At 42.1% G+C, this 288358-nt stretch overlaps 18 protein-coding genes across 32 annotated transcripts; 5 read left to right on the forward strand and 13 right to left on the reverse strand.

Annotated features, from left to right (window-relative positions):
- Window positions 1-8589: 8589 nt before the first annotated feature.
- Window positions 8590-13282, reverse strand: LOC135501620 (uncharacterized). Its single transcript, XM_064793835.1, has 3 exons — window positions 13239-13282; window positions 11192-11833; window positions 8590-8969 (listed from the first exon to the last, which is right to left on the reverse strand). Exons 2-3 carry the CDS (start codon window positions 11826-11828, stop codon window positions 8590-8592), a joined length of 1017 nt encoding a protein of 338 aa, XP_064649905.1. The 5' UTR covers window positions 11829-11833; window positions 13239-13282.
- A 4477-nt stretch (window positions 13283-17759) lies between these two features.
- LOC135501383 (ras-related C3 botulinum toxin substrate 1-like) lies at window positions 17760-20284 on the reverse strand. 3 transcript variants are annotated; one of them, XM_064793472.1, is made up of 3 exons: window positions 20198-20284; window positions 19372-19880; window positions 17760-18186 (listed from the first exon to the last, which is right to left on the reverse strand). In XM_064793472.1, the coding sequence occupies exons 2-3, from the start codon at window positions 19594-19596 to the stop codon at window positions 17827-17829; spliced, it is 585 nt and encodes a 194-aa protein (XP_064649542.1). In that variant the 5' UTR covers window positions 19597-19880; window positions 20198-20284; the 3' UTR covers window positions 17760-17826. The 3 variants fall into 3 exon arrangements, with proteins under 3 accessions (XP_064649542.1, XP_064649543.1, XP_064649541.1); XM_064793473.1 differs by lacking the exon at window positions 20198-20284 and having other exon boundaries at window positions 19372-19645; window positions 19777-19968; XM_064793471.1 differs by lacking the exon at window positions 20198-20284 and having other exon boundaries at window positions 19372-19968.
- Window positions 20285-21192: 908 nt separating this feature from the next.
- LOC135501916 (ras-related protein Rac1-like) lies at window positions 21193-26994 on the forward strand. Its single transcript, XM_064794352.1, has 3 exons — window positions 21193-21288; window positions 21576-22135; window positions 26368-26994. The coding sequence occupies exons 2-3, from the start codon at window positions 21851-21853 to the stop codon at window positions 26719-26721; spliced, it is 639 nt and encodes a 212-aa protein (XP_064650422.1). The 5' UTR covers window positions 21193-21288; window positions 21576-21850; the 3' UTR covers window positions 26722-26994.
- A 1932-nt stretch (window positions 26995-28926) lies between these two features.
- Window positions 28927-45494, reverse strand: LOC135501905 (ankyrin repeat domain-containing protein 50-like). Of its 3 annotated transcripts, XR_010449667.1 has the most exons (4): window positions 44821-45494; window positions 37356-40990; window positions 33361-33612; window positions 28927-31975 (listed from the first exon to the last, which is right to left on the reverse strand). XR_010449667.1 is itself a non-coding variant. In XM_064794332.1 (3 exons), the coding sequence occupies exon 2, from the start codon at window positions 40850-40852 to the stop codon at window positions 37364-37366; it is 3489 nt and encodes a 1162-aa protein (XP_064650402.1). In that variant the 5' UTR covers window positions 40853-40990; window positions 44821-45494; the 3' UTR covers window positions 32831-33601; window positions 37356-37363. The 3 variants fall into 3 exon arrangements, 2 of the variants coding, with proteins under 2 accessions (XP_064650402.1, XP_064650401.1); XM_064794332.1 differs by lacking the exon at window positions 28927-31975 and having other exon boundaries at window positions 32831-33601; XM_064794331.1 differs by lacking the exon at window positions 28927-31975 and having other exon boundaries at window positions 32831-33612.
- Window positions 33620-37349, reverse strand: LOC135501911 (uncharacterized). The gene is made up of 4 exons (XM_064794343.1): window positions 36547-37349; window positions 35979-36201; window positions 35443-35809; window positions 33620-35155 (listed from the first exon to the last, which is right to left on the reverse strand). The coding sequence occupies exons 1-4, from the start codon at window positions 36944-36946 to the stop codon at window positions 35132-35134; spliced, it is 1014 nt and encodes a 337-aa protein (XP_064650413.1). The 5' UTR covers window positions 36947-37349; the 3' UTR covers window positions 33620-35131.
- A 1562-nt stretch (window positions 45495-47056) lies between the features above and the next one.
- LOC135501904 (ankyrin repeat domain-containing protein 50-like) lies at window positions 47057-66476 on the reverse strand. Its single transcript, XM_064794330.1, has 4 exons — window positions 66335-66476; window positions 57660-57767; window positions 51403-55235; window positions 47057-50855 (listed from the first exon to the last, which is right to left on the reverse strand). The coding sequence occupies exon 3, from the start codon at window positions 55095-55097 to the stop codon at window positions 51411-51413; it is 3687 nt and encodes a 1228-aa protein (XP_064650400.1). The 5' UTR covers window positions 55098-55235; window positions 57660-57767; window positions 66335-66476; the 3' UTR covers window positions 47057-50855; window positions 51403-51410.
- Window positions 66477-71951: 5475 nt separating this feature from the next.
- Window positions 71952-84103, forward strand: LOC135501636 (beta-mannosidase-like). Its single transcript, XM_064793859.1, has 17 exons — window positions 71952-72066; window positions 72662-72814; window positions 72973-73241; window positions 73398-73597; window positions 74172-74239; window positions 74650-74825; window positions 75285-75444; window positions 75942-76108; window positions 77034-77171; window positions 77601-77680; window positions 78944-79134; window positions 79464-79643; window positions 80243-80340; window positions 80535-80679; window positions 81076-81560; window positions 82047-82232; window positions 82734-84103. Exons 1-17 carry the CDS (start codon window positions 71952-71954, stop codon window positions 82974-82976), a joined length of 3054 nt encoding a protein of 1017 aa, XP_064649929.1. The 3' UTR covers window positions 82977-84103.
- A 5514-nt stretch (window positions 84104-89617) lies between these two features.
- Window positions 89618-149037, forward strand: LOC135501912 (CDK5 regulatory subunit-associated protein 3-like). Of its 2 annotated transcripts, XM_064794344.1 has the most exons (10): window positions 89618-89847; window positions 90424-90511; window positions 91304-91584; window positions 92207-92301; window positions 93245-93293; window positions 93973-94067; window positions 94333-94470; window positions 141514-141594; window positions 144227-144281; window positions 148399-149037. In XM_064794344.1, the coding sequence occupies exons 3-10, from the start codon at window positions 91569-91571 to the stop codon at window positions 148722-148724; spliced, it is 855 nt and encodes a 284-aa protein (XP_064650414.1). In that variant the 5' UTR covers window positions 89618-89847; window positions 90424-90511; window positions 91304-91568; the 3' UTR covers window positions 148725-149037. The 2 variants fall into 2 exon arrangements, with proteins under 2 accessions (XP_064650414.1, XP_064650415.1); XM_064794345.1 differs by lacking the exons at window positions 89618-89847; window positions 90424-90511; window positions 91304-91584; window positions 148399-149037 and adding an exon at window positions 91663-91910 and having other exon boundaries at window positions 144230-144624.
- LOC135501908 (serine beta-lactamase-like protein LACTB, mitochondrial) lies at window positions 125883-135733 on the reverse strand. 2 transcript variants are annotated; one of them, XM_064794335.1, is made up of 5 exons: window positions 135355-135733; window positions 131673-131930; window positions 130638-130872; window positions 127818-127983; window positions 125883-127287 (listed from the first exon to the last, which is right to left on the reverse strand). In XM_064794335.1, exons 1-5 carry the CDS (start codon window positions 135661-135663, stop codon window positions 126684-126686), a joined length of 1572 nt encoding a protein of 523 aa, XP_064650405.1. In that variant the 5' UTR covers window positions 135664-135733; the 3' UTR covers window positions 125883-126683. The 2 variants fall into 2 exon arrangements, with proteins under 2 accessions (XP_064650405.1, XP_064650406.1); XM_064794336.1 differs by lacking the exon at window positions 135355-135733 and adding an exon at window positions 132032-132153 and having other exon boundaries at window positions 125884-127287.
- Window positions 149038-150757: 1720 nt separating the features above from the next.
- On the reverse strand, window positions 150758-164031 carry LOC135501902 (serine/threonine-protein phosphatase 6 regulatory ankyrin repeat subunit B-like). Of its 2 annotated transcripts, XM_064794327.1 has the most exons (4): window positions 163336-164031; window positions 158483-159556; window positions 155130-157789; window positions 150758-154582 (listed from the first exon to the last, which is right to left on the reverse strand). In XM_064794327.1, exons 2-3 carry the CDS (start codon window positions 159416-159418, stop codon window positions 155138-155140), a joined length of 3588 nt encoding a protein of 1195 aa, XP_064650397.1. In that variant the 5' UTR covers window positions 159419-159556; window positions 163336-164031; the 3' UTR covers window positions 150758-154582; window positions 155130-155137. The 2 variants fall into 2 exon arrangements, with proteins under 2 accessions (XP_064650397.1, XP_064650396.1); XM_064794326.1 differs by having other exon boundaries at window positions 155130-159556.
- Window positions 164032-165294: 1263 nt separating this feature from the next.
- Window positions 165295-172793, reverse strand: LOC135501907 (uncharacterized). The gene is made up of 2 exons (XM_064794334.1): window positions 170345-172793; window positions 165295-169797 (listed from the first exon to the last, which is right to left on the reverse strand). Exon 1 carries the CDS (start codon window positions 172288-172290, stop codon window positions 170353-170355), a length of 1938 nt encoding a protein of 645 aa, XP_064650404.1. The 5' UTR covers window positions 172291-172793; the 3' UTR covers window positions 165295-169797; window positions 170345-170352.
- Window positions 172791-184258, reverse strand: LOC135501910 (ankyrin repeat domain-containing protein 50-like). Its single transcript, XM_064794342.1, has 3 exons — window positions 184085-184258; window positions 176759-176866; window positions 172791-174371 (listed from the first exon to the last, which is right to left on the reverse strand). Exon 3 carries the CDS (start codon window positions 174231-174233, stop codon window positions 172791-172793), a length of 1443 nt encoding a protein of 480 aa, XP_064650412.1. The 5' UTR covers window positions 174234-174371; window positions 176759-176866; window positions 184085-184258.
- A 1006-nt stretch (window positions 184259-185264) lies between these two features.
- On the forward strand, window positions 185265-199390 carry LOC135501906 (beta-mannosidase-like). 2 transcript variants are annotated; one of them, XR_010449668.1, is made up of 17 exons: window positions 185265-185379; window positions 185979-186131; window positions 186290-186438; window positions 186715-186914; window positions 187492-187559; window positions 187979-188154; window positions 188614-188773; window positions 189271-189437; window positions 191623-191760; window positions 192193-192272; window positions 194232-194422; window positions 194751-194930; window positions 195531-195628; window positions 195822-195966; window positions 196362-196846; window positions 197264-197415; window positions 198221-198353. XR_010449668.1 is itself a non-coding variant. In XM_064794333.1 (17 exons), the coding sequence occupies exons 1-17, from the start codon at window positions 185265-185267 to the stop codon at window positions 198461-198463; spliced, it is 2934 nt and encodes a 977-aa protein (XP_064650403.1). In that variant the 3' UTR covers window positions 198464-199390. The 2 variants fall into 2 exon arrangements, 1 of the variants encoding a protein (XP_064650403.1); XM_064794333.1 differs by having other exon boundaries at window positions 197230-197415; window positions 198221-199390.
- Window positions 199391-203050: 3660 nt separating this feature from the next.
- Window positions 203051-240209, forward strand: LOC135501923 (uncharacterized). 6 transcript variants are annotated; one of them, XR_010449670.1, is made up of 6 exons: window positions 203054-203310; window positions 203607-203701; window positions 204648-204696; window positions 205376-205562; window positions 205736-205873; window positions 239436-240209. XR_010449670.1 is itself a non-coding variant. In XM_064794361.1 (4 exons), exons 1-4 carry the CDS (start codon window positions 203247-203249, stop codon window positions 239439-239441), a joined length of 303 nt encoding a protein of 100 aa, XP_064650431.1. In that variant the 5' UTR covers window positions 203051-203246; the 3' UTR covers window positions 239442-240209. The 6 variants fall into 6 exon arrangements, 3 of the variants coding, with proteins under 3 accessions (XP_064650431.1, XP_064650432.1, XP_064650430.1); XR_010449671.1 differs by lacking the exon at window positions 239436-240209 and adding an exon at window positions 239317-239340; XR_010449669.1 differs by lacking the exon at window positions 239436-240209 and adding an exon at window positions 239198-239274.
- A 2948-nt stretch (window positions 240210-243157) lies between these two features.
- Window positions 243158-252807, reverse strand: LOC135501311 (serine beta-lactamase-like protein LACTB, mitochondrial). 2 transcript variants are annotated; one of them, XM_064793361.1, is made up of 5 exons: window positions 252339-252807; window positions 248657-248914; window positions 247616-247850; window positions 245124-245289; window positions 243158-244593 (listed from the first exon to the last, which is right to left on the reverse strand). In XM_064793361.1, the coding sequence occupies exons 1-5, from the start codon at window positions 252645-252647 to the stop codon at window positions 243990-243992; spliced, it is 1572 nt and encodes a 523-aa protein (XP_064649431.1). In that variant the 5' UTR covers window positions 252648-252807; the 3' UTR covers window positions 243158-243989. The 2 variants fall into 2 exon arrangements, with proteins under 2 accessions (XP_064649431.1, XP_064649432.1); XM_064793362.1 differs by lacking the exon at window positions 252339-252807 and adding an exon at window positions 249016-249602.
- Window positions 252808-261168: 8361 nt separating this feature from the next.
- On the reverse strand, window positions 261169-264488 carry LOC135501766 (uncharacterized). The gene is made up of 3 exons (XM_064794054.1): window positions 264130-264488; window positions 261727-261837; window positions 261169-261300 (listed from the first exon to the last, which is right to left on the reverse strand). Exons 1-3 carry the CDS (start codon window positions 264479-264481, stop codon window positions 261185-261187), a joined length of 579 nt encoding a protein of 192 aa, XP_064650124.1. The 5' UTR covers window positions 264482-264488; the 3' UTR covers window positions 261169-261184.
- Window positions 264489-264693: 205 nt separating this feature from the next.
- On the reverse strand, window positions 264694-272893 carry LOC135501637 (IgGFc-binding protein-like). The gene is made up of 10 exons (XM_064793860.1): window positions 272807-272893; window positions 272064-272091; window positions 271738-271788; window positions 270947-270997; window positions 270373-270620; window positions 269093-269382; window positions 268363-268661; window positions 267606-267805; window positions 267177-267311; window positions 264694-264771 (listed from the first exon to the last, which is right to left on the reverse strand). The coding sequence occupies exons 1-10, from the start codon at window positions 272891-272893 to the stop codon at window positions 264694-264696; spliced, it is 1467 nt and encodes a 488-aa protein (XP_064649930.1).
- Window positions 272894-275453: 2560 nt separating this feature from the next.
- LOC135501638 (BMP-binding endothelial regulator protein-like) lies at window positions 275454-278781 on the reverse strand. Its single transcript, XM_064793861.1, has 7 exons — window positions 278682-278781; window positions 277862-277960; window positions 277429-277479; window positions 277096-277140; window positions 276638-276688; window positions 276062-276309; window positions 275454-275459 (listed from the first exon to the last, which is right to left on the reverse strand). The coding sequence occupies exons 1-7, from the start codon at window positions 278779-278781 to the stop codon at window positions 275454-275456; spliced, it is 600 nt and encodes a 199-aa protein (XP_064649931.1).
- Between the last annotated feature and the right edge of the window lie 9577 nt (window positions 278782-288358).

Raw genomic sequence — 288358 nt, forward strand, 5'->3', positions numbered from 1 at the left:
CCAGGGTACATGTGAATGGACACAGTCGTCGTCAACTGGGGCCTACCAGTGGTTGTCTGCAAGATGAATGAAGATTTCAGTTACGCACAATCTCACCAGATGGAGGAAGTGTGACGTTAACATCATGTCTCCATGGAATCAATAACAGCATTGTGCAAGAATAATACCAGGAGGCTTACATCTGTGGTTACGGTTGTACAATTGCGGAGCATACATGAATCTACAAATAAAAGATTGGAAAAAGCACTAACCTGTGTTAAAAGTCTTCCTTCATGATTTCTGATTTCCTCAAATCGATCTCTTTCTCAATCGATTGAAGTTCCTGATGGTCTTTGAGAATTTTAAAGGAGAGTTTTTCCATACGTTCTTTTTTCTTTTTAATCTTGTCTAGCAATCGATTTCTGTCCTTCCTGAGATCCCTCAAAATGTCGTTTGAGTTGCCTGGAAGCTTTCGAATCGAAAGTAAACTTTCATAAAAGTGTGCCAATGTTTGTGATCTATCGGTCACGGGCAGAACTTGCGAATTGGACGTTTCCATTGGTGATTGTTGCTGCATTTGCGGCTGAACATGTTGTTGAAACTGTTGTTGCTGCATTTGCGGCTGAACATGTTGTTGAAACTGTTGTTGCTGCATTTGCGGCTGAAACTGTTGTTGCTGGGATGTGCCAGGATTTGAAAAATTGGATCCTTCCATTATTAGAGACTTATGATGTGTCACACAGCGCTTAAATCTGGTGAGAGATATTTCATCAGAATAACATTTGCCTTTAAACCATAGTGATATTCAGTTGTACAATGGCCATATCAGATGTTGCAATCATTAATTATTTTTGCTTGTCAAAGACATGAAAAGGCCTATTGTGTCTTAATGCGTTTATCCGACAGAATTTTCGAAAAATATTTTCAGCGCTGAAAATTATTTTTGCGTCGTTAAAATAATGTCTCGAAATTCTGTCGGATAAACGCATTAACGAACAATAGACCATTGTAATACTTTGGGACGTGAGTATTGTTTGGTAACATATGTTACCATGTACATGCAGACACTGTCAACATTATTTTCAATAGATTCAAGCAACAATGATTAATCACTGTAACAGCTGTCTTGTAGGCCTACAGCATTTATTGGAATACGCTGGGACTGTCAAGATGTGCGAACTTCAAGGGTTCATTTCTCTGCCATTTCTCAATGGATATTTGCAATGATGTATCCTTGGAAAGCTATTGACGTGTACTTTCTGTTGGAATACAGTAAGTCATGATTACATTAACCCATTGAACTCTAGTATTCCCTTACCATTTCATTGCAACGCTTCACTGGGAATCTCATGAATGATAGAATATATGTATTGTGGTGTCTGGTTCTTAGGGGTTTCTAAGCTAATTTGAGACAAAAAGGCCTGTAAGGGCTTTTGTTAAAATAGCTTAGAATTACCTAGATTCCTACCACCACAATACATATATTCTTCCTCTCCCTAGTTAATGTTTAATCCTTCAACAGAAAAACACTTGAAACTTATAAACTTTAGTGCACCCTTTCGGTCATGTGGATGGAGATCCGTTAGCAATATCGTTTATGAAGGAAAATGATAACCGGTTTAAGAAGACACGCAAAGGGATGACAAATTTGGCAAAAATATTGGCCTTTGTAGGGATAAACCGAAGGACGTTCCGATGCTTGTATAGATAACTGCAGCATATGAAAGATTCTATGGTATGCACTTGGTGGACACAGAGTTTGTGAAGAGAACCGATGGTTCCATTCGGTCGGGATGTATACAGTAGGTGCAAGGAAATCATATTACGGATACTCTAAATATGTTGACATAACCGTTGAAAGCACATGACGGGGGCTTTCTGATGGTCCCCTCAATATTACCCTTCCACGGGTAACGGACGTTGATCAGCTCGGAAACCAATGTTCTCGGGTAAAATCAGTTCGTAATTCGTAATTTGCAATTCGTGAGATTTGTGGAAACTCGCTATGTCAATTGAAGCGCAAAAACGAATCAGACATGTCTCGAGGGGTCTGTTTTCATGTTCGTCGTCGACAGTTTTTTTCAAAGCTCTTTAGGTGAAATCAATTCAAATGTTTGAAGAGTAAACTGATTTTGGATTTTAATCGAATATGCCATATGGACGTTAATTTAGACCCAGTTTTAAAGGAGTATGTCAAAAAAACATGTTCACCTACAGCTGTCACTTTTATCAAATTGTGTCAATCAAAGGCTGCTTTCATCTCTATTATAAGAGTGTCGATTAATACAAGTTGTAAATACTTTGTAAATACTGGTCAGTGACCAATTTCGCCATAAGACGTGTATATGAATATGACGAATGTGTCCCTGGTACACCAACAAACCTTTTGAAATTCACTCATGAACAGTACATCTGTCGACCACGTCAGAAGAAACAAGATCCTTACCACATGAAGCCACCCATGAAACCAAAGAACAAAAGACCTATATAACCTCCTGTAACTCAACGCCTTTAGGGCAAGTTTCTCTTTACATAAAACGTGTTGTCAGCAAAACCCTTTGGCGTTTTCAGCACTTCTAAATTTGCCAGATGTTGCTTATTGTGTTTCAGGCAGACTTACGTAGGGTTGGCACTGAAAAGACAATTATCATATTATAATTAATTTTTGTGAGCACATCGAAAGATTTGATAAACTTATGTATCATCGGCACGATTGGAAACAGAAAAAAAACCTTCTATTGAAGTTATCGTTTTTCTCAAAATATACAGTTTTTTTCATCTTTAAAACGAATCAGGAAAGATATGAAAGACTAAAGACGAAACGCTTGCATCAGTCCTTCTCTTTACATAGATGCATACTATTATACGGCTCTAGGAAAATTCGTCCCCGGAAAGTTCGTCCCCGGAAAACTCGTCCCCGGAAAATTCGTCCCCTAGGAAAATTCGTCCCTGGAAAATTCGTCCCCGAGGAAAATTCGTCCCCGAATAATTCGTCCCCGAGGATAATTCGTCCCTGGAAAATTCGTCCCTGAGGAAAATTTCGTCCCCAGAATATTTTTCCCCGGAAAATATGTCCCCAAGGATAATTCGTCCCTGGGAAATTCGTGCCCGAGGATAATTCGTCCCCGGAAAATTAGAGAAAAGTTGAAAGTTTCTGACATTACTTTCTAGTAATAACTACTACTTACTACTTTCGACTTTTCTCATTCAGTGTTATATCTCTATTTACTACCCTACTATCTAGTTACCTACTCCACTCTTTTCATAGTAGGTAGAGGTAGGCAGGCGAAATAGTTTATTTCTTTACAAATAAGTATTTTTACTGGTCAGAATGAAAGAAAAACTCTAAATTCTTCAATAAAATATTTCGCCTGCCTACCTCTACCTATTAAAAAATAGTGGGGTAGGTAACTAGCTAGTAGGGTAGTAAAGAGAGATGTTACACTGAATGAGAAAAATCGAAAGTAGTAGTTATTACTACAGTCCATTCGACAAGACTTAAGAGTCTTGGAAAGTAAAGTCAGAAACTTTCAACTTTGTAAAATTTTCTGGGGACGAATTATCCTCGGGGACGAACTTTCCAGGGACGAATTATCCTCGGGGACAAATTTTCCGGGGACGAACTATCTTCGGGGACGAATTATCCTCGGGGACGAATTTTCCGGGGACGAATTTTCTTGGGGACGAATTATCCGGGGACGAATTTGCGGGGACGAGTTTTCTGGGGACGAATTATCCGGGGACGAATTTTCCTGTAACCCTATTATACCCACATCATGGAATTACGTAGGCAGAGATATGCCTGCATATATATTTCAAGTAAGGCCGTAACAAAATGTTCTCTCTCAAAATCTAGCTCCTCGAGTTCTACAATTAGCTTCTACCCTTATATCTCAATTTTCTGAACGCAGATCCTGCCACACGATCGTGCTGCTCGTGGAATAAGATGCCTGATTTTCTCTTTATTGAAATTACGAAAGTGTACCCTTAACTGTAATCTCATGCTTGAATGGCCAACATTTTCTGTTCCAAATTCTATTGAGAGCGGAGACATATATATAATATGTTGACAGGTGTGAGGTGCCGAAAGCTACCACAAGGCTAAAACTTTGGTATTGGAGTTTTATTTCACCTATTGGGAATGACAAGGCCTTGCTAGGTTATTCTTACCCGAACCGTCAGAACAATAACTTAGTTATTGCTTGGTTAAACGGACATATCGGGCGAAATATGCCTGGTAGATGACGAGACTGTGTCTGTGGTTACTGGGCATACGCCGCCAGATCAAGAACAAAAACAGTGGACGTATTCACGATGTAATTCGAATACCGTCATTCAAGATAAGAATATATAATTCATCACATGAGAAGACTGCTGTGAGGGAAAACTCATCGTCAGGTAAACCTTCGTATTCTAATGATTTACCCATGTGGTAGAAAGAGCATCGTGTTTAAACTTACCAGGTTTGGCTCTACTTATGATCAGCTTCCTAAGTTCATCGATCTGGGCCTTACCACTGACTGCACATCTCATCAGCGTTGTTCCGGCCAGCTTTCCCGTGAATTTGGACCCACCATTTGCCGGCCTGAGTCCAACGTACAAATCACCCAACATGTCTCGGAGTCCTATGGCACCAACATTCTTGATGACAACATTACCATCGACCCACATCACCAAATTGCCAGTTTGTTGACTGTAGCTGATCCCTACGAACGACCATTTCTTAGTTGGTGGAGCAATATGAAATTCACCAAGGCTGCGTCCAGTATGGGCATCCATGTTGATCAAAAGCTTGCCTTGATAAATGCACATGTGAGTTCCGAAATCTCCTCTTCCTCTCCACTCCACGATTATTTCGTCTCTAAGCACGTCTTGGTAAAGATAAGTCGCGATTGTGAAACTATCACGCTCAATATCCAGCTTTCCGTCACTGGTTATCTTGACGTAGTTATGCCCGGTGAAAACCCATGCGTTGATACCTTCAGGGCCGGTGGTGAGAGTTGTGGCTCCTACGGTAGATAGGGTTAGGCCACCAAGGCCGCTTGGTTTGGACTCGATCCTAGGTCCGAGAAGAAGCCACGAACCACAGCTCGACATACCACCTGAAACAGAAATCGAACATTTAATCGACAAACACCAAGGCACTAAGGGTGTTTTACAAAAGTAGTCATTGTTTTACGAAGGTAGTCATCACCAAAATTTGGAGAACACCAAGCTTTTAAATGCAAATTTTGTAGACATGTGACACATTTGAAACAAATAATGAATAGGAACATAAAGTAGGGCCAAATTCATAAAGGGCGTTTGAGGGTTAGTCGTCTGTAACTTCTCCCTAATCAGTTTCGGGGCCTATTCATATTCTGGGAAGATTTACATGAAGGACCTGAATCTCTCTATTTCGTAGTTAAACGCTGTTTTAAGCTAAAAGCCCTTTATGAATTTCGCATTACATCTTTAACATCAAATCCAGTTATATGACAGAGATGGCGCATCTGGTTATATGAGAGAGATGGTACGGATGCATCTAGTTATATGAGAGAGTTGGCCGTGGGGTAATTTCGAGCCGAAATACGCCGCTCGGATGCTGCACAAGATGAAAAGTTCTACTCGGAGCTCGATATCGCAGCCGAGTGCGACCAATTGCACTTTTATCCCCTAGATACACTCAGAATGACTAACACAACACTGTATATAGATTGATTATGGACCGATTTGGCCAAAATTTGAGAAATATATATTTATTTGCCAAACCGGCTACATAGAGAGAGCACTCACTGCAAAAGTCCAAGTTGTAGAGTAGATCGTTGCGTTAGCTTAGCTACTTTTTGCGAGTGAGGAGACAGCCTCGTGCTGTCTCCTTAAAACAAAGAACCAATTTGCATACTTTGAAGAGTGATGAGAATAAAGCAGTTCAGATCAGATCGAACTACTGTCTCCCAGCATAAAGTCTATTGTGATGGATGACTTCCTCATAATATGCATTTGGAAGCTGTTAAGAAGCTGATGCCGAATTGCAGAGAGGCCCACATACCCCATGCGCTTCGATGGCAAACGTTCCTACGATACGCATGACATTAGGGTCAGATGGTCAGAGTTTTTCGCCGAAATAGGCCTTGCTAGGTTATTCTTACCCAAACCGTCAGAACAATAACTTAGTTATTGCTTGGTTAAACGGACATATCGGGCGAAATATGCCTGGTAGATGACGAGACTATGTCTGTGGTTACTGGGCATACGCCGCCAGATCAAGAACAAAAACAGTGGACGTATTCACGATGTAATTCGAATACCGACATTCAAGATAAGAATATATAATTCATCACATGAGAAGACTGCTGTGAGGGAAAACTCATCGTCAGGTAAACCTTCGTATTCTAATGATTTACCCATGCGGTAGAAAGAGCATCGTGTTTAAACTTACCAGGTTTGGCTCTACTTATGATCAGCTTCCTAAGTTCCTCGATCTGGGCCTTACCAGTGACTGCACATCTCATCAGCGTTGTTCCGGCCAGCTTTCCCGTGAATTTGGACCCACCATTTGCCGGTCTGAGTCCAACGTACAAATCACCCAACATGTCTCGGAGTCCTATGGCTCCGACATTCTTGATGACAACATTACCATCGACCCACATCACCAAATTGCCAGTTTGTTGACTGTAGCTGATCCCTACGAACGACCATTTCTTAGTTGGTGGAGCAATATGAAATTCACCAAGGCTGCGTCCAGTATGGGCATCCATGTTGATCAAAAGATTTTCTTGATAAATCCACATGTGAGTTCCGAAATCTCCTCTTCCTCTCCACTCCACGATTGCTTCGTCTCTAAGTACGTCTTGGTAAAGATAAGTCGCGATTGTGAAACTATCACGCTCAATATCCAGCTTTCCGTCACTGGTTATCTTGACGTAGTTATGCCCGGTGAAAACCCATGCGTTGATACCTTCAGGGCCGGTGGTGAGAGTTGTGGCTCCTACGGTAGATAGGGTTAGGCCACCAAGGCCGCTTGGTTTGGACTCGATCCTAGGTCCGAGAAGAAGCCACGAGCCACAGCTCGACATACCACCTGAAACAGAAATCGAACATTTAATCGACAAACACTAAGGCACGAAAGGTGCTATCATCAAAATTTGGCGAGCACCAAGCTTTTAGATGCAAATTTTGAAGACATGTGACACATTTGAAACAAATAATGAATAGGAACATAAAGTAGGGCCAAATTCATAAAGGGCGTTTAAGGGTTAGTCGTCTGTAACTTCTCCCTAATCAGTTTCGGGGCCTATTCATATTCTGGGAAGATTTACATGAAGGACCTGAATCTCTCTATTTAGTAGTTAAACGCTGTTTTAAGCTAAAAGCCCTTTATGAATTTGGCATTACATCTTTAACATCAAATCCACTTATATGACAGGGATGGCGCATCTGGTTATATGAGAGAGATGGTACGGATGCATCTAGTTATATGAGAGAGTTGGCCGTGGGGTAATTTCGAGCCGAAATACGCCGCTCGGATGCTGCACAAGATGAAAAGTTCTACTCGGAGCTCGATATCGCAGCCGAGTGCGACCAATTGCACTTTTATCCCCTCGATACACTCAGAATGACTAACACAACACTGTATATAGATTGATTATGGACCGATTTGGCCAAAATTTGAGAAATATATATTTATTTGCCAAACCGGTTACATAGAGAGAGCACTCACTGCAAAAGTCCAAGTTGTAGAGCAGATCGTTGGGTTAGCTTAGCTACTTTTTGCGAGTGAGGAGACAGCCTCGTGCTGTCTCCTTAAAACAAAGAACCAATTTGCATACTTTGAAGAGTGATGAGAATAAAGCAGTTTAGATCAGATCGAACTACTGTCTCCCAGTATAAAGTCTATTGTGATGGATGACTTCCTCATAATATGCATTTGGAAGCTGTTAAGAAGCCGATGCCGAATTGCAGAGAGGCCCACATACCCCATGCGCTTCGATGGCAAACGTTCCTACGATACGCATGACATTAGGGTCAGATGGTCAGAGTTTTTCGCCGAAATAGGCCTTGCTAGGTTATTCTTACCCAAACCGTCAGAACAATAACTTAGTTATTTTTTGGTTAAACGGACATATCGGGCGAAGTATGCCTGGTAGATGACGAGACTATGTCTGGGGTTACTGGGCATACGCCGCCAGATCAAGAACAAAAACAGTGGACGTATTAACGATGTAATTCGAATACCGACATTCAAGATAAGAATATATAATTCATCACATCAGAAGACTGCTGTGAGGGAAAACTCATTGTCAGGTAAACCTTCGTATTCTAATGATTTACTCATGCGGTAGAAAGAGCATCGTGTTTAAACTTACCAGGTTTGGCTCTACTTATGATCAGCTTCCTAAGTTCCTCGATCTGGGCCTTACCACTGACTGCACATCTCATCAGCGTTGTTCCGGCCAGCTTTCCCGTGAATTTGGACCCACCATTTGCCGGCCTGAGTCCAACGTACAAATCACCCAACATGTCTCGGAGTCCTATGGCTCCGACATTCTTGATGACAACATTACCATCGACCCACATCACCAAATTGCCAGTTTGTTGACTGTAGCTGATCCCTACGAACGACCATTTCTATGTTGGTGGAGCAATATGAAATTCACCAAGGCTGCGTCCAGTATGGGCATCCATGTTGATCAAAAGCTTTTCTTGATAAATCCACATGTGAGTTCCGAAATCTCCTCTTCCTCTCCACTCCACGATTGCTTCGTCTCTAAGCACGTCTTGGTAAAGATAAGTCGCGATTGTGAAACTATCACGCTCAATATCCAGCTTTCCGTCACTGGTTATCTTGACGTAGTTATGCCCGGTGAAAACCCATGCGTTGATACCTTCAGGGCCGGTGGTGAGAGTTGTGGCTCCTACGGTAGATAGGGTTAGGCCACCAAGGCCGCTTGGTTTGGACTCGATCCTAGGTCCGAGAAGAAGCCACGAGCCACAGCTCGACATACCACCTGAAACAGAAATCGAACATTTAATCGACAAACACTAAGGCACGAAAGGTGTCATCATCAAAATTTGGCGAGCACCAAGTTTTTAGATGCAAATTTTGAAGACATGTGACACATTTGAAACAAATAATGAATAGGAACATAAAGTAGGGCCAAATTCATAAAGGGCGTTTATGGGTTAGTCGTCTGTAACTTCTCCCTAATCAGTTTCGGGGCCTATTCATATTCTGGGAAGATTTACATGAAGGACCTGAATCTCTCTATTTAGTAGTTAAACGCTGTTTTAAAGGCCATAACTCCAGGTATTTGGCCATTTCCTGCTGTAAGACGATTTCAAAAGTTCACATAACAATTTATATAATACAGAAAACCCCATGCAATTTGATCCATCCATTTTGAAGATACAGCCTTTCAGGTGTTTGACAACTAGATCACCTAATCAGGCTAGCAACTGGCTTGTTAGAGCCAGGCGGCGGGTTCACCAAAGTTGTGATGTAGATCAGGCTATTGCCCTACTTGGGAGGACACATATCAATAAATGCTCTTAAAATTGATATATGATGTCTGTTTTTCATTGACATTTTCAATGTTCAAGTAAGAAAGCATACTTTTGCCCATGATAAATGAGTTTATTGTATTCCAAAAAATATTTTAATTAAATATTTTAATTTTTTGGGAAAACCGGTTACATTTATTTTAAAAGTCAAATCTCACATCTAGAAAGTGTTATTTGAGCTAATTCATGAAGTGGGGAAACAAAATCAATGCCAAAAATACATAGACCCCACAAATATGGTCCAATTAGGTGTTCTAGACAATTTAGGCAAATCTATAGAACTTAATTAATTTTTCAAATTCGATTCTTTTTACAGAAAATTGCATCAAATACATCAATTTATACAATGCTTAAACTATCATAATGTATTTCTAATTCAAAGCTTCGATATACCTTGTAATAAAGTAAGGTAATACAGACAAATTTATACTATTTATAGTAAGAAATCCAACGTCAGCCTGATCTATGTCAGTAAACCTGCCGCCTGACTTTACTTAGAAACCTAACCAAGGCTGTTACATAACATGTAAACAAAGCCGTTAATTTGCTATATCTCTGGACTGGGTTCTTCAATTTTGATCAAACTTGATTTAATGCGGAGCTTTAAGTCCAGTGTTTGAGGATTTGTACATGTCATGCAATCATAAAAGCAGGAGTCATGGCCTTTAAGCTAAAAGCCCTTTATGAATTTGGCATTACATCTTTAACATCAAATCTAGTTATATGACAGAGATGGCGCATCTGGTTATATGAGAGAGATGGTACGGATGCATCTAGTTATATGAGAGAGTTGGCCGTGGGGTAATTTCGAGCCGAAATACGCCGCTCGGATGCTGCACAAGATGAAAAGTTCTACTCGGAGCTCGATATTGCAGCCGAGTGCGACCAATTGCACTTTTATCCCCTAGATACACTCAGAATGACTAACACAACACTGTATATAGATTGATTATAGATCGATTTGGCCAAAATTTGAGAAATATATATTTATTTGCCAAACCGGCTACATAGAGAGAGCACTCACTGCAAAAGTCCAAGTTGTAGAGCAGATCGTTGCGTTAGCTTAGCTACTTTATGCGAGTGAGGAGACAGCCTCGTGCTGTCTCCTTAAAACAAAGAACCAATTTGCATACTTTGAAGAGTGATGAGAATAAAGCAGTTCAGATCAGATCGAACTACTCTCTCCCAGCTTAAAGTCTATTGTGATTGATAACTTTCTCATAATATGCATTTGGAAGCTGTTAAGAAGCCGATGCCGAATTGCAGAGAGGCCCACATACCCCATGCGCTTCGATGGCAAACGTTCCTACGATACGCATGACATTAGGGTCAGATGGTCAGAGTTTTTCGCCGAAATAGGCCTTGCTAGGTTATTCTTACCCAAACCGTCAGAACAATAACTTAGTTATTGCTTGGTTAAACGGACATATCGGGCGAAGTATGCCTGGTAGATGACGAGACTATGTCTGTGGTTACTGGGCATACGCCGCCAGATCGAGAACAAAAAAAGTGTTATGTATTCACGATGTAATTCGAATACCGACATTTCAGATAAGAAGATAATTCATCACATCAGAAGACTGCTGTGAGGGAAAACTCATTGTCAGGTAAACCTTCGTATTCTAATGATTTACCCATGTGGTAGAAAGAGCATCGTGTTTAAACTTACCAGGTTTGGCTCTACTTATGATCAGCTTCCTAAGTTCCTCGATCTGGGCCTTACCACTGACTGCACATCTCATCAGCGTTGTTCCGGCCAGCTTTCCCGTGAATTTGGACCCACCATTTGCCGGCCTGAGTCCAACGTACAAATCACCCAACATGTCTCGGAGTCCTATGGCTCCGACATTCTTGATGACAACATTACCATCGACCCACATCACCAAATTGCCAGTTTGTTGACTGTAGCTGATCCCTACGAACGACCATTTCTTAGTTGGTGGAGCAATATGAAATTCACCAAGGCTGCGTCCAGTATGGGCATCCATGTTGATCAAAAGCTTGCCTTGATAAATGCACATGTGAGTTCCGAAATCTCCTCTTCCTCTCCACTCCACGATTATTTCGTCTCTAAGTACGTCTTGGTAAAGATAAGTCGCGATTGTGAAACTATCACGCTCAATATCCAGCTTTCCGTCACTGGTTATCTTGACGTAGTTATGCCCGGTGAAAACCCATGCGTTGATACCTTCAGGGCCGGTGGTGAGAGTTGTGGCTCCTACGGTAGATAGGGTTAGGCCACCAAGGCCGCTTGGTTTGGACTCGATCCTAGGTCCGAGAAGAAGCCACGAACCACAGCTCGACATACCACCTGAAACATTTAATCGACAAACACTAAGGCACGCAGGGTGTTTTACAAAAGTAGCCATTGTTTTACGAAGCTTTTAGATGCAAATTTGGAAGACATGCGACACATTTTACAAAAATGATGAATAGGACGTAAAGTTTACATTTTTATCATCAAATCTAGTTATTTAAGAGGGCTTACTGGACTTTGCGCAAAGAAAGCAACGATCGCAATGGGAGAGCGACCATTATTTTTGACACCGCCATTTTGTCTTCCTAAAATTAACCTTTGGCTAAAACGGCCACAGAATATCCGTACCTCCATATTGTGGATGGTGTATTGCTTGGTCATGGGTTCCATTCTTGGGATTAACTCCTCAAGAACGTAAGCCATGGGTTTGAATATGTATATATTTACCCCTCATTAACGTGATGTTGTAGCGCGTTAGTCATAGATACAATTCTTGATTGTTACTCCTCGATGGGGTGGTGAAGTGCTTCAGTCATGGGTTCGATTCTGAGATTCACTCTCTGGTGTGGTGCGGGTCTCATACCTTCCATTCCTCGCGCTGGCACCACCTTTCCATCCCCACTTGTAGCCCCTCTATTCATGACCATAGCAACAAATATCTGCACAGTTAGATGCTGGCGCCACCTATCAATCCCCATGAACCAACCAAAATCGATACTCCAAACTACCCTAATGTCATTAGCTCCCTTTAAATGCAATGGTTTGCACTGGTAGCGCCCCCTATGACCATAAAGACAAATATATGCTCGGTTAGATTCTGGCGCCAACTATCCATCACCATGAACTTATATTCCCAACTAACCTTATGTGACAAGATAAGTCCCTTTATTTCATTGTCATAATGGATAATATATATAGCCTCGTTTTCACCACAGAGGTTCGGATGAGAAAACCATAACCGCTTGGGTTGGTGCAAAATGTGGAAGCTTTTCAAAAGCATTTAAAACCACATTATTCGATATTCAATTTGAGATGTTTTAGAATAGAAATTGATGCCTCACTGTCGGTATTGATGATCTCACCCAAACCGCTCGGGTAGAGCTAAAATATTGGCCAAAATCTCGGCTACGTCTGGGTTTTGGTCTACAATTTAGCTTTACCCTCGCGGTTTGGGTGAGACAATCAATACCTCCAGTTCGGTACCAATGCCTTAAATATTATACTCCTCTGTTGCCACTGACACAATTTTCAAAAACTTCACATGATTAGATTTTCCACAGTTATTCATTGAAGTGTTAAATAAAACAGTGTGACGTTATATTCACTTTACAAACTCGCCCATTAACGCATTTGAAACTACCGAAATGTAGCAGGTATTGACATGGCTTGACACTAAAGGCAACTGAAATTATCAGAAACTGCTGCCGGGAAATGTGAGGAATAATTATGGTTAACTTACCCGAGGGTGCGACAGCCGGAGCTAATGAAAGAGCAACAGCTAAAACAGGCAACCACAGGAGAAACATGATGATGACTGTGAGGCGGTCGCAGCCAGAATGACGAGTTTATGACAGAGTTAAGATTTTAACCAGGCAAGATTTTGATGTCAAGCAGACGGTTTGACAGCAGATGTTGAAAGCTGATTCGGTCTTAAGTCTGGCTCTGTTCATTGGCGCCACTACTGCTCTCTGCAGCTGACATGACATGTTACTCTCCCCTTCCAAGTCGATGAAGTACATGTAGACTCGATGCTGGATAATCACGTTAATAGTACATACAGACTTTATCTAATTTCTTAGTGGTGGTTGTGAGAGGTGAACTATTCAACATGAAAGCTACATGACTGCACCAGTTGGCTACTCGAACCAGAGAGATCCTGAGAACTCATAACGAGCCAGAGGAAACTTCGGAAATCGTAGCCCGGCAGTTTTGTGAAAATCAAGAAGAACAATTCTACAAGGGCTTGCAATGCTTCGATGAGGTGGACACTGGGAACATGATCTTTCGATTCGCTTCACTCCGACAAAATGTTTTAAGTACCAGCACTGTTACTGGTCCTGGACTTTATAACTCTTTGATAGATGACGGAAATGATGAATCACTGGACAAGCGGGGTATTGGCACAATTAGATGGGAGCGGGAACTTCATGGTGTTGTAGTACAAATAGCCTGGGTCAAACTTGATATGGATATGGTCTCAATTGAATTTCACCCCAAAACACAGAACAAGTGGGGTTCAATTCGGTGCTTAAATTGACACCACCACTTAAGTTTTAAAAATACACCCGATGTTGGAGTTGGCATCAAGAAACATGATCACTCCACGGTACGAACAAATCTGCTTTAGTCTGTGTAACCTTAGATGCTGCACATCTGTTTCATTGTATTTAAAGGAATCGCCGTTTTACCCGAATTGATTGCAATGGTTTCTATCATAAGAGTACATATTTCAATGGATTAGGCATAGAAAGAGTACATGTTACATTTCAAATCGAGTTGCACCACACTTTTTCACACTAGTGAGAGCAAATCAATCTCATTTGCTTCAGTAACAGCATACAGGCTCTAGTTGTTCCAACCGATAGTCAGAAATAAGTAGAATATCGTGATAAAGGAAAGTGAAATAACTAAATAACACATTTCAACTTGTACGGTCAGATGCTCTTTCGGGAAGGTCGACGTTCCAATTTCTTCATATAGATGGCGACATCGTGGTACTGGCAGGTCACCTTGTCTTTGGGAAGTGTCTATCCTGACAACTGCTGACCATGTAGATAACACTTCCGTCTGATCTGATTCTTGGGCAGGCCGCTAGTTAGCAAATATGTATATATATCTCGTTAATGAATGGCCGGAATCGTATAAAATCAGGATCTTTTCGGGATTTTCAATCCGAGTTGTAAGCCAGATATAAAATGTTGCTTCACTTTGCTGCCACTAATGCAGAAGGTGTTTTACCTCAGTGACCCGTTACATGTACCGATCCAGCACGACAAAGTCGACCTGATTGTGACGGGACATGTCTTCAGTTACGTAACCGTCATTTTAGCAGACGACCCGAACCATTCTTGCAGAGGTGAACTCATATCTTCGCCTCCTGTCGGGCCACTCATGCTTTAATTATAACCACGGTTGATAAATGAAGAAACAAGTCATTACAATAACCACAAACATTTAATTAACAAATGACTGAGCGGCAAATGTACAGCGTGACTTTATATACAGTAGCAAGAGAAAACAAGCATTGCTTAAACTCAAAACAAGTTCATCGTGAACTCTAATCTTCCTACATGCGGGAGAATTCAACTTACCTCGACGCGAGTCCATGTCATAAAATTTTCTAAGTTCTGATAATACCGTAATATAGTAGGGGTAGCAAAATAATGGATGGAACAGCTTGTATTACCTGTACGAATGGTGGTATTTTGTAGGCCTTCAATCAGCCCCTCAATCAATCGAATGATGTAAGGCCTAGAAATGTCTATAGGGCATGACACGCGCCTGATCAAGGCCCACACTGCAAAATTTGTTTTCCAAACGAAGACGAATGATCTGCTTTTGGATTATTTTGGTTCTTTCCTCATGCTGTTTAAATACGGCGATGGACGAGGCTGGGGGACCGCGAAGGCGACGGCTTCAGGCATACTCCTTACAGCAAAAAATCGATTATTTGGATGAATATTGGTTAGCTCATTTAGAAGGGCTGGAACATGGGCAGACACCAACTCATTTTGGAAGATTCCGAAATATTCGGGCGCCGACATTTCGGGACTGGATAAGAAACGAAGATGACATTAGAACTGAGTTTGTAGAGGGTAAACGACGACGATGACGAATGAGAAGATACTGGTAAGCAATCGATTTCCACAGGCTAAAGGAAACCTATCGCGAAACGCTTGTAAAAATGGGGAGTTTTGAACGGCCCGGTTAAAACCTAAGGTGGAAATAAGCTTCCATTCTTAAAATTTAGCAGTTTCGAGTTCCCCCGGGTCGTGAGCTGGCATCAAGGTAACATTGCATATCGTGCATAACATTACTGACTCCAGTCAATTAACTGCATAAGATGTAATCACCTATTTAGTTATTTTTACAACGTTCAGCCAGTCTAAATAAAGATTTTGATCTCTTTAAGCATAAACTATTTGCTTGTTCACAGAAAAGTCATATGATTGTATAGAGCTGATAATTAGGCCATTGTTTGTGCTTAAAGGTTTCTGGCCCGAGGTGGAAGATTCTCTGGCAGACTGGTATCGAAATAGAAGGATGCTGGGTTTTCCCGTAGCTGGGAAAGATCTCACAGGACAAGCAACGAGGGAATTTCGTCAGTGGATCGGGGAATTGCCAGATGGAGATATGGAACTCTTAGAGAGGGACCGCCCCCATAGACTGGACTTTCGGGCATCACAGTCATGGCTGAAGGGATTCATGCAAAGGTGAATCATATTAATGTATTACGTTTCTATTGTTCGTTGACCCTAACGGCGTCGTCCCATTTCTATCGAAGAACGCAGGCACAGTACCATTCACTTTCGGTCCGTGTAATAGACATGCTTACATATAAAGACTTAACGTTGTGATGGAACTATACGCTTCATGTTGTGATGGAATTAATTCACAGACATGGGAATACATTTAGTGTTTTAGTATACCCTATCCCTGCTGTGATCCTGTAGGCCTAGGCCATCATCGCCGACTCAAATTCGGAAGCACACACGAAAAACGCCATAATACACATCTGCAATACACACTTCAGTGGAACAACGCTCAGCGGACATACCTTCCTCCGCATGACATGGCTCTACTGCCATTGGCGAACAGAATATATTGACATTGAGTGACAGTGTGACGAACCAGTGGAAAAAGCCCGATCTGGGAAGAAGTTCTTTTTGATCGAACTTTATAGAGAGGTGTTCCAATGAGGAACCTGCGGAACTAAAAATCTAGATGGCAGCACCAGTACTAAACGGTACACTTCCAGTGCATTTTCTAATAAAATTAAATTTTGTTGATTTTCTCTCTAAAACTCATCAAAGTAAAATTAGGGACCAATAAAAGAACATTTTTGATGCTATTTCCCCATGTAGAGTAATTAAGGGATGAAATATTCAATAATCATTGACCAGGGAAATAGCTTTCTCATTACAACCACGGTCCACTTGCCTGCAGGGTCCCCTATTGGCACGTTTTCTTGTGCAGGTTCCTCATAACAGAGGTCTAATTGGAAGCTGAACATAACAAATTTGGGGAAATCAATCCGTGTTTTGAGGAAAACCAAGATTTTCACTCGGGCAATACTGACAATAATGAACCATGCACACAACGCACGCTGATAGGACATCAGTTTTCCCTCACTCATTGGTCAAACATTCATATCTGCAGTGAGACCGGCGGCCATTTGTGGTCAGTAACTTTCGAACAAGAGCCTCTCAAGGTGCAGGAAATAACCACTAAGACCTAATCATATCTACAGTAAGCTAAATTCGAGACAAATCCGAATTATTACCTCTTCAGTATTAAAGAATGCACTTAATATGGGATATGTCCCAATCTCTTAACCATTTAGTTGAGGACATTCATTTTGGTCAGCCAATATATGTTACTGTGTGGAGCCACCGGAGAGAACAGCGCATTATCTACCAGCTTCAATAGCATTCCGCGAAGTTACTATTTATAGCTCACAAGGTCATTTGCATAAGATATTGATGACGGTTTAGTCACGTGACAGTCGGACATAGACACTTATTTCTACGCATTTGAGCTTATTTCAAAGTCAATTATCTTTGACCCTGCATTGTTTTTAACATGAATGATACCATAAAGTCAGAGAGAGAAATATTCAGAACAATTATGTAGTATTTCCAACACTCGGACATGTGCCAGATTGAATCTAACTGCCCTGAGAGATGTTGGCAAGACAGCATATACATATGTATACTCGACATCAGATTATTCAGAATCAGGTATTCTCATTGTTCAGTATCACCCCTTACCCGAGGTTAAAGAATACGGAATTTAACAGCCGGAACATTGACTTGTTTAGCCACGGATCATAACAGTCTACACTTCTTATTTCCATTATTGGTCTGCAATTTCACTGGTTTCATTGCAGCCTGCACAGCCGTGTTGAAAACAGTGGTCAAGTTCTTCTGCGTCAATGCGGAGCATTCAATGTATCTGTAAGCACCTATCGTCTTGGCCATAGCAAGCCCTTGCACGTTGCTGATTGGTTTCTTATTCTGATGACATAATATATCGATGAGGTCATCGTCCTCGCGCAGGTCCTCTTTAGTCCCGATTAGAACTATTGGGACGTTCGGAGAATAGTGACGGATTTCTGGATACCACTTTACGCGCACGTTTTCTAGTGAGGTGGGGCTGATCAGGGAAAAACACACTAGAAACACATCCTGAAAACAACAAAGAATAAGAATAACTACATTATCTATCAAGGGGAATCATCCTATGTGTTAAAGTGATCTCCTACCGATCTTCTGCAAAGTTGAAAAGGAGCGCTATAAGGAGATTGACAAGGTCACTCCAGTAAGAATTGTATTCACCCGAATGACCCGTTAACCATGGCCTGTGCATGGACGTGTGTTGCCTCCAAGGAAACCATACCTCCTGTTCACCAGTCGCAGTGTAGGCCTACTGAATGAACGTTAGCTTTCATGATCTTGTACCTAAACCTCTCTATTAGCATCCTGGATAGTGGTGCATAATGTAGGATGAGACAAGACCACAATTGATTTTGTAAGCCTTTTAGCAGTTAAATTGTCAATGTTTGACCGCGACGCATCAAAGAACGCGTCAAGTAGTGAAACTGAAATTCGGATATGATATACGGGTTAGTCTTGCGAGTAACTGGTGCGATTTAAATTGGTGATTGACCACGGAATTTTTTTTTTAAATTGACAAGTTTGACACAAGTGGACATTTTTACCCATAGCGGCCATTTTCACTCCAAATTTGAACCACCCCCCTATGGCCAGGTTGTCGAAATTCAATATTATTTTTTTACCAAACAATTTATTTATATCTGTGGACTTGCCACAGCAAATATTTTTTCAATACCTCTCCAAATATGTACTTTAGAGTAAAAAACATGCACTCGTCTAATAGATAGGCCTGGACCCTCCAACCTATGAATATTCATTAGTGGTCTTGTCTCGGATATGATATCATCAAGTGGGACCCAGGATATTCCCCGGAAGCCTGATATTCAGCTGGGAGACAATGTCCTGAACCCACATTACAGGGTTCACGAGGAATTCCATCATTATCGTTAGGTAATGGTGTTCTAATTATCAAGATAAGCACTTCTGACATTAAGCCAAAACTACAGTGTTCGACCACCACAGGCTCCGCGACGTTTAAGGACTTCCGGGCCATTTAATCCATTTTACAAATAATGTCCATCATATTTTTGTACAGGTACCAACATGTTCCATAACTCTTTTGAATGAAAAGGTTGAAAAAAGAGGAAATCACCGAAAGGGATTATTTCATCATTGGACATTGTCATTGGTGAAACGCTTACATGCTTTGAGTACGGTATAGGGCGGAGGTTGGGGGGTTATATCTTTTTTACTCACCGTCATTGGATAAGATAATGGTCTCAGCCTGTCGTAGTCTTCTTGGCCGGCTGTGTCCCACAGGTTCAGTGAACACGGCGAGTTGTCCACCATGATATTGGCCGAGTAGTTATCAAACACGGTCATGATGTAGTCATGGCTGAATGTGTTGTTGGCGTAGGTCATCAGCATGCAGGTCTTCCCCACAGCGCCGTCTCCCACCACCACACACTTGATGTGATCCATGGAAGTGTTGCTTTGACGTCAGGACGACTCTCCAAGGTGATGGTGACCTCTCAAATGACAAGGCGCGAATTCCTTTAGTTGTCGATAATGTCACTCTCAGTCGGTCACGGCCTGTGTTGCCTCCGTCAGATCGGCAGCGCCTCTCACTTAAATATTGCAACCGCGCGTGTTAAGACCTACCAAAACGATCCTTGTTTTCAACGTCTGCTTATGGAGAGTATTTAAATTGGATCCTTGTTTTCAACGTCTGCTTATGAAGAGTATTTGAATTGGAATGATAGCGTCTCAAAAAAGAAAAATTATTAGAAAATTCAATTGGGCTTACACAGCATGATCCGCCTACTATATCCTATTCCGGTTGTTAGCCTCGTGTGATTTGGCCGTCATCGTCAATCGGACAAAGACGAGATCATTATATACTCAGGATCAAATTGGAAACAATGACGTCATTTGTTTATTGACAGGGGGACCTCACACTAATACTTAGACCATGTACAGCTTGCAGGTGTAATTGTATATGAATTAGGTCATGCCTCGAGGTTACCAGTTCACGTCACAAGTTCATGGATATTTGCCCTACTTCTCGTGTTACAATACATACCATTTAGTCCAATCACGGATTATCGAGCGATCATTATGGATTATTATGATGACTGAGTATTATCCAGGAAATAGTCACAGTGAAGCCTTAAACACACCAGGAAGAATGCAAATACCTTAAAAGGTATTTCCTATATCATTGTCACAACTTCATTCTTAGAACTAATCTCGTTTTGATCATGGTTGAAAGGGAGAATCTTTCTTCACGTCAAAAGGAGTAAATCAACTCTGTCCAGGGCCTGGTTATTTGAAAAAAAAGTGTCACTGCCCGTGGGGTTTCCTTAACTTGGAATTATCTCCTTCAGCCGTTAGACTTGAAATACCAGGCAAAAAGTTAACGCCAGAGTTGGTGACAAAATTTGCTTTGAACAACTGGACCCAGCACGGTAAAACCCGCCCTCTATAGATAGAGACCAACATCTAGACACCTCCAACGAAGGCAACTACTGTAAACTCCGTTCTGACGCGTCTAGCGAATGGCCAAGGAGAAAAATGCTGAAGGGTCCAGGGAATGGCCAAGGAGAAAAATGCTAAATGGTCTAGCGATTGGCTAAGAAGAAAAATGCTAAAAGGTCTAGCTATTGGCCAAGGAAAACAACGCTAAATGGTCTGGCGGTAGGCCAAGGAGAAAATGCTAAAGGGTCTAGCGATTGGCCAAGAAGAAAAATGCTAAAGGGTCTAGCGATTGGCCAAGGAGAAAATGCTAAAGGGTCTAGCGATTGGCCAAGGAGAAAATGCTAAAGGGTCTAGCGATTGGCCAAGAAGCGAGCAATGCTAAAAGGATGTCCATTTTCCATGTGGAGTTCTGTCAACTGACGAGCGTCTCAAACCACACTATAATTGATTCTCTCCTGACTGAAGCGTAAAGACCAGACTTCGGTGAAAGTTTACGATCGATATCATTTCATACTTGACCCACTATTGTCAGTGATGACGCTTCTCCTGGTATGCTATAAATATGTTTGTATATTTGATCGGAGAGGTCAGATAAGTTGATTTACCATACACGGAAGATTGCGCAGACATTTCTTTAACCACGGTAGTCATCGTCTGCCACTCTTTGGAATCTGACCACATTACTGGCAAATCGAGGTAGGATAAACATGTAGTTCACCTTCGTTTGAACTCCTATCCCTCTCTATACCCAGTGTTGACCGTGTGGATATCAGCCGAATTGTGGCAACGTCATCATTCCCAAATTGTCCAACAGGGCCCGTTAAGTACTAAAGTGTGAAGGATGGGATAATTGTTGTCGTACAGGGGTGGACCTTTTCATGCACAGCAGTAGATATTTCGCCGAGTCTCGTGGCTGAGTAAAGGACAAAGAACGGCCGAGTTTATAGTGTTGTTCAAATGGCTTCTCTCTTTTATCTTTAAAGGTTTGGTTTTCTATTGCACTCCAAATAGACTGATCTATGTAAACAATACTTAAGCGGAATCCCAGAAACCACCCTACAAGAGTTCAGAATATACATCAGATGAAGCATTGTCAAGTGCCCTATTAGCTACCGAAGCCGATGACGCACAGTCACTCTCTCAACCTCCAAATAAAGGACACTCGCACTACTAAGAAAGGACACTCTCGAAATATCGAACGAAAGGGAACAAGCCATTCCAACAACATTATAGAGAAAGAACACTTCTTGTGTTAGAGATGTCGTCTGAGAACATCGCCGATGATGACACCTCGTCTGTCGCCCAATCTGGTGATGGCAAGGTCCAGATAAAGTGCGTGGTGGTCGGCGACGGTACGGTGGGAAAGACGTGCCTGCTGATAAGCTATTCCACAGATACCTTTAAGGAAAACCATATCCCCACCGTGTTTGATAACTATAGCACAAACGTCATGTTCAGTGGCGTACCAGTTAACCTTGGACTCTGGGACACGGCGGGGCAAGGCGATTATGACAGACTGCGGCCGCTGTCTTACCCTAATACCGTAAGTATCATGCTCCATCATTTAAAAATCCATGGCACAAGTGAGCGCCTTAAGTTTGAGCTGATGTGAGCGCCTTGCTACCCAAGACAGTCTCGGTTGAGACCAAAGTTTGAGCTGAAGTGATCGCCTTGCTACCTAAAACAGTCTCGGTTGAGACCAAAGTTTAATGGCAGGTATGCGCCTTGCATGGCAAGACAGTGCCGGTTGAGACCAAAGTTTGATGGTAGGTATGCGCCTTGCATTGCAAGACAGTACCGGTTGACACCAAAGTTTGATGGCTGGTAAGCGCCTTGCATTGCAAGACAGTACCGGTTGACACCAAAGTTTGATGGCTGGTAAGCGCCTTGCATTGCAAGACAGTACCGGTTGACACCAAAGTTCGATGGCTGGTAAGCGCCTTGCATTGCAAGACAGTACCGGTTGACACCAAAGTTTGATGGCTGGTAAGCGCCTTGCATTGCAAGACAGTACCGGCTGAGACCAAAGTTTAATGGCAGGTAAGCGCCCTGCATTGCATGACAGTACCGGTTGAGACCAAAGTTTAATGGCAGGTGTACCATAGCTACATGAAAAAACACTACTAAATTACCAGAAGAAACACAAACCCTGAAGCTGTTTTACACAAATACACAAACACACTTTATTTACATAAGCAACTTAGGTAATGGTCTATATGGTGGCAATGTAGAGCTCTCTGCTATGAATGACACTTGCACAAACACATCAGTCAGTCAATCTGGTTGAGAAACACATATCCAAAGAAGCTCCAACTCGTAGAAACACAGTTATGTACTCGTAGAACGTAGAAACACAGTCATGTACATGTCGATGACGTCACAGAAAAAGTGCAAGCCCGGTACCGGAAGTGAGTGACAAAAGACAAGTCACGATTGCGCAAACAGGAAGTACAGATATCCGACGTATATCCACGTAAAACGTTGCGTATAAAGGTTACATGTAAAGGTGCTCCTTGCGGCCGCCACAGACACTTGTTACGAACGATGTAAGCAGTGCTACGAAATGTAGCCAAAATGTATGGTCTATGCACACACGTGCTTGGCTCTATGCATAGTTACGAATTAAAGAATTGTCAAAGCTCGAGACACACAGTAAATCTTTCTTTCCATCAGTCGTGGAAAGAACGTAATAGAAATACTCAAAGTTCGGATCCTTGAATACGAATAAAAAACACAGGAGCAAACGTCCTCCCGGTCTTCTCACACCACAGCTGTGTATACGAATGGGGCGAGTATAAGAAAACTGATAGAAAATGAACCTATGCACTTACGTAAGAAGGTAAGTGCATAGGCCTAAAATAAACTGTGTTTGTAAACAAGTCTCTTGATGGCGTCCACCACAAGCCAGCACCATACATGTTGTAACAAAATAATTAACTCAGGTCCTATTTGACCAACAACCGAACAGCAGGTAAGCACCTTGCATGGCAAGACAGTACCGGCTGAGACCAAAGTTTGATGGCAGGTAAGTGCCTTGCATTGCATGACAGTACCGGTTGAGACCAAAGTTTGATGGCTGGTAAGCGCCTTGCATGGCAAAACAGTGTCGGTTGAGACCAAAGTTTGATGGTAGGTAAGCGCCTTGCATTGCAAGACAGTACCGGTTGAGACCAAAGTTTAATGGCAGGTATGCGCCTTGCATGGCAAGACAGTGCTGGTTGAGACCAAAGTTTAATGGCAGGTATGCGCCTTGCATGGCAAAACAGTGCCGGTTGAGACCAAAGTTTGATGGCAGGTAAGCGCCTTGCATTGCAAGACAGTACCGGTTGAGACCAAAGTTTGATGGCAGGTAAGTGCCTTGCATTGCAAGACAGTACCGGTTGAGACCAAAGTTTGATGGCTGGTAAGCGCCTTGCATTGCAAGACAGTACCGGTTGAGACCAAAGTTTGATGGCAGGTAAGTGCCTTGCATTGCAAGACAGTACCGGTTGAGACCAAAGTTTGATGGCAGGTAAGTGCCTTGCATTGTAAGACAGTACCGATTGAGACCAAAGTTTGATGGCAGGTAAGCGCCTTGCATTGTAAGACAGTACCGATTGAGACCAAAGTTTAATGGCAGGTAAGCGCCTTGCATTGTAAGACAGTACCGGTTGACACCAAAGTTTGATGGCAGGTAAGTGCTTTGCATTGCAAGACAGTACCGGTTGAGACCAAAGTTTGATGGCAGGTAAGTGCCCTGCATTGTAAGACAGTACCGGTTGACACCAAAGTTTGATGGCAGGTAAGTGCCCTGCATTGTAAGACAGTACCGATTGAGACCAAAGTTTGATGGCAGGTAAGCGCCTTGCATTGTAAGACAGTACCGGTTGACACCAAAGTTTGATGGCAGGTAAGTGCCCTGCATTGTAAGACAGTACCGGTTGAGACCAAAGTTTGATGGCAGGTAAGCGCCTTGCATTGTAAGACAGTACCGGTTGAGACCAAAGTTTGATGGCAGGTAAGCGCCTTGCATTGTAAGACAGCACCGGTTGAGACCAAAGTTTGATGGCAGGTAAGCGCCTTGCATTGTAAGACAGTACCGGTTGAGACCAAAGTTTGATGGCAGGTAAGCGCCTTGCATTGTAAGACAGTACCGGTTGAGACCAAAGTTTGATGGCAGGTAAGTGACTTACATTGCAAGACAGTACCGGTTGAGACCAAAGTTTGATGGCAGGTAAGCGCCTTGCATTGTAAGACAGTACCGGTTGAGACCAAAGTTTGATGGTAGGTAAGTGACTTACATTGCAAGACAGTACCGGCTGAGACCAAAGTTTGATGGCAGGTAAGCGCCTTGCATTGTAAGACAGTACCGGTTGAGACCAAAGTTTGATGGCAGGTAAGTGCCTTGCATTGTAAGACAGTACCGGTTGACACCAAAGTTTGATGGCAGGTAAGTGCCCTGCATTGTAAGACAGTACCGGTTGAGACCAAAGTTTGATGGCAGGTAAGCGCCTTGCATTGTAAGACAGTACCGGTTGAGACCAAAGTTTGATGGCAGGTAAGCGCCTTGCATTGTAAGACAGCACCGGTTGAGACCAAAGTTTGATGGCAGGTAAGCGCCTTGCATTGTAAGACAGTACCGGTTGAGACCAAAGTTTGATGGCAGGTAAGCGCCTTGCATTGTAAGACAGTACCGGTTGAGACCAAAGTTTGATGGCAGGTAAGTGACTTACATTGCAAGACAGTACCGGTTGAGACCAAAGTTTGATGGCAGGTAAGTGCCTTGCGTGGCAAGACAGTACCGGTTGAGACCAAAGTTTGATGGCAGGTAAGTGACTTGCATTGCAAGACAGTACCGGTTGTTTCCAGTTTGATGGCAGGTAAGTGCCTTGCATTGCATGACAGTACCGGTTGAGACCAAAGTTTAATGGCAGGTAAGCGCCTTGCATGGCAAGACAGTACCGGTTGAGACCAAAGTTTGATGGCTGGTAAGCGCCTTGCATGGCAAAACAGTGCCGGTTGAGACCAAAGTTTGATGGCAGGTAAGTGCCTTGCATTGCAAGACAGTACCGGTTGAGACCAAAGTTTGATGGCAGGTAAGTGCCTTGCATTGCAAGACAGTACCGGTTGAGACCAAAGTTTGATGGCAGGTAAGCGCCTTGCATTGCAAGACAGTACCGGTTGAGACCAAAGTTTGATGGCAGGTAAGTGCCTTGCATTGCAAGACAGTACCGGTTGAGACCAAAGTTTGATGGCAGGTAAGTGCCTTGCATTGCAAGACAGTGCCGGTTGAGACCAAAGTTTGATTGCAGGTAAGCGCCTTGCATTGTAAGACAGTACCGGTTGAGACCAAAGTTTGATTGCAGGTAAGCGCCTTGCATTGTAAGACAGTGCCGGTTGAGACCAAAGTTTGATTGCAGGTAAGCGCCTTGCATTGCAAGACAGTGCCGGTTGAGACCAAAGTTTGATTGCAGGTAAGCGCCTTGCATTGTAAGAAAGTGCTGGTTGAGACCGGTTTGATGGCAGGTGAGCGCTTTGCATTGTAAGAAAGTGCTGGTTGAGACCGGTTTGATGGCAGGCGAGCGCTTTGCATTGTAAGAAAGTGCTGGTTGAGACCGGTTTGATGGCAGGTGAGCGCTTTGCATCCCAATACGGCCTCGGTTGAGACTATGCAAAGACAGTTGTAGGCCTTGCTAATTACCAAGGACAATAAGCCACCATACATGTTGCCCAACATAATATATATATATATATTTCATACATATATACATAATACATATCATATTTTTGCTCCAGGATGTTTTTCTTATCTGTTTTTCGCTAGTCTCCCCGGATTCATTCGTCAACGTGAGGGAGAACTGGCACCCGGAAGTGCGTCATTTTTCTCCAAAAGGGACCATTCCTGTGATTCTGGTCGGGACGAAGGCGGACTTGAGGAGTGATAGAGAGGCTTTGGATTATCTTAGGAAAAAGAAACAAGCCCCAATCACATACGAACAAGGCATTTCTTTAGCGAAGAGGATCGGGGCGGTGAAGTACGTCGAGTGTTCTGCTAAGACAATGAAAGGGGTACATAATGTGTTTGAAGAAGCCATTAGGTCCGTTCTCACTCCGAAGAAGCAATCCAACGGGCGCTGTGTTTTACTTTGACAAATATACGGATGTGCTAACTTTCGGTGGGAGAATCAAGGGCTACATCGGTGTGCATCAGCTAACCATACGTTGTAAAGTTTACCGTACTGTTATTGTGAAATATCATTATGACCAAAAGGACTGAGAATAGTGAACCAGGCCCGCAGCTAGCTTTTTGGTCCTCGTTTTTGGAGGTCGACTGAGATTAATTATACTCTGCGACCTGAAATAGGTCACATAAAAAACGTTCTATAATATGATGTATCCTTGCAACCTACAATAAAATATTTTTCGAAAATGAATCCGTAGTAGGTTAGTTTTTAGTTTTGGTCCTCTGGTTGTCCAATTGTCCTTTACCGCCAGGCGGGTGTGGTAAGGAGATTAACCAATTGTCCTTTACCGCCAGACGGGTGTGGTAAGCAGATTGTCCAATTGTCCTTTACCACCAGACGGGTGTGGTAAGCAGATTGACCAATTGTCCTTTACCACCAGACGGGTGTGGTAAGCAGATTGTCCAATTGTCCTTTACCACCAGACGGGTGTGGTAAGCAGATTGACCAATTGTCCTTTACCGCCAGACGGGTGTGGTAAGCAGATTGACCAATTGTCCTTTACCACCAGACGGGTGTGGTAAGCAGATTAACCAATTGTCCTTTACCGCCAGACGGGTGTGGTAAGCAGATTGACCAATTGTCCTTTACCACCAGACGGGTGTGGTAAGTAGATTGACCAATTGTCCTTTACCGCCAGACGGGTGTGGTAAGCAGATTGACCAATTGTCCTTTACCACCAGACGGGTGTGGTAAGTAGATTGACCAATTGTCCTTTACCGCCAGACGGGTGTGGTAAGCAGATTGTCCAATTGTCCTTTACCACCAGACGGGTGTGGTAAGCAGATTGACCAAATGTCCTTTACCACCAGACGTGTGGGGTAAGCAGATTGACCAATTGTCCTTTACCACCAGACGGGTGTGGTAAGCAGATTGTCCAATTGTCCTTTACCACCAGACGGGTGTGGTAAGCAGATTGACCAATATTGTCCTTTACCGCCAGACGGGTGTGGTAAGCAGATTGACCAATTGTCCTTTACCACCAGACGGGTGTGGTAAGTAGATTGACCAATATTGTCCTTTACCGCCAGACGGGTGTGGTAAGCAGATTGTCCAATTGTCTTTCACCGTGAGAAGGGTTTGGTAGGTAGGTTGCCCAATTCACATGGTCTTTCACAAATTGTCCCACACCACCGTTCCGGACGAGAGTAGTTAGCACTGATAGTCAGATGTCTTTCACCATAAGACGACTGAAAAAAGTAGGTTATCTAACTGCCTTTCACCACCAGAAACCTGGGCCAAGTTGATATATACGGAGGCCGAGTTGGTAGGCATCCTGACTTAACCAGTGATTATCAATATACTCATCTCTATTTCAATTTTTTCCAAGCGGATTTTACTGGATTTTCTCAGGGTTTGTATACGAGGTAAATGCCGAAGGGAAGTTCTAGTTTGCCGTCGCGTGGTTAGCCTAATACCATTAGGCCCCACGGGTGGCGCTGAAGTGGCGGCCGACCGGGGCCTAATTCTTAACAATTTGATTTTTGTAAATCCTTGCCGAGAATTTTGGAAAATACGAATCTTCGGCTAGGAATAAGTTTTAGTGTTTTAACGACGCAAATAATTTTCTTACAGGTAATTTTCATACAAGCTGTATGTTTGAGTCATAAATTACACAAATTTGATTGTTAGTACGGACAAGCGGATTCAATTCAATTCAATAAAATATTCCATGTTTGAAAATCGACGACCAACTTCAGCTTTCTATGTACAAGTATGTCAAGGGCTGTGCATTTAGGATATTCAGCCACATACTGGCGAAGCTCGCTCGAGCGATCTCCGTCAAACCCGCCGATCTAAGCTAGAATCTCCTGACATAGTCGAATCGAGGGGTTTCTCGGGGGGGGGGGGAGATGATTTAGCTACGCCGGTCTAGCTACGCCGTGATATCTACTGCATATTCAAATCGAGGCGTTTCAGGGGGGGGGGGTCTGGTGCAATTTCCAAAACGGGCATCCTTGCCTCAGTTGTCCAGTCCTTACTTCGAGAGAAGAGCGTCTCTCATCCATGTTCATTTAAAGGCTTCGTCCACAGTTACGGTGCCCTCCAGTCTCTGTTAATTACTATAATAGCTATACATATATATCGAACTCGGACAACAATGTTTGCCATTTTCTTGCCTCAGGCTATAATCTAATTATTGAAATAATAGGGAGGTTTCGCAATCTTTATAAGCAACATAGTACGAGGTACGAAGGTCTGTACGTAGTATCATCAAGTCCTGGGCGAATCCATTTACGGGACACTCGTAAATAGGCTTTCACACTTAGTAGTACATGGACTCAGCGAACTCATCAAAGACAGCCGTCGATAAAATACATTTATCATAATGGTTACATACTTAGTACACTTCGTAAGTGTTGCAAATCCTGTCCCTCATGTTAAGAATACAAACTGCATGATAACTAAACTAAACAGCGCAAAAGTAACAATAAACATACATAGTGATATCCAAGTACGTGCTGTCTCTAAGACTCACATTGACTACAGAGAGTATCAAAGAGATAAGAACATCTGAGACCCCCCCCCCCCCCGCATGAACCGCCCTCATATCGATATCGAGACATGAGTGTTTTCAATGAGTCCGGTGTAGAAGTTTGAAATGTCCCAGGATAGAATTTCCGGGGGAGCAAAGGATTCTATTATGCTCTTTAATCTCTGACATATTGACGGTAATGTCACCGAAAGAACCATAATACCATAATCTGACAAAATACAATAGGGTGGATGGTTTTTCCCTCAGACAATTTCTACTTCTACACCGGTTAGGATGAATCTGTACCGAATGACATAAAGCGTCTAACCATATTTCGAGTCTTATTGCTTGAAGACGGACACGAATTTTATGAACATTCCATTTACAAGCAATATCTCCCTCTATCTGTGCATTACTGAACTGTAATCAAAATGATTTGCGAAATTGCACATGATTACATGTACACATATAATGGCTTGAATTAGCCGAACTATAAAATATAATCGCAACGGACTTCGGTTCAGAAACACACAGTAAAGCCAGGACTTTCTTTTTTGAAGTGTCGCCTGTCGCAAGTGTTGAGCCGGGTAGACAGCGCCTACTAGAATAGGGGGTGAGAACTGAAGGACTCGTTCGTCCAACGAGGCAAAACCACCATTGATTTGTTAAAGACTTTCATCAGTTCATTTGCCAAAGTTTGCCCACGTCGCACCAATTACTGCGGGCAGTTTTGAATCTCAGATGTGGATATGATATTCCGGACAGTCTGGCGACAAACTTGTGGAAATTAAAGTGGTCGTTGTCCGCAGATTTTTATAGATAATCGGACAAGCTTCTCGTTGATAGATCCAGATACTGCAACCTATGAATATTCAATGGTGGTCTTATCTCGAACTGAAATTTTACTAAGGTAAATCTAATAACACCAAACCACTTTAATAAAACCTATCTTGCCACTTTCAAGTTTTTAAAACACCAGATTGGTAACCTAACAAATCTTTCCACCCAAAACCCACCTGTTTGGCACACAAGCCATTGTTTACAACCCAAAATCAACCATTCACAGCGACTACCTCTTTTTTCCCATGCCATGATGAAATTCTCTTTAGGAAACTCTGAATGAAAGGAGATTTGCTTTGAACAACTTCGACCAAGGACACCTGGGCCTTCAAAAATCAAAATCTCACTGAAAATGTTTACAATAACTTGCATATGGTTCGCAAGGACACTTCGCTGGAATGGTTGCAATGAGTGATCAAGTCGCAATTGTTTTGTCACTTAACGGTACATATATTGGGAAAAGATACATACATGTAGCTTAAATAAACCTGAATTTTATGATCAGTCATTAAGACCAGCCAGTTGGCTTAAACAACGTTAGAGAGAAACTCAAAATAGTTTGAAGTCTAAAAAGACACCCAAACAATTGTTAGAAAGCTGAAGGTGCACTAAGGGTTGACTATAGATACCGCCATTTTGGCTAGAACTTGAAATCAAAAAGCAATTAGAACACCTTCAAAATGTAGTGAATGCTCATTTAAACATCTGGACTGGAAGCTGATCTCTGGAAAACAATAAACAGACTCCAGCCCTTGAAATGAGCTTTCACTATGTTTTGAAAGAGCTCTAAAGGCTTTAGGATTTGGAGGACTCGACAAAATGGCGATACCTATTGTCAACCCTTAAGGTGAAACTATATACTCACTCTTTATTATGTTAATGTATTAGGAACACCGGAACTCTTTCAAACATCAACAAATAGGACAAGATAATGGCTCATATGAAAGAGACTGGCGGGTGATTTTATCTAAAGCGCTATATGTACTGTACATGTACACAAAGCTTTCTGCACAAAATTGAAGTAAAAGCATTTGCTTGTCTTTGTCATATAACATGTTGTTCGGACGCAACGCAAACTATTATGTTCTCCGAGTAACACTTTTACCAGTTTGTGGATATTTTGGATGAATTCTTGTTGACTGGCAACATGGAGGCACTATAGTTTCACCTTAACGAGTATTCAATCTATTTCCATCCACAAGTTTGCAGTCATTCTGTAATGAGAGTCATTACAAGCGTACATAAAACCGTAATCACTTGATCATTTAGAACTTGTGACAGGGCCTACCAGGCTTCACACTCTTAAATGTTACTCACAAAATATAGCAAATAATGAATGTGACTCTCTTGCAATACAACGTTATGATAGTAATAGACTGGCTTCAAACAGCTTGCAATCTCTAGGCCTTCTGACTTCTACCATATAATATTGTGACACATATAATTATAAAAAGTTACACCGAACATAATACAATATAAGTCGATACAAGTTTATACATGTAAATACATGACAATACAATTTATACAATTCAATACATAAGGATATTAAGGTTATAAGGTAGCTACCCTACCTCATGCAATTACAATATCAATACAAGTTAACATGTCAATACAAGATATACCAGTCCATACCTTTGTTCACCCATGCAGTCAGCATATCAAAGGGTGTAAGTAACTCATAAGTACTATGAAAGGAATTGAGTGCAACATCCAACTTCCTATGTCATAATACCGATCTGAGAGTGTCTGGATATGTAAGCCAAGCCCCCTGTAGATATCATACGCATTGTCGTTGGATGCCATCCATCATTCAACTCAATCGGGATGAACAATGCCAATGTGTCGCCTTTGTATCAATTTCATAGTTAAAAGTAGAAAATAGATTGTAAAACTTCAGAAATCATCTAAAATAAGACAGGGTTGCATTTTTTACCAAAATCTGAAAGTTCTGATACTTTTTTTCAGAAGTGGTGAACATTTGGTATATCATCTCCGTGATGTGTCCCCAACCTCGGAAAGTCTACAGTTTTGCAATTTCATCTCTGAATAACGGGAGGTGTAAGAAGTGGAGAGGGTCTGAATAATTTCAGAAGTTTTCTAAAATTTTACGGTCGTGCTTGTTTTCCTTTGTACACCACACGATCTCATCACCATTCTCTCTCTCAAAGTCAACATAGCAGCTATTTTGAGGGTGTATTCCTGTTTCGCCTATTCCTGTTCCGCCTATTCCTGTTTCGCCTATTCCTGTTTCGCCTAATTCCTGTTTCGCCTAATTCCTGTTTCGCCTATTCCTGTTTCGCCTAATTCCTGTTTCGCCTATTCCTGTTTCGCCTAATTCCTGTTTAGCCTATTCCTGTTTCGCCTATTCAAATGTATTGCTAACCTCCCCACAGACGTAGGAATATGAACCGTCCCTTACTGACCGACCAAACCCGAGGAGAGCCACATATGTACGCATTGACGAACGCATGTTACGCCTCAAAGAACAATACGTCAATGGAGAGAGGGACATAATGAGTTACGTTGATGCCATCAGTTACCTTGTCTGACATAATATCATGATATGTATTTTCCACCTTGTTTGACTTTATATGTGCTGTACCTACATGTATATTATGACATGGGTTTTACAGCTGATTTTGATCAAATAATTATGAGAATGTACAATATTATGTATTTTTATCAAAAACTCATGAATTCAGTTTTCATAAAATAAACGACTGCTTTACTCCATTTAATCTATTAGTTTTTACTGTGTGTCAGTATGGTCCTATGGTCCTATGGTCAAATAAGTCCCGGACTGTCCCCGCTTTCAAGGTGACTCTTTAAAAACGGTCATGGCATGGTTTGTTAACAAAGTTGATGGCATTTGATTAGTCAAATTGTCACCACATCGTTAACATCATCCAATTGTCCCCTCACATTTTCCCCATAAAATGGACATGCATCCCTAAGGTTCCCCATGGGAGAGTCGATTTATTGTACGGGTACTGGAAAGTAGGCGAAACAGGAATAGGCGAAACAGGAAATAGGCCAAACAGGAAATAGGCCAAACAGGAAATAGGCGAAAAAGGAATAGGCGGAACAGGAATAGGCGGAACAGGAATAGGCGAATCAGGAATAGGCGAAACAGGAATTTTGTAGGCGAAACAGGAATAGGCGAAACAGGAATAGGCGAAACAGGCATAAACCATTTTGAGCCCGGTGTCATTTCAAGAACGAATTCCCTACCACTTAGCTTTGAAGGTCCTGACGAACTTGAGGCTTTCGATGTCGAACCAAAGTCCGAGACACCCCGCCAGAGACTCCCTTCCGACCGCTGCGCCTGTCGCGTCGGCCCAATTCGTACACATGCACTCTCGTGGTTTGAACTGGCCGGGCTGGGTGAGGCCAGGGAATAACCATAGATGTGGTTACACCGGAGCATCCGTCTCGCATACAAAATACCAAGTGTTCATCGGGGTGAAGATTACTGGAAATAAACTGATATCAGGCACATTTTACTTCTGAAAGCGATTACTCAACACAGGTAGGTTGTATATCTATTGTGTATGAAGTGGTTTCACGTGACGCCATCACTTTGCATGCTGGAGGGATAGACAAACGAAAGAAAGCCCAAAAGACCATGACAGTATTTGATTTAATTAAGTCAGGCACGACAAATCATTGCCCAGCCCTCCAAGAATCTATTCGGTGGATTGTAGGCCAATACGAGAGATATTGTAGTTAGATAGTTCATTCAAACAAAGTGCATTTTTGAACCAAGAGGGGAATTGGTCACTGTAATCAAAGACAATGAAAGAATTATTTCTACCGGCTGTGCTGTAATTTAGTATGGTCTTTATATCCTAAAAAGGACTTGCTGTAATTAGCGTTATTTACGCAATGGAACTCACAAACGAAACTATGATATCAAGCATGGACATTTACTCTAATCTCCCACTTACCTGTCCCATTTCCAAACCCTATCGCAAGGGACTAAGTCCGAATATTGCTAATTTTGGTTGGGGCAGAGCTCAATTTATGGAACAGCCTGGAGTAGTGACATGACAATGGACACTGTAAGTCTTTACGACAATCTTGCCTAGTCACGTAGTCGTTTACGTGTACTGCGGCTGGGCGACCGGGGCAATTAGGGTCACAGTTTCGTAACAGCTCAAGATCACTGTGGCGATTCGTTCACCATTTAACACACTGTATTTACACAATGGGAGCTACTACAACCGATCAATTGCCCAATGGAATAAGGGTGATTATAGAAGAGTCCTGGCTATTCTGCAGTTAAGCAGTGAAGTGGTCTAGGAACACCCACAAGGAGTCTTTAAACTTTGATCGGGCCTGATTGTTGATTTCATCACCTGTAGTTAAAAAGAGTGGCCTCGTCTTTGACATGGAAGGGTAAACTCACTAGATTGGAACTGGGACGAAAGAACAGGGTGATCTACTGCCTGATAATGGGCATTAAAGAAAAAATTGAACAGAAGATTAACATTCTGATAAGGTTTTATTCATCATGAAAGTCAACATCAGCGTCATCAGGGTCAAACTCAAGCTCATCATTAACCTCTTCAAGTTCCCCATCTGCTGGATGCGGGATCACTGGGTCGTCATTCCCGTCCGGAAGAAGTCCACTTAGTCTCCACCCACTGACTATCACTTGGAATGCCACTCTTTCCCAGGCGAGACTGATCATACGTACTACTTCCTGGCGGGAAATCTGATCACAGTGTCCATCATCTTCGGTATGTCCAATCTTCCAGGCTTTCCACACCAATCTGAGATGACATTTAAAACTGCGATTTACAGTTAAGTCCAAAGGTTGCAAAATTGAAGTGCATCGTCCAGGAATGAACGAATCCTGTCCATTTTGCCGCGGAATTTCCTCCGTAAACAGATGATGTCTATGGGCAGGGTAGCGATCCAAGATGAGGAGAAAGGTTGCTCCGGCAATAAATGGCACAACAATGGCTTGCAACCATTCGATCAATGACTGATGTCTTGCCTAGCCATTCGGAGTACCTGTAACCTAAGATTAAAACGTTTCGTTTAGAAATAAAGAATAAATCGGTGCAATTCATGAAAATGTATGACTCATTCTCCGATTGTATTGTTGCTCAGCCAGCTGATAGCTTTGGGAAATGGTTTCAAAGATCAACGTACTGCAATGATTCTAAAAATAGAACAGGATTCGTAAAAAGACCATTAAACACGAGGAGCAGGCAGATCATAGAGCTAGCTCCATTGGCAGTTGAAGATGATATGGTCATCTAACAGCTAATAAACCAGGATTAGTTAATGAAAAGGTTTACTTACTCGCACGTTCTGGGGAGCATGGGCTCGCAGTTCTGCAATAACTTCGCCTTCGGCATCCAAGCCCCTAAAGTTGACCTCAGCTGGTAGTTTTCGTCCATCGCTGGAGACGGCCAAGGTTACCGTGCATCCAATCTTCCCGTTCCCTCTTGAGGATCTGATGTCGATCGAATGTGATCCTGTTGTAGCCATTGTGGTTTTCGGCACCATGTCAAAGTTGACAAATGTTTCATCCATGTTGATGATCACATGGAAATTTCCATTTTGGATGATTTGAGACGTTTCCCTACGATAGACGGCCGCTATTTCCATAGCGTTGTCGGGGAGGGTTCGCGTGTCCTTATTCTTTCTTCGATGGCTTATTCTTTTTCTGAAAGGAAAAGGAGACCACTTTTAGCTTTGAAAAACGTAGCTTACTCCCCCATTACTGTCCATTTCTTGGTCATTGGGCCCATTATTCCATTATGGCAGAACAAAAGTTGTGAGAGAACCCAACCCAAGTGAGATACCAATTTACGAAATGGCTTCGTTGTTTTTACCTTTCTTTGAATCGGGTCAGCCAGTGATCTGACGCTCGGAAATCCTGATTGCGAGGCCTTTGCGCTCTCGTCTGCTGCCTTTGTTCCTCCGTCAGATTAGTCCACCATTGTCTGGATTCTCTGGCTGCTTGTGACTGGAGATCGATCCCGGATACTGGAATTCCATGCTGGCGGCGTTGAATAAACCAGTCGTTGAGCTGATTTTCCATGTCTGCCCAAAACGCTGAAAAGGACAAACGGTAGGCCTATCAAGCAGACGGTGAAGGGATGAATCGGAGGGGGAGAAGAGTAGAGTATGCCTGAAATCTAAGAAGAGTCCCTGAATAATGTCGAACTATGGATAAAACCTCATTTCACAGTGAAAGCCTGAACTCACTGTCGCGCTTTTGCGCCGCGTTTTCACCGAGGCGCGGAAATCAATTGTTATTCATTAGGTGAACAAAGGATTCCCCGCCCGGCGGTGAAAATGCGGCGGAAAAACGCGTCAGTGAGTACAGGCCTTAATCTTATGGGCCTACTTCACTTAAAATTGTACATCTTTCGTAAATTCCTGACAAAAATGAGTTACCTTGTTCATCATTGCCATGCTGCCGAATCCTCCGCCGTCTCCTCTCAATTTGGGTGCACCTGTCGCGGCGTTCCGACATCTCTTCATACTGGTCTAGCCATCTTGAGAATGTCCTTGGATGGATGCGGTGATGTACGGCAAAAGAACGACAAGACCGGGCATGCGCAATGCCCATCGCATGGTGCAGCCTAAAAGTATCCACGTAGTCCAAACGCTGATTCAAGCTGTAGCCATGAAGATGTCTCCTTTCTTGGCCTTCGTTAGCCGCACCATTATTACCTCCGTCGTCACCACCATCACCATGCCCACCATTACCGCCACCATCACCGTCGTCACCGTTATCCATCGAATTCACGACCCAAAATCCAATGGCAAAGCAAAAAATCCAAAACAAACGCATCTCGTCGATTAACAAATCGAACCTCTGACAAAAACATCAATGAGTACACAAGAACTGTCCAACTTCTCTTATACTGTTTTGGAGAATACGTAATTGTTATGTCACTGAGGTCATCCGTAACCTCACCCGATTAGGCCTAGTGTAATTCTTTGCCAGGCTCTGGGGTGTGACAAGGAAGTCGACAGAACAATTATAATATTGATCCAGGGCATTCTGTTTCCGACCATACCCCACCCCATTTTATTGGACTTAGGATTTTCTGATGATTTTCCGGGTTCAGGAATGGGACAGGTTAGTGGGAGATTAGAGTAGGTTATCCGACATCTCAGAATATACAATGTTCGCGAAGATGAGTGAATTATTAATTTTAAAGCTAATTGTCTTCATTGGGATTGACCAAGAGAGTTACCTTGCTGGCTATTCTAATCTGACGATGTAACAACCTATGTCAGGCTCGTCATCAGCGGCTTCAATGCCTGGCCCATCTTCCCTCGCATCGTCACCATGGTTCTCATCACCACGCTCCAGGCGGGACATCCTACCAACGATTGCCTTCATCAACTTGGCGACTTGATGAGACTTGGCTATGTTGAGTTTCAAGCCTTCCAGCAGATTGACGCTGGGCTGCCAGTAGAACGGTAGGTTGCCCTTGCCGAGGTAATCCTCAAGTTGGCTGTAGATGATGTAGACCATCTCTGGCAGGCTCCTGTTTGTCTCAAGGAAGTCGTCTATGTTATGAAGGAAGACTGTCTTCAGGAGGTAGCTTGTAAGGAAGTGACTGACGAAATGTATGACGCCGTTCGTGTCTTTAATCACAACGCCACATGCCATAGGTGACCTCAGACACTTTGCTGTGATGTATGCGTCTTTGATTCTTGGATCCAAAGGTGCGATTGTGGCAGGTTCTAGATGAGAGAAGGAGATCCGCAACATTCTTTCTCTGTCTTCCTCGGGTAGCAACCGTCCGTACTCACTGTCCTTGTGTGGCGGTTTGAGGACCAGCCTATACCCACTCTTCTTCAAGGTGTCCTCGTCCATCTTCCAGGTCTTCTTGATAGCATCGTCTGGCCAATCATCAACATGATATATCGGTACTAGATCCACAGAGATAAGGAGACTGGATGATATATTTTCAAGCCTTCTCATAGTCACAGGAACACTGGCCAATCCTCTTCTAGCATCAGCTTGAGATAAGATGTATCCAGTCCGTTGATAAACACAAACGTCCGCCGTTACCTCACTTTCAGATTCTCCTTTCTGTAGTGCAGAATCGGACCAATCATCTTGCCAATCATCGGGCCAATCATTTACAGGTAAGGTTGTTACTATATGCTCTGAGACAATGCGTTTTGAAGGTTTATCATCGGGCCATCTGATAGTCACAGGAACACTGGCACTGCCTCCTCCAGCAACTGCCTGCAAAAGCATTTCTCCGCTTTTTTTAGACTCTTGGGCTTTTGCGCTAGATTCTAGGTTTTGGCTTACACCCTCATGGAGTGCTTTACTTGATAAAAACCTGTTCTTCATTGTTCTAGTTTTTACATACTTATATCCATGTAATTTATCAACCATTTCGTTTCGAGAGAGATGATATGGAGATACCAATACAAGGAAGTCCATTTCATCAGGCAGCTGAACCTTCGTGCCCTCAGCCGAACTTCCGCATAACTCTAAACCCTTAACAACCTCCTTCTCCCTTACAAACCCCATGATAGTTTCCGAAACACCACCCTCGATAATATTCACGCTGCCTAGTCCCAGTACACCCGATAATTCTGAAAGTTTGTATCTATACGCGGGTGTAGCATATTGCTCATTTAATCGCGACATGACGTAAGAGAGACTTTGTTCGCAGGAATGTCCTAATCGGTTGCTTGCTTGATAATTAAGTTTTGATTGAAAGGGGAAGCATTCATAAGCCTTCAATCCATGGATGTTGGGTCGTTTGCAGTCAAGCCCAGCGATGATAAGATATTGATAGATATCTAGGCAACCGGACTCAGCTGCTAGATGAAGCAGTCCTTTTCCATTTACACTGCAGTTCATGTCAGCTCCAAGCTGATGAAGTTGTCTAACTGTCCGAAAATGACCACCTGAAACTGCCTTGGCAATAGGCGACCACCCACTGGCATTGGGCAAATCCAATAACTTCCGTACATCACTGCTTCCCAAGTATTTCACGATATCGGCATGGCCACACGAAGCAGCAGAATATATAATACTCTCCGACGAAGGGTGTGATGTGGATGTATCTGCTCCACTCCTTATTAGGAGTTGGACCACTGAGAGATGACCCTTTATGATAGCATTTTGAAGTGGGGTGTTTCCTTTCAAGTCACGGATTTCTAATGACATCCCGCGTCTAAAAAGATATTCAACGACCCGTCGTCGACCAAACGTTGCACCAATATTTAATAGCGATCCATAACTAGAACTTCTGGAACAAGCACCTTCTTTCAACAAAACGTCAACAATTTCAACATTACCCCATTTAGCTGCGCAAACTATCGGAGTGTCGTTTTCAAAGTTACTGACTTCAATAATTGCATCCGCTTTAACTAATAGATCCACCACATCCTTATGTCCTTCACTCGAGGCGATGATGATTGGAGTAGCCCCGTCCTTGTCTTTACATTCTATATTCGCCCCCGCTTTAATCAATAGATCCACCACCTCTTGGTGTCCTTTAATCGAGGCGATGATGATTGGAGTATTCCCGCCATTGTCTTTACATTCTATATTCGCCCCCGCTTTAATCAATAGATCCACCACCTCTTGGTGTTCTTTAATCGAGGCGATGATGATTGGTGTATTCCCGTCCTTGTCTTTACATTCTATATTCGCCCCCGCTTTAATCAATAGATCCACCACCTCTTGGTGTCCATCAATCGAGGCGATGATGATTGGAGTATTCTCGCCATTGTCTTTACATTCTATATCCGCCCCCGCTTTAATCAAAAGATCCACCACCTCTTGGTGTCCATCAATCGAGGCGATGATGATTGGAGTATTCCCGCTAATGTTTCTACATTCTATATCCGCCCCCGCTTTAATCAATAGATCCACCACCTCTTGGTGTCCATTAGCCGAGGCAAAGATGATTGGAGTATCTCCGTCCTTGTCTTTACATTCTATATTCGCCCCCGCTTTAATCAATAGATCCACTACCTCTTGGTGTCCTTTAATCGAGGCAAAGATGATTGGAGTATTCTCGCCATTGTCTTTACATTCTATATTCGCCCCCGCTTTAATCAATAGATCCACCACCTCTTGGTGTCCTTTAATCGAGGCGATGATGATTGGAGTATTCTCGCCATTGTCTTTACATTCTATATTCGCCCCCGCTTTAATCAATAGATCCACCACCTCTTGGTGTCCATTAGCCGAGGCAAAGATGATTGGAGTATGCCCGTCCTTGTCTTTACATTCTATATTCGCCCCCGATTTAATCAATAGATCCACCACCTCTTGGTGTCCTTTAATCGAGGCGATGATGATTGGAGTATTCCCGCCATTGTCTTTACATTCTATATTCGCCCCCGCTTTAATCAATAGATCCACCACCTCTTGGTGTCCTTCAATCGATACACACCCTATAGGAGTTCTTCCCTCATCGTTGGCATGATCTATATTCGCCCCCGCTTTAATCAATAGATCCACCACCTCTTGGTGTCCTTTAATCGAGGCGATGATGATTGGAGTATGCCCGTACTTGTCTTTACATTCTATATTCGCCCCCGCTTTAATCAATAGATCCACCACCTCTTGGTGTCCATTAGTCGAGGCGATGATGATTGGAGTATTCCCGCCATTGTCTTTACATTCTATATTCGCCCCGGCTGTAATCAATTGAGCCACAAGATTTTTGTTTCCTATAATCGAGGCGATGATGATTATGGGACCCATGTAATTTTTGTACTTTATATGTACTCCAGTTCACAGAATGACAGGAGGAATCTGATTAGCCAAAAATAACCGAATGCTGCTGCATCGAACAGAGCAAGTAGGCGCCGTGTGGCTGGCATCGTGGACTGTTCTTGGGAGCTGGAAATCAAACATTTCCATAATACAGTGCGTATCAAAAAAAGGTAATCCAAATTCATGGAGTTAATATGCCAATACTATTTTGTTCAACAAGCTGATTAACATGTGGTTAATGAAGAGGAGATCCTCAGCTTTCCAATGATACCATTCTTGCATTAATTGCGGTTTCACATGACCGAGTAAATTGTAATTGAAAATGACGAGCTCAAATCAAAAAATGTCCAAGTTTGGTGAATTGAAATAAACGATTACAAACTGATATCACACTATGTCACTTTTTCCTGGGGGATACATGAAAAACAAGGTGTTTGCGACTCCTCCCCGTGATCTTAATGACTTGGATGGCCAAATTCAACACGAAGTGGATGATTTACGTGGGAATCGCGCAGTGATCAGACAAGCAGTTCAGGGCATAGTCTATCGCTGTGAACTTTGTGTTGCAAGAGGCGGAGGGCATGTTGAAAGTGTGGGTGCATAAAATACAAGATTAGAAGATCTCTGAATAAAGCCAAATAATTCCTGAGAAAATCGTGTTCGTTTTAATCTTTTTAAGTTGGTAAACGTACAATTTGAACGCATGCACTGATTAGACAAACTTGGAAATTTTCGATTTGAACTCGTCATTTTCAATTACAATTTACTCGGTCATGCGAGACCGTAATAATGCAAAAATGGTATCAATGGAAATCTGAGGATATCCTCTTCAATAGTAGACCACATGTAGCTTCTGAAACTATAGTCTTGGAATATCAACCCCTTGACTTTAGATTACCTTTTGTTGATACGCACTTTATAATGCAGTCCATTCTCTGAGTTGAAGCATCTTTATATGCAGAGAATTGCAATGATATAAAATGTTGCCACCTGCTAAAGACAGTACAATCAACAAGTCTAATTAATTTAATATAATCCTGCAAAAAACGGAGAGTTAAAAGAATCTCTCGTCTGCGAGAAAAAATAGTAACAGCTCCACAAACGAGCGATTTAGATTGGTGAAAGCCGCGATTTATAGCACATGCAACGGTTATCACTTGTTTGGGTCAGTGCTTTACCAGGCGATTACAAGTTTGCCTGCAATGAAACACGAGACTTTAATGTCGCACAGATCAAGATAAGAAATTAAGACCGCTGCCTCGAAAATGAGGCCCAGTGTAAAATCATTTGTCTTAATGAGCTATTTCACGCAGAAGCAGTGAGATAAGTCCAACCTTGGAAGAGTCAAGGCTAATCAAATTACAAAAGCCCCCTATATTCAAAACTGGGTGTTACCTCACCAATAGCTTGTTTTAAAAGTTTTCGTCTTTAATCAATGCTTGGTATTACATAATACATATAAATCAACACTGCGTTACAGTCGAATGTGTTAGAATCAGTTATATCATACTGTTTTAGTGTCAACCAATCGAATGAAGTCCCTTAGGAATGATGGCTTTTACAATGAAAACATTAATAAACTCATACCGAAGCCACTTCATATCATGCAGTCACGTGACGGGCGTACCTGACGCCTCAATGCCAATGCTATCGCTTCCGTATACCAGGTACGTAGGAGCTGGGCCTGGGAGGGCAGGTCGGAAAGAAAAACGGTCCGGAACTCCGAAGTAAAATTCGCGCAACAAGAGTGCGTTTTTAGACTGAGAAGGCACACAGTAATGCTCAGGTTGTTGCAGTCGCTCACTACTTTGGCAATTATTACTTTTCTTTTCATGGTCTACTTCAGCAACCTCGGCCTCATTGTTCGTATCTCACATGCTTATATGCATGCCTTGATGGACGGTAATCAGAAGTGCCGATGCCATTTTATGACTGAGAGAGCGCGATATGAAACGAAACATTGCTAAATTGTTCAAGTTATCTTTATGCTTCTTGTACGATACAGTGCCAACCATGACAAGCCATTAGGCGAATATGGGTCGTCGTCTTGGCTAGGACTCTAAGATACCACAACATGGGAAGGAATATGTCGGATCGCTGCGAGTAGTGGACGCAAACATTTTTACAACAGTAGTGTTGTGATCTGTGAATTATGTTGGACTGTGTCAATGCATGGAATGTCACTTAAAAACGCATAAACCATCTCGAAATAATTCATTACATACTTCGACACTTTGACACGCATCTTTTTCTAGTGAACATACAGACCTATATCATCGCTTATTGTGACGAACTCGGATATCAGTCCGCTAGAGAAACCCGGCCAGAGAACAACCCATTTACCGCCATTTCCTGGACACAGCACACCCTCGCCGTGCCAGGCTAATCATTCCACATTTTACTATGCTCCAATGATGACCCTGGCCCCAAATGTTTAATCACTATTACAAGAAAATTGTAATACTTTATCCAGCAAAAATATCGCATTTTCTCTCGATAGCAAATTTCGAAATGTTTAGAAATTGAGATTCCATTAAAAAGATCCGTCATATTCGGTCAATTAATACCCTTTTTTGATAATGTTTGTCTGCACTATTTTGTGAAGGGCTACACACTTCGCGGCAAGCGATTTGGATATTGCCAGTTCACTCAGTCTGCACCCAATCAACAAGCAGCCTGAGATTTGAATTTGTTGTGATTTCTTTGGCGTGCAAATTGGACACAGCAGACGGGCTAACCACGTGACATTGAGTCTGGAACATGTATAGGTCACACCTGCTGATTTACAATCATTAACATTCAATTGTAGAAAGAATAAGGCGGCGCCGTCAGCTTGAATATACATACTCCGGATGCTAATTTTTGAGTTACGCTCCGCCTCTGACAAGTTGTAAACACGTCAGGAAATGGCGATCGCACGCTGACATTTAGCGAAAATTCCCAATTTCCATCGGTGATTATAAATAATAATACAACGACACGGAGAGATACACAAGTATGTATCTAATAAGAGTCTTAGTTACGTGATACGCGCGAGATATTTGATTGTCTGTGGTTTTGTTGGGTGCAATAAGCGATTTTATTGGGGAATGTTTTCGTGTGCGTGGTCACGACGTATACATAATGGTGTTTTGCATAGCATTCCCGATCGGCTGAAGCCGTTGAGCTGAAACAAATCGATTCACCGCCTACACTTTAACTCCGATTTTGCTGAAAATTGGTGACAAAGAGGCTTGATGTATTCCGCACTAATTTGTAGGAAGCGAATTTCGAAAAATATGATTAAAAATGTTTTTTCTAAGTAAAATTGGCCGTTGCTAGGCATGGTTGCTAGGCATATGCTGCCACAGACATATCCACGGAAAAACTGACAATAAGGGTCTGCACTGCGTTAGCGACGACCCAATAATCACCCATGAAAGAGGTGTACGTACCACGGTCTAATTGAATCCGGGACGCACCCGCTGAAAATCACGGGAATTAGTTGTTAATGAGGTCGATCACTTGCTCACGACCACAATGGCCTTCAAAAGCGTTGAAATAAACATTAGCTTGTTTACAGGTATGTCCTTGCTAACCAACCCAACCCCTTCTATCCCAAAACCGACTCGTGACCAGAATCCCGGCGAATACATGGTCTAGGCCTGCTATGTATCGCTATGCACTATAGAACGGAACAAGCTCGCGGAGATTTGAAATTGGTTTGTTGGAAGGGGCGATATGCGTTTTAGAAAGCTAACTGCAACTTGCCAAGCTACGATATAGTTTGTCAATGCCTATATTGTCCCTTTTTTGTATAAATTCAGTACATGTTTATTGACTTTAGGACAACCAATTGGATATGACTTAGTAGAAATGTATCCCTGCAAAGTTTCGGCCTCGAATGTAATTGTTTGATTTGGAATATCATGTGAGGTTCTCTTAAGGGTCAGGAAAAGTAAAGAGAAGAATATTACCTTCAGATCCTATTTGAGTCCTCGTGCTCGGGGTAATCAGCATCGTTCCTGTGACAGCAGCTGTATGAGGAGGAAGTCTTAGGTTCTTGGATTCGATCTGGACGGTGGAATTGTAGACACAATAACCGCACAAATATCAGATTCAAAGGTTTGTCTTTCCGTCGGCTGAATCGTCCGCAGAGATCTTATTCGCATACACAGTATCAACATCAAAATGCATTATCAAAATGCTGATGAGGTCGAAACTCGTACATTCAGAAAGTTCTGTTGAATATGAAATACGGTCACGAACTGTCTCTGCGCTCTTGAAGGAAACAATATACAAGTTACCTTATCCTCTAATAGCTGAAGTTACCTACATACACACGAATTTTCGTTTCGCGACCCGAAACTTTATTGACCTAACTAGTTCCATAAAGATTTAGTCCAGTGAAACAACGTAGTTACGGCTTGGTGTTATTTCCAATTATTGCGATAGCAAAATATAAAATTGTCATGAGAAATTCGTCAAATACGATGCAACTTGTTTCAACTTTGAAACGAATGTGTCATCCCTGTCCTAGTGCGAGACTGAAAATCCCTGTCGATTTGATGAATTTTCAAAACAACACCTCAAAATACTATCATTTGGATTAGAACTTAGATATTATCATGCAATACTTCGGGGCTTCTCATTGCAAGCAATGGGCTAGTGTTTTTTTATGTATTTGGGGCAGGCTTTCATATCATAGCTTTATCATTCGTGACCTAAATAACATGTAAAGCAGTACGCAAGGTATCTGAAGCGAATACTACGGTTGGCTGAACATGGTGACCTGCATTCACAGTAGATGAACGTCAATACCAACTCCTCGGTTGATTTGTCGCGGAGCTGCATTGTTAAAACACAAATTATGACCCACAACGTACAGTCAATATATCTCATACATGTCATACCTTGCCCCAAACTTGAATTTCTATACTAAGCTTACATTATGGCCTCGCATACATTTGACAGGCATCAATATCAACTCCCATTCTATATCGAAGAATGTCACAAAGTTGACCTGCCGCTGGGATAAACATGTATACATCTTTCATTTAGGCCATCAGCTGATTTCCTTTGTTATGTATGCAAGCCCTTCCATCAAAATGGAATAGCTAGGAACTCACGTTTAAAAAACACCACCAAACACTTTTTTTATTCGCAAATGTGACTTGCTAACTTTTTTATTTGACGCTTTAAAGTCAGGGCAGGCAAGATTGAAGATTGCCTGTAGATGCTCTAACCTTCAATCGCAGCTCATCCTGACTCTCGCGAAATGTCTCGACTCCATCCTCGCACAGCGGGCATTTGTATCCTCCCTATGATATATTATTCAATCAATTTCAGAAACCTTTCAAAGGCCTACTATATGAGGATGGCCGACTCTGATTAACCCCTCCTGTCTCATCAGGCTTTTTGGGTTTTGAAAAACCGCCTGGCCTGGAAAGGTGCACTTGATGACAATCACAACAGGAAGAGACGGACATTTCGCTCTGGCAGGGAATCTGGCCCTGTCTTGGCTAATACGATAAAACAAAACAACAAAGGTACTCATGTTGTTGTATTTTGTACGGCCTCTACGCATGACAAGATTTTTTTCCCGAACAGTGAGTGTTTTCTGATATTAAGCAATGTAGGGATGGGCCAAGGAACGGTAAGACGCTTTCTCAGGCGCACACTCGTACCGGGACAGCTGGTTGCATCCGAACTGACTCAAATTTCGTTATGTTATTTTTATCGCCCATCCAAGTGTCACGGGAAAGGTGATTCTGATGTGGTCGGAATATTCGCTAGCTCTGCGCTAGCAGGTTCTATAGAACTGTAGAGAAGTGCTAAACAAACTCTTAGATATACGACACGGGCATTGCCCGGGACATGACGACATTGTCACAACCTTGGAATCGTCCTCGGTTACAGCCAACGACAACCGATAGGTCTCATAAAAAGGACGAGGTCCACAATAAAATTGAATTAGCTACGCCGTGGTATCTGCTGCATATTCGAATCGAGGCGTTTCGGGGGGGGGGGGATTCGGTGCAATTTCCAAAACGGGCATCCTTGCCTCACTTGTCCAGTCCTTACTTCGAGAGAAGAGCGTCTCGTCCATGTTCATTTAAAGGCTTCGTCCACAGTAACGGTGCCCTCCAGTCTCTGTTAATTACTATAATAGCTATACATATATATCGAACTCGGATAACAATGTTTGTCATTTTCTTGCCTCAGGCTATAATCTAATTATTGAAATAATAGGGAGGTTTCGCAATCTTTATAAGCAACATAGTACGAGGTACGAATGTCTGTACGTAATATCATCAAGTCCTGGGCGAATCCATTTACGGGACACTCGTAAACAGGCTTTCACACTTAGTAGTACATGGACTCAGCGAACTCATCAAAGACAGCCGTCGATAAAATACATCTGTCATAATGGTTACATACTTAGTACTGTCCCTCATGTTATTGAATACAAACAGCATGATAACTAAACTAAACAGCGCAAAAGCAACAATAAACATACATAGTGATATCCAAGTACGTGCTGCCTCTAAGGCTCACATTGACTACAGAGAGTATCAAAGAGATAGGAACATCTGAGACAACCCCCCCCCCCCCCGCCCTCATATGGAAACGTGAGTGTTTTCAATGAGTCCGGTGTAGAAGTTTGAAATGTCCCAGGATAGAATTTCCGGGGGAGCAAAGGATTCTATTATGCTCTTTAATCTCTGACATATTGACGGTAATGTCACCGAAAGAACCATAATACCATAATCTGACAAAATACAATAGGGTGGATGGTTTTTCCCTCGGACATTTTCTACTTCTACACCGGTTAGGATGAATCTGTACCGAATGACATAAAGCGTCTAACCATATTTCGAGTCTTATTGCTTGAAGACGGACACGAATTTTATGAACATTCCATTTACAAGCAATATCTCCCTCTATCTGTGCATTACTGAACTGTAATCAAAATGATTTGCGAAATTGCACATGATTACATGTACACATATAATGGCTTGAATTAGCAAAACTATAAAATATAATCGCAACGCACTTCGGTTTCAGAGACACACAATAAAGCCAAGTCTTGCTTTTTTGAAGTGTCGCCTGTCGCAAGTGTTGATACGGGTAGACAGCGCCTACTAGAATAGGGGGTGAGAACTGAAGGACTCGTTCGTCCATCGAGGAAAACCACCATTGATTAGTTAAAGACTTTCATCAGTTCATTTGCCAAAGTTTGCCCACGTCGCAACAATTACTGCGGGCAATTTTTAATCTTAGATGTGGATATGATATTCCGGACAGTCTGGCGACAAACCGGTGGAAATTAAAGTGGTCGTGGCCGCGGATTTTTATAGATACTCGGACAAGCTTCTCGTTGATAGATCCAGATACTGCAACCTATGAATATTCTTATCTCGAACTGGAATTTTACTAAGGTAAATCTAATAACACCAAACCACATTTATAAAACCTATCTTGCCACTTTCAAGTTTTTAAAACACCGGATTTGTATCCTAACAAATCTTTCCACCCAAAACCCACCTGTTTGGCACACAAACCATTGTTTACAACCCAAAATCAACCATTCACAGCGACTACCTCTTTTTTACACATGCCATGATGAAATTCTCATTAGGAAACTCTGAATCAAAGGAGATTTGCATTGAGCAACTTCGACCAAGGACACCTGGGCCTTCAAAAATCAAAATCTCACAGAGAATGTTTACAATAACTTGCATATGGTTCGCAAGGACACTTCGCTGGAATGGTTGCAATGAGTGATCAAGTCGCAGTTGTTTTGTCACGTTAACCCACTCACTACATTACCAGTCATTACCCAGCCTTTACCGCCATAAAATCTTTTCAACCTTCATAAAATAATTATCTTTCATAACAAATTCGCGTATCGGCCAAAATAATTCACGTTAGAATAGCCTTCTAAGGTCTCATTATGGTCATGTAAAAATCGCCACTAAAGCGAATATCTAAACGGTACATATATTGGAAAAAGATACACATGTAGCATAAATAAAACTGAATTTTATGATCAGTCATTAAGACCAGCCAGTTGCCTTAAACAATGTTAGAGAGAAACTCAAAATAGTTTGAAGTCTAAAAAGACACCCAAACAATTGTTGGAAAGCTGAAGGTGCACTAAGATTAAGGGTTGACTATAGGTACCGCCATTTTGGCTAGAACTTGCAATCAAAAGGCAATTAGAACTCCTTCAAAACGTAGTGAATGCTCATTTAAAACCCTGGACAGGAAGCTGTTCTCTGGAAAGCAATAAACAGACTCCAGCCCTTGAAATGAGCTTTCACTATGTTTTGAAAGAGCTCTAAAGGCTTTAGGATTTAGAGGACTCGACAAAATGGCGATACCTATTGTCAACCCTTAAGGTGAAACTATATACTCACTCTTTATTAGGTTAATGTATTAGGAACACCGGAACTCTTTCAAACATCAACAAATAGGACAAGATAATGGCTCATATGAAAGAGACTGGCGGGTGATTTTATCTAAAGCGCTATATGTACTGTACATGTACACAAAACCTTTCTGCACAAAATTGAAGTAAAAGCACTTGCTTGTCTTTGTCATATAACATGTTGTTCGGTGGCAACGCAAACTATTATGTTCTCCGAGTAACACTTTTATCAGTTTGTGGATATTTTGGATGAATTCTTGTTGACTGGCAACATGGAGGCACTATAGCATCACCTTAACGAGTATTCAATCTATATCCATCCACAAGTTTGCAGTCATTCTGTAATGAGAGTCATTACAAGCGTATATAAAACCGTAATCACTTGATCATTTAGAACTTGTGACAGGGCCTACCAGGCTTCACACTCTTAAATGTTACTCACAAAATATAGGAAATAATGAATGTGACTCTCTTGCAATACAACGTTATGAGAGTAATAGACTGGCTTCAAACAGCTTGCAATCTCTAGGCCTTCTGACTTCTACCATATAATATTGTGACACATATAATTATAAAAAGTTACACCGAACATAATACAATATAAGTCGATACAAGTTTATACATGTAAATACATGACAATACAATTTATACAATTCAATACATAAGGATATTAAGGTTATAAGGTAGCTACCCTACCTCATGCAATTACAATATCAATACAAGTTAACATGTCAATACAAGATATACCAGTCCATACCTTTGTTCACCCATGCAGTCAGCATATCAAAGGGTGTAAGTAACTCATAAGTACTATGTAAGGAATTGAGTGCAACATCCAACTTCCTATGTCATAATACCGATCTGAGAGTGTCTGGATATGTAAGCCAAGCCCCATGTAGATAATATACGCATTGTCGTTGGATGCCATCCAACATTCAACTCAATCGAGATGAACAATGCCAATGTGTCGCCTTTGTATCAATTTCATAGTTAAAAGTAGAAAATAGATTGTAAAACTTCAGAAATCATCTAAAATAAGACAGGGTTGCATTTTTTACCAAAATCTGAAAGTTCTGATACTTTTTTTCAGAACTGGTGAACATTTGGTATATCATCTCCGTGATGTGTCCCCAACCTCGGAAAGTCTACAGTTTTGCAATTTCATCTCTGAATAACGGGAGGTGTAAGAGGTGGAGGGGGTCTGAATAATTTCAGAAGTTTTCTAAAATGTTACGGTCGGGCTTGTTTTCCTTTGTACACCACACGATCCCTCACCATTCTCTCTCTCAAAGTCAACATAGCAGCTATTTTGAGCCCGGTGTCATTTCAAGAACGAATTCCCTACCACTTGGCTTTGAAGGTCCTGACGCACTTGAGGCTTTCGATTTCGAACCAAAGTCCGAGATACCCTGCCAGAGACTCTCTCCGACCGCTGCGCCTGTCGCGTCGGCCCAACTCGCACACATGCACTCTCGTGGTTTGAACTGGCGGGGCCGGGTGAGGCCAGGGAATAACCATAGATGTGGTTACACCGGAGCATCCGTCTCGCATACAAAGTGTTCATCGGGGTGAAGATTACTGGAAATAAACTTATTAATATCAGGCACATTGTACTTCTGAAAGCGATTACCCAACACTATTTATTGTGTATGAAGTGGTTTCACGTGACGCCATCACTTTGCATGCTGGAGGGATAGACAAAAGAAAGCAAGCCCAAAAGACCATGACAGTATTTGATTTAATTAAGTCAGGCACGACAAATCATTGCCCAGCCCTCCAAGAATCTATTCGGTGGATTGTAGGCCAATACGAGAGATATTGTAGTTAGATAGTTCATTCAAACAAAGTGCATTTTTGAACCAAGAGGGGAATTGGTCACTGTAATCAAAGACAATGAAAGAATTATTTCTACCGGCTGTGCTGTAATTTAGTATGGTCTTTACATCCTAAGAAGGACTTGCTGTAATTAGCATAATTTACGCAATGGAACTCTCTACAGAAACTATGATATCAAACATGGATATTTTGGTTATCCGACATCTCGGAATATACAATATACGCGAAGATGAGTGAATTATTAATTTTAAAGCTAATTGTGTTCATTGGGATTGACCAAGAGAGTTACCTTGCTCGCTATTCTAATTCGACGATGTAACAACCTATGTCAGGCTCGTCATCAGCGGCTTCAATGCCTGGCCCATCTTCCCTCGCATCGTCACCATGGTTCTCATCACCACGCTCCAGGCGGGACATCCTACCAACGATTGCCTTCATCAGCTTGGCGACTTGATGAGACTTGGCTATGTTGAGTTTCAAGCCTTCCAGCAGATTGACGCTGGGCTGCCAGTAGAACGGTAGGTTGCCCTTGCCGAGGTACTCCTCAAGTTGGCTGTAGATGATGTAGACCATCTCTGGCAGGCTCCTGTTTGTCTCAAGGAAGTCGTCTATGTTATGGAGGAAGACTGTCTTCAGGAGGTAGCTTGTAAGGAAGTGACTGACGAAATGTATGACGCCGTTCGTGTCTCTAATCACAACGCCACATGCCATAGGTGACCTCAGACACTTTGCTGTGATGTATGCGTCTTTGATTCTTGGATCCAAAGGTGCGATTGTGACAGGTTCTAGATGAGAGAAGGAGATCCGCAACATTCTTTCTCTGTCTTCCTCGGGTAGCAACCGCCCGTACTCACTGTCCTTGTGTGGCGGTTTCAGGACCAGCCTATACCCACTCTTCCTCAAGGTGTCCTCGTCCATTCGCCAGGTCTTCTTGATAGCATCGTCTGGCCAATCATCAACATGAAATATCGGTACTATATCCACAGAGATAAGGAGACTGGATGATATATTTTCAAGCCTTTTGATAGTCACAGGAACACTGGCCAATCCTCTTCTAACATCAGCTTGAGATAAGATGTATCCGGTCCGTTGATAAACACAAACGTCCGCCGTTACCTCACTTTCAGACTCTCTGTTCTGTAGTGCATTATCGGACCAATCCTCTTGCCAATCATCGGGCCAATCATCTACAGGTAAGGCTGTTACTATATGCTCTGAGACAATGCGTTTTGAAGGTTTATCATCGGGCCATCTAATAGTCACAGGAACACTGGCACCGCCTCCTCCAGCAACTGCCTGCAAAAGGATTTCTCCGCTTTTTTTAGACTCTTGGGCTTTTGCCCTAGATTCTAGGTTTTGGCTTACAACCTCATGGAGTGCTTTACTTGATAAAAACCTGTTCTTAATTGTTTTATTTTGTATAAACTTATATCCATGTAAGTTGTCAACCATTTCGTTTCGAGAGAGATGATTTGAATGTACCAATCTAAGGAAGTCCATTTCATCAGGCAGCTGAACCTTCGTGCCCTCAGCCGAACTTCCGCATAACTCTAAACCCTTAACAACCTCCTTCTCCCTTACAAACCCCATGATAGTTTCCGAAACACCACCCTCGATAATATTCACGCTGCCTAGTCCCAGTACACCCGATAGTTCTGAAAGTTTGTATCTATACGCGGGTGTAGCATATTGCTCATTTAATCGCGACATGACGTAAGAGAGACTTTGTTCGGAGGAATGTCCTAATCGGTTGCTTGCTTGATAATTAAGTTTTGATTGAAAAGGGAAGCATTCATAAGCCTTCAATCCATGGATGTTGGGTCGTTTGCAGTCAAGCCCAGCGATGATAAGATATTGATAGATATCTAGGCAACCGGACTCAGCTGCTAAATGAAGCAGTCCTTTTCCATTTACACTGCAGTTAATGTCAGCTCCAAGCTGATGAAGTTGTCTAACTGTCCGAAAATGACCACCTGAAACTGCCTTGGCAATAGGCGACCATCCACTGGCATTGGGCAAATCCAATAACTTCCGTGCATCACTGCTTCCCAAGTATTTCACCATATCGGCATGGCCACACGAAGCAGCAGAATATATAATACTCTCCGACGAAGAGTTTGATGTGGATGTATCTGCTCCACTCCTTATTAGGAGTTGGACCACTGAGAGATGACCCTTTATGATTGAATTTTGAAGTGGGGTGTTTCCTTTCAAGTCACGGATTTCTAATGACATCCCGCGTCTCAAAATAAATTCAACGACCCGTCGTCGACCAAACGTTGCACCGATATTTAATATCAATCCATAACTAGAACTTCTGGAACAAGCACATTCTTTCAACAAAACGTCTAGAATTTCAACATAACCCCGTCTAGCTGCGCAAACTATCGGAGTGTCGTTTTCATAGTTACTGACTTCAATAATTGCATCCGCTTTAACTAATAGATCCACCACATCCTTATGTCCTTCAGTCGAGGCGATGATGATTGGAGTATTCCCGCCATTGTCTTTACATTCTATATTCGCCCCCGCTATAATCAATAGATCCAACACCTCTTGGTGTCCTAGAGTCGAGGCGATGATGATTGGAGTATTCCCGTCATTGTCTTTACATTCTATATCCGCCCCCACTTTAATCAATAGATCCACCACCTCTTGGTGTCCTTTAATCGAGGCGATGATGATTGGAGTATTCCCCCCATTGTCTTTACATTCTATATTCGCCCCCGCTTTAATCAATAGATCCACCACCTCTTGGTGTCCATTAGTCGAGGCGATGATGATTGGAGTATTCCCGTCATTGTCTTTACATTCTATATTCGCCCCCGCTTTAATCAATAGATCCACCACCTCTTGGTGTCCTTCAATCGATACACACCCTATAGGAGTTCTTCCCTCCTCGTTGGTATGTTCTATATTCGCCCCCGCTTTAATCAATAGATCCACCACCTCTTGGTGTCCATTAGTCAAGGCGATGATGATTGGAGTATTCCCGTCATTGTCTTTACATTCTATATCCGCCCCCGCTTTAATCAATAGATCCACCACCTCTTGGTGTCCTTCAATCGATACACACCCTATAGGAGTTCTTCCCTCATCGTTGGTATGTTCTATATTCGCCCCCGCTTTAATCAATAGATCCACCACCTCTTGGTGTCCATTAGTCGAGGCGATGATGATTGGAGTATTCCCGCCATTGTCTTTACATTCTATATCCGCCCCCGCTTTAATCAATAGATCCACCACCTCTTGGTGTCCTTTTATCGAGGCGATGATGATTGGAGTATTCCCGCCATTGTCTTTACATTCAATATTCGCCCCCGCTTTAATCAATAGATCCACCACCTCTTGGTGTCCATTAGTCGAGGCGATGATGATTGGAGTATCCCCGCCATTGTCTTTACATTCTATATTCGCCCCCGCTTTAATCAATAGATCCACCACCTCTTGGTGTCCATTAATCGAGGCGATGATGATTGGAGTATTCCCGCCATTGTCTTTACATTCTATATTCGCCCCCGCTTTAATCAATAGATCCACCACCTCTTGGTGTCCATTAGTCGAGGCGATGATGATTGGAGTATTCCCGCCATTGTCTTTACATTCTATATCCGCCCCCGCTTTAATCAATAGATCCACCACCTCTTGGTGTCCATTAATCGAGGCGATGATGATTGGAGTATTCCCGCCATTGTCTTTACAATCTACATTCGCCCCCGCTTTAATCAATAGATCCACCACCTCTTGGTGTCCATTAATCGAGGCGATGATGATTGGAGTATTCCCGCCATTGTCTTTACAATCTACATTCGCCCCCGCTTTAATCAATAGATCCACCACCTCTTGGTGTCCAAAAGTCGAGGCGAAGATGATTGGAGTATTCCCGCCATTGTCTTTACATTCTATATTCGCCCCGGCTGTAATCAATTGAGCCGCAAGATTTTTGTCTCCTTTAATCGAGGCGATGATGATTATGGGATCCATGTAATTTTTGTACTTTATATGTACTCCAGTTCACAGAATGACAGGAGGAATCTGATTAGCCAAAAATAACCGAATGCTGCTGCATCGAACAGAGCAAGTAGGCGCCGTGTGGCTGGCATCGTGGACTGTTCTTGGGAGCTGGAAATCAAACATTTCCATAATACAGTGCGTATCAAAAAAAGGTAATCCAAATTCATGGCGTTAATATGCCAATACTATTTTGTTCAACAAGCTGATTAACATGTGGTTAATGAAGAGGAGATCCTCAGCTTTCTTGCATTAATTGCGGTTTCACATGACCGAGTAAATTGTAACTGAAAATGACGAGCTCAAATCTAAAAATGTCCAAGCTTGGTGAATTGAAATAAACGATTACAAGCTGATCTCACACTAGGTCACTTTTTCCTTTGGGGATACATGAAAAACAAGGTGTTTGCGTCTCCTCCCCATGATCTTAATGACTTGGAGGCCGAATTCAACACGAAGTGGATGATTTACGCGGAATCGCGCAGTGATCAGACAAGCAGTTCAAGGCATGCTCTATCGCTGTGAACTTTGTGTTGCAAGAGGCGGAGGGCATGTTGAAAGTGTGGGTGCATAAAATACAAGATTAGAAGATCTCTGAATAAAGCCAAATAATTCCTGAGAAAATCGTGTTCGTTTTAATCTTTTTAAGTTGGTAAACGTACAATTTGAACGTATTCATTCAACTTGCACTGATTACACAAACTTGGAAATTTTCGATTTGAACTCTTCATTTTCAATTACAATTTACTCGGTCATGCGAGACCGTAATTATGCAAGAATGGTATCAATGGAAATCTGAGGATATCCTCTTCAATAGTAGACCACATGTAGCTTCTGAAACTAAATAGCCTTGGAATATTAACCCCTTGACTTTGGATTACCTTTTGTTGATACGCACTGTATAATGCAGTGCATTCTCGGAGTTGAAGCATAGAATTGCGATGATATAATATGTTGCCATCTGCTTAAGACAGTACAATCAACAAGTCCAATTAATTTAATATAATCCTGCAAAAAACGTAGAGTTAAAAGAATCTCTCGTCCGCGAGAAAAAATAGTAACAGCTCCACAAACGAGAGATTTAGATTGGTGAAAGCCGCGATTTAAAGCACATGCGACGGTTATCACTTGTTTGGGCCAGTGCTTTACCAGGCGATTACAAGTTTGCCTGCAATGAAACACGAGATCTTAATGTCACACAGATCAAGATAAAAAATTGAGACCGCTGCCTCGAAAATGAGGCCCAGTGTAAAATCATTTGTCTTAATGAACTATTTCACGCAGAAGCAGTGAGATAAGTCCAACCTTGGAAGAGTCAAGGCTAATCAAATTACAAAAGCCCCCTATATTCAAAACTGAGTATTACCTCACCAATAGCTTGTTTTAAAAGTTTTCGTCTCTAATCAATGCTTGGTATTACATAATACATATAAATCAACACTGCGTTACAGTCGAATGTGTTAGAATCAGTTATATCATACTGTTTTAGTGTCAACCAATCGAATGAAGTCTCTTAGGAATGATGGCTTTTACAATGAAAAAATTAATAAACTCTATCGAAGCCACTTCATATCATGCAGTCACGTGACGGGCGTACCTGACGCCTCAATGCCAATGCTTTCGCTTTCATATACCAGGTACGTAGGAGCTGGGCCTGGGAGCGCAGGTCGGAAAGAAAAACGGTCCGGAACTCCGAAGTAAAATTCGCGCAACAAGAGTGCGTTTTTAGACTGAGGAGGCACACAGAAATGCTCAGGTTGTTGCAGTCGCTCACTACTTTGGCAATTATTACTTTTTTTTCCAGTCTACTTCAGCAACCGCGGCCTCATCGTTCGTATCTCAAATGCTTATATGCATGTCTTGGTGGACGGTAATCAGAAGTGCCGATGCCATTTTATGACTGAGAGCGCGCGATATGAAACGAAACATTGCTAAATTGTTCAAGCTATCTTTATGCTTCTTGTGCTATACAGTGCCAACCATGATAATCACCAATGAATGAGATGTACGTACCACGGTCTAATTAAAGCTGGTACGCACCCGCTGAAAATCACGGGAATTAGTTGTTAATTAGGTCGATCACTTGCTCACGACCACAATGGCCTTCAAAGGCGTTGAAATAAACATTAGCTTGTTTACAGGTATGTCCTTGCAAACCAACCCAACCTCTTCTATCCCAATACCGACTCGTGACCAGAATCCCGGCGAATACATGGTCTAGGCCTGCTATGTATCGCTATGCACTATAGAACGGAACAAGCTCGCGGAGATTTGAAATTGGTTTGTTGGAAGGGGCGATATGCGTTTTAGAAAGCGAACTTCAACTTGCCAAGCTACGATGTAGTTTGTCAATGCCTATATTGTCCCTTTTTTGTTTAAATTCAGTACATGTTTATTGACTTTAGGACAACCAATTGGATATGACTCAGTAGAAATGTATTCCTGCAAAGTTTCGGCCACGAATGTAATTGTTTGATTGGGAATAACATGTAAGGTTCTCTAAGGGGTCAGGAAAAGTAAAGAGAAGAATATTACCTTCAGATCCTATTTGAATCCTCGTGCTCGGGGTAATCAGTATCGTTCCAGTGACAGCAGCTATATGAGGAGGAAGTACAGTCTTGAGTTCTTGGATTCCACCTGGAACTTTAAATAAGAAACACATTAACCACACAAATATCATATTCCAAGGTTGGTCTTTAATTCGGCTGGATCGTCTGCAGAGATCTTATTGGCATACTCAGTATCAATATCAAAATGCATCATCAAAATGCTAATGAGGCTGAAACTCCGCCTCACACGAACTGTCTCCGAAATCTGGTAACTACTCTTAACAACTAAAGCTACGTACGTCCACCGGAACTTTTGTTCCGTAGCCAGTAACTTTATTGGCCAAACTAGTTCCATAAAGATATTGTAGCGTAAAACCGGGTCGAGCGTTAAGGCTTCACCAAACTATGAGACAGGGACAATGTCACACCCAAGTCTGGCAAACCAGAGCTGTCTCAGAGGGGCTTGGCTAATAGTTCAGGGTCTTGGGCAGGGGGCAAAATGACAATGGTACATCCCGTTAACATAAGGATACTGAGTACAGAGCTGACAATATGAATCAGGATGAAACAACTACTCTAAGCTATCACAAAAGGCAAAAATACTTCTCATATAAATCATAAGCTTTATTCCCACCTCACAACAGTGGCAATAAATGTGGTAAAATGGTTTACAGACATGGGATGATAGTCATATTTACAGAGATTGAATTTATACCAAATGATTGATGGCAGGATACAAGCTCATATCTATGTCCTCACAACCCATCAAACGAGTCAAAAAATCGAGAAGTTCCTGGAGGAAAGCAACCAACTCTTCTAGTAAGTTCTATAAAGGTGCCAATCACCGCCATGTCATCAGGATAAATGTGCCCACTTGGTGCTTCATACAGAGGCATTTTGGTTTTGAGTAACTTTGTCTTTGTACTGATTATAACCTTGTTGGGTACACCTCAACCAACCTTTCAAAATAATTATAAAATTGCTCTTACCTAAATTTGCTGTGCGTAGTAGATGTTCAGTTTCAAAGCTGTAGTGATAACCCTGACCCTTATCAAAAAGGATGGGAATGTCTCTCAGTCTAACTTTATACACTTGGAGTCAACAGGCAATTGCTCAGCTCAGCATACATAAAAGTTTGCTGTATCAAAACAGCGAAATGACAAAATGGCGAAATGACGAAACGAAATGATCAATGAGTTGTGCCTGTATCCACAAAGTAGAATACATCGAGTCAACCTCGACACATAGTGTGTATGACTCCTGGGGACGAGGTTAGAATACTGTGACTCATGAACTGGTAAAGATTCGCTGAATCTGCGCAGGGAACCGGGACCACTCATGCACTGCCATCACAATGGTGCGGTTAATATTTTATAGGAAGTGACTACTTGGCAAGCCCGACTTACCAAACAGCGACTTTTTCTTGTCCTGAATGGAGAGCCGAACTCATTAATATTAATGTAAAGTCTCCAGGTCGCCAAACAGGGTAGATTTTTTACCTGTTTGGCAAGCCCGGCTGGCCGAACAGGGTGGCTTTCCTGCAGTCAGAGTCACTGAAGACTATCAGCGATTTTGGTGAGATTGATTTTACATTCGAGAGTAAGATAAACAACAGCAGGTCAGTGTTAGACCATTTCTATATCACAGAGAATCTTCTGGGGGACATATCTGACCATAGAGTGACTCACGATGTCGATAACTTTTCAGATCACTCGCCACTTTCTGTCGAGTTTAACATGCAGATTGAACATGTTTATAATGAAGGGCAGTCAGCCGGTGCCCGAGGAAATGTGCCTAAATGGGACTCACTCGCCCCAGAAGACATTGTGCAATATAAGTTTAATCTAGACAGGGAGGTGAACGCCATTGAAAGAACGGCACGCGACTATTGTAATATATTCAAATGTAATGACCACAAGGAAGGGATCGAGGCTTTACACAATGATATCATTAGTGCATGTTTAACTGCAGGGGAAGAATGTTTTCCTTGTCAGGTCAATGCTCAGGCAAAAGGTCGGAAACCTTTTCCTGGGTGGAACGAAAACATTAGAGAGCTTAGAGAAAGGGCGCTGCTTTGGCACAACATCTGGAAGGCCGGGGGGTCGCAAAGGCAAGGGGTCGTATTCGAGATCCGTAAAACGACTAGGGCGAGATACCACCATGCCGTCAAACTCTCCAAAAAGGAGAATAAGGTAGCTGAGAGTAATAGAATAGCAATGGCATACCTGGAAAAGAATGACAGCGACTTCTGGAAGTTGATCAATAGGGGAAAAAAGAAGAAACAGACCTACGCGGTGAGAATTGATGATGCTATGGATGACAGATCCATCGCGGATAGGTTTGCTGTTAAATATGAGGCTTTATATTCATCGGTTGGTTACGACGAGGATCAGATGAGTGATATAATTAAAGACTTGGACAACGACATAGACTTTAGATGTGAAACTAACAGATGTGGGTGCATTAGCCACACTATCTCAGCAGTTGAAGTTCGATCTGCTATTTTCAAACTGAACAAAGGAAAACATGATATGATGGTGGGAAGACTCTATTTAGTGACCATTTGATACATGGTACAGAGGTACTCGACAAGAAGCTAGCGGAGCTTTTCACGCTCATGTTGTCCCATTCTTACATACCAGAGGCGTTCAAAAGGTCGATTATAATTCCTATCCCCAAGAACAAGAGAAAGTCTATTAACGATTCTGATAACTATAGAGGAATCGCATTAAGTAGTGTCTTATGTAAGGTGTTAGACCACATCATTATGGAAAAATGCCCTCAGGTTTTTTGCACATCTGATCTGCAATTTGGGTTTAAGAAAAAGAGTTCTACCACCCAGTGTACATTTGTGCTCAAAGAAGTTATTGATTATTATCTCTCGCATGGAAGTAATGTTTACGTGACGTTATTAGATGCCAGTCGTGCATTCGACAGGATTGAATACACCAGGCTGTTCAACTTGTTAGTAAAAAAGAAATGTTGTCCACTGATTGTGAAATTTCTGGCAACGCTGTACACGTGTCAATATGTCCAAGTAAAATGGAAGGACACTCTAAGTAGGGTAATTAATGTAAAAAATGGTATAAAGCAGGGTGGAGTAATGTCCCCTATTTTATTCTGCATTTACTCGGATGAAATGCTATTGGACTTGAAACAGTCGAGTTACGGATGTTATATTGGCCAACAATTTGTAGGGGCATTGGCGTACGCCGATGATGTAGTTCTATTGTGCCCCACTAGACATGGCATGCAGGAAATGCTTAAGATTTGTGATAGATATTCCGAGGAGTATAGATTATTGTTCAATGTCATTAAAACACACTTCCTATTGTTTGGAAAAGAAGCAGCCGATACTTTTTTAAGGTGGCAAAACAACAGACTTGAGGTAGAAGATATAGCAAATCACCTGGGCCATATCATAGGCCCCCACGCCGAGCAGACACTTATTGATCAAGCTATTGGAAACATGATTGCCCGAACTAATGCACTTGTCTCTGCATTTGGTCATTGCGACATTGATGTAAAATATCGCCTGTTCAAAACATATGTCATGTGTTTATACGGCAGCGTACTGTGGGATTTTTCTTCTAGGCACATGGATAGACTGCTTACGACCTGGAGGAAATGTGTAAGGAAACTATTCAAATTACCGTATCGGACACACTCAAATTTGTTGCCTACTATATGCCGGGATATCAATCCGGAATTTCAGATGCACAGCAGGTTTTTAAAATTTTTTAAGACTGCTCTGAGAAGTAATAATGAACTGGTTGAACTGTCTGCGAAATTAGTCATTTACGGAAGTAGTTCCTCCGTCGGGGGAAACATCAATGTACTATGTGAGAAGATAGGGACCGATAGGGACAACCTTATTAGAAGGGGTAACAAAGTTGGTGATATCGAAACGAATGACATAGGCAGTGTGATCAGGGATCTTATACTGATGAGAGACAGGGGTGACTATCACCTCTTTGATAGAGATGAGCTGTCAGATACTATTACGCATCTAGCATGCGAATGATAAGTTGACCTTTGCCCCCCCCCCGCGGCAGAGGATCCATGAGAATTTTTCTTTCATAAATAGACTTTGATACATGTATTTTGTTTTTACGTTCTTGTCTTGTTCAATGCACCTTTTCTTGTAAGCGCACAATGCACAATACTGTAAAATGTACAAGAGTACGATAAATAAACTATATATATATATATTTAGTGCTGTTTGGCAAGCGGCTCTCCAAACAGGACAAAAAAAGATGCCTGTTCGGCGAGCGGCTTGCCAAATAGACCCGGCCTATTTTATAATTTTGTTTTCCTTCGATTTCCGAGGCCAGGAGCAATCGCCTGAGCCTGTTAGTGTTAAACTCAGATGGCCTATGCCTATCAGCCTACTATAGGCCCTCATGAATGAATTTTTAGGATTCCGCTTTCCCATTGTGATTTTTTTTCCTTCAGGTAAAATTATGTTGCATTGTTAAATAGAGTTGTATTATTGTAATTTTTGCCTCACTTGCTATTAAGCCTATGTGGCCATAGTCATTTCAAAGATTTTATCTTAATAAAGTTCAAGTTTAGTTTTGTATCTTTGGCTTATTTCTATCTATCCACCCAATTTATTACACCCATTAGAAAGGGGATGGAACCACAGCCAAGGCTATTGGTTGCTTAGTTTTATATTCTCGGTCAGCTATCGGTACTGGGCCAACACCAAGCTCCATTCATGCCCCAGGAGTCCTGTCAGGGCCGTGAGAGAGAGAAGTTCAGGCGAAGCATAGGGACTTACATGCAGGAATATGGGAAATATCCCCAGAGGATTGTAATACTTGGCTATATTTTAAAATGACCCATATTCATTTCGGTTCTCGAAGCCGAACCCTAGTGGCGGTTTGGGAACCAAAATGATGTCTGCCTATTAGGCAGCCAGTCGGAGCATGTGGAGCCGGTGGAGTAAACCGAAAATGTTGTACAGTTTGGTACCAGCAGTACCAACCAACCCCCTTCCCAACGCAGAGTGCCGTTTTCAAAATGTTCTACCGGTATATCTCTTGAGAATAAAAAAGGAAAATAAAAGATAAAAGCAAAGAATGAAAATTAAAAGAAGAAACCCCTTGGCTGGGCAGGAGTTGAACCTGGAACACTGCGCGTGACTGCGCATCGCTCTACCGTTTGCGCTATTGTGACACTTGAAATTGACACTTTCAGTGGGTGGCCACTTCCTTGACGTCATATTCCCTGTAAGGATTCAGCAAATCTCTACAGCACATTCCAGGTACAACTAATCGCTCATTTCGTTTCGTCATACTGTTTTGATACAGCCATAAAAGTCAGTGCATGGGAATAGCACATGTATGTGAAAGAGCTCATGTGGCTCATTTTGCCGAGGTTTGCATTTTACTGAGAGACTGTGGGGTGTCTGCTCATGCAAGAGGGATGAACTACCTCAAATGCTATGTCGTGCTAGCATTCTGCTCGATCTCAGACTGAAAAGCCCTTCTATAAAGAATCTACGGGGACCACGCGCATGGGCTGCAGTTCCCCCTCGTTGTTGGAAACAAAACAAAGTTTCCCAACATGAACCACAGTGATATGATATCTATGACGTCTTAGAGAGAACGATAATAAAGTGTTGAAACTTGACGCAATGTTCCAGGAACCGCCGATAGGCGGCAGCACACGACGAAAGCTTTTGACGGAACACTTTTGTAATACTTTGATACAGATTTGCCTGGTCATTATTTGGGACCTCCAGTTATCTATGATACGGTCACCCTGTTTAGGTTCTACCGCATTGAATGCCTTGGAAATATTATAAAATGGTAGGAAATGATGAAAAGCATTAATCCGAGAAAAAAGGATTTAATCGAAATGTCTGAAGACCCATGACGTCACGAAAAAAGTGAAGTTATATATTATAGGATATCTTCCACATTCGCCTAATTCACTTTCGCCTAATCCACATTCGCCTAAACCGTTTCGCCTAAACCTTTTTCACCTAATCCACATTCGCCTAATTCCACTTTCGTCTAATTCCTTTTTCGCCTAATCAACATTCGCCTAATTCCATTTTCGCCTAATTCCTTATCATGAGTAAGAGTATTCCATAACCCAAGCTAAGATCATTGACCATAAGAGATGGCATTTTGGAATGACCCATTTTATGTGCCACAGGGGGGTTAGGTATATGCCAAAATTAGGCGAAAAAGGATTAGGCGAGAAAGTAATTACGCGAAAGGGAAATTAGGCGAATGTGGATTAGGCTAAAGTGGAATAGGCGAATGTGGAAGTTTTTAGGCGAATGTGGCATAAACCTATCATAGCACGAGCACGATTTGATGACGTTGTTTTGTTTGACGTCACGATAAAAGTGAAGTTATATATAGCACGAGCACGATTTGATGATGTTGTTTTGTTAGACCGATATACCTGTCTCTGAAGTTCGGAGGACCTTAGCCTGTATAACAGGCTATTGTTTTGTGCCCTGGCACAGTTTGATGATGACGTATGTGCTGCCTGCACATGTATGACATGCTGGTTCTGCCAGGCCTAACTTTCGCTTTATTTGTAAGTCAAGACTACTCATGAAGTGTATATAGGCCTATATGAAATGGCAATAATAAGGAATACCCCCCCCCGTGTTTATGGCGTCGTCTTCATGATTTCAGGCCTATAATTAGCTTTTATAGCCACCTCCTCTCCCGCCTGCGGATGCGTTGTGTACCCTACTGCCACTGTGCAGGGCATTGTGTGCATGCAGCTTTTTGCAGCGAGTGTGTAACTAGGCCATACCTTAGCTACATCACATGCATGATCAGGCTATGCAAGTGTGCAGGTACAGTCTGTCATCTGGACACGACCATTGCCTCGTGGTACACATATCACATCTTTCTTGTGGCCAGCAGCGTGACTGTCAGCATGGTCAGTGTCCTACTATTTCATCTAGGCCTAGGGTAGTACCGTAGGCCAATGCAGGCTTGAAATTCCACTTCCACTCCCATCTGCAGCCGGTGGGCTGTGTCTGGTGTCCTCCAACTGTGGCAGCCATTTCCGTGATGGATGTGCTTTGTACTAGTCTACCGATTCACAGGAAATGGTGACAATCAAGCAAACATCAACACAAGGAAACACTTTGAACACCAGTGGCATACCATGAACGCACGAGACCACCTTACCAACACTCGAACCATCTACACTAACTGCAGGATTGTTTTCAACCGCATGCGTCAGAGGTACCGAAGCCTCATATGGGAGAACCTAGGACACATTCAGCCGTAATCATACCCAGTTTATGTCAGTACAAACAATATCCCATCATTTATTTCTGGCTTCTTCATCACTAGGTAAGAGGATGCATTCCCTTTTTGGGTAATGCTTCCTCTCACCACCAAACATCTCCATCTCCAACAATCATTTCTCTTACAGCAACATCATAAAGTATTTCATTGTTACAATGACCCATATCTTCCATCTGCAGCGGTACATTGTAATCTCATGTATCTAAATGCATGACATACAATTCTTGCAACAATACACACAGTACATGAGGTCAGTGGCATGGAGGTGGGGTTCTGGCATTCAAATTCAATCAATCAATCAATCAATCAATACGGAGTCTTGTATAGCGCCAGATCCACCATGGAAATGGTGCTCAAGGCGCTGTTAAAAAGTTCACAAATGTCTACAAAAACAGGTGTCCCTTTAGTCTCTTTTTGAAAATGTCCACAGACTCTGATTCCCTGATGTTCCTTGGAAGTTCATTCCAGAGTCTGGGTGCACTGACACTAAAGGCCTTGTCACAACCACAACGTTTGGATACAGGCACGGCCAACAGCAATTGTTCAGCTGAACGAAGTGACCGCCCTGGCTTGTACACAGTCAGAAGATCTCTGATGTAGCTGGGAGCCTGGCCATTATTAAAGGCCCTGAAATTCAGCAGCAGAACCTTGAAAACCACACGGGACGGCACATGCAGCAAATGTAAGTCACGGAGAACCGGAGTAATGTGTTTACGTCTCCGTGTCCATGTCACAATCCGTGCAGCAGTGTTCTGAATTAACTAGAGCTTTCTCATCTGTGCCTGTGGTAATCCCTGAAGCAATGAATTTGCGTAGTCCAAGCGGGCGGTAACAAATGAGTGCACACGCTTTTCGGCAGATTTCTTATCAAGAAATTGCCGAATCCGTCCAATGTTTCTGATGTGATAGTTGGCCGATTTACAGACATTCTTAACATGTGAATCAATTTACATAGTGGAATCTAGCACAGCACTAATATTCGGTACATGAGATTCCTTATCACACTTACTATCATTTCTCAACTGACTACATGCTCATCTGAAAGGCAAGTCATGAAATGGATGCCAGCAAACAATTATTTTCAACATCTACAGTTCAATTATGAACCAATAACTTTTCCTTTGGCTTCAGAATAACAGGTCTCATTACTGAAGGCACTCGGCTAAGCACATCATACATACATTACATTATCTATACAGATATCTTATCAGCCCTGTAACTCCCCTTCTAGTGGCAACACATCGCATCAAACCCTGGTTCCGAAAACTCTGGGTCGGCTCGACTCTGGAATGGTGAAATCTGAGCGACTTCAACAGGCAGACAGTCCATTGAAAAATTCAAAAAAACTATTCAAAACCGCGCTACTTACTCTCAAGTTAGGCCTACTCCTCATGTATCCATTGTTCTCCAAATCTGATCACAAATAGTCCATGAGTCAATAAAAGCGCACAGAAATTCCAACCACCCTACGAGCACCACTGGTGAGTGGTGGTGTGACAAAATGGCGAAAAGCTTTTTCATCCTGTAAGATGCGACGAAAACACAGCCCACCGATTCCTGGTAACCCATATACCTGGTATTATATGCAAAATACATGTGGCTATTCCCTGTATTGATTCAGCGAATCTCTACAGCACATTCCAGGTACAACTAATCGCTCATTTCGTTTCGTCATACTGTTTTGATACAGCCATAAAAGTTAGTGCATGGGAATAGCACATGTATGTGAAAGAGCTCCTGTGGCTCATTTTACCGAGGTTTGCATTTTACTGAGAGACTGTGGGGTGTCTGCTCAGGCAAGAGGGATGAACTACCTCAAATGCTAAGTCGTGCTAGCATTCTGCTCGATCTCAGACTGAAAAGCCCTTTTATAAAGAATCTACGGAGACCACGCGCCTGCCGGGCTGCAGTTCCCCCGCGTCGTTGGAAACAAAACAAAGTTTCCCAACATGAACCACAGTGATATGATATCTATGACGTCTTAGAGAGAACGATAATAAAGTGTTGAAACTTGACGCAATGTTCCAGGAACCGCCGATAGGCGGCAGCACACGACGAAAGCTTTTGACGGAACACTTTTGTAATACTTTGATACAGATTTGCCTGGTCATTATTTGGGACCTCCAGTTATCTATGATACGGTCACCCTCTTTAGGTTCTACCGCATGGAATGCCTTGGAAATATTATAAAATGGTAGGAAATGATGAAAAGCATTAATCCGAGAAAAAAGGATTTAATCGAAATGTCTGAAGACCCATAACGTCACGAAAAAAGTGAAGTTATATATTGTAGGGTATCTTCCACATTCGCCTAATCCACTTTCGCCTAATCCACATTCGCCTAAACCTTTTTCACCTAATCCGCATTCGCCTAATTCCCCTTTCGCCTAATTCCTTTCTCGACTTATCCTTTTTCGCCTATTCCATATTCGCCTAATTTTGGCATATACCTAACCCCCTGTGGCACATAAAATGGGTCATTCCAAAATGCCATCTCTTATGGTCAGTGATCTTAGCTTGGGTTATGGAATATTCTTACTCATAATATGGACCATTCCTTTTCAAAAAGCCATTTCCTTGGTTCAGTGATCTTAGCTTGGGTTATCCATAAAATGGACCATTCCTTTTCCAAAGGCCATCACTCAAGTTATGTGACAGCTTTTCCACCCCTTTGAATAAATGATGAATCATAAATTATTTTTTGTCTTACATGATTTGTGCTGATGCTTTTACTGATGCTTTCACCTGTCTAAACAAACTGAGATGGAATCGATCATATATCTTGATTTGATTGATGTCAAAAAGATTATGAATTGTACATTAATGCGCACACTTCTTTTCTGGGTTGAAAAGCATCAGTTACTAGCAATTAACCCTCCGAGCCCCATCCACTATCCCCCCCCCCCCCTCAAGTTAGGGCAACCCCTTAGTAACAGGACCTGATATTCAGAGATCCCCCGCATCACTTAAAAATTCTACTCTCCACAGTCTATACCTTGGGACTCGATTATGAAAATAATGAGCCGGTGATTCAAAAAAAAAGTCTACCGTATAGCTCAAAATCCCTCCCCCAACCCTAACACCTGGCACATGAATCTTAACCCCTCTGACTGGAAGGGTCCAAGTGATAGGGGTGGTACCTGTTAGGCGAATATGGAATTAGGCGAAAAAGGAATAGGCGAGAAAGGAATTAGGCGAAAATGGAATTAGGCAAATGTGGATTAGGCGAAAAGGGAATAGGCGAATGTGGATTAGGCTAAAGTGGAATAGGCGAATGTGGAAGTTTTTAGGCGAATGTGGCATAAACCTATCATAGCACGAGCACGATTTGATGACGTTGTTTTGTTTGACGTCACGACAAAAGTGAAGTTATATATAGCACGAGCACGATTTGATGATGTTGTTTTGTTAGACCGATATACCTGTCTCTGAAGTTCGGAGGACCTTAGCCTGTATAACAGGCTATTGTTTTGTGCCCTGGCACAGTTTGATGATGACGTATGTGCTGCCTGCACATGTATGACATGCTGGTTCTGCCAGGCCTAACTTTCGCTTTATTTGTAAGTCAAGACTACTCATGAAGTGTATATAGGCCTATATGAAACGGCAATAATAAGGAATACCCCCCCCCCCGTGTTTATGGCGTCGTCTTCATGATTTCAGGCCTATAATTGTATTTTATAGCCACCTCCTCTCCCGCCTGCGGATGCGTTGTGTACCCTACTGTCACTGTGCAGTGCATTGTGTGCATGCAGCTTTTTGCAGCGAGTGTGTAACTAGGCCATACCTTAGCTACATATCACATGCATGATCAGGCTATGCAAGTGTGCAGGTACAGTCTGTCATCTGGACACGACCATTGCCTCGTGGTACACATATCACATCTTTCTTGTGGCCAGCAGTGTGACTGTCAGCATGGTCAGTGTCCTACTATTTCATCTAGGCCTAGGGCAGTACCGTAGGCCAACGCAGGCTTGAAATTCCACTTCCACTCCCATCTGCAGCCGGAGGGCTGTGTCTGGTGTCCTCACTGTGGCAGCCATTTCCGTGATGGATGTGCTTTGTACTAGTCTACAGATTCACAGGAAATGGTGAAAATCAAGCAAACATCAACACAAGGAAACACTTTGAACACCAGTGGCATACCATGAACGCACGAGACCACCTTACCAACACTCGAACCATCTACACTAACTGCAGGATTGTTTTCAACCGGATGCGTCGGAGGTACCGAAGCCTCATATGGGAGAACCTAGGACACAGTCAGCCGTAATCATACCCAGTTTATGTCAGTACAAACAATATCCCATCATTTATTTCTGGCTTCTTCATCACTAGGTAAGAGGATGCATTCCCTTTTTGGGTAATGCTTCCTCTCACCACCAAACATCTCCATCTCCAACAATCATTTCTCTTACAGCAACATCATAAAGTATTTCATTGTTACAATGACCCATATCTTCCATCTGCAGCGGTACACTGTAATCTCATGTATTTAAATGCATGACATACAATTCTTGCAACAATACACACAGTACTTGAGGTCATTATCTTTCCATTATTGTCAGTGGCATGGAGGTGGGGTTCTGGCATTCAAATTCAATCAATCAATCAATCAATCAATACGGAGTCTTGTATAGCGCCAGATCCACCATGGAAATGGTGCTCAAGGCGCTGTTAAAAAGTTCACAAATGTCTACAAAAACAGGTGTCCCTTTAGTCTCTTTTTGAAAATGTCCACAGACTCTGATTCCCTGATGTTCCTTGGAAGTTCATTCCAGAGTCTGGGTGCACTGACACTAAAGGCCTTGTCACAACCACAACGTTTGGATACAGGCACGGCCAACAGCAATTGTTCAGCTGAACGAAGTGACCGCCCTGGCTTGTACACAGTCAGAAGATCTCTGATGTAGCTGGGAGCCTGGCCATTATTAAAGGCCCTGAAATTCAGCAGCAGAACCTTGAAAACCACACGGGACGGCACATGCAGCCAATGTAAGTCACGGAGAACCGGAGTAATGTGTTTACGTCTCCGTGTCCATGTCACAATCCGTGCAGCAGTGTTCTGAATTAACTAGAGCTTTCTCATCTGTGCCTGTGGTAATCCCTGAAGCAATGAATTTGCGTAGTCCAAGCGGGCGGTAACAAATGAGTGCACACGCTTTTCGGCAGATTTCTTATCAAGAAATTGCCGAATCCGTCCAATGTTTCTGATGTGATAGTTGGCCGATTTACAGACATTCTTAACATGTGAATCAATTTACATAGTGGAATCTAGCACAGCACTAATATTCCGTACATGAGATTCCTTATCACACTTACTATCATTTCTCAACTGACTACATGCTCATCTGAAAGGCAAGTCATGAAATGGATGCCAGCAAACAATTATTTTCAACATCTACAGTTCAATTATGAACCAATAACTTTTCCTTTGGCTTCAGAATAACAGGTCTCATTACTGAAGGCACTCGGCTAAGCACATCATACATACATTACATTATCTATACAGATATCTTATCAGCCCTGTAACTCCCCTTCTAGTGGCAACACATCGCATCAAACCCTGGTTCCGAAAACTCTGGGTCGGCTCGACTCTGGAAAGGTGAAATCTGAGCGACTTCAACAGGCAGACAGTCCATTGAAAAATTCAAAAAAACTATTCAAAACCGCGCTACTTACTCTCAAGTTAGGCCTACTCCTCATGTATCCATTGTTCTCCAAATCTGATCACAAATAGTCCATGAGTCAATAAAAGCGCACAGAAATTCCAACCACCCTACGAGCACCACTGGTGAGTGGTGGTGTGACAAAATGGCGAAAAGCTTTTTCATCCTGTAAAATCCGACGAGAACACAGCCCACCGATTCCTGGTAACCCATATACCTGGTATTATATGCCAAATACATGTGGCTATTCCCTGTATTGATTCAGCGAATCTCTACAGCACATTCCAGGTACAACTAATCGCTCATTTCGTTTCGTCATACTGTTTTGATACAGCCATAAAAGTTAGTGCATGGGAATAGCACATGTATGTGAAAGAGTTCCTGTGGCTCATTTTACCGAGGTTTGCATTTTACTGAGAGACTGTGGGGTGTCTGCTCAGGCAAGAGGGATGAACTACCTCAAATGCTAAGTCGTGCTAGCATTCTGCTCGATCTCAGACTGAAAAGCCCTTTTATAAAGAATCTACGGGGACCACGCGCCTGGGCTGCAGTTCCCCCGCGTCGTTGGAAACAAAACAAAGTTTCCCAACATGAACCACAGTGATATGATATCTATGACGTCTTAGAGAGAACGATAATAAAGTGTTGAAACTTGACGCAATGTTCCAGGAACCGCCGATAGGCGGCAGCACACGACGAAAGCTTTTGACGGAACACTTTTGTAATACTTTGATACAGATTTGCCTGGTCATTATTTGGGACCTCCAGTTATCTATGATACGGTCACCCTCTTTAGGTTCTACCGCATGGAATGCCTTGGAAATATTATAAAATGGTAGGAAATGATGAAAAGCATTAATCCGAGAAAAAAGGATTTAATCGAAATGTCTGAAGACCCATAACGTCACGAAAAAAGTGAAGTTATAGGATATCTTCCACATTCGCCTAATTCACTTTCGCCTAATCCACATTCGCCTAAACCTTTTCGCCTAAACCTTTTTCACCTAATCCGCATTCGCCTAATTCCATTTTCGCCTATAATTCCTTTTTCGCCTAATCAACATTCGCCTAATTCCATTTTCGCCTAATTCCTTATCATGAGTAAGAGTATTCCATAACCCAAGCTAAGATCACTGACCATAAGAGATGGCATTTTGGAATGACCCATTTTATATGCCACAGGGGGGTTAGGTATATGCCAAAATTAGGCGAAAAAGGATTAGGCGAGAAAGTAATTACGCGAAAGGGGAATTAGGCGAATGTGGATTAGGCTAAAGTGGAATAGGCGAATGTGACATCATGTGACATTTGAAGAAAATGGCCGCCACCAGATTAAAATCAGATTTTGTTGTTTTCCTTGTTATTTTGGCAATAACTCTTATTTCTGGCGTAAAAATCAACCTTAATGGTAGCTGGGCTGTCGAAGATGAAGGTGGGTAGGTTGTTCATAGAACTGCCAGTCACTCATTGTGAGTAACCGGTGGGTAATTGCCAAGTTTGTGCTTACTATGTAAACAGTCGTCCAAGAAGAAAGTAGTAAAAAAAGTAAAACTATCTGCATGCCTGAGCTGGCTGTACTATGGCACGCCCTTGGCTTTACCCATGTCATGATCATAATGTTGCGGGCTTTCATGGCTTTGGCTTTATGAATATATGTCACTTTCACCCTCAAGGAGAATAAGACGTTATAGCTAGGAGAAGGAGAACTTGTGTAATCTTGGGGTTCATCATGTTGATTCGAAACTTAACTGTGCAGTGTGCTGGCCTACCTACGTATGGAATCGCCCCGACTCAATGTATGATTTCTCTGACCAATCCAGTCTCCAGCTAAAGGAGAACAGTAAGCTGGAAGCATGCTGTTTAGTTTGCCTTGGTGCATAGCATAATACGCTCATGTCAGTGTCATGTTTTCAAAAGTATTGAGTTGATGAAGAACATGCTTATGACAAGTGATATATGACATGTGAATCCTATGTTAATGCAGCTCAAGGTTCTAATATCTGTCATCTAATCTGTTCATTTTTCAGGACGTGAGATTGTCACACTTGCCACAGTGCCTGGAGAAATCTTTATGGATCTGGTCAATGGCGGCTTCCTAGACGACCCCTATTATCGATCCAATTACATTAAGTATCGTTGGGTGTCGTACAGGAACTGGACGTATTCAAGATCTTTTCTAGGTATGTAGTCGGAATCAAGGTGACTTTATCTGCTAAATCCAGTTGATCTTAATAGTGGTCCTATCCAGTCTCACTTTGAGGGCCATACTCTTCTTGAAATGCTCTTGAAACTCAAATCAGTTTTCCTTAATTTGAAGCATATCCTTGTATTATTTCAGTATCTGAGGATGTGTACGACCGCCCCCACCTTGACCTGGTCTGTGAGGGCTTGGACACGGTCGCAGCTGTCTACATCAACGATAAACTTCTCGCCAGAACAAAAAACATGTTCATCAAGCATCGCTTTGATGTCAAAGGTCTCCTTGTGGTAAGTTCATTGACTAAAATCCTTTGCATTTCATCCAGATTCTTGATAAGGAATCAAATTCTTTTTGTTGGAAATGATGGCCATCATGTTTTCTTTACTTCAGAAGGCGGAATTGAAACTTAGCACAGAGTGTGATTTAGAAAAATTAAAAAATAGTGCGGAGTGAAAATAAGGAAAATCTTTTTCAGGATTTTGGTATGGAATCCTTCCTTTCTGTTGTTGGATCCCTTGCCAAGTTGTTACCAGCAAAGATACTTGTGTCCCCTTTTTTTGTAGCCTGGCAAAAATATAGTGAAAGTTGTGTTTACATCGGCCGTCCTGTATGCGGCTGAGCAGGCTAAAGCTCATGCGTATCCAATCCCTCCTGCTGACAGGAATCCATGTGAACATAGCGAGAAGTATCATCAATTCATACGCACTCGGCAGTCTGCGTTTTCTTGGGATTGGGGCCCTGCTTTCCCGACAGTCGGGATTTGGTGAGTTTTAAACTTTGCGTTCATTCCTAGAGTGAGGTGGTGTACTGGTGAAGGTTTTATACTGTCAAACCAGCAGTGGCAGATCCAGAAATTCGAGAAGGGGATCTTGGAAATGTGCAGGGTCTGATAGTTCTCCCTCCACGAGGCATCTTGAAAAAGAATTGCTCTCCGACCAGAGGGGGAGGCGCGTCTCTTCAACTATCCCTCAAATCCCCATAGTGGTCACAGGATCTGGTTGCCACTTTGTGCCTTTGACTGAGTATTCATTTACTTAATTGAATAACCCCCCCTTCCCGCGACTGAAGTGATGAAAATGGAAATAGGAAAATGTGCGTTAATAGATTGACAATAGACAAATGACCTGCTTATTTGTTCATTAAATTTGTCTGTTAGACTTTTAATTATGCCTGAAAATTATGACTTGGCTGTATATAAAAACTATTCATGTGATCTCTCTAATTCCCTTCCATTCAGCAATTCAAGTGAATGGCTAGCAGTTAGGCCTTTAATAGGTTATGAAGATGAGTTTACTCTCTAGTAACACATAAGGGGCAGTACAATCATTCCATTCCAGGAAGCCTATCTACATCGATGGCTACACAGAGGCAAGAATTGGTGAAGTCACTGTCGCTACCTCAAAAAGTAAGTAGCCTATAAACGGTAGCGATATTATTGTAGACAAAAACTATAACACACGTACACAAAAATTCGAAAGAAAAATGAAAATAAGGATAATTTCAGTTCTTAATTTACATATTTTATACACTACAACAGTGTCAAAGCACTTTGAATTCATTCACCAGTTACATCCAGGAGCCTGTCTAAAGAAACCAAGGGGTGTCCATACAGTGTTACATGTGGCGGTGCATGGTGGCAGGTCGTTACATTATCCTCCTGGTCATCTTAATCCCATGTCTGGCTGGCCCTTTAATAAAAGGAGAAACTTATCTGTTACAAATGTAGTACGTACATTATAAAAGAACCAGACTCAATAGTCATAATTCTAAAGTGCATGCCTTGCCAAAAGTGATTATAATATGACGTCATTTCAGCGACCAACTCCAGTTGGGTCGTGAGTGGTAAAGTGCACTTCCATGTCTTGTCTGACGTCACCATCGATCTTGTGATCAGTATCCCGGGGCTGAAGAAAGTTGAGATGTTCAAGGTCAAACTCTCGCCAAAGGTCACGGGAGGTCAGGAGTTTAAGTATCGTCTGTCTATTACAACTGTGAGTATACATTAGTACCTCTCTATTAAGGACATCCCCTGCACTGATGTTCCTGCTGTTGAAATTCACATTGATGCGATGTGTCCATTTGAAACAGGATTCTACAAATATTAATCACTTCAGTACTGATCTTTCTGTTGTGTGCCACTACAGTTGGACCCCCCATTTACAGGGTAACTGGGTAAAGGAGTCAATCTCAGGCTACTGTCCACTTAGACAGAGTCGTTTACTTTCCCTAGCATATTGGTACATGAGCAGTGAATCTCAGTTTCATGTAACGTCTCATTAAAAAGCCAACACAATCAAAATAAAGTGACTTGCCCATGATCACAAGCAGCATTACAGTGTGTGGTGTCAAACCCACCGTGTTTGCCCACTTCCTTCCTCTTAATGATAATCTATCAGACTAATAGACGCTTTATTACACAAAATTAGAAAAGAGCTCTCATTCTCTTTCAGCCAGTTGAACTCTGGTGGCCAAACGGACATGGAAATCAGAAACTCTATGATATAAACGTACAAATTACAGACGATAGTTTGGACCCGGTTGATAAGAAGTCGTTACGGTTTGGATTCCGTACAATCAAGTTGATCGAGAATGATATACAAGGTGGCAAAGGTTAGTGGTCGAGGAGAGATCTTCTATTGGCCGATCATAGGCCAATGAAGATATCTTATAGTACTCTCCCAAACCACCGGTCCATCAAGCTATATTGTTTGTGTCTACTGAGGCTTGATCCATGCGTAGCTCCTTGATCAGCCAGTGGGTGATAGCCTGATTGGGCACGGTCCACCAAGGATCTTTTCTCGTCCGGTCAAAGTTAGGTGACCACTAATGGAGGTTTCACTCTAGTTGCTCGATGAAGGTTGATTGCTATGAAGAACTTGCATCCAGAATATGAACAAAATGAGGTTCGTTTACGCGCTTACCTAAACCTCTGTCTGCGATCAGTGATGTTCTGGAGCCCATTTCAAGTCTGCAACTTCTCAATGAAAATCTATACAAACCTTACTGATCATACTTATTCCTTGTCTCTGCGAGGAAAAACTGTTGATGAGTTGTTGGAGACCTATGCATGCTTGAATATCTATCATAACTTTCTGGCTTTATTTCAGCGACCACATTTTACTTCATGATCAACGACAAGCCGATCTTCATGAAGGGCTCCAACTGGATCCCTGGTGATGCGTTCCAAGAGAGAATGACCCCTGAGAGGACGAGGAACCTGCTGCAGTCAGCTGCTGATGCTGGCATGTGTATGATGAGGGTCTGGGGAGGAGGGGTAGGTTGAATGTGATAGATAGTCAGCTGCTGATGCTGGCATGTGTATGATGAGGGTCTGGGGCGGAGGGGTAGGTTGAATGTGATAGATAGTCAGCTGCTGATGCTGGCATGTGTATGATGAGGGTCTGGGGCGGCGGGGTAGGTTGAATGTGATAGATAGTCAGCTGCTGATGCTGGCATGTGTATGATGAGGGTCTGGGGAGGAGGGGTAGGTTGAATGTGATAGATAGTCAGCTGCTGATGCTGGCATGTGTATGATGAGGGTCTGGGGAGGAGGGGTAGGTTGAATGTGATAGATAGTCAGCTGTTGATGCTGGCATGTGTATGATGAGGGTCTGGGACGGAGGGGTAGGTTGAATGTGATAGATAGTCAGCTGCTGATGCTGGCATGTGTATGATGAGGGTCTGGGGAGGAGGGGTAGGTTGAATGTGATAGATAGTCAGCTGCTGATGCTGGCATGTGTATGATGAGGGTCTGGGGTGGAAGAGTAGGTTGAATGTGATAGATAGTCAGCTGCTGATGCTGGCATGTGTATGATGAGGGTCTGGGGTGGAGGGGTAGGTTGAATGTGATAGATAGTCAGCTGCTGATGCTGGCATGTGTATGATGAGGGTCTGGGACGGAGGGGTAGGTTGAATGTGATAGATGGCTGGTCATCAGGAGAGCTGGAGATTCGTGAACTACTGGGGACAGTTTTATCGGGGCAATTGACTTGAGGGGAATTTGTCTGGATACCATTGGCAGCATTTGATCAATAAGCAGAGTTATGATGCTGCCAACTTGTAGTTTCCTCACATTTTGCAGTTGTAAAAAGGCCCAAAACATCAATGTTCTAAAAATGTTGAAATGCGCTGTATGCCGTTTGCTATGCGAGGGCGCACAACTTTCACTTTTCAGCCTAAAAATCTCCATCTGATTCCAGATCTATGAAACGGATGTATTCTACGACCTGATGGATGAGCTGGGCATCATGGTCTGGCAGGACTTTATGTTTGCTGTAGCGATGTACCCGGCTGACCAGGAATATCTTGATACGGTCCGTGAAGAAACCACATACCAAGTAAGCTGTATTCATGAGTTTACAAACAGTATCGTAGTACATGAGAAGTAGTATTCATCTGCTAATACCTTACCACAAGGTCCATGGAAGTGCTTAGCCAATGTACTGCTGCAGTAATATCTACTCCATGAGAGGTGTGGTAAGCCACCATTTTGAAACATTTTAACACTGACGCCTGGAAGATTATACCTCTCATATCACCTGTGATGCCCTGAAATTCAATTCGCACGCTGCTGAAAGGGAGATTGAAGCTGCTCATTGCCGGTGCCTGCCTGCTGTAAGGGGCTTTAATAATCTCCATGGACATAGATGTGCATACCCCTCCTTGGCGAGTGACCCCCCCCCCCCCCACTGTTTATACTTGGACGCCACTGAGAGGTCTATTTATGATTCCAACTTGATTGTCATCTCTCTCTGTCTTCATCGCAGGTGCGTCGTCTGCAGCATCATGCCAGTATCGCCATCTGGAGTGGTAACAATGAATGTGCTGGTTGTCTCGCTAGTAACCGGTAAGTCACTCTCATTGGCCAGGTAACCGGTAAGTCACTCTCATTGGTCAGGTAACCGGTAAGTCACTCTCATTGGCCAGGTAACCGGTAAGTCACTCTCATTGGCCAGGTTACCGGTAAGTCACTCTCATTGTTCAGGTAACCGGTAAGTCTCTCTCATTGGCCAGGTAACCGGTAATTCCCTCTCATTGTTCAGGTAACCGGTAAGTCACTCTCATTGGCCAGGTAACCGGTAAGTCACTCTCATTGGCCAGGTAACCGGTAAGTCACTCTCATTGGCCAGGTAACTGGTAAGTCACTCTCATTGGCCAGGTAACCGGTAAGTCACTCTCATTGGCCAGGTAACTGATAAGTCACTCTCATTGGCCAGGTAACTGATAAGTCTCTCTCATTGGCCAGGTAACTGATAAGTCACTCTCATTGGCCAGGTAACTGATAAGTCGCTCTCATTGGCCAGGTAACCGGTAAGTCACTCTCATTGGCCAGGTAACTGATAAGTCACTCTCATTGGCCAGGTAACTGATAAGTCACTCTCATTGGTCAGGTAACTGATAAGTCGCTCTCATTGGCTAGGTAACTGATAAGTCACTCTCATTGGTCAGGTAGCTGGTAAGTCGCTGCCATTGGCCAGGTAGCTGGTAAGTCGCTGTCATTGGTCAGGTAGCTGGTAAGTCGCTGTCATTGGCCAGGTAGCTGGTAAGTCGCTGTCATTGGCCAGGTAGCTGGTAAGTCGCTGTCATTGGCCAGGTAGCTGGTAAGTCGCTGTCATTGGTCAGGTAGCTGGTAAGTCGCTGTCATTGGCCAGGTAGCTGGTAAGTCACTCTCATTGGCCTTTAGCTTGTACGCTTTATATTGTACAACTTTCTCAAACTCATCATATTTTTTCCCCAGTCTTCCCTGAAACCTTTCAGCAACCCGACCGCACTTTAAGATCTTCAGATGGTTTGCTTTTTGACCAGCCAAGGGCAAGGTTGGTGACCTTTGGCGACAGAGCCTTTCTTGCGTCGTTCCCAAGCTGTGGAACCGACTGCCAATCAGCTTGCAGACACTGACCAGCACCCCTCTCTTCGCGGGTCACTGAAAAACCTATCTCTTTTCTCGGTATAATGTAAAGTGTCACTGATCACTTCAGTGGATGCTGGCACTATAAACACCCTCATTTGGTTGATATGATTGATTGATCTCCGCTGCTCAATCAACGCTACAAGCTCGCATTTCCCTCCTTCGAACTAAGAAATAATCATTGAATGTCTTACTTTCCAGTTTTGGGACGGCGGCCCATTACAAACGTTACTATAACGACTATGTCGCCCTCTATATTGGCGTGGTGTTGAATGTGACAGCCCAGGAGGACCAGAGTCGGCCTATCGTCAGTACGTCACCCAGTAATGGCAAGCTGACGCCTGGAGCTGGTTGGATCGATAAGAATGTTTATGACACTCACCATGGTGACGGTAAGCCAGTGTTTACAGTTTCAAAACAGAAGACCCGGTCAGTGTGCAAGGGTTAAAATCAATGTTCAGAATTAACCATGGTAACCGAGCGGTAAAGTTATCAATGTGCATGCGTAACATGATGCCAAAACCTGGAAATTTTGTATTTTATTCTGGCAAAGTGATCTTTTGTGATACTTAAGATTTTGATTTTTTTGTGTGTAATAATACATTTTGTTCAACTGTGGTTTTCTGTGGGACATTACCCAAAATTAGAGTGCCAGTTTCGTGTGAAATCAACAATCCACTCATCATAACTCATGACAGATCTTCTCTTCATTTTGGTTCAGTCCACTTCTACACGTACTCTGGGAATCTCTGGGACTGGCGTCGCTTTCCCAAACCCAAGTTCTGCTCGGAATACGGCATCCAATCGTACCCGTCATTTGAGGTGTTGAAACAAGTCTCTCAGCCCGAGGATTGGTACTTCAACAGTACGTTTATTGCAGACAGGCAGCATCATTGTGGCGGTAGGTCAAATCTGAATATCATGATCCGGTCCATTTTGCATTGCATCATGGTTAGGTACCAGGCGCGCTGGGTTCAGACATCCTATGTTGACCCTATTCAACCAGTTGAAGGGTAAGTCCTATATAACGTGTGATAGGCCTATGTAAAAAAGATGCCTTAAAACCGGCTAAATAGCTTCTACAGAGTCAGTATCTGATAAACTGTCCTGGTAGGTACACATGTTCGATAGTGAAAAGACACGAGCAATATCAGGGGAGGCATGTTGATGTCTTGGTCTCACTTTTGTAAATATACGAGGGGGGGGGTTGGATGATATCAAAAAACTACCACGGCAATATTCCTGAAACTTACATGGATGACACCATGGCCAAAGACGTTAATTATGATAAACAATGGATTGACTTTGATCTAATTAATTTCAGGCCCTTTGTGGTCAAAATTTATGAGACATTTCATGAGTTATGAAGAATTCTGAAAATCATCAAATATTTGAGAATGGTGATTTAGTTTCTTATTCCCTTGCTACAAGAATATCGCACACTTTCTTGCGTTGAACTTCATCTATTTTCTCGAAATTTACATTTTCTGGTAATTTCAGGTGACAAACAACTTTTTGATATGGTGAAAGCTGTGATGCATCTCCCCAACTCGACTGACCACATCAAACTATTCAGTGATCTTCTCTATGTCTTCCAGGTAGGTATTATAGGCACTTGTGTCACATTGAACCTCAAGTGACATTTTGTTGACAGAGCATTACATTATGTCTTTGGGTTTTCTAGAACGGAACACATTATCACTTGCTGAAAACAACATCAGCTGCTGGCTGGTGTATGCGAATAGGACATTCTGTGATGATGTTAAAGTTCATCTTGCCTTGTCACTTTCAGATTAATCAAGCAATGTCCATCAAAACAGAGAGCGAAGTCTATAGAAGGATGCAGGGTGTCATGAATGGTCTTGGTGGTTACACGATGGGATCACTCATCTGGCAGCTCAATGATAACTGGCAGGGGCCTTCTTGGGCGACGTTAGGTAAGTTTCAGTGTTGACAGTCTCGTTTCTCATTCTTTAGGACTTTCTTTAACCAAATCCTCCACAGACACCCAGGTAAATGCCTTCACTGTTCGTTTGATATTTAAAATTTGTAATTGAATTAGAAAATTTTAAACTGTGTAGATGTACACAGGATTATGTGGACAGATAAACAAATTCAAATAAACATTTGAGCAAAACTCATCTGCATCTGAACTGGACTACTGAATTGTGTGGAACTGCATTTCTATTCTGTTTATTTTTTTCATGTATTTTAAGTTCGACCAGAGCACAGTTGTGATTGTTTTGCGAGCTATTCTCACTCAAAAAACTAGCAAGATTTTGTGCCTCTATTCGCTTTTGAAATTTCTCAAATGTCTAATTATCAATTTTCAGAGTACACTGGCAAATGGAAGATGCTGCATTACTATATCAAAGACTTCTACAATAAGACTGTGGTCGTCCCGTGGGAGGATGGGGATACATTCAAGGTCAGCTTCGTCCAGGAGGACGTTCAGCTGCCGGCACCAGGGGAATCGGTGGAAATCCTCAAAAGTAAGACGGGTATCCCTCTTGGATCGTCTTACAGAAGTTCTGGGCAGGACCAGTACTCACAAGAGACGTTTGAATGGCAGCAGTCATCGGCTGAAGAGGGCAAAGATCTGAAGTGGTCTAGGAGTGCGGTCACAGAGGAGGCGGAGGGTCAGAGTCCAGGGGTGGTCCACATGGGGCAGCAGAAACTACTTGTCGTGGAGAAGGCTGCCGGTGATAAGGATTCGTCGTGGTATTGCTCAACTGCCAAGCCGTGTGTTCTAGTCCTCACATTCAGGCCGTGGGATCTCACAAAATCTCCACTTAGAATTCAAACAATTATCAAACAGGTTTGTAAACAGTTTAAAATTGAGCAGTTTCATGAGAACTAGGCCTGGTGATTATCGTCTCATCTTGATTATCGTGTTGCATGTATCATACACAGGGCCACAGTGCCTATTGTTTTGTTTGTGGTGCACACATTTTCCCAGGTCTCCCCCAGGGCAGGCTGCTCAGGAAGTTGGAATGCCTGTCTGGAATACACAGAATTCTCAGTCAGTTGGGGGACTGAAGCTTTAGGGAGAATCAATAATTTCTGGGGTGTCTTATTTTTCAAATGCATTTTTTCAGTCCACCATCTTACCATCCATGGTTATACTCAATAATAAGTTGGGAAACAATCATTTCTGAAGAGAAGGGATGTTATATTTTCCAACTGCACCTATTTTTTCAGTCCACCATCTTACCGTCCATGGTTATATTCAATAATAAGTTGGGAAACAATCATTTCTGAAGAGAAGGGATGTTATATTTTCCAACTGCACCTATTTTTTCAGTCCACCATCTTACCGTCCATGGTTATATTTGAAGCGGAGACATCCACGATGTTGGGTCAGTTGAAGAGAGAAGATTACATGATCGAGATTACCGTCCAAGACGAGGCCAGCGTGACACTGGCCTCAAACTTTTACTTCCTGACCGTTCCTAAAGCTGCCTGGGGGATGAGAAAGGCTAACATCAAGGTAGGTCCATTGTGACATCACAATGAAACGTGTGGCCGCTGCAGCCAATCTGGTATCTTGGCAATTTGAGACAAATGCCTCTTTTGACACAAAGACAGTTTTGATCCTTCCACAACATTTGAACCCACAACCTCCTGATTTAGAGCCTAGTGCTCTAGCCACTATGTCGCTATATCCCTCAATAAGTTATCAGTTCATGGATTAGCATTAAGCAACTAGGAATATCATTCCCCTGGATAGAATGCTGGCCATGAGATCCCCTGGACAGGATGCTGGCCATGAGATCCCCTGGACAGGATGCTGGCCATGAGATCCCCTGGACAGGATGCTGGCCATGAGATCCCCTGGACAGGATGCTGGCCATGAGATCCCCTGGACAGGATGCTGGCCATGAGATCCCCTGGACAGGATGCTGGCCATGAGATCCCCTGGACAGGATGCTGGCCATGAGATACTCTTCATTGCCAGACTGTACATCATTGTGATTTTTTTCTTCTTCAGGTTAAAAGCGTCACAGCTCGGGACAAGAACTTCGTGATCACACTCTCCAGTGACCAGCCGGCGTTGTTCGTCTTTGTGGAGGCGTGGGGGATCAAGGGACGATTCTCTCAAAATGGCTTCCATATGATGTCTGGACCAAGCAAGGCTCTAACGCTGGTCTTCTATCCATGGGAGGTGACGACCGTCAGGGCATTACAGGATTCACTCAGGATCACATCTCTTATGGACGTTTATCAGTTTTGATTATGGAACATAAACTTGTTTTAATAGCTCTAATATAATCTAAAATAACCCGTATTACAATCATGTCTTAACATTTAACTGAAATCTGAATATGTGTTAGATTTATAACTTAATAAGAAAAATTTCAAATCTACGGCTAGCATGATATCTGAATGTCAATCAGACATTTTGTTTGCCCAACACAACTTACAGGTAATCAGATTGTATCACTTGGCACATATCTTACATTACCAGGTATGTGTTTAACCATTCCAGTTAATCAGATTGTATCACTTGGCGCATATCTTACATTACCAGGTATGTGTTTAACCATTCCAGTTAATCAGATTGTATCACTTGGCGCATATCTTACATTACCAGGTATGTGTTTAACCATTCCAGTTGATCAGATTGTATCACTTGGCACATATCTTACATTACCAGGTATGTGTTTAACCATTCCAGTTGATCAGATTGTATCACTTGACACATATCTTACATTACCAGGTATGTGTTTAACCATTCCAGTTGATCAGATTGTATCACTTGGCACATATCTTACATTACCAGGTATGTGTTTAACCATTCCAGTTGATCAGAAGACTGACATGCACAAGAGTTATTCTGTTTTTGGGAGTCAATATGGTCTAGTGTATCACACTTGGCTAGCTGTCAAGAGGTCTCCGGTTCAAAGCTTACAGTTGGCATAAGATGCTAAGCAGTTGTCATAGTCTAACTTCCCATCCTCCACCCAGGACCCGGTTGTTCAAAGTTCTGTTATCTGGTTTGGCAGCCGCTAAACCACTGTTATCTTAGCAGGCCGCCAAATTCGCGTTAAGGTTAGCGGCCGCTATACAACTGCTAAGTAAGCGGTACCTCAAGGGTTTTGTCTTTGGCTGCTGCCAAGTGAAGCAGCGGTCGCTAAACTAACCAGGCTTTGAACAACCGGACCCAGGTGTATAAATGGGGACCAGTCAGAAATGCTCAGGTTGTAGTGCTGATTATCGACAATCTTTTTTCAATGTTGTTTTCTTTAAAAGACCGAGTGTCACTTGCTGGTCTTGTGCACTCACCCTTAATATTACAGAAGAATATCATATATTTGTAGTTTGTGATAATTTTTCACATGTTTTGGTAATAAAATCAATGTGGTTTTTCAGCAAGATTCATTAGATTTAGGGGTTTTTTTGGCGGGTATCTCCTTATCTTCATTAACTGGCTTAAGGATTCACTGTGGCAAGACCATGTGCTGAGAGTGAAGGCTACTGGAAACACTGATACTTCTCTTGGTGAAATCATCGACAAGAAGGGCTGTCCAGAGTCAACCAGTTGGGGCCTGGCCATGTAAAAGGCACCAATCATTGAAGCTGGGTCAACAATGACAGAATCTGGTCATCTAAGGGACACCACTCCTCACAACCTGTCCACTGTCAATAGTGACAGGACCTGGTCATCTAAGGGGACACCAATTATCACAACCTGTCCAGGGTCAACAGTGACAGGACTTGGTCATCTAAGGGGACACCAATTATCACAACCTGTCCAGGGTCAACAGTGACAGGACTTGGTCATCTAAGGGGACACCAATTATCACAACCTGTCCAGGGTCAACAGTGACAGGACCTGGTCATCTAAGGGGACACCACTCATCACAACCTGTCCACTGTCAACAGTGACAGGACCTGGCCATCTAAGGGGACACCAATTATCACAACCTGTCCACTGTCAACAGTGACAGGACCTGGCCATCTAAGGGGACACCACTCATCACAACCTGTCCAGGGTCAACAGTGACAGGACCTGGACATCTAAGGGGACACTAATTATCACAACCTGTCCAGGGTCAACAATGACAGAATCTGGTCATCTGAGGGACACCACTCATCACAACCTGTCCACTGTCAATAGTGACAGGACCTGGTCATCTAAGGGGACACCAATTATCAAAACCTGTCCAGGATCAACAGTGACAGGACCTGGTCATCTGAGGGACACCACTCATCACAACCTGTCCACTGTCAATAGTGACAGGACCTGGTCATCTAAGGGGACACCAATTATCACAACCTGTCCAGGGTCAACAGTGACAGGACCTGGCCATCTAAGGGGACACCAATTATCACAACCTGTCCAGGGTCAACAGTGACAGGACCTGGACATCTAAGGGGACACCAATTATCACAACCTCTCCAGGGTCAACAGTGACAGAATCTGGTCATCTGAGGGGACACCAATCATCACAACCTGTCCAGGGTGAACAGTGACAGAATCTGGTCATCTGAGGGGACACCAATCATCACAACCTCTCCAGGGTGAACAGTGACAGAATCTGGTCATCTGAGGGGACACCAATCATCACAACCTCTCCAGGGTGAACAGTGACAGAATCTGGTCATCTGAGGGGACACCAATCATCACAACCTGTCCACTGTCAACAGTGACAGGACCTGGCCATCTAAGGGGACACCAATCATCACAACCTGTCCACTGTCAACAGTGACAGGACCTGGACATCTAAGGGGACACCAATCATCACAACCTGTCCACTGTCAACAGTGACAGGACCTGGTCATCTAAGGGGACACCAATCATCACAACCTGTCCAGGGTCAACAGTGACAGGACCTGGACATCTAAGGGGACACCAATCATCACAACCTGTCCACTGTCAACAGTGACAGGACCTGGCCATCTAAGGGGACACCAATTATCACAACCTGTCCAGGGTCAACAGTGACAGGACCTGGCCATCTAAGGGGACACCAATTATCACAACCTGTCCAGGGTCAACAGTGACAGGACCTGGCCATCTAAGGGGACACCAATCATCACAACCTGTCCACTGTCAACAGTGACAGGACCTGGCCATCTAAGGGGACACCAATTATCACAACCTGTCCACTGTCAACAGTGACAGAATCTGGTCATCTGAGGGGACACCAATTATCACAACCTGTCCACTGTCAACAGTGACAGGACCTGGCCATCTAAGGGGACACCAATTATCACAACCTGCATGACCGTGGTCAACAGTGACAGGACTTGGTTATCTAAGGGGACACCAATTGTCACAACCTGTCCAGGGACAGGGTCAATAATGACAGCACCCCACGTGACTTCATCGACGAGTGTGCGAAATCCTTTTGTTCGGCCTCATTCAGCCTTTTGTCGCCTCCTTGGTCGGTCGACTGGCTTCCCCTCCTGTCGCTTTTTGCTTTTCTCCGATTTTCGACCACAGTATTTTGTGTCTTTCCTCTCAGGCTTGCCTGAATCTCACACGGCTCTTTATCTATCTTTCTTCGGGTCACCCTAGGGAGCTTCTTCGCTCGGCTAGGGGGGACGGCATCGTAGCAGACCATTGGGGGGCGTGCTCGAGCCAGAGATATGAGATATATATATGTAACTGTCGCCTTGGGAGTCTTGCGTAGGCTCGCCAGTGAGCACAGTGGAGATAAATCGGGCGTTGCAGTTCCTCTCTGAACGCGCCGATAGGCGACTATATAGGGGAAGTCACGCTCGACTATTTTTTAGTCTGATTCGAACTCTAAAATTTTCTACAAATTTACATCGCCAAAGCCAGACAGTGCACACATATATATTGGGCAAGCTTACGTCAGAGTCACCCTACGAGCTGTCAGTTCGCCCTTGCGTAATTTTAGAATTTTCGGGCGATTCTTAGCCATGCGGGCAAGAGCAAAATTTCTAAGCCGGCATTTGTGTCACTTGTTTCGTAAGTACAAAGCCTAGAGTTCCTAAACCCATGTCAGATAACAAGGAATAGCGCCCTTGTTTAGCTCTTTACTTCCACCCGGGGTAACTTCCCTAGTGATCTTTTTCACGTGGGTGGGGGGTTGAGAGCTTTCTGTCCTTCCTAAATGTAATCTCTATTTGTTTTGCAGAATCAACGCTTTAGAGCGTATAACGTGCCAACATGGGAACCAAAACGCCATTTGATCCGGTGTCAGCTTCGCGCTCTGCAAGGTTCTCGCCAAGCTGGGTAAACCTCAAGGGACAGAAAGCCCAACTCCCCCGGCGCCCAATTTTACCCAAAATTTGAGGACGTTTTTTCCCGGCGGCTAAGCTTTGATGTAAATAGTATTGCGTTAAGAGACCCAGATAATTTCGTTGCCGGCCAGTTGCACGAGCATGCCAGTTCTTTGGATGAAATGCTTCCCCCTGACGACCCTATGTCGCAACAGTACAGCCAACTGGCTGCAAAATGGAGTGGACATATAGAGCCATTTTTTAATCATTTCAAGGGAAATTTTAAAGGGCAAGCATTTGACTCTCAGCGCCCGCCTTCTGAGTCGATCCAAAATTCGCCCTCCTGTGCTAAATTTGCAAGCTTTATTGCATCAGAGTTGGAACAAAGAATAAAGCCATCTTTAGAGGATGCGGTAGAGGTACTTCCTATTGTGACATGCTAGGCGCGGGAAACCCGGCGGCATCTCCGCTCGTTAAATCGTACATAAAACATATAGCAGGGGAGCAAATAAGAGCTCAGGTTGTTCCCACTCAGGCCAAGCCCATGTTTCTCTCAAAAAATTATCAAAATTGCCCCCTATATTGATGATCAAATAACTCGTAGTAACCTGTCGCCAAGGCAACGTTTCGCTCTACATAGAGATCAAGCTTATTTCAAACTTCAATTCTTTGCGGGAGATCGTGCCAGTGATTTAGGCAGAGTCGCAAGCCAACTTGGACAACTCGGGTGTGGCGATATCGCACTCCTTCACAAAAGCGATTAGGGGGGCTACCGGCGTTTGCAACACTTTCACGGTTACACGCTGTTCCAATGTTGCTACCTGCCCGATTGCGGGTCTTGACCGTTATGTAAGCTGGGCTCGTTCATGGGCGGTGGATCTCTCGTTAGGTTATCTCTTTAGAGTGGTATCGGAAAATGGTACCGTCTTAAATAAACCCGTATCATACACTACTATGTATCATCGCCTGGTCCATTGCCTACGTACCCTCGGCATATACCAGGGTGAGACCCCTCACAGCATAAGAGTGGGTTGCTCTATCACCCTAGCACTTTAATGATGCGCAGCAACCTCTACACCCTCGTGAAAGTAACGCCACCGACACGATCGCCACCGACACGATGAGGCACGTGGGTGGGTCGACAAGAAAATCTTATGCTTATTACACTAGGGAAGGCTAGTTGAAGCGAGCTAACGCCGTTGCCCGTAGTTTGGCTAGCTCCTCAAGTGCACTACTCAGGCTGGAAAGAGAGTTCGAGCAGTATGCATCCTTTAATGCCTTGCCGCCAGCGCTATATAATTTTCACGCAAATCTGATTCAGCACAAAATACGATTAGATTGTAAGCGCTCATTCAATTACATTAGTTCATTAATTCAATGATATGCATGCATACATGTTCACAACGAGGACTTCTATATCACGGTAATCGCAGGCCCCTAAACCAAAACTCTTCATCAAGTTCTAGCTTCTATCATCATTCTCACTAAAGTGATTTCGGTAATAATACGTTTTGCGTTTGCATCATGTTAACTCCCGTTTCTGTAGCCGTATGTCACGTATATACATGTACTCTTGGTTCAAAGGAATAAAAGTATCTCTGTATAAGATATATCCGCCTTGTATAATTTTCTTTCACGCGTTGGAGAAGTTGTAGGAGTTTTGGGACCGGTGGGAGTGTTGGAATATGAATAAGCGAGATTTTGCCTGGCGCATTCGAAATTGAAGGAATGTCGTGCTCAGTTCCTCCCAATACTCTTCCTCATGAGCACACGATTGGATGGAGTCACGTGGGGTGCTATCACACCCCACGTGACTTCATCGACGAGTGTGCGAAATCCTTTTGTTCGGCCTCATTCAGCCTTTTGCCCCGAGAGGGGAGGAGAATGGCTGCTCCCCAGCTGTCCCGTTCGAGGAGGCAAGACCACAATTGATCTTAAGCCTTTAAGCAGGTAAATTGTCAATGTTTGACCGCGACGCATCAAATACTGCGTGGGGTTGTGAATCTGAAATTTAGATTATGTTATTCCGGAGAGTCGGGCAAGTAAATGGTGAAAAATAAACTGGTAGTTGACCACGGAAATTTTTTGATAATCGACAAATTAGACAGATTTTGATATTTCCACTCTTTTCAGCCAACTGGCAGAAAAACCCTATTACCCAATTAGCAAAATTCGAAATTAATTTTTTCATCAAATAATTTCTTTATATCGGTAGACTTGCCACAGCAAATATTTTTCAAAACCTCTCCAAATATGTACTTGAGAGTTAAAAACATGCACTCGTCTAATTGATAGGCCCAGTTCATACATTAGAAATAGCGTCGTTAGCTTTCTTGAGACGTTTGCTTTGCCCACTCACCCACCCTAGTTCTCCGTCCTTTCGCTTTTCTGCTTTTGCAGATGTCGTGCTCATTTCCTCCCAATACTCTTCCTCATGAGCACACGATTGGATGGAGTCACGTGGGGTGCTATCAGACCTGCTATTCGGGAGGGACACCAGTTCATGAGTTACCAGTCCTGTAACAGGACCATAGTTTCACAGACTTACACGAGATGGCATGGCAGTACTTGGCTACCTGCTTCTCGTCTTCGTAAATAATGCCATCTGCTAATCTATAAATAGACACCAAGTGTATTTACTTTTTGAGGTCAAGGTCATAAGTGGTACGGTAATTTTAGCATTCAGGAAATTGTCAGCAACACCACCTCCAAAAAATCCTATTTTTGCACAATATTTTGGCTTCAACAACAACGAGGTTTGTAATTAGCCACAGTATTTTACGATGGAAATGTAGAAAGTGACGTTGACCATCAATGAAATGTCAAGTCACAGTGTTGGATAGTTTGAAAAGCAGATGTAAAGACGAAGTCAAAATGACGTGTAAACTGCATGCACTATGACTATGACTGTGAGTATGACTATGAGTATGATACTCACTATGCAGCAATGAATGAGCAAGCCTTGTAAGCTCCTCTGACTCCGAGGCCTCTCTCTGACTGTCTCTGACTATGCTGACTACTCTCTCTCTATCTGAGTAGCTCTGTGCTCAGCAGCTAACGCTTACTTCTGTCTATTAGACGCCAGTGACATTACTTTCGACAACAGCAACAACAACATCATGACATCAATAAAGTGTCCCCGTCATAATTCTGCAGATTTCTGGTCCTGGGATTCTGGTATGCATAGGCGTAGACTTTGTATATTATATGATGACAGAAATATATTCAAAATGTCACTGATCAGTCAATTGATAAATTATCATTAATTGCCACAGTCATTCTACTTCTACTTCTAGTTAAATAATTATCATTAACAGTTACCAGTTATTTGAAAGAAATGTCCATGACCCAGATCAGTGATGAAGATTAGCCGATAACCGAATGAATGTTTACTTGACAAGAAGAGTAAAACACGTCATTTCTTTTTCGTAATTCTTCCAAAAATGACGAGCACATAATTCAAACCTAGAATTATTCCATTCCAGCTACAGCATGGGAAGAAGCATGGACAATGTTCCAATAGATATTCATTACAATAAGTCACTTGATAAGTCTAGTAATTATAGTTAGTGGGTAAGTCCAGTCATTATAGTTAGTGGGTAAGTCCAGTCATTATAGTTACTTGTTAAGTCCCTTCATATAGTTACTTGGTGAGTCCAGTCACTATAGTTACTTCGTAAGTCTAGTAATTAAAAGTACTGGGTAAGTGAAGTCCAGTCATTATAGTTACTTGTTGAGTCTAGTAATTATAGTTACCTGGTAAGTCCAGTCATTATAGTTACTTGGTAAGTCTTGTCATTATAGTTACTTGGTGAGTCTAGTAATTATAGTTACTGGGTGAGTCCAGTCATTATAGTTAGTGGGTGGTAAGTCCAGTCATTACAGTTACTTGGTGAGTCTAGTAATCATAGTTACTTGGTAAGTCCAGTCATGATAGTTACTTGGTGAGTCTAGTAATTAAAGTTCCTGGGTAAGTCCAGTCATATTCATACCACCGACAAAAATCAGGGGTATTCTGTCGTGGCTCATGCGTCAGTGTCATCTGCATCAGTGTCAGTGTTGGGGTCCGTTAACTTTCCACTTTCCATCAGTCATTTATTGTTACTTGATATGTCACATCATTCTCACATGCATAACATTCCCTCATAGGATCATTGATTGGCACATGGATGGATCTATGATGATTAATAACAAACTGTGTTTTACACTCGGATCTCATCATAGATTCTATGATGGTCCATGGTAGATCCCATCATCGATCCAATGACGGTGGGTCGCATGTCGACATCATACATGTCATATGTCAGCGGCAGTAGTCTTGTGAGGAGGGATTAAGATTAAGCAACCTTGACCATTCTCTTTCAGATTGGTTAATCAATCGTCATCACTGCCACCAGCTATGGCAGGTGAGAACACTCGTCATCACTGCCACCAGCTATGGCAGGTGAGAACACTCGTCATCACTGCCACCAGCTATGGCAGGTGAGAACACTCGTCATCACTGCCACCAGCTATGGCAGGTGAGAACACTCGTCATCACTGCCACCAGCTATGGCAGGTGAGAACACTCGTCATCACTGCCACCAGCTATGGCAGGTGAGAACACTCTCCGGTGGAGGAGATAACAACCATGCTGCAGGGAACGTGTAAGTCTTCGACTGCATCAGATTCCTTCGTTATGTTGACATCTCCTTCCAAATGCTCTTAAAGAAGCTGTACTGCTCTTCATTACTGTAACCATGATGGGATTTAAAAACCCGAGAAATTTCCGAGTGGATATCAGGCCTCATATGGCTACAATGGGTCCACTTTTGTCTTGGCTGGGCATTCCCTTCCAAAAAACGCACGCTGCTGGTCCACCGGGTGATGTCACAAGATTATATATGTCATCATAATCACCTCTGTTGCGATGAGGTGTGTCATTTTTGCAGGTGCCCAGCCATTGGCAGATGTTTTTCTCAAACTTTATATGGTAAGACGTTATTTTCGTCAACATGGCCGACGTTTGGATTCGGTGCTGAGACATTTGTCCCTTGAACAGCCGATTTAAACACCTGATGTGTTGCAGGTCTCTCACAGGTGAAATGTATTTCAAACGGTTTTAAATGCTATTTAATACTTACACTGATTCCCGCAAACAGGCAATTTTTGTTGCTGCAATTGGCAACATATTCATGACAACAGGACAATCATGCCTGGACCAAAACATCCATAGGATTAGAAAATTTCAGCGAATTTAACATAAAATTCATTTTATCTTTCATTCAGACATCAACTACTTTCATTGTCTGAGAATCGTTGATCTGCTCAAGGAGACAGAAGCGGGAAGTAAAAACATGTTTGGGAGATCGCAGCGCATGAAGGTGGGTATAGTTGGTGATGTTCAACAAGTGGTATGATAAAGTGCCCTGCAGAAAAGTGATTTCGTCATTGCGACCGGTGATCATGAATGCATGCGACAAAAAACATATTTGCCGTGGTCATCGCAACCTGCGACAAGAATTGGTGATCGCTGGGACCTGCGACAACATCAAACACAGGAATTACTGGTTGTACCTATATTGTTCATTGTAGCGATAACTGTTGCAGGTCACAGTGATAAACATCACCTGTTTGCACCATGGTTTGGCCAACATTTAGCATCTTCTGTTCCTTGGAGAAAAAGTGATTGACCCTGGAACAGTCCTGGCAAACGCTCACCTCTAGCTACAGAAGAGTTTTGGTGGCAGCAGTTGCTCCGGCCTTCCATCCTCCATCAATCGTCTCAGCATCTTTTGGCTGGGCTCTCCCAGTTCCATCTTGGTTGCGAAGTGTCTTGCCTCTCTTACAGATGGGTGTCCTGATAACAGATGTCAAGTTCTATATCCAATAGGACCTCTCTATTGAGACACCTTTGGCCCTGAGAGTTGCTAACCTTTCAAAGTGAGGAGTACTGTCACCGAAGTCCAAATGATAATGAACAATTTGGATTGAAATCAGTATCTTAAGATAGAGGTGTCTATTGAATGGTGATCTGTTATGTGTCTAGTACAATAAATCCAGAAATATTTGCTGCTATTTTGTTTGCGCTTTTGTGAAATGAGAACTTTTTCATACTTTTTATTCACCATTTTGAGAACCTAGTAACAGTACTACCTTCACAATCAGATTTACTTGTTCATGGCCGTGTAGTTTCTAGATTATCTTTAAACATGAAAAAATGGCTCAAAAAAGGCTCACAACTATTTATGGGTTTGCAGTGTGCATGTCTGGGAAATAATGTTCAAAGTAATTTCCACGGTAGAGTTTGTGTCTTTGTTGTTTAAGGATTGGTGTGAGATTCTCAAACTACATGAAAAGGATGGCGTTTATTTAGGTTAGTCGATTGTGAAATAAGGTTGACGATTGGGTAGGGAATTTATACCACTCAAATTCACCCTTCCAGTCTAACTTTGCATAAGGATTGACCATAGGGCACCACCATTTTGGCCAGAACTTGAAGTCCTAAAGCAATTAGAACACTTTCAACACACAGTGAATGCCAGTTTCAAGGGATGGAAGTCTGTTCATTGTTTTCCACAGAACAGACTCACACCCTTCAAATTGGTATTCACTTCATTTTAAAGGCGTTCTAATTATTTTAGGATTTCAAGTTCTAGCCAAAATAGTGGCGCCTGTGGTCGTTCCTTAACATGTGCCACCGCGGTTAGGTGCCAATTGGATTTATTATCCAAGCGACTCCGTCTTCATCCAGAGGTTGAGTCCACGCAGGCTACTCATGTTTTTCACTTGGTGTCATCTTTTGCCTGCCCTGGCAGAGATATCAGATACAAGGAACATCAGTTTTACATCTCATTCAAAAGACTGTGATGAGCCAGGAATTTAGTTTCTTGAAAGCCTTGTGGTTCATCGAGAAATACAGTCCCGGGTTGTTCTCATCAGGATCAAATGAAGACTTGATGCAGGGTAGCCAGCACTGATGACCTTCAGGCTATGACACTCCTTGACTATACGAGGAAGAGGGCTTTCAGTAAACTCTGAAAATGTTTTTTCAGCTGAAGTCGCGCAAATCTTGATGAGGAATGTTAATTATGAGGTAACTGCACTGAAGAAACAGATCGTGAAATGTAAACAGATTCAGAAGGATATGGTGAGGAAGGAGTCTGAGTACAGGAGCGGGGAGGCTGAGTATCTTGATAAATATAATGCAGCGTGTCGATAGATGGAGATCAGGGTATCAGGGTAAGATACATTGAGCATTGCCATCCGAGTGGTTAATCTCAGTGACAAATTTTCTGCAAATTTTCATTGGGTAAGAGTTTTGCTTTCAGGGACAATCGCAAGCAATAGTGTTAAACCAAGAAATATAGCCTCAGAAGTGAAAGTAGGGCTGATTTGTGTTTCTCATTTTTCAGGGCAATAAGATAAAATCAGAGCTGTTATCGTTAGTGAAACATCTTCCTGCCGAGTTTGATAAAATAACAACAGCTACCAGTGACCTCAAAGAACCAGTCAACTTGTATGAAATGTTCATCGAGTTCACATTAAAAAAGGTGAGTACTGGTTTGACTGACATAAAGCCTGTTATTGTCGGAGACTGATATTGCATATGACGTATTATTGGCTGCCAAATCCCCCTATTAGAAGAGCTAAGTCTCCTTATCTAATATCATGACCATTTCCTGATCATTGTAAGCTAAATCTTGGAGATACTTACCTTGGAACATTCCAGCCTCTTCTGATCCTTGCTGCTCAAAGTTGCTGTTCTGAAAGTTTCCTGATCGGATATAATAACATAATACAATACTAGTTACCTGCATCACTTGTGACCCATGAAACCATGAGAGGCTGACAAGATGAATCTGTGGTGTCGACATTAAGTCTCTCAGCTGCAAATACCTTGGTAAGGTGCAGAGACTTCAACTCGCTGAAGATGGGAAGGTTGTTAACCGTGTATGCTAACCGCAGCTTCGCTAGATGTCACAATGAAAAACCAACACATACTAAGCTCTCCCTCCAAGGGACAGGGGACTGTGGCTATATTTGGGTCCACTCAGACAGTTGTGGGTCTGTTAGTACAAGTTTCCAACGTAAGATGGCATTACCATGTTATGGTCAGGTCCTTGCCTGTGACAAGAATCTGTCAGCTCTGTGACATGTGTTATGCCATAGAAGTTTGGTGAGCTTCCCCAGTGTTGTCATGGTAACAGAGCATCATTCATGACATCATCACTGACAGCGTCCAATCCAGGGGCGTATCCAGGTGACAGAAAAAAGTAGGCATGCGCTGCATTTCTCCTCCAAATTTCCGGTTTGTTCCTAAATTTCATAATCTATTTCAAAGATTATGATTAATTGGGGAGGGGATGCATGTGTCCAGTGTGCCCCCTTTTGGTCTGTGCCTGCAATCAGCCAGTCAGCAATCGACTTTCTGATGATGCCTCATTGGTAAGAGGAATTCACTCTGTTGACCTCATGTGGCCCATCAAACCAAAATGGGTAGCATATTGGTTTAGGGGCCATTGGAGTTATCCACGTGTTCGTATAGCTTAGCGAATCAGCTATGTACATTTTGATAAGAAATCCATCTGTGGATCTTTCCTGATGCTTGAGAGATTCATAAATATGTTCAGAGGAAACAACAAGCTTTTATGGACTTTGTTTGGAGAAATCAAAGTTTTCTGACAAAACATGAGACATTTTCCTTTGGGTGAACTTCATGAAACTTTCTTTGAAATGTATTTTGGATTCTATGTTTGCCAAATTGACTAGTGGAAGACAGGTTTGCTGTTCATGAGACATATGAGGTCATAATCTAAAAGTGGATCAACATCTACATAATTTCATATCATCAGTGCTTCTGGCGGCCTACGACCCAATCGGATGTGATGGGGTCACAAATAAAGAACAAAGACACTCACATTCAAATAATATATGTTACATTTTGGATATAAAGGCATTCTACCCAAGACAAGGTTAATCTGAGCTCATAATCTAAAAGTGGATCAACATCTATATAATTTCATATCATCAGTGCTTCTGGCAGCCTACGACCCGATTGGATGTGATGGGGTCACAAATAAAGAACAAAAACTCTCACATTTAACTTACATTTTGGATATAAAGGCATTCTACCCAAGACAAGGTTAATCTGAGCTTGTATCAACTCATTATTTCAAGATTACCTTTTTACAGACACCCTGTACACTGGGGATGTCAATCAATGCTATAAACCAGGAATTGCATAATTGATCAGCTAACTCACAATCAGGTGTACAGCACCTGACATATTTAACCCTTTTGCTACTAACTGCCTGATTTCACCTGCTGTATTTATGTCAGAATATTCCTGTAGAAATCAAGCTTTATATTTCATACAGCGCTGTATTGAAAATCCGTCGTTGTATGATTGACAGTTGAAGGCAAAAGTAAGTAGTAAAGAGCCTGAATGGCAACTTGGACCCCCTGCAGAAATCTGCTTCCATATTTTGTCCCATTCAAAGCAGTTATACTAATAGTAGCGACACAAAACACTGCTTCAACCAAAAGGAGGCTGTTTATATTTTACATTGAAAACATTACTAAGTTGTAACCAAGGTGTTTAGAATATGTTTGTACAATACAGCTAACATACAGACTGTTATCAGTCCAGGATGAGGTGAATTCTGAAACATTTCTTTTAAATTCCAATACAGCTAACATACACACTGTTACCAGTCCAGGATGAGGTGAATTCTGAAACATTTCTTTTAAATTCCAATACAACTAACATACAGATTGTTACCAGTCCAGGATGAGGTGAATTCTGAAACATTTCTTTTAAATTCCAATACAGCTAACATACAGACTGTTACCAGTCCAGGATGAGGTTGAATTCTGAAACATTTCTTTTAAATTCCAATACAGCTAACATACAGACTGTTATCAGTCCAGGATGAGGTGAATTCTGAAACATTTCTTTTAAATTCCAATACAACTAACATACAGATTGTTACCAGTCAAGGATGAGGTTGATTTCTGAAACATTTCTTTTAAACTCCAATACAGCTAACATACAGATTGTTACCAGTCCAGGATGAGGTGAATTCTGAAACATTTCTTTTAAATTCCAATATGCTAACATACAGACTGTTACCAGTCCAGGATGAGGTGAATTCTGAAACATTTCTTTTAAATTCCAATATGCCAACATACAGACTGTTACCAGTCCAGGATGAGGTGAATTCTGAAACATTTCTTTTAAATTCCAATACAGCTAACATACAGACTGTTACCAGTCCAGGATGAGGTTGAATTCTGAAACATTTCTTTTAAATTCCAATACAGCTAACATACAGACTGTTACCAGTCCAGGATGAGGTTGAATTCTGAAACATTTCTTTTAAATTCCAATACAGCTAACATACAGACTGTTACCAGTCCAGGATGAGGTGAATTCTGAAACATTTCTTTTAAATTCCAATACAGCTAACATACAGACTGTTACCAGTCCAGGATGAGGTGAATTCTGAAACATTTCTTTTAAACTCCAATACAGCTAACATACACACTGTTACCAGTCCAGGATGAGGTGAATTTGAGATGACGCGGCAAGTAATAAATGCATATTGGAATACATTTAGAGTGCACTGTTGGGCGCCTCGCCTGGGAAATTAATGGTGCGTCGTGACCTTGTTTGGGAGTGTTCCCGACTAAGGACGAAGGCTTAGACATGGATAACAAACTCCGACGCTGTCCAAGGACATGATGTATGAAACTGGAAATGTTTCCAAATTAAACCTCATCCCAAACCTTTTACAGAACTATGAGATATAAGCATGTCTTATGACAGATATCTTTGAAGTGAGTTGAGTGAAAAGCAAAAGTACCAAAATGCACATTCTTATAAACCAGTTATTAGAAAGCTTAAGAGGTTCAAACAAAATTCTACCAGCTTCCCTGCCTTTCTTCATTATAAGATTACTTCTTATAGTCAACAATTTATTGTTACAAACGACCTGCAGCAGTGTGAATAGTTCACACAGTTTATAGTTCATGTGGTTTATATTGTTTTCAATAGTTCTATTTATCGATGTGGTTTATATAATCTATTACTAGGATAATTCTACAATACTCAACATCATTCCCTGTTGTCTAGATAATACAGGGTTCCCGATTTTAAACTCTTCACATATTTCTCCTCTGAAATCATTGAAATGAACTCTGCAAAGTCTACTTTCACTAAACGGAATCTGTGAAATAAGAGGTTATGGTTTACCTTGTAATTGCAGAGAAAATACTCATAGTTTCATCGATATAAGACTCTTTCTAAATACTGTAAACCCTGAAATTTTCGACACTGCACCATAAAATGCAAATTTAAAAAGCCAGAAAATGTCAACCTCAATGCATTAACCCTTTCAGCGGCAAACATTTTATTGTTACAGTACCTAAAGTGTAAATAGTTAATACAGTTTATATAGTTCATGTAGTTTATATAGTTTTATGTATTCATATAATCTCTTACTAGTAAAAGTCTACCCCACTCAACAACATTCACTAACACTGTCATCGAGATAAACCAGGCTTATAGACTTTAAGCTCTTCACCTCTTCATCACAGTTCATGTAGTTTATGTAATTCTATGAAAACATGGTTCGTTTAATCTATTACTAGTATAAGTCTACTCGAATAAGTCGATCAGTAAAGGGGGCCTATAGGCAGTATACTTTCACTGAACATTTAATTGGTTTTACACATTAATTGCACAGAGCACTCAAGTTTGAACAATCTAAGACCTTTTCTATCCACATTACAGACAAGTCCCCGTGAATTATTTACTAGGTCATTTCTAATAGCAAAAACCTCTGTAGGGCAGATTATTCTGAATTGTTGAGATAGTGACTTTTTGGTCCAATCATCATATCCCCCGCAAATACGGACTGTCAACTAAAACAATGGCTTCTCTGGTCTGCTTTTAGACCAGTAAGCCGGCACCTCGTGAGAAATTCAGTTCAGTTTGTAGCTAAATTAAAAAGACCTTCATTTAGACTTCCACTAAGTTACACAAGAATGCTTTGGGATCAAAGGAAAGGTGCCGAGACTTATCTGTGTATTCTAGTGTCAGATATTTAAATAGGCAAGTTCTCAGTGGTCATTATTTTCTAAATTGTAGGATTTTTCCAAAACTAGATGGTGATGTACATGCACAGTGAGATGATATTACACTTTGATCAACAAAGGAGGCTCTCTGCTAATGATTTCCCCTAAGATTTCCTGATCATAGATTCAGTCAGTTCCTGTTCTTACGTTACAAGAACATTGAGTTGCACATGAAAACCTCTGCAGTCTCTTGTGAACTCGTCGGCAAAAGCGTTGCCATGGAGATGCAGCCATTGTTTGAGAAGTTGGAATGTTTTTCATCTTCCATCTAGTCATTTGGCCACTGATGATGTCAACAGCAAGGTATGTCCCTTTCTCATCTATAGATTCCAATTCTCGGATAATGGCCCCAGTATCTATGGTGTCCTTGGTCTGTCCAAGGCAACTCCTGGCATGGTCTCTCCCCTCCACTTCTGTGGACTTAGTTTCCAGTGGAACTGTCCCAGGGACTCTGGTGTCCTTGGTCTGTCCAAGGCAACTCCTGGCAAGGTCCCTCCCCTCCACTTCTGTGGATTCAGTTTCTAGTGGAACTGTCCCAGTGACTCTGGTGTCCTTGGTCTGTCCAAGGCAACTCCTGGCATGGTCTCTCCCCTCCACTTCTGTGGATTCAGTTTCCAGTGGAACTGTCCCAGGGTCTCTGGTGTCCTTGGTCTGTCCAAGGCAACTCCGGGCATGGTCTCTCCCCTCCACTTCTGTGGATTCAGTTTCCATTGGAACTGTCCCAGGGTCTCTGGTGTCCTTGGTCTGTCCAAGGCAACTCCTGGCATGGTCTGTCCCCTCCACTTCTGTGGTGGATTCATCTTCTATTGAAACAGCCACAGGGTTTGCAGCGTCCTCAATCTTTTCATGTGAGGTCCTTACATTGTCTTTCACCGTTGCTGTTTGACATTCAATATCAACACCAACATCTTTGGTTTCTTCTCCCTTTCTGCACAGCCTTCTCACAAAGGCTTTCATTATGCTGGCCACTTTTGCGCTCTTGGCAACATCAAGTTTGAGTCCCGCCAAGACATTGTGACCTGGTGCAAAGAATGTAGGGATGAAACCCTTGTGGAGGGCATCAGCAAGGTCCTCATATACCTTACACACCATCTCACCAAGACTCTGCTCTGACTTACGGAAATCCTCAGCATTCATCAGAAACATGGACTTCAGCTGGTAACTGCTGATGTAGTCATCAACATTCTTAGGTAGACCTTCACCTTCAGCAATCATGATGCGGCACACATCTGGGTTCTTTAGACATTTGGCTGTGATATACACATTCTTGATCCTGTTTTCTAGGCTATTGATATGTTCCACCTCAAGATGTGAAAACGATATCCGCCAGAGTTCCTTTAATTGTTGTTCCGTCAACTGCTTGGCTAGTTTGCTCTTTTCATGAGGTGGTTTAGGTACCAGGAGGTATCCCCTCTTCTTGAGTTCATTGTGGTCCATCAACCAGGTGCTTTGTTTGAATTCCTCCCGCCAGTCATCAAAGTGAACACAAGGCACAGCATCAATTGATACACGCAGTTTGTTTGATTCCCAATCAAGTAAAATGGGAGAACAGGCTTTTCGATTTTTGTCATTTCCAGGCCCAGCTAAATCTCCAGGTTGGTAATATTTCAATCCATATCCAGATGGTTTTGATTCAATAGTAGTCTTCAATTCATCGAAAAAGTATCGATGGAAGTCTCTGCTGCCACTTGGCAAATTAATTTTGCCTCCAGAATATTGCGCATATCCTGAATGCACTGGAATGGGATGAGTTGACCTCTCCTCATATAGGAACAGTATGTCCATTTCATTAGGGAGACCAACCCTACATCTCTCTGCAACACTACCACAAACCTTCTGATTCTGGCTGGCATCAAATAGCCTTAACATTTCACCTGTATGCAGGGAATCAGGCATAAATTTCAAAACTGCATCATGCACCTTCTGTGCCGTCGCATTAGGTATTTCCAAGACACTTCCTATCCCTGGAACTTGTCTGAAGTTTTCTAGTGGCATTTTGAGTATCTCTACTGGACTAATTGAGAACCATTTCAAATAATCAATGCAATCAGAAAATGGCAAGCAAGATAATGCAGGAGATGCTTCCTCGAATCCTTTCAGTAATGGTAACCGGACAATATCAATAAATCCATGAGTGCAACAATTTTGAAGTAGTGGAGTTGCAAGGTCATTACTATCTTCCACTACATCCAAAATCATTCTTGCACACCAGGTGTATCCAAGATCAACACATGTACGAATTGAAGATTTAGGGTGAGCCTGGTTGGTTTTGATCCAATGTGAAACCATGTCCTCATCTCTTCTCATGATAGAAATATCAATAGGAGTAAAACTAAATTGTTCACCTTTAGGATTCACACCAAGACTAGCCAGGTAATCTACAAGATCAGTATTGGATGATAGAGCTGCCTTGTGCATCACATTCCAACCATTCTTATCAGTGGCGTTCACATCAGCCCCGAGACTGATGAGATGTTTGAACATGTCCAGGTTATCCTGCATTGATGAGAACAGTAGCGGGGTGCTATCATCACCAGTCCTACAGTTCACATCCAAGCGGAGGCTATTAACCAGGTAATCTACAAGATCAGTATTAGATGATTGAGACGCCATGTGCATCACATTCCACCCATTCTTATCAGTGGCGTTCACATCAGCCCCGAGACTGATGAGATGTTTGAACATGTCCAGGTTATCCTGCATTGATGAGAACAGTAGCGGGGTGCTATCATCACCAGTCCTACAGTTCACATCCAAGCCGAGGCTATTAACCAGGTAATCTACAAGATCAGTATTGGATGATAGAGCTGCCATGCGCATCACATTGAGCCCATTCTCATCAGTGGCGTTCACATCAGCCCCGAGACTGATGAGATGTTTGAACATGTCCAGGTTACCCTTCAATAATAGGCGCAGTAGCGGGGTTCTATCATCACAAGCCCTACAGTTCACATCCAAGCCGAGGCTATTAACCAGGTAATCTACAAGATCAGTATTGGATGATAGAGCTGCCATGCGCATCACATTGAGCCCATTCTCATCAGTGGCGTTCACATCAGCCCCGAGACTGATGAGATGTTTGAACATGTCCAGGTTATCCTGCATTGATGAGAACAGTAGCGGGGTGCTATCATCACCAGTCCTACAGTTCACATCCAAGCCGAGGCTATTAACCAGGTAATCTACAAGATCAGTACTGGATGATAGAGCTGCCCTGTGCATCACATTCCACCCATTCTTATCAGTGGCGTTCACATCAGCCCCAAGACTGATGAGATGTTTGAACATGTCCAGGTTACCCTCCCATGATGAGAACAGTAGCGGGGTGCTATCATCACCAGTCCTACAGTTCACATCCAAGCCGAGGCTATTAACCAGGTAATCTACAAGATCAGTATTAGATGATCGGGCTGCCCAGTGCATCACATTGAGCCCATTCTTATCAGTAGCTTTCACATCAGCCCCGAGACTGATGAGATGTTTGAACATGTCCAGGTTACCCTCCCATGATGAGAACAGTAGCGGGGTGCTATCATCACCAGTCCTACAGTTCACATCCAAGCCGAGGCTATTAACCAGGTAATCTACAAGATCAGTATTTGATGATCGAGCTGCCCAGTGCAATGCATTGCATCCTAATTTGTTTTCAGCGAAGACATCAGTCCCAAGGCTTATGAAGTATTTCACCATGTCCATGTTACCCGTTAATGAGCAGTTTGCCAAGGGATTACTGCCACCCTCTGTTTTACAGTTGACATCAGCTCCTTGACTGACTAGGTACTCAACAACTTTCTGTTCACTTGACATTGCCGCACAATGCAGCACCATCTGCCCCTCGTCATTCTTGGCGGTGATATCTGCCCCCTGGTGGACAAGAGACTGAACTTGATCCAAGTTGCCATCTTTGGCCGCTTTGTGTAAAGGATACTTTTCAGGTTTCTCACCAGGTGGCATTTCACCACTACTCTTTTGTGAAGTTATCGCCGCGGCCATTTTGATAAAATGGAAATTAAATATATTTATCGTTGATATGATACAGAATTGTTTAATCCTGAAAGTGAGACTATTTGACTTGTCTGAAGAAGAAGTAGTTGTTTCGTGATTGTTTACCTTTGTCTGTGCACTGAATCTTACTTTGTATAATTGTCTGCGTTCCAAGCAAATGGTTAATGTCTTACAGATTTTGATCTTCTTTTATGCAATCCTTTCTGTTATAGTGGGTTAGGGTATTGTATTGGCTTGCATTAGGATGATAACTAAGAGGTCAATTTGTTAGTTCAACTCTAAACTAGAACTTTTTGAGAAATGAAAATAATCACTGATTGATATGTTCCTTGGTGCAATGGAGAGAGGCTTTGGAGATCTTTCAAATTGTGTAGTTTTTTTTTCAGTTGGCTTTGAAAAAAATGACTATTTATGACGTTGTCTGATATAAGACTACTTTAAGATTCCTTTTGCAAGTGTCTATTCCAACTGGTTGTAAGAATGCACACATTGATCATGTCAATCTTATAGCAATGTATTATGATCAATACTGGAAAGACAAATTTGCAAATGATTTTTTCTTCTGACTAAAGAAATTTGTAGGAAAAATACTGGTCAGTTAAAATGAAATGAACCTGTGAATGTCAATGCCTTTTAAGGCCAAAATAAGTAGAAATATAATTGCTTTACCTGTTTTTGGCGTAGACTTGAAGACTGTTAAACCTCAGGTTGATAGTGATTAAAAAAATCACAACCAAAAGTCCATCACTCGTGTCTTTAAAATGTTCTTGTGAGTTTTGTTACCCACATTTAAGTTGTCTAGCGGCTCCACAATCCTCCTCACTACTTGCGCTGGTCCAAAATATCACCGTCAGTTTGGATAAAATCAAGTCTGCAGCTATTTGAATTGAAACTGAGTGAATTAATCCAAAATCAGGTTTTGAATAATCACATGTGAATGTACAGTACCTTAATCCAAAACAAATTTCCGTCCTGTTCTATTCAAAACACTGTGTCAATTGTATAATCCAAACTTAGAAATATTGTGCCTCGAACTGGTTTCGTGAGCCAATGTTCTCTGCTGGATGCTGGTTCTGGCTTGGAGCTGGTTTGATGAGCCAAACTGTGTTGCTGGATGCTGATCCTGGCCTGGAGCTGGTTTGGTGAGCCAAACTGTGTTGCTGGATGCTGATCCTGGCCTGGATCTGGTTTGGTGAGCCAAACTGTGTTGCTGGATGCTGATCCTGGCCTGGAGCTGGTTTGGTGAGCCAAACTGTGTTGCTGGATGCTGATCCTGGCCTGGATCTGGTTTGGTGAGCCAAACCGTGCTGCTGGATGCTGATCCTGGCCTGGAGCTGGTTTGGTGAGCCAAACTGTGTTGCTGGATGCCGATCCTGGCCTGGAGCTGGTTTGATGAGCCAAACTGTGTTGCTGGATGCTGATCCTGGCCTGGATCTGGTTTGGAGAGCCAAACTGTGTTGCTGGATGCCGATCCTGGCCTGGAGCTGGTTTAGTGAGCCAAACTGTGTTGCTGGATGCTGATCCTGGCCTGGAGCTGGTTTGGTGAGCCAAACTGTGTTGCTGGATGCTGATCCTGGCCTGGAGCTGGTTTGGTGAGCCAAACTGTGTTGCTGGATGCTGATCCTGGCCTGGAGAAACAAATACATGTAACTTCACATATTTTTCGAAAAACAAACCATGAAATAACAGATTTGTCATGGACAAAAACACTTAAAATGTTCAAAACTTATAGATAACATTAAAAAAAAAAAATCAGTCAACAAGATTTTGAAAAGGTCACATTGGCAAAGAATTCTGTACCAACCGATTGGTTCACTTTATAAGTACCAGTATCATCTCATTGACATTTCAAATTTTAATAAGGCTGAGTTTTGAGTTTCACTTTATATCAACTTTCTACATGATCTAGATTTAAAGGGACAATATAGGCAGCAGCTAGGCAGGCAAGATAAAGTTACACGAAGTCGCCAATAGGGGTCTTTAACATCTCACAGTATGTCAAAATGATTCATGCTTGTATGAGGAATAGTGCTGAATCAGACATGACCCAGGGCCCTTACTCTGTATATTAGTCAGCTGAGGATGGCCAAATAAGCCCCTCTGCTCCTGCCTATAGTCCCCCTTTAAGGCCATGGTTCATTCATATTATTGTTCTAGTATGTCCCAATTGAAAAATCTCAAATTCAATATCTCGTTTCTAATTTCTACAAACAAATCTTGCCTTAAATCTCTGTCAAATGAGTTTGGTGTGGTTTCATTGTCATTTCTTTGCAATGCTATATTTTTGTGTCAGACTTTCTCTCTGACAAACTTCCAGCAATCTTAGACTGCTTTGTTAATTACTACAAAATCGACCCAAAAACCAGGACGTCATGACTATCAGATAAGGGATGTTCCCAACCAATTGTTTTTGGAAAAAAATCATGTTGTTGAAGGCATTCAAGGACCATGTGCTCATTTGGGGCTGGACATGAATAAAGAAACTGTCTTTGATCGGTGAAACTTGGGTGTATAATGAGAAAGATTTCAAGTGAGAAAGAGTAAAAAGTGTGGGAATGGGGGAAACCCCCCCCCCAAAAAAAACACCTGTGGCCATGTCTTCAAAACGACTTTATTGCCACCAAAGCTTTTTATTGGGCTGTTCAAAATTCCCACTTTTGTGAATGAATCCTGGTGCAGGAATTGCTTTTCAAACTGGCGGATAATTCTGTGATGTCATTTCGATTTCACCCTGCCAACAGGGCAGTGAAGGTCGCATTGTTTTGCCGAGATTTCGGGGGCTAAAGCCTTGCAAATAACACATTTTCATTCACATTTTTCGAAGCCATTTTAGGAAAAGATGACGATTGTAGAAAGTGTACTTTTTAGTTTGCTAAATCAATAACAAGTAACATGTTGATTGGGGATATCTCTGATTTGCTAAGTGCAAAGGAAGTATCGATATCTACAGCATCACGTCGTAATGCCAAGGTGTCAAACCTTGGTTCCAGGCTGTGCCTCACTAGTGCATCGGCCCACATGGAGAGCATCAACGCATGGAGGGCTAACTCGCCTCAAATCGCTGTCAACATCGGAATATCATTATAATTCAGTCAGATTTTGAATTTTTTCTTTTTAGTGCAATTTTTTGACAGGGGTTTGGTTTAGTTGTTGATGGAAATTACTTATGTAGAATAGGTGGTGAATGGGCTGCCAAAAGCTTGGTAATATTGCCCATAATTTTACCAATGGTCCTTTAATAATCCCATTGGTCCTTTAGTCATAGATCATGGGCCGAAATGGCAGCGGACCAAACTTGTCTTGGTGGTGGGAAGGAACACAAGCCAGTTCACCTGATTGAGCTTGGCATTATTTTGAGTAATCTTCTATAAGGTATTGGTATATTCCCTCCACTGTTTCTACTTGCCGAGATAAACAGTGTGCCTGATATTAGGTCTGACCTTCTCAAAAACTTATTGCTGGAATTATTTTTAAAGTTCTCAAGTGTTATGTCTCGTGATAGATCAGACCATTTATTGAGTGGATTCTTTCTATTTCGAACTCAGTTGAAGTGACGATATCCTGCTAGTCAACATTCTATTTAACCCGTTTTCTACTCTGACTGCCCTGTGACATTGGTTTTTTTTTAATCAAAACATCAGTCTGAAAATTAGCCTACTTCCTCCAAAAATACCCTTCATCATGTTCATAATGATATTTGATGAATAAAGTGTGCCATCAGTTAGAAGAATACAGTAGAACCTCCCCTTGCGGACACCTCTACCATGCGGATGCCTCTGTATTACAGACAAGTCTGTTCAGTCCCGATCTACTTGGAATTGCGGAGACGGCGATGGTGACTTTTTGGTCCAATTACCTTGCAATTACAGACAGTGAACAAAAGCAATGGCTTCCCGTGTGCACTTAGGGAGTTGATTAGGCCCGGATCTTTCAAACAACTCTGATTAGGCCTAACAAGTGAGAAGTTTCCATAATTGATGAATTAGACATTGTGTTCAGTTAATAAGGGTGGAGTGAATTCAATGTTTGTTGCTTCTCTAGTTACATCCTGAGGAAATCAGGGGTTAATGTTTGCTTCTCTGACAGTGCCCACAAACCCCAGAGACATTCGCCCGCATTTGGTGAAGTAGCCAGCGCAGAAGTAAGTGCACCCAATCAGAGCGTTGCTTACATTTGAGTCTGGGAATGTCACACACTTAGAAGCTACGATATCCAAACTCACATGTTCCCTGTTTGTTTGATCTGATGAATAGAGAGCACTGTCTCCTTCATGGTGCACACTGTAACCTCGATTCTGAGATTTCTTATTGTGATTTCCATTCATACAAATCATTAGAAGTACGGTACTAGGATCGAGGTTGACAGATATATTTGTCAGGATGCCCTAATTAGAATGACCTAAGTACTAACACTACAATGTAATAGCAATGTTGGTAATTATAAATTGCCTCCAGTAGAATAGTCATAAGGTATAAGGTATCATAATGAAATACTCTCGAATGTGCCTCTCAATGATGTTGAAATAATCAATAATTAAGACTGATTTCTTTTCATCAAAGTGCATATAAAGGATTCTAAAATACCTTGGTACCGTTAAGTCAACTTTTAAATGGAAAATGCATAAGCCTCGTTCTGAGAGTGGAGTGTTTTGGACACGCAACCAAGATGCTCTACCAAAGTTCCCTCGGGTTGCACTAAAATGTGGAAACCATGCACACAGCTCACTTCAGAAGTTTGAGGGTCTCAAAACACTGCTTCAAACACAAATCAGCCAAGGAAGCATCAACCACCCTAGTTTTTTAATGAGCACTACACATATTTGCCGAGAAAAACGCTCCAAATAGCTTATTTGCGCGGATTTTAGCATCACTTGAGTGAGCCGATGCGGACTTCCTATGCGCGCTGCCGTAACATAATGTAAACAACGGCGCTACCGGCGCTCCGGGCAGGCGATGGATGGAATTTGCCAAATTCGCACATATTCAAGTTATTTTCGTGGCCTATCTTTTTAAGTTTGAGGTATTTTAGAATAGAAATTGAACCCTCGGCTTCGGACCTTGGTTGAGTTACCAAGACACTCTCGGGTGGAGCTAAAATTTCGTCCAAACCCTCGCCTATCGGCTCGGGTTTGGACTGTATTTTAGCTCCACCCTCGAGTGTCTTGGTAACTCAACCAAGGTCCTCCGCCTCGGGTTCAATTCCTTAACCTCAAGACCCCCCATGAAACATACATATGAATCAACTATTGGACAATAATGGCATAACCTCCCTACTTAGGACACCTCTCTATCAGTGTAAATAGTTAATCAACTATTGGATAATAAAGCGGATCCGAAGGCGAAAGGCATAAGCATTGAACAAATTATTATTACCCACTCACTGTTCATCCCGATTGAGTTGAATGTTGGATGGCATCCAACGACAATGCGCATGATATCTACAGGGGGCTTGGCTTACATATCAAACAGTCTTAGATCGGAGAGTTTAGAGTATTGACCAAAAGCACAAAAAGTGCTGTATCACGGTAACTTGGGACTCGATTATCACCAAGTTTTTATTACAGGTAGATGTAATAACATTATATCATCTTCAAAAATCATTATTCCCCATCAACCTGATCAATGAAATGAATGTAAAGTGAAACTCAAACTTCAGCCTGATCAAATATGAAAATGTTATTGTGTCAGTGATAATATGTACAGTCCTTCAAAAAAGTAAATGGACACACAAAAATCAAATTTTCTTGAAAACGGCTGGTGATAAATCGATTCGGTTTGCTGCATTTGATAGGACATTTAGTTGTGCATCATGGTATCTACCACATAAAAATTAGCCATTTTATCTAATACCGACTTTTATTGATTTACAAAAGGCCCCAAAATCAACTTTTTCGTTTCCGATTTTTTTCGTACTTTTTCTTGATAGGATGAATCACCATGATGAAAAACCCACGTCCCCATCAAGGTGATGAAAATATCTTGTGTTAATTGGTGGGAAAACAGCATTTTATGTCAAAATTTTGCACCTTGTTTATTGACTTTGGAATTACTTTGGAGAAGTCGACCATAGCCAATTATGTCAGTTTCAACATGCAGCCCGAGTGTTAATTCCTTATTGGCTGAGGTTTTGAATGGGGGTGGAAATGTTGTTAACATTGATGTATTGTAAACGCGAGGGTAAAGTAATATTGGTGAACCCATTGTCCAGCTGCCAAATCCAGGCCTGGGAGAGCTATTCATAGGCATATTAAACAAGGCCATTGAAATGGTGACATGATTCCGGTTGTCTGGGCCAGGTGAATAATATCAAGGGGGCATCTCCGCAGTAGAAGACCGGGTAACAAAACCCTTTTGCACAAATGGGTTAATAAGTTGCAGATTCAAGTGAAAACTGTGGAATATCTTAGATATTCACTCATAACTCAACAGAAGCTTCCAGTCAATATAAAATTTGCCCCCAAAAAATGCGTGATAAAAAAGTTGATTTTGGGACCTTTCATAAATCGAAAAAATTGACTTATAGGTAAAATAGTAAATTTCCAAGTGGTAGATATCATGATGAACAACTAAATGCCCTATCAAATGCAGCAAACCGCATCGATTTATCACCAGCCGTTTTCAAGAAAATTTGATTTTTGTGTGTCCATTTACTTTTTTGAACGACTGTACATGTGTACTGAGACATGCCTGAGTTTGTGTGATCTGATGTTTTCAAACTCATCTTGGCTGGCTTGTTCTAAAATAGGCATCTATCTGGCCAGGGACTATTAACACGACAAAGCCTAGATCCACCCAAGCGGCCTTTGATCGCCAATTGAGACGTGTCTCACTTTCTCTTCACTCATGTTGGACCCATTTTATGTGGGACATTTCCTGATCATTATTAATTTTTCTTCTTGTTAGCGTTTGCTCTGCACTTACGTCAATCGTAAAATTCTTCATCAAAATGTCACGAAAAAATCTATCTTTTCAAATCATGAAGTTATTAATCTTAAAATAGAGTGGAATCATGCTCTGGTCACTTCTCTGACTTAAAGAAAGTTCAACAAAAGTTGTGTCTGCTTTCTTGATAATCGCAAAATATCAAACATCTGAGATTTTCAATTTTCGATGATTTTTGTGAGATTTTCTTATCCCCTCAAAATCATAAATGACATTAGGATAATTTAAAGTGATACTATGATGTGATTTACAACTTTGCGGAAATATGTCCGTTTTTAATGTTGATCACAAATGTAAAGCTCAAATTTTCCATTTTTAGCTCAACTCTTAGCAGAGGTAAGCTTATCCCATACCGTGGCGTCCGTCGTCCGTCGTCGTCGTCGTCGTCGTCGTCCGTCGTCCGTTAGCAGGGCACGTTTCGTAAATGTTAGAGCTATTGAGTTGAAACTTGGTACACATGTACCCTTATGTAATGACACCTTGGAGACCAAGTTTCGGTCCGATTCGTTTCATGGTTTGGCCACCAGGGGGCCAAACGTTAAAAGTGAAAATATGCAATATCTCCCTTAATAGTAGTCGGGAAATTTTGAAAAAAATATGGTAGGTACTTCTAGCAAAGGTGCATCATATATCCTCCGGGTTTTTGATTTGCCCTCCTTTTCAAGGTCACAGAGGTCAAATGGTGTAAATTGGCTGTTAGGATGTAACGATGGCATGTTTCTAAACTGCAATGACTATTGATCCCAAATTTGGTACACATTTACCCTTAGTCAGGTGATCTCAGGGACCGAAGTTTGGTCCAATATGATTCACCACTTGACCACCAGGGGGCAAAATCCAAAAACCTTAAAAATGTGATTATTCCTTAACTTCTTGCCCGATTGCCACCAATTTGATATCATGGGTACATCCTACCACCATACAGTATATGTCACACAGGTTTTTAATTTGACCTTCTTGTCAAGGTCACAGAGGTCAAATGGCGTAAATTGGCCGTCAGGCCGTAACTATGGCACGTTTCTTAACTGCAATGACTATTGATCACAAATTAAGTACACATGTACCCCTTGGTCAGGTGGTCTCAGGTACCGAAGTTTGGTGCGATCTGATTTGCCGTTTGGCCTCCAGGGAGGGGGCCAAATCCTAAATTCTTCAAAATGCCATTATTCCTAGTATTACTTGCCCGATTGGCACCAATTTTATATCATAGGTACATCTAATTCTAACAACCATTCAATGTGTCACCCGGGTCTTCTTTGATTTGACCTACTTTTCAAGGTCACAGAGTACTGTAATGTACTGTAAATTGGCCATTTTGGGGAAATTGTAATTGCTTGGACCTACATCAAACCTAACACTACATGACACAATACCATGCTCTTTATCCATCTTTCCTCCACATGAGGTGAGCACAATGGTCCTGGCCATTTCATTGATTATATTTATTATAAAATCGCTGAATGTAAACCACCGCGACCGCTAAAATTTTCATGTTGTGACGTCATCAACGAAAACGGCATTGAAGCGAGCCGTCCGGGCGGGATTAAACCATCAATTTCTAGAAAATGTGCATTTCGATTCGAAAACCTTACTGATTTATGAGAAAGTGACGTAGTCATTTGTCAAAAACAGCTTAAACATTATATGGTGAAATTTGACACGAGTTACCCTTTAAGGTTCAGAAGACGTCGGGTTGGCTGTGGAAGTGGGAAATGTTCAATGTTAAGATTTGCGAAATTCACAAAATGCTTTCGAAACATTCAAAGTGAAGACTTGAAAGGGAGGGTATGTTTGATCTCCCCACAGAATTAGTGTTTCAGAAGCCTGCAGTGAGTTTTCTGATGATTGTTTGGAAGAAGAATGTTGTGGAATCAGAAACAGCTTTGAGAGCTGCCAGAATATCAGCGGCCGCCCGGATGCCACCAAAATAATTCTGGATGCCGTCATTGGACGTCCTGCATGCTTGTTGATAATCTATAGACCTGCCCATACAAAGAACTATACACCTAATTAAATAAAACATGAAAACTTTATGTCCTCTGACCTTTTTAAAGTAATTTCAAACTGTGAACTTTATCTTGCCTGACATTTATCACTCTCAAGTATTATGTTTGGTGATACTTTGTACTTAACCATTGGAAATCCCAGTGCAATGCATTGCATCCTATTTTGTTTTCAGCGAAGACATCAGTCGCAAGGCTTATGAAGTATTTCACCATGTCCATGTTACCCGTTAATGAACAGTTTGCCAAGGGATTACTGCCAGCCTTTGCTTTACAGTTGACATCAGCTCCTTGACTGACTAGGTACTCAACAACTTTCTGTTCACTTGACATTGCCGCACAATGCAGCACCATCCGCCCCTCGTCATTCTTGGCGGTGATATCTGCCCCCTGGTGGACAAGAGACTGAACTTGATCCAAGTTGCCGTCTTTGGCCGCTTTGTGTAAAGGATACTTTTCAGGTTTCTCACCAGGTGGCATTTCACCACTACTCTTTTGTGAAGTTATCGCCGCGGCCATTTTGATAAAATGGAAGTTAAATATATTTATCGTTGATATGATACAGAATTGTTTAATCCTGAAAGTGAAACTATTTGACTTGTCTGAAGAAGAAGTAGTTGTTTCGTGATTGTTTACCTTTGTCTGTGCACTGAATCTTACTTTGTATAATTTTCTGCGTTCCAAGCAAATGGTTAATGTCTTACAGATTTTGATGTTCTTTTATGCAATCCTTTCTGTTATAGTGGGTTAGGGTATTGTATTGGCTTGCATTAGGATGATAACTAAGAGGTCAATTTGTTAGTTCAACTCTAAACTAGAACTTTTTGAGAAAATGAAAATAATCACTGATTGATATGTTCCTTGGTGCAATGGAGAGAGGCTTTGGAGATCTTTCAAATCGTGTAGTTTTTTTTTCAGTTGGCTTTGAAAAAAATGGCTATTTATGACGTTGTCTGATATAAGACTACTTTAAGATTCCTTTTGCAAGTTTCTATTCCAACTGGTTGTAAGAATGCACACATTGATCATGTCAATCTTATAGCAATGTATTATGATCAATACTGGAAAGACAAATTTGCAAATGTTTTTTTCTTCTGACTAAAGAAATTTGTAGGAAAAATACTGGTCAGTTAAAATGAAATGAACCTGTGAATGTCAATGCCTTTTAAGGCCAAAATAAGTAGAAATATAATTGCTTTACCTGTTTTTGGCGTAGACTTGAAGACTGTTAAACCTCAGGTTGATAGTGATTAAAAAAATCACAACCAAAAGTCCATCACTCGTGTGTTTAAAATGTTCTTGTGAGTTTTGTTACCCACATTCAAGTTGTCTAGCGGCTCCACAATCCTCCTCACTACTTGCGCTGGTCCAAAATATCACCGTCAGTTTGGATAAAATCAAGTCTGCAGCTATTTGAATTGAAACTGAGTGAATTAATCCAAAATCAGGTTTTGAATAATCACATGTGAATGTACAGTACCTTAATCCAAAACAAATTTCCGTCCTGTTCTATTCAAAACACTGTGTCAATTGTATAATCCAAACTTAGAAATATTGTGCCTCGAACTGGTTTCGTGAGCCAATATTCTCTGCTGGATGCTGGTTCTGGCTTGGAGCTGGTTTGGTGAGCCAAACTGTGCTGCTGGATGCTGATCCTGGCCTGGAGCTGGTTTGGTGAGCCAAACTGTGTTGCTGGATGCTGGTCCTGGCCTGGAGCTGGTTTGGTGAGCCAAACTGTGTTGCTGGATGCTGATCCTGGCCTGGAGCTGGTTTGGTGAGCCAAACTGTGTTGCTGGATGCCGATCCTGGCCTGGAGCTGGTTTGATGAGCCAAACTGTGTTGCTGGATGCTGATCCTGGCCTGGATCTGGTTTGGAGAGCCAAACTGTGTTGCTGGATGCCGATCCTGGCCTGGAGCTGGTTTGGTGAGCCAAACTGTGTTGCTGGATGCTGATCCTGGCCTGGAGCTGGTTTGGTGAGCCAAACTGTGTTGCTGGATGCCGATCCTGGCCTGGAGCTGGTTTGGTGAGCCAAACTGTGTTGCTGGATGCTGATCCTGGCCTGGAGCTGGTTTGATGAGCCAAACTGTGTTGCTGGATGCTGATCCTGGCCTGGATCTGGTTTGGAGAGCCAAACTGTGTTGCTGGATGCTGATCCTGGCCTGGAGCTGGTTTGGAGAGCCAAACTGTGTTGCTGGATGCTGATCCTGGCCTGGATCTGGTTTGGTGAGCCAAACTGTGTTGCTGGATGCTGATCCTGGCCTGGAGCTGGTTTGGTGAGCCAAACTGTGTTGCTGGATGCTGATCCTGGCCTGGAGCTGGTTTGGAGAGCCAAACTGTGTTGCTGGATGCCGATCCTGGCCTGGAGCTGGTTTGGTGAGCCAAACTGTGTTGCTGGATGCTGATCCTGGCCTGGAGCTGGTTTGGTGAGCCAAACTGTGTTGCTGGATGCTGGTCCTGGCCTGGAGCTGGTTTGGTGAGCAAACTGTGTTGCTGGATGCTGATCCTGGCCTGGAGAAACAAATACATGTAACTTCACATATTTTTCGAAAAACAAACCATGAAATAACAGATTTGTCATGGACAAAAACACTTAAAATGTTCAAAACTTATAGATAACATTAAAAAAAAATCAGTCAACAAGATTTTGAAAAGGTCACATTGGCAAAGAATTCTGTACCAACCGATTGGTTCACTTTATAAGTACCAGTATCATCTCATTGACATTTCAAATTTTAATAAGGCTGAGTTTTGAGTTTCACTTTATATCAACTTTCTACATGATCTAGATTTAAAGGGACAATATAGGCAGCAGCTAGGCAGGCAAGATAAAGTTACACGAAGTCGCCAATAGGGGTCTTTAACATCTCACAGTATGTCAAAATGATTCATGCTTGTATGAGGAATAGTGCTGAATCAGACATGACCCGGGGCCCTTACTCTGTATATTAGTCAGCTGAGGATGGCCAAATAAGCCCCTCTGCTCCTGCCTATAGTCCCCCTTTAAGGCCATGGTTCGTTCATATTATTGTTCTAGTATGTCCCAATTGAAAAATCTCAAATTCAATATCTAGTTTCTAATTTCTATGGAACAAACAAATCTTGCCTTTCATCTCTGTTAGATGAGTTTGGTGTGGTTTTTTGTCATTTCTTTGCAATGCTATATTTTTGTGTCAGACTTTCTCTCTGACAAACTTCCAGCAATCTTAGACTGCTTTGTTAATTACTACAAAATCGACCCAAAAACCAGGACGTCATGACTATCAGATAAGGGATGTTCCCAACCAATTGTTTTTGGAAAATAATCATGTTGTTGAAGGCATCCAAGGACCATGTGCTCATTTGGGGCTGGACATGAATAAAGAAACTGTCTTTGATCAGTGAAACTTGGGTGTATCATGAGAAAGATTTCAAGTGAGAAAGAGTAAAAAGTGTGGGAATGGGGGATACCCCCCCCCCCCCAAAAAAAAACACCTGTGGCCATGTCTTCAAAACGACTTTATTGCCACCAAAGCTTTTTATTGGGCCGTTCAAAATTCCCACTTTTGTGAATGAATCCTGGTGCAGGAATTGCTTTTCAAACTGGCAGATAATTCTGTGATGTCATTTTGATTTCACCCTGTCAACAGGGCAGTGAAGGTCGCATTGTTTTGCTGAGATTTCGGGGGCTGAAGCCTTGCAAATAACACATTTTCATTCACGTTTTTCGAAGCCATTTTAGGAAAAGATGTCGATTGTAGAAAGTGTACTTTTTAGTTTGTTAATTCAATAACAAGTAACATGTTGATTGGGGAAATCCCTGATTTGCTAAGCACAAAGGAAGTATCGATATCTACAGCATCACGTCGTAATGCCAAGGTGTCAAACCTTGGTTCCAGGCTGTGCCTCACTAGTGCATCGGCCCACATGGAGAGGATCAACGCATGGAGGGCTAACTCGGCTCAAATCGCTGTCAACATCGGAATATCATGATGATTCAGTCAGATTTTGAATTTTTTCTTTTTAGTGCAATTTTTTGACAGGGGTTTGGGTTAGTTGTTGATGGAAATTACTTATGTAGAATAGGTGGTGAATGGGCTGCCAAAAGCTTGGTAATATTGCCCATAATTTTACCAATGGTCCTTTAATAATCCCATTGGTCCTTTTAGTCATAGATCATGGGCTGAAATGGCAGCGGACCGAACTTGTCTTGGTGGCGGGAAGGAACACACACCAGTTCACCTGATTGAGCTTGGCATTATTTTGAGTAATCTTCTATAAGGTATTGGTATATTCCCTCCACTGTTTCTACTTGCTGAGATAAACAGTATGCCTGATATTAGGTCTGACCTTCTCAAAAACTTATTGCTGGAATTATTTTTAAAGTTCTCAAGTGTTATGTCTCGTGAAAGATCAGACGATTTATTGAGTGGATTCTTTCTATTTCGAACTCAGTTGAAGTGGCGATATCCTGCTAGTCAACATTCTATTTAACCCGTTTTCTACTCTGACTGCCCTGTGACATTGGGTTTTTTTTAATCAAAACATCAGTCTGAAAATTAGCCTACTTCCTCCAAAAATACCCTTCATCATGTTCATAATGATATTTGATGAATAAAGTAGTTAGAAGAATACAGTAGAACCTCCCCTTGCGGACACCTCTACCATGCGGATGCCTCTGTATTACAGACAAGTCTGTTCAGTACCGATCTACTTGGATTGCAGAGACGGCGATGGTGACTTTTTGGTCCAATTACCTTGCAATTACAGACAGTGAACAAAAGCAATGGCTTCCCGTGTGCACTTAGGGAGTTGATTAGGCCCGGGTCTTTCAAACAACTCTGATTAGGCCTAACAAGTGAGAAGTTTCCATAATTGATGAATTAGACATTGTGTTCAGTTAATAAAGGTGGAGTGAATTCAATGTTTGTTGCTTCTCTAGTTACATCCTGAGGAAATCAGGGGTTAATGTTTGCTTCTCTGACCGTGCCCACAAACCCAAGAGACATTCGCCCGCATTTGGTGAAGTAGCCAGCGCAGAAGTAAGTGCACCCAATCAGAGCGTCGCTTACATTTGAGTCTGGGAATGTCACACACTTAGAAGCTACGATATCCAAACTCACATGTTCCCTGTTTGTTTGATCTGATGAATAGAGAGTACTGTCTCCTTCATGGTGCACACTGTAACCTCGATCTGAGATTTCTTATTGTGATTTCCATTCATACAAATCATTAGAAGTACAGTACTAGGATCGAGGTTGACAGATATATTCGTCAGGATGCCCTAATTAGAATGACCTAAGTACTAACACTACAATGTAATAGCAATGTTGGTAATTATAAATTGCCTCCAGTAGAATAGTCATAAGGTATAAGGTATCATAATGAAATACTCTCGAATGTGCCTCTCAATGATGTTGAAATAATCAATAATTAAGACTGATTTCTTTTCATCAAAGTGCATATAAAGGACCCAAGACCCCCCAAGAAACATACATATGAATCAACTATTGGACAATAATGGCATAACCTCCCTACTTATGACACCTCTCTATCAGTGTTAATAGTTAATCAACTATTGGATAATAAAGCGGATCCGAAGGCGAAAGGCATAAGCATTGAACAAATTATTATTACCCACTCACTGTTCATCCCGATTGAGTTGAATGTTGGATGGCATCCAACGACAATGCGCATGATATCTACAGGGGGCTTGGCTTACATATCTAGAAACAGTCTTAGATCGGAGAGTTTAGAGTATTGACCAAAAGCACAAAAAGTGCTGTATCACGGTAACTTGGGACTCGATTATCACCAAGTTTTTATTACAGGTAGATGTAATAACATTAAATCATCTTCAAAAATCATTATTCCCCATCAACCTGATCAATGAAATGAATGTAAAGTGAAACTCAAACTTCAGCCTGATCAAATATGAAAATGTTATTGTGTCAGTGATAATATGTACAGTCCTTCAAAAAAGTAAATGGACACACAAAAATCAAATTTTCTTGAAAACGGCTGGTGATAAATCGATTCGGTTTGCTGCATTTGATAGGACATTTAGTTGTGCATCATGGTATCTACCACATAAAAATTAGCCATTTTATCGAATACCGACTTTTATTGATTTACAAAAGGCCCCAAAATCAACTTTTTCGTTTCCGATTTTTTTCGTACTTTTTCTTGATAGGATGAATCACCATGATGAAAAACCCACGTCCCCATCAAGGTGATGAAAATATCTTGTGTTAATTGGTGGGAAAACAGCATTTTATGTCAAAATTTTGCACCTTGTTTATTGACATTGTCCAGCTGCCAAATCCAGGCCTGGGAGAGCTATTCATAGGCATATTAAACAAGGCCATTGAAATGGTGACATGATTCCGGTTGTCTGGGCCAGGTGAATAATATCAAGGGGGCATCTCCGCAGTAGAAGACCGGGTAACAAAACCCTTTTGCACAAATGGGTTAATAAGTTGCAGATTCAAGTGAAAACTGTGGAATTTCTTAGATATTCACTCATAACTCAACAGAAGCTTCCAGTCAATATAAAATTTGCCCCCAAAAAATGCGTGATAAAAAAGTTGATTTTGGGACCTTTCATAAATCGAAAAAATTGACTTATAGGTAAAATAGCAAATTTCCAAGTGGTAGATATCATGATGCACAACTAAATGCCCTATCAAATGCAGCAGACCGCATCGATTTATCACCAGCCGTTTTCAAGAAAATTTGATTTTTGTGTGTCCATTTACTTTTTTGAAGGACTGTACATGTGTACTGAGACATGCCTGAGTTTGTGTGATCTGATGTTTTCAAACTCATCTTGGCTGGCTTGTTCTAAAATAGGCATCTATCTGGCCAGAGACTATTAACACGACAAAGCCTAGATCCACCCAAGCGGCCTTTGATCGCCAATTGAGACGTGTCTCACTTTCTCTTCACTCATGTTGGACCCATTTTATGTGGGACATTTCCTGATCATTATTAATTTTTCTTCTTGTTAGCGTTTGCTCTGCACTTACGTCAATCGTAAAATCCTTCATCAAAATGTCACGAAAAAATCTATCTTTTCAAATCATGAAGTTATTAATCTTAAAATAGAGTGAAATCATGCTCTGGTCACTTCTCTGACTTAAAGAAAGTTCAACAAAAGTTGTGTCTGCTTTCTTGATAATCGCAAAATATCAAACATCTGAGATTTTCAATTTTCGAAGATTTTTGTGAGATTTTCTTATTCCCTCAAAATCATAAATGACATTAGGATAATTTAAAGTGATACTATGATGTGATTTACAACTTTGCGGATATACGTCCGTTTTTAATTGTTGATCACAAATGTAAAGCTCAAATTTTCCATTTTTGATTAGATTTATTATAAAATCGCTGAATGTAAACTACCGCGACCGCAAAAATTTTCATGTTGTGACGTCATCAACGAAAACAGCATCGAAGCGAGCGGTCCGGGCGGGATTAAACCATCAATTTCTAGAAAATGTGCATTTCGATTCGAAAACCTTACTGATTTATGAGAAAGTGCCGTAGTCATTTGTCAAAAACAGCTTAAACATTATATGGTGAAATTTGACACGAGTTACCCTTTAAGGTTCAGAAGACGTCGGGTTGGCTGTGGAAGTGGGAAATGTTCAATGTTAAGATTTGCGAAATTCACAAAATGCTTTCGAAACATTCAAAGTGAAGACTTGAAGGGAGGGTATGTTTGTTCTCCCCACAGAATTAGTGTTTCAGAAGCCTGCAGCGGGTTTTCTGATGATTTTTTGGAAGAAGAATGTTGTGGCATCAGAAACAGCTTTGAGAGCTGCCAGAATATCAGCGGCCGCCTGGATGCCACCCAACTAATTCTGGATGCCGTCATTGGACGTCCTGCATGCTTGTAGATAATCTATAGACCTGCCCATACAAAGAACTATACACCTAAGTAAATAAAACATGAAAACTTTATGTCCTCTTACCTTTTTAAAGTAATTTCAAACTGTGAGCTTCATCTTGCCTGACATTTATCACTCTCAAATATTATGTTTGGTGATACTTTGTACTTAACGATTGGAAATCCCAGCATTTCTCTTTGATAATATTTCAAGTGGTGATATCCTAAGTGAAATATGTGTCGTGACAGGATGTCTGTCAGGGCATGTCAAGAACTCTAAGAGCCAGAATCATGACATTTCACTGTGGATACTTCTGATAAGACTTCATGGCATTATTAAAGGTTAAACACGAAATTAACTGCATTTAGGGACTTATTGCTGCTATCTACATGCAACCCCCAATAGATTGATTGGAGTACGCTATTTTGCACAATGCATTGAGACCAGTGACAGCAGGTCCTGTTCCAAATAAGGCCCTCACATATTAGGCATATCACCTACCCACTCCCGTACCTAATGCCACTGTCGGACCAAAGCCAGGCGCATGGAGAGATGCAGAACGCAATTCAAACTGACAACATCAGTCAGTAAAGAATAAAACAAAGAGCAAGCGCTGGCCACTGTACATATTTTGTCCATCCTGGCATAACTGTTTATTGATACCCTGACTACATGTTCCGGTAGGCCACTCTGCAGAATTTGGCTTATCACTCAGGTCAGTGTTTCTCGAATAGAACTAAAATAGAACAGGCTAATCATTAATCTCCCTTGGTTTTGTAGGTCTTGGGTCTTGGGTCTTGGGTCTCCATCAACAAGACCTACAAAACCAAGACCCCCACCTACAAAACCAAGATCTACAAAACCAAGACCCATCAACAAACCTACTCCAAACTAGTACCTTGTACCATAGTACCTGCCCAAGAAGTAATTACATTGTTCTTTTTTTTCATTCACCCTAACCCTTTAGAAAGCTAGGCTATATTATCACGAATACCCTCGAGAGGACTATTTAAGGTATTTTAGCTTTTGTATTATATCCTTACCCCGAGATCCTTATTTTCTTGGAAAAGCTTAACCAGTGTTAAATGTTCTGAACAGAATCTGAGTACAAAGCATCAAAGAGCTTGTTTATATAGGAGCTTCTGTTTTATTGATAAATTGCAACTTCCTGCTGAAAAAAGGAGAGATGTAGATGGGGTCTTGGTTTTGTAGATGGGGGTCTTGGTTTTGTAGGTCTTGGTTTTGTAGATGGGAGTCTTGGTTTTGTAGGTCTTGGGTCTTGGGTCTTGGGTCTTGGTTTTGTAGACACCCGTGCTGGAAGCTAATACTGATGTGGCAGGGAGAATATGCGTGAAGTTTGTGTATGCTTTTGAGAATGAGCGGAGCTCTCCAGTCGACGTGCTCTCTGAAAAGTTGTTATTTATTCTAAAACCACCAAGATATTCGACGTATGACACCCTCAGTGACACTCTTACGTATGATCCAGACCTACGAAGTCAAAGGTTGCAAGAATTCGACGCATTTCCAAGGCCCAATTTTGAAACAAAAATTACCTCCTAAATAGCGGCCACAACGCGCATTATAGTATAGATGTACTTGGTCACAGAGGTCATTTTCATTCAAAGGTGCCATGAGTTGAAAAGAAATTGGCACAGGGATCAGGCTGTTTGTGTTCATACATATGTGGCCCATCACGTCAATACCAGGCGCATATCGCTCTGAGTTTGGCAGGTTGAGACGGAGTTCATTTCACTGTTGTCTACCTGTCGTAAAATCTGAGCACATCAATTTCTTCCTGGTGTCATTTAGGCTCATCTTCTGTGAGACCTGCACCAGGTTTTGCTGTGATGGGTCACATACAGTAGAACTTCCCATAGCGGACACCTCTCCATTAAGGACACCCTCTATATCAAAGTCACTAGTTTTGGTCCCAAATTGGGTGTTTCCATTCAATTTGAGCTCTCTAATCAGGACACCTCTTTATTAGGGACAGCACTTGTCAGTCCCTAGGTTGTCCTTAATAGAGAGGTTATACTGCATATCCTATTGACTACCAACCAACACAAGTTCTGAATTGTTTTTCCAGTTCTGATATAACATCACGTCGCTCCCCGATCATCAGATACCTCCAGCAGAGAGGTAACACCACCATCTATGAATACCTTCTATATCAACTAACACAAGCCTTTAACATTGTTTTTCCAGTTCTGATATAACATCAAGTCGCTCCCTGATCATCAGATACCTCCAGCAGAGAGGTAACACCACCATCTTTGAATACCGCATGAGTGAGAAGCCGACCGTGATCCACCTGGCTGAGTATGCGGTCAGTTTGGAGGAGAAGAGAGATGACACGGAGGAGGCTGGAGAGTTAAGGGTTAAAGTGGTGTTGAGCAACACATCATCAATATCGTTATTCTGGATGGCAATTTAGGATAGAAGTGTGAAATATAGGGAAATGAAATAATACAGGACTCAGGATAGGTTGTTTTCTTTAAGACCAAAAGAGTGCACCTCTAGCTAACTTACTCAACTTTAAAGAGGACTTTAGGCTAGGTTGGAGCTTGGGGGTGAAACTGGTGGTCTTCCTGTTGGGTAATGACCAATTAGCGGACTGGGTCATGATTGATTCCTCGTACAAGCACAACAGTTTTGATGTAGTGAGAGATAGGAGAGACCCCTATAGGCAACTTTGTGTAACTGTCAAAGAAAAGAAAGATTCTTAATTTTTAATTCTGTACACATTGTATAATAATAAATATTTTAACGTATAAGGATGGTCGTTGTCTCAATTATGTATTTGCTCTTCATATTAAAATGAAACAGAATGTATAATTTACATGACCTGTAGGCCTATCTAAACAGTGAGGTCCCAGTGTAATGTGAGTCTTCTCCTATGGAGCCCCGCCCATAGGAAGCCTCATCGGTTTGGCCGCCGCACATGCGCACCTGCGAGTTAGATAAGAGTACGAGGTGACGACGACCACACCAATATGAGGACGATTCTGTATTACAATCTACATGGAACCTACATATCCTAGGAGTTCATGAATAAAGCTAACAGCAGGATTTCATTCTTAACGACCTAATTTTTCAAAGACGAAGTCCCCCGCCCTTTAAAAATAACAAGAACTAATAAAGATAAAGAATACGTCATTTATCTTGCACTAGCTACCAATTTCTGACCATAGGGGGCTTTTACAAGATAAATCGGCTCCTATTCAGAAGCTATCGCTCCTATTGGCTGTGAGTCGCTTGATTTCTGTCATATAATGCCTCGAAAGGTTTAACTTGTGCCTAATAAATTCATGTTTTAAGAAAATGGTATCTCAATGAGGTCGTTAACCCCCTATAAGACATGCAGGCACCCATTATCGCGCTGTAGCACATCTTGACAGACAAGACCTCGAGACCCCCCTCCCCCCCCCCCCCCGATCCGCGCCTGATGAAACAAGCTCGATCAAATGCAATAGCATACCGTACTTATGAGTTTGAAAGGCAGTCAGTTGGTGTGTTAACTGCGAAGAATATCACAGGAACACTTAAGATTTCGGAAATCAGGTCAAAACTGCTGCAGCAGAAAGTCATTCCCTAGTGTCTGTGCTTGATTATTCAACATATATTTATTGCAATGATAGTCATTCAATGGAGCCGGTGGAGAAGTTTGAGGATAGAATGTCTGGAAACTAATCATTCAATTATCAGACGGTCGTCGCCTCTTTGAACAATATACCATATCCCGTAAGAATACAATAGGGCCGGACGCGTTTTACAGAGGACATTTTCTATTTCTACGCCGGGGATGAACTGCGCAGTTAGAAATTTCAGTCGCAAGCCAGACTGCGTTGTGATTGGTTGGTGTGCGGTGTGATTAACGGCTATCATTTGACAAGCATTTCAAAATATGGGCCTATCGATGGTCTATAGCACGACCACGCTCGATGATTGGCGAGTGGTCCTTTACCGCGAAGATCATAGCCCTGATAGATGTCAATTACTTCAGCAAAGCCATGATTATTCATACAAAGTTTGAGAGCTGACACTGTCAGTGTCAAGTGTGTTGATGGGTGTAACAAGCCCCATACTGAACTTCCAGGACCGCCTCCCCCACACATTGAGGGTAAAGATGATCAAGCCCGGCTTGGCATGCCAAGGACCAAGCAAGTCCATTATTTGTTTTCGAAGAACCAAAGTTTATGGGTTAGTGCAGGGAGTTGTAATAAGAATGTCATATCATCATGCGGATGAGTTACATGTTTACCAGGCGCAACAGTCGGCTTGGCACCAGCAGTGTCACGTCGGAGTGACAGTATTATTTATCATTATCATGATATCAAATTACAAAAGGTTGAAAATGGCAGGTTGTCTTTAATTCATTAAGCCGCAAGCCTGAGAAATCTTGGTTATAACCAATGAAGTTGTCATTGCTGCCATATCGCCTGGTTGCTGCCACATTGCTGCCATATCGCCTGGTTGCTGCCACATTGCTGCCATATCGCCTGGTTGCTGCCATATCGCCTGGTTGCTGCCACATTGCTGCCATATCGCCTGGTTGCTGCCACATTGCTGCCATATCGCCTGGTTGCTGCCACATTGCTGCCATATCGTCTGGTTGCTGCCATATCGCCTGGTTGCTGCCACATTGCTGCCATATCGCCTGGTTGCTGCCACATTGCTGCCATATCGCCTGGTTGCTGCCACATTGCTGCCATATCGCCTGGTTGCTGCCACATTGCTGCCATATCGCCTGGTTGCTGCCACATTGCTGCCATATCGTCTGGTTGCTGCCATATCGCCTGGTTGCTGCCACATTGCTGCCATATCGCCTGGTTGCTGCCACATTGCTGCCATATCGCCTGGTTGCTGCCACATTGCTGCCATATCGCCTGGTTGCTGCCACATTGCTGCCATATCGCCTGGTTGCTGCCACATTGCTGCCATATCGCCTGGTTGCTGCCACATTGCTGCCATATCGCTGCCATATCGCCTGGTTGCTGCCACATTGCTGCCATATCGCCTGGTAGAAGCAGGGTGGTTAAAAAGGGACAACTTGGGGAGTGGATTTACCTTGTCAGGAGGATGATACCCCTGTGTTGCCATGTGGCACAACTTGTTGCATCACACTGATGCTGTCTTTTATAATGCGTTTTGCCAGTGTTGCCGAGGCAGTTTTGGAGCTGGCTTGTCATATTCAGGCACGGCTATGGTTATACCTCGTTCCCGTCATTGTTAATTGTAGTTCACTGATTTTTATCTCACATGGGTGAGCTTCTGTCATCACGTCTTGTCCGTCGTCTGTCGGTCCGTCGTCTGTCAGCAATAGGGACATTTTTGCTCACTATTGAGTCCAGAAAGTTAAAACTTGGTGTGAGGATGTCTTATGACAACATGACTTGACACAAAAAAAATCATCACCATTTGACCTTCTTTCTGGGCCTACTTTTCAGGTGTAAGTAGGTCAGGTCGTAAAACTCAATGTCAGTTATATCAAGAAACCTTCACAGTGTGATCCTCAAAGATGGACATAGAGCGTATAACATTTTGACTTTCACCTAATTGCCAAGGTGAGAAAGGTCAAACTCTGAAATTCCACTGAAATCGACACATTTAACTACTATTTGTCTGAGATTCTTCAACTTTTATATGGAGACACATATTGGGCATCTGTACAAGTTGACTCAATTTAGGTCAATTGTGACCTAGTTTATCAAGTTCAAAGAGGTCAAACTCTAAAAGTGTCATTGACAGTGCCACATTTGTCATATCAAACAGTCAATTTAACCTCCATATGTCATTTCATCTGCAACTGAATTATTCCCAGGTGAGCACAATATCCCCAGGACGTTTCATTTCCTTTTTTGCTTTTTGGAGAAGTCACAGACGGCGCTGCTGGAAGCAATTTTTTGTATAAAAATCAAACATATGTCGTATTCATGTTCATGATGTCTTCATGTCAGATGAGACTGCATGGATTTTCAGATTTAAAACAAGCACAATTTTTTCAAAACAATTTATTTTCATGAGGCAATACATCTCAAGTAGATCAGTTGCCCTCAAAATCATTCACATTGGACATTACAACTTTTGACAAGGAAAACAAAACTTGGCAGAAAACAATGCTTGTCGACTGATTGCTGATTGATTAACACAGTGGCACAGTTGACATAAGTCGTAGTTCCACCTATCATAAAACCTAGTGTTTTTTCAAAACCCGTGTCTTCGCCGTGTGTCAAAAAACCCGGGGCGCACTTACACCTATCAGTTGTGTTAGATAATGGTTAATAGCCCCGGTGACAGGTGCGCTGTAGGTAGGGAGCTCTCCTGTGTTTCTTTCCCGTTGGAGGGGGCGCAATACCGAGGCAACTAAACCGCGCCATCTGTCGCCGGATCTTAGAACTTGCAATTGCCGTGTCTATTCAGATTCCACCTATAAAAAAACCCGTGTTAAACACGGGTCTAAATTAGCCCCCGATTAGCCCCATCGAGCTCGATGGGGCTAATAGACACGGGGATTTGACACACGGGTCTATTTAGACACGGCAATTCATAGGTGTAAGCGCAAAAGACACGGGGATTTGATAGGTGGAAGTACGACTACAGAAGTGTTAAGTTACAGGAGTGAGTGATGAGTGGTCAAATTAAACCTCCCTGCAATGTGACTCACTTTTTTATTGGTGTCATGGTATGCGTGATTTTGCCAGGCAGTGACATCAACCTGCATGCCTGCGTGCTTAACAAACAAGGTGACTAGAAATAAGTTGTTCACGCTAATTTTGGTGTGCGACATGAAAATTGGCATGGAAGAAGTTACTTGCCTTGAATCGGCATGGGAACATCTTCAAATAAAGCAGCTATCTCCATGGCAACCTTAGCAAGTCCAACACTACTCAGATTTGTTATTATACCAACAACCACACCACTAGGGGGCACTGTTTGACTGCCTTCACCCTCACGTGGAAGGATAACCAAGGCACTGGACGCGCCAACAGCTTCACCTGTATGTGAGATATAGAAACGCTGCTCCTGACAACAACCATTCGTCTTCTTCTCAGGAACAACAGCCCAGCCTAAAGCAAAGTGACCATTCTTATCCCATGAGCACTTGGCCTTCTCATTCACGTCCCAAGTCTTTACTATAGTCTGCCGACTTAAATATCCTGGAAGGCCTTTTGCTTTGATTATGTCTTTTTCATGATTTACAACCAACTCCTCTGATTTATTAGACATATGAATTCCGGTAGACAGCTCAGAAGAAAAGTTGTTTGGATGCCATTGGTAACTGTATAAAATAACATTGCCAAACTTTAACAAGTCTCCAACAGTTGAAAGTAATCCACCTCCAGCCCACTTGTAAGAGTTGTCCACGTATGGTGTATTCATTATTTTACCTTTATTGTTCCTTTCATAAAACCTGAAAAAAGACAATCAGTTCATTATTGAAAAAGTTTAATGTAGGCTTTATTCGGGAGCTTTTGGAGATAAAAGTGAAAGGAGACAATCTTGGTAATGATTGCGTGCAGCACTTGCATACATATCATGTATACCATGATGACAGTCTAGAGCTTCTACACGGTAAGTGCTTGAATACTGGGTCATGTGGGCAAAGGAATTGAATTCTGAGCCTCAATCAGGGGCCAGTAAGGGTTTAAAACAATGTAGAGGGTATAACTAGAAGAGGGAGCATAAAGAAATTTATAGAGGAACTTCTGTGAATTCATTCTCCTTCAACTTTAACCCTTCATGGACATTATTTACCACCATCCTGAGCCTTGATTCAGAGGGCTGTGATGTGACCTTATACCAGAAGAATCTACAGTGAAGCCTGGTAAAGATTTTCTTCCGAAAATAGATGTAGACTGGCACCCCCAAAGGGGGAGGGGCAAGGTACGAACGACCCCCTTTTGGAAAGAAGTCATTGAAATTTGGAGAAGAACAACTTGCCTTGATCTTCCATAAATCAGCGGCTCGTTTTCATCTAGATACGTCCTCGTCATGCCAAGCTCTTTGAATAAACTACGCAGCATGTCCGGGAATTCCTTCTTAGTGGCGCCCTCTAACACAGCACTAACAAGCGTCCAAGCATGAGTTGAGTAGAGGAACTCCGTGCCTGGAAATAAAAAGATAGTCCAGCTCATATTCATATGAACACGTCAAGCAAAACGTGTCTCCAATGAAATGGTCCAGGGACCATGTGCTCACCTGTTGTCCAAGGACACAAAGGAGAGAGATGTACCCATGGACAACATCATCTTTGATGTGTGGGTTCAGGGGTACATTTGTAACAAGATCTGTAGCGAATATAAAACGTGCCATTATTGCCGAACGTTGATCCTGACGGTACACTTTGACCTCTGTGACCTTGAAAATACATCAAGTCAAGCATCCATATTATATAACACTTTAAATATTTCAGCCAGCTTTGACCATTATCAGAGGAGTTATCACACTTTTTGTGTTTTCGCATAACGCCCCTGGTAGCCAAATGAGGACTGGTATTAGGCGGCAATTCGGCACATAATTTCCCCTTACCTTAGGATTCATTTGTACTAAGTTTGGGGTCTGTAGCTAAAGCGGTAACACAACGTGCCTCTATTGTCGAATGGTGGTGCAATTTGATCTTTGTGACCTTGAAAAATAGGTCGAATCAAAAATCTGTATGCCTTAAAAATGTCAGCGAGCTGTGACCATTATTATGGGAGACATAACACTTCTTGTGTTTTTGTCAAAAGACCCCTGTTGGCCAAACTGGAAATCATTAGGGGCTACGATTTGGTGTCCAAGTAGCGGTCACCCAGGGGTATGTGTGTACCAAGTTTAACTTCCGTAGCTTAAGGGGTTTAGAAACATGCCCCCATGTCTAAAGCCGGATGACGCGCTTTGACAAAGGGTCACAGGTGAGCCAAAACACACTGCACAGTCTCACTCATATTGATATCAACACCTCCATCATACAATATCTCCCTGCCAAAACACACTGTACAGTCTCACTCATATTGACATCAACACCTCCATCATACAATATCTCCCTGCCAAAACACACTGCACAGTCTCACTCATATTGACATCAACACCTCCATCATACAATATCTCCCTGCCAAAACACACTGTACAGTCTCGCTCATATTGACATCAACACCTCCATCATACAATATCTCCCTGCCAAAACACACTGTACAGTCTCGCTCATATTGATATCAACACCTCCATCATACAATATCTCCCTGCCAAAACACACTGTACAGTCTCACTCATATTGATATCAACACCTCCATCATACAATATCTCCCTGCCAAAACACACTGTACAGTCTCGCTCATATCAACAACACTGAAATTCTGAAACTCTAGGTTCTGCAAAAAGAGGGGACTAAGGTATTTCCATTGAAATACAGGGTGGATTGAGAGGTGACATTCGTTTGGAAGTTCCTATCTCAAACCTGCTTAAACCTAGGCCGTTTTCAAGACAAAAATGGTGTGGAGTCATCTGTTGGTGCAAGGGTGATATGAAGACATCAATGGAAAGGGCCTTGCTCCGTCTTTATCATACATCCAATGAAATATTCATGGCATCATTAATTATCACATAAAAGCTGATTGTTTCAGGATTACCTTTTTATTGACCCACCCTCTATAACTCAAATTGATTATCTTTTCACAAAAACCAAGGTAAACACATTTTGATATACATGTCGATGTTACTTCCTGTTAAAGGGACACATCATCATGCTACCTCAGTTCAAAGCTAGGAGTGAGGAGCAAAGACACATCATCATGCTACCTCAGTTCAAAGCTAGGAGTGAGGAGCAAAGACACATCATCATGCTACCTCAGTTCAAAGCTAGGAGTGAGGAGCAAAGACACATCATCATGCTACCTCAGTTCAAAGCTAGGAGTGAGGAGCAAAGACACATCATCATGCTACCTCAGTTCAAAGCTAGGAGTGAGGAGCAAAGACACATCATCATGCTACCTCAGTTCAAAGCTAGGAGTGAGGAGCAAAGAAACATCATCATGCTACCTCAGTTCAAAGCTAGGAGTGTGGAGCAAAGACACATCATCATGCTACCTCAGTACAAAGCTAGGAGTGAGGAGCAAAGACACATCATCATGCTACCTCAGTTCAAAGCTAGGAGTGAGGAGCAAAGACACATCATCATGCCACCTCAGTTCAAAGCTAGGAGTGAGGAGCAAAGACACATCATCATGCCACCTCAGTTCAAAGCTAGGAGTGTGGAGCAAAGACACATCATCATGCCACCTCAGTTCAAAGCTAGGAGTGAGGAGCAAAGACACATCATCATGCTACCTCAGTTCAAAGCTAGGAGTGAGGAGCAAAGACACATCATCATGCTACCTCAGTTCAAAGCTAGGAGTGAGGAGCAAAGACACATCATCATGCCACCTCAGTTCAAAGCTAGGAGTGAGGAGCAAAGACACATCATCATGCTACCTCAGTACAAAGCTAGGAGTGAGGAGCAAAGACACATCATCATGCTACCTCAGTTCAAAGCTAGGAGTGAGGAGCAAAGACACATCATCATGCTACCTCAGTTCAAAGCTAGGAGTGAGGAGCAAAGACACATCATCATGCTACCTCAGTTCAAAGCTAGGAGTGAGGAGCAAAGACACATCATCATGCCACCTCAGTTCAAAGCTAGGAGTGAGGAGCAAAGAAACATCATCATGCTACCTCAGTTCAAAGCTAGGAGTGAGGAGCAAAGACATTGCACTGCAAAAAACTTGGTATTATTTTTCCTCTCACCTGGCTTATGTATCAACTCATCATCTTTAAAGATCATCAAGGCATCCTTCACACTCGCATATTTCTCCTTCAGATTATACTCCTTTATCTTTAACTCATTCTCGTTCATGACCAACTTCTTGCCTTCTTTCTTCTCTCGTTCCTTTTCTTGCTTCTTCTTCTGAATCTCTTCAGCCGTCTCATAGTGTCTGATCCCGCTCACGTGTGACAATAGATGACGCGTTGTTATGGTAACCTGATACATGATGGAGACAATTTTACAGGGTGTGCCAACATAGTTGATAAACATGCCAAATAATCACTGGAAGGAAACGTAAGGATCGTATCAAAATGATGTGATGAAAACATGGTGGTCAACGTAGACCACCGATCTCGATGGCCCAGTGGTCAACCTCTTGACTACCGGGCCGTTTGATATTAGAGACTTTCAGCAAAGTCTAATCTCCTACCCATATAACGTATCCCTATCAATAGCCTGTCACCTTAAGATGGAATGAATGCCCTTGCCTCGTGAATCAAACAATGCATATATCTGATCAATCGACGGGTGAACCGGATGTTATAGATGGATATCTTTTAAGATGACATCATTACCGTTGGCTCCGTTACTCGTATCTCAAGAGGGCATGACGTGTCATAACAATATCAACTTCCACGATCATTGTTGGTTTCACTAGGATACGAGGAGTTTTTCTCGCCTATCTCGTGACTTACAAGACATTTTAGAATAAAACTTGGGTACGATTTTGTTACAATGACAGTCGTACATCTTCGGTTAAAAGCAACATTATGTTATCGAGAGAAATCTCACCAGAACGATGGTTTATCGCCACTTTTCTTCATGAAAACTATGTTGAAGAGATACGAGAGTGTGCGCACGTGATGTTTACAAATTAGCCTTGATGCCAGCAGATATCCATCTATATTGGCCGATATATGACATGTCATTTTGAATACGGACAAAGCCTTTTTGAGCTGATGTTTTGTGGGTTGTCCCAGATCATTTCTAGCATTATCCTGCAAGTAACTGGTTACCTTTTCCCCCTCAAAGGTTTTCTCTGGAAATTCCTTCACATATTCTTGAACCGGTTTATCAATATCAAGTTGATTGTTCTCCATCAGCTTGGCAACTATCGTCATGGTGATAACTTTGGAGATGCTGGCTATCCTCATGACTGTCTCCGAGTTGCAGTGGACACGATTCTCAACATCAGAATAGCCCGATCCTTCTTTCCAGACATGCTCACCATCAACACACACACCAACCACAATTCCTGGGGCACCAACCTCATCCTGAAAGAATACGATTCATTATTCAAATGTGCGGGATCAAGGGCTCAATATCAATCTCTTAGAACCTAGATGGTCATGACATATATACAGAACTATTTTACCAATAATCTGTCCAAATGATACGACCAGACACTTCTTCCAGCAGGAGATTTTCTACTTCCACACAAGCAAATCAGTCATCAATTGGCACAGTTAAAAACACATCGTGGAGATTCCACTTCCATACCCGGGTGGACATAACACTCAATTCAATCAATCAAGGAGATTCGTATAGGTAAAAAACTTCCTTGTTCCAATTCAATTCACATATTCTCAACTTGTTCACCCTCAACAACAAAGACCCACAGATACCTCTGCATTGGAGAGTGCCCTGTATTAATCATTTGCATGGAATAAGTGTTCACTTCAATCAACATCAAACAGCTCTCAATGTTCTCAATTGTTCAAGTAACGGACATCGCTTGCCACATAATGGTGTTTTTTTAACCATTCATCACAGACACAAACAACACCACGTGACCATCTATCACTTCACCATGTGCTCTTCTAAACTTAGCATATGCTGCCTCCTTGAAAAACTCTTGATCTAGCCACACCCACGCACCCTACCTCCGATCTGAGACACCATGTGACTCAAAACCTTCAGTCTGAGACACCTCACACCCTACCTCCGATCTGAGACACAATGTGACTCAAAACCTTCAGTCTGAGACACCTCACACCCTACCTCCGATTTGAGACACCCTTCAGTCTGAGACACCAAGCACCCTACCTCCGATTTGAGACACCATGTGACTCAAAACCTTCAGTCTGAGACACCAAGCACCCTACCTCCGATCTGAGACACAATGTGACTCAAAACCTTCAGTCTGAGACACCTCACACCCTACCTCCGATTTGAGACACCATGTGACTCAAAACCTTTAGTCTGAGACACCAAGCACCCTACCCCGATCTGAGACACCATGTGACTCAAAACCTTCAGTCTGAGACACCAAGCACCATACCTCCGATTTGAGACACAGTGTGATCCAAGACAACATGCACCCTACCTCGGATGTGAGACCACACCATTGGGCCCAAAACCTCTGATCTGTGGCACCATGGGATCCAAAATCTCCGATCTGAGACACAATGCACCCCACCTCTGCTCTGGTGTGAGACACCATGTGATCCAATACTTCCGATCTGAGACACAATGCACCCCACCTCTGCTCTGGTGTGAGACACCATGTGATCCAATACTTCCGATCTGAGACACCATGCACCCCACCTCTGATCTGAGACATCATGGGATCCAAAACCTCTCATTGGAGGTACAACATGCCGCACCCTACCTCAGATGTGAGCCACCATTAATTGGGCCTAAAACCTCCGATTTGAGACACCATGCACCCTATCTAAATCGAATCCGTTTCAAAGCACTTCACCACCCCATGATAAGAATCGAACCCTTGACTTGCCCAAAGCCCTTCACCGACCGACTGAGGAGTAAATGAGTAATGGAATCCATGACCAATCAAAGCACTATGTATCCCAGGTGCCAAGTGTCTACATGTATATAAGTTTGAAGAATCTTTGACAAGTGTTAATGTACCACCTTCAGCAAAATTTTAGAGTTTGACCTTTCTGACCTTGGAAACTAGGTTAAAATAGGTTAAAATAGTGTGACGTCACAAGGCTAGCCAATCAGCCCATTGTTTGTCAACCAATCATTTTCGCAATAAGCACCTCGCACTTCGTCCCTTTTGGAGACCAGGTATTGGTCTGAGTCGGTCTTACCCCTGACAGCAATATGTGTGGAGTCGACCAATAAAGATTAGATAAAACACAAGTAACATCAAATTTCTCAACAGTGTTATTTCATTGTTCTGTTGTTTGATAATTTGGATGGATGAGGAAATGAATCTTGATGCTCTTTTTTCTTCACAGCAATTTTGACAATCTTAAGAAATGCGAGGTTTTTATACAAAATGGTGCTGTTGATACCAGCGGTTTACACATGTTACACAATCGTGCAACATTGACATTTTCGCTAGGATATTATCTCCTAATGTGTTGCCCATCTGTCTGGAGTTAGCCGTCTTCTAAATCAAGTTTGCTTTGAAACGGTCTCCAAATAGACCGTATGCGAAATAAATTTTGTCCATTTTGAAAAGACCTTTTCACAGGCAACGTAAGTTTACCTCAACATGAAAGTCATGTTTTAAATCAAATCACCACCAAAAGCATTCAAAATATCATGAACATTGGAAGACATGGACAATGATTCAAGTAAATTGCTTGAATAAGTTTGTATATTTTTACTTTTTGCCATGGTAAACAAACGTTGCCTGTGAAAAGGGTCGTTTCAAAATGGCCAAAGTTTGTTTTTGCAGGCCGTCTATTCATCTGGGATTTTAACCAATCATTCATCAATCTATCGGTTTGGCTTCATAGTTCCACCTATCATAAAACCCAGTGTTTTTTCAAGACCAGTGTCTTCGCAGTGTGACTCAAAAAACCCGGGGCGCACTTAAACCTATCAGTGATGTTAGATAATGGTTAATAGCCCCGGCGACAGGTGCGCTGTAAGTAGGGAGCTCTCCTGTGTTTCTTTCCCGTTGGAGGTGAATTTCACATGCGCAATACCGAGGCAACTACACCGCGCCATCTGTCGCCGGATCTTAGAACTTGCAATTGCCGTGTCTACTCAGATTCCACCTATCAAAAACCGTGTTGAACACGGGTCTAAATTAGCCCCCGATTAGCCCCATCGAGCTCGATGGGGCTAATAGACACAGGGATTTGACACACAGGTCCATTAAGACACGGCAATTCATAGGTGTAAGCGCAAAAGACACGGGGATTTGATAGGTGGAAGTACGACTTATGTTTTTCACCAACCGCTAAGGGCAGGCTACAATTAGTTTTGTTAACATGGTAGTGTTTTAAAAGCAATGCATATTATGGTTTAAGCGCATGCACTCTGTGTTTATTATCTATTCCATACGAATAGTGAATTTGGCAGTAATGGCCAATGCCGAGTTAAAGATTCATGCACTTGATTGGGAACAACGTTTACGAGGACATTGCATTACGTCACGTCACAGTAATGTAAGACCGTCAGAGCTGCAATGCATCGTGACGTGACAACGGCCAACACTATGTAAACGTTGTTCCCAATCAAGTACATGAATCTATAGTTAAGATGAAAAAGGAAACCTTCTCTGAATTATTTTTTCTTTTATCGTCTTAAGTTTTGAGACTACCATGGCCTGACTTAGAGTAGACCACATTCAAAAGCCGGTTAGCAGTCAGATACAAGTAGGCAAATACAAGTGCATGCACTGTCATGTCAGAATGATCCACTGTCAAGATTTGCTGTTACCGACTGGCCGACTTTCTAATGTGGTATATTAGTAGAGAACGACAGGGGACTCACCTTCACTCTTTGGATAATGTCTCTACTCTCTTGTATTGCATTTTCAAGTGTTCTTCTCTTCCGTGAGACGTTCACCTGGTCCCCCTGTCCCAACACTGTATCTTTGCGCAGCCAGGCAAAAGCCCCAACACAACCACACAGCACAAGAGGTGCAGAAATGTACACCAGTGAATTCCACTTCCTGGATCGGAACTTTTGACCTCCATTATTTTCACAATAAGCCCTTTTTGGGAAGATTTTGGCACACTGAACTCTTGGAAATAATAGAACCTTTGATGCAGATCGTAATGATATAAAATTCCAGTGCATTTTATTTCATAAAGTATGTTTCGATTCTAAATTTCTTGCTATTTTATCAAATCCAGAATCAGCTGATGTAATAAACGTCACCAGATCGTGTGTTGTTTCAAAGAGTGATGATGTAAACTACGTCATCGTACTTGTGGTTTGACCTGAATTTTTAGCAGTCTCCAAGCGTCGTTAACGGTGACCACAGCCGTCTAGTCTCACTCGATCTACTGTCTCTGCCACAGTTGGTTACCAAGCCGCTTTGAACAATGGGAACAATCGACGGCTATTCGAACCGGTGCATGGGGCCATTGTTTCCGGTCTTATTCGCACCGTCAGAAACACCGTTACGGTGAAAGGTACCGTATCGTGATGGTGCGAATAATACGGAGTGAATAAATAGATCGCACCGTGGTGACATGGGTGATGGTGGGAAAGGAAAGTAGGCCTAATTCATGATTGAGGTGGTGTTTGTTTGTGACGAGTGTTGGAAGTGCCTTTACTCCTGTCCGGGTGTGGGTAGGGTCCTTGACTTCCAGCCAGGCCAGCCGGCCCTGTCACGGTACAAATAGCCACGGCCTTTCCAATTTCACCAGTTTTATCTATGTACTATGAGCCGTACTGTGGACCATCCTGTGGACGGGTACTAATTTCCTTGTGGACGGGCATTCCAATTTGGGAAGTGGTGTCAGTGATTTCCTGCGGCTTACTGGACTTTGCGCAATATTTCGCCAAAAAAGTATTCTACGCAACGGTCCCTTAGTGACTTTTCCTATTCATAATACACAGCCTGTCCATCCTAGATCGTGGTTACATGGGGAGTAATCGTTGTAAAATTAGGTCAACGCAAAGACAGTTAACCCGGGTACCACTACGATGCGAACAAGCCGTGTAAGTCATTATCAGCATTTTTTTCATTGAACATTTGCGGGTACAGCGTCACAGGGAGCAGCATTGAACGGTAAACAGGTTCACATCATATTCAGACAACGGCTTGTAACGGCCATACAGAAAACGATTCGTATCAACAAAACTACGGGCCGTATCGTCTGTTTCATGTTTTTTTGCATTACGCCCCCTGGTGCCAAACAAAGAATAATTTTGAAACGAAATTTGGTGTGAATTTGTAAACAAAGTTTTAAGTCCAGACCTCAAGCGGTTACGGGTACACACTACATTTATTATCAAATTGCTTGCATTAAAAAGTTGAATTGGTCAAGTTTAGCGCCCCATAGATTTTTCCCAGACGTGCCGATGAAAGTCAATTTCCGGCAGATAATACAGCCCGGGGTTAGATCTTCAAACCATAGAAATTTTGTTGTGGGCTGACCGTGATAATTACCAGGCCGGGGGTCTGAAGTTTTGGGGGTCATTTTCGACCATATGTGACCGGTGAATCGACTTTTCAGCCAACGAGGGGTTAATTTGGCCATTGGGACCACAAAACTTAGGCTCCTAAACTGAAACATCGTCATCGTTTTCTTCTAATGGAAAGGAAATTCATGATTTTGATTTTTAAAAACACGTATTCATAATGGAAAACACATCCATACTGGTGACTGACGCCATGTATCGAACTAGACGTACCGGGGTAAAACATAATGGTCGCTCCCCCATTTCGCTCGTTTCGTTTCTTTTCGTTGCGCAAAGTCCATTCAGCCATTTCCTGCTGATGATGACGTCCAGGATGTATGTACGACACAGCGGGTTCCATTGGTAATGTTTGGTGGTTCGAGTGATCTGAGGATGATTACTGGACAGCCTTTTCAAGAATGAGGCGGTGTGGTGGTAAGCCTGGGATGTGCAATGTGTTGAGGAATTCGACTGGGAAGTGGATTGCTTCTTCTGGGGTGAGAGTGGTGTCATATGAGTGGTAGAAGTGTTGTGTACACATTTCACAATCCCAAGAGAACCATGTACAGTGTCCTCGCGGCCCCTTCGGAGAAATTCCCGGCTGCGACGGATTTCAACAGCCTGACGAAAACGGGGAATCCCAATTTCACATTCCCCGGTAGCGAAATTTTTTTCTGCAGGATACTTCTGCCACAGTGTACATCTGACAGCCAATCACAATTGGCGCGATCTTTGACGTCACACTGTTTATTTATGCATGATAATGCAAATACAATGGACGATACCGAGTCGCATGCCGAGTGCCACTTCAACTGTGAATGTGACAATAATTGTCTGACCCCAAGTATGCTCAACTCAAGGTTTGTGTCGTAGTGTTTAGGAATGAATTGCACAGATTCATTGTAAAATTGATGATATTATGCGTACAAAAGAGGCATCAGCTGATCTGATCCTACATTGCAGTGCATGCATTGATTTGTGAAATTTTAAGGGGCAGTGACACTGACAGTGTTGCCAATGTTGATAATTATTAAAGGGACAGTGTATCCGATGTCTCGCGATTTGTGAAATTTTAAGGGGCAGTGACACTGACAGTGTTGCCAATGTTGATAATTATTAAAGGGACAGTGTATCCGATGTCTGCTGTTGAAGGTATCAGGCCTATTTTGGTAGTTTGAACATTGTTGAAGGGCCATTGTATAAAACACATTTTGACAAGCAAACAAAATAAAATTGAATGGTGGCGCCACCTATGCATATACAGCAGAACTAGTTACACGGTTGACAGATAAACATTCAACCTCGGCTATTTTGCCGAGCACAGTGCGCCTTAACAGACAAGTCCAATAAATACAGTCCACTCGACAATGAAAATACATGTTAAGATACTGCAAATAAATATATTTTAGCTAATATACTCCTCTAACCATTTGCTAACTTGTTCTTTCCAAGATTATCAGAACACGTGGCATTGTTGACATTATTGCGCCATGTGGAAAGATGATGTCAACAAAGACACGTGCTTGCCTTGAATTCTGATTGGCTGTCAGATGTACACTATGGCAGAAGTATCCTGCAGAAAAAAATTTCGCTCCCCGGTACCACTGACGGTCACGCACCTGTATTATACCAATCAGCACGAGGTTGTACCCGAAAATAGTTCAGTTTGAGATCAATGCGTGGTCTCATCATACCAGTTGAATGGTATTTTCCATTTAAGATATAATTTTTCTAATATGTAAAGTCACAGACTTAGTGCACCCCCCCCCTTTATGTCGGGGAGCTCCCCCGAAGCCCCCTACGAGCATATGTTAAGTGCAAGCTCTAACAACTACAGCTGTTACAATGGGGGGGGAGCCCCCCCAAACAACTAGCCCTGGACAGTCAACTAGCCCTTCTGTGTCATACTGCTGGGGGGGGGGGGGATGGATGTCATGATTGATGATGATATTATCCAGTGCAATGGGGGGAGCCCCCCAAACCCCCCGGTGGACAGTCAACTAGCCCTTCCATGTCATTTATCGCGGGGGGGACTTGGTGAGCCCCCCTTTAGGTCGGGGGAGCACCCCCGAACCCCCCTACGATAGCGTAACGTTTTTACCCAGTACAATGGAGGGGAACCCCCCCCCAAACCCCCCATGTTGGGACCATCCATAGTTCCTTCCGACACATTTTTGTTTTGGTAATGTAATACATTGTGATTGTCCTTATTCACGGGAATCGGGCGTTTCCAGTGATATACGACACAAATGGGTTGTCCTCATGCATTCACTTTGGAAACGCATTTTAAAATATATGTTACGTCCTGTTAATGGGGCACGTCATCATCGCGTACATTTGGGAAAAACTCCCTAACGAGACCGGAGCAGACGGCTGAAAGTAGTTTAATTATAACTAATAACTAATAACTTGAACCCTACCTTAATGTTCTAAAAAACAGGGGGTTGTTTTCAAAAATGGCTAAGTTTCGCCTTAGCAATCACAACCTACTCATCGAAAAAGGTAGACATTTTGGTACTCAGTTAGAAAAGCGTCTCTGTCCTTTTGGGTGTAACGTTATTGAGGACGAGTTCCACTTTTTTGCACGATGTCCCTCTAACAATAAATTAAGAGACGAGTATCTCACAAATATAAATTTTTATAAATGTAGTCAATTATTTTCAAATCTGGATTTTATTTCTATTATGAGTAGTACTGACAACAAGACTATTTTAGATACTGCTATTTTTATCTCGAAAGCCTTTGAAGAAAGACAAACAGCTCTTCAGGGGCACTAATTAATAAGTCATTGTGGTCTTATTTTAATTACCATATACATGTAACTTTCTTTTAAAAATATTTTTGTATGTGTTGTATTTGTATATATGTGCTGCCATACTGTCTTATCCTTTGATAGTTGTGCAATAAATTGAATTGAATTGAATTGAATTATTGGCCGCTAGGGTGCAGTATGTCGCTCACCCGAATTTTTCACGCAACTTTTGCTAAATAGAGCTAGTTCTAGTTTGTGATTCATTTTGATACTTCAGATTTGGGTAGTAGACCAAAATAACTTAGTCGTCAGTGTGGTTTTAAGCAGGAAAAACGTATTTGTTTTTCTCAAAGTGCCTTTTTTGGACAGGTATGTGCGATTGTTTTGTTTATGTCACGTGACCTCGACCATGTCGCCACAAAATTGAAATAAACCACCCTTTTCTGTCATTATTTAGGACGGATATTTATCTAATAAAAATATTAATATAATTGGCCAATTTCTTAGGCATATGACGTAGCGAATTCCCATGAAGATTTAAATTAATTTCAACCAATGGGATAGCAACCACCACCGGAAGATCGCGGAGAAATCGTAAACTAAACGGAGTTAATTCAGAAAAAAACCAAAAAAAATTGTTTGTAGGATATACAATAGTTACTCTCTTTATTTCTCATCATTATATACTCCCGCACACGCGTGTATCTGAAGAGCCCCTCCTAAAGGGGGGCTTAAAATTGAGAATAAGGTGTGTTTAAAGTGAAGAAAATGATGAAGTTTCAGTCCAGATTACATCTTGGAAAAAGTTATGAGCATGTAGAAAGTAATGTTTTAAAGGGAAAACGGCTTAAAACTTTATTACAGGTACGTGGCCTGACGAAATGCAATGTATTGATGTATACATCTTGGCTCGGATTTCCCCGTCAAATTCGTTTTCCCAGCAATTCCAAGTTTACCTATTATCAAAACAACATTCCACATAATATGTAAAGAGCAAGCTCTAGTGAACTCACACAACTGTATGTCCTAGCAGACGATTTTTAAATACATGATGTCCAACACCCGCACTTCAGTGGCGCCGGTGTGAATAAATCTACTTGTGTGAATGGTCAATGGCTCATGATGGCTAGCTGATCGTGGTGGGAAAAAAAAACACGATTTGACCAGCCATAACTCTCAGCTGGACAGGCGGAGCAGCATAAGCTATCAATTCATCTGAGCGCACCCAACGTACGCGAAAACGGACCACTTTCAATCGCTCGGTGCGCAAACTTGAACTTGAATTAAAACAAATTTGCCATGTGTGAATACTACTGGCTATAAATTTCAACAATCATGTTACGTCACGTAGACTCGTTTAAAAATACCACAAAAGCCAAGTTTCCGCGAAGTTATGTCACTTGTTGTCCGACTCCTGTTCATCCGACCGTGACCTCAGTATTTGACCAATCTGCTTTGTATCGTGAGCATTTTCGTGTATGGGTCAATGAATTTGATTGAAAATCACAATTTGAATAGAAGAGTGGTTTGGTAACCTCTCTGACGTAACGTACTCAATACAAGGCGTTGAATTTGGCTGTGCTCCTGGTATGACAGACCGGTTTTGGGAACACAAGCGTTCAGTTGTGTCGACGCCAAGTCGAAGCACTGGTTCAACATTGGTGAGTTCAGCCGGATTTCCTCACAACTTTTCTCCCCAAATTTTGCGACTATTGTCTGATACAATGTACAATCTTATCTTATCTTTTCATTTTCATTTCTTGCAGACGCCAGACACGTTGTCCTGTCCAGCACACCCAATGCTGCCCAACCGGTTTATCACAAGATACGACGTGAACACCACAATGGTGAGTTATTTTACTCTATCGAAACTTCCTTGATCGCACATACATGTATTCTTTTGAAACTTCTCATCTCTGCAGCAGTGGCGGATCCAGAAATTTGGGAAAGAAGCGGGGGCCGGGGGGGGGGGGGGGGCTGCCCCACCAATGAGAACTCATGATAGAGCCGAAGGTGCAATCCTGAAAATGAGGGGAGGGTTCTTGAGGAGAGGTGCCCTAAAATATCAAAAAGGGATGACTCATGCGGGACCCCTAAATCCGCCACTGCTGTTCTGAATATTTCCACACTCGGTTCAGCTGACCTTAGACAGGAGGACGCTGTTAGCCCATACCCTATCTATGGTACTATATCGTTCTGGCAGCAAGAAAATGAGACGATCGGTCACATGTCTGCCATGTTTTATGACGTCACGCGCCACGTGCTTGGCGCAATGTGTCACGTGCTCATAACACATTCTATCTCTGAACCAATCAGCCCTTGATAATGTGACATGTGATATTTATGATGAGGACCTTGACCGGATCAGAAAGATATTTCAATCGAAGTAGTTCAGAGACATTTACATGAAGACATGGCAGAAATGACCAATCGTCTCGGTGATCACTAAATCCTAAAGGCCAGAGGGAGGTAATTATAATATGATCTCCACCGCCCGACCCGATGACGTCATTACCGGAATTCCGGGTGGCAACTTCTAGCTCATCGATTACTTAACTGAAGTTGCCGCCATTGTGATGTAAATACTTGGGGATTTCCCACCCTGAATTCCGGTAATGACGTCATCGGGTCGGGCGGTGGAGATCATATTATAATTACCTCCCTCTAGCCTTTAGGATTTAGTGATCACCAATCGTCTCATTTCACCTCTGTGCTGCCAACTGTGCGACGATCGAGGATCAGTCGGAGATCAGCATCCCAGAGCTTTGATAAACCTGCCAGTTGTTCCCAGGCTTGTGTTATGAAATGACCATGGTTTAGTGATAGGCCTACCCCCACTTGTATTCAGTGGTATTAAATGGACAACTGTGGCATGAGATATGGTGGTTTTTCCTACAAAAATGGCTTCCAGTAGAACCGTGACTTCTCAGTCCAAACAGGAAAATTGAAATACATCATTGAACTGCAATAAACAGTGCACAAAAACTGGGTGTAACCTTAGGCCTGCCTGAATTTCACAGGTCATGTCCAAAACTGCCTCGCACAATGGCGAAAATCGTTATTTGAGATAAGTGGCGGCGCATGGTGACAAGCAGAGGTACTATCCTCCTGGCCAGGGAAATCCCACACCCAGGTTGTCCCTTTAAAGCTGACATGCATGCATAAAAACCCTAACGGCCAAATTAGAAAAGACGGAAAGGATGAAGTGGCGAGGGTTCCGAGTTCGAACCCGCTCGAGGAATAATTTTTTGTTTTTTTCTTTCTCTGTGACCTGTCTCGTCAATGAACTTGTGTTTCTGCAGTCAAGTGAGACCTGTCGCTGGGTGTCTATCATGTTTCAAGTGCAGTTTGTCTTTTGGTGGTCGGGCGTTTGTGTTTTCTATCTTTGTCGTTTGGGTTTTTATGCATGCACGTCAGCTTTAAGTAGGTTTTCGCGTGGTGACGAAGATGATATGTGAATAATGACACCAATGCATTGGCCCTGCGGTCACGTGGTGGCTTTCAAAGATATCCTTGTGCCGTCGGTAGGAAGCTGCTGAAAGCCGCAGCAAACCAGCAGCAAACAAAAGACTTAGGCTACTTAAAATCTCTTTCGGGAGCAGTAATTATCTCGTCACCATTGAGTTTTACCTATAGCTCCTATACAAGTATAAAGATGGTGTGCGAAGATAAATTTCGGCCATTTTGTTACCATTTTGCTATCTAACTGTATGCGCCTGTTTAATCGCCCGCCCGCGATTTTTTTTCCCTGAACCTTTCGGGCAGTACAGTGTACATTTGTACACAGGTTCTCAGCCAATCAGAATCCGATAAATCTGTGTCGTCATCGGGGTGTCATCATGAAACTTGGAAGTAAGCTTGTATTGTTTTGTACTTGTTTATCAAATTTAAAGCATACAGTATCAAAAAATACTGGAGGAAGACCATACACACGAGGCAGTATCGAAAGACAAGTCTAAGTGCAGAGAAACATATTCCTACTGGAGGAAGCCCATTCGCATGAGACAAGTCTCATTGTATATTCATACTCAATATGATATCTGTAGGACTATCCCTTGGATCTTGGAGATGGGCTATTGTTATTGTCCTTTCTGTAGGTATATTGCAGGCAGCAGAAATAACTAAAATATCTAAAATCTAAATAACAAGTGACAAGAAACGCGTTATAAAAATAAAATATAAAGAGTAAAAAAGAAAAAGAAAAATGTTGTCCACAACCGGATTCGAACTCACGACCTTTGGATCGAACATCGTATTCTGCCATTTCTGACGAGCGCTCTACCGACTGCTCTAAAGTTTCTAAGACTTCTGACGTCATGTATTTGTCGAAATCTGATGCTGAAAGTCCCAATGTACACTAGTGCCCAAAAGGTTCAGGAAAAAAAAATTCGCTACCCGCCCTTTTCAGATAGACAGTTAGCCCATCTATCACTTCGATCTATCTACCGTAGCTGTCATGGCCAATACTTTTTCTTTCAGAAGCCCCGACGTCCTCTGAAATTTCAAGAAATGGTTGGGTTTGGTCAAGGGACTGGTATTGGATCTGATATATTATCATTATTGTCACACCTTTTCGCTAAATATGAGGTCTTGAAAATGCTTGGTATTGCTCCTTGTGAGGTGTTACCCAACGCTAATGACGCCTGTCTGTATAAGTGGTACATACTTGACACCTATGGCGAAGGATGAGCCAGTTATTTTCGAGTTTGTACTTTGGGTGCATCTCGTTCCTCGGGTTGCATTGCGCCCGCGACCCCATAGGAGTTCCTGGTCTTGTCTCTTCGCCCCCAACCCCGATAAACTCTATGTACCGTGAACGAATGCTCATCAGGTCGACAGTTATTTGACGACGCAAATCCATCCATGTTAACTGGCGCTGCGGCTGCGCTTAATAGACTCCGTTGGGGAGTCTGAGCCTGATAGGGTGTACCAGTCCAGCCGGTTATGTACGGTTGGTATGCTCTATGATATGGATCTCCAGCCACCTGTCAGAGACCAAAGTTTGAGCTGAAGTGATCGCCTTGCTACCCAAGACAGTCTCGGTTGAGACCAAAGTTTGAGCTGAAGTGATCGCCTTGCTACCCAAGACAGTCTCGGTTGAGACCAAAGTTTGATGACTGGTAAGTGCCTTGCATTGCAAGACAGTACCGGCTGAGACCAAAGTTTGATGACTGGTAAGTGCCTTGCAATGCAAGACAGTACCGGTTGAGACCAGTTTGATGGCAGGTAAGCGCCTTGCATTGTAAGACAGTGCTGGTTGAGACCAAAGTTTGATGACAGGTAAGTGCCTTGCATTGCAAGACAGTACCGGTTGAGACCAAAATTTGATGGCAGGTAAGTGACTTGCATTGCAAGACAGTGCTGGTTGAGACCAAAGTTTGATGGCAGGTAAGCGCCTTGCATTGTAAGACAGTACCGGCTGAGACCAAAGTTTGATGGCAGGTAAGCGCCTTGCATTGTAAGACAGTACCGGTTGAGACAAAAGTTTGATGGCAGGTAAGTGACTTGCATTGCAAGACAGTGCTGGTTGAGACCAAAGTTTGATGGCAGGTAAGTGACTTGCATTGCAAGACAGTACCGGTTGAGACCAAAGTTTGATGACTGGTAAGTGCCTTGCATTGCAAGACAGTACCGGCTGAGACCAAAGTTTGATGACTGGTAAGTGCCTTGCATTGCAAGACAGTACCGGCTGAGACCAAAGTTTGATGACTGGTAAGTGCCTTGCAATGCAAGACAGTACCGGTTGAGACCAGTTTGATGGCAGGTAAGCGCCTTGCATTGTAAGACAGTGCTGGTTGAGACCAAAGTTTGATGACAGGTAAGTGCCTTGCATTGCAAGACAGTACCGGTTGAGACCAAAATTTGATGGCAGGTAAGTGACTTGCATTGCAAGACAGTGCTGGTTGAGACCAAAGTTTGATGGCAGGTAAGCGCCTTGCATTGTAAGACAGTACCGGTTGAGACAAAAGTTTGATGGCAGGTAAGCGCCTTGCATGGCAAGACAGTACCGGTTGAGACAAAAGTTTGATGGCAGGTAAGCGCCTTGCATGGCAAGACAGTACCGGTTGAGACCAAAGTTTAATGGCAGGTACGCGTCTTACATTGCGAGACAGTGCCGGTTGTGTCCAGTTTGATGGCAGGTAAGCGCCTTGCATGGCAAGTAAGTGCCAGTTGAGACCAGTTTGATGGCAGGTGAGCGCTTTGCATTGTAAGAAAGTGCTGGTTGAGACCAGTTTGATGGCAGGTAGGCGCTTTGCATCCCAATACGGCCTCGGTTGAGACCGTGCAAAGACAGTTGTAGGCCTTGCTTATTACAAAGGACAATAAGCCACCATACATGTTGCCCAACATAATATATATACAGTGACTACTTAGTTAACTGGTGCTTGGTCTAAAATTTTCTAAGTCACTAATAGAGGCCCAGAATGGGATATTGTCGATTTACGACCATGTAGGGCCTATACTAATCACATTTCAATGAAGAAAATGACAGAGTTTTGATTACATGTTCATTTCTTGATCTGGTCTTCTGTGGCCAATTTTATCAATCAATGGTTGGTATGAAAGGCAATTGCAGTTGTGTAATTTCCTAGGCCCTTTACCCTAACAATCATATTGGTCATTCCTGTAGAAAGTTCAAATCATGAGGAACACAACGTTGTTGTTACTGCTGATGCTTTCGCTCTTTGTCATGTGTCAGTCAATGATGGATGCTGGCAATGATGACGATGATGATGATGATGATGCCGATCAGCAGAATGGTGCTGCAGCAGTTGGTCTCCCTTGACGATGTAACAGTTACACTGTTGAAGCCAGGCTGCGACATGCCTTGGATTGCCAAACAGCAATTGAACATGGCCGCATTCTAAATGTCAATGAGTATGCTAGGCGCTATCGACTATCCCCAACAACGCTCAGGAGATGGATACAGAACATCGATGACATGACGGATCAAGTGGAGGAAAATGCAGAACGCCGGCGAGTCAGAACCGACCATGATGGTTGTTGGCCGGAAGTTGAGAATATCGTGCACCAGCATTTTCAAGAACGGAGGAATATTGCCCTGCCCGTTTCTCGGTCGGACATTGTTCATGATGCAACGATTGAATTTCAGAACTGGTGGGGCCAACTCCCACACAATGAACTTGAGGACATTGCAGCACGTCGCCCCGAAAGGTCCCAGTTTTCTGCATCAGTGGGTTGGGTTACAAATTTTATGAAACGGAAAAAGATTGTTTTCCGCCGTAAAACGAAAGATTCCACCACTGTACCGGCTGATGCACCACAGAGAGTGAGAGAATTTCAGACTGGCGTTAGGCAAACTGTAGCTGACAACCATGTCCACACGCTCTTGAACTTTAACGAAACGTTTGCTCAGTTGGACTTCCCTCCGATGTATACAGCTGAGACCAGAGGTACAGTAGATGTAAATGTGAAAACATCGCGAGGAAATGCCAAACTCGGGTGCACCGTTGGATTGACAGTTGGCTCCAACGGAGAAAAACCGCCTGATCATGTTGTTTTCAGGCAGCCGGGCTTCGTGCGTCAGATTAGAGATTTGAACAACATTCCAGATAACGTACTGGTCACATCCTCGAGGTCTGGTTGGGAGAATGGAGAGACACTGCAACATTGGTTGGACAATGTTCTTTTCCCTTACATTGGCGATGACATCCTTCTGCTTTTGGACAGATTCCGACCGCATCAAGCAGAGGATTTCTGTTACCCAATGGTTGAAGCAGGCATACTGTTAGACAATATTCCTGCTAGGTGTACATCGCTGGCTCAGCCGTTAGATCTCACTATTATGAGGGGATTTAAAGCTATAATGCGAAAGTATTGGAAGTTATGGAAATGTGATGCGACTGAGGCTGACGGAAATTGCCGCAAAATTACATTACAGGATGTACTCGGCATTATAAGTAGAGCATGGAATGATGTAGCTCCTGAGTCTGCGGCTAAGTCATTTCAAGTGGCTGGCTTAACACCTCAACCAGATGGTCATTATCGTGATGATGTTGCAGATGATTTGTTGCTTGGTGAAAACGAATTGTCAGACTCCGATAATGATGATGATAACTTAAATTTTGACGACAACTTGGAATTGTAAAACAGTTGTAGTGCAAAGTAGTGAATAAGTAAATGTTTTTAATGGCATCGGTTATGTAAGTGTTAGTTACTTTACCCCCCAAGTTAAACTTTTGGGCAAAAATCTCACATCCCCTCCCTGATTCAAATGCCACTTTTTTTAGGGTTTACCCTGTAAAAAGCTTGTAACGACATTCATTTTCCATGAAAAGCACTGGCCAGTGATCGTAGTCTTGGATGGACTTTCTGCATGTCGGATTTCAAGCTATTAAAACTTTCTGAGTACTTGATGAAAGTGATCATAGTCAATAGGTATCAATGCCGACATGTGCAGTAGGCTCAAGTTGTCATTATTAGCCCATTCATGCTTCTCAAAAGGAATGTAGGCCCTGCACAACCCATCTGGGCCTAAAATGCATATTATAATGACCTATTATGGACTTAGAAAATTTTAGACCAGCACCAGTTAACTAAGTACTCACTGTATATATATTTCATACATATATACATAATACATATCATATTTTTGCTCCAGGATGTTTTTCTTATCTGTTTTTCGCTAGTCTCCCCGGATTCATTCGTCAACGTGAGGGAGAACTGGCACCCGGAAGTGCGTCATTTTTCTCCAAAAGGGACCATTCCTGTGATTCTGGTCGGGACGAAGGCGGACTTGAGGAGTGATAGAGAGGCTTTGGATTATCTTAGGAAAAAGAAACAAGCCCCAATCACATACGAACAAGGCATTTCTTTAGCGAAGAGGATCGGGGCGGTGAAGTACGTCGAGTGTTCTGCTAAGACAATGAAAGGGGTACATAATGTGTTTGAAGAAGCCATTAGGTCCGTTCTCACTCCGAAGAAGCAATCCAACGGGCGCTGTGTTTTACTTTGACAAATATATGGATGTGCTAACTTTCGGTGGGAGAATCATGGGCTACATCGGTGTGCATCAGCTAACCATACGTTGTAAAGTTTACCGTACTGTTATTGTGAAATATCATTATGACCAAAAGGACTGAGAATAGTGAACCAGGCCCGCAGCTAGCTTTTTGGTCCTCGTTTTTGGAGGTCGACTGAGATTAATTATACTCTGCGACCTGAAATAGGTCACATAAAAAACGTTCTATAATATGATGTATCCTTGCAACCTACAATAAAATATTTTTCGAAAATGAATCCGTAGTAGGTTAGTTTTTAGTTTTGGTCCTCTGGTTGTCCAATTGTCCTTTACCGCCAGGCGGGTGTGGTAAGCAGATTAACCAATTGTCCTTTACCGCCAGACGGGTGTGGTAAGCAGATTGTCCAATTGTCCTTTACCACCAGACGGGTGTGGTAAGCAGATTGACCAATTGTCCTTTACCACCAGACGGGTGTGGTAAGCAGATTGTCCAATTGTCCTTTACCACCAGACGGGTGTGGTAAGCAGATTGTCCAATTGTCCTTTACCGCCAGACGGGTGTGGTAAGCAGATTGACCAATTGTCCTTTACCACCAGACGGGTGTGGTAAGTAGATTGACCAATTGTCCTTTACCGCCAGACGGGTGTGGTAAGCAGATTGTCCAATTGTCCTTTACCACCAGACGGGTGTGGTAAGCAGATTGACCAAATGACCTTTACCACCAGACGGGTGGGGTAAGCAGATTGACCAATTGTCCTTTACCACCAGACGGGTGTGGTAAGCAGATTGTCCAATTGTCCTTTACCGCCAGACGGGTGTGGTAAGCAGATTGACCAATATTGTCCTTTACCGCCAGACGGGTGTGGTAAGCAGATTGACCAATTGTCCTTTACCACCAGACGGGTGTGGTAAGTAGATTGACCAATATTGTCCTTTACCGCCAGACGGGTGTGGTAAGCAGATTGTCCAATTGTCTTTCACCGTGAGAAGGGTTTGGTAGGTAGGTTGCCCAATTCACATGGTCTTTCACAAATTGTCCCACACCACCGTTCCGGACGAGAGTAGTTAGCACTGATAGTCAGATGTCTTTCACCATAAGACGACTGAAAAAAGTAGGTTATCTAACTGCCTTTCACCACCAGAAACCTGGGCCAAGTTGATATATACGGAGGCCGAGTTGGTAGGCATCCTGACTTAACCAGTGATTATCAATATACTCATCTCTATTTCAATTTTTTCCAAGCGGATTTTACTGGATTTTCTCCGGGTTTGTATACGAGGTAAATGCCGAAGGGAAGTTCTAGTTTGCCGTCGCGTGGTTAGCCTAATACCATTAGGCCCCACGGGTGGCGCTGAAGTGGCGGCCGACCGGGGCCTAATTCTTAACAATTTGATTTTTGTAAATCCTTGCCGAGAATTTTGGAAAATACGAATCTTCGGCTAGGAATAAGTTTTAGTGTTTTAACGACGCAAATAATTTCTTACAGGTAATTTTCATACAAGCTGTATGTTTGAGTCATAAATTACACAAATTTGATTGTTAGTACGGACAAGCGGATTCAATTCAATTCAATAAAATATTCCATGTTTGAAAATCGACGACCAACTTCAGCTTTCTATGTACAAGTATGTCAAGGGCTGTGCATTTAGGATATTCAGCCACATACTGGCGAAGCTCGCTCGAGCGATCTCCGTCAAACCCGCCGATCTAAGCTAGAATCTCCTGACATAGTCGAATCGAGGGGTTTCTCGGGGGGGGGGGGGGGGAGATGATTTAGCTACGCCGGTCTAGCTACGCCGTGATATCTACTGCATATTCAAATCGAGGCGTTTCAGGGGGGGGGGATCTGGTGCAATTTCCAAAACGGGCATCCTTGCCTCAGTTGTCCAGTCCTTACTTCGAGAGAAGAGCGTCTCTCATCCATGTTCATTTAAAGGCTTCGTCCACAGTTACGGTGCCCTCCAGTCTCTGTTAATTACTATAATAGCCATACATATATATCGAACTCGGATAACAATGTTTGTCATTTTCTTGCCTCAGGCTATAATCTAATTATTGAAATAATAGGGAGGTTTCGCAATCTTTATAAGCAACATAGTACGAGGTACGAAGGTCTGTACGTAGTATCATCAAGTCCTGGGCGAATCCATTTACGGGACACTCGTAAATAGGCTTTCACACTTAGTAGTACATGGACTCAGCGAACTCATCAAAGACAGCCGTCGATAAAATACATCTATCATAATGGTTACATACTTAGTACACTTCGTAAGTGTTGCAAATCCTGTCCCTCATGTTAAGAATACAAACAGCATGATAACTAAACTAAACAGCGCAAAAGCAACAATAAACATACATAGTGATATCCAAGTACGTGCTGCCTCTAAGGCTCACATTGACTACAGAGAGTATCAAAGAGATAGGAACATCTGAGACAACCCCCCCCCCCCGCCCTCATATGGAAACGTGAGTGTTTTCAATGAGTCCGGTGTAGAAGTTTGAAATGTCCCAGGATAGAATTTCCGGGGGAGCAAAGGATTCTATTATGCTCTTTAATCTCTGACCTATAGACGGTAATGTCACCGAAAGAACCATAATACCATAATCTGACAAAATACAATAGGGTGGATGGTTTTTCCCTCGGACATTTTCTACTTCTACACCGGTTAGGATGAATCTGTACCGAATGACATAAAGCGTCTAACCATATTTCGAGTCTTATTGCTTGAAGACGGACACGAATTTTATGAAACATTCCATTTACAAGCAATATCTCCCTCTATCTGTGCATTACCGAACTGTAATCAAAATGATTTGCGAAATTGCACATGATTACATGTACACATATAATGGCTTGAATTAGCCGAACTATAAAATATAATCGCAACGGACTTCGGTTCAGAAACACACAGTAAAGCCAGGACTTTCTTTTTTGAAGTGTCGCCTGTCGCAAGTGTTGAGCCGGGTAGACAGCGCCTACTAGAATAGGGGGTGAGAACTGAAGGACTCGTTCGTCCAACGAGGCAAAACCACCATTGATTTGTTAAAGACTTTCATCAGTTCATTTGCCAAAGTTTGCCCACGTCGCACCAATTACTGCGGGCAGTTTTGAATCTTAGATGTGGATATGATATTCCGGACAGTCTGGCGACAAACTTGTGGAAATTAAAGTGGTCGTTGACCACGGATTTTTAAAGATAATCGGAAAAGCTTCTCGTTGATAGGTCTGAATACTGCAACCTATGAATATTCAATGGTGGTCTTATCTCGAACTGAAATTTTACTAAGGTAAATCTAATAACACCAAACCACTTTAATAAAACCACTCTTGCCACTTTCAAGTTTTTAAAACACCGGATTTGTATCCTAACAAATCTTTCCACCCAAAACCCACCTGTTTGGCACAAAAACCATTGTTTACAACCCAAAATCAACCATTCACAGCGACTACCTCTTTTTTACACATGCCATGATGAAATTCTCATTAGGAAACTCTGAATCAAAGGAGATTTGCATTGAGCAACTTCGACCAAGGACACCTGGGCCTTCAAAAATCAAAATCTCACTGAAAATGTTTACAATAACTTGCATATGGTTCGCAAGGACACTTCGCTGGAATGGTTGCAATGAGTGATCAAGTCGCAGTTGTTTTGTCACGTTAACCCACTCACTACATTACCAGTCATTACCCAGCCTTTACCGCCATAAAATCTTTTCAACCTTCATTAAATAATTATCTTTCATAACAAATTCGCGTATCGGCCAAAATAATTCACGTTGGAATAACCTTCTACGGTCTCATTATGGTCACGTAAAAATCGCCACTGCAGCGAATATCTAAACGGTACATATATTGGGAAAAGATACACACATGTAGCTTAAATAAAACTGAATTTTATGATCAGTCATTAAGACCAGCGAGTTGGCTTAAACAACGTTAGAGAGAAACTCAAAATAGTTTGAAGTCTAAAAAGACACCCAAACAATTGTTGGAAAGCTGAAGGTGCACTAAGATTAAGGGTTGACTATAGGTACCGCCATTTTGGCTAGAAATTGCAATCAAAAAGCGATTAGAACACCTTCAAAATGTAGTGAATGCTCATTTAAAACCCTGGAGGCTGTTCTCTGGAAAGCAATAAACAGACTCCAGCCCTTGAAATGAGCTTTCACTAAGTTTTGAAAGAGCTCTAAAGGCTTTAGGATTTGGAGGACTCGACAAAATGGCGGTACCTATTGTCAACCCTTAAGATGAAACTATATAGTCACTCTTCATTATGTTAATGTATTAGGAACACCGGATTCAAACACCAACAAATAGGACAAGATAATGGCTGATATGAAAGAGACTGGCGGGTGATTTTATCTAAAACGCTATATGTACTGTACATGTACACAAAGCTTTCTGCACAAAATTGAAGTAAAAGCACTTGCTTGTCTTTGTCATATAACATGTTGTTCGGACGCAACGCAAACTATTATGTTCTCCGAGTAACACTTTTACCAGTTTGTGGATATTTTGGATGAATTCTTGTTGACTGGCAACATGGAGGCACTATAGCATCACCTTAACGAGTATTCAATCTATATCCATCCACAAGTTTGCAGTCATTCTGTAATGAGAGTCATTACAAGCGTACATAAAACCGTAATCACTTGATCATTTAGAACTTGTGACAGGGCCTACCAGGCTTCACACTCTTAAATGTTACTCACGAAATATAGGAAATAATGAATGTGACTCTCTTGCAATACAATGTTATGATAGTAATAGACTGGCTTCAAACAGCTTGCAATCTCTAGGCCTTCTGACTTCTACCATATAATATTGTGACACATATAATTATAAAAGGTTACACCGAACATAATACAATATAAGTCGATACAAGTTTATACATGTAAATACATGACAATACAATTTATACAATTCAATACATAAGGATATTAAGGTTATAAGGTAGCTACCCTACCTCATGCAATTACAATATCAATACAAGTTAACATGTCAATACAAGATATACCAGTCCATACCTTTGTTCACCCATGCAGTCAGCATATCAAAGGGTGTAAGTAACTCATAAGTACTATGAAAGGAATTGAGTGCAACATCCACCTTCCTATGTCATAATACCGATCTGAGAGTGTCTGGATATGTAAGCCAAGCCCCCTGTAGATATCATACGCATTGTCGTTGGATGCCATCCATCATTCAACTCAATCGGGATGAACAATGCCAATGTGTCGCCTTTGTATCAATTTCATAGTTAAAAGTAGAAAATAGATTGTAAAACTTCAGAAATCATCTAAAATAAGACAGGGTTGCATTTTTTACCAAAATCTGAAAGTTCTGATACTTTTTTTCAGAAGTGGTGAACATTTGGTATATCATCTCCGTGATGTGTCCCCAACCTCGGAAAGTCTACAGTTTTGCAATTTCATCTCTGAATGACGGAGAGTTGTAGGAGGTGGAGAGGGTCTGAATAATTTCAGAAGTTTTCTAAAATGTTACGGTTGTGCTTGTTTTCCTTTGTACACCACACGATCCCTCACCATTCTCTCTCTCGAAGTCAACATAGCAGCTATTTTGAGCCCGGTGTCATTTCAAGAACAAATTCCCTACCACTTGGCTTTGAAGGTCCTGACGCACTTGAGGCTTTCGATTTCGAACCAAAGTCCGAGATACCCTGCCAGAGACTCTCTCCGACCGCTGCGCCTGTCGCGTCGGCCCAACTCGCACACATGCACTCTCGTGGTTTGAACTGGCGGGGCCGGGTGAGGCCAGGGAATAACCATAGATGTGGTTACACCGGAGCATCCGTCTCGCATACAAAGTGTTCATCGGGGTGAAGATTACTGGAAATAAACATATTAATATCAGGCACATTGTACTTCTGAAAGCGATTACTCAACACTATTTATTGTGTATGAAGTGGTTTCACGTGACGCCATCACCTTGCATGCTGGAGGGATAGACAAAAGAAAGCAAGCCCAAAAGACCATGACAGTATTTGATTTAATTAAGTCAGGCACGACAAATCATTGTCCAGCCCTCCAAGAATCTATTCGGTGGATTGTAGGCCAATACGAGAGATATTGTAGTTAGATAGTTCATTCAAACAAAGTGCATTTTTGAACCAAGAGGGGAATTGGTCACTGTAATCAAAGACAATGAAATAATTATTTCTACCGGCTGTGCTGTAATTTAGTATGGTCTTTACATCCTAAGAAGGACTTGCTGTAATTAGCATAATTTACGCAATGGAACTCTCTACAGAAACTATGATATCAAACATGGATATTTAGGTTATCCGACATCTCGGAATATACAATGTACGCGAAGATGAGTGAATTATTAATTTTAAAGCTAATTGTGTTCATTGGGATTGACCAAGAGAGTTACCTTGCTCGCTATTCTAATTCGACGATGTAACAACCTATGTCAGGCTCGTCATCAGCGGCTTCAATGCCTGGCCCATCTTCCCTCGCATCGTCACCATGGTTCTCATCACCACGCTCCAGGCGGGACATCCTACCAACGATTGCCTTCATCAACTTGGCGACTTGATGAGACTTGGCTATGTTGAGTTTCAAGCCTTCCAGCAGATTGACGCTGGGCTGCCAGTAGAACGGTAGGTTGCCCTTGCCGAGGTAATCCTCAAGTTGGCTGTAGATGATGTAGACCATCTCTGGCAGGCTCCTGTTTGTCTCAAGGAAGTCGTCTATGTTATGGAGGAAGACTGTCTTCAGGAGGTAGCTCGTAAGGAAGTGACTGACGAAATGTATGACGCCGTTCGTGTCTTTAATCACAACGCCACATGCCATAGGTGACCTCAGACACTTTGCTGTGATGTATGCGTCTTTGATTCTTGGATCCAAAGGTGCGATTGTGGCAGGTTCTAGATGAGAGAAGGAGATCCGCAACATTCTTTCTCTGTCTTCCTCGGGTAGCAACCGTCCGTACTCACTGTCCTTGTGTGGCGGTTTGAGGACCAGCCTATACCCACTCTTCCTCAAGGTGTCCTCGTCCATCTTCCAGGTCTTCTTGATAGCATCGTCTGGCCAATCATCAACATGAAATATCGGTACTATATCCACAGAGATAAGGAGACTGGATGATATATTTTCAAGCCTTTTGATAGTCACAGGAACACTGGCCAATCCTCTTCTAACATCAGCTTGAGATAAGATGCATCCGGTCCGTTGATAAACACAAACGTCCGCCGTTACCTCACTTTCAGACTCTCCGTTCTGTAGTGCATTATCGGACCAATCATCTTGCCAATCATCGGGCCAATCATCTACACGTAAGGTTGTTACTATATGGTCTGAGACAATGCGTTTTGAAGGTTTATCATCGGGCCATCTGATAGTCATAGGAACACTGGCACCGCCTCCTCCAGCAACTGCCCTCAAACGGATTTCTCCGCTTTTTTTAGACTCTTGGGCTTTTGCGCTAGATTCTAGGGTTTGGCTTTCAATCTCATGGAGTACTTTACTTGATAAAAACCTGTTCTTAATTTTTCTAATTTGTATATACTTATATCCATGTAAGTTGTCAACCATTTCGTTTCGAGAGAGATGATTTGAATGTACCAATCTAAGGAAGTCCATTTCATCAGGCAGCTGAACCTTCGTGCCCTCAGCCGAACTTCCGCATAACTCTGAACCCTTAACAACCTCCTTCTCCCTTACAAACCTCATGATAGTTTCTGAAACACCACCCTCGATAATATTCACGCTGCCTAGTCCCAGTGCACCAGATAGTTCTGAAAGTTTGTATCTATACGCGGGTGTAGCATATTGCTCATTTAATCGCGACATGACGTAAGAGAGACTTTGTTCGCAGGAATGTCCTAATCGGTTGCTTGCTTGATAATTAAGTTTTGATTGAAAGGGGAAGCATTCATAAGCCTTCAATCCATGGATGTTGGGTCGTTTGCAGTCAAGCCCAGCGATAATAAGATATTGATAGATATCTAGGCAACCGGACTCAGCTGCTAGATGAAGCAGTCCTTTTCCATTTACACTGCAGTTCATGTCAGCTCCAAGCTGATGAAGTTGTCTAACTGTCCGAAAATGACCACCTGAAACTGCCTTGGCAATAGGCGACCACCCACTGGCATTGGGCAAATCCAATAACTTCTGTGCACCTCTGCTTCCCAAGTATTTCACGATATCGGCATGGCCACACGAAGCAGCAGAATATATAATACTCTCCGACGAAGGGTGTGATGTGGATGTATCTGCTCCACTCCTTATTAGGAGTTGGACCACTGAGAGATGACCCTTTATGATTGCATTTTGAAGTGGGGTGTTTCCTTTCAAGTCACGGATTTCTAATGACATTTCGAGTCTCAAAAGATATTCAACGACCCGTCGTTGACCAAACGTTGCACCGGTATTTAATATCGATCCACAACTAGAACTTCTGGAACAAGCACCTGCTTTCAACAAAACGTCTACAATTTCAACATTACCCCATTTAGCTGCGCAAACTATCGGAGTGTCGTTTTCATAGTTACTGACTTCAATAATTGCATCCGCTTTAACTAATAGATCCACCACATCCTTATGTCCTTCAGTCGAGGCGATGATGATTGGAGTATTCCCGCGATTGTCTTTACATTCTATATTTGCCCCCGCTTTAATCAATAGATCCACCACCTCTTGGTGTCCATTAATCGAGGTGATGATGATTGGAGTATTCCCCCCATTGTCTTTACATTCTATATTCGCCCCCGCTTTAATCAATAGATCCACCACCTCTTGGTGTCCATTAATCGAGGCGATGATGATTGGAGTATGCCCGTCATTGTCTTTACATTCTATATTCGCCCCCGCTTTAATCAATAGATCCACCACCTCTTGGTGTTCATTAGTCGAGGCGATGATGATTGGAGTATTCCCCCCATTGTCTATACATTCTATATTCGCCCCCGCTTTAATCAATAGATCCACCACCTCTTTGTGTCCTTCAATCGAAACACAACCAAACGGAGTTCTTCCCTCATTGTTGGTATGTTCTATATTCGCCCCCGCTTTAATCAATAGATCCACCACCTCTTTGTGTCCTTCAATCGAAACACAACCAAACGGAGTTCTTCCCTCATTGTTGGTATGTTCTATATCCGCCCCCGCTTTAATCAATAGATCCACCACCTCTTGGTGTCCTTCAATCGAGGCGATGATGATTGGAGTATTCCCACCATTGTCTTTACATTCTATATTCGCCCCCGCTTTAATCAATAGATCCACCACCTCTTGGTGTCCTTCAATCGAGGCGATGATGATTGGAGTATCCCCGTCATTGTCTTTACATTCTATATTCGCCCCCGCTTTAATCAATAGATCCACCACCTCTTGGTGTCCATTAATCGAGGCGAAGATGATTGGAGTATTCCCGTCATTGTCTTTACATTCTATATTCGCCCCCGCTTTAATCAATAGATCCACCACCTCTTGGTGTCCTTCAATCGAGGCGATGATGATTGGAGTATCCCCGTCATTGTCTTTACATTCTATATTCGCCCCCGCTTTAATCAATAGATCCACCACCTCTTGGTGTCCTTTAATCGAGGCGATGATGATTGGAGTATCTCCCCCATTGTCTATACATTCTATATTCGCCCCCGCTTTAATCAATAGATTCACCACCTCTTGGTGTCCATTAATCGAGGCGATGATGATTGGAGTATTCCCGTCATTGTCTTTACATTCTATATTCGCCCCCGCTTTAATCAATAGATCCACCACCTCTTGGTGTCCTTTAATCGAGGCGATGATGATTGGAGTATTCCCGCCATTGTCTTTACATTCTATATCCGCCCCCGCTTGAATCAATAGATCCACCACCTCTTGGTGTCCATTAATCGAGGCGATGATGATTGGAGTATTCCCGTCATTGTCTTTACATTCTATATTCGCCCCCGCTTTAATCAATAGATCCACCACCTCTTGGTGTCCATTAATCGAGGCGATGATGATTGGAGTATTCCCGCCATTGCCTTTACATTCTATATTCGCCCCCGCTTTAATCAATAGATCCACCACCTCTTGGTGTCCTATAATCGAGGCGAAGATGATTGGAGTATTCCCGCCATTGCCTTTACATTCTATATTCGCCCCCGCTTTAATCAATAGATCCACCACCTCTTGGTGTCCATTAATCGAGGCGAAGATGATTGGAGTATTCCCGTCATTGTCTTTACATTCTATATTCGCCCCCGCTTTAATCAATAGATCCACCACCTCTTGGTGTCCATTAATCGAGGCGATGATGATTGGAGTATTCCCGTCATTGTCTTTACATTCTATATTCGCCCCCGCTTTAATCAATAGATCCACCACCTCTTGGTGTCCATTAATCGAGGCGAAGATGATTGGAGTATTCCCGCCATTACCTTTACATTCTATATTCGCCCCCGCTTTAATCAATAGATCCACCACCTCTTGGTGTCCTTTAATCGAGGCGATGATGATTGGAGTATTCCCGCTAATGTTTTTACATTCTATATTCGCCCCCGCTTTAATCAATAGATCCACCACCTCTTGGTGTCCATTAGTCGAGGCGATGATGATTGGAGTATTCCCGCCATTGTCTTTACATTCTATATTCGCCCCGGCTGTAATCAATTGAGCCACAAGATTTTTGTCTCCTATAATCGAGGCGATGATGATTAGGGGATCCATGTAATGTTTGTACTTTATATGTACTCCAGTTCACAGAATGACAGGAGGAATCTGATTAGCCAAAAATAACCGAATGCTGCTGCATCGAACGGAGCAAGTTGGGGCCGTGTGGCTGGCATCGTAGACTGTTCTTGGGAGCTGGAAATCAAACATTTCCATAATACAGTGCGTATCAAAAAAAGGTAATCCAAATTCATGGGGTTAATATGACAATACTATTTAGTTTAACAATATGGTTTACATGTGGTTTACTAATGAAGAGAAGATCCTCAGCTTTCCAATAATACCATTCCTCCAAAAATGTCCAAGTTTGGAGAATTGAAATAAACGATTACAAACTGATCTCACACTAGGTCACTTTTTCCTTTGGGGATACATGAAAAAAAAAAGGAGTTTGCGACTCCTCCCCGTGATCTTAATGACTTGCAGGGCCGAATTCAACACGAAGTGGATGTTTTACGCAGGAATCGCGCAGTGATCAGACAAGCAGTTCAGGGCATGCTCTATCGCTGTGAACTTTATGTTGCAAGAGGCGGAGGGCATGTTGAAAGTGTGGGTGCATAAAATACAAGATTAGAAGATCTCTGAATAAAGCCAAATAATTCCTGAGAAAATCGTGTTCGTTTTAATCTTTTTAAGTTGGTAAACGTACAATTTGAACGTATTCATTCAACTTGCACTGATTACACAAACTTGGAAATTTTCGATTTGAACTCTTCATTTTCAATTACAATTTACTCGGTCATGCGAGACCGTAATTATGCAAGAATGGTATCAATGGAAATCTGAGGATATCCTCTTCAATAGTAGACCACATGTAGCTTCTAAAACTAAATAGCCTTGGAATATTAACCCCTTGACTTTGGATTACCTTTTGTTGATACGCACTGTATAATGCAGTGCATTCTCGGAGTTGAAGCATAGAATTGCGATGATATAATATGTTGCCATCTGCTTAAGACAGTACAATCAACAAGTCCAATTAATTTAATATAATCGTGCAAAAAACGGAGAGTTAAAAGAATCTCTCGTCCGCGAGAAAAAATAGTAACAGCTCCACAAACGAGAGATTTAGATTGGTGAAAGCTGCGATTTAAAGCACATGCGACGGTTATCACTTGTTTGGGCCAGTGCTTTACCAGGCGATTACAAGTTTGCCTGCAATGAAACACGAGATCTTAATGTCGCACAGATCAAGATAAAAAATTGAGACCGCTGCCTCGAAAATGAGGCCCAGTGTAAAATAATTTGTCTTAATGAACTATTTCACGCAGAAGCAGTGAGATAAGTCCAACCTTGGAAGAGTCAAGGCTAATCAAATTACAAAAGCCCCCTATATTCAAAACTGAGTGTTACCTCACCAATAGCTTGTTTTAAAAGTTTTCGTCTCTAATCAATGCTTGGTATTACATAATACATATAAATCAACACTGCGTTACAGTCGAATGTGTTAGAATCAGTTATATCATACTGTTTTAGTGTCAACCAATCGAATGAAGTCTCTTAGGAATGATGGCTTTTACAATGAAAAAATTAATAAACTCTATCGAAGCCACTTCATATCATGCAGTCACGTGACGGGCGTACCTGACGCCTCAATGCCAATGCTATCGCTTCCGTATACCAGGTACGTAGGAGCTGGGCCTGGGAGCGCAGGTCGGAAAGAAAAACGGTCCGGAACTCCGAGGTAAAATTCGCGCAACAAGAGTGCGTTTTTAGACTGAGGAGGCACACAGAAATGCTCAGGTTGTTGCAGTCGATCACCACTTTGGCAATTATTACTTTTCTTTTCCAGTCTACTTCAGGAACCGCGGCCTCATCGTTCGTATCTCACATGCTTATATGCATGCCTTGATGGACGGTAATCAGAAGTGCCGATGCCATTTTATGACTGAGAGCGCGCGATATGAAACGAAACATTGCTAAATTGTTCAAGCTATCTTTATGCTTCTTGTACGATACAGTGCCAACCCTGACAAGCCATTATGCGAATATGGGTCGTCGTCTTGGCTAGGACTCTAAGGTACCACAACATGGGAAGGAATATGTCGGATCGCTGCGAGTAGTGGACGCAAACATTTTTACAACAGTAGAGTTGTGATCTGTGAATTATGTTGGACTGTGTCAATGTACGGAATGTCACATAAAAACGCATAAACCATCTCGAAATAATTCATTACATATTTCGACACTTTGACACGCATCTGTTTCTAGTGAACATACAGACCTATATCATCGCTTATTGTGACGAACTCGGATATCAGTCCGCTAGAGAAACCCGGCCCGAGAACAACCCATTTACCGCCATTTCCTGGACACAGCACACCCTCGCCTTGCCAGGCTAATCATTCCACATTTTACTATGCTCCAATAATGATCCTTGTCCAAAATGTTTAATCACTATTACAAGAAAATTGTAATACTTTATCCAGCAAAAATATCGCATTTTCTCTCGATAGAAAATTTCAAAATGTTTAGAAATTGAGATTCCATTAAAAAGATCCGTCATATTCGGTCAATCAATACCCTTTTTTGATAATGTTTGTCTGCACTATTTTGCGAAGGGCTACACACTTCGCGGCAGGCGATTTGGATATTGCCTGTTGACTCAGTCTGCAGCCAATCAACAAGCAGCCTGAGATTTGAATTTGTTGTGATTTCTTTTCGTGCAAATTGGACACAGCAGACGGGCTAACCACGTGACATTGAGTCTGCAACATGTATAGGTAACGCCTGCTGATTTACAATTATTAACATTCAATTGTAGAAAGAATAAGGCGGCGCCGTCAGCTTGAATATACATACTCCGGATGCTAATTTTTGAGTTACGCTCCGCCTCTGACAAGTTGTAAACACGTCAGGAAATGGCGATCGCACGCTGACATTTAGCGAAAATTCCCAACTTCCATCGGTGATTATGAAATAATAATACAACGACACGGAGAGATACACAAGTATGTATCTAATAAGAGTCTTAGTTACGTGATACGCGCGAGATATTTGATTGTCTGTGGTTTTGTTGGGTGCAATAAGCGATTTTATTGGGGAATGTTTTCGTGTGCGTGGTCACGACGTATACATAATGGTGTTTTGCATAGCATTCCCGATCGGCTGAAGCCGTTGAGCTGAAACAAATCGATTCACCGCCTACACTTTTACTCCGATTTTGCTGAAAATTGGTGACAAAGAGGCTTAATGTATTCCGCACAAATTCGTAGGAAGCGAATTTCGAAAAAAATGATTAAAAATGTTTTTTCTAAGTAAAATTGGCCGTTGCTAGGGATGGTTGCTAGGCATATGCTGCCACAGACATATCCACGGAAAAACTGACAATAGGGGGTCTGCACTGCGTTAGCGACGACCCAATAATCACCCATGAAAGAGGTGTACGTACCACGGTCTAATTAAATCCGGGACGCACCCGCTGAAAATCACGGGAATTAGTTGTTAATGAGGTCGATCACTTGCTCACGACCACAATGGCCTTCAAAAGCGTTGAAATAAACATTAGCTTGTTTACAGGTATGTCCTTGCTAACCAACCCAACCTCTTCTATCCCAATACCGAATCGTGACCAGAATCCCGGCGAATACATGGTCTAGGCCTGCTATGTATCGCTATGCACTATAGAACGGAACAAGCTCGCGGAGATTTGAAATTGGTTTGTTGGAAGGGGCGATATGCGTTTTAGAAAGCTAACTTCAACTTGCCAAGCTACGATATAGTTTGTCAATGCCTATATTGTCCCTTTTATTGTTTAAATTCAGTACATGTTTATTGACTTTAGGACAACCAATTGGATATGACTTAGTAGCAATGTATTCCTCCAAAGTTTCGGCCTCGAATGTAATTGTTTGATTTGGAATATCATGTGAGGTTCTCTTAAGGGTCAGGAAAAGTAAAGAGAAGAATATTACCTTCAGATCCTATTTGAGTCCTTGTGCTCGGGGTAATCAGCATCGTTCCTGTGACAGCAGCTGTATGAGGAGGAAGTCTTAGGTTCTTGGATTCGATCTGGACGGTGGAATTGTAGACACAATAACCGCACAAATATCAGATTCAAAGGTTTGTCTTTCCGTCGGCTGAATCGTCCGCAGAGATCTTATTCGCATACACAGTATCAACATCAAAATGCATTATCAAAATGCTGATGAGGTCGAAACTCGTACATTCAGAAAGTTCCGTTGAATATGAAATACGGTCACGAACTGTCTCTGCGCTCTTGAAGGAAACAATATACAAGTTACCTTATCCTCTAATAGCTGAAGTTACCTACATACACACGAATTTTCGTTTCGCGACCCGAAACTTTATTGACCTAACTAGTTCCATAAAGATTTAGTCCAGTGAAACAACGTAGTTACGGCTTGGTCTTATTTCCAATTATTGCGATAGCAAAATATAAAATTGTCATGAGAAATTCGTCAAATACGATGCAACTTGTTTCAACTTTGAAACGAATGTGTCATCCCTGTCCTAGTGCGAGACTGAAAATCCCTGTCGATTTGATGAATTTTCAAAACAACACCTCAAAATACTATCATTTGGATTAGAACTTAGATATTATCATGCAATACTTCGGGGCTTCTCATTGCAAGCAATGGGCTAGTGTTTTTTTTATGTATTTGGGGCAGGCTTTCATATCATAGCTTTATCATTCGTGACCTAAATAACATGTAAAGCAGTACGCAAGGTATCTGAAGCGAATACTACGGTTGGCTGAAGATGGTGACCTGCATTCACAGTAGATGAACGTCAATACCAACTCCTCGGTTGATATGTCGCGGAGCTGCATTGTTAAAACACAAATTATGACCCACAACGTACAGTCAATATTATCTCATACATGTCATACCTTGCCCCAAACTTGAATTTCTATACTAAGCTTACATTATGGCCTCGCATACATTTGACAGGCATCAATATCAACTCCCATTCTATATCGAAGAATGTCACAAAGTTGACCTGCCGCTGGGATAAACATGTATACATCTTTCATTTAGGCCATCAGCTGATTTCCTTTGTTATGTATGCAAGCCCTTCCATCAAAATGGAATAGCTAGGAACTCATGTTTAAAAAACACCACCAAACACTTTTTTATTCGCAAATGTGACTTGCTAACTTTTTTATTTGACGTTTTAAAGTCAGGGCAGGCAAGATTGTGAAATGTCTCGACTCCATCCATTGTCACAACTTTGGAATCGTCCCAGGTTACACTAACCAACGACAACCGATAGGTTTCATATAAAGGACGATCCCATCAGCCGGATCTCTGTCCGCAGTCAGGGAAAGATACTCAAAGCAAAGGGCGACTTGTAGTCCAACTGAGCTATTTTTCCGTTCACACCAACCCATTCGACGACGCGCGACAATCCTGTCTACCTCATCTGGGGTCCTTGCATCTGCTCATGTTCTTTTTGGTTTCAATGGTGATTTCCTAATTCGCTCCGTCAACAGTTGACGGACGAGGTGAAAATCTGAGATTCATCGAGATAACTCACACATTCTATGTATGTCAAGGGCTGTGCATCGAGCGATCTCCGTCGAACGCGCCGATCTAGCTACGCTAGTATCTCCTGACATAGTCGAATGGAGGGGTTTCTCTTTTGGGAGGTGGTGGGGGGGGGGGGGGGGAGATAAATTAGCTACGCCGTGGTATCTGCTGCATATTCGAATCGAGGCGTTTCAGGGGGGGACTGGTGCAATTTCCAAAACGGGCATCCTTGCCTCAGTTGTCCAGTCCTTTCTTCGAGAGAAGAGCGTTTCGTCCATGTTCATTTAAAGGCTTCGTCCACAGTTACGGTGCCCTCCAGTCTCTGTTAATTACTATAATAGCTATACATATATATCGAACTCGGATAACAATGTTTGTCATTTTCTTGCCTCAGGCTATAATCTAATTATTGAAATAATAGGGAGGTTTCGCAATCTTTATAAGCAACATAGTACGAGGTACGAAGGTCTGTACGTAGTATCATCAAATCCTGGGCGAATCCATTTACGGGACACTCGTAAATAGGCTTTCACACTTAGTAGTACATGGACTCAGCGAACTCATCAAAGTTAGTCGTCGATAAAATACATCTATCATAATGGTTTAAGGAATTGAACCCGAGGCGGAGGACCTTGGTTGAGTTACCAAGACACTCGAGGGTGGAGCTAAAATACAGTCCAAACCCGAGCCGACAGGCGAGGGTTTGGATGAAATTTTAGCTCCATCCGAGAGTGTCTTGGTAACTCAACCAAGGTCCGAAGCCGAGGGTTCAATTTCTATTCTAAAATACCTCAAACTTAAAAAGATAGGCCACGAAAATAACTTGAATATGTGCGAATTTGGCAAATTCCATCCATCGCCGGCCCGGCCGGAGCGCCGGTAGCGCCATTGTTTACATTATGTTACGGCAACGTTATAGAAAATGAGACATGTACATTTTGTACAGCGCGCATAGGAAGTCCGCATCGGCTCGCTCAAGTGATGCTAAAATCCGCGCAAATGGGCTATTTGGAGCGTTTTTCTCGGCAAATATGTGTAGTGCTCATTAAAAAACTTAGGGTGGTTGATGCTTCCTTGACTGATTTGTGTTTGAAGCAGTGTTTTGAGAGCCTCAAACTTCTGAAGTGAGCTGAAATTCCATTGACGTGACGTGTGCATGGTTCCACATTTTAGTGCAACCCGAGGGAACTTTGGTAGAGCATCTTGGTTGCGTGTCCAAAACACTCCGTTCTCAGAACGAGGCTTATGCATTTTCCATTTAAAAGTTGACTTTACGGTACCAAGGTATTTTAGAATACATACTTAGTACTGTCCCTCATGTTAAGAATACAAACAGCATGATAACTAAACTAAACAGCGCAAAAGCAACAATAAACATACATAGTGATATCCAAGTACGTGCTGCCTCTAAGGCTCACATTGACTACAGAGAGTATCAAAGAGATAGGAACATCTGAGACAACCCCCCCCCCCGCATGAACCGCCCTCATATCGATATCGAGACATGAGTGTTTTCAATGAGTCCGGTGTAGAAGTTTGAAATGTCCCAGGATAGAATTTCCGGGGGAGCAAAGGATTCTATTATGCTCTTTAATCTCTGACCTATTGACGGTAATGTCACCGAAAGAACCATAATACCATAATCTGACAAAATACAATAGGGTGGATGGTTTTTCCCTCGGACATTTTCTACTTCTACACCGGTTAGGATGAATCTGTACCGAATGACATAAAGCGTCTAACCATAATTCAAGTCTTATTGCTTGAAGACGGACACGAATTTTATGAACATTCCATTTACATGCAATATCTCCCTCTATCTGTGCATTACTGAACTGTAATCAAAATGATTTGCGAAATTGCACATGATTACATGTACACATATAATGGCTTGAATTAGCCGAACTATAAAATATAATCGCAACGGACTTCGATTCAGAAACACACAGTAAAGCCAGGACTTTTTTTTTGAAGTGTCGCCTGTCGCAAGTGTTGAGCCGGGTAGACAGCGCCTACTAGAATAGGGGGTGAGAACTGAAGGACTCGTTCGTCCAACGAGGCAAAACCACCATTGATTTGTTAAAGACTTTCATCAGTTCATTTGCCAAAGTTTGCCCACGTCGCACCAATTACTGCGGGCAGAATTGAATCTTAGATGTGGATATGATATTTCGGACAGTCTGGCGACAAACTTGTGGAAATTAAAGTGGTCGTTGACTGCGGATTTCTAAAGATAATCGGAAAAGCTTCTCGTTGATAGGTCTGAATACTGCAACCTATGAATATTCAATGGTGGTCTTATCTCGAACTGAAATTTTACTAAGGTAAATCTAATAACACCAAACCACTTTAATAAAACCACTCTTGCCACTTTCAAGTTTTTAAAACACCGGATTTGTATCCTAACAAATCTTTCCACCCAAAACCCACCTGTTTGGCACAAAAACCATTGTTTACAACCCAAAATCAACCATTCACAGCGACTACCTCTTTTTTACACATGCCATGATGAAATTCTCATTAGGAAACTCTGAATCAAAGGAGATTTGCATTGAGCAACTTCGACCAAGGACACCTGGGCCTTCAAAAATCAAAATCTCACTGAAAATGTTTACAATAACTTGCATATGGTTCGCAAGGACACTTCGCTGGAATGGTTGCAATGAGTGATCAAGTCGCAGTTGTTTTGTCACGTTAACCCACTCACTACATTACCAGTCATTACCCAGCCTTTACCGCCATAAAATCTTTTCAACCTTCATCAAATAATTATCTTTCATAACAAATTCGCGTATCGGCCAAAATAATTCACGTTAGAATAGCCTTCTAAGGTCTCATTACGGTCACGTAAAAATCGCCACTAAGGCGAATATCTAAACGGTACATATATTGGAAAAAGATACACATGTAGCATAAATAAAACTGAATTTTATGATCAGTCATTAAGACCAGCCAGTTGCCTTAAACAACGTTAGAGAGAAACTCAAAATAGTTCGAAGTCTAAAAAGACACCCAAACAATTGTTGGAAAGCTGAAGGTGCACTAAGATTAAGGGTTGACCATAGGTACCGCCATTTTGGCTAGAACGTGCAATCAAAAGGCAATTAGAACTCCTTCAAAACGTAGTGAATGCTCATTTGAAACCCTGGACTGGAAGCTGTTCTCTGGAAAGCAATAAACAGACTCCAGCCCTTGAAATGAGCTTTCACTATGTTTTGAAAGAGCTCTAAAGACTTTAGGATTTGGAGGACTCGACAAAATGGCGATACCTATTGTCAACCCTTAAGGTGAAACTATATACTCACTCTTTATTATGTTAATGTATTAGGAACACCGGATTCAAACACCAACAAATAGGACAAGATAATGGCTGATATGAAAGAGACTGGCGGGTGATTTTATTTAAAACGCTATATGTACTGTACATGTACACAAAACCTTTCTGCACAAAATTGAAGTAAAAGCATTTGCTTGTCTTTGGCATATAACATGTTGTTCGGTGGCAACGCAAACTATTATGTTCTCCGAGTAACACTTTTACCAGTTTGTGGATATTTTGGATGAATTCTTGTTGACTGGCAACATGGAGGCACTATAGTTTCACCTTAACGAGTATTCAATCTATATCCATCCACAAGCTTGCAGTCATTCTGTAATGAGAGTCATTACAAGCGTACATAAAACCGTAATCACTTGATCATTTAGAACTTGTGACAGGGCCTACCAGGCTTCACACTCTTAAATGTTACTCACAAAATATAGGAAATAATGAATGTGACTCTCTTGCAATACAATGTTATGATAGTAATAGACTGGCTTCAAACAGCTTGCAATCTCTAGGCCTTCTGACTTCTACCATATAATAATGTTACACACATAATTATAAAAAGTTACACCGAACATAGTACAATATAAGTCGATACAAGTTTATACATGTAAATACTTGACAATACAATTTATACAATTCAATACATAAGGATATTAAGGTTATAAGGTAGCTACCCTACCTCATGCAATTACAATATCAATACAAGTTAACATGTCAATACAAGATATACCAGTCCATACCTTTGTTCACCCATGCAGTCAGCATATCAAAGGGTGTAAGTAACTCATAAGTACTATGAAAGGAATTGAGTGCAACATCCAACTTCCTATGTCATAATACCGATCTGAGAGTGTCTGGATATGTAAGCCAAGCCCCCTGTAGATATCATACGCATTGTCGTTGGATGCCATCCATCATTCAACTCAATCGGGATGAACAATGCCAATGTGTCGCCTTTGTATCAATTTCATAGTTAAAAGTAGAAAATAGATTGTAAAACTTCAGAAATCATCTAAAATTAGGGGGTGCATTTTTTACCAAAATCTGAAAGTTCTGATACTTTTTTTCAGAAGTGGTGAACATTTGGTATATCATCTCCGTGATGTGTCCCCAACCTCGGAAAGTCTACAGTTTTGCAATTCCATCTCTGAATAACGGGGAGGTGTAAGAGGTGGAGGGGGTCTGAATAATTTCAGAAGTTTTCTAAAATGTTACGGTCGTGCTTGTTTTTTGTACACCACACGATCTCTCACCATTCTCTCTCTCGAAGTCAACATAGCAGCAATTTTGAGCCCGGTGTCATTTCAAGAACGAATTCCCTACCACTTGGCTTTGAAGGTCCTGACGCACTTGAGGCTTTCGATGTCGAACCAAAGTCCGAGATACCCTGCCAGAGACTCTCTCCGACCGCTGCGCCTGTCGCGTCGGCCCAACTCGCACACATGCACTCTCGTGGTTTGAACTGGCGGGGCCGGGTGAGGCCAGGGAATAACCATAGATGTGGTTACACCGGAGCATCCGTCTCGCATACAAAGTGTTCATCGGGGTGAAGATTACTGGAAATAAACATATTAATATCAGGCACATTGTACTTCTGAAAGCGATTACTCAACACTATTTATTGTGTATGAAGTGGTTTCACGTGACGCCATCACCTTGCATGCTGGAGGGATAGACAAAAGAAAGCAAGCCCAAAAGACCATGACAGTATTTGATTTATTTAAGTCAGGCACGACAAATCATTGTCCAGCCCTCCAAGAATCTATTCGGTGGATTGTAGGCCAATACGAGAGATATTGTAGTTAGATAGTTCATTCAAACAAAGTGCATTTTTGAACCAAGAGGGGAATTGGTCCCTGTAATCAAAGACAATGAAAGAATTATTTCTACCGGCTGTGCTGTAATTTAGTATGGTCTTTACATCCTAAGAAGGACTTGCTGTAATTAGCATAATTTACGCAATGGAACTCTCTACAGAAACTATGATATCAAACATGGATATTTAGGTTATATGACATCTCGGAATATACAATATACGCGAAGATGAGTGAATTATTAATTTTAAAGCTAATTGTGTTCATTGGGATTGACCAAGAGAGTTACCTTGCTCGCTATTCTAATTCGACGATGTAACAACCTATGTCAGGCTCGTCATCAGCGGCTTCAATGCCTGGCCCATCTTCCCTCGCGTCGTCACCATGGTTCTCATCACCACGCTCCAGGCGGGACATCCTACCGACGATTGCCTTCATCAGCTTGGCGACTTGATGAGACTTGGCTATGTTGAGTTTCAAGCCTTCCAGCAGATTGACGCTGGGCTGCCAGTAGAACGGTAGGTTGCCCTTGCCGAGGTACTCCTCAAGTTGGCTGTAGATGATGTAGACCATCTCTGGCAGGCTCCTGTTTGTCTCAAGGAAGTCGTCTATGTTATGGAGGAAGACTGTCTTCAGGAGGTAGCTTGTAAGGAAGTGACTGACGAAATGTATGACGCCGTTCGTGTCTCTAATCACAACGCCACATGCCATAGGTGACCTCAGACACTTTGCTGTGATGTATGCGTCTTTGATTCTTGGATCCAAAGGTGCGATTGTGACAGGTTCTAGATGAGAGAAGGAGATCCGCAACATTCTTTCTCTGTCTTCCTCGGGTAGCAACCGTCCGTACTCACTGTCCTTGTGTGGCGGTTTCAGGACCAGCCTATACCCACTCTTCCTCAAGGTGTCCTCGTCCATTCGCCAGGTCTTCTTGATAGCATCGTCTGGCCAATCATCAACATGAAATATCGGTACTATATCCACAGAGATAAGGAGACTGGATGATATATTTTCAAGCCTTTTGATAGTCACAGGAACACTGGCCAATCCTCTTCTAACATCAGCTTGAGATAAGATGTATCCAGTCCGTTGATAAACACAAACGTCCGCCGTTACCTCACTTTCAGACTCTCCGTTCTGTAGTGCATTATCGGACCAATCCTCTTGCCAATCATCGGGCCAATCATCTACAGGTAAGGTTGTTACTATATGCTCTGAGACAATGCGTTTTGAAGGTTTATCATCGGGCCATCTAATAGTCACAGGAACACTGGCACCGCCTCCTCCAGCAACTGCCTGCAAAAGGATTTCTCCGCTTTTTTTAGACTCTTGGGCTTTTGCGCTAGATTCTAGGTTTTGGCTTGCACTCTCATGGAGTGCTTTACTTGATAAAAACCTGATCTTAATTGTTTTATTTTGTATAAACTTATATCCATGTAAGTTGTCAACCATTTCGTTTCGAGAGAAATGATTTGAAGGTACCAATCTAAGGAAGTCCATTTCATCAGGCAGCTGAACCTTCGTGCCCTCAGCCGAACTTCCGCATAACTCTAAACCCTTAATAACCTCCTTCTCCCTTACAAACCCCATGATAGTTTCTGAAACACCACCCTCGATAATATTCACGCTGCCTAGTCCCAGTACACCCGATAGTTCTGAAAGTTTGTATCTATACGCGGGTGTAGCATATTGCTCATTTAATCGCGACATGACGTAAGAGAGACTTTGTTCGGAGGAATGTCCTAATCGGTTGCTTGCTTGATAATTAAGTTTTGATTGAAAGGGGAAGCATTCATAAGCCTTCAATCCATGGATGTTGGGTCGTTTGCAGTCAAGCCCAGCGATGATAAGATATTGATAGATATCTAGGCAACCGGACTCAGCTGCTAGATGAAGCAGTCCTTTTCCATTTACGCTGCAGTTCATGTCAGCTCCAAGCTGATGAAGTTGTCTAACTGTCCGAAAATGACCACCTGAAACTGCCTTGGCAATAGGCGACCACCCACTGGCATTGGGCAAATCCAATAACTTCCGTGCATCACTGCTTCCCAAGTATTTTACGATATCGGCATGGCCACACGAAGCAGCAGAATATATAATACTCTCCGACGAAAAGTTTGATGTGGATGTATCTGCTCCACTCCTTATTAGGAGTTGGACCACTGAGAGATGACCCTTTATGATTGCATTTTGAAGTGGGGTGTTTCCTTTCAAGTCACGGATTTCTAATGACATCCCGCGTCTCAAAATACATTCAACGACCCGTCGTCGACCAAACGTTGCACCGATATTTAATATCAATCCATAACTAGAACTTCTGGAACAAGCACATTCTTTCAACAAAACATCTACAATTTCAACATAACCCCGTCTAGCTGCGCAAACAATCGGAGTGTCGTTTTCATAGTTACTGACTTCAATAATTGCATCCGCTTTAACTAATAGATCCACCACATCCTTATGTCCTTCAGTCGAGGCGATGATGATTGGAGTATTCCCGCCATTGCCTTTACATTCTATATCCGCCCCCGCTTTAATCAATAGATCCACCACCTCTTGGTGTCCATTAGTCGAGGCGATGATGATTGGAGTATTCCCCCCATTGTCTATACATTCTATATTCGCCCCCGCTTTAATCAATAGATCCACCACCTCTTGGTGTCCATTAGTCGAGGCGATGATGATTGGAGTATTCCCCCCATTGTCTATACATTCTATATTCGCCCCCGCTTTAATCAATAGATCCACCACCTCTTTGTGTCCTTCAATCGAAACACAACCAAACGGGTTCTTCCCTCATTGTTGGTATGTTCTATATTCGCCCCCGCTTTAATCAATAGATCCACCACCTCCTTGTGTCCTTTAATCGAGGAGATGACGATTGGAGTATGCCCGTCATTGTCTTTACATTCTATATTCGCCCCCGCTTTAATCAATAGATCCACCACCTCCTTGTGTCCTTTAATCGAGGAGATGATGATTGGAGTATTCCCGCCAATGCTTTTACATTCTATATTCGCCCCCGCTTTAATCAATAGATCCACCACCTCTTGGTGTCCTTTAATCGAGGCGAAGATGATTGGAGTATTCCCACCATTGTCTTTCCATTCTATATTCGCCCCCGCTTTAATCAACAGATCCACCACCTCTTGGTGTCCTTTAATCGAGGCGAAGATGATTGGAGTATTCCCGCCATTGTCTTTACATTCTATATTCGTCCCCGCTTTAATCAATAGATCCACCACCTCTTGGTGTCCATTAATCGAGGCGATGATGATTGGAGTATTCCCGCCATTGTCTTTACATTCTATATTCGCCCCCGCTTTAATCAATAGATCCACCACCTCTTGGTGTCCTTTAATCGAGGCGAAGATGATTGGAGTATTCCCACCATTGTCTTTCCATTCTATATTCGCCCCCGCTTTAATCAATAGATCCACCACCTCTTGGTGTCCATTAGTCGAGGCGATGATGATTGGAGTATTCCCCCCATTGTCTATACATTCTATATTCGCCCCCGCTTTAATCAATAGATCCACCACCTCTTTGTGTCCTTCAATCGAAACACAACCAAACGGAGTTCTTCCCTCATTGTTGGTATGTTCTATATTCGCCCCCGCTTTAATCAATAGATCCACCACCTCTTGGTGTCCTTCAATCGAGGCGAAGATGATTGGAGTATTCCCACCATTGTCTTTCCATTCTATATTCGCCCCCGCTTTAATCAATAGATCCACCACCTCTTGGTGTCCTTTAATCGAGGAGATGATGATTGGAGTATTCCCGCCAATGCCTTTACATTCTATATTCGCCCCCGCTTTAATCAACATATCCACCACCTCTTGGTGTCCATTAATCGAGGCGATGATGATTGGAGTATCTCCGTCATTGTCTATACATTCTATATTCGCCCCCGCTTTAATCAATAGATCCACCACCTCTTGGTGTCCATTAGTCGAGGCGATGATGATTGGAGTATCCCCGTCATTGTCTTTACATTCTATATTCGCCCCCGCTTTAATCAATAGATCCACCACCTCTTGGTGTCCTTTAATCGAGGCGATGATGATTGGAGTATTCCTGCGATTGTCTTTACATTCTATATCCGCCCCCGCTTTAATCAATAGATCCACCACCTCTTTGTTTCCTATAGCCGAGGCGAAGATTAGGATATCCATGTAATTTTTGTACTTTATATGTACTCCAGTTCACAGAATGACAGGAGGAATCTGATTAGCAAAAAATAACCGAATGCTGCTGCATCGAACGGAGCAAGTTGGAGCCGTGTGGCTGGCATCGTGGACTGTTCTTGGGAGCTGGAAATCAAACATTTCCATAATACAGTGCGTATCAAAAAAAGGTAATCCAAATTCATGGAGTAAATATGCCAATACTATTTAGTTTAACAATATGGTTTACATGTGGTTTACTAATGAAGAGGAGATCCTCAGCTTTCCAATAATACCATTCCTCCAAAAATGTCCAAGTTTGGAGAATTGAAATAAACGATTACAAACTGATCTCACACTAGGTCACTTTTTCCTTTGGGGATACATGAAAAAAAAAAGGTGTTTGCGACTCCTCCCCGTGATCTTAATGACTTGGAGGGCCGAATTCAACACGAAGTGGATGTTTTACGCAGGAATCGCGCAGTGATCAGACAAGCAGTTCAGGGCATGCTCTATCGCTGTGAACTTTATGTTGCAAGAGGCGGAGGGCATGTTGAAAGTGTGGGTGCATAAAATACAAGATTAGAAGATCTCTGAATAAAGCCAAATAATTCCTGAGAAAATCGTGTTCGTTTTAATCTTTTTAAGTTGGTAAACGTACAATTTGAACGTATTCATTCAACTTGCACTGATTACACAAACTTGGAAATTTTCGATTTGAACTCTTCATTTTCAATTACAATTTACTCGGTCATGCGAGACCGTAATTATGCAAGAATGGTATCAATGGAAATCTGAGGATATCCTCTTCAATAGTAGACCACATGTAGCTTCTGAAACTAAATAGCCTTGGAATATTAACCCCTTGACTTTGGATTACCTTTTGTTGATACGCACTGTATAATGCAGTGCATTCTCGGAGTTGAAGCATAGAATTGCGATGATATAATATGTTGCCATCTGCTTAAGACAGTACAATCAACAAGTCCAATTAATTTAATATAATCGTGCAAAAAACGTAGAGTTAAAAGAATCTCTCGTCCGCGAGAAAAAATAGTAACAGCTCCACAAACGAGAGATTTAGATTGGTGAAAGCCGCGATTTAAAGCACATGCGACGGTTATCACTTGTTTGGGCCAGTGCTTTACCAGGCGATTACAAGTTTGCCTGCAATGAAACACGAGATCTTAATGTCGCACAGATCAAGATAAAAAATTGAGACCGCTGCCTCGAAAATGAGGCCCAGTGTAAAATCATTTGTCTTAATGAACTATTTCACGCAGAAGCAGTGAGATAAGTCTAACCTTGGAAGAGTCAAGGCTAATCAAATTACAAAAGCCCCCTATATTCAAAACTGAGTATTACCTCACCAATAGCTTGTTTTAAAAGTTTTCGTCTCTAATCAATGCTTGGTATTACATAATACATATAAATCAACACTGCGTTACAGTCGAATGTGTTAGAATCAGTTATATCATACTGTTTTAGTGTCAACCAATCGAATGAAGTCTCTTAGGAATGATGGCTTTTACAATGAAAAAATTAATAAACTCTATCGAAGCCACTTCATATCATGCAGTCACGTGACGGGCGTACCTGACGCCTCAATGCCAATGCTTTCGCTTTCATATACCAGGTACGTAGGAGCTGGGCCTGGGAGCGCAGGTCGGAAAGAAAAACGGTCCGGAACTCCGAAGTAAAATTCGCGCAACAAGAGTGCGTTTTTAGACTGAGGAGGCACACAGAAATGCTCAGGTTGTTGCAGTCGCTCACTACTTTGGCAATTATTACTTTTTTTTCCAGTCTACTTCAGCAACCGCGGCCTCATCGTTCGTATCTCACATGCTTATATGCATGCCTTGGTGGACGGTAATCAGAAGTGCCGATGCCATTTTATGACTGAGAGCGCGCGATATGAAACGAAACATTGCTAAATTGTTCAAGCTATCTTTATGCTTCTTGTGCTATACAGTGCCAACCATGATAATCACCAATGAATGAGATGTACGTACCACGGTCTAATTAAAGCTGGTACGCACCCGCTGAAAATCACGGGAATTAGTTGTTAATTAGGTCGATCACTTGCTCACGAACACAATGGCCTTCAAAGGCGTTGAAATAAACATTAGCTTGTTTACAGGTATGTCCTTGCAAACCAACCCAACCTCTTCTATCCCAATACCGACTCGTGACCAGAATCCCGGCGAATACATGGTCTAGGCCTGCTATGTATCGCTATGCACTATAGAACGGAACAAGCTCGCGGAGATTTGAAATTGGTTTGTTGGAAGGGGCGATATGCGTTTTAGAAAGCGAACTTCAACTTGCCAAGCTACGATATAGTTTGTCAATGCCTATATTGTCCCTTTTTTGTTTAAATTCAGTACATGTTTATTGACTTTAGGACAACCAATTGGATATGACTTAGTAGAAATGTATTCCTCCAAAGTTTCGGCCACGAATGTAATTGTTTGATTGGGAATAACATGTAAGGTTCTCTAAGGGGTCAGGAAAAGTAAAGAGAAGAATATTACCTTCAGATCCTATTTGAATCCTCGTGCTCGGGGTAATCAGTATCGTTCCAGTGACAGCAGCTATATGAGGAGGAAGTACAGTCTTGAGTTCTTGGATTCCACCTGGAACTTTAAATAAGAAACACAATAACCACACAAATATGTGGTATTCAAGGTGTTTGGTTGGGAGAAGACAAGCCTAGGCTCCATTTACTGCTCTTTGCAGATGATATTGTACTAATGGCTGATGATAAGAATAGTCTACAAGCTTTACTAAAGATCCTTGAGAGACATAATAAAAAGTGGGGTTTGAAGGTAAATAGAAGTAAAACAAAGATTATGGTCTTTAGGAAGGGGGGTAGGTAAGCAGCTGACAAACGATGGTTTTATGAGGGGCGTGAGTTAGAGGTTGTCAACGAATATGTCTATCTAGGTGCTAAGTTTACATCAGGCTTGTCGGAAAATAGTATGGTGAGCCAAAGAGCAGAAAAGGGCAAGAGAGCTATGACCATTCTTTTCAGTACTTTGTATAGATTTGGTACATTATCAAACAATGTGTTCTTTTGTATGGTAGTGAACTGTGGGGGCATAAAGAGTTTGAGTGTATTGAGAGGGTCCAGTACAGTTGTAAGCGCTATTTGAAGGTACCGCTACATGCCCATAACCTAGCAGTGATGGGTGACTGCGGCAGGCGAAAGCTGGTCAGTGATTCTCAAGTTCGCTGTCTTATGTACTGGTTAAAATTGTTAGAAATGCCAAGGTCGAGATACTCTAAAATGAAGTATAAACGATTGGTCTGTGATTTTCACATTGGTAAAGCCAACTGGGCTTCTGCAGTATGTAATATGTTATCTGTTTTAGGTTTTCAGTTTGCTTGGTTAAATCAGGGGGTAGGGAATGCGGGTAATTTTGTTTCTCTTTTTAAGCAAAGGGTAAGGGATTGTGCTCTGCAGACGTGGAACAGTGAGCTTGAGCAGTCAGCCTCACTGATCCACTACAAATTGTAAAAATCAATTTTTGAACCAGAAAGGTTCTTAAATGTGCTATTTCTTAGTAAGTTTAGGCATGCCTTTTCTAGTTTTCGTTGCGGGGCTTTCTTTGATAGATATGGTGGTGAAGTCTTTGATTGTATATTCTGTGACCTGAATGAAAGAGACGATGATTTCCATTTTTTAAATATATGTACTTTTCACGCTGAATTGAGAAACGAATTATTACCATTTTTAGAACTGAATTTAGCATCCTTTATAAACGAAATGAATTCCAAATCCACTTTGACCATTAGAAATGTTTCAAACTTTCTATTCAAAGCTAAGGAAAAAAGAGAGAAGTTTATATTACCACATGTACTATAGTCAGTGTATGTCCGCTATGTTTGTATTTTGATTGTTTAATATATGTAATTTTTGTACGGGCCGGAGGCCTTATATGAAATAAAGTACGTATATATATTATATACATATGTATATCATATTCCAAAGTTGGTCTTTAATTCTGCTGGATCGTCCGCAGAGATCTTATTGGCATACTCAGTATCAATATCAAAATGCATCATCAAAATGCTAATGAGGCTGAAACTCCGCCTCACACGAACTGTCTCCGAAATCTGGTGACTACTCTTAACAACTAAAGCTACGTACGTCCACCGGAACTTTTGTTCCGTAGCCGGTAACTTTATTTGCCAAACTAGTTCCATAAAGATATTGTAAAACCGGGTCGAGCGTTAAGGCTTCACCAAACTATGAGACAGGGACAATGTCACATCCAAGTCTGGCAAACCAGAGCTGTCTCAGAGGGGCTTGGCTAATAGTTCAGGGTCTTGGGCAGGGGGCAAAATGACAATGGTACGTCCCGTTGACATAAGGATACCGAGTACAGGGCTGACAATATGAATCAGGATGAAACAACTACTCTAAGCTATCACAAAAGGCTAAAATACTTCTCATATAAATCATAAGCTTTATTCCCACCTCATAACAGTGGCAATAAATGTGGTAAAATGGTTTACAGACATGGGATGATAGTCATATTTACAGAGATTGAATTTATACCAAATGATTGATGGCAGGATACAAGCTCATATCTATGTCCTCACCACCCATCAAACGAGTCAAAAAATCGAGAAGTTCCTGGAGGAAAGCAACCAACTCTTCTAGTAAGTTCTATAAAGGTGCCAATCACCGCCATGTCATCAGGATAAATGTGCCCACTTGGTGCTTCATACAGAGGCATTTTGGTTTTGAGTAACTTTGTCTTTGTACTGATTATAACCTTGTTGGGTACACCTCAACCAACCTTTCAAAATAATTATAAAATTGCTCTTACCTAAATTTGCTGTGCGTAGTAGATGTTCAGTTTCAAAGCTGTAGTGATAACCCTGACCCTTATCAAAAAGGATGGGAATGTCTCTCAGTCTAACTTTATACACTTGGAGTCAACAGGCAATTGCTCAGCTCAGCATACATAAAAGTTTGCTGTATCAAAACAGCGAAATGACAAAATGGCGAAATGACGAAACGAAATGATCAATGAGTTGTGCCTGTATCCACAAAGTAGAATACATCGAGTCAACCTCGATACATAGTGTGTATGACTCCTGGGGACGAGGTTAGAATACTGTGACTCATGGACTGGTAAAGATTCGCTGAATCTGCGCAGGGAACCGGGACCACTCATGCACTGCCATCACAATGGTGCGGTTAATATTTTATAGGAAGTGACTACTTGGCAAGCCCGACTTACCAAACAGCGACTTTTTCTTGTCCTGAATGGAGAGCCGAACTCATTAATATTAAAGTAAAGTCTCCAGCTCGCCAAACAGGGAAGATTTTTTACCTGTTTGGCAAGCCCGGCTGGCCGAACAGGGTGGCTTTTAGTGCTGTTTGGCAAGCGGCTCTCCAAACAGGACAAAAAAAGATGCCTGTTCGGCGAGCGGCTTGCCAAATAGACCCGGCCTATTTTATAATTTTGTTTTCCTTCGATTTCCGAGGCCAGGAGCAATCGCCTGAGCCTGTTAGTGTTAAACTCAGATGGCCTATGCCTATCAGCCTACTATAGGCCCTCATGAATGAATTTTTAGGATTCCGCATTCCCATTGTGATTTTTTTTCCTTCAGGTAAAATTATGTTGCATTGTTAAATAGAGTTGTATTATTGTAATTTTTGCCTCACTTGCTATTAAGCCTATGTGGCCATAGTCATTTCAAAGATTATATCTTAATAAAGTTCAAGTTTAGTTTTGTATCTTTGGCTTATTTCTATCTATCCACCCAATTTATTACACCCATTAGAAAGGGGATGGAACCACAGCCAAGGCTATTGGTTGCTTAGTTTTATATTCTCGGTCAGCTATCGGTACTGGGCCAACACCAAGCTCCATTCATGCCCCAGGAGTCCTGTCAGGGCCGTGAGAGAGAGAAGTTCAGGCGAAGCATAGGGACCTACATGCAGGAATATGGGAAATATCCCCAGAGGATTGTAATACTTGGCTATATTTTAAAATGACCCATATTCATTTCGGTTCTCGAAGCCGAACCCTAGTGGCGGTTTGGGAACCAAAATGATGTCTGCCTATTAGGCAGCCAGTCGGAGCATGTGGAGCCGGTGGAGTAAACCGAAAATGTTGTACAGTTTGGTACCAGCAGCACCAACCAACCCCCTTCCCAACGCAGAGTGCCGTTTTCAAAATGTTCTACCGGTATATCTCTTGAGAATAAAAAAGGAAAATAAAAGATAAAAGCAAAGAATGAAAATTAAAAGAAGAAACCCCTTGGCTGGGCAGGAGTTGAACCTGGAACACTGCGCGTGACTGCGCATCGCTCTACCGTTTGCGCTATTGTGACACTTGAAATTGACACTTTCAGTGGGTGGCCACTTCCTTGACGTCATATTCCCTGTATGGATTCAGCGAATCTCTACAGCACATTCCAGGTACAACTAATCGCTCATTTCGTTTCGTCATACTGTTTTGATACAGCCATAAAAGTTAGTGCATGGGAATAGCACATGTATGTGAAGGAGCTCCTGTGGCTCATTTTGCCGAGGTTTGCATTTTACTGAGAGACTGTGGGGTGTCTGCTCATGCAAGAGGGATGAACTACCTCAAATGCTAAGTCGTGCTAGCATTCTGCTCGATTTCAGACTGAAAAGCCCTTCTATAAAGAATCTACGGGGACCACGCGCATGGGCTGCAGTTCCCCCTCGTCGTTGGAAACAAAACAAAGTTTCCAAACATGAACCACAGTGATATGATATCTATGACGTCTTAGAGAGAACGAAAATAAAGTGTTGAAACTTGACGCAATGTTCCAGGAACCGCCGATAGGCGGCAGCACACGACGAAAGCTTTTGACGGAACACTTTTGTAATACTTTGATACAGATTTGCCTGGTCATTATTTGGGACCTCCAGTCATCTATGATACGGTCACCCTCTTTAGGTTCTACCGCATGGAATGCCTTGGAAATATTATAAAATGGTAGGAAATGATGAAAAGCATTAATCCGAGAAAAAAGGATTTAATCGAAATGTCTGAAGACCCATGACGTCACGAAAAAAGTGAAGTTATATATTATAGGATATCTTCCACATTCGCCTAATTCACTTTCGCCTAATCCACATTCGCCTAAACCATTTCGCCTAAACCTTTTTCACCTAATCCACATTCGCCTAATTCCATTTTCGTCTCATTCCTTTTTCGCCTAATCAACATTCGCCTAATTCCATTTTCGCCTAATTCCTTATCATGAGTAAGAGTATTCCATAACCCAAGCTAAGATCATTGACCATAAGAGATGGCATTTTGGAATGACCCATTTTATGTGCCACAGGGGGGTTAGGTATATGCCAAAATTAGGCGAAAAAGGATTAGGCGAGAAAGTAATTACGCGAAAGGGAAATTAGGCGAATGTGGATTAGGCTAAAGTGGAATAGGCGAATGTGGAAGTTTTTAGGCGAATGTGGCATAAACCTATCACAGCACGAGCACGATTTGATGACGTTGTTTTGTTTGACGTCACGATAAAAGTGAAGTTATATATAGCACGAGCAGGATTTGATGATGTTGTTTTGTTAGACTGATATACCTGTCTCTGAAGTTCGGAGGACCTTAGCCTGTATAACAGGCTATTGTTTTGTGCCCTGGCACAGTTTGATGATGACGTATGTGCTGCCTGCACATGTATGACATGCTGGTTCTGCCAGGCCTAACTTTCGCTTTATTTGTAAGTCAAGACTACTCATGAAGTGTATATAGGCCTATATGAAATGGCAATAATAAGGAATACCCCCCCCCCCCCCGTGTTTATGGCGTCGTCTTCATGATTTCAGGCCTATGATTAGCTTTTATAGCCACCTCCTCTCCCGCCTGCGGATGCGTTGTGTACCCTACTGCCACTGTGCAGTGCATTGTGTGCATGCAGCTTTTTGCAGCGAGTGTGTAACTAGGCCATACCTTAGCTACATCACATGCATGATCAGGCTATGCAAGTGTGCAGGTACAGTCTGTCATCTGGACACGACCATTGCCTCGTGGTACACATATCACATCTTTCTTGTGGCCAGCAGCGTGACTGTCAGCATGGTCAGTCCTACTATTTCATCTAGGCCTAGGGTAGTACCGTAGGCCAATGCAGGCTTGAAATTCCACTTCCACTCCCATCTGCAGCCGGTGGGCTGTGTCTGGTGTCCTCCAACTGTGGCAGCCATTTCCGTGATGGATGTGCTTTGTACTAGTCTACAGATTCCCAGGAAATGGTGACAATCAAGCAAACATCAACACAAGGAAACACTTTGAACACCAGCAGTGGCATACCATGAACGCACGAGACCACCTTACCAACACTCGAACCATCTACACTAACTGCAGGATTGTTTTCAACCGCATGCGTCAGAGGTACCGAAGCCTCATATGGGAGAACCTAGGACACAGTCAGCCGTAATCATACCCAGTTTATGTCAGTACAAACAATATCCCATCATTTATTTCTGGCTTCTTCATCACTAGGTAAGAGGATGCATTCCCTTTTTGGGTAATGCTTCCTCTCACCACCAAACATCTCCATTTCCAACAATCATTTCTCTTACAGCAACATCATAAAGTATTTCATTGTTACAATGACCCATATCTTCCATCTGCAGCGGTACATTGTAATCTCATGTATCTAAATGCATGACATACAATTCTTGCAACAATACACACAGTACATGAGGTCATTATCTTTCCATTATTGTCAGTGGCATGGAGGTGGGGTTCTGGCATTCAAATTCAATCAATCAATCAATCAATCAATACGGAGTCTTGTATAGCGCCAGATCCACCATGGAAATGGTGCTCAAGGCGCTGTTAAAAAGTTCACAAATGTCTACAAAAACAGGTGTCCCTTTAGTCTCTTTTTGAAAATGTCCACAGACTCTGATTCCCTGATGTTCCTTGGAAGTTCATTCCAGAGTCTGGGTGCACTGACACTAAAGGCCTTGTCACAACCACAACGTTTGGATACAGGCACGGCCAACAGCAATTGTTCAGCTGAACGAAGTGACCGCCCTGGCTTGTACACAGTCAGAAGATCTCTGATGTAGCTGGGAGCCTGGCCATTATTAAAGGCCCTGAAATTCAGCAGCAGAACCTTGAAAACCAGACGGGACGGCACATGCAGCCAATGTAAGTCACGGAGAACCGGAGTGATGTGTTTACGTCTCCGTGTCCATGTCACAATCCGTGCAGCAGTGTTCTGAATTAACTAGAGCTTTCTCATCTGTGCCTGTGGTAATCCCTGAAGCAATGAATTTGCGTAGTCCAAGCGGGCGGTAACAAATGAGTGCACACGCTTTTCGGCAGATTTCTTATCAAGAAATTGCCGAATCCGTCCAATGTTTCTGATGTGATAGTTGGCCGATTTACAGACATTCTTAACATGTGAAGCCATTTACACAGTGGAATCTAGCACAGCACTAATATTCCGTACATGAGATTCCTTATCACACTTACTATCATTTCTCAACTGACTACATGCTCATCTGAAAGGCAAGTCATGAAATGGATGCCAGCAAACAATTCTTTTCAACATCTACAGTTCAATTATAAACCAATAACTTTTCCTTTGGCTTCAGAATAACAGGTCTCATTACTGAAGGCACACGGTTAAGCACATCATACATACATTACATTATCTATACAGATATCTTATCACCCCTGTAACTCCCCTTCTAGTGGCAACACATCGCATCAAACCCTGGTTCCGAAAACTCTGGGTCGGCTCGACTCTGGAATGGTGAAATCTGAGCGACTCCAACAGGCAGACAGTGCATTGAAAAATTCCAAAAAACTATTCAAAACCGAGCTACTTACTCTCAAGTTAGGCCTACTCCTCATGTATCCATTGTTCTCCAAATCTGATCACAAATAGTCCATGAGTCAATAAAAACGCACAAAAATTCCAACCACCCTACGAGCACCACTGGTGAGTGGTGGTGTGACAAAATGGCGAAAAGCTTTTTCATCCTGTAAGATCCGACGAGAACACAGCCCACCGATTCCTGGTAACCCATATACCTGGTATTATATGCCAAATACATGTGGCTATTCCCTGTATGGATTCAGCGAATCTCTACAGCACATTCCAGGTACAACTAATCGCTCATTTCGTTTCGTCATACTGTTTTGATACAGCCATAAAAGTTAGTGCATGGGAATAGCACATGTATGTGAAAGAGCTCCTGTGGCTCATTTTGCCGAGGTTTGCATTTTGCTGAGAGACTGTGGGGTGTCTGCTCAGGCAAGAGGGATGAACTACCTCAAATGCTAAGTCGTGCTAGCATTCTGCTCGATCTCAGACTGAAAAGCCCTTTTATAAAGAATCTACGGGGACCACGCGCATGGGTTGCAGTTCCCCCTCGTCGTTGGAAGCAAAACAAAGTTTCCAAACATGAACCACAGTGATATGATATCTATGACGTCTTGGAGAGAACGATAATAAAGTCTTGAAACTTGACGCAATGTTCCAGGAACCGCCGATAGGCGGCAGCACATGACGAAAGCTTTTGACGGAACACTTTTGTAATACTTTGACACAGATTTGCCTGGTCATTATTTGGGACCTCCAGTTATCTATGATACGGTCACCCTCTTTAGGTTCTACCGCATGGAATGCCTTGGAAATATTATAAAATGGTAGGAAATGATGACAAGCATGACTCCGAGAAAAAAGGATTTAATCGAAATGTCTGAAGACCCATGACGTCACGAAAAAAGTGAAGTTATAGGATATCTTCCACATTCGCCTAATTCACTTTCGCCTAATCCACATTCGCCTGAACCTTTTCGCCTAAACCTTTTTCACCTAATCCGCATTCGCCTAATTCCATTTTGGAATGACCCATTTTATGTGCCACAGGGGGGTTAGGTATATGCCAAAATTAGGCGAAAAAGGATTAGGCGAGAAAGTAATTACGCGAAAGGGGAATTAGGCGAATGTGGATTAGGCTAAAGTGGAATAGGCGAATGTGACATCATGTGACATTTGAAGAAAATGGCCGCCACCAGATTAAAATCAGATTTTGTTGTTTTCCTTGTTATTTTGGCAATAACTCTTATTTCTGGCGTAAAAATCAACCTTGGTGGTAGCTGGGCTGTCGAAGATGAAGGTGGGTAGGTTGTTCATAGAACTGCCAGTCACTCATTGTGAGTAACCGGTGGGTAATTGCCAAGTTTGTGCTTACTATATGAAAACAGTCGTCCAAGAAGAAAGTAGTAAAAAAAGTAAAACTATCTGCATGCCCGAGCTGGCTGTACTATGGCACGCCCTTGGCTTTACCCATGTCATGATCATAATGTTGCGGGCTTTCATGGCTATGGCTTTATGAATATATGTCACTTTCACCCTCAAGGAGAATAAGACATTATAGCTATAGGAGAAGGAGAACTTGTGTAATCTTGGGGTTCATCATGTTGATTGGAAACTTAACTGTGCAGTGTGCTGGCCTACCTACGTATGGAATCGCCCCGACTCAATGTATGATTTCTCTGACCAATCCAGTCTCCAGCTAAAGGAGAACAGTAAGCTGGAAGCATGCTGGTTAGTTTGCCTTGGTGCACAGCATAATACGCTCATGTCAGTGTCATGTTTTCAAAAGTATTGAGTTGATGAAGAACATGCTTATGACAAGTGATATATGACATGTGAATCCTATGTTAATGCAGCCCAAGGTTCTAATATCTGTCATCTAATCTGTTCATTTTTCAGGACGTGAGATTGTCACACTTGCCACAGTGCCTGGAGAAATCTTTATGGATCTGGTCAATGGCGGCTTCCTAGACGACCCCTATTATCGATCCAATTACATTAAGTATCGTTGGGTGTCGTACAGGAACTGGACGTATTCAAGATCTTTTCTAGGTATGTAGTCGGAATCCTGGTGACTTTATTTGCTAAATCCAGTTGATCTTAATAGTGGTCCTATCCAGTCTCACTTTGAGGGCCATACTCTTCTTGAAATGCTCTTGAAACTCAAATCAGTTTTCCTTAATTTGAAGCATATCCTTGTATTATTTCAGTATCTGAGGATGTGTACGACCGCCCCCACCTTGACCTGGTCTGTGAGGGCTTGGACACGGTCGCAGCTGTCTACATCAACGATAAACTTCTCGCCAGAACAAAAAACATGTTCATCAAGCATCGCTTTGATGTCAAAGGCCTCCTTGTGGTAAGTTGATTGACTAAAATCCTTGTCATTTCATCCAGATTCTTGATAAGGAATCAAATTCTTTTTGTTGGAAATGATGGCCATCATGTTTTCTTTACTTCAGAAGGCGGAATTGAAACTTGGCACAGAGTGTGATTTAGAAAAATTTAAAAGTAGTGCGGAGTGAAAATAAGGAAAATCTTTTTCAGGATTTTGGTATGGAATCCTTCTTTTCTGTTGTTGGATCCCTTGCCAAGTTGTTACCAGCAAAGATACTTGTGTCCCCTTTTTTTGTAGCCTGGCAAAAATATAGTGAAAGTTGTGTTTACATCGGCCGTCCTGTATGCGGCTGAGCAGGCTAAAGCTCATGCGTATCCAATCCCTCCTGCTGACAGGAATCCATGTGAACATAGCGAGAAGTATCATCAATTCATACGCACTCGGCAGTCGGCGTTTTCTTGGGATTGGGGCCCTGCTTTCCCGACAGTTGGGATTTGGTGAGTTTTAAACTTTGCGTTCCTTCCTAGAGTGAGGTGGTGTACTGGTGAAGGTTTTATACTGTCAAACCAGCAGTGGCAGATCCAGAAATTCGGGAAGGGGATCTTGGAAATGTGAAGGGTCTGATGGTTCTCCCTCCACAAGGCGTCTTGAAAAGAATTGCTCTCCGACCAAAGGGGAGGCGTGTCTCTTCAACTATCCCTCAAATCCCCATAGTGGTCACAGGATCTGGTTGCCACTTTGTGCCTTTGACTGAGTATTCGTTCACTTAATTGAATAACCCCCCCCCCCTCCCCGCGACTGAAATGATGAAAATGGAAATAGGAAAATGTGCTTTAATAGATTGACAAATAGACAAATGACCTGCTTATTTGTTCATTAAATTTGTCTGTTAGACTTTTAATTATGCCTGAAAATTATATCTTTGCTGTACATAAAAACTATTCATGTGATCTCTCTAATTCCCTTCCATTCAGCAATTCAAGTGAATGGCTAGCAGTTAGGCCTTGAATAGGTTATGAAGATGAGTTTACTCTCTAGTAACACATAAGGGGCAGTACAATCATTCCATTCCAGGAAGCCTATATACATCGATGGCTACACAGAGGCAAGAATTGGTGAAGTCACTGTCGCTACCTCAAAAAGTAAGTAGCCTATAGACGGTAGCGATATTATTGTGGACAAAAACTATAACACACGTACACAAAAATTCAAAAGAAAAATGAAAATAAGGATAATTTCAGTTCTTAATTTGCATATTTTATACTCTACAACAGTGTCAAAGCACTTTGAATTCATTCACCAGTCACTCCAGTCAAATCCAGGAGCCTGTCTAAAGAAACCAAGGGGTGTCCGTACAGTGCTACATGTAGCGGTGCATGGTGGCAGGTCATTACATTATCCTCCTGGTCACCTTAATCCCATGTCTGGCTGGCCCTTTAATAAAAGGAGAAACTTATCTGTTACAAATGTAGCACATACATTATAAAAGAACCAGACTCAATAGTCATAATTCTCAAGTGCATGCCTTGCCAAAAGTGATTATAATATGACGTCATTTCAGCGACCAACTCCAGTTGGGTCGTGAGTGGTAAAGTGCACTTCCACGTCTTGTCTGACGTCACCATCGATCTTGTGATCAGTATCCCGGGGCTGAAGAAAGTTGAGATGTTCAAGGTCAAACTCTCGCCAAAGGTCACGGGAGGTCAGGAGTTTAAGTATCGTCTGTCTATTACAACTGTGAGTATACATTAGTACCTCTCTATTAAGGACATCCCTTGCACTGATGTTCCTGCTGTTGAAATTCACATTGATGCGATGTGTCCATTTGAAACAGGATTCTACAAATATTAACCACTTCAGTACTGATCTTTCTGTTGTGTGCCACTACAGTTGGACCCCCCATTTACAGGGTAACTGGGTAAAGGAGTCCATCTCAAGCTACTGTCCACTTAGACAGAGTCGTTTACTTTCCCTAGCATATTGGTACATGAGCAGTGAATCTCAGTTTCATGTAAGGTCTCATTAAAAAGCCAACACAATCAAAATAAAGTGACTTGCCCATGATCACAAGCAGCATTACAGTGTGTGGTGTCAAACCCACCGTGTTTGCCCACTTCCTTCCTCTTAATGATAATCTATCAGACTAATAGACGCTTTATTACACAAAATTAGAAAAGAGCTCTCATTCTCTTTCAGCCAGTTGAACTCTGGTGGCCAAACGGACATGGGAATCAGAAACTCTACGATATAAACGTACAAATTACAGACAATAGTTTGGACCCGGTTGATAAGAAGTCGTTACGGTTTGGATTCCGGACAATCAAGTTGATCGAGAATGATATACAAGGTGGCAAAGGTTAGTGGTCGAGGAGAGATCTTCTATTGGCCGATCATAGGCCAATGAAGATATCTTATAGTACTCCCCCAAACCACCGGTCGATCAAGCTATATTGTTTGTGTCTACTGAGGCTTGATCCATGCGTAGCTCCTTGATCAGCCAGTGGGTGATAGCCTGATTGGGCACGGTCCACCAAGGATCTTTTCTCGTCCGGTCAAAGTTAGGTGACCACTAATGGAGGTTTCACTCTAGTTGCTCGATGAAGGTTGATTACTATGAAGAACTTGCATCCAGAATATGAACAAAATGAGGTTCGTTTACTCGCTTACCTAAACCTCTGTCTGCGATCAGTGATGTTCTGGAGCCCATTTCAAGTCTGCAACTTCTCAATGAAAATCTATACAAACCTTACTGATCATACTTATTCCTTGTCTCTGCGAGGAAAAACTGTTGATGAGTTGTTGGAGACCTATGCATGCTTGAATATCTATCATAACTTTCTGGCTTTATTTCAGCGACCACATTTTACTTCATGATCAACGAGAAGCCGATCTTCATGAAGGGCTCCAACTGGATCCCTGGTGATGCGTTCCAAGAGAGAATGACCCCTGAGAGGACGAGGAACCTGCTGCAATCAGCTGCTGATGCTGGCATGTGTATGATGAGGGTCTGGGGAGGAGGGGTAGGTTGAATGTGATAGATAGTTAGCTGCTGATGCTGGCATGTGTATGATGAGGGTCTGGGGAGGAGGGGTAGGTTGAATGTGATAGATAGTCAGCTGCTGATGCTGGCATGTGTATGATGAGGGTCTGGGGAAGAGGGGTAGGTTGAATGTGATAGATAGTCAGCTGCTGATGCTGGCATGTGTATGATGAGGGTCTGGGGAGGAGGGGTAGGTTGAATGTGATAGATAGTCAGCTGTTGATGCTGGCATGTGTATGATGAGGGTCTGGGGAGGAGAGGTAGGTTGAATGTGATAGATAGTCAGCTGCTGATGCTGGCATGTGTATGATGAGGGTCTGGGGAGGAGGGGTAGGTTGAATGTGATAGATAGTCAGCTGCTGATGCTGGCATGTGTATGATGAGGGTCTGGGGAGGAGGGGTAGGTTGAATGTGATAGATAGTCAGCTGTTGATGCTGGCATGTGTATGATGAGGGTCTGGGGAGGAGAGGTAGGTTGAATGTGATAGATAGTCAGCTGCTGATGCTGGCATGTGTATGATGAGGGTCTGGGGAGGAGGGGTAGGTTGAATGTGATAGATAGTCAGCTGCTGATGCTGGCATGTGTATGATGAGGGTCTGGGGAGGAGGGGTAGGTTGAATGTGATAGATAGTCAGCTGCTGATGCTGGCATGTGTATGATGAGGGTCTGGGGAGGAGGGGTAGGTTGAATGTGATAGATAGTCAGCTGCTGATGCTGGCATTTGTATGATGGGGGTCTGGGGAGGAGGGGTAGGTTGAATGTGATAGATAGTCAGCTGCTGATGCTGGCATGTGTATGATGAGGGTCTGGGGTGGAGGGGTAGGTTGAATGTGATAGATAGTCAGCTGCTGATGCTGGCATGTGTATGATGAGGGTCTGGGGTGGAGGGGTAGGTTGAATGTGATAGATAGTCAGCTGCTGATGCTGGCATGTGTATGATGAGGGTCTGGGGTGGAGGGGTAGGTTGAATGTGATAGATAGTCAGCTGCTGATGATGGCATGTGTATGATGAGTGTCTGGGGAGGAGGGGTAGGTTGAATGTGATAGATAGTCAGCTGCTGATGCTGGCATGTGTATGATGAGGGTCTGGGGAGGAGGGGTAGGTTGAATGTGATAGATAGTCAGCTGCTGATGCTGGCATGTGTATGATGAGGGTCTGGGGTGGAGGGGTAGGTTGAATGTGATAGATAGTCAGCTGTTGATGCTGGCATGTGTATGAGGAGGGTCTGGGGAGGAGGGGTAGGTTGAATGTGATAGATAGTCAGCTGCTGATGCTGGCATGTGTATGATGAGGGTCTGGGGTGGAGGGGTAGGTTGAATGTGATAGATAGTCAGCTGCTGATGCTGGCATGTGTATGAGGAGGGTCTGGGGAGGAGGGGTAGGTTGAAGGTGATAGATAGTCAGCTGCTGATGCTGGCATGTGTATGATGAGGGTCTGGGGAGGAGGAGTAGGTTGAATGTGATAGATAGTCAGCTGCTGATGCTGGCATGTGTATGATGAGGGTCTGGGGAGGAGGGGTAGGTTGAATGTGATAGATAGTCAGCTGCTGATGCTGGCATGTGTATGATGAGGGTCTGGGGTGGAGGGGTAGGTTGAATGTGATAGATAGTCAGCTGTTGATGCTGGCATGTGTATGATGAGGGTCTGGGGAGGAGAGGTAGGTTGAATGTGATAGATAGTCAGCTGCTGATGCTGGCATGTGTATGATGAGGGTCTGGGGTGGAGGGGTAGGTTGAATGTGATAGATAGTCAGCTGCTGATGCTGGCATGTGTATGATGAGGGTCTGGGGTGGAGGGGTAGGTTGAATGTGATAGATAGTCAGCTGCTGATGCTGGCATGTGTATGATGAGGGTCTGGGGTGGAGGGGTAGGTTGAATGTGATGGATGGCTTGTTATCAGGAGAGCTGGAGATTCGTGAACTACTGGGGACAGTTTTATTGGGGCAATTGACTTTGGGGGAATTTGTCTGGATACCATTGGCAGCATTTGATCAATAAGCAGAGTTATGATGCTGCCAACTTGTAGTTTCCTCACGTTTTCCAGTTGTAAAAAGGCCCAAAACATCAATGTTCTAAAAATGTTGAAATGCGCTGTATGCCGTTTGCTATGCGAGGGCGCACAACTTTCACTTTTCAACCTAAAAATCTCCATCTGATTCCAGATCTATGAAACGGATGTATTCTACGACCTGATGGATGAGCTGGGCATCATGGTCTGGCAGGACTTTATGTTTGCTGTAGCCATGTACCCGGCCGACCAGGAATATCTTGATACGGTCCGTGAAGAAACCACATACCAAGTAAGCTGTATTCATGAGTTTACAAATAGTATCGTAGTACATGAGAAGTAGTATTCATCTGCTAATACCTCACCACAAGGCCCATGGAAGTGCTTAGCCAATGTACTGCTGCAGTAATATCTACTCCATGAGAGGTGTGGTAAGCCACCATTTTGAAACATTTAAACACTGACGCCTGGAAGATTATACTCCTCATATCACCTGTGATGCCCTGTAATTCAATTCGCACGCTGCTGAAAGGGGTGTGGATTGAAGCTGCTCATTGCCGGTGCCTGCCTGCTGTAAGGGGCTTTAATAATCTCCATGGACATAGATGTGCATACCCCTCCTTGGCGAGTGACCCCCCCCCCCCCCCTGTTTATACTTGGACGCCACTGAGAGGTCTATTTATGATTCCAACTTGATTGTCATCTCTCTCCGTCTTCATCGCAGGTGCGTCGTCTGCAGTATCATGCCAGTATCGCCATCTGGAGTGGTAACAATGAATGTGCTGGTTGTCTCGCTAGTAACCGGTAAGTCACTCTCATTGGCCAGGTAACCGGTAATTCCCTCTCATTGTTCAGGTAACCGGTAAGTCACTCTCATTGGCCAGGTAACCGGTAAGTCACTCTCATTGGCCAGGTAACCGGTAAGTCACTCTCATTGGCCAGGTAACCGGTAAGTCACTCTCATTGGCCAGGTAACCGGTAAGTCACTCTAATTGGCCAGGTAACTGATAAGTCACTCTCATTGGCTAGGTAACTGATAAGTCACTCTCATTGGCTAGGTAACTGATAAGTCACTCTCATTGGCTAGGTAACTGATAAGTCGCTCTCATTGGTCAGGTAACTGAAAAGTCGCTCTCATTGGCCAGGTAACTGATAAGTCACTCTCATTGGCTAGGTAACTGATAAGTCACTCTCATTGGCCAGGTAACTGATAAGTCACTCTCATTGGCTAGGTAACTGATAAGTCACTCTCATTGGTCAGGTAACTGATAAGTCACTCTCATTGGTCAGGTAACTGATAAGTCGCTCTCATTGGCCAGGTAGCTGGTAAGTCACTCTCATTGGCCAGGTAGCTGGTAAGTCACTCTCATTGGCCAGGTAGCTGGTAAGTCACTCTCATTGACCAGGTAACTGATAAGTCACTCTCATTGGCCAGGTAACCAGTAAGTCACTCTCATTGGCCAGGTAACTGATAAGTCACTCTCATTGGCTAGGTAACTGATAAGTCACTCTCATTGGCTAGGTAACTGATAAGTCGCTCTCATTGGCCAGGTAACTGATAAGTCACTCTCATTGGCTAGGTAACTGATAAGTCACTCTCATTGGCTAGGTAACTGATAAGTCACTCTCATTGGCTAGGTAACTGATAAGTCGCTCTCATTGGCCAGGTAACTGATAAGTCGCTCTCATTGGCCAGGTAACTGATAAGTCACTCTCATTGGCCAGGTAACTGATAAGTCACTCTCATTGGCAAGGTAACTGATAAGTCACTCTCATTGGCAAGGTAACTGATAAGTCACTCTTATTGGTCAGGTAACTGATAAGTCACTCTCATTGGCCAGGTAGCTGGTAAGTCACTCTCATTGGCCAGGTAGCTGGTAAGTCACTCTCATTGGCCAGGTAACTGATAAGTCACTCTCATTGGCCAGGTAACTGATAAGTCACTCTCATTGGCTAGGTAACTGATAAGTCACTCTCATTGGCCAGGTAACTGATAAGTCACTCTCATTGGTCAGGTAACTGATAAGTCTCTCTCATTGGCCAGGTAACTGATAAGTCACTCTCATTGGTCAGGTAACTGATAAGTCACTCTCATTGGCCAGGTAACTGATAAATCGCTCTCATTGGCCAGGTAACCAGTAAGTCACTCTCATTGGTCAGGTACCTGGTAAGTCGCTGTCATTGGCCAGGTACCTGGTAAGTCGCTGTCATTGGTCAGGTAGCTGGTAAGTCGCTGTCATTGGCCAGGTAGCTGGTAAGTCGCTGTCATTGGTCAGGTAGCTGGTAAGTCGCTGTCATTGGCTAGGTAACCGGTAAGTCACTCTCATTGGCCTTTAGCTTGTACGCTTTATATTGTACAACTTTCTCAAACTCATCACATTTTTTCCCCAGTCTTCCCTGAAACCTTTCAGCAACCCGACCGCACTTTAAGATCTTCAGATGGTTTGCTTTTTGACCAGCCAAGGGCTAGGTTGGTGACCTTTGGCGACAGAGCCTTTCTTGCGTCGTTCCCAAGCTGTGGAACCGACTGCCAATCAGCTTGCAGACACTGACCAGCACCCCTCTCTTCGCGGGTCACTGAAAAACCTATCTCTTTTCTCGGTATAATGTAAAGTGTCACTGATCACTTCAGTGGATGCTGGCACTATAAACACCCTCATTTGGTTGATATGATTGATTGATCTCCGCTGCTCAATCAACGCTACAAGCTCGCATTTCCCTCCTTCGAACTAAGAAATAATCATTGAATGTCTTACTTTCCAGTTTTGGGACGGCGGCCCATTACAAACGTTACTATAACGACTATGTCGCCCTATATATTGGCGTGGTGTTGAATGTGACGGCCCAGGAGGACCAGAGTCGGCCTATCGTCAGTACGTCACCCAGTAATGGCAAGCTGACGCCTGGAGCTGGTTGGATCGATAAGAATGTTTATGACACTCACCATGGTGACGGTAAGCCAGTGTTTACAGTTTCAAAACAGAAGACCCGGTCAGTGTGCAAGGGTTAAAATCAATGTTCAGAATTAACCATGGTAACCGAGCGGTAAAGTTATCAATGTGCATGCGTAACATGATGCCAAAACCTGGAAATTTTGTACAATTTTGGCAAAGTGATCTTTTTAGATACTTGAGATTTTGATTTTTTTTGTGCGTAATAATACATTTTGTTCAACTGTGGTTTTCTGTGGGACATTTCCCAAAATTAGAGTGCCAGTTTCGTGTGAAATCAACAATCCACTCATCATAACTCATGACAGATCTTCTCTTCATTTTGGTTCAGTCCACTTCTACACGTACTCGGGGAATCTCTGGGACTGGCGTCGCTTTCCCAAACCCAAGTTCTGCTCGGAATACGGCATCCAATCGTACCCGTCATTTGAGGTGTTGAAACAAGTCTCTCAGCCCGAGGATTGGTACTTCAACAGTACGTTTATTGCAGACAGGCAGCATCATTGTGGCGGTAGGTCAAATCTGAATATCATGATCCGGTCCATTTTGCATTGCATCATGGTTAGGTACCAGGCGCGCTGGGTTCAGACATCCGGTGTTAACCCTGTTCAACCAGTTGAAGGGTAAGTCCTATATAACGTGTGATAGGCCTATGTAAAATAGATGCCTTAAAACCGGCTAAATAGCTTCTACAGTGTCAGTATCTGATAAACTGTCCTGGTAGGTACACATGCTTGATAGTGAAAAGACACTAGCAATATCAGGGCAGGCATGTTGATGTATTGGTCTCACTTTTGTAAATATACGAGGGGGGGGGGTTGGATGATATCCAAAAACTACCACGGCAATATTCCTGAAACTTACATGGATGACACCATGGCCAAAGACGTTAATTATGATAAACAATGGATTGACTTTGATCTAATTAATTTCAGGCCCTTTGTGGTCAAAATTTATGAGACATTTCATGAGTGATGAAGAATTCTGAAAATCATCAAATGTTTGAGAATGGTGATTTAGTTTCTTATTCGCTGACTACAAGAATATCGCACACTTTCTTGCGTTTAACTTCATCTATTTTCTCGAAATTTACATTTTCTGGTAATTTCAGGTGACAAACAACTTTTTGATATGGTGAAAGCTGTGATGCATCTCCCCAACTCGACAGACCACATCAAACTATTCAGTGATCTTCTCTATGTCTTCCAGGTAGGTATTATAGGCACTTGTGTCACATAGAACCTCAAGTGACATTTTGTTGACAGAGCGTTACATTATTCTTTGGGTTTTCTAGAACGGAACACATTATCACTTGCTGAAAACAACATCAGCTGCTGGCTGGTGCATGCGAATTGGACATTCTGTGATGATGTTTAAGTTCATCTTGCGTTGTCACTTTCAGATCAATCAAGCAATGTCCATCAAAACAGAGAGCGAAGTCTATAGAAGGATGCAGGGTGTCATGAATGGTCTTGGTGGTTACACGATGGGATCACTCATCTGGCAGCTCAATGATAACTGGCAGGGGCCTTCTTGGGCGACGTTAGGTAAGTTTCAGTGTCGACAGTCTCGTTTCTCATTCTTTAGGACTTTCTTTAACCAAATCCTCCACAGACACCCAGGTAAATGCCTTCACTGTTCGTTTGATATTTAAAATTTGTAATTGAATTAGAAAATTTCAAACTGTGTAGATGTACACAGGATTATGTGGACAGATAAACAAATACAAATAAACATTTGAGCAAAACTCATCTGCATCTGAACTGGACTACTGAATTGTGTGGAACTGCATTTCTATTCTGTTTATTTTTTTCATGTATTTTAAGTTCGACCAGAGCACAGTTGTGATTGTTTTGCGAGCTATTCTCACTCAAAAAACTAGCAAGATTTTGTGCCTCTATTCGCTTTTGAAATTTCTCAAATGTCTAATTATCAATTTCAGAGTACACTGGCAAATGGAAGATGCTGCATTACTATATCAAAGACTTCTACAGTAAGACTGTGGTCGTCCCGTGGGAGGATGGGGATACATTCAAGATCAGCTTCGTCCAGGAGGACGTTCAGCTGCCGGCACCAGGGGAATCGGTGGAAATCCTCAAAAGTAAGACGGGTATCCCTCTTGGATCGTCTTACAGAAGTTCTGGGCAGGACCAGTACTCACAAGAGACGTTTGAATGGCAGCAGTCATCGGCTGAAGAGGGCAAAGATCTGAAGTGGTCTAGGAGTGCGGTCACAGAGGAGGCGGAGGGTCAGAGTCCAGGGGTGGTCCACATGGGGCAGCAGAAACTACTTGTCGTGGAGAAGGCTGCCGGTGATAAGGATTCGTCGTGGTATTGCTCAACTGCCAAGCCGTGTGTTCTAGTCCTCACATTCAGGCCGTGGGATCTCACAAAATCTCCACTTAGAATTCAAACAATTATCAAACAGGTTTGTAAACAGTTTAAAATTGAGCAGTTTCATGAGAACTAGGCCTGGTGATTATCGTCTCATCTTGATTATCATGTTTCATGTATCATACACAGGGCCGCAGTGCCTATTGTTTTGTTTGTGGTGCACACATTTTCCCAGGTCTCCCCCAGGGCAGGCTGCTCAGGAAGTTGGAATGCCTGTCTGGAATACACAGAATTCTCAGTCAGTTGGGGGACTGAATCTTTAGGGAGAATCAATAATTTCTGGGGTGTCTTATTTTTCAAATGCATTTTTTCAGTCCACCATCTTACCGTCCATGGTTATATTCAATAATAAGTTGGGAAACAATCATTTCTAAAGAGAAGGGATGTTACATTTTCCAACTGCACCTATTTTTTCAGTCCACCATCTTTCCGTCCATGGTTATATTTGAAGCGGAGACATCCACGATGTTGGGTCAGTTGAAGAGAGAAGATTACATGATCGAGATTACCGTCCAAGACGAGGCCAGCGTGACACTGGCCTCAAACTTTTACTTCCTGACCGTTCCTAAAGCTGCCTGGGGGATGAGAAAGGCTAACATCAAGGTAGGTCCATTGTCACATCACAATGAAACGTGTGGCCGCTGCAGCCAATCTGGTATCTTGGCAATTTGAGACAAATGCCTCTTTTGACACAAAGACAGTTTTGATCCTTCCAGAATTGGAACCCACAACCTCCTGATTAAGAGCCTAGTGCTCTAGCCACTATGTCGCTATATCCCTCAATAAGTTATCAGTTCATGGATTAGCATTAAGCAACTAGGAATATCATTCCCCTGGACAGGATGCTGGCCATGAGATCCCCTGGACAGGATGCTGGCCATGAGATCCCCTGGACAGGATGCTGGCCATGAGATCCCCTGGACAGGATGCTGGCCATGAGATCCCCTGGACAGGATGCTGGCCATGAGATCCCCTGGACAGGATGCTGGCCATGAGACCCATGGACAGGATGCTGGCCATGAGATCCCCTGGACAGGATGCTGGCCATGAGATCCCCTGGACAGGATGCTGGCCATGAGATCCCCTGGACAGGATGCTGGCCATGAGATCCCCTGGACAAGGATGCTGGCCATGAGACCCATGGACAGGATGCTGGCCATGAGATCCCCTGGACAGGATGCTGGCCATGAGATCCCCTGGCGAGGATGCTGGCCATGAGACCCATGGACAGGATGCTGGCCATGCGATCCCCTGGACAGGATGCTGGCCATGAGATCCCCTGGACAGGATGCTGGCCATGAGATCCCCTGGACAGGATGCTGGCCATGAGATCCCCTGGACAGGATGCTGGCCATGAGATACTCTTCATTGCCAGACTGTACATCATTGTGATTTTTTTCTCCTTCAGGTTAAAAGCGTCACAGCACAAGACAAGAACTTCGTGATCACACTCTCCAGTGACCAGCCGGCGTTGTTCGTCTTTGTGGAGGCATGGGGGATCAAGGGACGATTCTCTCAAAATGGCTTCCATATGATGTCTGGCCCAAGTAAGGCTCTAACACTGGTCTTCTATCCGTGGGAGGTGACTACCGTCAGGGCATTACAGGATTCACTCAGGATCACATCTCTTATGGACGTTTATCAGTTTTAATTATGGAACATAAACTTGTTTTAATAGCTCTAATATAATCTAAAATAACCCGTATTACGATCATGTCTTAACATTTAACTGAAATCTGAATATGTGTTAGATTTATAACTAAATGAGAAAAATCTCAAACCTACGGCTAGCATGATATCTGAATGTCAATCAGACATTTTGTTTGCCCAACACAACTTACCGGTAATCAGATTGTATCACTTGGCACATATCTTACATTACCAGGTATGTGTTTAACCATTCCAGTTGATCAGATTGTATCACTTGGCACATATCTTACATTACCAGGTATGTGTTTAACCATTCCAGTTGATCAGATTGTATCACTTGGCACATATCTTACATTGCCAGGTATGCGTGTAACCTTTCCAGTTGATCAGAAGACTGACATGCACAAGAGTTATTCTGTTTTTGGGAGTCAGTATGGTCTAGTGTATCACACTTGGCTAGCTGTCAAGAAGTCTCCGGTTCAAAGCTTACAGTTGGCATAAGATGCTAAGCAGTTGTCATAGTCTAACTTCCCATCCTCCACCCAGGACCCGGTTGTTCAAAGTTCTGTTATCTGGTTTAGCAGGCCGCCAAATTCTCGTTAAGGTTAGCGGCCGCTATACAACTGCTAAGTAAGCGGTACCTCAAGGGTTTTGTCTTTGGCTGCTGCCAAGTGAAGCAGCGGTCGCTAAACTAACCAGGCTTTGAACAACCGGACCCAGGTGTATAAATGGGGACCAGTCAGAAATGCTCGGGTTGTAGTGCTGATTATCGACAATCTTTTTTCAATGTTGTTTTCTTTAAAAGACCGAGTGTCACTTGCTGGTCTTGTGCACTCACCCTTAATATTACAGAAGAATATCATATATTTGTAGTTTGTGATAATTTTTCACATGTTTTGGTAATAAAATCACTGTGATTATTCAGCAATATTCATTGGATTTAGGTTTGTTTTTGGCGGGTATCTCCTTATCTTCATTAACTGGCTTAAGGATTCACTGTGGCAAGACCATGTGCTGAGAGTGAAGGCTACTGGAAACACTGATACTTCTCTTGGTGAAATCATCGACAAGGAGGGCTGTCCAGAGTCAACCAGTTGGGGCCTGGCCATGTAAAAGGCACCAATCATTATAGCAGGGTCAACAATGACAGAATCTGGTCATCTGAGGGACACCACTCATCACAACCTGTCCACTGTCAACAGTGACAGGACCTGGTCATCTAAGGGGACACCAATTATCACAACCTGTCCAGGGTCAACAATGACAGAATCTGGTCATCTGAGGGACACCACTCATCACAACCTGTCCACTGTCAACAGTGACAGGACCTGGCCATCTAAGGGGACACCAATCATCACAACCTGTCCAGGGTCAACAATGACAGAATCTGGTCATCTGAGGGACACCACTCATCACAACCTCTCCAGGGTCAACAGTGACAGGACCTGGTCATCTAAGGGGACACCAATCATCACAACCTGTCCACTGTCAACAGTGACAGGACCTGTCCATCTAAGGGGACACCAATTATCACAACCTGTCCAGGGTCAACAGTGACAGGACCTGGCCATCTAAGGGGACACCAATCATCACAACCTGTCCAGGGTCAACAGTGACAGGACCTGGCCATCTAAGGGGACACCACTCATAACAACCTGTCCAGGGTCAACAGTGACAGGACCTGGCCATCTAAGGGGACACCAATTATCACAACCTGTCCAGGGTCAACAGTGACAGGACCTGGCCATCTAAGGGGACACCAATTATCACAACCTGTCCAGGGTCAACAGTGACAGGACCTGGCCATCTAAGGGGACACCAATTATCACAACCTGTCCAGGGTCAACAGTGACAGGACCTGGTCATCTAAGGGGACACCAATCATCACAACCTGTCCAGGGTCAACAATGACAGAATCTGGTCATCTGAGGGACACCACTCATCACAACCTCTCCAGGGTCAACAGTGACAGGACCTGGTCATCTAAGGGGACACCAATCATCACAACCTGTCCAGGGTCAACAGTGACAGGACCTGGCCATCTAAGGGGACACCAATTATCACAACCTGTCCAGGGTCAACAGTGACAGGACCTGGCCATCTAAGGGGACACCAATTATCACAACCTGTCCAGGGTCAACAGTGACAGGACCTGGCCATCTAAGGGGACACCAATTATCACAACCTGTCCAGGGTCAACAGTGACAGGACAGTGTCAATGTCATCTAAGGGGACACCAATTATCACAACCTGCATGACCGTGGTCAACAGTGACAGGACTTGGTTATCTAAGGGGACACCAATTGTCACAACCTGTCCAGGGACAGGGTCAATAATGACAGGACCTGCTATTCGGGAATTACCAGTTCATGAGTTACCAGTCCTGTAACAGGACCATAGTTTCACAGACTTACACGAGATGGCATGGCAGTACTTGGCTACCCGCTTCTCGTCTCGTCGTAAATAATGCCATGTGCTAATCTATAAATAGACACCAAGTGTATTTACTTTTTGAGGTCAAGGTCATAAGTGGTACGGTAATTTTAGCATTCACGAAATTGTCAGCAACACCATCTCCAAAAAATCCTATTTTTGCACAATATTTTGGCTTCAACAACAACGAGGTTTGTAATTAGCCACAGTATTTTACGATGGAAATGTAGAAAGTGACGTTGACCATCAATGAAATGTCAAGTCACAGTGTTGGATAGTTTGAAAAGCAGATGTAAAGACGAAGTCAAAATGACGTGTAAACTGCATGCACTATGACTGTGAGTATGACTATGAGTATGATACTCACTATGCAGCAATGAATGAGCAAGCCTTGTAAGCTCCTCTGACTCCGAGGCCTCTCTCTGACTGTCTCTGACCATGCTGACTACTCTCTCTCTATCTGAGTAGCTCTGTGCTCAGCAGCTAACGCTTACTTCTGTCTCGTGTGTGTGAGATTAGACGCCAGTGACATTACTTTCAACAACAGCAACAACAACATCATGACATCAATAAAGTGTCCCCGTCATAATCCTGCAGATTTCTGGTCCTGGGATTCTGGTATGCATAGGCGTATACTTTGTATATTATATGATGACAGAAATATATTCGAAATGTCACTGATCAGTCAATTGATAATTTATCATTAATTGCCACAGTCATTCTACTTCTACTTCTAGTTAGTTAATTAACATTAACAGTTACCAGTTGTTTGAAAGAAATGTCCATGACCCAGATCAGTGATGAAGATTAGCCGATAACCGAATGAACGTTTACTTGACAAGAAGAGTAAAACACGTCATTTCTTTTTCGTAATTCTTCCAAAAATGACGAGCACATAATTCAAACCTAGAATTATTCCATTCCAGCTACAGCATGGGAAGAAGCATGGACAATGTTCCAATAGATATTCATTACAATAAGTGACTTGATAAGTCTAGTAATTATAGTTAGTGGGTAAGTCCAGTCATTATAGTTAGTGGGTAAGTCCAGTCATTATAGTTACTTGTTAAGTCCCTTCATATAGTTACTTGGTGAGTCCAGTCATTATAGTTACTTTGTAAGTCTAGTAATTAAATGTACTGGGTAAGTAAAGTCCAGTCATTATAGTTACTTGTTGAGTCTAGTAATTATAGTTACCTGGTAAGTCCAGTCATTATAGTTACTTGGTAAGTCTTGTCATTATAGTTACTTGGTGAGTCTAGTAATTATAGTTACTGGGTGAGTCCAGTCATTATAGTTAGTGGGTGGTAAGTCCAGTCATTACAGTTACTTGGTGAGTCTAGTAATCATAGTTACTTGGTAAGTCCAGTCATGATAGTTACTTGGTGAGTCTAGTAATTAAAGTTCCTGGGTAAGTCCAGTCATATTCATACCACCGACAAAAATCAGGGGTATTCTGTCGTGGCTCATGCGTCAGTGTCATCTGCATCAGTGTCAGTGTCGGGGTCCGTTAACTTTCCACTTTCCATCAGTCATTTATTGTTACTTGATATGTCACATCATTCTCACATGCATAACATTCCCTCATAGGATCATTGATTGGCACATGGATGGATCTATGATGATTAATAACAAACTGTGTTTTACACTCGGATCTCATCATAGATTCTATGATGGTCCATGGTAGATCCCATCATCGATCCAATGACGGTGGGTCGCATGTCGACATCATACATGTCATATGTCAGCGGCAGTAATCTTGTGAGGAGGGATTAAGATTAAGCAACCTTGACCATTCTCTTTCAGATTGGTTAATCAATCGTCATCACTGCCACCAGCTATGGCAGGTGAGAACACTCGTCATCACTGCCACCAGCTATGGCAGGTGAGAACACTCGTCATCACTGCCACCAGCTATGGCAGGTGAGAACACTCGTCATCACTGCCACCAGCTATGGCAGGTGAGAACACTCGTCATCACTGCCACCAGCTATGGCAGGTGAGAACACTCGTCATCACTGCCACCAGCTATGGCAGGTGAGAACACTCTCCGGTGGAGGAGATAACAACCATGCTGCAGGGAACGTGTAAGTCTTCAACTGCATCAGATTCCTTCATTATGTTGACATCTCCTTCCAAATGCTCTTAAAGAAGCTGTACTGCTCTTCATTACTGTAACCATGATGGGAATTTAAAAACCCGAGAAACTTCCGCGTGGATATCAGGCCTCATATAGCTACAATGGGTCCACTTTTGTCTTGGCTGGTCATTCCCTACCAAAAAACGCACACTGCTGGTCCACCGGGTGATGTCACAAGATTATATATGTCATCATAATCACCTCTGTTGCGATGAGGTGTGTCATTTTTTGCAGGTGCCCAGCCATTGGCAGATGTTTTTCTCAAACTTTATATGGTAAGACGTTATTTTCGTCAACATGGCCGACGTTTGGATTCGGTGCTGAGACATTTGTCCCTTGAACAGCCGATTTAAACACCTGATGTGTTGCAGGTCTCTCACAGGTGAAATGTATTTCAAACGGTTTTAAATGCTATTTAATACTGACACTGATTCCTGCAAACAGGCAATTTTTGTTGCTGCAATCGGCAACATATTCATGACAACAGGACAATCATGCCTGGACCAAAACATCCGTAGGATTAGAAAATTTCAGCAAATTTAACATAAAATTCATTTTATCTTTCATTCAGACATCAACTACTTTCATTGTCTGAGAATCGTTGATCTGCTCAAGGAGACAGAAGCGGGAAGTAAAAACATGTTTGGGAGATCGCAGCGCATGAAGGTGGGTATAGTTGGTGATGTTCAACAAGTGGTATGATAAAGTGCCCTGCAGAAAAGTGATTTCGTCATTGCGACCAGTGATCATGAATGCATGCGACAAAAAACATATTTGCCGTGGTCATCGCAACCTGCGACAAGAATTGGTGATCGCTGGGACCTACGACGACATCAAACCCAGGAATTACTGGTTGTACCTATATTGTTCATTGTAGCGATAACTGTTGCAGGTCACAGTGATAAAAATCACCTGTTTGCACCATGGTTTGGCCAACATTTAGCATATTCTGTTCCTTGGAGAAAAAGTGATTGACCCTGGAACAGTCCTGGCAAACGCTCACCTCTAGCTACAGAAGAGTTTTGGTGGCAGCAGTTGCTCCGGCCTTCCATCCTCCATCAATCGTCTCAGCATCTTTTGGCTGGGCTCTCCCAGTTCCATCTTGGTTGCGAAGTGTCTTGCCTCTCTTACAGATGGGTGTCCTGATAACAGATGTCAAGTTCTATATCCAATAGGACCTCTCTATTGAGACACCTTTGGCCCTGAGAGTTGCTAACCTTTCAAAGTGAGGAATACTGTCACCGAAGTCCAAATGATAATGATCAATTTGGATTGAAATCAGTATCTTAAGATAGAGGTGTCTATTGAATGGTGATCTGTTATGTGTCTAGTACAATAAATCCAGAAATATTTGCTGCAATTTTGTTTGCGCTTTTGTGAAATGAGAACTTTTTCATACTTTTTATTCACCATTTTGAGAACCTAGTAACAGTACTACCTTCACAATCAGATTTACTTGTTCATGGCCGTGTAGTTTCTAGATTATCTTTAAACATGAAAAATGGCTCAAAAAAGGCTCACAACTATTTATGGGTTTGCAGTCTATGTGCATGTCTGGGAAATAATGTTCAAAGTAATTTCCACGGTAGAGTTTGTGTCTTTGTTGTTTAAGGATTGGTGTGAGATTCTCAAACTACATGAAAAGGATGGCGTTTATTTAGGTTAGTCGATTGTGAAATAAAGTTGACGATTGGGTAGGGAATTTATACCACTCAAATTCATCCTTCCAGTCTAACTTTGCATAAGGATTGACCATAGGGCACCACCATTTTGGCTAGAACTTGAAGTCCTAAAGCAATTAGAACACTTTCAACACGCAGTGAATGCCAGTTTCAAGGGATGGAAGTCTGTTCATTGTTTTCCACAGAACAGACTCACACCCTTCAAATTGGTATTCACTTCATTTTAAAGGCGTTCCAATTATTTTAGGATTTCAAGTTCTAGCCAAAATAGTGGCGCCTGTGGTCGTTCCTTAACATGTGCCACCACGGTTAGGTGCCAATTGGATTTATTATCCAAGCGACTCTGTCTTCACCCAGAGGTTGAGTCCACGCAGGCTACTCATGTTTTTCACATGGTGCCATCTTTTGCCTGCCCTGGCAGAGATATCAGATACAAGGAACATCGGTTTTACATCTCATTCAAAAGACTGTGATGAGCCAGGAATTTAGTTTCTTGAAAGCCTTGTGGTTCATCGAGAAATACAGTCCCGGGTTGTTCTCATCAGGATCAAATGAAGGCTTGATGCAGGGTAGCCAGCACTGATGACCTTCAGGCTATGACACTCCTTGACTATACGAGGAAGAGGGCTTTCAGTAAACTCTGAAAATGTTTTTTCAGCTGAAGTCGCGCAATTCTTGATGAGGAATGTTAATTATGAGGTAACTGCACTGAAGAAACAGATCGTGAAATGTAAACAGATTCAGAAGGATATGGTGAGGAAGGAGTCTGAGTACAGGAGCGGGGAGGCTGAGTATCTTGAGAAATATAATGCAGCGTGTCGATAGATGGAGATCAGGGTATCAGGGTAAGATACATTGAGCATTGCCATCCGAGTGGTTAATCTCAGTGACAAATTTTCTGCAAATTTTCATTGGGTAAGAGTTTTGCTTTCAGGGACAATCGCAAGCAATAGTGTTAAACCAAGAAATATAGCCTCAGAAGTGAAAGTAGGGCTGATTTGTGTTTCTCATTTTTCAGGGCAATAAGATAAAATCAGAGCTGTTATCGTTAGTGAAACATCTTCCTGCCGAGTTTGATAAAATAACAACAGCTACCAGGGACCTCAAAGAACCAGTCAACTTGTATGAAATGTTCATCGAGTTCACATTAAAAAAGGTGAGTACTGGTTTGACTGACATAAAGCCTGTTATTGTCGGAGACTGATATTGCATATGACGTATTATTGGCTGCCAAATCCCCCTATTAGAAGAGCTAAGTCTCCTTATCTAATATCATGACCATTTCCTGATCATTGTAAGCTAAATCTTGGAGATACTTACCTTGGAACATTCCAGCCTCTTCTGATCCTTGCTGCTCAAAGTTGCTGTTCTGAAATTTTGCTGATCGGATATAATAACATACTACAAGACTAGTTACCTGCATCACTTGTGACCCATGAAACCATGAGAGGCTGACAAGATGAATCTGTGGTGTCGACATTAAGTCTCTCAGTTGCAAATACCTTGGTAAGGTGCAGAGACTTCAACTCGCTGAAGATGGGAGGGTGGTTAACCGTGTATGCTAACCGCAGCTTCGCTAAATGTCACAATGAAAAACCAACACATACTAAGCTCTCCCTCCAAGGGACAGGGGACTGTGGCTATATTTGGGTCCACTCAGACAGTTGTGGGTCTGTTAGTACAAGTTTCCAACGTAAGATGGCATTACCATGTTATGGTCAGGTCCTTGCCTGGGACAAGAATCTGTCAGCTCTGTGACATGTGTTATGCCATAGAAGTTTGGTGAGCTTCCCCAGTGTTGTCATGGTAACAGAGCATCATCCATGACATCATCACTGACAGCGTCCAATCCAGGGGCGTATCCAGGTGACAGAAAAAAGTAGGCATGCGCTGCATTTCTCCTCCAGATTTCCGGTTTGTTCCTAAATTTCATAATCTATTTCAAAGATTATGATTAATTGGGGAGGGGGTGCATGTGTCCAGTGTGCCCCCTTTTGGTCTGTGCCTGCAATCGGCCAGTCAGCAATCGACTTTCTGATGATGCCTCATTGGTGAGAGGAATTCACTCTGTTGACCTCATGTGGCCCATCAAACCAAAATGGGTAGCATATTGCTTTAGGGGCCATTGGAGTTATCCACGTGTTCGTATAGCTTAGCAAATCTGCTATGTACATTTTGATAAGAAATCCAACTGTGGATCTTTCCTGATGCTTGAGAGATTCATAAATATGTTCAGAGGAAACAACAAGCTTTTATGGACTTTGTTTGGAGAAATCAAAGTTTTCTGACAAAACATGAGACATTTTCCTTTGGGTGAACTTCATGAAACTTTCTTTGAAATGTATTTTGGATTCTATGTTTGCCAAATTGACTGGTGGAAGACAGGTTTGCTGTTCATGAGACATATGAGGTCCTAATCTAAAAGTGGATCAACATCTTAATTTCAATATAATTTCATATCATCAGTGCTTCTGGCAGCCTACGACCCGATAGGGTGTGATGGGGTCAAAAATAAAGAACAAAAACACTCACATTCAAATAATATATGTTACATTTTGGATATAAAGGCATTCTACCCAAGACAAGATTAATCTGAGCTCATAATCTAAAAGTGGATCAACGTCTACATAATTTCATATCATCAGTGCTTCTGGCGGCCTACGACCCGATCGGATGTGATGGGGTCACAAATAAAGAACAAAAAGTCTCACATTAAACTTACATTTTGGATATAAAGGCATTCTACCCAAGACAAGGTTAATCTGAGCTTGTATCAACTCATTATTTCAAGATTACCTTTTTACAGACACCCTGTACACTGGGGATGTCAATCAATGCTATAAACCAGGAATTGCATAATTGATCGGCTAACTCACAATCAGGTGTACAGCACCTGACATATTTAACCCTTTTGCTACTAACTGCCTGATTTCACCTGCTGTATTTATGTCAGAATATTCCTGTAGAAATCAAGCTTTATATTTCATACAGCGCTGTATTGAAAATCCGTCGTTGTATGATTGACAGTTGAAGGCAAAAGTAAGTAGTAAAGAGCCTGAACGGCAACTTGGACCCCCTGCAGAAATCTGCTTCCATATTTTGTCCCATCCAAAGCAGTTATACTAATAGTAGCGACACAAAACACTGCTTCAACCAAAAGGAGGCTGTTTATATTTTACATTGAAAACATTACTAAGTTGTAACCAAGGTGTTTTAGAATATGTTTGTACAATACAGCTAACATACAGACTGTTACCAGTCCAGGATGAGGTGAATTCTGAAACATTTCTTTTAAATTCCAATACAGTTAACATACAGACTGTTACCAGTCCAGGATGAGGTTGAATTCTGAAACATTTCTTTTAAATTCCAATACAGCTAGCATACAGACTGTTACCAGTCCAGGATGAGGTGAATTCTGAAACATTTCTTTTAAATTCCAATATGCTAACATACAGACTGTTACCAGTCAAGGATGAGGTGAATTCTGAAACATTTCTTTTAAATTCCAATACAGCTAACATACACACTGTTACCAGGATGAGGTGAATTTGAGATGACGCGGCAAGTAATAAATGCATATTGGAATACATTTAGAGTGCACTGTTGGGCGCCTCGCCTGGGAAATTAATGGTGCGTCGTGACCTTGTTTGGGAGTGTTCCCGACTAAGGACGAAGGCTTAGACATGGATAACAAACTCCAACGCTGTCCAAGGACATGATGTATGAAACTGGAAATGTTTCCAAATTAAACCTCATCCCAAACCTTTTACAGAACTATGAGATATAAGCATGTCTTATGACAGATATCTTTGAAGTGAGTTGAGTGAAAAGCAAAAGTACCAAAATGCACATCCTTATAAACCAGTTATTAGAAAGCTTTAGAGGTTCAAACAAAATTCTACCAGCTTCCCTGCCTTTCTTCATTATAAGATTACTTCTTATAGCCAACAATTTATTGTTACAGTTTATATAGTAAACGACCTGCAGCAGTGTAAATAGTTCACACAGTTTATAGTTCATGTGGTTTATATTGTTTTCAATAGTTCTATTTATCGATGTGGTTTATATAATCTATTACTAGGATAATTCTACAATACTCAACATCATTCCCTGTTGTCTAGATAATACAGGGTTCCCGATTTTAAACTCTTCACATATTTCTCCTCTGAAATCATTGAAATGAACTCTGCAAAGTCTACTTTCACTAAACGGAATCTGTGAAATAAGAGGTTATGGTTTACCTTGTAATTGCAGAGAAAATACTCATAGTTTCATCGATATAAGACTCTTTCTAAATACTGTAAACCCTGAAATTTTCGACACTGCACCATAAAATGCAAATTTAAAAAGCCAGAAAATGTCAACCTCAATGCATTAACCCTTTCAGCGGCAAACATTTTATTGTTACAGTACCTAAAGTGTAAATAGTTAATACAGTTTATATAGTTCATGTAGTTTATATAGTTTTATGTATTCATATAATCTCTTACTAGTAAAAGTCTACCCCACTCAACAACATTCACTGACACTGTCGTCGAGATAAACCAGGCTTATAGACTTTAAGCTCTTCACCTCTTCAGCACAGTTCATGTAGTTTATGTAATTCTATGAAAACATGGTTCGTTTAATCTATTACTAGTATAAGTCTACTCGAATAAGTCGATCAGTAAAGGGCGACTATAGGCAGTATACTTTCACTGAACATTTAATTGGTTTTACACATTAATTGCACAGAGCACTCAAGTTTGAACAATCTAAGACCTTTTCTATCCACATTACAGACAAGTCCCCGTGAATTATTTACTAGGTCATTTCTAATAGCAAAAACCTCTGTAGGGCAGATTATTCTGAATTGTTGAGATAGTGACTTTTTGGTCCAATCACCCCCCCCCCCCCAAATACGGACTGTAAACTAAAATAGTGGCTTCTCGGGTCTGCTTTTAGACCAGTAAGCCCACCTTGTGAGAAGTTTGTATAATTAATGAAGATAAACACTGTGTTCACTTGATTATAGCCATAGGGATAAAGCCAGATGGTTTGTTCATCCAACTGCTCAGCACATCACAATGCCAAGCTACCTTTTATTGTTACAGACATTAATTACAGTTCATCGAGTTGGACTTTCAGCTCTGCGATACACCTCTTAATCTTCTCTAAAGTGTCTGGAGTACTAATTTCTTTCATCTTCCTGTTAATCTCCTCTAAAGTGTCTGGAGTACTAATTTCTTTCATCATCCTGTTAATCCACCCCTTTAAAGTGTCTAGAGTACTAATTTCTTTCATCTTCCATCTGGTCATTCCACCACTGATGATGTCAACAGCAAGGTATGTCCATTTCTCATCTATGGATTCCAATTCTCGGATAACGGCCCCAGTATCTATGGTGTCCTTGGTCCGTCCAAGGCAACTCCTGGTATGGTCTCTCCCCTCCACTTCTGTGGATTCAGTTTCCAGTGGAACTGTCCCAGGGACTCTGGTGTTCTTGGTCTGTCCAAGGCAACTCCTGGCATGGTCTGTCCCCTCCACTTCTGTGGATTCAGTTTCCAGTGGAACTGTCCCAGGGTCTATGGTGTCCTTGGTCTGTCCAAGGCAACTCCTGGCATGGTCTGTCCCCTCCACTTCTGTGGATTCAGTTTCCAGTGGAACTGTCCCAGGGTCTATGGTGTCCTTGGTCTGTCCAAGGCAACTCCTGGCATGGTCTCTCCCCTCCACTTCTGTGGATTCAGTTTCCAGTGGAACTGTCCCAGGGACTCTGGTGTCCTTGGTCTGTCCAAGGCAACTCCTGGCATGGTCTGTCCCCTCCACTTCTGTGGATTCAGTTTCCAGTGGAACTGTCCCAGTATCTATGGTGTCCTTGGTCCGTCCAAGGCAACTCCTGGTATGGTCTCTCCCCTCCACTTCTGTGGATTCAGTTTCCAGTGGAACTGTCCCAGGGACTCTGGTGTCCTTGGTCTGTCCAAGGCAACTCCTGGCATGGTCTCTCCCCTCCACTTCTGTGGATTCAGTTTCCAGTGGAACTGTCCCAGGGTCTCTGGTGTTCTTGGTCTGTCCAAGGCAACTCCTGGCATGGTCTCTCCCCTCCACTTCTGTGGATTCAGTTTCCAGTGGAACTGTCCCAGGGTCTATGGTGTCCTTGGTCTGTCCAAGGCAACTCCTGGCATGGTCTCTCCCCTCCACTTCTGTGGATTCAGTTTCCAGTGGAACTGTCCCAGGGACTCTGGTGTCCTTGGTCTGTCCAAGGCAACTCCTGGCATGGTCTGTCCCCTCCACTTCTGTGGATTCAGTTTCCAGTGGAACTGTCCCAGTGACAATGGTCACCTCCACTGCTTGACATTCGATGTCTAGTGGATCAGCACCAAGGCGTCTCCTGCCTTTTTTTCTCCCCTCCAATTCTGTGGATTCAGTTTCCAGTGAAATAACCCCAGGGTCACTGCTGGCCTTCCGTTTTCCAAGCAGGCTTTGTGCTCTGTGCTTTCCCTCCACTTCTGTTGACTCAGTTTCCAGTGGAACTGTACCCGGGTCTCTGGTGTTCTTGGTCTGTCCAAGGCAACTCCTGGCATGGTCTGTCCCCGCCACTTCTGTTGACTCAGTTTCCAGTGGAACTGTCCCAGGGTCTCTGGTGTTCTTGGTCTGTCCAAGGCAACTCCTGGCATGGTCTCTCCCCTCCACTTCTGTGGATTCAGTTTCTAGTGGAACTGTCCCAGGGTCTCTGGTGTTCTTGGTCTGTCCAAGGCAACTCCTGGCATGGTCTCTCCCCTCCACTTCTGTGGTGGATTCATCCTCCGTTGAAACAGCCACAGGGTTTGCAGCGTCCTCAATCTTTTCATGTGAGGTCCTGACATTGTCTTTCACCGTTGCTGTTTGACATTCAATATCAACACCAACATCTTTGGTTTCTTCTCCCTTTCTGCACAGCCTTCTCACAAAGGCTTTCATTATGCTGGCCACTTTTGCACTCTTGGCAACATCAAGTTTGAGTCCCGCCAAGACATTGTGACCTGGTGCAAAGAATGTAGGGATGAAACCCTTGTGGAGGGCGTCAGCAAGGTCCTCATACACCTTACACACCATCTCACCAAGACTCTGCTCTGACTTACGGAAATCCTCAGCATTCATCAGAAACATGGACTTCAGGTGGTAACTGCTGATGTAGTCATCAACATTCTTAGGTAGACCTTCACCTTCAGCAATCATGATGCGGCACACATCTGGGTTCTTCAGACATTTGGCTGTGATATACACATTCTTGATCCTTTTTTCTAGGCTATTGATATGTTCCACCTCAAGATGTGAAAACGATATCCGCCAGAGTTCCCCTAATTGTTGTTCCGTCAGCTGCTTGGCTAGTTTGCTCTTTTCATGAGGTGGTTTAGGTACCAGGAGGTATCCCCACTTCTTGAGTTCATTGTGGTCCATCAACCAGGTGCTTTTTTTGAATTCCTCCCGCCAGTCACTAAAGTGAACACAAGGCACAGCATCAATTGATACACGCAGTTGGTTTGATTCCCAATCAAGTAAAATGGGAGAACAGGCTTTTCGATTTTTGTCATTACAAAGCTGAAGGGAATCAACAAAGTCGTAATATTTCAATCCATATCCAGATGGTTTTGATTCAATAGTAGTCTTCAATTCATTGAAAAATAAACAATGAAAGTATCTGCTGCCTCCAGAATATTGCGCATATCCTGAATGCAATGGAATGGGATGAGTTAACCTCTCCTCATATAGGAACAGTATGTCCATTTCATTAGGGAGACCAACCCTACATCCCTCTGCAACACTACCACAAACCTTCCGATTCTGGCTGGTATCAAATAGCCTTAACATTTCACCTGTGTGCAGGGAATCAGGCATAAATTTCAAAACTGCATCATGCACCTTCTGTGCCGTCGCATTAGGTATTTTCAAGACACTTCCTATCCCTGGAACTTGGCTGAAGTTTTCCACTGGCATTTTGAGTATCTCTGCTGGACTAATTGAGAACCATTTCAAATAATCAATGCAATCAGAAAATGGCAAGCAAGATAATGAAGGAGATGCTTCCTCGAATCCTTTCAGTAATGGTAACCGGACAATATCAATAAATCCATGAGTGCAACTCAACTGAAGACAATTTTGAAGTAGTGGAGTTGCAAGGTCATTACTATCTTCCACTACATCCAAAATCATTCTTGCACACCAGGTGTATCCAAGATTAACACATCTACGAATTGAAGATTTAGGGTGAGCCTGGTTGGTTTTGATCCAACGTGATACCATATCCTCATCTCTTCTCTCGATAGAAATATAAATAGGACTAGGAGTCAAACCAGATTGTTCACCTTTAGGATTTACACCAAGGCTATTAACCAGGTAATCTACAAGATCGGTATTGGATGCTAGAGCTGCCTTGTGCATCACATTGAGCCCATTCTTATCAGTGGCGTTCACATCAGCCCCGAGACTGATGAGATGTTTGGACATGTCCAGGTTACTCTCCTCTGATGAGAACAGTAGCGGGGTGCTATCATCACCAGTCCTACAGTTCACATCCAAGCCGAAGCTATTAACCAGGTAATCCACAAGATCAGTATTGGTTGAGTGAGCTGCCATGTGCATCACATTGAGCCCATTCTCATCAGTGGCTGTCACATCAGCCCCGAGACTGATGAGATGTTTGAACATGTCCAGGTTACCCTCCGCTGATGAGAACAGTAGCCGGGTGCTATCATCACCAGTCCTACAGTTCACATCCAAGCGGAGGCTATTAACCAGGTAATCTACAAGATCAGTATTGGATGATCGAGCTGCCATGCGCATCACATTGAGCCCATTCTTATCAGTGGCGTTTACATCAGCCCCGAGACTGATGAGATGTTTGAACATGTCCAGGTTACCCTTCGATGATGAGAACAGTAGCGGGGTTCTATCATCACCAGTCCTACAGTTCACATCCAAGCCGAGGCTCTTAACCAGGTGATCTACAAGATCAGTACTGGATGATAGAGCTGCCCAGTGCATCACATTCCACCCATTCTTATCAGTGGCGTTCACATCAGCCCCGAGACTGATGAGATGTTTGAACATGTCCAGGTTACCCTCCGTTGATGAGAACAGTAACGGGGTTCTATTATCACCAGTCTTACAGTTCACATCCAAGCCGAGGCTATTAACCAGGTGATCTACAAGATCAGTACTGGATGATCGAGCTGCCATGTGCATCACATTCCACCCATTGTTATCAGTGGCGTTCACATCAGCCCCGAGACTGATGAGATGTTTGAACATGTCCAGGTTACCCTCCGTTGATGAGAACAGTAACGGGGTTCTATTATCACCAGTCTTACAGTTCACATCCAAGCCGAGGCTATTAACCAGGTGATCTACAAGATCAGTACTGGATGATCGAGCTGCCATGTGCATCACATTGAGCCCATTCTTATCAGTGGCGTTCACATCAGCCCCGAGACTGATGAGATGTTTGAACATGTCCAGGTTACCCTTCCATGATAAGCACAGTAGCGGGGTGCTATCATTACCAGTCCTACAGTTCACATCCAAGCTGAGGCTATTAACCAGGTGATCTACAAGATCAGTACTGGATGATCGAGCTGCCCAGTACATCACATTCCTCCCATTCTTATCAGTGGCGTTCACATCAGCCCCGAGACTGATGAGATGTTTGAACATGTCCAGGTTACCCTTCCATGATAAGAACAGTAGCGGGGTGCTATCATTACCAGTCCTACAGTTCACATCCAAGCTGAGGCTATTAACCAGGTGATCTACAAGATCAGTACTGGATGATCGAGCTGCCCAGTGCATCACATTCCACCCATTCTTATCAGTGGCGTTCACATCAGCCCCGAGACTGATGAGATGTTTGAACATGTCCAGGTTACCCTCCGTTGATGAGAACAGTAACGGGGTTCTATTATCACCAGTCTTACAGTTCACATCCAAGCCGAGGCTATTAACCAGGTGATCTACAAGATCAGTACTGGATGATCGAGCTGCCATGTGCATCACATTGAGCCCATTCTTATCAGTGGCGTTCACATCAGCCCCGAGACTGATGAGATGTTTGAACATGTCCAGGTTACCCTTCGATGATGAGAACAGTAGCGGGGTTCTATCATCACCAGTCCTACAGTTCACATCCAAGCCGAGGCTCTTAACCAGGTGATCTACAAGATCAGTACTGGATGATAGAGCTGCCCAGTGCATCACATTCCACCCATTCTTATCAGTGGCGTTCACATCAGCCCCGAGACTGATGAGATGTTTGAACATGTCCAGGTTACCCTCCGTTGATGAGAACAGTAACGGGGTTCTATTATCACCAGTCTTACAGTTCACATCCAAGCCGAGGCTATTAACCAGGTGATCTACAAGATCAGTACTGGATGATCGAGCTGCCATGTGCATCACATTCCACCCATTGTTATCAGTGGCGTTCACATCAGCCCCGAGACTGATGAGATGTTTGAACATGTCCAGGTTACCCTCCGTTGATGAGAACAGTAACGGGGTTCTATTATCACCAGTCTTACAGTTCACATCCAAGCCGAGGCTATTAACCAGGTGATCTACAAGATCAGTACTGGATGATCGAGCTGCCATGTGCATCACATTGAGCCCATTCTTATCAGTGGCGTTCACATCAGCCCCGAGACTGATGAGATGTTTGAACATGTCCAGGTTACCCTTCCATGATAAGCACAGTAGCGGGGTGCTATCATTACCAGTCCTACAGTTCACATCCAAGCTGAGGCTATTAACCAGGTGATCTACAAGATCAGTACTGGATGATCGAGCTGCCCAGTACATCACATTCCTCCCATTCTTATCAGTGGCGTTCACATCAGCCCCGAGACTGATGAGATGTTTGAACATGTCCAGGTTACCCTTCCATGATAAGAACAGTAGCGGGGTGCTATCATTACCAGTCCTACAGTTCACATCCAAGCTGAGGCTATTAACCAGGTGATCTACAAGATCAGTACTGGATGATCGAGCTGCCCAGTGCATCACATTCCACCCATTCTTATCAGTGGCGTTCACATCAGCCCCGAGACTGATGAGATGTTTGAACATGTCCAGGTTACCCTCCGTTGATGAGAACAGTAACGGGGTTCTATTATCACCAGTCTTACAGTTCACATCCAAGCCGAGGCTATTAACCAGGTGATCTACAAGATCAGTACTGGATGATCGAGCTGCCATGTGCATCACATTGAGCCCATTCTTATCAGTGGCGTTCACATCAGCCCCGAGACTGATGAGATGTTTGAACATGTCCAGGTTACCCTTCCATGATAAGAACAGTAGCGGGGTGCTATCATTACCAGTCCTACAGTTCACATCCAAGCCGAGGCTATTAACCAGGTAATCTACAAGATCAGTACTGGATGATCGAGCTGCCCAGTGCATCACATTCCACCCATTCTTATCAGTGGCGTTCACATCAGCCCCGAGACTGATGAGATGTTTGAACATGTCCAGGTTACCCTCCGTTGATGAGAACAGTAACGGGGTTCTATTATCACCAGTCTTACAGTTCACATCCAAGCCGAGGCTATTAACCAGGTGATCTACAAGATCAGTACTGGATGATCGAGCTGCCATGTGCATCACATTGAGCCCATTCTTATCAGTGGCGTTCACATCAGCCCCGAGACTGATGAGATGTTTGAACATGTCCAGGTTACCCTTCCATGATAAGAACAGTAGCGGGGTGCTATCATTACCAGTCCTACAGTTCACATCCAAGCTGAGGCTCTTAACCAGGTGATCTACAAGATCAGTACTGGATGATCGAGCTGCCCAGTGCATCACATTCCACCCATTCTTATCAGTGGCGTTCACATCAGCCCCGAGACTGATGAGATGTTTGAACATGTCCAGGTTACCCTTCAATGATGAGAACAGTAGCGTGATGCTATCATCACCAGTCCTACAGTTCACATCCAAGCCGAAGCTATTAACCAGGTAATCTACAAGATCAGTATTGGATGATTGAGCTGCCGTGTGCATCACATTCCACCCATTCTCATCAGTGGCGTTCACATCAGCCCCGAGACTGATGAGATGTTTGAACATGTCCAGGTTACCCTCCGTTGATGAGAACAGTAGTGGGGTTCTATCATTACCAGTCCTACAGTTCACATCCAAGCTGAGGCTATGAACCAGGTAATCTACAAGATCAGTATTTGATGATCGAGCTGCCCAGTGCAATGCATTGCATCCTATTTTGTTTTCAGCGAAGACATCAGTCCCAAGGCTTATGAAGTATTTCACCATGTCCATGTTACCCGTTAATGAGCAGTTTGCCAAGGGATTACTGCCACCCTCTGTTTTACAGTTGACATCAGCTCCTTGACTGACTAGGTACTCAACAACTTTCTGTTCACTTGACATTGCCGCACAATGCAGCACCATCTGCCCCTCGTCATTCTTGGCGGTGATATCTGCCCCCTGGTGGACAAGAGACTGAACTTGACCCAAGTTGCCATCTTTGGCCGCTTTGTGTAAAGGATACTTTTCAGGTTTCTCACCAGGTGGCATTTCACCACTACTCTTTTGTGAAGTTATCGCCGCGGCCATTTTGATAAAATGGAAGTTAAATATATTTATCGTTGATATGATACAGAATTGTTTAATCCTGAAAGTGAAACTATTTGACTTGTCTGAAGAAGAAGTAGTTGTTTCGTGATTGTTTACCTTTGTCTGTGCACTGAATCTTACTTTGTATAATTGTCTGCGTTCCAAGCAAATGGTTAATGTCTTACAGATTTTGATGTTCTTTTATGCAATCCTTTCTGTTATAGTGGGTTAGGGTATTGTATTGGCTTGCATTAGGATGATAACTAAGAGGTCAATCTGTTAGTTCAACTCTAAACTAGAACTTTTTGAGAAATGAAAATAATCACTGATTGATATGTTCCTTGGTGCAATGGAGAGAGGCTTGGAGATCTTTCAAATTGTGTAGTTTTTTTTTCAGTTGGCTTTGAAAAAAATGACTATTTATGACGTTGTCTGATATAAGACTACTTTAAGATTCCTTTTGCAAGTTTCTATTCCAACTGGTTGTAAGAATGCACACATTGATCATGTCAATCTTATAGCAATGTATTATGATCAATACTGGAAAGACAAATTTGCAAATGATTTTTTCTTCTGACTAAAGAAATTTGTAGGAAAAATACTGGTCAGTTAAAATGAAATGAACCTGTGAATGTCAATGCCTTTTAAGGCCAAAATAAGTAGAAATATAATTGCTTTACCTGTTTTTGGTGTAGACTTGAAGACTGTTAAACCTCAGGTTGATAGTGATTAAAAAAATCACAACCAAAAGTCCATCACTCGTGTGTTTAAAATGTTCTTGTGAGTTTTGTTACCATATTCAAGTTGTCTAGCGGCTCCACAATCCTCCTCACTACTTGCACTGGTCCAAAATATCACCGTCAGTTTGGATAAAATCAAGTCTGCAGCTATTTGAATTGAAACTGAGTGAATTAATCCAAAATCAGGTTTTGAATAATCACATGTGAATGTACAGTACCTTAATCCAAAACAAATTTCCGTCCTGTTCTATTCAAAACACTGTGTCAATTGTATAATCCAAACTTAGAAATATTGTGCCTCGAACTGGTTTCGTGAGCCAATATTCTCTGCTGGATGCTGGTTCTGGCTTGGAGCTGGTTTGGTGAGCCAAACTGTGTTGCTGGATGCTGATCCTGGCCTGGAGCTGGTTTGATGAGCCAAACTGTGTTGCTGGATGCTGATCCTGGCCTGGATCTGGTTTGGAGAGCCAAACTGTGTTGCTGGATGCCGATCCTGGCCTGGAGCTGGTTTGGTGAGCCAAACTGTGTTGCTGGATGCTGATCCTGGCCTGGAGCTGGTTTGGTGAGCCAAACTGTGTTGCTGGATGCTGATCCTGGCCTGGAGCTGGTTTGGTGAGCCAAACTGTGTTGCTGGATGCTGGTCCTGGCCTGGAGCTGGTTTGGTGAGCCAAACTGTGTTGCTGGATGCTGGTCCTGGCCTGGATCTGGTTTGATGAGCCAAACTGTGTTGCTGGATGCTGATCCTGGCCTGGAGCTGGTTTGGTGAGCCAAACTGTGTTGCTGGATGCTGATCCTGGCCTGGAGCTGGTTTGATGAGCCAAACTGTGTTGCTGGATGCTGGTCCTGGCCTGGATCTGGTTTGATGAGCCAAACTGTGTTGCTGGATGCTGATCCTGGCCTGGAGCTGGTTTGGAGAGCCAAACTGTGTTGCTGGATGCTGATCCTGGCCTGGAGCTGGTTTGGTGAGCCAAACTGTGTTGCTGGATGCCGATCCTGGCCTGGAGCTGGTTTGGTGAGCCAAACTGTGTTGCTGGATGCTGATCCTGGCCTGGATCTGGTTTGGTGAGCCAAACTGTGTTGCTGGATGCTGGTCCTGGCCTGGATCTGGTTTGATGAGCCAAACTGTGTTGCTGGATGCTGATCCTGGCCTGGAGAAACAAATACATGTAACTTCACATATTTTTCGAAAAACAAACCATGAAATAACAGATTTGTCATGGACAAAAAGACTTAAAATGTTCAAAACTTATAGATAACATTAAAAAAAAAAAATCAGTCAACAAGATTTTGAAAAGGTCACATTGGCAAAGAATTCTGTACCAACCGATTGGTTCACTTTATAAGTACCAGTATCATCTCATTGACATTTCAAATTTTAATAAGGCTGAGTTTTGAGTTTCACTTTATATCAACTTTCTACATGATCTAGATTTAAAGGGACAATATAGGCAGCAGCTAGGCAGGCAAGATAAAGTTACACGAAGTCGCCAATAGGGGTCTTTAACATCTCACAGTATGTCAAAATGATTCATGCTTGTATGAGGAATAGTGCTGAATCAGACATGACCCAGGGCCCTTACTCTGTATATTAGTCAGCTGAGGATGGCCAAATAAGCCCCTCTGCTCCTGCCTATAGTCCCCCTTTAAGGCCATGGTTCGTTCATATTATTGTTCTAGCATGTCCCAATTGAAAAATCTCAAATTCAATATCTAGTTTCTAATTTCTACAAACAAATCTTGCCTTAAATCTCTGTCAAATGAGTTTGGTGTGGTTTTTTGTCATTTCTTTGCAATGCTACATTTTTGTGTCAGACTTTCTCTCTGACAAACTTCCAGCAATCTTAGACTGCTTTGTTAATTACTACAAAATCGACCCAAAAATGGACGTCATGACTATCAGATAAGGGATGTTCCCAACAAATTGTTTTTGGAAAAAAATCATGTTGTTGAAGGCATCCAAGGACCATGTGCTCATTTGGGGCTGGACATGAATAAAGAAACTGTCTTTGATCAGTGAAACTTGGGTGTATCATGAGAAAGATTTCAAGTGAGAAAGAGTAAAAAGTGTGGGAATGGGGGATACCCCCGCCCCCCCTAAAAAAACACCTGTGGCCATGTCTTCAAAACGACTTTATTGCCACCGAAGCTTTTTATTGGGCCGTTCAAAATTCCCACTTTTGTGAATGAATCCTGGTGCAGGAATTGCTTTTCAAACTGGTGGATAATTCTGTGAAGTCATTTCGATTTCACCCTGCCAACAGGGCAGTGAAGGTCGCATTGTTTTGCTGAGATTTCGGGGGCTGAAGCCTTTCAAATAACACATTTTCATTCGCGTTTTTCGAAGCCATTTTAGGAAAAGATGTCGATTGTAGAAAGTGTACTTTTTAGTTTGTTAATTCAATAACAAGTAACATGTTGATTGGGGAAATCCCTGATTTGCTAAGCACAAAGGAAGTATCGATATCTACAGCATCACGTCGTAATGCCAAGGTGTCAAACCTTGGTTCCAGGCTGTGCCTCACTAGTGCATCGGCCCACATGGAGAGGATCAACACATGGAGGGCTAACTCGGCTCAAATCGCTGTCAACATCGGAATATCATGATGATTCAGTCAGATTTTGAATTTTTTCTTTTTAGTAAAATTTTTTGACAGGGGTTTGGGTTAGTTGTTGATGGAAATTACTTATGTAGAATAGGTGGTGAATGGGCTGCCAAAAGCTTGGTAATATTGCCCATAATTTTACCAATGGTCCTTTAATAATCCCATTGGTCCTTTTAGTCATAGATCATGGGCTGAAATGGCAGCGGACCGAACTTGTCTTGGTGGTGGGAAGGAACACACGCCAGTTCACCTGATTGAGCTTGGCATTATTTTGAGTAATCTTCTATAAGGTATTGGTATATTCCCTCCACTGTTTCTACTTGCTGAGATAAACAGTATGCCTGATATTAGGTCTGACCTTCTCAAAAACTTATTGCTGGAATTATTTTTAAAGTTCTCAAGTGTTATGTCTCGTGATAGATCAGACGATTTATTGAGTGGATTCTTTCTATTTCGAACTCAGTTGAAGTGGCGATATCCTGCTAGTCAACATTCTATTTAACCCGTTTTCTACTCTGACTGCCCTGTGACATTGGGTTTTTTTTAATCAAAACATCAGTCTGAAAATTAGCCTACTTCCTCCTTAAATACCCTTCATCATGTTCATAATGATATTTGATGAATAAAGTGTGCCATCAGTTAGAAGAATACAGTAGAACCTCCCCTTGCGGACACCTCTACCATACAGATACCTCTGTATTACAGACAAGTCTGTTCAGTCCCGATCTACTTGGAATTGCGGAGACGGCGATGGTGACTTTTTGGTCCAATTACCTTGCAATTACAGACAGTGAACAAAAGCAATGGCTTCCCGTGTGCACTTAGGGAGTTGATTAGGCCCGGGTCTTTCAAACACCTCTGATTAGGCCTAACAAGTGAGAAGTTTCCATAATTGATGAATTAGACATTGTGTTCAGTTAATAAGGGTGGAGTGAATTCAATGTTTGTTGCTTCTCTAGTTACATCCTGAGGAAATCAGGGGTTAATGTTTGCTTCTCTGGCCGTGCACACAAACCCCAGAGACATTCGCCCGCATTTGGTGAAGTAGCCAGCGCAGAAGTAAGTGCACCCAATCAGAGCGTTGCTTACATTTGAGTCTGGGAATGTCACACACTTAGAAGCTACGATATCCAAACTCACATGTTCCCTGTTTGTTTGATCTGATGATTAGAGAGCACTGTCTCCCTCATGGTGCACACTGTAACCTCGATCTGAGATTTCTTATTGTGATTTCCATTCATACAAATCATTAGAAGTACGGTACTAGGATCGAGGTTGACAGATATATTCGTCAGGATGCCCTAATTAGAATGACCTAAGTACTAACACTACAATGTAATAGCAATGTTGGTAACTATAAATTGCCTCCAGTAGAATAGTCATAAGGTATAAGGTATCATAATGAAATACTCTCGAATGTGCCTCTCAATGATGTTGAAATAATCAATAATTAAGACTGATTTCTTTTCATCAAAGTGCATATAGGACCCAAGACCCCCCATGAAACATACATATGAATCCACTATTGGACAATAATGGCATAACCTCCCTACTTAGGACACCTCTCTATCAGTGTTAATAGTTAATCAGCTATTGGATAATAAAGCGGATCCGAAGGCGAAAGGCATAAGCATTGAACAAATTATTATTACCCACTCACTGTTCATCCCGATTGAGTTGAATGTTGGATGGCATCCAACGACAATTCGCATGATATCTACAGGGGGCTTGGCTTACATATCTAGAAACAGTCTTAGATCGGAGAGTTTAGAGTATTGACCAAAAGCACAAAAAGTGCTGTATCACGGTAACTTGGGACTCGATTATCACCAAGTTTTTATTACAGGTAGATGTAATAACATTATATCATCTTCAAAAATCATTATTCCCCATCAACCTGATCAAGGAAATGAATGTAAAGTGAAACTCAAACTTCAGCCTGATCAAATATGAAAATGTTATTGTGTCAGTGATAATATGTACAGTCCTTCAAAAAAGTAAATGGACACACAAAAATCAAATTTTCTTGAAAACGGCTGGTGATAAATCGATTCGGTTTGCTGCATTTGATAGGACATTTAGTTGTGCATCATGGTATATACCACATAAAAATTAGCCATTTTATCTAATACCGACTTTTATTGATTTACAAAAGGCCCCAAAATCAACTTTTTCGTTTCCGATTTTTTTCGTACTTTTTCTTGATAGGATGAATCACCATGATGAAAAACCCACGTCCCCATCAAGGTGATGAAAATATCTTGTGTTAATTGGTGGGAAAACAGCATTTTATGTCAAAATTTTGCACCTTGTTTATTGACTTTGGAATTACTTTGGAGAAGTCGACCATAGCCAATTATGTCAGTTTCAACATGCAGCCCGAATGTTAATTCCTTATTGGCTGAGGTTTTGAATGGGGGTGGAAATGTTGTTAACATTGATGTATTGTAAACGCGAGGGTAAAGTAATATTGGTGAACCCATTGTCCAGCTGCCAAATCCAGGCCTGGGAGAGATATTCATAGGCATATTAAACAAGGCCATTGAAATGGTGACATGATTCCGGTTGTTTGGGCCAGGTGAATAATATCAAGGGGGCATCTCCGCAGTAGAAGACCGGGTAACAAAACCCTTTTGCACAAATGGGTTAATAAGTTGCAGATTCAAGTGAAAACTGTGGAATTTCTTAGATATTCACTCATAACTCAACAGAAGCTTCCAGTCAATATAAAATTTGCCCCCAAAAAATGCGTGATAAAAAAGTTGATTTTGGGACCTTTCATAAATCGAAAAAACTGACTTATAGGTAAAATAGCAAATTTCCAAGTGGTAAATATCATGATGCACAACTAAATGCCCTATCAAATGCAGCAAACCGCATCGATTTATCACCAGCCGTTTTCAAGAAAATTTGATTTTTGTGTGTCCATTTACTTTTTTGAAGGACTGTACATGTGTACTGAGACATGCCTGAGTTTGTGTGATCTGATGTTTTCAAACTCATCTTGGCTGGCTTGTTCTAAAATAGGCATCTATCTGGCCAGAGACTATTAACACGACAAAGCCTAGATCCACCCAAGCGGCCTTTGATCGCCAATTGAGACGTGTCTCACTTTCTCTTCACTCATGTTGGACCCATTTTATGTGGGACATTTCCTGATCATTATTAATTTTTCTTCTTGTTAGCGTTTGCTCTGCACTTACGTCAATCGTAAAATCCTTCATCAAAATGTCACGAAAAAATCTATCTTTTCAAATCATGAAGTTATTAATCTTAAAATAGAGTGAAATCATGCTCTGGTCACTTCTCTGACTTAAAGAAAGTTCAACAAAAGTTGTGTCTGCTTTCTTGATAATCGCAAAATATCAAACATCTGAGATTTTCAATTTTCGATGATTTTTGTGAGATTTTCTTATCCCCTCAAAATCATAAATGACATTAGGATAATTTAAAGTGATACTATGATGTGGTTTACAACTTTGTGGAAATACGTCCGTTTTTAATTGTTGATCACAAATGTAAAGCTCAAATTTTCCATTTTTGATTAGATTTATCATAAAATCGCTGAATGTAAACTACCGCGACCGCAAAAATTTTCATGTTGTGACTTCATCAACGAAAACAGCATCGAAGCGAGCCGTCCGGGCGGGATTAAACCATCAATTTCTAGAAAATGTGCATTTCGATTCGAAAACCTTACTGATTTATGAGAAAGTGCCGTAGTCATTTGTCAAAAACAGCTTAAACATTATATGGTGAAATTTGACACGAGTTACCCTTTAAGGTTCAGAAGACGTCGGGTTGGCTGTGGAAGTGGGAAATGTTCAATGTAAAGATTTGCGAAATTCACAAAATGCTTTCAAAACATTCAAAGTGAAGACTTGAAGGGAGGGTATGTTTGTTCTCCCCACAGAATTAGTGTTTCAGAAGCCTGCAGCGGGTTTTCTGATGATTTTTTGGAAGAAGAATGTTGTGGCATCAGAAACAGCTTTGAGAGCTGCCAGAATATCAGCGGCTGCCTGGATGCCACCAAAATAGTTCTGGATGCCGTCATTGGACGTCCTGCATGCTTGTTGATAATCTATAGACCTGCCCATACAAAGAACTATACACCTAATTAAATAAAACTTGAAAACTTTATGTCCTCTTACCTTTTTAAAGTAATTTCAAACTGTGAACTTTATCTTGCCTGACATTTATCACTCTCAAGTATTATGTTTGGTGATACTTTGTTTGTACTTAACCATTGGAAATCCCAGTGCAATGCATTGCATCCTATTTTGTTTTCAGCGAAGACATCAGTCGCAAGGCTTATGAAGTATTTCACCATGTCCATGTTACCCGTTAATGAACAGTTTGCCAAGGGATTACTGCCAGCCTTTGCTTTACAGTTGACATCAGCTCCTTGACTGACTAGGTACTCAACAACTTTCTGTTCACTTGACATTGCCGCACAATGCAGCACCATCTGCCCCTCGTCATTCTTGGCGGTGATATCTCCCCCCTGGTGGACAAGAGACTGAACTTGATCCAAGTTGCCATCTTTGGCCGCTTTGTGTAAAGGATACTTTTCAGGTTTCTCACCAGGTGGCATTTCACCACTACTCTGAGACAAGACCACTAATGAATATTCATAGGTTGGAGGGTCGAGGCCTATCAATTACACGAGTGCATGTTTTTAACTCTCAAGTACATATTTGGAGAGGTATTGAAAAAATATTTTGCTAATTTGGTAATAGGGGGCGTGTTTTGAGATTTTTCTGCCTAAATCACATCCTAAATTTTCAGCTCCATAGCTTGCTTATTCTGGTCTTTGAACTTGGTGCTGTTGGCTGCAAAATCATGACTTTTTGTCGATTTTGTCCTATTTCGTCGCTTTTGGCACAGTGTACCACTCTTGGAAATGTCTCTCATTTCTCCAAAAATGTCCAGATATCATTTTCCTTTGTTGGAGAGTTGTGGGATGTCATCTACATTAGGAAACTTAAGTTTGAAAAAATTCTCAAAATTTTAACCCCCTGAAATCTACCTTCATTGAGACAAGACCACTAATGAATATTCATAGGTTGGATGGTCGAGGCCTATCAATTAGACGAGTGCATCTTTTTAACTCTCAAGTACATATTTGGAGAGGTATTGAAAAAATATTTGCTGTGGCAAGTCTACAGATATAAAGAAATTATTTGATGAAAAAATTAATTTCGAATTTTGCTAATTTGGTAATAGGGGGCGTGTTTTGAGATTTTTCAGCCAGTTGGCCGAAAAGAGTGGAAATATCAATGTCTGTCTAATTTGTCGATTATCAAAAAATTTCCGTGGTCAACTACCAGTTTACTTTTCACCATTTACTTGCCCGACTGTCCGGAATATCATATCAAAATTTCAGATTCACAACCCCACGCAGTATTTGATGCGTCGCGATCAAACATTGACAATTCAATTGCTAAAAGGCTTAAAAAATCAATGGTGGTCTTGTCTTCATTTACACTACATTTTGGGTCAATTTAGTGAAAAATTTGAATATGCTCAAATCACTCTAATTCATTTAGAATATTGTATTGCTGATGATTTAAGGTCAAAACAAGCTAAAATAAAGAGAAAAAAACTTAATTTGACCCCAATATGAGCCAACCTAGCCCCGGTCTAAGTTCGGTTTCATTTTTACAAGTCTTGTTGTGTTGCCATTCATTTTGTAATTTCTCTGACACTACTTAGGCCTTGATTCTGAAAGTTGTGCCCTAAGCAGCAAAGATATTCCTAAATCACATCCTAAATTTTCAGCTCCATAGCTTGCTTATTCTGGCCAAGGCTGGTCTTTGAACTTGGTGCTGTTGGCTGCAAAATCATGACTTTTTGTCGATTTTGTCCTATTTCGTCGCTTTTGGCACAGTTGTACCACTCTTGGAAATGTCTCTCATTTCTCCAAAAATGTCCAGATATCATTTTCCTTTGTTGGAGAGTTGTGGGATGTCATCTACATTAGGACACTCAAGTTTGAAAAAATTCTCAAAATTTTAACCCCCTGAAATCTACCTTCATTGAGACAAGACCACTAATGAATATTCATAGGTTGGAGGCCTATCAATTAGACGAGTGCATGTTTTTTACTCTCAAGTACATATTTGGAGAGGTATTGAAAAAATATTTGCCGTGGCAGGTCTACAGATATAAAGAAATTATTTGATGAAAAAATTAATTTCGAATTTTGCTAATTTGGTAATAGGGGGCGTGTTTTCAGATTTTTCTGCCAGTTGGCCGAAAAGAGTGGAAATATCAATGTCTGTCTAATTTGTCGATTATCAAAAAATGTCCGTGGTCAACTACCAGTTTACTTTTCACCATTTACTTGCCCGACTGTCCGGAATATCATATCAAAATTTCCGATTCACAACCCCACGCAGTATTTGATGCGTCACGATCAAACATTGACAATTCAACTGCTAAAAGGCTTAAAAAATCAATGGTGGTCTTGTCTTCATTTACACTACATTTTGGGTCAATTTAGTGAAAAATTTGAATATGCTCAAATCACTCTAATTCATTTAGAATATTGTATTGCTGATGATTTAAGGTCAAAACAAGCTAAAATAATGAGAAAAAAACTTAATTTGACCCCAATATGAGCCAACCTAGCCCCGGTCTAAGTTCGGTTTCATTTTTACAAGTCTTGTTGTGTTGCCATTCATTTTGTAATTTCTCTGACACTACTTAGGCCTTGATTCTGAAAGTTGTGCCCTAAGCAGCAAAGATACTCTTAAATCACATCCTAAATTATCAGCTCCATAGCTTGCTTATTCTGGCCAGGGCTGGTCTTTGAACTTGGTGCTGTTGGCTGCAAAATCATGACTTTTTGTCGATTTTGTCCTAGTTCGTCGCTTTTGGCACAGTTGTACCACTCTTGGAAATGTCTCTCATTTCCCAAAAAATGTCCAGATATCATTTTCCTTTGTTGGAGAGTTGTGGGATGTCATGTACATTAGGAAACTCACGTTTGAAAAAATTCTCCAAATATTAACCCCCTGAAATCTACCTTCATTGAGACAAGACCACTAATGAATATTCATAGGTTGGATGGTCGAGGCCTATCAATTAGACGAGTGCATCTTTTTAACTCTCAAGTACATATTTGGAGAGGTATTGAAAAAATATTTGCCGTGGCAAGTCTACAGATATAAGGAAATTATTTGATGAAAAAATTAATTTCGAATTTTGCTAATTTGGTAATAGGGGGCGTGTTTTCAGATTTTTCTGCCAGTTGGCCGAAAAGAGTGGAAATATCAATGTCTGTCTAATTTGTCGATTATCAAAAAATGTCCGTGGTCAACTACCAGTTTACTTTTCACCATTTACTTGCCCGACTGTCCGGAATATCATATCAAAATTTCAGATTCACAACCCCACGCAGTATTTGATGTGTCGCGGTCAAACAATGACAATTCAACTGCTAAAAGGCTTAAAAAATCAATGGTGGTCTTGTCTCCTCTTTTGTGAAGTTATCGCCGCGGCCATTTTGATAAAATGGAAGTTAAATATATTTATCGTTGATATGATACAGAATTGTTTAATCCTGAAAGTGAAACTATTTGACTTGTCTGAAGAAGAAGTAGTTGTTTCGTGATTGTTTACCTTTGTCTGTGCACTGAATCTTACTTTGTATAATTGTCTGCGTTCCAAGCAAATGGTTAATGTCTTACAGATTTTGATGTTCTTTTATGCAATCCTTTCTGTTATTGTGGGTTAGGGTATTGTATTGGCTTGCATTAGGATGATAACTAAGAGGTCAATTTGTTAGTTCAACTCTAAACTAGAACTTTTTGAGAAATGAAAATAATCACTGATTGATATGTTCCTTGGTGCAATGGAGAGAGGCTTTGGAGATCTTTCAAATTGTGTAGTTTTTTTTTCAGCTGGCTTTGAAAAAAATGACTATTTATGACGTTGTCTGATATAAGACTACTTTAAGATTCCTTTTGCAAGTTTCTATTCAAACTGGTTGTAAGAATGCACACATTGATCATGTCAATCTTATAGCAATGTATTATGATCAATACTGGAAAGACAAATTTGCAAATGATTTTTTCTTCTGACTAAAGAAATTTGTAGGAAAAATACTGGTCAGTTAAAATGAAATGAACCTGTGAATGTCAATGCCTTTTAAGGCCAAAATAAGTAGAAATATAATTGCTTTACCTGTTTTTGGCGTAGACTTGAAGACTGTTAAACCTCAGGTTGATAGTGATTAAAAAAATCACAACCAAAAGTCCATCACTCGTGTCTTTAAAATGTTCTTGTGAGTTTTGTTACCCACATTCAAGTTGTCTAGCGGCTCCACAATCCTCCTCACTACTTGCGCTGGTCCAAAATATCACCGTCAGTTTGGATAAAATCAAGTCTGCAGCTATTTGAATTGAAACTGAGTGAATTAATCCAAAATCAGGTTTTGAATAATCACATGTGAATGTACAGTACCTTAATCCAAAACAAACTTCCGTCCTGTTCTATTCAAAACACTGTGTCAATTGTATAATCCAAACTTAGAAATATTGTGCCTCGAACTGGTTTCGTGAGCCAATATTCTCTGCTGGATGCTGGTTCTGGCTTGGAGCTGGTTTGGTGAGCCAAACTGTGTTGCTGGATGCTGATCCTGGCCTGGAGCTTGTTTGGTGAGCCAAACCGTGTTGCTGGATGATGGTCCTGGCCTGGATCTGGTTTGGAGAGCCAAACTGTGTTGCTGGATGCTGGTCCTGGCCTGGATCTGGTTTGGTGAGCCAAACCGTGTTGCTGGATGCTGATCCTGGCCTGGAGCTGGTTTGGTGAGCCAAACTGTGTTGCTGGATGCTGGTCCTGGCCTGGAGCTGGTTTGGTGAGCCAAACTGTGTTGCTGGATGCTGGTCCTGGCCTGGAGCTGGTTTGGTGAGCCAAACTGTGTTGCTGGATGCCGATCCTGGCCTGGAGCTGGTTTGGTGAGCCAAACTGTGTTGCTGGATGCTGATCCTGGCGTGGAGCTGGTTTGGTGAGCCAAACCGTGCTGCTGGATGCTGATCCTGGCCTGGAGCTGGTTTGGTGAGCCAAACTGTGTTGCTGGATGCTGATCCTGGCCTGGAGCTGGTTTGATGAGCCAAACTGTGTTGCTGGATGCTGATCCTGGCCTGGATCTGGTTTGGAGAGCCAAACTGTGTTTCTGGATGCTGATCCTGGCCTGGAGCTGGTTTGGTGAGCCAAACTGTGTTGCTGGATGCTGGTCCTGGCCTGGAGCTGGTTTGGTGAGCCAAACTGTGTTGCTGGATGCTGATCCTGGCCTGGAGCTGGTTTGGTGAGCCAAACTGTGTTGCTGGATGCTGATCCTGGCCTGGAGAAACAAATACATGTAACTTCACATATTTTTCGAAAAACAAACCATGAAATAACAGATTTGTCATGGACAAAAACACTTAAAATGTTCAAAACTTATAGATAACTTTAAAAAAAAAATCAGTCAACAAGATTTTGAAAAGGTCACATTGGCAAAGAATTCTGTACCAACCGATTGGTTCACTTTATAAGTACCAGTATCATCTCATTGACATTTCAAATTTTAATAAGGCTGAGTTTTGAGTTTCACTTTATATCAACTTTCTACATGATCTAGATTTAAAGGGACAATATAGGCAGCAGCTAGGCAGGCAAGATAAAGTTACACGAAGTCGCCAATAGGGGTCTTTAACATCTCACAGTATGTCAAAATGATTCATGCTTGTATGAGGAATAGTGCTGAATCAGACATCATGACCCAGGGCCCTTACTCTGTATATTAGTCAGCTGAGGATGGCCAAATAAACCCCACTGCTCCTGCCTATAGTCCCCCTTTAAGGCCATGGTTCGTTCATATTATTGTTCTAGTATGTCCCAATTGAAAAATCTCAAATTCGATATCTAGTTTCTAGTTTCTATGGAACAAACAAATCTTGCCTTTAATCTCTGTCAAATGAGTTTGGTGTGGTTTTTTGTCATTTCTTTGCAATGCTACATTTTTGTGTCAGACTTTCTCTCTGACAAACTTCCAGCAATCTTAGACTGCTTTGTTAATTACTACAAAATCGACCCAAAAACCAGGACGTCATGACTATCAGATAAGGGATGTTCCCAACCAATTGTTTTTGGACAAAAATCATGTTGTTGAAGGCATCCAAGGACCATGTGCTCATTTGGGGCTGGACATGAATAAAGAAACTGTCTTTGATCAGTGAAACTTGGGTGTATCATGAGAAAGATTTCAAGTGAGAAAGAGTAAAAAGTGTGGGAATGGGGGATACCCCCCCCCCCCAAAAAAACACCTGTGGCCATGTCTTCAAAACGACTTTATTGCCACCAAAGCTTTTTATTGGGCTGTTCAAAATTCCCACTTTTGTGAATGAATCCTGGTGCAGGAATTGCTTTTCAAACTGGCGGATAATTCTGTGATGTCATTTCGATTTCACCCTGCCAACAGGGCAGTGAAGGTCGCATTGTTTTACCGAGATTTCGGGGGCTGAAGCCTTGCAAATAACACATTTTCATTCACATTTTTCGAAGCCATTTTAGGAAAAGATGTCGATTGTAGAAAGTGTACTTTTTAGTTTGATTGGGGAAATCCCTGATTTGTTAAGCACAAAGGAAGTATCGATATCTACAGCATCACGTCGTAATGCCAAGGTGTCAAACCTTGGATCCAGGCTGTGCCTCACTAGTGCATCGGCCCACATGGAGAGGATCAACGCATGGAGGGCTAACTCGCCTCAAATCGCTGTCAACATCGGAATATCATTATAATTCAGTCAGATTTTGAATTATTCTTTTTAGTGCAATTTTTTGACAGGGGTTCGGGTTAGTTGTTGATGGAAATGACTCATGTAGAATAGGTGGTGAATGGGCTGCCAAAAGCTTGGTAATATTGCCCATAATTTTACCAATGGTCCTTTAATAATCCCATTGGTCCTTTTAGTCATAGATCATGGGCTGAAATGGCAGCGGACCGAACTTGTCTTGGTGGTGGGAAGGAACACAAGCCAGTTCACCTGATTGAGCTTGGCATTATTTTGAGTAATCTTCTATAAGGTATTGGTATATTCCCTCCACTGTTTCTACTTGCCGAGATAAACAGTATGCCTGATATTAGGTCTGACCTTCTCAAAAACTTATTGATGGAATTATTTTTAAAGTTCTCAAGTGTTATGTCTCGTGATATGTGGTCAAAACGTGATGTGACTGCTGTGATATATTGAATATCAAGGACAACATGTCCTGGTAACAGGAAACCAGCACTAGCTAGCGTATCTACTATTATGTCTCGTGATAGATCAGACCATGTGTTGAGTGGATTCTTTCTATTTCGAACTCAGTTGAAGTGGCGATATCCTGCTAGTCAACATTCTATTTAACCCGTTTTCTACTCCGACTGCCCTGTGACATTGGGTTTCTTTTAATCAAAAAAGCATCTGTCTCAAAATTAGCCTACTTCCTCCACCAATTATACCCTTTACAATGATATTTGATGAATAAAGTAGTTAGAAGAATACAGTAGAACCTCCCCTTGCGGACACCTCTACCATGCGGATGCCTCTGTATTACAGACAAGTCTGTTCAGTCCCGATCTACTTGGAATTGCGGAGACGGCGATAGTGACTTTTTGGTCCAATTACCTTGCAATTACAGACAGTGAACAAAAGTAATGGCTTCCCGTGTGCACTTAGGGAGTTGATTAGGCCCGGGTCTTTCAAACACCTCTGATTAGGCCTAACAAGTGAGAAGTTTCCATAATTGATGAATTAGACATTGTGTTCAGTTAATAAAGGTGGAGTGAATTCAATGTTTGTTGCTTCTCTAGTTACATCCTGAGGAAATCAGGGGTTAATGTTTGCTTCTCTGGCCGTGCCCACAAACCCAAGAGACATTCGCCCGCATTTGGTGAAGTAGCCAGCGCAGAAGTAAGTGCACCCAATCAGAGCGTTGCTTACATTTGAGTCTGGGAATTTCACACACTTAGAAGCTACGATATCCAAACTCACATGTTCCCTGTTTGTTTGATCTGATGAATAGAGAGTACTGTCTCCTTCATGGTGCACACTGTAACCTCGATCTGAGATTTCATATTGTGATTTCCATTCATACAAATCATTAGAAGTACGGTACTAGGATCGAGGTTGACAGTTATATTTGTCAGGATGCCCTTATTAGAATGACCTAAGTACTAACACTACAATGTAATAGCAATGTTGGTAATTATAAATTGCCTCCAGTAGAATAGTCATAAGGTATAAGGTATCATAATGAAATACTCTCGAATGTGCCTCTCAATGATGTTGAAATAATCAATAATTAAGACTGATTTCTTTTCATCAAAGTGCATATAAAGGATTCTAAAATACCTTGGTACCGTTAAGTCAACTTTTAAATGGAAAATGCATAAGCCTCGTTCTGAGAGTGGAGTGTTTTGGACACGCAACCAAGATGCTCTACCAAAGTTCCCTCGGGTTGCACTAAAATGTGGAAACCATGCACACAGCTCACTTCAGAAGTTTGAGGATCTCAAAACACTGCTTCAAACACAAATCAGCCAAGGAAGCATCAACCACCCTAGTTTTTTAATGAGCACTACACATATTTGCCGAGAAAAACGCTCCAAATAGCTTATTTGCGCGGATTTTAGCATCACTTGAGTGAGCCGATGCGGACTTCCTATGCGCGCTGCCGTAACATAATGTAAACAACGGCGCTACCGGCGCTCCGGGCAGGCGATGGATGGAATTTGCCAAATTCGCACATATTCAAGTTATTTTCGTGGCCTATCTTTTTAAGTTTGAGGTATTTTAGAATAGAAATTGAACCCTCGGCTTCGGACCTTGGTTGAGTTACCAAGACACTCTCGGGTGGAGCTAAAATTTCGTCCAAACCCTCGCCTATCGGCTCGGGTTTGGACTGTATTTTAGCTCCACCCTCGAGTGTCTTGGTAACTCAACCAAGGTCCTCCGCCTCGGGTTCAATTCCTTAACCTCAAGACCACCCATGAAACATACATATGAATCAACTATTGGACAATAATGGCATAACCTCCCTACTTAGGACACCTCTCTATCAGTGTAAATAGTTAATCAACTATTGGATAATAAAGCGGATCCGAAGGCGAAAGGCATAAGCATTGAACAAATTATTATTACCCACTCACTGTTCATCAGTCCCGATTGAGTTGAATGTTGGATGGCATCCAACGACAATGTGCATGATAGCTACAGGGGGCTTGGCTTACATATCAAACAGTCTTAGATCGGAGAGTTTAGAGTATTGACCAAAAGCACAAAAAGTGCTGTATCACGGTAACTTGGGACTCGATTATCACCAAGTTTTTATTACAGGTAGATGTAATAACATTATATCATCTTCAAAAATCATTATTCCCCATCAACCTGATCAATGAAATGAATGTAAAGTGAAACTCAAACTTCAGCCTGATCAAATATGAAAATGTTATTGTGTCAGTGATAATATGTTCAGTCCTTCAAAAAAGTAAATGGACACACAAAAATCAAATTTTCTTGAAAACGGCTGGTGATAAATCGATTCGGTTTGCTGCATTTGATAGGACATTTAGTTGTGCATCATGGTATCTACCACATAAAAATTAGCCATTTTATCTAATACCGACTTTTATTGATTTACAAAAGGCCCCAAAATCAACTTTTTCGTTTCCGATTTTTTTCGTACTTTTTCTTGATAGGATGAATCACCATGATGAAAAACCCACGTCCCCATCAAGGTGATGAAAATATCTTGTGTTAATTGGTGGGAAAACAGCATTTTATGTCAAAATTTTGCACCTTGTTTATTGACTTTGGAATTACTTTGGAGAAGTCGACCATAGCCAATTATGTCAGTTTCAACATGCAGCCCGAGTGTTAATTCCTTATTGGCTGAGGTTTTGAATGGGGGTGGAAATGTTGTTAACATTGATGTATTGTAAACGCGAGGGTAAAGTAATATTGGTGAAGCCATTGTCCAGCTGCCAAATCCAGGCCTGGGAGAGCTATTCATAGGCATATAAAACAAGGCCATTGAAATGGTGACATGATTCCGGTTGTCTGGGCCAGGTGAATAATATCAAGGGGGCATCTCCGCAGTAGAAGACCGGGTAACAAAACCCTTTTGCACAAATGGGTTAATAAGTTGCAGATTCAAGTGAAAACTGTGGAATTTCTTAGATATTCACTCATAACTCAACAGAAGCTTCCAGTCAATATAAAATTTGCCCCCAAAAAATGCGTGATAAAAAAGTTGATTTTGGGACCTTTCATAAATCGAAAAAATTGACTTATAGGTAAAATAGCAAATTTCCAAGTGGTAGATATCATGATGCACAACTAAATGCCCTATCAAATGCAGCAAACCGCATCGATTTATCACCAGCCGTTTTCAAGAAAATTTGATTTTTGTGTGTCCATTTACTTTTTTGAAGGACTGTACATGTGTACTGAGACATGCCTGAGTTTGTGTGATCTGATGTATTCAAACTCATCTTGGCTGGCTTGTTCTAAAATAGGCATCTATCTGGCCAGAGACTATTAACACGACAAAGCCTAGATCCACCCAAGCGGCCTTTGATCGCCAATTGAGACGTGTCTCACTTTCTCTTCACTCATGTTGGACCTATTTTATGTGGGACATTTCCTGATCATTATTAATTTTTCTTCTTGTTAGCGTTTGCTCTGCACTTCCGTCAATCAGACGATACCTGGACAATACCACCTGTGCCAGAGTAATAAATGCGCTAATAACATCTCGCCTGGATTTCCAAAACGGTCTTTTGCTCGGATTACCGGGCTGTGAAATCCAGCGCCTTCAAAAAGCACAAAATGCTAGTGCTCGCCTCTTAACCAGGTCCAAAAAGAGAGAGCACATAACCCCTATTTTAAAATCTCTTCATTGGTTGCCGGTGACATCACGTATCGACTACAAAGTTCTTCTCACAACCCACAAGGTCATCCATCATGAGGAGAGCCCACAGTATATGAAGGAACTTCTCAGTCTCCGTGCGCCCGGCCGCAGACTTCGGTCCTCGGATGACCCTTGGCTCCTTGCCATCCCACGTTCAAATGGGGTCTTCGGGGATCGATCTCTGTGTGTCCGGGCCGCGGGGCTGTGGAACGCCCTTCCAAGCTGGTTACGTGATGTCACTGTGCTAAACACTTTTAAGAGTAAACTCAAAACTCATCTTTTTATCCTAACATATTCAGAGTAGGCCATACATGTTTTAAATATTGATATTTTCCGGATGTTTTTAAACTGTTTTTTATCCTCATGAAATCACCACTTTTTAATGTACTCATTTAATATTATGTACAGTGCTTAGAAAATGTATGCACCATTATTTTAGCACTTTAAATCAAATAAATTATTATTATTATTATTATTATTATAATCGTAAAATCCTTCATCAAAATGTCACGAAAAAATCTATCTTTTCAAATCATGAAGTTATTAATCTTAAAATAGAGTGGAATCATGCTCTGGTCACTTCTCTGACTTAAAGAAAGTTCAACAAAAGTTGTGTCTGCTTTCTTGATAATCGCAAAATATCAAACATCTGAGATTTTCAATTTTCGAAGATTTTTGTGAGATTTTCTTATCCCCTCAAAATCATAAATGACATTAGGATAATTTAAAGTGATACTATGATGTGATTTACAACTTTGTGGAAATACGTCCGTTTTTAATTGTTGATCACAAATGTAAAGCTCAAATTTTCCATTTTTGATTAGATTTATTATAAAATCGCTGAATGTAAACTACCGCGACCGCAAAAATGTTCATGTTGTGACGTCATCAACGAAAACAGCATCGAAGCGAGCCGTCCGGGCGGGATTAAACCATCAATTTCTAGAAAATGTGCATTTCGATTCGAAAACCTTACTGATTTATGAGAAAGTGCCGTAGTCATTTTCAAAAACAGCTTAAACATTATATGGTGAAATTTGACACGAGTTACCCTTTAAGGTTCAGAAGACGTCGGGTTGGCTGTGGAAGTGGGAAATGTTCAATGTTAAGATTTGCGAAATTCACAAAATGCTTTCGAAACATTCAAAGTGAAGACTTGAAGGGAGGGTATGTTTGTTCTCCCCACAGAATTAGTGTTTCAGAAGCCTGCAGCGTGTTTTCTGATGATTTTTTGGAAGAAGAATGTTGTGGCATCAGAAACAGCTTTGAGAGCTGCCAGAATACCAGCGGCCGCCTGGATGCCACCCAACTAATTCTGGATGCCGTCATTGGACGTCCTGCATGCTTGTTGATAATCTATAGACCTGCCCATACAAAGAACTATACACCTAATTAAATAAAACTTGAAAACTTTATGTCCTCTTACCTTTTTAAAGTAATTTCAAACTGTGAGCTTCATCTTGCCTGACATTTATCACTCTCAAATATTATGTTTGGTGATACTTTGTACTTAACCATTGGAAATCCCAGCATTTCTCTTTGATAATATTTCAAGTGGTGATATCCTAAGTGAAATATGTGTCGTGACAGGATGTCTGTCAGGGCATGACAAGAACTCTAAGAGCCAGAATCATGACATTTCACTGTGGATACTTCTGATAAGACTTCATGACATTATAACGACTAGCATATACCCATGGAGCGGGCAAAGTTGAAATGTAATATACATTAGTTAAATGGGCACGATGATTGAGCTGCATTAAATTTCTAACGTTGCTGAAGTTTTATTAAAGGTTAAACACGAAATTAACTGCACTTAGGGACTTTTTGCTGCTATCTACATGCAACCCCCAATTGATTGATTGGAGTACGCTATTTTGCACAATGCATTGAGACCAGTGACAGCAGGTCCTGTTCCAAATAAGGCCCTCACATATTAGGCATATCACCTACCCACTCCCGTACCCAATGCCACTGTCGGACCAAAGCCAGGCGCATGGAGAGATGCAGAACGCAATTCAAACTGACAACATCAATCATTAAAGAATAAATCAAAGAGCAAGCGCTGGCCACTGTACACATTTTGTCCATCCTGGCATAACTGTTTATTGATACCCTGACTGCATGTTCCGGTAGGCCAATCTGCAGAATTTGCCTTATCACTCAGGTCAGTGTTTCTCGAATAGAACTTAAATAGAACAGGCTAATCATTAATCTCCCTTGGTTTTGTAGGTCTTGGGTCTTGGGTCTTGGTTTTGTAGACACCCACACGGGTGTCTACAAAACCAAGACCTACAAAACCAAGACCCCCCACCTACAAAACCAAGATCTACAAAACCAAGACCCATCAACAAACCTACTCCAAACTAGTACCTAGTACCATAGTACCTGCCCAAGAAGTAATTACATTGTTCTTTTTTTTCATTCACCCTAACCCTTTAGAAAGCTAGGCTATATTATCACGAATACCCTCGAGAGGACTATTTAAGGTATTTTAGCTTTTGTATTATATCCTTACCCCGAGATCCTTATTTTCTTGGAAAAGCTTAACCAGTGTTAAATGTTCTGAACAGAATCTGAGTACAAAGCATCAAAGAGCTTGTTTATATAGGAGCTTCTGTTTTATTGATAAATTGCAACTTCCTGCTGAAAAAAGGAGAGATGTAGATGGGGTCTTGGTTTTGTAGCTCTTGGTTTTGTAGATGGGGGGTCTTGGTTTTGTAGGTCTTGGTTTTGTAGGTGGGGGTCTTGGTTTTGTAGGTCTTGGTTTTGTAGATTGGGGTCTTGGTTTTGTAGGTCTTGGGTCTTGGGTCTTGGTTTTGTAGACACCCGTGCTGGAAGCTAATACTGATGTGGCAGGGAGAATATGCGTGAAGTTTGTGTATGCTTTTGAGAATGAGCGGAGCTCTCCAGTCGACGTGCTCTCTGAAAAGTTGTTATTTATTCTAAAACCACGAAGATATTCGACGTATGACACCCTCAGTGACACTCTTACGTATGATCCAGACCTACGAAGTCAAAGGTTGCAAGAATTCGACGCATTTCCAAGGCCCAATTTTGAAACAAAAATTACCTCCTAAATAGCGGCCACAACGCGCATTATAGTATAGATGTACTTGGTCACAGAGGTCATTTTCATTCAAAGGTGCCATGAGTTGAAAAGAAATTGGCACAGGGATCAGGCTGTTTGTGTTTATACATATGTGGCCCATCACGTCAATACCAGGCGCATATCGCTCTGAGTTTGGCAGGTTGAGACGGAGTTCATTTCTCTGTTGTCTACCTGTCGTAAAATCTGAGCACATCAATTTCTTCCTGGTGTCATTTAGGCTCATCTTCTGTGAGACCTGCACCAGGTTTTGCTGTGATGGGTCACATACAGTAGAACTTCCCATAGTGGACACCTCTCCATTAAGGACACCCTCTATATCAAAGTCACTAGTTTTGGTCCCAAATTGGGTGTTTCCATTCAATTTGAGCTCTCTAATCAGGACACCTCTTTATTAGGGACAGCACTTGTCAGTCCCTAGGTTGTCCTTAATAGAGAGGTTATACTGCATATCCTATTGACTACCAACCAACACAAGTTCTGAATTGTTTTTCCAGTTCTGATATAACATCACGTCGCTCCCTGATCATCAGATACCTCCAGCAGAGAGGTAACACCACCATCTATGAATACCTTCTATATCAACTAACACAAGCCTTTAACATGGTTTTTCCAGTTCTGATATAACATCAAGTCGCTCCCCGATCATCAGATACCTCCAGCAGAGAGGTAACACCACCATCTATGAATACCTTCTATATCAACTAACACAAGCCTTTAACATGGTTTTTCCAGTTCTGATATAACATCAAGTCGCTCCCTGATCATCAGATACCTCCAGCAGAGAGGTAACACCACCATCTTTGAATACCGCATGAGTGAGAAGCCGACCGTGATCCACCTGGCTGAGTATGCGGTCATTTGGAGGAGAGAGATTACACGGAGGAGGCTGGAGAGTTAAGGGTTAAAGTGGTGTTGAGCAACACACCATCAATATCATTATTCTGGATGGCAATTTAGGATAGAAGTGTGAAATATAGGGAAATGAAATAATACAGGACTCAGGATAGGTTGTTTTCTTTAAGACCAAAAGAGTGCTAACTTACTCAACTTTAAAGAGGACTTTAGGCTAGGTTGGAGCTTGGGGGTGAAACTGGTGGTCTTCCTGTTGGGTAATGACCAATTAGCGGACTGGGTCATGATTGATTCCTCGTACAAGCACAACAGTTTTGATGTAGTGAGAGATAGGAGAGACCCCTATAGGCAACTTTGTGTAACTGTCAAAGAAAAGAAAGATTCTTAATTTTTAATTCTGTACACATTGTATAATAATAAATATTTTAACGTATAAGGATGGTCGTTGTCTCAATTATGTATTTGCTCTTCATATTAAAATGAAACAGAATGTATAATTTACATGACCTGTAGGCCTATCTAAACAATGAGGTCCCAGTGTAATGTGAGTCTTCTCCTATGGAGCCCCGCCCATAGGAAGCCTCATCGGTTTGGCCGCCGCACATGCGCACCTCCGAGTTAGATAAGAGTACGAGGTGACGACGACCACACCAATATGAGGACGATTCTGTATTACAATCTACATGGAACCTACATATCCTAGGAGTTCATGAATAAAGCTAACAGCAGGATTTCATTCTTAACGACCTAATTTTTCAAAGACGAAGTCCCCCGCCCTTTAAAAATAACAAGAACTAATGAAGATAAAGAATACGTCATTTATCTTGCACTAGCTACCAATTTCTGACCATAGGGGGCTTTTACAAGATAAATCGGCTCCTATTGGGTAGCTCTCGCTCCTATTGGCTGAGAGTCGCTTGATTTCTGTCATATAATGCCTGGAAAGGTTTAACTTGTGCCTAATAAATTCATGTTTTATGAAAATGGTATCTCAATGAGGTCGTTAACCCCCTATAAGACATGCAGGCACCCATTATCGCGCTGTAGCACATCTTGACAGACAAGACCTCGAGACCCCCTACCCCCCCCCCCCCCCCCGATCCGCGCCTGATGAAACAAGCTCGATCAAATGCAATAGCAAACTTATGAGTTTGAAAGGCAGTCAGTTGGTGTGTTAACTGCGAAGAATATCACAGGAACACTTAATAAGATTTCGGAAATCAAGTCAAAACTGCTGCAGCAGAAAGTCATTCCCTAGTGTCTGTGCTTGATTATTCAACATATATTTATTGCAATGATAGTCATGCAATGGAGCCGGTGCAGAAGTTTGAGGATAGAATGTCTGGAAACTAATCATTCAATTATCAGACGGTCATCGCCTCTTTGAACAATATACCATATCCCGTAAGAATACAATAGGGCCGGACGCGTTTTACAGAGGACATTTTCTATTTCTACGCCGGGGATGAACTGCGCAGTTAGAAATTTCAGTCGCAAGCCAGACTACGTTGTGATTGATTGGTGTGCGGTGTGATTAACGGCTATCATTTGACAAGCATTTCAAAATATGGGCCTATCGATGGTCTATAGCACAACCACGCTCGATGATTGGCGAGTGGTCCTTTACCGCGAAGATCAGAGCCCTGATAGATGTCAATTACTTCAGCAAAGCCATGATTATTCATACAAAGTTTGAGAGCTGACACTGTCAGTGTCAAGTGTGTCGAGGGCGTTGATGGGTGTAACAAGCCCCATACTGAACTTCCAGGACCGCCTCCCCCACACATTGAGGGTAAAGATGATCAAGCCCGGCTTGGCATGCCAAGGACCAAGCAAGTCCATTATTTGTTTTCGAAGAACCAAAGTTTATGGGTTAGTGCAGGGAGTTGTAATAAGAATGTCATATCATCATGCGTTACATGTTTACCAGGCGCGACAGTCGGCTTGGCACCAGCAGTGTCACGTCGGAGTGACAGTATTATCTATCATTATCATGATATCAAATTACAAAAGGTTGAAAATGGCAGATCGTCTTTAATTCATTAAGCCGCAAGCCTGAGAAATCTTGGTTATAACCAATGAAGTTGTCATTGCTGCCATATCACCTGGTTGCTGCCATATCGCCTGGTTGCTGCCACATTGCTGCCATATCACCTGGTTGCTGCCACATTGCTGCCATATCGCCTGATTGCTGCTACATTGCTGCCATATCGCTTGGTTGCTGCCACATTGCTGCCATATCGCCTGGTTGCTGCCACATTGCTGCCATATCGCCTGGTTGCTGCCACATTGCTGCCATATCGCCTGGTTGCTGCCATATCACCTGGTTGCTGCCACATTGCTGCCATATCGCCTGATTGCTGCCACATTGCTGCCATATCGCTTGGTTGCTGCCACATTGCTGCCATATCGCCTGGTTGCTGCCACATTGCTGCCATATCGCCTGGTTGCTGCCACATTGCTGCCATATCGCCTGGTTGCTGCCATATCACCTGGTTGCTGCCACATTGCTGCCATATCGCATGATTGCTGCCACATTGCTGCCATATCGCTTGGTTGCTGCCACATTGCTGCCATATCGCCTGGTTGCTGCCACATTGCTGCCATATCGCCTGGTTGCTGCCACATTGCTGCCATATCGCCTAGTAGAAGCAGGGTGGTTAAAAAGGGACAACTTGGGGAGTGGATTTACCTTGTCAGGAGGATGATACCCCTGTTGCCATGTGGCACAACTTGTAGCATCACACTGATGCTGTCTTTTATAATGCGTTTTGCCAGTGTTGCCGAGGCAGTTTTGGAGCTGGCTTGTCATATTCAGGCACGGCTATGGTTATACCTCGTTCCCGTCATTGTTAATTGTAGTTCACTGATTTTTATCTCACATGGGTGAGCTTCTGTCATCATGTCTTGTCCGTCGTCTGTCGGTCCGTCGTCTGTCAGCAATAGGGACATTTTTGCTCACTATTGAGTCCAGAAAGTTAAAACTTGGTGTGAGGATGTCTTATGACAACATGACTTGACACAAAAAAAATCATCACCATTTGACCTTCTTTCTGGGCCTACTTTTCAGGTGTAAGTAGGTCAGGTCGTAAAACTCATGCAATGTCAGTTATATCAAGAAACCTTCACAGTGTGATCCTCAAAGATGGACAAAGAGCGTATAACATTTTGACTTTCACCTAATTTCCAAGGTGAGAAAGGTCAAACTCTGAAATTCCACTGAAATCGACACATTTAACTACTATTTGTCTGAGATTCTTCAACTTTTATATGGAGACACATATTGGGCAGCTGTACAAGTTGACTCAATTTAGGTCAATTGTGACCTAGTTTATCAAGTTCAAAGAGGTCAAACTCTAAAAGTGTCATTGACAGTGCCACATTTTGTCATATCTAAAAGTCAATTTAACCTCCATATGTCATTTCATCTGCAACTGAATTATTCCCAGGTGAGCACAATATCCCCAGGACGTTTCATTTCCTTTTTTGCTTTTTGGAGAAGTCACAGACGGCGCTGCTGGAAGCAATTTTTGTATAAAAATCAAACATATGTCGTATTCATGTTCATGATGTCTCCATGTCAGATGAGACTGCATGGATTTTCAGATTTAAAACAAGCACAATTTTTGCAAAACAATTTATTTTCATGAGGCAATACATCTCAAGTAGATCAGTTGCCCTCAAAATCATTCACATTGGACATTACAACTTTTGACAAGGAAAACAAAACTTGGCAGAAAACAATGCTTGTCGACTGATTGCTGATTGATTAACACAGTGGTACAGTTGACATAAGTCGTAGTTCCACCTATCATAAAACCTAGTGTTTTTTCAAGACCCGTGTCTTCGGCGTGTGTCAAAAAACCCGGGGCGCACTTACACCTATCAGTTGTGTTAGATAATGGTTAATAGCCCCGGCGACAGGTGCGCTGTAGGTTGGGAGCTCTCCTGTGTTTCTTTCCTGTTGGAGGGGGCGCAATACCGAGGCAACTACACCGCGCCATCTGTCGCCGGATCTTAGAACTTGCAATTGCCGTGTCTATTCAGATTCCACCTATAAAAAAACCTGTGTTAAACACGGGTCTAAATTAGCCCCCGATTAGCCCCATCGAGCTCGATGGGGCTAATAGACACGGGGATTTGACACACGGGTCTATTTAGACATGGCAATTCATAGGTGTAAGCGCAAAAGACACGGGGATTTGATAGGTGGAAGTACGACTATAGAAGTGTTAAGTTACAGGAGTGAGTGATGAGTGGTCAAATTAAACCTCCCTGCAATGTGACTCACTTTTTTATTGGTGTCATGGTATGCGTGATTTTGCCAGGCAGTGACATCAACCTGTATGCCTGCGTGCTTAACAAACAAGGTGACTAGAAATAAGTTGTTCACGCTAATTTTGGTGTGCGACATGAAAATTGGCATGGAAGAAGTTACTTGCCTTGAATCGGCATGGGAACATCTTCAAATAAAGCAGCTATCTCCATGGCAACCTTAGCAAGTCCAACACTACTCAGATTTGTTATTATACCAACAACCACACCACTAGGGGGCACTGTTTGACTGCCTTCACCCTCACGTGGAAGGATAACCAAGGCACTGGAAGCACCAACAGCTCCACCTGTATGTGAGATATAGAAACGCTGCTCCTGACAACAACCATTCGTCTTCTTCTCAGGAACAACAGCCCAGCCTAAAGCAAAGTGACCATTCTTATCCCATGAGCACTTGGCCTTCTCATTCACGTCCCAAGTCTTTACTATAGTCTGCCGACTTAAATATCCTGGAAGGCCTTTTGCTTTGATTATGTCTTTTTCATGATTTACAACCAACTCCTCTGATTTATTAGACATATGAATTCCGGTAGACCGCTCAGAAAAAAAGTTGTTTGGATGCCATTGGTAACTGTATAAAATAACATTGCCAAACTTTAACAAGTCTCCAACAGTTGAAAGTAATCCACCTCCAGCCCACTTGTAAGAGTTGTCCACGTATGGTGTATTCATTATTTTACCTTTATTGTTCCTTTCATAAAACCTGAAAAAAGACAATCAGTTCATTATTGAAAAAGTTTAATGTAGGCTTTATTCGGGAGCTTTTGGAGATAAAAGTGAAAGGAGACAATCTTGGTAATGATTGCGTGCAGCACTTGCATACATATCATGTATACCATGATGACAGTCTAGAGCTTCTACACGGTAAGTGCTTGAATACTGGGTCATGTGGGCAAAGGGATTGAATTCTGAGCCTCAATCAGGGGTCAGTAAGGGTTTAAAACAATGTAGAGGGTATAACTAGAAGAGGGAGCATAAAGAAATTTATAGAGGAACTTCTGTGAATTCATTCTCCTTCAACTTTAACCCTTCATGGACATTATTTACCACCATCCTGAGCCTTGATTCAGTGGGCTGTGATGTGACCTTATACCAGAAGAAACTACAGCGAAGCCTGGTAAAGATTTTCTTTCGAAAATAGATGTAGACTGGCACCCCCAAAGGGGGACTGGGGCAAGGTACGAACACCCCCTTTGGAAAGAAGTCATTGAAATTTTGAGAAGAACATCTTGCCTTGATCTTCCATAAATCAGCGGCTCGTTTTCATCCAGATACGTCCTCGTCATGCCAAGCTCTTTGAATAAACTACGCAGCATGTCCGGGAATTCCTTCTTAGTGGCGCCCTCTAACACAGCACTAACAAGCGTCCAAGCGTGGGTTGAGTAGAGGAACTCAGTGCCTGGAAATAAAAAGACAGTCCAGCTCATATTCATATGAACACGTCAAGCAAAACGTGTCTCCAATGAAATGGTCCAGGGACCATGTGCTCACCTGTTGTCAAAGGACACAAAGGAGAGAGATGTACCCATGGACAACATCATCTTTGATGTGTGGGTTCAGGGGTACATTTGTAAAAAGATCTGTAGCGAATACAAAACGTGCCATTATTGCCGAACGTTGATCCTGACGGTACACTTTGACCTCTGTGACCTTGAAAATACATCAAGTCAAGCATCCATATTATATAACACTTTAAATATTTCAGCCAGCTTTGACCATTATCAGAGGAGTTATCACACTTTTTGTGTTTTCGCATAACGCCCCTGGTAGCCAAATGAGGACTGGTATTAGGCGGCAATTTGGCACATAATTTCCCCCTACCTTAGGATTCATTTGTACAAAGTTTGGGGTCTGTAGCTAAAGCGGTAACACAACGTGCCACTATTGTCGAATGGTGGTGCCGACAACACAATTTGACCTCTGTGACCTTGAAAAATAGGTCGAATCAAAAATCTGTATGCCTTAAAAATGTCGGCGAGCTGTGACCATTATTACGGGAGACAAAACACTTCTTGTGTTTTTGTCAAAAGACCCCTGTTGGCCAAACTGGAAATCATTAGGGGCTACGATTTGGTGTCCAAGTAGCGGTCACCCAGGGGTATATGTGTACCTAGTTTAACTTCCGTAGCTTAAGGGGTTTAGAAACATGCCCCCATGTCTAACGCCGGATGACTCGCTTTGACAAAGGGTCACAGGTGAGCCAAAACACACTGTACAGTCTCACTCATATAGATATCAACACCTCCATCATACAATATCTCCCTGCCAAAACACACTGTACAGTCTCACTCATATTGATATCAACACCTCCATCATACAATATCTCCCTGCCAAAACACACTGTACAGTCTCACTCATATTGATATCAACACCACCATCATACAATATCTCCCTGCCAAAACACACTGTACAGTCTCGCTCATATTGATTGATATCAACACCTCCATCATACAATATCTCCCTGCCAAAACACACTGTACAGTCTCGCTCATATTGACATCAACACCTCCATCATACAATATCTCCCTGCCAAAAAACACTGTACAGTCTCACTCATATTGATATCAACACCTCCATCATACAATATCTCCCTGCCAAAACACACTGTACAGTCTCACTCATATTGACATCAACACCTCCATCATACAATATCTCCCTGCCAAAACACACTGTACAGTCTTACTCATATCAACAACACTGAAATTCTGAGACTCTAGGTTCTGCAAAAAGAGGGGACTAAGGTATCTCCATTGAAATACAGGGTGGATTGAGAGGTGACATTCGTTTGGAAGTTCCTATCTCAAACCTGCTTAAACCTAGGCCGTTTTCAAGACAAAAATGGTGTGGAGTCATCTGTTGGTGCAAGGGTGATATGAAGACATCAATGGAAAGGGCCTTGCTCCTTCTTTATCATACATCCAATGAAATATTCATGGCATCATTAATTATCACATAAAAGCTGATTGTTTCAGGATTACCTTTTTATTGATCCACCCTCTATAACTCTAATTGATTATCTTTTCACAAAAACCAAGGTAAACACATTTTGAGTGAGGAGCAAAGACACATCATCATGCTACCTCAGTTCAAAGCTAGGAGTGAGGAGCAAAGACACATCATCATGCTACCTCAGTTCAAAGCTAGGAGTGAGGAGCAAAGACACATCATCATGCTACCTCAGTACAAAGCTAGGAGTGTGGAGCAAAGACACATCATCATGCTACCTCAGTTCAAAGCTAGGAGTGAGGAGCAGACACATCATCATGCTACCTCAGTTCAAAGCTAGGAGTGAGGAGCAAAGACACATCATCATGCTACCTCAGTACAAAGCTAGGAGTGAGGAGCAAAGACACATCATCATGCTACCTCAGTTCAAAGCTAGGAGTGAGGAGCAAAGACACATCATCATGCTACCTCAGTTCAAAGCTAGGAGTGAGGAGCAAAAACACATCATCATGCTACCTCAGTTCAAAGCTAGGAGTGAGGAGCAAAGACACATCATCATGCTACCTCAGTTCAAAGCTAGGAGTGAGGAGCAAAGACACATCATCATGCCACCTCAGTTCAAAGCTAGAAGTGAGGAGCAAAGACACATCATCATGCTACCTCAGTTCAAAGCTAGGAGTGAGGAGCAAAGACACATCATCATGCTACCTCAGTTCAAAGCTAGGAGTGAGGAGCAAAAACATTGCACTGCAAAAACTTTGTATTATTTTTCCTCTCACCTGGCTTATGTATCAACTCATCATCTTTAAAGATCATCAAGGCATCCTTCACACTCGCATATTTCTCCTTCAGATTATACTCCTTCATCTTTAACTCATTCTCGTTCTTGACCAACTTCTTGCCTTCTTTCTTCTCTCGTTCCTTTTCTTGCTTCTTCTTCTGAATCTCTTCAGCTGTCTCATAGTGTCTGATCCCGCTCACGTGTGACAATAGATGACGCGTTGTTATGGTAACCTGATACATGATGGAGACAATTTTACAGGGTGTGCCAACATAGTTGATAAACATGCCAAATAATCACTGGAAGGAAACTTAAGGATTGTATACTATCAAAATGATGTGATGAAAACATGGTGGTCAACGTAGACCACCGATCTCGATGGCCTAGTGGTCAACCTCTTGACTACCGGGCCGTTTGATATTAGAGACTTTCAGCAAAGTCTAATCTCCTACCCATATAACGTATCCCTATCTATAGCCTGTCACCTTGAGATGGAGTGAATGCCCTTGCCTCGTGAATCAAACAATGCATATATCTGATCAATCGACGGGTGAACCGGATGTTATAGATGGATATCTTTTAAGATGACATCATTACCGTTGGCTCCATTACTCGTATCTCAAGAGGGCATCACGTGTCATAACAATATCAACTTCCACGATCATTGTTGGTTTCACTTGGATACGAGGAGTTTTTCTCGCATACCTCGTGACTTACATGACATTTTAGAATAAAACTTGGGTACGATTTTGTTACAATGACCGTCGTACATCTTCGGTTAAAAGCATCATTATGTTATCGAGAGAAATCTCACCAGGACGACAGTTTATCGCCACTTTTCTTCATGAAAACCATGTTGAAGAGATACGAGAGTGCGCGCGCATGATGATTACAAATTCGCTGTGACGCCAGCAGATATCCATCTATTATTGGCCGATATATGACATGTCATTTTGAATACGGACAAAGCCTTTTTGAGCTGATGTTTTGTGGTTTGTCCCAGATCATTTCTAGCATTATCCTGCAAGTAACTGGTTACCTTTTCCCCCTCAAAGGTTTTCTCTGGAAATTCCTTCACATATTCTTGAACCGGTTTATCAATATCAAGTTGATTGTTCTCCATCAGCTTGGCAACTATCGTCATGGTGATAACCTTGGAGATGCTGGCTATCCTCATGAATGTCTCCGAGTTGCAGTGGACACGATTCTCAACATCAGAATAGCCCGATCCTTCTTTCCAGACATGCTCACCATCAACACACACACCAACCACAATTCCTGGGGCACCAACCTCATCCTGAAAGAATACAATTCATTATTCAAATGTGCGGGATCAAGGGCTCAATATCAGGCTCTTAGAACCTAGATGGTCATGACATATATACAGAACTATTTTACCAATAATCTGTCCAAATGATACGACCAGACACTTCTTCCAGCAGGAGATTTTCTACTTCCACACAAGCAAATCAGTCATCAATTGGCACAGTTAAAAACACATCGTGGAGATTCCACTTCCATACCCGGGTGGACATAACACTCAATTCAATCAATCAAGGAGATTCGTAGGTAAAAAACTTCCTTGTTCCAATTCAATTCACTCATTCTCAACTTGTTCACCCTCAACAACAAAGACCCACAGATACCTCTGCATTGGAGAGTGCCCTGTATTAATCATTTGCATGGAATAAGTGTTCACTTCAATCAACATCAAACAGCTCTCTATGGCAAAGCTCATCATTGTTCAAGTAACGGACATCGCTTGCCACATAATGGTGTTTTTTTAACCATCTACTTCATCACAGACACAAACAACACCACGTGACCATCTGTTACTTCGCCATGTGCTCTTCTAAACTTAGCATATGCTGCCTCCTTGAAAAACTCTTGATCTAGCCACACCCACGCACCCTACCTCCGATCTGAGACACCATGTGACTCAAAACCTTTAGTCTGAGACACCTCACACCCTACCTCCGATTTGAGACACCATGTGACTCAAAACCTTCAGTCTGAGACACCTCACACCCTACCTCCGATCTGAGACACAATGTGACTCAAAACCTTCAGTCTGAGACACCTCACACCCTACCTCCGATCTGAGACACAATGGGTGATATGAATAAAGGCTAGCAAATGCTTTTACTTCAATTTTGTACAGATAGGCCTAGTGTATATGTACATGGAGTTTTAGATAAAAGCATTTGCTAGTCTTTATTCATATCACCCAATGTGACTCAACACCTTCAGTCTGAGACACCAAGCACCATACCTCCGATTTGAGACACAGTGTGATCCAAGACAACATGCACCCTACCTCGGATGTGAGACCACACCATTGGGCCCAAAACCTCTGATCTGTGGCACCATGGGATCCAAAATCTCCCATCTGAGACACAATGCACCCCACCTCTGCTCTGGTGTGAGACACCATGTGATCCAATACTTCCGATCTGAGACACCATGCACCCCACCTCTGCTCTGGTGTGAGACACCATGTGATCCAATACTTCCGATCTGAGACACCATGCACCCCACCTCTGATCTGAGACATCATGGGATCCAAAACCTCTCATTGGAGGTACAACATGCCGCACCCTACCTCAGATGTGAGCCACCATTAATTGGGCCTAAAACCTCCGATTTGAGACACCATGCACCCTACCTAAATCGAATCCGTTTCAAAGCACTTCACCACCCCATGATAAGAATCGAACCCTTGACTTGCCCAAAGCCCTTCACCACCCGACTGAGGAGTAAATGAGGAATGGAATCCATGACCAATCAAAGCACTATGTATCCCAGGTGCCAAGTGTCTACATGTATATAATTTTGAAGAATCTTTGACAAGTGTTAATGTACCACCTTCAGCAAAATTTTAGAGTTTGACCTTTCTGACCTTGGAAACTAGGTATTAATAGGTTAAAATAGTGTGACGTCACAAGGCTAGCCAATCAGCCCATTGTTTGTCAACCAATCATTTTCGCAATAAGCACCTCGCACTTCGTCCCTTTTGGAGACCAGGTATTGGTCTGAGTCGGTCTTCCCCCTGACAGCAATATGTGTGGAGTCGACCAATAAAGATTAGATAAAACACAAGTAACATCAAATTTCTCAACAGTGTTATTTCATTGTTCTGTTGTTTGATAATTTGGATGGATGAGGAAATGAATCTTGATGCTCTTTTTTCTTCACAGCAATTTTGACAATCTTAAGAAATGCGAGGTTTTTATACAAAATGGCACTGTTGATACCAGTGGTTTACACATGTTACACAATCGTGCAACATTGACATTTTCGCTAGGATATAATCTCCTAATGTGTTACCCATCTGTCTGGAGTTAGCCGTCTTCTAAATCAAGTTTGCTTTGAAACGGTCTCCAAATAGACCGTATGCGAAATAAATTTTGTCCATTTTGAAAAGACCTTTTCACAGGCAACGTAAGTTTACCTCAACATGAAAGTCATGTTTTAAATCAAATCACCACCAAAAGCATTCAAAATATCATGAACATTGGAAGACATGGACAATGATTCAAGTAAATTGCTTGAATAAGTTTGTATATTTTTACTTTTTGCCATGGTAAACAAACGTTGCCTGTGAAAAGGGTTGTTTCAAAATGGCCAAAGTTTGTTTTTGCAGGCCGTCTATTCACCTGGGATTTTAACCAATCTTTCATCAATCTATCGGTTTGGCTTCACAGTTCCACCTATCATAAAACCCAGTGTTTTTTCAAGACCCGTGTCTTCGCCGTGTGTCAAAAAACCTGGGGCGCACTTACACCTATCAGTGGTGTTAGATAATGGTTAATAGCCCCGGCGACAGGTGCGCTGTAAGTAGGGAGCTCTCCTCTGTTTCTTTCCCGTTGGAGGTGAATTTCACATGCGCAATACCGAGGCGACTACACCGCGCCATCTGTCGCCGGATCTTAGAACTTGCAATTGCCGTGTCTACTCAGATTCGACCTATCAAAAACCGTGTTGAACACGGGTCTAAATTAGCCCCCGATTAGCCCCATCGAGCTCGATGGGGCTAATAGACACGGGGATTTGACACACGGGTCTATTAAGACACGGCAATTCATCGGTGTAAGCGCAAAAGACACGGGGATTTGATAGGTGGAAGTACGACTTATGTTTTTCACCAACCGCTATGGGCAGGCTACAAGTTTGTTAACATGGTAGTGTTTTAAAAGCAATGCATATTATGGTTTAAGCACATGCACTCTGTGTTTATTATCTATTCCATACGAATAGTGAATTTGGCAGTAATGGCCAATGCCGAGTTCTTAAAGATTCATGCACTTGATTGGGAACAACGTTTACGAGGACATTGCATTACGTCACGTCACAGTAATGTAAGACCGTCAGAGCTGCAATGCATCGTGACGTGACGACGGCCAACACTATGTAAACGTTGTTCCCAATCAAGTACATGAATCTATAGTTAAGATGAAAAAGGAAACCTTCTCTGAAGTATTTTTCTTTTATCGTCTTAAGTTTTGAGACTACCATGGCCTGACTTAGAGTAGACCACATTCAAAAGCCGGTTATCAGTCAGATACAAGTAGGCAAATACAAGTGCATGCACTGTCATGTCAGAATGATCCACTGTCAAGATTTGCTGTAACCGACTGGCCGACTTTCTAATGTGGTATATTAGTAGAGAACGACAGGTGACTCACTGGTGGCGAGGTCTCCCTATGGAATCATTATCATACCTTTACTCTTTGGATAATGTCTCTACTCTCTTGTATTGCATTTTCAAGTGTTCTTCTCTTCCGTGAGACGTTCACCTGGTCCCCCTGTCCCAACACTGTATCTTTGCGCAGCCAGGCAAAAGCCCCAACACAACCACACAGCACAAGAGGTGCAGAAATGTACACCAGTGAATTCCACTTCCAGGATCGGAACTTTTGACCTCCATTATTTTCACAATAAGCCCTTTTTTGGAAGATTTTGGCACACTGAACTCTTGACAATAATAGAACCTTTGATGCAGATCGTAATGATATAAAATTCCAGTGCATTTTATTTCATAAAGTATGTTTTGATTCTAAATTTCTTGCTATTTTATCAAATCCAGAATCAGCTGATGTAATAAACGTCACCAGATCGTGTGTTGTTTCAAAGATTGATGATGTAAACTACGTCATCGTACTTGTGGTTTGACCTGAATTTTTAGCAGTCTCCAAGCGTCGTCAACGGTGACCACAACCGTCTAGTCTCACTCGATCTACTGTCTCTGCCACAGTTGGTTACCAAGCCGCTTTGAACAATGGGAACAATCGACGGCTATTCGAACCGCCACGGTGCATGGGGCCATTGTTTCCGGTCTTATTCGCACCGTCAGAAACACCATTACGGTGAAAGGTACCGTATCGTGATGGTGCGAATAATACGGAGTGAATAAATAGATCGCACCGTGGTGACATGGGTGATGGTGGGTAAGGAAAGTAGGCCTAATTCATGATTGAGGTGGTGTTTGTTTGTGACGAGTGTTGGAAGTGCCTTTACTCCTGGCTCCGGGTGTGGGTAGGGTCCTTGACCTTCAGCCAGGCCAGCGCCGGCCCTGTCACGGTACGAATAGCCACGGCCTTTCCAATTTCACCAGTTTTATCTATGTACTATGAGCCGTACTGTGGACCATCCTGTGGACGGGTACTAATTTCCTTGTGGACGGGCATTCCAATTTGGGAAGTGGTGTCAGTGATTTCCTGCGGCTTACTGGACTTTGCGCAATATTTCGCCAAAAAAGTATTCTACGCAACGGTCCCTAGGTGACTTTTCCTATTCATAATACACAGCCTGTCCATCCTAGATCGTGGTTACATGGGGAGTAATCGTTGTAAAATTAGGTCAAACGCAAAGACAGTTAACCCGGGTACCACTATGTTCACGATGCGAACAAGCCGTGTAAGTCATTATCAGCATTTTTTTCATTGAACATTTGCGGGTACAGCGTCACAGGGAGCAGCATTGAACGGTAAACATGTTCACATCATATTCAGACAACGGCTTGTAACGGCCATACAGGAAACGATTCGTATCAACAAAACTACGGGCCGTATCGTCTGTTTCATGTTTTTTTGCATTACACCCCCTGGTGCTAAACAAAGAATAATTTTGAAACGAAATTTGGTGTGAATTTGTAAACAAAGTTTTAAGTCCAGACCTCAAGCGGTTACGGGTACACACTACATTTATTATCAAATTGCTAATGCATCAAAAAGTTGAATTGGTCAAGTTTAGCGCCCCATAGATTTTTCCCAGACGTGACGATGAAGGTCAATTTCCGGCAGATAATACAGCCCGGGGTTAAATCTTCAAACCATAGAAATTTTGTTGTGGGCTGACCGTGATAATTACCAGGCTGGGGGTCTGAAGTTTTGGGGGTCATTTTCGACCATTTGTGACCGGTGAATCGACTTTTCAGCCAACGAGGGGTTAATTTGGCCATTGGGACCACAAAACTTAGGCTCCTAAACTGAAACGTCGTCATCGTTTTCTTCTAATGGAAAGGAAATTCATGATTTTGATTTTTAAAAACACGTATTCATAATGGAAAACACATCCATACTGGTGACTGACACCATGTATCGAACTTGACGTACCGGGGTAAAACATAATGGTCGCTCCCCCATTTCGCTCGTTTCGTTTCTTTTCGTTGCGCAAAGTCCAGTAAGCCATTTCCTGCTGATGATGACGTCCAGGACATTGTGGTGGCATGTATGTACGACACGACAGCGGGTTCCATTGGTAATGTTTGGTGGTTCGAGTGATCTGAGGATGATTACTGGACAGCCTTTTCAAGAATGAGGCGGTGTAGTGTGGTGGTAAGCCTGGGATGTGCAATGTGTTGAGGAATTCGACTGGGAAGTGGATTGCTTCTTCTGGGGTGAGAGTGGTGTCATATGAGTGGTAGAAGTGTTGTGTACCCATTTCACAATCCCAAGAGAACCATGTACAGTGTCCTCGCGGCCCCTTCGGAGAAATTCCCGGCTGCGACGGATTTCAACAGCCTGACGAAAACGGGGAATTCCAATTTCACATTCCCCGGTACCACTGACGGTCACGCACCTGTATTAAACCAATCAGCACGCGGTTGTACCCGAAAATAGTTCAGTTTGAGATCAATGCGTGGTCTCATCATACCAGTTGAATGGTATTTTCCATTTAAGATATAATTTTTCTAAAATTGAGAATAAGGTGTGTTTAAAGTGAAGAAAATGATGAAGTTTCAGTCCAATTTGCTTACTTATGTGGTTTTGAGGCTCCATTTAACCCGTCGTGGTGAAAAAGCTGACTCGCTGGTTAAAAGCCATCAAAATTCCCCCCTAAGTTCCCTGAAATTATCATGCAAAACGTGTTTTTCGTTGTGTAACACACAACGAAAATTTCATGGTTTGACAGGCTAGGATAGGTCTATTTGACTTTGAAAGCGTTCCTCCCAGATTACATCTTGGAAAAAGTTATGAGCATGTAGAAAGTACTGTTTTAAAGGGAAAACGGCTTAAAACTTTATTACAGGTACGTGGCTTGACGAAATGCAATGTATTGGTGTATACATCTTGGCTCGGATTTCCCCGTCAAATTCGTTTTCCCAGCAATTCCAAGTTTACATATTATCAAAACAACATTCCACATGATATGTAAAGAGCAAGCTCTAGTGAACTCACACAACTGTATGTCCTAGCAGACGATTTTTAAATACATGATGTCCAACACCCGCACTTCAGTGGCGCCGGTGTGAATAAATCTACTTGTGTAAATTGTCAATGGCTCATGATGGCTAGCTGATCGTGGTGGGAAAAAACACGATTTGACCAGCCATAACTCTCAGCTAGACAGGCGGAGCAGCATAAGCTAATATGTAAAGTCAAGGACTTAGTGAGCCCCCCTTTAGGTCGGGGGAGCTCCCCCGAACCCCCCTACGAGCATATGTTAAGTGCAAGCTCTAACAACTACAGCTGTTACAATGGGGGGACACCCCCCAAACCCCCCTCCGTCGACATAGGTTTTTACCAGTGCGTTGGGGGGAAGCTCCCCCCAAACCCCCCTGGTGGACAGTCAACTAGCCCTTCTGTGTCATACTGCTGGAGGGGGGGGGGGGTGCGATGGGACCATCCATATAGTTCCTTCTGACACATTTTTGTTTTGGTAATGTAATACATTGTGATTGTCCTTATTCACGGGAATCGGGCGTTTCCAGTGATATACGACACAAATGGGTTGTCCTCATGCATTCACTTTGGAAACGCATTTTAAAATATATGTTACGTCCTGTTAATGGGGCACGTCATCATCGCGTACATTTGGGAAAAACTCCCTAACGAGACCGGAGCAGACGGCTGAAAGTAGTTTAATTATTGGCCGCTAGGGTGCAGAATGTCGCTCACCCGAATTTTTCGATCAGGGTTCGCCAGTCTACCTCTCTGGCTGGGCACCACCTCCACAGCTAGGAACCTCTCTGACCAGGCACCACGGATGCGCATGCTCCGTCTGGATCTATTCCGTTTCCGTTTTGATCACTTCCGGTAACGCAGGCGCATTGAAGTTAAGGAAAATATGGTGGTGCCTGGCTGTGGAGGTAACCTGCTCTCGACCATTTCAAGAGAAAAGACTATGAAATGTTCTGTTATTAACACAGTTTACCCAATATTGAACAGATTCAAAGTTTTATTTATCCAAGTATTCAATTGTATAAGGCCAGGGACACATAGACTGCTGTTTTCACTTGGTGGTGCCTGGCTGTGGAGGTAACCTGCTCACGACCATTTCAAGTGAAATGACTGTGAAATGTTCTGTAATTAACACAGTTTGCCCAATATTGAACAGATTCAAAGTTTTATTTATCCAAGTATTCAATTGTATAAGGCCAGGGACACATAGACTGCTGTTTTCACTTGGTGGTGCCTGGCTGTGGAGGTAACCTGCTCTCGACCATTTCAAGTGAAATGACTATGAAATGTTCTGTAATTAACACAGTTTGCCCAATATTGAACAGATTGGGTTATTGATCAGTTTGGAAGAAACTTCTTTGAAATATTTAATATTGGGTGGATTGTGGTAATAACTTTATAGTCATTTTACTTAAAAAAGTCAAGAGTGGTATTCATTGATTGTAGTCACAGTGTAAAATGTTCAATTCTCATCAGGAGGTTTTTTATTAATAGATATGCGAATGTGTCCACTGAACAAAATTGTTGTAATTCAAATGATGTCTATTGATTGATTAATAAATACATCTTTAAAACTAAATCGTGTGGTCATTTCATTACTTGGACCCTCAGCCTGGAAATTCTTCTTCTTTGTGTTCATTTCCATCTAACAGACTCTCCAGACTTACTAGTAATCAGAAGCGGAGTTGGTGTTCGTCAGCCGGTCAAGTCTCCCTCCTCAACGCTGCAAGCGTTGGGCATCTTCCCAGGATGTGCTCGACAGTCATTGGCTCGATCTGGCGGGTGTCGCTATCTCCTTACTCCTAGACAGAAGCCTGGAACAAGCTGGACATCGGGCAGCAAACCCAATATTAATGTGCTCAGAACACTTCTCAAGTAATTAGTGTTTCAGAGTGATCTATAGCCTATACCTAATACAATAGTGATTATTTCGGGCAGGGCTTAGAGGAGGCTTAGAGTAACGAGACTAGTATATAGCAGGCCCGGGAAAGCAGGGGCGTAGGTAGCAGAGGGGGGGGGGCAAATGCCCCCTCCCCCGAGGTCACCAAAATATGTGTTTTTGGCCAAAAGATTTCATAAAGGGTCATTTTGTCCCCCAGAGAGCCTTTTGCCCCCCCCCCGCCAGACCAAAAAGCTAGCTACGCCCCTGGCCCTGTAGGTGTATAGTATAATTTACTCTAAGTAAGGGCAGGGCAATAAGGAAAGGTGCTATGCTGCATGTAGGCCCTATTATATTCTATAACAAAGAAACCCAACATATGATTTAAAGGTGCCGGTGTAATAGAATCAGATGCCCCCTGATATTAAATGCCCTCAACAATAGAACACCGGCACCATTCAATAGGACTCTAAAGAGGCCAAGACCCTTCATCCGAAGAAGAACAATACAGGCGGGCATCAGGAAAGGGAGGGCATTTGATTCTATCACAGCGGAACAATATATCTCCCTTTTCCCACAAGAACTAATATTCCTCACAAAGGAATTCTAGACTGGACTTAGATTCATGGGGACCAGCATTTCTTTTACACCCGCACGCGGAGCATGAGCTGAGCTGCTGCTGCACGCCAACATATCAACCAACAGCACCGCCATTTCTTCAAACGGTTGGAAGTGATACTACCAGTCACGTGTGGTTCCTGGTCAGAGAGGTTCCTAGCTGTGGAGGTGGTGCCCAGCCAGAGAGGTAGGCTGGCGGAGGGTGTTGAATTTTTCACGCAACTTTTGCTAAATAGAGCTAGTTGGACCATATCCACAACTCCGTGGATATGGTCTATTGTTTTTACTGAGCCGATCGCCAGGACCCGAGGGATGTGGTTTTCGACACGTATCTCTGAAACTGCCGCACGGAACGACCTGAAATTTGGTTAGGTTACGTTTCATAACCTGCTAACGAACAACGTGTACTTTATTTTTGCAGCCGTTGCTTACTTTTTTAGTTTTCGGGTGATTTTTGATGAAAATCGCCGGTTCTGAACCGTTCCGGTAATAGCACTGCCTCCCGATTAGGCAAGTTGCTCAACGTTGATCTGTCCCGACCTGAACAGGTGGGAGGATACCCGCTACATGGAAGAGCCAACAGACATTTCGTCTACGCATTCTAGACTGGGTGAGTGTGATTTTTTCGTGATTGTAATCGCCCTCAAATTTGTGTTGAAACACTGCATCAGACAAAATTAACTCATCAGAGGTCAAGAAAAGGATCTTAAGAATATATATTCGCTGTTAGTTTGGGTGATTATAGGGAGCACGTCCATCTTTTGAGGCAAACTTGTCATCCGAAAGTTTCCAGATCCCCGCAATGGCGGATATACATTCATCAAAAAAATTACGAATTCGGGCAAGTTTCATCAAACTGTGCGCCTTAAACACCTAAGAATGTCTGAAAATCACCCAGACTCTACACATGAGATATACCTTCACTGAAAATAATTGCTAAAACCTCGCTTAACGTGTCGCGAGTGCTGAAAGCAACAGTTTTGGAGATCGTTTTTCTGTACATTCTGCTCACTCCTGTAGAAATGTACAGTAAAGCACGTATACACGTGCAGTGTAAATGGACACACGAATGTACACACCTTCTGAAAATATTGTCAGCAAAGGTGATAAGTGTTTGTTCTGAATTATGACAATGAAATTCATAGACTATTAGCAGGTAGTCAGTGTCTGTTGGTCTGAATAATGAATGATAAAACTTCTGGTGAAGTTAAAATATTTCCTCGCTCTGTTTTACAGCCTGACGCAGTGACGCCACTGACGGGGATGATCAGCATCTGTTCTGTTCTGCGACCGCATCAGTCACGGATATAGGAGCCTTGACCACGAGGAGCTGATGAGGCAAAGTCGTATAACCGTCTTAACCTTGACATCGGTGCAGTGCTGAATTTGCCGTCCGAAGACAAACCAGTATAATATTCCAGCCGTATTTCGTTCTTTTCACTGTAATACTTTTACTTCAAAAAGACTGAATAAATAAACCTACTGTGGCAGTTAGTTTAAAAAGATATTATTGCATTTTACGTTTTTACTCTTAGTGCTGATCGGTCATACCCCTTGGGCCTGGCCGTAACCTTGCATACTGGTTGTCTCGATGCCGTATGCTATGACCATGTATATATCTACTGGACTGGTTTGTTGCACCATGTCGAAGGAATTTTATGTGGAGATCAAGACACTTCCCTCACATCACAATCTACACCTCAAAAGAATGGTTGTAAAAATCATTGCCATGATTCCCGGATGCCCCTACGTTGTGACCATGCATGCATCAATGGCCTGGGATGTTGCAACCTACACTTCAAAGGAATGCGAAGTCTAAATCACATTTATTTTTTGTCCCCAGGTTGTGACTTTCCTAACAGCAATTGCAGACCATATCCCTGGTGATAGTGTTTTGTCATCTTAAAAATGAGCACCAGGACAAAGCACCAAAAACCTGCCACTTAAGATCAGATCAGAAGTTACCTACATGGTGCCAGTACCCACAAGTGCATGATTGACACCTCGATCATTTGAAGAAAAAATTGGCAGCAGAACCATGTGTGCATGGAGGGAGGTATTATAATATAAATACTGTGGAGACGCAATGTATTATTGGTCGTCCCAACATTGGGAGCTTTCATCCCCACCAGCCATATCAGATGGCCAACTGGTTTCCCTCACTCGACCAGAAAACTCATCAAAAGATACGAAAGATGTTGAGATTCAGATTACATTTGCTTGTTGTCTGCTGGATTCTGACCATCCATATGCTGAGTTGTTGCAGTCCCAGAACCATCGCTAATTCTAGTATTTATGATGCACCTACTGTCACAACCTAATTCAGCTGGTTATTCAGGGTTATTTGCCTCTGATTTATCTGGTTATATCCTGGTGCAAACCTAATTTCTCAACATGACAAAATACTTTCACCAGGGATATGGTCTGCAATTTGCTGTTAGGCGAATTGCCCAATACTAGTTAGAATTACAATTACCAATTAGTTTATTAACACCTTATAAGCAAACTTACATCGGTGAGGAGAGCAGAATAAAGTGAGTGCGGAAAGCTATCGAAGCTATTGATAAGAGGAGGAGTAAGACCAAAGGGGATCTGTCTATAGGAATGTACCCCTTCTGTCAGCGTGTGAGGAGACGGTGCATACACACTTGATACAGCAGTTTAAAAGATGAACAGTGTATCAAAATACCAGTATCGAAATAAAGTCACTTGTCTTATAAATTATTTGCACAAAACTTTGAAACTTTATGAAGTAAATCACCCTCAGCAGTCATTAGGTAAATGAATTTTTTTGATAGGAGGTTGACGGAAGGGTACTGTGGGATGGATTTTTCGATAAAAAGTTCCCTATCCTTTCGAAAATTTGGACAGTCTAAAAGAACATGGATTTCATCTTCAACACAGTTTATATTTTTAGAAGCAGAACAAAAATGACAGAATCTGTTTTCTCGAGGAATGATAGGTTGAACAAACCTCCTCGTCTCAATTTTCCACCTATGACTGCTGATTCTAAAACGGGTAAGCGAAAGTCGGTCGCGTCTATTCGCAATAATGTCTTAATATTTTTCATTCTCAAAGCGTGTCTTTAATGAGACAATGGTATTACATTTTCCACCAGTATTACTTTGGTAGTTGGATACAAAGTGTTCTGACCAGTAATCCTTTGAAATATTTCTTTAGAACCTGACAAGACTATGCGCCTTTGTTTACAACCACAGAATCAAGATTGATGTAAAATAAAATGCAATTCTCTTTACATCGGAAAATCAAGAGAAAGTTCCACTATTATCGAAAGATTTAGAGTTGATAGCGTTTTTAGTAGTTTTGTGTAGCATATTGGAGTACAATGGTTCTAAGACCATGCGAAAGTTAGTCGATATGTTCGGGTTCAACAATATTCCCAGTTTTTGGTGTACACGTGGTCCTTTGAACACCATGGTTTTGAATCGATGCATCCACTGTACCACACGCCCTTGTATTTGAAAGGGATAGCACAATTGCCAACTGAAAGTGAAAGAAAGGCGCATTGAATGAATTTGATACACTAAAAAAATCACCTGAAAATTTCATTAAAACATAACACAAAAAAGCGTCGAATTGTATCGGGAAAAGTATGTGCTAAAAATGTATGGAGATTTTTACGGCCGTAAATGAATCCCGTGTTTTTTTCTAAAAACGAAAAGAGCAACGTCAGGTTACATCAAGGCACCACCTGGTGGCCTTACTATTCAAAGATTTCGCCATTGCTATTCGGTTAATGAGGTCAGAATCCTGACAACTTCTTCATCTTGTTGAAATAAGCCTTCATAAATTCCCTCCTGGTTCGGGTGAAGGCGATGGCTATGAATTTGAATCTGACTAGTCATATCTCAAATGGCCTTTGACCTTTGACCTCATCGGTGAGGGATCAAGGTCAAAGCTTGAACTCACCCTTCTTGACTTCAGCATACTTCCCGTCATCCTTGCAGTAATACTGCATCCCGGCAAATGTATATGTCACTCCACTAGCTACCTTGGTCTTCATTTGCGTGTCACATGTAGCTGGAAGGAGACAGATCGGCAATATACAGGTAACTGCGCAGGCATCCTGAGATATTCCTTTTTTAACTCCTACCTGTACGCAAAATTTAAAATATATTAAAAAGTAGGGAGGCGGGGTATATTGAAAATAACTGGTGCCAGGACGCTGCACATTAATGTGTCGTGTACCATACATAACATTAGATAACCTGAGAAAACATGTGAATTCGTCAGACCCCTCGTAAAGCTTTAGAGAAGATGACATGAGTTTGTTGAGAATCTGCTGAGCAAGTTTAACCCCTCCCCTTTGACACGGAAAGGTATATCAATTTCGTTTTCTTTTGCACATACGATCTTCGAAGCTAACAATTACGGCTTTATTTGCATCGACTTATGAACATCTCCAAGGGTTCATTTCCTAACTCCAAAGTAGTTTACATTTTCGTCATTGACAGATTTTTCCACCAAATGTTTGAAGAGTAAACTGATTTTGGATTATGATTGAATATGCCACATTGACGTTAATTTAGACCCAGTTTTGAAGGAGTAGGTCAAAGAAACATGTTCACCTACAGCTGTCACTTTTATCAAATTGTGTCAATCAAAGGCTGCTTTCATCTCTATGATAAGAGTGTCGATTAATACCAGTTGGTTAGGAACCAATTTGGCCATCAGACGTCTATGTGAATATGACGAATGTGTCCCTGGTACACCAACTGACCTTTCGAAATTCAATCCTGAACAAACATCAGTCAAAAGTCAAAAGACCTAAGCTCCTTTAACACAACGCCTTTGGGTCTCTTCACATAAAACGTGTTGAGAAAAACTCTTTTGTGTTTTCAGCACTTCTCAATTTGCCAGATGTTGCTTATTGTGTTGTGTCGCGCGGGATACGCAGTGTCGCAGGGTGGCTCTAGGCATATTTCAATCAAATTCCTAAAGCCCGTAGCACACTAGCCGCCAACTTCGGCGTTCACAGGCGTTTTTTGCCGCAAGAGTCCTGAACGCCTGAAAAATCCCTAGTCTGCTACGAACGGCGTCGGCGAACGCCACTTGCCGCCACTTGCCGCAACTAAACGCCAAATATCTAACATTTTTGATTTTTGACGCGTGTCGCCGCGTTTGAACGCAAGAAGAAGCCAGGTGTGCTACGGATTGCCGCCTGAATTGGCGTCGGCGGCGAGGCTATGGCCAATCAGTATGCGTCTTGATGTCACATGATTTCAAAATGGCAGCCTAAAGTGGCGGAAAAGACGCTACTGGATGCCGATTCTGGGCAGGTGTGCTCCGACCGGGATCCACTGGCCGCCAACTTCGGCGTCGAGAGGCCTGGGGCCTAACTGATCACTTTAAAACAACAAACCAAATTTATTTTCAAAGACAATTATCAAATCATAATTAATTTTTGTGAGCATATCGAAAGACTAGATAGAATTATGTCTCATCAGCACGATTGAGAACAGAAAAAAGCCCTTCTATTGAAGTTATCGTTTTTCTCAAAATGTAAAGTTGTTTTCATCTTTAAAAACAATCAGGAAAGATATGAAAGACTAAAGACGAAACGCCTGCATCAGTCCTTCTCTTTACAGAGATGCATACTATTATACCCACATCATGGAATTACGTAGGCAGAGATATGCCTGCATATATATTTCAAGTATGGCCGTCACAAAATACTCTCTTTTAAAACCTAGCTTCTCGAAAACGTTTCGACTTGTCCTTTAATTGGCTTTTTAACCTTAGATATCAATTTTCTGAACGCAGATCCTGCTAAACGATCGTGCTGCTCGTGGAATAAGATGCTTGATTTCCTCTTTATTGAAATTACGAAAGTGTACCCTTAACTGTAATCTCATGCTTGAATGGCCAACATTTTCTGTTCCAAATTCTATTGAGAGCGGAGACATATACATAATATGTTGACAGGTGTGAGGTGCCGAAAGCTACCACAAGGCTAAAACTTTGGTATTGGAGTTTTATTTCACCTATCAGGAATGACAAGGCCTTGCTAGGTTATTCTTACCCGAACCGTCAGAACAATAACTTAGTTATTGCTTGGTTAAACGGACATATCGGGCGAAATATGCCTGGTAGATGACGAGACTATGTCTGTGGTTACTGGGCATACGCCGCCAGATCAAGAACAAAAACAGTGGACGTATTCACGATGTAATTCGAATACCGACATTCAAGATAAGAATATATAATTCATCACATCAGAAGACTGCTGTGAGGGAAAACTCATCGTCAGGTAAACCTTCGTATTCTAATGATTTACCCATGCGGTAGAAAGAGCATCGTGTTTAAACTTACCAGGTTTGGCTCTACTTATGATCAGCTTCCTAAGTTCCTCGATCTGGGCCTTACCACTGACTGCACATCTCATCAGCGTTGTTCCGGCCAGCTTTCCCGTGAATTTGGACCCACCATTTGCCGGTCTGAGTCCAACGTACAAATCACCCAACATGTCTCGGAGTCCTATGGCTCCGACATTCTTGATGACAACATTACCATCGACCCACATCACCAAATTGCCAGTTTGTTGACTGTAGCTCATCCCTACGAACGACCATTTCTTAGTTGGTGGAGCAATATGAAATTGCATATGGCTGTGTCCAGTATGGGCATCCAGGTTGGTGAAAAGCTTGCCTCCATGAATCCACATGTGAGTTCCGTAAGCTCCTCTTCCTTTCCACTCCACGATTGGCCCGTCTCTAAGCACGTCTTGGTAAAGATAAGTCGCGATTGTGAAATTATCACGCTCAATATCCAGCTTTCCGTCACTGGTTATCTTAACGTAGTTATGCGCGGTGAAAACCCATGCGTTGATACCTTCAGGGCCGGTGGTGAGAGTTGTGGCTCCTACGGTAGATAGGGTTAGGCCACCAAGGCCGCTTGGTTTGGACTCGATCCTAGGTCCGAGAAGAAGCCACGAGCCACAGCTCGACATACCACCTGAAACAGAAATCGAACACTTAATCGACAAACACTAAGGCACTAAGGGTGTTTTACAAAAGTAGTCATTGTTTTACGAAGGTAGTCATCACCAAAATTTGGAGAACACCAAGCTTTTAGATGCAAATTTTGAAGACATGTTACACATTTGAAACAAATAATGAATAGGAACATAAAGTATACATCTTTAACATCAAATCTAGTTTTATGAGAGAGCTGGCCATGGAAAAGGGTCTTCGTAAGATTCTCATAGTCTGGCACAAGAAAACGCTGCATGAGCATCTAATACACCTGCATATACAACTCATTGTGAAAGCCAAACTGTAAACAATCAACATCGGATCGAGTCACAACAAATTACCAACTCTTGCAGAAATCCATTGATGGTAAAGTTGTTGATCCCGAGGAGCCGATCTCCCAAGTCAACCAGCCACACGGCACCGCATAGCAAACAGTCCTTACGGTTGATTCCAACAATACCCAATCACCCGACCAGGTTGAACTGAAGGTAGCCATGCTTTTCAAAGCCGTTCAGGATCAAAATGGATTTAAAACAAGTCAACGATCGTGACCAAGGAGCATGCAAATCAGAGCGGATCTCAAACGCTGACTTGAGGAAACTCCAAGAATTCATAGAGGGGAAGTGTAGAAAGCTCCGATCAGAGATCAGCGCTTCGAAAGCCGAAATTCGAGGGCTAGACTAGAGCAAACATTAGAACAGGTTCATCGGGTCTCATCACAGGCGCTTTAACAGTGCAATGGTATGATAGTCTCCCTCGTGAGTTCAAGGAAGTAAAATAAGGATTTGAGCGCATCAAAGATGTGAGAGATTCATGTGCGTCAAAGTTACGAAATGATCTTAAATCAATCTGCCTATGTTCATGCGTTCCCGCACAAATTGACGTCACTTGGGTTGGGTCGGCGCTTCAAATAAGAATACGCCTTTTGCCACACCCGGAACTGCATGTTTGTTGAGTGTCGATTTCTGCCGTCTTATCGTCATCGTCCTTATTTTGTCGTACAAATGCTGAATCATGGATCGGAAGAGCATAAAGTATCGGTGAGTTATTAGGGTTGGCACAGACTCACCCCAGTGCCGAAATTAAAAAAACTTCAGAATTGATCGATTGCCGCCATCTTGGATCTCGGCATCCTTAGATTCAGGGTTTTGATAATCCTAAGTCATCCGCCGCATCGCCAGTTCGGACTGTAAATCATATTCAGGCCGAATTATTGCCACTTTCTCTCATAAAACGTTTTCTTTTATTAATAACTAAGAAAATATGATCTTTATAAATAAAATCTGACACTTACTGGTGGGTTTTAAGATGATTGTATGGAGAACTATAAACGCAGCGTAGTGCAGCAATCATTTTCGCGGGCTTAGTGGTGATGCGTGTTAATTCAGAAAGATTCTTTCCTTTTCTATACACGCGGTACTGCTTTTCAAGATGGTGGCAAGTTACCAGTTCTAGAGGCGTTGTAAGGAACGAAATCAGCGCCTCTCGTGTCAAGATTTGTGTTTGCAATGATCCAGTGCATTGTACGGTGGTCCATATAGGACATGCGTTTATTTTCATTATACATGTACATGTATTTGAAAAAAGTTCTTAATACAACGCTATATTTTCTTTTGAATTATATTTTTCTCTCCTCATTAACAACCGCCGTCGGAAATACTTGTCACTGCGGTGGAAAATATTTTTCACCGCTGTGTATGTAAGCGACTTATGTGAGGGGCCAAATTTTTCCTTTGATCCGAATGACCCTTGAAGCTGGTAAACTTAAGTGCCCCTTTCGGTCGTGTGGATGGAGATGCGTTTACAATATCGTTTATGAAGGAAAATGATAACCAGTTTACGAAGACACGCAAAGAGATGTCAAATTTGGCAAAAATATTGGCCTCTGTACGGATGAACCAAAGGACGTTCTGATGCTTTTATATATAACTACAGCATATATAGCATGACGCATTTCGTGGAAACAGAGTTTTGTAAAGAAAACTGATAGTATCATTTGGTTGGCATGTATAGGGGCAAGGAAAACATATTAAAAACTTTAAATAGGCTAAACAAGTATAAATTGGCTAAAATAGTCTCTTTTGACATGAAAAGAGCGAATGGCACTTTCTACATGCGACATAATAAACACGCAAAGAAGCATGTTGTAGTACAATGACTGAATACAACTTCATAGTAGGGAGTAGGTCTTCTGTGTACATCTCACGAAACGGGACGACCTTCGTGGCGTCTGCTGGCGAGTTTATACTAGTCACGAGGGGATAAATCAAGCTCGTTTCAACAGGTGAGGTGTCATTTATAACGGCACCCATACTTGCTGCACTTACGTTTCGTGCATTTGAATCCATCTCCTTGGTATCCTTTCTTGCAGCCACAGGTATATACCCCTTTGTCTCCAGGTCTGCATTCAGCATCCTTGCCACAAGGTTTAAGCTCACTGGACCCTAGCTTGGCGACTAATCCTACTTTGATACACTTGTAAAGTGTCGTGCAGTCGGAGCTTATGCGCTCATCACCAATCTGATAGGTAAAAAGAATTGTTGACACTATCAGCAGATGAAGTACAATAAAAAGCCCCACTACATGCTCTGGTCTCTTCAATCCTGGTGAGATTACGTCATACCGGAAAAGAGAAGAAGCAAAGACCGTATAGTTTTTTCCTCATAAGAGTAGCAATATAAGCAGAACTACTTATGAAATGGTTGATGAAGGTAACATTGTCTTAGTCGGCGAGGGGGCGATTTCTTCGTTTATGCAGTTAAGGGTGAAGAGTTAGACACGATCTGACTCAGTAAGGTTCTACTCATTACCCACCGTGTAATAGTTTTTGTCTGCATCCCAACAGCCACATGACTGCTCGGGGACACACGAATCACCATCTCGGATGAAGCCTTTATTACACTTGCAGCCTTCCATCAACTCATCCTCACAGAAGATTGGTTCGGGCTTGATACACGTCGGTTGGCATGGACGCATCTTGGACTCATATACGCTGTTAGCAGGGCACTTCATTGCTGGAAAATGACATTGATATTAATCGTATATTAACAGTAAAAAGAGAACAAGGTAGAGACCATTCGATAATAAAGTGAAAACTGTGATGATGGTTTTAACGTCTACATGCTTGTTTTAAGGATGTCAGGAAAGGTCTCATCATTTACAATGCGCTCACATCAGAGCCACTGCCCCAACACCAGAATCACACAACACGAGTCAATGGATGCAGGCGCTGACCAAACACAAGATCCCCAAGAGCCAATTTACTCGGGTTGAAACCAGACGCTCTTGGCATTTACCAGATCCTAGAGCCAATGGACCCACTCCAGATGCACTGGAACAACGCCAGCACCACTTGCTCCACACCGAAGCCAAATGGTTCTTGATTTTCGAACTTCTGTGACCAGTTGCCTTAGGCATAGCGTGACCTCAGGAATATTCCCCAATCAAATTGAGGGTTACAAGGCTAGAACTTCATTGGTTCCATTTTGATATTCGACAAGCAATCGGAAGGCCATTATTGTAGATTTGCAGCCAAAGCATCTTTTTGAAAAGCAAAATGAGTCAAACTTACGACAGAATGTGGTTGTTCTCCAAACCTTCGAAGGTTGGTAACCATTCAGCTGACATTCGCTGGCGAATTCTCCCACATCAGCGCATATCACTTCTTTAATGGACTCGGGTTTGTCCACAAAAGCGCAAGCATCTATCTGGCAAGCAGCATAGGCTGACTTCCAATCTACCTTTCCGCTCTTGATGCACTCTGCGAATGGTCCAGTGGTTGACTTGATGTAACCGCAGTACGTGTCTGATGCAATGAGGGCATTGTTCTTATCCGAACATTTGATGACTGGATCCTCGCTCTTCTTACAGCTAAAGTATCAACACTATTAAATTCGACTTCTATTTGGAATGAATACAAAAATCTGCTGTATGGTAATACTTCCAAAGTCATCCTACCTCTCTGGACGAACTATTCGAAAGGATATCACGAATAAGCTGTCGCCCACCTGTCTTATTTGAATGTGACGGTACTCGTGACCGCAAGTAAAGGCTGTCTGTTCGTATTCAACAAAGGGCGAATACTATTCTAAACCTTTCGATGTATTTCTGACATCGGTTGAATATTGCAGGATCCGGATTCAGATAAGACATAGTGTGGTTTGTTATATATGTTATCAAGTATATATAAAGACCTACTTGATGTTATCAAGCATAGAACTTATTATTTTCAAGGTATACAACCGATTTCTTTTGTTTTATTTGACCATATTTCAAACGGCTTGTTTGAAACATACACTTACTTAACTAATGGCACATCCGAGTCATCGGGAACCTGATAATTATTGAAGCTAGTCAAGGCATCTGCCATTCCATCGCAGTCACCACACATTCCAGTAAGCTTTCCAGCACCTCCATACTGCCAGTGGCCAAGAGATGTCACAATACCTCCATATTGACCACCGAATGACAAAGCGAAGGAACAGGTTGGCACTGATATCTTAAAGTCGTTGGCTCCAGATTTTGTGGCACTGAGAGTATGTCCGCCTTTGAGTTTGAGGTTAAAGGGCATTCTTTGTGTGAGGCCACTGACCTGCAGAACAAAGTTGTGGTGACTTGTTAGAGAGTGATGCAATGTCCCATATAACTGGCTAACATAAATTGTCAGATTAGTCGATGGTTGTATCGCAACTTCTGTTTGTTGAAAAATGGCTTATTATAAACCGCGAGATGAGAAATCGCGAAATCGCGAGATAAGTAATCATCATTTTCTACTTCCCTCGATCACGACAATCACCATTTCTAACGCTGCTGTCCACTTCTCAATTCGATGAGAGTGCGGCCGAATACAATACAAAGGCTACATGCACCTGCATGTTCATCTTGACCACAAGGGTTTTTGCAACTTATCAAGATATGCTGTGAGTATAATACCGCGAGGTTCAGTATGCAGTATGTGTCAAGATTATTTTCCCGTTAGGCCTGGCGGCACAAGTCACCATACACATGATTGACCGATAACACAGGGCATGTACCTGGTGAACGTCTGGTCATCGCTAAAAATAGCACGGGATAGTCTGACCATCGAAAGTAGGCTATAAGTTAGGTTAAATTCCACACATCGCAGAGCGGAGTCTGTTTCAATGGGCAAATCAAAACAAGGATAACTCCAGACTACAGCCTCGGTCTCATAAATGTTCGCCTTTTCAGGTTCCATATTTGCAATACATCCTCTGGCGCATGTTACTCTCACAGAGGTTGGCATTTAGCGATTTCGCATTCCGCATCTCGCGGTTAATAATAAGTCGGTAAAAATACCATTACACTTCAGAATATTGATTGAACATTGCTTGCATTTTGATTTCGCCTATCACATGCAAGTAACGCGAAAAAACCCCAATGAGAAACAAGTGAGATGTAAACGCTCTTGGATCCAAACATCTTATTAGAGTGTGCAGATCGAGATTCTGTCTTGATGAAAGAACAAAGAACCACCACAACAATATGACAGTTCTAGCAATTTATCAAACAGCTCAAATTCATCAAAAAAGGGTGGAGCATATACTACTATATGAGAACGTACCCTAGTCCATCCATCCTTGTGAAGTCTGACAACGAAACCTCCCATCTTCAGGTCCATCATCCTACCGAAAGACACAATTGTGTTGCCTCGATATTCGTTCTTCACCTCAATGGAGAAGGAACACGCGACGTCAGAGTTGGTCGTCTTGGAGAAGACATATTTGCAGACACCCATGAAGTCGATCATTCTGGTAAAATCGTCGTAACGATGGTAATGGGGATCTCCCCAAGCCTTGCAGGTGCAGATTTCTAGTGGATAAAACAGACGGAGAGCTACACTTAGTATACATCAAACATCAATAATCTACATGCATCAATTTGTGCTGAGGAGACACTCAACTTCGCTACATAGTTTGGAATCAAATGAGTCTAAACACGCCTGATATACAATTTGACTTACCGTTATGATGCACCGATAATTGAATACATGTCGTTTGGATGAACAACTTTCAAGAGCAACACTTTGAGAACCAAGATAAAGTTTTAATGCGTTGTATCATCTACAGAGGCATTTTTATCACTAATCAATTAGTTCGTTATTGGTTATTCAAACTCAATTCCAAAGACGGACTTACTTTCTGTACAACTCTTCAATCTGAGATCCCATGATTTCGGTGGAGTACAACCTGAAGTGAAGGAAAACAAGAAAATGTGTATTTAGCCTCGAGGTTAAGAACGAACACCTCTTGATGAGTGATCGAAATTAGAATGTCATGTAACATCTCCAAGCAAAGCTGAATGTAGATAGACAGTAGTGACTACGTGGCTTCGGTAATGTTAACAACTGCTTGCCTTGAACCAGACTTTTCCCTTCAGTGTTTTGTCTATTCTATCATCGTCTCTGAACAGCGTACAGGCTACACTACAACTGACAAAGTATTTAATGTATCAACAAATCATTTGATGTACGAGCACTTTTTCAGATTGAACATCTTGGAATCCATAATTTGAAATTGAAGGATTCGGAATTAAGGCTTCGGTGAATTATATCTTTTTACATTGAATATCCTCCAATATAATGAACTATACTTACGAGCAACACAGTCTCCTTTCTTCAACATGTCAGAAGGTTTACACCCTGAAGGTAAAATTTGAACGGAATAACTTTTATACTCTGGCTTTTCCAAATATATCTCCAAAAGGATATATGAACTTCATTAATATAATTATCAGGTCGGAGTATACATTCTAACATTAAAACCTAACCATCATCACATTCACAATCACGAAAATCTTAATGACTGCCACCAACGGTCCTTGGATGTCGAGGCCAAGGACCACGGCACTAGTATCTCCCAGGCTTCATCATCAGTAATCGTAATCGTGCGTTTGTTATTATACAGTTATTGAGATAAGACATACATACTGTCTACACATCGTTTGGTCGGGATGTTCCATAACTGAGACTCGATGCACCCTAGAGAAAAAGGTAAAGCATTAAACGACAATTAATGGTTACGAAACTTCATTCAGCTTAGAATGTATTCAATTTAGAATCCACCCAGTGATTGTGTATTAATGTACAAACTCATGGCTTAAGGAATTCACACCGCACTTGCGCGTCACTCTATCATGAATGAGATCGCGATGGTTAAGTAGCTTTGGCAAAGCCTTTGGTGAGGTCGCATCCAAAAAGCGAGTGCAGATAATGAAAACGAGTTGCAACGCATTTAACATACAACACTGTTTTACCACAGTCGAGCTGCCTCAAGAGGATAAACTACAGAAAGACAGATATATTTAAAAGGATAAGTGCTATGTTGTAGGCTAATCCTGTGATGTCTCATACTAACTCGGTGTGCAGATTTTCTTGGTGTTATCCCAGATCTCCTCTGGAGCGCAGCGGTTGACACATTTATCCCCCGTCCATCTCTTTGCAACATTTGTGCATTCTTGAAGAAAAATGAAGTTAATTACTGGCAGTGAAAACCTCTTCCTCTCCCTAGTTAATGTTTAATCTTTCAACAGAAAAACACTTGAAACTTATAAACTCTAGTGCACCCTTTCGGTCGTGTGGATGGAGATCCGTTTGCAATATCGTTTATGAAGGAAAATGATAACCGGTTAAGAAGACACGCAAAGGGATGGCAAATTTGGCAAAAATATTGGCCTTTGTAGGGATGAACCAAAGGACGTTCCGATGCTTGTATAGATAACTGCAGCATATGAAAGATGCTAAGGTACGCACTTCGTGGAAACAGAGTTTTGTAAAGAAAACTAATGGTATCATTTGGATGGGATGTATAGGGGCCAGGAAAACATATTACAGATACTCTAAACATGTTGACATAACCATGGAAAGCACCTGACTGATGGTCCCAGACGACCTTCGTGGCGTCTGCTGGCGAGTTTATACTAGTCACGAGGTGATATATCAAGCTCGTTTCCACAGGTGAGGTGTCATTTATAACGGCACCCATACTTGCTGCACTTACGTTTCGTGCATTTGAATCCATCTCCTTGGTATCTTTTCTTGCAGACACAGGTATATACCCCTTTGTCTCCAGGTCTGCATACAGCATCCTTGCCACAAGGTTTAAGCTCACTGGACCCTAGCTTGGCGACTGATCCTACTTTGATACACTTATAAAGTGTCGTGCAGTCGGAGCTTATGCGCTCATCACCAATCTGATAGGTAAAAAGAATTGTTGACAATATCAGCATATGCAGAACAATGAAAAGCCCCACTACATGCTCTGGTCTCTGCAATCCTGATGAGATTACGTCATACCGAAAAAGAGACGAAGCAAAGTCCATATAGTCTTTTCCTCATAAGAGTAGCAATATAAGCAGAAGTACTTATCAAATGGTTGATGAAGGTAACATTGTCTTAGACGGCGAGGGGGGCGATTTCTTCGTTTATGCAGTTTAGGGTCAAGAGTTAGACACGATCTGACTCAGTAAGGTTCTACTCATTACCCACCGTGTAATAGTTTTTGTCTGCATCCCAACAGCCACATGACTGCTCGGGGACACACGAATCACCATCTCGGATGAAGCCTTTATTACACTTGCAGCCTTCCATCAACTCATCCTCACAGAAGATTGGTTCGGGCTTGATACACGTCGGTTGGCACGGACGCATCTTTGACTCATATACGCTGTTAGCAGGGCACTTCATTGCTGGAAAATGACATTGATATTAATCGTATATTAACAGTAAAAAGAGAACAAGGTAGAGACCATTCGATAATGAAGTGAAAACTGTGATGATAGTTTTAACGTCTTCATGCTTGTTTTAAGGATGTCAGGAAAGGTCTCATCATTTACAATGGCCTCACATCAGAGCCACTGCCCAAACACCAGAATCACACAACACGAGTCAATGGACGCAGGCGCTGACCAAACACAAGATCCCCAAGAGCCAATTTACTCGGGTTGAAGTCAGACGCTCTTGGCATTTACCAGATCCTAGAGCCAATGGACCCACTCCAGATGCACTGGAACAACGCTAGCACCACTTGCTCCACACCGAAGCCAAATGGTTCTTGATTTTCGAACTTCTGTGACCAGTTGCTGTAGGCATAGCGTGACCTCAGGAATATTCCCCAATCAAATTGAGGGTTACAAGGCTAGAACTTCATTGGTTCCATTTTGATATTCGACAAGCAATCGGAAGGCCATTATTGTAGATTTGCAGCCAAAGCATCTTTTTGAAAAGCAGAATGAGTCAAACTTACGACAGAATGTGGTTGTTCTCCAAACCTTCGAAGGTTGGTAACCATTCAACTGACATTCGCTGGCGAATTCTCCCACATCAGCGCATATCACTTCTTTAATGGACTCGGGTTTGTCCACAAAAGCGCAAACATCTATCTTGCAAGCAGCAAAGGCTGACTTCCAGTCTACCTTTCCGCTCTTGATGCACTCTGCGAATGGTCCAGTGGTTGACTTGATGTAACCGCAGTACGTGTCTGATGCAATGAGGGCATTGTTCTTATCCGAACATTTGATGACTGGATCCTCGCTCTTCTTACAGCTAAAGGATCAACACTATTAAATTCGACTTCTATTTAGAATGAATGCAAAAATCTGCTATATGGTAAGACTTCCAAATTCATCTTACCTCTCTGGACGAACTATTCGAAAGGATATCACGAATAAGCTGTCGCCCACCTGTCTTATTTGAATGTGACGGTACTCATGACCGCAAGTAAAGGCTATCTGTTTGTATTCAACAAAGGGCGAATACTATTCTAAACCTTTCGATGTAATTCTGACATCGGTTGAATATTGCAGGATCCGGATTCAGATAAGACATAGTGTGGTTTGTTATGTATGTTATCAAGTTTTTATAAAGACCTACTTGATGTTATCAAGCATAGAACTTATTATTTTCAAGGTAAACAACCGATTTCTTTTGTTTTATTTGATCATATTTCGAACGGCTTGTTTGAAACATACACTTACGTAACTAATGGCACATCCGAGTCATCGGGAACCTGATAATTATTGAAGCTAGTCAAGGCATCTGCCATTCCATCGCAGTCACCACACATTCCAGTAAGCTTTCCAGCACCTCCATACTGCCAGTGGCCAAGAGATGTCACAATACCTCCATATTGACCACCGAATGACAAAGCGAAGGAACAGGTTGGCACTGATATCTTAAAGTCGTTGGCTCCAGATTTTGTGGCACTGAGAGTATGTCCGCCTTTGAGTTTGAGGTTAAAGGGCATTCTTTGTGTGAGGCCACTGACCTGCAGAACAAAGTTGTGCTGACTTGTTAGAGAGTGATGCAATGCCCCATATAACTGGCTAACATAAATTGTTAGATTAGTCGATGGTTGTATCGCAACTTCTGTTTGTTCAAAAATGGCTTATTATAAACCGCGAGATGAGAAATCGCGAAATCGCGAGATAAGCAATCATCATTTTCTACTTCCCTCGATCATGACAATCACCATTTCTAACGCTGCTGTCCACTTCTCAATTCGATGAGAGTAGGGCCAAATACAATACAAAGGCTACATGCAACTGCACGTTCATCTTGACCACAAGGGTTTTTGCAACTTATCAAGATATACTGTGATATAATATCGCGAGGTTCAGTATGCAGTATGAATCAGGATTATTTTCCCGTTAGGCCTGGCGGCACAAGTCACCATACACATGATTGACCGATAACACAGGGCATGTACCTGGTGAACGTCTGGTCATCGCTAAAAATAGCGCAGGATAGTCTGACCATCGAAAGTAGGCTATAAGTTAGGTTAAATTCCACACATCGCAGAGCGGAGTCTATTTCATTTGGCCAATCAAAACAGGGATAACTCCAGACTACAGCCTCGGTCTCATAAATGTTCGCCTTTTCAGGTTCCATATTTGCAATACATCCTCTGGCGCATGTTACTCTCACAGAGGTTGGCATCTCAAGATTTCGCATTCCGCATCTCGCAGTTTATAATAAGCCGGTAAAAATACCATTACACTTCAGTATATTGACTGAACATTGCTTGTATTTTGATTTCGCCTATCACATGCAAGTAACGCGAAAAAACCCCAATGAGAAACAAGTGAGATGTAAACGCTCTTGGATCCAAACATCTTATTAGAGTGTGCAGATCGAGATTCTGTCTTGATGAAAGAAAAATGAACCACCACAACAATATGACAGTTCTAGCAATTTATCAAACAGCTCAAATTCATCAAAAAAAGGGTGGAGCATATACTAGTATATGAGAACGTACCCTAGTCCATCCGTCCTTGTGAAGTCTGACAACGAAACCTCCCATCTTCAGGTCCATCATCCTACCGAAAGACACAATTGTGTTGCCTCGATATTCGTTCTTCACCTCAATGGAGAAGGAACACGCGACGTCAGAGTTGGTCGTCTTGGAGAAGACGTATTTACAGACACCCATGAAGTCGATCATTCTGGTAAAATCGTCGTAACGATGGTAATGGGGATCTCCCCAAGCCTTGCAGGTGCAGATTTCTAGTGGATAAAACAGACGGAGAGCTACACTTAGTATACATCAAACATCAATAATCTACATGCATCAATTTGTGCTGAGGAGACAATCAACTTCGCCACATAGTTTTGAATCAAATGAGTCTAAACACGCCTGATATACAATTTGACTTACCGTTATGATGCACCGATAATTGAATACATGTCGTTTGGATAAACGACTTTCAAGAGCAACACTTTGAGAACCAAGACAAAGTTTTAACGCGTTGTATCATTTCTACAGAGGCATTTTTATCACTAATCAATTAGTTCGTTATTGGTTATTCAAACTCAATTCCAAAGACGGACTTACTTTCTGTACAACTCTTCAATCTGAGATCCCATGATTTCGGTGGAGTACAACCTGAAGTGAAGGAAAACAAGAAAATGTGTATTTAACCTCGAGGTTAAGAACGAACACCTCTTGATGAGTGATCGAAATTAAAATGTCATGTAACATCTCCAAGCAAAGCTGAATGTAGATAGACAGTAGTGACTACGTGGCTTCGGTAATGTTAACAACTGCTTGCCTTGAACCAGACTTTTCCCTTCAGTGTTTTGTCTATTCTATCATCGTCTCTGAACAGCGTACAGGCTACACTACAACTGACAAAGTATTTAATGTATCAACAAATCATTTGATGTACGAGCACTTTTTCAGATTGAACATCTTGGAATCCATAATTTGAAATTGAAGGATTCGGAATTAAGGCTTCGGTGAATTATATCTTTTTACATTGAATATCCTCCAATATAATGAACTATACTTACGAGCAACACAGTCTCCTTTCTTCAACATGTCAGAAGGTTTACACCCTGAAGGTAAAATTTGAACGGAATAACTTTTATACTCTGGCTTTTCCAAATATATCTCCAAAAGGATATATGAACTTCATTAATATAATTATCAGGTCGGAGTATACATTCTAACATTAAAACCTAACCATCATCACATTCACAATCACGAAAATCTTAATGACTGCCACCAACGGTCCTTGGATGTCGAGGCCAAGGACCACGGCACTAGTATCTCCCAGGCTTCATCATCAGTAATCGTAATCGTGCGTTTGTTATTATACAGTTATTGAGATAAGACATACATACTGTCTACACATCGTTTGGTCGGGATGTTCCATAACTGAGACTCGGTGCACCCTAGAGAAAAAGGTAAAGCATTAAACGACAGTTAATGGTTACGAAACTTCATTCAGCTTGGAGTGGATTCTATTTTGAAACCACCTGGTGTTTGCGTATTAATGTACAAACTCATGGCTTAAGGAATTCACACCGAACTTGCGCGTCACTCTATCATGAATGAGATCGCGATGGTTAAGTAGCTTTGGCAAAGCCTTTGGTGAGGTCGCATCCAAAAAGCGAGTGCAGATAATGAAAACGAGTTGCAACGCATTTAACATACAACACTGTTTTACCACAGTCGAGCTGCCTCAAGAGGATAAACTACAGCCGGAGAAAGACAGATATATTCAAAAGGATAAGTGCTATGTTATAGGCTAATCCTGTGATGTCTCATACTCACTCGGTGTGCAGATCTTCTTGGTGTCATCCCAGATCTCCTCTGGAGCGCAGCGGTTGACACATTTATCCCCCGTCCATCTCTTTGCAACATTTGTGCATTCTTGAAGAAAAAGGAAGTTAATTACTGGCAGTTGAAAATCTCTTCCTCTCCCTAGTTAATGTTTAATCTTTCAACAGAAAAACACTTGAAACTTGTAAACTTTAGTGCACCCTTTCGGTCGTGTGGATGGAGATCCGTTTGCAATATCGTTTATGAAGGAAAATGATAACAAGTTTACGAAGACACGCAAAAGGATGGTAAATTTGGCAAAAATATTGGCCTTTGTAGGGATGAACCAAAGGACGTTCTGATGCTTGTATAGATAACTGCAGCATATGAAAGATGCTAAGGTACGCACTTCGTGGAAACAGAGTTTTGTAAAGAAAACTAATGGTATAATTTGGTTGGGATGTATAGGGGCAAGGAAAACATATTACGGATACTCTAAACATGTTGACATAACCATGGAAAGCACATGACAGGAGCTTTCTAATCGTTTCATCCATGGACAACCCTCGTGGCGTCTGCTAGCGAGTTTATACCAGTCACGAAACAGAGTTTGTGAAGAGAACCGATGGTTCCATTCGGTCTGGATGTATACAGTAGGGACAAGGAAAATATATTACGAATACTCTAAACATGTTGACATAACCATGGAAAGCACATGACTGATGGTCCCAGACGACCTTCGTGGCGTGTGCTAGCGAGTTTATACTAGTCACTAGGGGATATATCCAGTTCGTTTCAACAGGTGAGGTGTCATTCTTAACGGTACCCATACTTGCTGCACTTACGTTTCGTGCACTGGAATCCATCTCCTTGGTATCTTTTCTTGCAGCCACAGGTATAGACCCCTTTGTCTCCAGGTCTGCATTCAGCATCCTTGCCACAAGGTTTAAGCTCACTGGACCCTAGCTTGGCGACTGATCCTACTTTGATACACTTGTAAAGTGTCGTGCAGTCGGAGCTTATGCGCTCATCGCCAATCTAATAGGAAAAAAGTGTTCACAATATCAGCAGATGGAGTACAATGAAAAGCCCCACTACATGCTTTGGTCTCTGCAATCCTGGTGAGATTACGTCATACCGAAAAAGAGAAGAAGAAAAGACCGTATAGTTTTTTCCTCATAAGAGTAGCAATATAAGCAGAAGTACTTATCAAATGGCTGATGAAGGTAACATTGTCTTAGACGGCGAGGGGGGCGATTTCTTCGTTTATGCACCTGAGGCTTAGCACCCACCTGAGGCTTAGCTCATTACCCACCGTGTAATAGTTTTTGTCTGCATCCCAACAGCCACATGACTGCTCGGGGACACACGAATCACCATCTCGGATGAAGCCTTTATTACACTTGCAGCCTTCCATCAACTCATCCTCACAGAAGATCGGTTCGGGCTTGATACACGTCGGTTGGCATGGACGCATCTTGGACTCATATACGCTGTTAGCAGGGCACTTCATTGCTGGAAAATGACATTGATATTAATCGTATATTAACAGTAAAAAGAGAACAAGGTAGAGACCATTCGATAATGAAGTGAAAACTGTGATGATAGTTTTAACGTCTACATGCTTGTTTTAAGGATGTCCGGAAAGGTCTCATCATTTACAATGCGCTCACATCAGAGCCACTGCTCCAACACCAGAATCACACAACACGAGTCAATGGATGCTGGCGCTGACCAAACACAAGATCCCCAAGAGCCAATTTACTCGGGTTGAAACCAGACGCTCTTGGCATTTACCAGATCCTAGAGCCAATGGACCCACTCCAGATGCACTGGAACAACGCCAGCACCACTGGCTCCACACCGAAGCCAAATGGTTCTTGATTTACGAACTTCTGTGACCAGTTGCCTTAGGCATAGCGTGACCTCAGGAATATTCCCCAATCAAATTGAGGGTTACAAGGCTAGAACTTCATTGGTTCCATTTTGATATTCGACAAGCAATCGGAAGGCCATTATTGTAGATTTGAAGCCAAAGCATCTTTTTGAAAAGCAGAATGAGTCAAACTTACGACAGAATGTGGTTGTTCTCCAAACTTTCGAAGGTTGGTAACCATTCAGCTGACATTCGCTGGCGAATTCTCCCACATCAGCGCATATCACTTCTTTAATGGACTCGGGTTTGTCCACAAAAGCGCAAGCATCTATCTGGCAAGCAGCATAGGCTGACTTCCAATCTACCTTTCCGCTCTTGATGCACTCTGCGAATGGTCCAGTGGTTGACTTGATGTAACCGCAGTACGTGTCTGATGCAATGAGGGCATTGTTCTTATCCGAACATTTGATGACTGGATCCTCGCTCTTCTTACAGCTAAAGTATCAACACTATTAAATTCGACTTCTATTTGGAATGAATACAAAAATCTGCTGTATGGTAAGACTTCCAAAGTCATCCTACCTCTCTGGACGAACTATTCGAAAGGATATCACGAATAAGCTGTCGCCCACCTGTCTTATTTGAATGTTACGGTACTCATGACCGCAAGTAAAGGCTGTCTGTTCGTATTCAACAAAGGGCGAATACTATTCTAAACCTTTCGATGTATTTCTGAAATCGGTTGAATATTGCAGGATCCGGATTCAGATAAGACATAGTGTGGTTTGTTATATATGTTATCAGTAGTGTAAAAGTGGGGGTTCTATCTCACCCTAGGTTTGACTAGGTTTTTATTCAGTCAAATCCTAGTCAAACAATTATTCAGTCAAATCCTAGTCAAACAATTATTCAGTCAAATCCTAGTCAAACAATTATTCAGTCAAATCCTAGTCAAACAATTATTCAGTCAAATCCTAGTCAAACAATTATTCAGTCAAATCCTAGTCAAACGATTATTCAGTCAAATCCTAGTCAAACGATTATTCAGTCAAATCCTAGTCAAACAATTATTCAGTCAAATCCTAGTCAAACGATTATTCAGTCAAATCCTAGTCAAACAATTATTCAGTCAAATCCTAGTCAAACAATTATTCAGTCAAATCCTAGTCAAACAATTATTCAGTCAAATCCTAGTCAAACGATTATTCAGTCAAATCCTAGTCAAACGATTATTCAGTCAAATCCTAGTCAAACGATTATTCAGTCAAATCCTAGTCAAACAATTATTCAGTCAAATCCTAGTCAAACAATTATTCAGTCAAATCCTAGTCAAACGATTATTCAGTCAAATCCTAGTCAAACAATTATTCAGTCAAATCCTAGTCAAACAATTATTCAGTCAAATCCTAGTCAAACAATTATTCAGTCAAATCCTAGTCAAACGATTATTCAGTCAAATCCTAGTCAAACGATTATTCAGTCAAATCCTAGTCAAACAATTATTCAGTCAAATCCTAGTCAAACAATTATTCAGTCAAATCCTAGTCAAACGATTATTCAGTCAAATCCTAGTCAAACGATTATTCAGTCAAATCCTAGTCAAACGATTATTCAGTCAAATCCTAGTCAAACGATTATTCAGTCAAATCCTAGTCAAACGATTATTCAGTCAAATCCTAGTCAAACAATTATTCAGTCAAACACCAGTCAACACTTCACACATTTCCTTTCAGTCAAACACCAGTCAACACTTCACACAACTTCTCTCAATTCCTTTCAGTCAAACACCAGTTAAAACCGCTCCTCAATTTTGAGGAGCGGACTCACAGTCAAACAGTAGTCAAAACACAACTTCTTCAGTCAAACACCAGTTAAAACCGCTCCTCAATTTTGAGGAGCGGACTCACAGTCAAACATAAGTCAAAACACAACTTCTTCAGTCAAACACCAGTTAAAACCGCTCCTCAATTTTGAGGAGCGGACTCACAGTCAAACAGTAGTCAAAACACAACTTCTTCAGTCAAACACCAGTTAAAACCGCTCCTCAATTTTGAGGAGCGGACTCACAGTCAAACAGTAGTCAAAACACAACTTCTTCAGTCAAACACCAGTCAAAACAACTCTCCAAAATTGGAGAACGGACTCACAGTCAAACACAGTCAAAACACAACTTCTTCAGTCAAAACAACTCTCCAAAATTGGAGAACGGACTCACAGTCAAACAGTAGTCAAACTTTTTTACAAACCGCTCGCTTCGCTCGCTGAACAACAATTCTACAAACCGCTCGCTTCGCTCGCTGAACAACAATTCTACAAACCGCTCGCTTCGCTCGCTGAACAACAATCCTACAAACCGCTCGCTTCGCTCGCGGCTGCGCTTTAAAAACGATATCTAATAGATTTTTTTGTATAGAAAATGACTCATATCATCAGACACGTCGCTAGCGCTTCAAAAAAGAATAGAGATCCTAGATATTCAAAAAATAACAATCTAACAGACTATACCTCATCCGAAGATGAACTTAGAGATATAACAGACTATTCCTCATCCGAAGAAGAGGACTATCTTTCGGAAAGCGAATTAGATGCCAAAATTATACCTCCAGAATCAGAGTTAATCACTTGGAAAGAAGAAGTTCCTTTAAACGTGTGGTATAAGATTGTAGGGAAAGAGCAGAAGATTACCAAACACGGAGAAGCGTTAATTCTAACTCTAAAATATAGAAAGCTGCAGCCCTTGAAAACTTTTTCAACATCGTTGATCAAACGAGATTTAGAAGCGAATCCTAACTTGAACTATATAATATCGTTAGGAAAACCTAAAGGGAAAAAGTATTACGCGTTTAAATTAGTGCAAGGATAAAATGGTATAATTTTATAAGAAGTGTTACGTTCTTATAAAGTTACACTATTTAATGAATTTTTGAAAAAGAATAAATGATTGTTCTATCTATCGAGATCTATTACCTTACCTCTCTTTTGATACGCGGAGGAAACTTTTCACCCCTGAACCAAAAATGACACCAAAAATTAAACCTCTTTTAACGTTTGATACATTAGAACAAATTCCAATCAACATGGAGTCCATCACAGAGACAGCATTTCACCCATCCGATTTAAAGGGTGTCACAACACTTATGGATAAAATTAAAATCATCAGTCAGTATGTGTGACTTTTTTGTAATGGTTGGATATGTCATGATTGTTTTAGCACAGACTATGATCTGTATGACTGGGAAGTGGTGTGCAGTCAATGTTATTCTGTGGATGAACGTCGTATTTGGAATAATGCTATTCAAAAAAGTCCACTTGTTTCTGAATGGTATGGTATGGATCAAACTCATATCATCACATCCACCACGTCAAAACAAGCAGATTTTGAAAAATTACTAAATACATACCCCGTATCTTTTGACGTGAAAGAAAAAATGAAAAAAGACTACTCCATGCTCATTCAAAAATTTGAAACCATGAAAGCCTTACACAAACGTAAAAACTTTTTTATGGATAAAATTGTGTTACAACGCCTCATGGATTTCTATCACTTAGAAATTCAAGTGGTCAAACCAACCCCTGCGCTGAACACCTATTATACACTTTTTGAAGAGATGTCATGGCCTAATTAAACTTTATAAGAGATTTCCTATTATAAAATTTAGTCATCCGTGACAGGTAAAACAGATTCAGCAGTATTGGCTGCGATGGAACCTACAGCCAGAAGAGTTGGATTCATATAATAGCCCAATTGTTTTTTTTATTTCGCTGTTGATGATGATATTGTTATTTAATTTTTCGTGAAGTTTTTTCTGATCTAAATTTGGAAACATAACTCGTACAGTTTGCGTATAAGCGAATAATAAATTGGAGACCAGTTCATCTGCAATTTGCGTATTATAACGTGTTTGATATTCATTGTACATTTTTTCAAGATTTTTCCCACTTGCTTTTTTAATAGTCGCTTCAGACACTTTCATGCCTAATTTTGTTAAAAGACCGCTTTGATAATGTTAAGAGTTCTGATCGCATCTCTGTCACAGAATCATCAGGATCTTGAACAAGTAAGTGCGTATGTTCCGTGTCCATTTGTTATATTACAAAATTTTATACTCAAACGGTTGTGTTCTGCGCAGTACAAGTCGTTTTCCGCTATCAATCTGCTCAAGAACTGCAGGTTTTTCGCCCATAGGGATGCAGCGGTTTTCTTTAAACACTTGATCGAGAGAACATTGATCATTCAACGTATGGATCACCATATGCTTACAGTTGTCTCTAAAATCTTTGCAAATCGCATTATATTTTTGAGTTAAGAGCCAAACTGATAAACCAAAATGTCTTCCAGAGAAGGCTAATTCAGTTAGTTTGGTGGATTTATTTTTTGCATCCCAATGGTTCGCACAGTCGTCAATGATAAATAAAGTTTGTTCCTGTTCATCTTTAAACATGTCAATGGCATGTTCTAAACATTGGTTTAAATTTTCTTGCACATGTTGAGGTGGGTAAATAAAAATATAGTCATCGTGTTCAATCCAAGATCTGACACGATAGGTTTTATTCATATCAATGGTAGGGCAAAAGATAAGGATGTAGTCAAATTTTTTCTGAAATTCTTTTTCAAGAAGATCTAGTATAAAATAGGTTTTCCCACAATCAGTCATGCCGGACACTAGCATATTGAATGGAACATTACAATAATTCATTTATTTTACACATTAATGTACACTCCCCTTCACTTTCATATTCTCAAGTCCTACCAAACCATCTGCTACAATATAGACTAGCATATCATATTCTGTGTCAGAATTTCTGCTGAGTTCAAGTTGTAAACCATGTTTGATATTACTCATGGCGGTTCCTGATCCATGCACAGTGTTATCTTGTGTACTTCTCAGATCAATATACAAGCCATATTTTTGTTTCTCGTAGAATTTTTCTACATCCAACATACATTCCTCCGTTTGCTTAAGATCTTCCGTCATATAATGTCGTTTGATTTCATCAAACTGATTATAGGCTTTCAACCCTGACTTGAATATACAATGAGATATTCCTTCTGAAGTAATGGTCACATTAGTGATGTCAGGATTTTGAAAACTTGTTTTTTCAGAATCATAGTCACTAAATGTTTTTTGGAAAAATAATAGAATACCTTTTGTTGAGGCACGATTAACATCTACATTGATATTCACCCGTTTATTCGTACCAATTGACTCTGTCTTCAAAAGATGGATGTCTTCAAACATCCATCTCATCTCAGAGTTATAGACAGATTCAATGGTTTCAGCCAGGACATCTGAGGTGACTGTTTCATATTCAAGCTGAATATCCGGCACAGCATATGTCTTTGATGTTGCTGTTCCTGCGACAACATACTTTGCATCATTAAATTTGATGTTATACTCAATGGACTCCAAAATCGCTGAGGGATAAAAGGGGGTATGGGTATCAAATAGTTCTGATTCAATGGGGATGCAGTAACGATTCTCAAAAGCTGTTTTAATGCCATCTTTTCGCTGGTCTTTCACAATTCCTTGTTGTACACGATTTTTTCGCTGTTTTTCGGTGAGCCAAAAATCCTTGAAGGTGTTGTAGATGAAGGCTTTATCCACCTCACTCATGGTTTTTCCACCCAATTTTGTGGTGATTCTTTCTACAATATTTCTACCCACATTAGCCACAAATGTAGCAGCTGCAGCATTTGCCGCATTGCTTACTTTTGATGTGGTAGAAAGTTTAAACGTGAGTTTCATGCTTTCAGGGACAATCACTTGTCCTTTTTCAAGCTTGGGAATTTTCACATGAAGTGTTTCTCCTGGATTGACAGAATTAGGATTATGAGTGATCACCTCATAATAGCGTTTGGCTTTTAAGCCTTTGGGGTACTTGTCTGATCTGTAAGGATCAAGATAACGTCCATAAGAAGTTTCCATTTTATTTAAGGGAAAAATTTTTTTTTTAAATAAATGACTAACATGTGTACGATTAAGTTCAATGTTAAACAAGATGATCAAGCAGCAGCTATTGAGAATATAAAAGAAGACATCTTCAAGGTTAAAAACAGGTTTAATGTGCAAGATGTTGAAGTTCAAAATAAATTAGATCAGTTGGATGCTGGCTTTATGACAGTGACTAATGTCAATCTTAAAGTGGATCAACTTGAGACATCGGTGAATGACAGTTTCACCAAATTAGAAACATGGTGGGCTATTATTGGAACCTATTTAGACCATATGTTGACTCGTAGAAGATGGCGAGATGTGCCAAAAGAAATGAAAAAAGCACCTTCATTGCAAATTGAGTAACATCTTTATAATATGATTTTACATTATAAATATCTTACTTCTTTCTCAAGCGTGAGTCAATAATATTTTCAGGATCTAAGCCTTCTTTGTGTTGAACGATCTTTTTAATTTTTATGTCTTTATCCGCTTTATCCACACTATTTTCTCCCATGTCTTCAAAATCCTTTGTTATTTTTTGTAAGGCATCTAATCTGACTCTAGAATCATCATTCAATATTGCATGAACACCCTCAATATTTTTTACAGTGTAAGTTCTATTGGACCATATTTGTTTGTAACCTTTAGTAAATATAGGTCTTTTTAACTTCTTTCTAACACAATCACCTATTTTAAATTTGTGTTCAACTGGCATAGACTTTTCTAAATTGTGTTCAATCAACTCACTTTCATGATGCACAGCTTCATTAGGAGCATAGTTTAAAATTCCTCTATGTGATCTATTATTGTAAGCTGAAATGTACTCTTGCAAATGATCAACCCATTTAACTGAATTTTTCTCTGTAAAATCCTTGAATATCATCTCTTTAATGGTTCTACTCAATCTATCAATCAAGCCTAATGCATGATGATCATCTACCTCAACTGTATCGTGCTTGATGTTTAACTCTTTGAATAGGTCTTGTACTGGTCTGTTTAAAAATTCATTGCCTGAATCTGTAATAATTAATTTTATTGCCCCTGAATCTTTGTACATGTGTTCAAACCCATTTTTCACCTCAAATTTTGTCTTATTTTTTAAAGCTTCAGCATAGGCTTTTCTAGTAAATGTATCAATAGCAACAAGTATCCATTTGTAACCTTTATTTTGTCTTGAGTAATTTGACATGTCTAAAAGATCCATGAACCATAGTGCATTTTCTTGATAAGCTATAATGTGGCCCTGAATTTTTTGTGTCTGTTTTTTATGTAGTTGATAACTTTTTTGCTGTTTTACAAATGCATCAATGTCATCAAATTTTATGTTAGGATCTTTCTTCTTCATGATCCTATAAAATTTTAAAGCAGATGGATAATAGTACTTCGCATATTCTTCTTGCATCACTGATGTCATATTTATTTTATAAAAAATACTGCAATAACAATGCAAGTGCTACTAAACTTGCTGTAAAATTTGTATGACTGCGCTCTCTGATGCTCGCGGCTGCGCTTGTTTCAGGTTGTTCGTTATTCAAATTTGAAGAACTAGTTTGTGGTTGTGGTGTTGGTGTTGATGTTGGTATGGGTGTTATAGTTGTTTGTGGTGTTGGTGCCACTTGGCGCTTTTTTCTAACATTGATATGCGTGTTGATACCAAAAGTTGTATTTTCCGTGGCAGTTAACAGAGAGTTATTATACCCTTCAATCGTACCAATATGTAATCGCATATGACTCGGTACAAGTTGTAACCCTAAGCCTACAGCAAAATCTAGTCGTGAACCTACTTTTTCTAAGGCGTTCGCATACGATTGTTTAGATCGAATTAATATACTTGCCGACTGGAATGTTTTTATGGAATCGACTAACGTTTGACCTTGAATCGCATCCTCCACTAAAATTCCAAACTGTTTTTGTGCATCTAAGGAGTCTAAAATATCTTGCCTGATCATGGTTTGTGCACCCAGGATGCAATACACATACGTTCTAATCGATTCATTGATTCTACTCATGCCTGCTTTGGTCAATCCTTGACCATCTAAAGCAATGAAATTAGTCCAGTCATCTGAATAAATGAACGATAATGTATCAATGTAAAGTCGATGATGATCAGCATACACATACCCTTTTTTGTCATACGCTTGCTTATGATAGGGGTTCTTTTTTTAATTAAAGTCAGGGTTCCCTGGTAAATGGATTTTTATGCGCACGATAGTTGTTTGAATTTACGCATTTCCTAAGTTGTTTAGCATTAGTGGCTAACGTAATATTTTCACGTAACCTCACATTTTCTATGGTCTTGCCAAACACACTATTGTTCATCAGTTTGAAGAAGTCTTTTTCGAAGTCATTTTTCGCTTTGGCCCTTAAGGTTGTGTTAAGGTTAATATATTGTTTTAGAAAATCAGTTTCTTCGTATGAAATACCTCTATGAATCTTAGTCAATTTGAGCCCTTGACTCAAGTAGAATTTCAAGGTCTTGTGATGCACAATGTAGTGTTCTTTATGCTGTAAATTAGGAATGAGCTTACCATTCAAATGCTCTGGTGCAAGTGGATAATCATTGTGAAGCTGGTGAAGATGGTCTGGATAGTTTAAATCAACCTCTAATGTGCAGGCGGTGTCTTGCCAATGGGAAAAGTCCTTCATCCATTTGAAATGTTGATATGGTAGTTTTTGATCCATAGCGACTCCATACAA

Source organism: Lineus longissimus, chromosome 17 (genome assembly GCF_910592395.1).
Source record: "Lineus longissimus chromosome 17, tnLinLong1.2, whole genome shotgun sequence".
In the NCBI taxonomy this organism is placed as follows: domain Eukaryota; kingdom Metazoa; phylum Nemertea; class Pilidiophora; order Heteronemertea; family Lineidae; genus Lineus; species Lineus longissimus.

Bases quoted from the DNA above. Each gene is read 5' to 3' on its own strand.
- LOC135501620 (XM_064793835.1), bottom strand. From the start codon at position 11,828: ATGTCGAGCTGTGGTTCGTGGCTTCTTCTCGGACCTAGGATCGAGTCC. The intron at 8,970-11,191 runs GTAAGTTTAAAC...TTTCTGTTTCAG, and splicing joins CATAAGTAGAGCCAAACCTG to GTGGTATGTCGAGCTGTGGC.
- LOC135501383 (XM_064793472.1), bottom strand. From the start codon at position 19,596: ATGGATCACATCAAGTGTGTGGTGGTGGGAGACGGCGCTGTGGGGAAG. The intron at 18,187-19,371 runs GTGAGTAAAAAA...TGTTGTTTTCAG, and splicing joins CATTATCTTATCCAATGACG to GATGTGTTTCTAGTGTGTTT.
- LOC135501916 (XM_064794352.1), top strand. From the start codon at position 21,851: ATGTCGTCTGAGAACATCGCCGATGATGACACCTCGTCTGTCGCCCAA. The intron at 22,136-26,367 runs GTAAGTATCATG...TTTTTGCTCCAG, and splicing joins CGCTGTCTTACCCTAATACC to GATGTTTTTCTTATCTGTTT.
- LOC135501911 (XM_064794343.1), bottom strand. From the start codon at position 36,946: ATGCGTTTGTTTTGGATTTTTTGCTTTGCCATTGGATTTTGGGTCGTG. The intron at 36,202-36,546 runs GTAACTCATTTT...TGTCCTTTTCAG, and splicing joins GCATGGCAATGATGAACAAG to CGTTTTGGGCAGACATGGAA. The intron at 35,156-35,442 runs GTAAGTAAACCT...TTTTAATCTTAG, and splicing joins ATGCTCCCCAGAACGTGCGA to GTTACAGGTACTCCGAATGG.
- LOC135501905 (XM_064794332.1), bottom strand. From the start codon at position 40,852: ATGGGTCCCATAATCATCATCGCCTCGATTATAGGAAACAAAAATCTT.
- LOC135501904 (XM_064794330.1), bottom strand. From the start codon at position 55,097: ATGGATCCCATAATCATCATCGCCTCGATTAAAGGAGACAAAAATCTT.
- LOC135501636 (XM_064793859.1), top strand. From the start codon at position 71,952: ATGGCCGCCACCAGATTAAAATCAGATTTTGTTGTTTTCCTTGTTATT. The intron at 75,445-75,941 runs GTTAGTGGTCGA...GCTTTATTTCAG, and splicing joins TGATATACAAGGTGGCAAAG to CGACCACATTTTACTTCATG. The intron at 81,561-82,046 runs GTTTGTAAACAG...CTATTTTTTCAG, and splicing joins TTCAAACAATTATCAAACAG to TCCACCATCTTACCGTCCAT.
- LOC135501912 (XM_064794344.1), top strand. The intron at 94,068-94,332 runs GTGAGGAAGGAG...CTCATTTTTCAG, and splicing joins AACAGATTCAGAAGGATATG to GGCAATAAGATAAAATCAGA. The intron at 94,471-141,513 runs GTGAGTACTGGT...CATTTCTTGCAG, and splicing joins TCGAGTTCACATTAAAAAAG to ACGCCAGACACGTTGTCCTG.
- LOC135501908 (XM_064794335.1), bottom strand. From the start codon at position 135,663: ATGCACTGGAATTTTATATCATTACGATCTGCATCAAAGGTTCTATTA. The intron at 130,873-131,672 runs GTAACCAGTTAC...ATCATGTATCAG, and splicing joins AAACCTTTGAGGGGGAAAAG to GTTACCATAACAACGCGTCA. The intron at 127,984-130,637 runs GTGAGAGGAAAA...TTTTATTTCCAG, and splicing joins TGAGTTGATACATAAGCCAG to GCACGGAGTTCCTCTACTCA.
- LOC135501902 (XM_064794326.1), bottom strand. From the start codon at position 159,418: ATGGATCCCCTAATCATCATCGCCTCGATTATAGGAGACAAAAATCTT.
- LOC135501907 (XM_064794334.1), bottom strand. From the start codon at position 172,290: ATGTCATTAGAAATCCGTGACTTGAAAGGAAACACCCCACTTCAAAAT.
- LOC135501910 (XM_064794342.1), bottom strand. From the start codon at position 174,233: ATGGATATCCTAATCTTCGCCTCGGCTATAGGAAACAAAGAGGTGGTG.
- LOC135501906 (XM_064794333.1), top strand. From the start codon at position 185,265: ATGGCCGCCACCAGATTAAAATCAGATTTTGTTGTTTTCCTTGTTATT. The intron at 192,273-194,231 runs GTAAGTCACTCT...CTTACTTTCCAG, and splicing joins GGTTGTCTCGCTAGTAACCG to TTTTGGGACGGCGGCCCATT. The intron at 195,967-196,361 runs GTAAGTTTCAGT...TATCAATTTCAG, and splicing joins GCCTTCTTGGGCGACGTTAG to AGTACACTGGCAAATGGAAG.
- LOC135501923 (XM_064794361.1), top strand. From the start codon at position 203,247: ATGAGGTGTGTCATTTTTTGCAGGTGCCCAGCCATTGGCAGATGTTTT. The intron at 203,311-203,606 runs GTAAGACGTTAT...TCTTTCATTCAG, and splicing joins TTTTTCTCAAACTTTATATG to ACATCAACTACTTTCATTGT. The intron at 203,702-205,735 runs GTGGGTATAGTT...CTCATTTTTCAG, and splicing joins GGAGATCGCAGCGCATGAAG to GGCAATAAGATAAAATCAGA.
- LOC135501311 (XM_064793361.1), bottom strand. From the start codon at position 252,647: ATGCACTGGAATTTTATATCATTACGATCTGCATCAAAGGTTCTATTA. The intron at 247,851-248,656 runs GTAACCAGTTAC...ATCATGTATCAG, and splicing joins AAACCTTTGAGGGGGAAAAG to GTTACCATAACAACGCGTCA. The intron at 244,594-245,123 runs GCAAGATGTTCT...GTCTTTTTTCAG, and splicing joins CTGATTTATGGAAGATCAAG to GTTTTATGAAAGGAACAATA.
- LOC135501766 (XM_064794054.1), bottom strand. From the start codon at position 264,481: ATGTGGATTCATGGAGGCAAGCTTTTCACCAACCTGGATGCCCATACT. The intron at 261,838-264,129 runs GTAAGTTTAAAC...GTCTCCTTCCAG, and splicing joins CATAAGTAGAGCCAAACCTG to CTACATGTGACACGCAAATG. The intron at 261,301-261,726 runs GTGAGTTCAAGC...TTTCACTTTCAG, and splicing joins GTATGCTGAAGTCAAGAAGG to TTGGCAATTGTGCTATCCCT.
- LOC135501637 (XM_064793860.1), bottom strand. From the start codon at position 272,893: ATGCTGTATGCAGACCTGGAGACAAAGGGGTATATACCTGTGTCTGCA. The intron at 272,092-272,806 runs GTAAGTGCAGCA...GTCTTTCTGTAG, and splicing joins TGGATTCAAATGCACGAAAC to TTTATCCTCTTGAGGCAGCT. The intron at 269,383-270,372 runs GTACGTTCTCAT...TTTGTTCTGCAG, and splicing joins ACAAGGATGGATGGACTAGG to GTCAGTGGCCTCACACAAAG.
- LOC135501638 (XM_064793861.1), bottom strand. From the start codon at position 278,781: ATGCTGAATGCAGACCTGGAGACAAAGGGGTCTATACCTGTGGCTGCA. The intron at 277,961-278,681 runs GTATGGGTACCG...TTTTTCTTCAAG, and splicing joins ACGAAACGTAAGTGCAGCAA to AATGCACAAATGTTGCAAAG. The intron at 276,689-277,095 runs GTAAGTATAGTT...CCTTCACTTCAG, and splicing joins GAAAGGAGACTGTGTTGCTC to GTTGTACTCCACCGAAATCA.